Here is a 270,890-nt window from a genome sequence, read left to right on the forward strand (position 1 = left end):
CATTCCCGATTCTCGCAATGAGAAACACTTGAGCCACGGGGTCGTCGCTCGATTCTGGGGGAGCACAAGCTAATCGCGGCAGAAGCCCGGAGCTCGTCTTGGATGCTCGAGGTTCATATTTTGCCGGAGAGCTTTTTGAGTCTACGTGAGATTCCGGACGGCGCGAAAACCCGAGATTCTGCTAAGCGAGCGTATCTGCCGATCTCCGCTCGATATTCGGAAGAATCTTCGGTAACTTCCGTTCTCACAAAAATAAATTGGCCGGAACCGTTAGCTTGTGTGGGCTCTCCGTTGGAGTGACAATTTCTGGAAGCAACGACGTACCAGAGGGAACGCCACGGACATTACGATTCCGGTGTTTCGATCGACAGAAAATCGAGCGACGATTCGACCGTTTAAGACTGACGGTGTCTAGATAGAATCTTTCCAACAACGACAGCGCGAGAAATACTGCAATAAATGAACAGAAGTGACAGACTGACCGTTTGACGAGCGGAAGAGTGAACGGGCGTCCGACACGAAAAATTTCTGTTATTGGTCCATTCTCGCTCCAACAGTGGAGCGGCCATCGTAGTTCCTCACCAGCCGCTCGAGATTCTCGATTCAATTTCGAAATCAAGAGCATCTGACACTTCAGTGTTCATTGTGTTTGCCACTGCCGGTATTTCTGTGGTCAGAAGTTCCGTCACTCCCTGTTGTGCTCCATGATGACGGCAATGATGAAACGATTCTTTTCTACGTGCGGTCTCAACATCTGGTCTCGTTGCCAAGCACCAGTTCTACATTCTGTATCTCCGAAATTGCCAGAATGACTCTCTTCGGGTTGTTTTCTATTCGAGGTCGGGACACTGTTGCTTCTCGAGCGATGGAGTAGTGTCGAGCTCAGAACATTGTCATGGTTCCTCCGTCGGAACGGACCATCGAGGAGATTCGAATATTATTAGATTCTGCACCGTTCAACGGATGCAGAACGAAACGATCGTCACAGTTTTGATCGGACTGTCGAATTTTCTCGCCAGTGAACGGCTCCCAGGATGAATATGTTTAGCGAGATATTTGTGTGAGCTGTTACGGTTGGTGAAACTTACGATCCACTGATCTTTCTGGAAGCTGAGCAGGGACGCGAATTTCGCGGAGAAAAAAGAAGAAGAGACGAGAGGCGACAGAAATTAAAAATTCTCTTTCGCAAAGACGGGGGGGCCTCCCTTGATCTAGCCAATGTCAATGCTTCTCCGGGACCATCCGGGACGTCTTTTTTTCGTTTCTTGAAGAGCGTCATTCCCTCAGAATTATTCGCTGCTGAGCACCTGTCTGTCAGTTTTCGGGAGATTGACCCTCGCCCGAAGAAGTAGTAGTGTTCGCTGTCGAGCTGGTTATGACCCGAAGCATCTGAATCACTTGCGGAGCCGAACTCGGGTTGCGAATTTGAATTGAGGCTGGATGCAGTTTCAACGGTTCACACTTCTAGGTTCACCAGATGCAGTTTCTTTTCCCAATGGAGGTTTCTATTGCACGCCGAATGTTCACTTCCCGCACCTTATCTACTGTGGACCCTAATCGCAAGAGATGCTTTTCGGCGCAAACTCCTCCTGTCCCCACCAAATACTTTCACCCTTCTGATGCGATGCTAATGCTACTCGTTCTTCGCTGAACATGCGTAGTATTTTGAACGTGGCTGGGATTCATCCCAAGCTCCCGGAGAGCACTGGGATGCCGAAATCCTTTATTGGCTTGTGGACGAAGTCCTGCGCACAAACATGAGCTCGTTTCGGGATCCCCAGGTCGAGTTCCTCCACTTCATCTGCAAGACTCCCGCGAGCTCTATATGTTGATGATGTCTATATTTGTGCCGGGTGCCGTGCCGTGGAGCATGGTCAAGAGCTCGAAATTCTGCGAAAGATCTCGCTCCTCCTTGGCGAACGGGAATCGTGATGAATGATGAGCTCTTATAGGAATTGTCGCCCCAGCTCCAATTATAATTCAATCGAATACTCTTCCGACGAAAACGACGCCTCGAACACAGCCGCTGGGTTGCATCGGTGTTCATTTTGGAGAGACACTATCCAGAGAGAGATATGAGGAAACACCTCCATGTGCCCTATCTCGAGTCGAATTCTATATTTGATAGTTCCACGAGCTCTCGGCGGAAAGACGTTTGCGAGAGAGAAGCCTGCCGAAGAGGAGCTGTAAAGTTCTATTGGACACAGATTCAGGACGGCAGCCATGGATTGATCGGGAGGAGAGAGCGCGGATGTAAAGCCAGCCGTCCGGCGAGTGGTACCTACAAATCCTGTAGTCTCCAGGTTTCGTGGTCAATAAGCCGAGAGCTCTCCGGATTCCGCGCCTTCTCAGCAGGCTCCAAGGTGTTTCCGTGCCGTTCCCTCCGGAACACCGCATATACCGATATATTCAGTCTGTTGATGAGCGCTGGAGGCGGTGCTTCATCGAATGCCGGGATTCCGCGAGTCCCCACTGGAATCAGAACCGAAGAGAAACTTTGCCAGGCTGGACCACACACGTCTCGGGTACAGTTATTCACATTGCTTCCGACGACGCACGGATGCATCCAACAGATGTACCCAGGAGGATCAAGGAGTCCGAAATATCTCGACTGTCCTGCATGTCACTCGACGCCCTGATACATATGGAGGACCATCAGCCGGTTGACGCGAGCTCCTACGATCAGGGTTCCCGGAAAATCGGACGTTTTCGCATCTTCGTATTTTACATGAGAGGCTGGATCCCGCAGCCGGCTTCTCCGAGAGAAGTGTTTCCGTCTCGTTTCCTCCGGAACGGCTCATGCTACATTAGGAGCCGCAAAGCGTACGCAAGCCGCTGACTCTGGAAGGAGCCAAGGCTCGACAGCCCTGAGGCCCTTGTGCTCCTCGTTTCGCGCCGCAGTGAAGTAAGAATCAGAAACACAATGAATATCCCTGAGCCCCGAGGTACGCTTGATTTATACTTCGACCGATACATTAGCACTCAGGGGCCAATAATTATCACTAATTAAGCGGATCAAAATAAATGGTGAGGAATCCTGAAATATTTCTTTGCTCACAAGCGAATGCGTTCCTCGGCAGGCGCATACCTAGACATGTCGGATCCCACCGATTCCACTCGAGGAACACACGTGATGTGCGCCTGACGCACCAGTCTGATTGTAGATCATCTTCGGCCACAAAATTGAGTCATCCTGGGATTCGCCGAAAAGGCCTGTCCCTAAACGTGTCGAGCGATTAAATAGCTCCCGAGTTCCAAACGACAAAGATATCTCTATGAGTCTCTGGAGCCTGTGATGGGAGACCTTCTCGGACCGGTTCAGCGAGGCATGCAAGCTCGGAAGGAACCAAACCTGGCAAAGGTGACCCGGGAACAAAATCGCGTTCGGGCTCATTTTAAGGGATGGGTTCAAATGCATATATTAGAGTAATTGAGGAAGACGTTGACAGGATTCTTCCCGGGTATGCAAACTAGGTTTCGGGAGGGAGGAAGGCAGAGGTCTTAATTGACGAAGCGAACCACTTTTGGGCATTACGAGAGGATAAATTTCGAAGGGAAATCTGTTCCGATCCCCGATGCTCCTACCCCACTCCCTGAAAAAGCGCCCCGGAATTGTTCATAGGAATAATATCGACCCTAGAATCTCGGAGGACGAAATTCCGCTACAGCACAAGAATATTGGTAGGCTCCCTTTTCGCGAAAATTCCGGTAAGGTAATTCGATCGATCTGCGGCTTCGCTCAGTCGCATGAACTAAGATTCGGTCTCTCGAAGTTTACGGAAAAATATACCCACATAGCTGTGCTTGGAATTCACGATTCCACAACAATATTGTGTGAGTTTTCTTTGGCGGCTTCTGATCACGCCCCATGTATGTAATCCAGAGGAGCAGTGATTGCATCTACGATGGTGGAATAGGTTGCTCGATGACCGCCGAGTGGCCTCGGTGTGCTTCGCCACGGACGCCAGAGAATGAGATGATCGGCTCGACTCAGCTCTGTACGGTGTACTTCCAAGCGTAACGAGTTTTGAGCAAGATCGACAATCAAAGGTCTCAAAATTCTTGTCAGATTTCTCGACGCCGCGTAATAGCCATCGGTATAGATCTTTGAGACAGAAGGCCGTGGAGGACCCACCTACGAGAATTCTACTATTTCTGCCTGAAGTGAAATAACCCATCCCACTCCGAAAGCGGCTCTTCCGCTCGTAGGAAGTCATTGAAATCGATCCGTCACTCACATCAGCCCAAAATGCGGGTCGGATGAAAAACACGGAGGGTGCGAGGAACCGTAATCCCGGAATTTTCGCCGTGAGGTGTCCGCGTTGCCAAGCGCCGACCGACAAAAGTATATGTATGTCGCAATAATTCCGTTAATCAAAATTTCCGAAATCACACCCTCACATCATGCACGATCCGAACATGGCGAAGTCGTCCTGAGCTAGCAAGTCCCAGGAGCATCGTCCGTTGCATATCAGGTCGCTTTCGCGCCCTTCGAACCTCACGTTTGGGGCGAGGCTTCGCCATCGTCCACCTCTATGGAAATCTAAGCCCTCGCGCCGTCGGAACCGCAAAGAGTTTGGTAACGCTCGTTCGGCTCAGACGGTAGAGTCATTTTTCAAATTTGCGCCGCGTACTCGTCACTGCCGAAGTACTAATTGTTCAGAATTTGAGAATTAATGAATCGCTGGATAATTGATGATTTTAGATGCGAGAGTATGCAATGCGCCGTCACTTGTCAGTTTCGGCTCGACAGGGAGGCTTCTCGAATAACTCTAAAACCCGTGCCAATTTTCTTGTGTCAACCCGATGTGTTCATTACTCTCACGTCTGAGTTTGGAATCGCTTGAGCGTAAGGCTGCCCGACCACTCCTATTTGGTGAATCATAAGTTATCTGTGGAGTCATCCTTTACGCGTCATGCGGACAAACATTGTGAAAATATACTCCGACGAGGAAGACTGATGGAGCAACGGGATTATTCGTGTATGAGAATAAAGTCCTTAACGAGGACCGCAGTAATGTTCAGGCGGTGTCCATTTTTCAATCGAAGACTAAATAATGATGCGGAACGCTCATGATCTACTTCGAAGCCATCATCATTGAGTGGCCGCTTAATCGATGTTTCGAAAGCGATTTGAATCGGGAAATGGCCCACCGCCTGATCGCACAGTCCGCTCCGAGGAGAACAGAGAATTCTGTCGCAAACGAATGCCATACTGTTAATTTAGTCCGCGTAGAAGAGAACAAAACTTTTTTCTTCGTTTTCCGGCTCCCTGCCCAGCGATACGGGAGTCGCCTCCGTTCCATCCATCAAAAGTTGAAACAAGGACAATAGCCAGTGTATTTGAAATGAACGACATTCGTTTTTTTCTTCATCGGATCCCGCCATATCGATGTAGCCAGAAAGGATTCCACAGAATTCCGGTCCATGTACATCAGCTAGAAACATCAACGACGCTCTGGGAGGCTTTCTCTCATTTCTTCAGTCGGTGCTGGGAGGAGACTCAAAGGCCGAGCCTGCCCTCTTGCGATACGAACTGCAGGAGCTCCTGTCAGGAGCTGTCGACTCAAGTTTTGATGACGATCCAATAAAATGGCTCTCAACAACGACGTCTCAAGTGACGGCTGACTTCGTAGGGGGCCGTCAAGCCGCTCTTAATCGTTCACTCAACGGTATTTGCATTGAAGCATGCGTACGGCTAGTTCCACGACGGCTGACGTGAAGTCCAGCTCGGATGTCTCCGCTTTGCGGCTACTAAATAAGATGCCAGGAGGTGGAGCGATGAAAAGTTTGCAACGACAAGGACGCGCCAACGTCAAGACACCGTTGAGATGCGGAGAGCAGGTCTTTCAATCAGAGCAGATGCAACCGGGTTACCGACAGCGACGAAGTTATCAGCGCGATTCTCGATTCGGATTGTCGCCTACGCCTCTGAAAGCTACTACGGTATAATGTTCACTCGAATTCCCGACAAGATCGACTTGTCGCGGTCGGTCCAGATAAAATGATGGAGACCTTAATTCTGTGACAAAAATATCGTATTCCGTGGATTCAATTACGGGACGCGTTACTTATCCGCCCTGAAAGCCGCTCCTCTCTCACAATATTTCTGGGGTTGAAAGGACTCAATTTCAGTATATTTTGAGATATTGTCCCCAGGACATCGGTTCTCCTCCGATTCATCCCACGGCGAGCGGACCGTGCGTGTTTGCTCTCTTAATCATCGCGGGAGACTAATTATGATTTCATCCAAACAGCGAGTTTCCTACCGCAGCCGGCTCGCTTTTCAGGTTTTCTGCGAAATGCACAGATTTTTCAAGAGCGACGTTCCCCGTTGTCGCTCCCCCCGGCTTGGCTCCGAGGAAAGAAGCAACATGTTACTACCAATTAACAGCGTTCAGTTCTCTATTTTACGTGACCATCGGAAAGCAGGCATGATTGCTCTCGGCGACGTGTACATAATAAATGATACGTCCCACTCCGTGTTGTGGATGAATGTTCACCGTTCGATCCCAGCACTATTTTATGCTGATTTCCCCTGTAACGCTCTCCTTCCCTTGTTTTGCGAACGTCGTTTCTGTACCCTCGGCTCGGTGGCCAACCCGCGCGGCGAAGAAGCCCGTGATTTTATTGTGGATAATTTTTCCATCGAGACCCGGATCTATCCTCGTCAGTCGGTGTGGCTCCGGCCGCTGGTGTTGAGGACGGACCTGTTTTGCCGAACGTCCTTTGGTGCGTCCTTCCGCCGAACTCGCTCGCTCGGTCCATGTCGACGCGGTGGCTTGCGCTCTCAAGGACGTGAAGGCCGTTGGTCTCGCCGACCGAAATTACCGCTCGACCAGCGAAGAAGCGAACGAACGCTCGACGAAAGTCAAATTGGTCCAACTGTTCCCGTGTTCGCCCGTCCTTGCCGTGGAAAACCAGCTCCAGACGGCCGAAACTTATCCACACGTGGCCTCTTGGGCGCGTCACGAACCTTCCTATCGACTACGGGAGCCAAGTTTTGGACAGCAGCGATCCGAAGGGAACTACATAATCCCAGCCTTGTGAAGAGCATGACTACGAGATAACCATATTCTCTGGTCACTCTCGAAGGGAGATATCCGATGTCAAACTCACAGACGGACTCAGAATTGTCACTCCGCGAACATGCCATGAACGAAAGGGAGACAATTACTATTCAAAAATCGATGACAATAATTGAAAGCAGCGGCAGCAAACGATCCATTCCGATTAGGCAGGTCCGGGATTTCCATATGCTATAAGAGGCTGGTTGACTGAGAAGAATCCAAAGCCATAGGTTCGAATAAGATTCCCTCCGGAACTCATTTTTTGCTGAGAGCGTGCCGTCCCGACATGGACGAGCCAAGAGCCTCGAATAATTCCGCGCGCGGACGGAAACCGATGGATCACGATAGGGAACGCGTTCCATCCCGAGCATGTCAAACACTCTCTCTGCCCGGGCGAATCATTGGGACCTGACTTTCCTTCGCAGGGTCTCTGCTCCATCTCTCTCGATATCTAGAGAGGCTGCATTAAAAAAAAAGCGGTATCGCCTCGGGATCTCGTTAGCGCTGATTGCGTGTTCCTGACTCGATATCTGGAGTGAAGTTCAGTCTCGGTACCGTGATAGCTACGCTAATTCCCATGAGTAGAATTACGCTGTTCCGTCTACGGCACCGTTGAGAAATGCTTACGGTACATACTCCATTCGAAAACAGTAATGGTTCCGCATCTGTATGCGAGTCGACTTTTTTTTCGGTCCGGCTTCCCATCATCGCCATTCAGATTCATCCGAGCTCATCCAGAGAGCTTCGCTTTTCATTTGTTCGAGCAAGTTCAACAATGATATGTGCTGAGCATTCCGGCGGAATCATCGCTTCTTCGGCGCTCGCGACGGTCTGCGTGTCGACGAGCTCGATCGCATGCATGCGAAAAAGGAGGCTCTGCACCAGAACCTCCGCAATATAATCGAGCGATCAATGTCGTTGGTAGATCGGTGCAATGCACCTTCAATGTTCTCAAAATGTTTCGCAACGCCGAATCGAGCCGCTGGCTGGTTACTCAGTTCAACATTCAATTGCGGAAGGAGAAAGAATGATTCGTTTTAAATTTCTTCCCTTGACAGGATCATCCCACCTGGGCTGGTCTAGATGTGGATATATCGACGCTAATCCGACACATGGAAGCCCGCAGTGCCCTGTGTCGCTGCCGACGAGCGGCGTACAACATCTGCGCTGACGCCTTCTCGGACCGTCGCGAATTTTGGGTGCCGCCTGTGCGGTGGTCGCTATCTTCTGAGTGAAACTGATAAAAATAAGTTGACGCGGACGACGACCAGAACGACGCCGCCGATGACGACCACGACTCGATAAATTAATATGTTCGGACGAGAATCACCGAATATCTCAATGGAGCCATTGATTTGACAGAGCTCGACGGTGAGCAGCCGCCAGCGAAGGCTCGACATGCGACAATGTATCATTGACGGTCACAGTGCGTGCGCCGGCGTTGAGGACGAGTTCGAGAAAAGGCGTGACTGCTCGGGCCCTAGAGCCCGAGTCGGGTTCAGGAACCGGTACCAACTCTCCCATAGAATGGAGACAATATTCCTAATTGGGCAATGAAGTTGCCTCTGCTGTTTTGCCTCTGGTCTCGCAGCACTCATTTACCGTCTTAATTACCGCTATAGAAGAGCGAGGGGAACTGCCTATTCCGGCAGGCAATGCAGAGGGTCTCAAGGGGCCGTTGCCAAGATGCAGACTGGAGCTCGCGAGACTCGATCATATCAAAACTTTCAGCGGCGTCGATAGAGTGAGAAGATACAGAGCGTCGTTTACTTCGTCCGTCGTTTCGAATCAGCGCAAACGAGTTGTCGGTCCAGGAATCGGTGGAGCGCGTCCGTCAGCTATCCCAAATGAGGGTCCGGCTCACGACGAAAAATCCCCACAGACATTCACGCTGCTCATCAGTCAAAAGAAGAAGACGCGAAAAGACATGAGAAAGTCTCGTTTCTCCGCTCCGGGTAGAAATGATGCAAGCATCGACAGAAAAAATTTAACGCGAAATGAACGGAATTGTTCCGCGGACGGAATCGGAAGCGATCCGTCGCGTGTCAGGTTTGTGATGGAATCTCCGCTGCGTACCGCCGCATGTCATTCTTTCGAAGGAGATCACCCGTTCTCATCTCTGGGAAAGTCTTCCTCAGTGTGGGTGTCGTTTTCAGGAAGGCGATGTCGCAACAAATATTGTTGGAAGGAGCCGAGCCTTGAAATCTTTCCGAAACAGGCAGTCAATGTACACAGACCCGTGTACATGAGCTCTTTCAGGAGACATGAGTAATGTCTCGAGCTGACGTCCGCTCCGCGACGGCTCCACATCGACAGAATTGGTTTGGGCTTTTTCAGGCTTCAAGTTTATGTGGAATTCTAATCGACATCGGGGTTTCGTTTTTTCAATTCGATTTTATTTGCAGTCTGCAGTATCGCTTTTTTTAATCATTCGATGTAAGCCAGCAATTCAGACAGAATAAATATGGAATGCATGTCTTGAATTATCGGAAACACCAGAAACAAAAGCATCCGAGACAGGAGTGGCAATCGACGCCGTCGCGAACCGGCGGATGATCGCACACTGAAAAAATTCACGTACTGAATCAAGGTGCGGTTTCCTGACGCCAATAGAATACCACTGCGGTGTTTTCTGCGTGGAGAGCACCGAAGTGAATTGCTGTTGCCGACGCGGAACATTACCCTTCTCACGAGCAGCGCATTCTAAGGCTGATACCGAGCATAATTAATCGATCTCTATTTCAATCAAATGCTGTTCACCAATAATTTTGCAGATGCTGGCAAAGTTCGGTTACTCGTCAGATTAGCGTCAGCTGAGACAGCGTCGAACACATCAACTTATGGAGCCAATTAAAGTTTCGGCGAGCTTCCGGAAATAGGCAGGAGACGTAATCCAAAGCTTGTGGTCGCAGAACTGACAGGGAACCAGCTCCGCTGGATGAATTACGACGAATCCCGACGATCGTTACAGCAGTGAGTCCGAACAATCCTGCCTCTAGGGACAGAAGGTCCAGACGGGACCTCTGTCCCGATGGGGAACTTTCGGCCGTTCCCAGAGGGGACTCTCGAACGATGGACGATGGACTGATTCGGGCCATTAGTCTTGCCGTGGACGGTGACGAGATGAACAGTGTATCGTGGAGTTATTGCGATCCCTCCAGCCTCGGCACGCGCAGCTGTGAGGACTGTGTCTGGAATCTTTCTTTTGGAGGTCGTGACCATTCCCAGATACTGCAAATAAGTATCTGTGACTCGTGACGAGAAGATAACCGGATGCGGACAGGCCAGACAAATGTCCGTATGCAAAGTCTTCTGACGAGTGGGCCGACCGCCCATTTTTCAACCTCATGGTCGACGAGACACACGCCCATCGAGATATCGAAGTCTCAAAAAAGAGTCCCCAGAGCAACTACGCTCGCCATGCGAAAAATGACAGTGGATACGTCTTCATACCTGGATTCTGGATGGACCCCATGATCTCGTTGAGTGAGGCAACAATTTATGCCGATCACTCTCCGGCACCGAGGAAGAGGGGAACGGAGATTATTGAGTTCGGCTTCGAATTGGAATGTCATGCTCGTTCCGGAATGCTATCGAGTTGTGGTCCCTTCGATCCTGAAGCCAGGACAACCCAATGAGCCGGACCCGAGCAGAGAGATGGGCTCTCGGGGTCTTAGGAATCCGAATGGGACGACCAGAGCGTTTGATAAAGAGAAGCCTCGCTAGATGTGTCGTATTGAAGAAAATGCTTCCTCCCTGAAGCTTTCCTTTTTCACGGTCAGTTGAGCGGGCCACTCCCAGATTAATTTCTTCTCATCTGAATAACATGACACTGGGTGTTTCTATCCGCACATTTAGTTGTCGATTTCGCGGATTTATCTGAAACGACCTCGCTACTTAAGTAATCTATCTTTCGCGGGTCGGAGAAGAGAACCAGGAGAATTTTGATTGATCCTTTTCGGATCCAGTAATATTTCCACGCAGTGCTCGGAAAAAGTTTTCTCATTCAAGGAACGAACAATTGATCGGAGAATCTTAACTCTCGGAAGTTTCTAGCTGCTTCACAGTTTTCGGTCTCTCCTGAAAGAAACTTTCCAAGATCCGCGACTGATCACCCAAACTTTAGTTGACTGGAATAAGGATCTGCATCTACAAAGTTTTATCCTATTCGGTGATGTAGCGAATTGTTCGCATTGACTCCATGCCGATGTTCGGTGTTCGCAGTCCGCGACGATTGATCTCAATCAGACCGACGAACGAGCTGACAATCGCTTTCTACCGACGAATGAGTCAGCGTCACCAGTAATCGGGGTGCAGGGATAAGTGAGTAACTGAGTCAAGAGAGCCATCGCTCACCCAGAAGCGCACCGCCTCCTACGAAGCACAGAAACTCTGATTCGGAACCAATTCTGTGTCTCTTGACAAAACCTTACATGCATGTACCATGGTACATGAATCATGCATGTACATAGATCATCAGCAGCCGCCCTCGAAATTGCGGTGAGATTCAATTGGATCTTCGAAATTCAGGCATCCTGATCGAGCTGCTCCACGTAGCCGAATTTCCCCCGCCAGCGATATCGAGTCGCGGCTCAGATTCGCGCCGTTCGGTGCGGATATTGATGTTTCTCTCGGGTACGCCAATCGAGTGTCAGAATTCCCCTGCAGTCGACGGAGAGTCATTCGTCGATCCTCTAGGACTCTAGGACCGAATCGGATAGAGTGAGGCTCAAGCAGCCTACGCTCGGGAGCAAGGTCGTCCTTCCAAGCCGCTTATTCCTCTGCCGGCTTCAAGTCTCGGATGTCCTGTCGACTTCCGTGACCATAGACAACGAGCGCGTTCTTACGATTCGAGCTTGCTTCTTGGCGCCCCCTTCTGAGGGAAGCTCCACGATAGCTCGGTGAGTCTTCCCTCTGCTGGGAGCGTTGCGACGTCGATTCGCGAGAATACTCACGCTTCGAAGCCCTCTTTGAGGAAATCGTGATAGAAGTCTCGGCAGCCCATTCATCCGACAGAATCGCCGAGGATGCGGGCAATCGATCGACAGCGGGAAAAAACGATACTGACGTTCCTAACGGCATCAACATTTGGTGGTGATGGCGTACCGCCTCTTCGAGCGTTTGGGCAGAATGCGGCGATCGCGATTTCAGACCATCACCTTGCAACGACTTCTGGTGATTTAAGAATGAGGAATTATATTCGACGGATCTCCCCACCTTTGCGTATATGTACTGGCGGGCGTGCGGACAAACGAAACGACTGGGCGATCGATCGACAAGCAACGAGCGTGACGTCGACGTAACTGAGATGAAACACCCACAAAGATACACGCCACTCCTCCGCAAATAAGAGAACAATCGACGGTGGCCAAGGCACAACCCGAAATAAATTCATTCGGATATCCCGGGCTTTCAGATCGATCCCCTAGTCCCGACGAAGCAGCAAGAATTATCTCGGGAAACAGCATCTCGTCTCGAGTGATAAATTCCTTCTCACGAACAGAGCGGGAGGACCGCCGAAAAGCAGCAAAGAGCTCAAGTTAATTTTCTGTGGACAGACATGTTCATTGTTAAGGTATGATTAGATGGCTTGTCAACTTGACAACCTGGCATCGATGCTTCTGCCAAACAAGCAACAGCGACACGTCAACAGGCTTCCTTCTGTTTCTGTAATCACCAGTTTCCGAACAGCAAGAATAAGCCAGCGGCTCCGGATAATAGAGAAAATCGGAGTTTGGTGTTCTGAAGGACAAGACTTCTCTCTAGCGTTCGCCGAGCTTCCACAAACCGAGTTGCAAGAACGTCGTGGATATTCATCACAAAATCGCGTCAGATCAGAATCAGTCGGGGATCGGAATGAATCGTCGCTCCAAAGCTCTCTGGCTTCCTCGAGGCAATGGGCCCGGAACCGCCAACGGCAGGTGGACTGATAGTGCATTCAAGAGCGTAATTGTACGGGCACACGTTTTTCCAACTGATCATCTTCAATTTTATATTGGTGCTGGTGGCCCAGAGCTGGAATGGGACTCGATCGTTGCCTTGCCGCGACGGTAATGAAGTCAGGGAGAAAATTCAGAAAGCTGTGCAAATGAAAATTCGATAGCGCCCTCGGATTCACCGCGAAAATTCGAATGGGCACCGTTCGAAGACGCGAACTTCGATTCGCGCGAATTTATGGTGCTATTCTGGAAAGTGTTCATCAAGCGCTGACAGGTGACACGCCCTCCAGAGAAATATATACCACGTTATTAATCAATGCAGGATCGCTCATGCGCGACTCGATGAACGTCAAAACATCGCAGCGCCGACCAAGATAATTTCTCGCGGTCTACCAGAGCGTTCATTAGGCCGCTGGATCACTCAATTCCATCAACGAAAGCTTCAGATTGAGATTAATTGAGCTGCGATCCATCTTCATGTAGTGTCGATTCCGCGCCATAATCGCGGACGACGGTCCTGTGAAGTTGCTCTGACATAGTATCGCTCATCGTGTCTCACTTTGATTCCGAATCGTTCGACGCCGGCGATGAACATAATATCGACGCCTGACGATATTAAGATGGCTGGTACTTGGGATGTTGTGATGCGCGGATGAGGGAGATAATTCGGATACCTGAATTGATTGAATGAATCGAAGCATCTGCTGAAGACAACTAATGAGCCTGGGGGAGGATTTCCCTCGATGGTTCCAATTGCTGAATCTTGTGGCTCCTACGTATCGTCTCCCTCTTCCGTACTATCACTGACATGCACCGATTTTCGCAAAGTCTCCGAGGACCCGTCTCCTGAGACGATCAATAACGATGTCGGAACGAATATCCGAGACCCAGGTTGTATCGGTTGAGGATACCACTTCTCGTGCAAGACGACAGCTTCCGATCCAAGGGGAGACGGGGTCCATAAAGATATGTCGCCGCCGGGCTCATACCGTCAGAACTTAAGTCGAGCGCATAGTAACAGTTCGCCCATTAGGAGTCGGAAGCTCATATTGGTGATTATTCAGACTTCTTACGCTCCCTCGAGAAAGTCCGATCATCCGAGCGAATGTTCATGTCACTGAGGCTGTTACACTCTCTCGTGCGGAGAGTTTTGGTGATATCAGATAATCGGTGGAAGCCGGGTGGTAGCCGTGTTCTGGGTTTGGAGTCGTACATGTGTGCTCCGGGCTTGATGAGTCCAGTTTCCAGGAGAATCCCGTCAGGATCACCCGCTGAAGCACTCGGTATTCGTCATCAGATCATCGTCCCGCGAGTCACCCCCGTCGGATTTATCTTTCGCATCAAGGGCCGTAGCATTCGCCTCTGGTTGAGGGCCGAGTGTCTCAGACGCGGCCCTCTATCCCCCTCTGGTGAGCCTGCTGCGGGAGCGTCTTGGTGAAACACTATTCGAATGGGCTCTTCTGATTGCGATGGCGAACTTACAAGCTCGAACATGGGCATCAAAAGGCGCGCGAGACCGTGTAAGCGGGAACCTCGGCCGAATTCAGCGTCCGAGGGCTAAAAGCCATATTCGATACGAGCTCAGCAGTGCGCGAGCTCCACGGTGACCTGGAGGAGAATGCCGGAGAAGGATCCTTATCACATGAGGACGATCTGGAAGAGATTTGCATCCCCTCAAATGATGGTCACGGCTGACAATATGCGTCGGAGATTGAACTGGGACCTACGACTGAAGTGAAGTCTCAGCCGGATCCTCAGGATTCACACCCGCGCCTGGATCGCTCGTGAGGAAGACATCTGTCTGTCCGCCAACAGATCGGGAGTAATGCTTTAATGCACCGGTATAATCGTAGCTAGGGCATGATACGGAAGAATTGCGCGATCCGCTATGACAACCTGATCACCTCGATGAAGATCACCCCTGATCACCGAGTCTCTCTACGGATTGAGAAGAAAAAAATTGCTCAGTAGAAGAGGGAAAATAGCCGCCCCCCCGAGAGAGCGCGCAGCTAAGATCATCTGCATCATCCTCTTCACCCTCTCACTGTAGGGTTTCTCAACGTTCAATTTCGCCCGCCTTCTTCCAATTCTGCCCGGCTCCTCCACAGACTTGACGAACGAATAATCGCCCGGCTCCTCGAGGGATCCGTGTGGGAGATCAGGAGCCCTATATCATTCCGTGCCGGAGGTCGACTCGACGGGGAAGTCCGGGCTGGAGACGAGTAGATGATGGAGTGCGCGGATGTCGGGGGTCAATCGACAGTTTCATTCCCGGAGTTCAAGCGAGGTGAGCTTTGTCGACCGATCTGTCGCTGCAAGTCGCAATCGATCCTGTCTAATGGGAATGCCCCGTGCTGGACGGACTAATTTCAACAACTGGGGAGCTCGCATATATAGTGAGAATATATGTAGGTATTTGGAAAATCCTCGGTGCTCAGCACTGAATACATGTCTTTTCCCGGATATCGACGAAGGTTCTCACTGGGACGCGATGGTGGTGAGAGTCGGAGGGTTCTCAAATATATCAGTCATTCCGGAACCTTTGTGGTCGAAGCTGGACGCCATGGAGAGAGCCTTGAGTGAAAGAAAATTGAGAAAAGTCTGTGAGCCTGTCTGTAATCTGAGCTACGTGTCGGTAATAGGAGGTCGGCCGATGAGAGTTACGTACTTCGCCAAAAAGGTAATGGCTCAATGCTTCTCTGTGTATTTTTATACTTGGCTGGTTCGCGTCTTGGGAGAGGTTTCCCAGAGTTCGAATCAGCGCGGACGCTACCATGACGGATCTAATCCTTTTGAGCGGCGTGGAGGAGAAATTTAAGGCGATGAATTCAAACATCACAGGGAACACGATTCGACGTCTTCCTGATAGACACTACGGAGATCCATACCGTGCAAGAACTCTTCGAATTACCGGATGACTTCGATTTGGATATTATCCCATCATTCGCTCGGAGGTTCGTGTCTCCGAATGATGAGCTAATTTATTTTCCCCTAGGATCACCACGAAAGGCGAGCGCGGAGTTGACGTCTATATGTATGTATCCCATATCTCATCCCGCACCACTGACTCTTTCCAGGGTATCGCTGTGTTCGGAGCACATATTCTCGAAAATGGAATTCCCCCATTTCAAAACACTCCTAGAGACCAAGCACGCTCTCGTTCATGTGAGTTTAGCTCAGGTGTGGGTATTCCATTCAATGTTCCTGTGTACTCGGTATGAAGATTAATCGAAACATCTCCCTGATAGATCTTCGTCACCAAGTGTGGGGATAGTGAGCCGAGTCAGAACACGCCCGAAGTCCTCTTCGTTAATGAACTTTGTGAGGATCTCATGGACAAGTATGGCCTCAGCGGCGCACCGCGTCCCGGGCATTTGTTCGGGACCCCATAGCCAACTGTCAGGGCAGACAGAGACAGCACCGCTCCGCCGGGTTCTGCCCGACTAGTTTCAGCGGGAAGTTCTCTTCACGCACATCGACGCTATTACGTTCTGAACGGTTTCACTACGAATCCTACGCCTCGCCTATATATTGTGCTATAGTGCTCGTAGCGGGGGAATAAACCCTTTGATAGATCGACCCGTCATGCTCCGATTTTACGTATGCCGCCTGGGCTTACACCGAGAAAGGAACAGCTCGGCGGACTGCAGGGTACCTCCGCCTCGAAGACCTTCAAAAATCCTAGGGATTCAATATTCCTTCTTCCTCTCGGACGTCTCGGAGCTCCGACCTTCTCGCGAGCAAATCGAGACGCGTCACATCTCTGGTCGCCGCTGACTAAGCTCGTTTAGATCATCGTGGTGATCCTTCACATCCTCCCACCTTGGCACGTAATCAGTCTTTTCTGTTGAAAGATCGGATCGAGGTTCGAGGACAGGGTACAATTCCTCATGGCTCTGGGAGAGATGCTCCTCACCCTCTGACCGTGACTAACAGCCGAATGCCCGATCCGAGGGAGATAGGTGGTCTACGAAGTATGATTCGGGACCTACGATTCAACGACAGCGAAAGTTTCGGCGCGCTGTAATGAGAGCTCTTGGTTGTGTCAGAAGTCGGGGCTACAATTGGAAACACAAGTTATCGAAAGGAAAGCTGTCAGGTCCACCTGTCTAAGCAGCCTCTGAGGGTTTCCTTTGAGGGGCGAATGTTCGAGTCTTGCACGCAAGGAGAACGAGCCTGTCCCGTTGAGAACTCCAGCGAGAGGCGGACTCCTCGTCGACCGCTTGGGAGAGGTTATGAACTGCCTAGATCCATTCCGGCCGGCAGTTCCGCGCCGCTGCTCGGGGATTCGGATGTATCGAAGAGCGCCAGAAGAATAGGGTATATATGATATCAACGCGGGTCTTAAGAAGATAAGGGGTGGGGGGAATTTATTGCTTGTCGGAATTAGTTCCAGGATTCCGGTCCTTCTTGAGCGTTGCCTTCGACTTCTTCTGCTCCATTTTCTTCGAGCCTTTCAGTCCTATCTTGCTCGTTTTCAGGCGCTTCAGTTTCGCGCTGCGGTCGGTCTCGATAGTTTTTTCCTTCAGCTTCGTCTTCGCCTTCGGTTGTAATTTGTTTTTGAGATGCTTCGTTCTTAATTTCAGCATGTAATCTGGAACATCGCAGCCAGCCTTGCGTATTATCTGGAAACGAATCGATAATTCAATCATTTGACACAGCAGCGAAGGAACATCGTTCCCCACAGGAACTCCATTCCCAAACTTGAATTCTCTGGAGTGCCGACCTTTGATACTGAGCATGAATGAGACTCCGATCGATCGATCGAGCTCTCTTCGGTGCATCCACGACTTAGGTAGTCGATTTGTAGCCAGCTCGAACCCTGATGGGCTCGAGCTGTCGAGCAGAGGAACTCGAAAGTGACGCACCTGAACTATTTCACGCAATTTCGGCGCGTCGCTTTCCATGAAGAAAGTGATGGCCTCTCCGCTCCGGCCAGCTCTGCCAGTTCTACCGATACGGTGAATGTAGGAGGCGGCGCTTTGAGGAAAATCGTAGTTTATGACGAGCTGCACGCCTTTGAAGTCTATTCCGCGTCCCATGAGTTCAGTGCAGATGAGAATCCAAATCTTGCCGAGGCGAAACTGTTCCATTATCGAATCACGATCCGAAATCGTCCGGTCAGAATGGATGACGTCGACGTTCAGTCCATCCAGCACGAGATGACTGTACAATTCTTTGGCCGCCGCCTTCGACTCGACAAATACTAGAACAGGCGGCCGCACCCCGGCTCGGAGTATCTGTCTGGAAAATTCGAAGTTTCATACTGTGTTGCTCAGCTGAAAGTGTTCACGGGATCGAAGATGGAATGCGTCATGTAGGACGGGGCATGACAACGGCTCCCCTATTTTTCTCAATGGCCTGCCCTCCGATACTACGCTCTGCAACTCACCTAATCTGGAAGAGTTTGCCGTTTTCAGTGCCGACGAACAAGAGCTTCTGATCGACTTGTTTCGTCGCCGAGTTCTTCGCGCCCACCGCTACGATGACGACGGAGTCGAGATGCAATCGGCACCACTTATCCAGGTCTTTACTCGACGTCGCAGAGAACATTGCTCGCTTCAGTTTCGACGAGTCACAAGCCTCATAGATCTTCACCAGTTGATCGCGGAAGCCACTCTTTCCAGCCTCGAATAAGCGATCGCTCTCGTCAATGATCAGGTGTTGAACACGTCCCAGGGTCAGTTTTGTTTCCTTGAGCAGCCACACGAGTCGGTTGGGTGTTGTCACCATGATGTCCAGACTCTTAGCCATATCTGAAGAGAACCTGCCGAAACGCTAACAATTACTTCCCGGCCTACAATTTGACTAGAGAGCTCATTGACATCTGCTAGTAGATCATGGCTGATACTAGGACGTGGGAACGAATTCCAGAGGCGCTGACCGTTTCTGGGCGTTCGATGTCTTCGTCAACACATACGTCCGGAGTCCAGTGCCCTCAGCGAGCCTGACAACTTCTCGGTATGTTTGTTTGGCAAGTTCTCGGGTGGGACAAACCACAACGGCTCGAAAACCATCGGTCGACGGCTCCCCCAGGAGGTGCACCAACGGTATGACAAAAGCAGCTGTTTTCCCCGAACCTGTTGGTGCGCTGACCAGTACCTAGAATGAAGGCCGAAGCTCGTCTCGAATCGTCTTCCGGTGAATTTTATTCGGCAGCAGATTTCGACGGCGGGGGAGACATACCTCACGGCGCTCCAGCATCGCCGGTATCGTGATCATCTGCACCGGGGTCGGTGTCTCGTAACCGCAGGCAACGATGTTGCTCACAAGCTGTTTGCTACATTGGTACCTTGTTTCAAGCTGTTCGAAATCAGTGACCACTGCTGGGATGTCATCAGCCCAGACGCCGATGCCGTGGTGTGTCCGGATCCTGTAATCCATGCACTGCTGAGAACTTCAGCCTCTGTCAGATGGGATCTGTCTCGCCGGGGATCTGTCAAACCTACTGACCTGTTCTGAACTTTCTCTGGTTTCCCCTTCAACTTCGTAGAGGGTAAACTCGAGGGGGCCGCGGCGAGCTTTTCGATGCGATCTCGGGAAACTCTAGGCTGCTTTTGGAAGGTTACCCCCATGCAGAGCTGCTGCAGCACGTTTGAAGCCATGCCATATATCAGTGACCTCAGATTTCCTGGCACAGGAAGCTCTGTCAGGAATCGCGCACGCCCTGCTTCACAACATGTCAAGAATCACAGCAGGCAGCCTACGAGCTGTAGGGGTCATATGAGAGGGATCGAGAGCTCCTTTCGAGGGCGCTGAGTTATTTAAGAATTATGCCGAGATCGGAGCGATTTGAACCGCGTACCGCACGACGGCCCACGACAACACCGCACGTGAGTTTGTTTTGATTTTCGAAAACACGCGCCCTCGCCTCCGGGCGCACAACAGTCCGGAAGAATTTCACGGAATAATCGTGAATCACGACCATGAAATTTCCCAAGAACGCAATAACGCAGGAACGCTATGGGATTTGCTTGCGTTCCGCAGTAACGACAGGGAACGCAAAGGCTGGCAAGCTACTGGAGTATCAGCACGGCAGTCAGCTCCATTGGTAGGTATATCCGGGATCCAGGATCCATCCGCGCGAAGATTCTCTGAGCTGGCGGGGAAGGAACCTCTCTCCTACAATCGGTCGGCGTTGCTGCCTGCAGCACCACCTCTGCCGCCGCCGCGTCTGCTCACCCTCTCCCACAAACAGAAAACATAAACACACCGGTTCACCAGACGATAACGTTCGTGTTGTTGAAGCTCGAAAACTCAGAAAACGAGCCATCGCCAATCATGGCGGACAAGTCGGCGCGATCCTTACAGTATGAGTACAAGGCGAATTCAAATCTTGTTCTTCAAGCTGATACACGACTCATCGAACGCCGAGCTCGGGATGAGGCCACGGGTAAGCGGTTGTACTCCTTGGGATCATGGGACCTCCTTGTCAAATCTGGCGCCCGGTATAAGCGTGGCACCGGCACCGGGACCATTAACGAAAGTTGAAGACTCCTGCCTCGCTGCCCTTCAACATCGGTCCACCGATGTCCGAGCGGAGTCCTGGGTATTGTACGGGGCTCCGGGCTCCGTAGTGATTTCGCACGTCCGTCGTATGAGGAGCAGAAGACAAGTTTCCGCAGAGTCCCTCGAGAGACAATCTTTGTGCCTGAGCATTGTCAGATTTGCTTCATGTCCTCACGGTGTTTTTGTCTTGACTTGTCAAGAGTCATCCGATGCGGTCGTTTGACCGGAGGTCATGGGGTGCTATGATTTGCTACCCCTCTGCGTGATGGGACTAGGCATTGCAGCGGTTTCTAAGCGCGGTTGAAAATCGCGATTAACCGCTCGAAATCGCGGTTTTTAATCGTGATCAATCGCATGTATATTTCGATTAGTAATCGCAAATCGAGGCCTGCCAATCCAGACGTCAAAAGGCCTGAGGATCAGTCATAGCTCCTCCAAAATGTCTCGAAAATTATTCTCCAGCCTATTACGGAATACGAGAACGAATAAAAAATGATTTCCAGAAGATTTTTCTGACAATTGGCTCAGCTCCTAGAATAGCTCGAGGAATATCATCTTCGGTCTCGGATCTCGGCGCACGGCACGTAACATTGAGATTTCACGTCCGAAGGCACGTTGGATGTAGACCTGGCAGCGGCGGAGCGTGCATCGACGTTTTCGTTGCTCAAGCAATCGAGATCAAAACATCAACGATACTCTTTGCTCGTGCTGCAAGAGCCATCAAACGCTCCCGGCTTGATCATTGTCTTAGAGAGTACATCTTCTATGAAATTCGTTGGACTCCATGACTCCTTCCAAGTCTTGATTCATTAAACACACAAACGGGAGATTCCATTCTCTGAGTGAGCTCGTCATCTCCCTTTCCCCCCAAAAGCTTCAAATAAGCAACAATAGGAATAGATCCATGTTCACATGCTGATTTCGCCTCAGATTACTCGCTGGAGCGATCGCGGTTATTTGCGATTATAATCGCGGTTAGCGGTTTTTCGGCTCCGGTTAATCGAAACCGCGGTTTTTCTGAATTGCGCTTATTTGAAATGCCTAGATGGGACCGGTGAAGCCCATCGCTCTGTCTGGTCTCGATAAATTCACTGGAGGCAGTCCGCCAGTGTCTGAAGATGGAGCTTTGGCGGAAGCCATCGCCGCAAAACTGAGGCGAATTGATTCATGGATGGTTCCGCTTTGACTGATACTGTTTGCAGGCGAGGTGTTCTCCCTGGAGGGCAAACTCACAGGCACTCGCATGGGAGATCGTTACGAGCGGAGCAAGCCGACCAAGGAAATCAGTGAGAAGAAGCGGAAGTCGAAGAAGAAGGATTCTGCGAGTCTGAAAATGAAGGCAAAGCCATCCGTTTTGCAAGACTCCGATGAAATCGCCGGAATCGTATACCGACCGAAAACAGACGAGACGAAGCAAACTTATGAGGTGAGCTCTCAATCACCCTCTGAAAAAAATCGCATCTTCGAAATCCGAAAAGAGAAGAAATGTCTTATCTGTTATCAAAACCGTTCTCGATTCCAGGTCCTGTTGAGTTTCTTGCAAGACATGCTGGGCGACAACCCGCGTGATCTTCTCTGCGGCGCCGCAGACGAAGTACTGAAGACCTTGAAAACAGATCGTATCAAAGACTCTGAGAGACGGAAAGAGCTCGAATCTCTGTTAGGGGCCTTCGCAGATGAGAGGTAAGAGGGAGTCGCAGCTTCCCGCGAATATCTCTTCCCTCGGGGCTGTGCCCGTCAATCGACCTTAAAAAACTTCGGATTCTCTTCAGATACGCGGTGTTGGTAAACCTCTGCAAGAAAATAACTGATTACTCCGAAAACACGGACGATGTCGTAGAGCAGCAGGACATCGATGATACCTACGGCGTGAACGTCGAATTCGACAGGTACGTGCTGATAAGAAAACTTTGAAATGATACACGACGCCTTGTTGTCGGATGCCAAATGGAGCTCGATCAGAAAAAATGACTCAAATCTTACGGAATAGATCGGACGATGAAGAATCCGGCGAGGAAATGGTCGATATGGTCGTCGAGGGAGCGAGCGACGATGATGAAGCAGGTGAAGAGGGCTATGAGGCCAAAATGTCGACGCTTCAGGCGAACCTCGAAAACAGGGGACCCAAACAAGGAGAAAGCAAGGTACGAGAGTGCAACGGAGCTCACCGACCTTGACGGTTCCGAGTCGCTCTTATATTCCTCTAGTTGACAATTCTCTCCGCTGCAGAAGGGCGAAAGTCTCCACGCGCGACACATCGACGCCTACTGGCTCCAGAGGAGACTCTCGAGGACGTACGACGATCCCGTCGTTGCTCAAACAAAAGCTTCGGAGGTTCTCCAGATTCTCAAGACGTCGGCAGAGGACCGAGACATCGAAAACCATCTCGTTCGATTACTTGGCTGCGATCAATTCGACTTCATCAAGCAGCTCAGAGACAACAGAAACTTGATTCTGTATTGCACACTTCTCGCTCAAGAGCAAAACGATTCCCAGCGTCAAAAACTGCGTGAGAAGATGAAATCGGTCCCCGAGTTGGCTTCTATCCTCGTCCAGCTCGACTCCTCGGATATTGGAACCGGGAAAGAGGTGAGTAGCCATTGCCTTTTGTTTCTGCAGGAGTAGGGCAGGGTGAGGCTTTGCTGCTCTACGCATTCCGCAGCACTATGATAATGAGATAGCGACAGCTAATCATAACCATGTTTTTGTTCGCCGCACAGTCGAGAGCGAAAGACAAGGGAAAGAAGCGGAATCTGGAAGAGGACGACTCGGACGACGAAAAATCCTCCAAACTCCGACTGTCGTCTTGCAAACTCCTCGACCTTGAGGATTTGGCCTTCTCGCAAGGATCGCATTTCATGTCGAGCAAACGATGCCAGTTGCCGGATGGTTCCCTGCGGAAAACTCACAAAGGCTACGAGGAGATTCAAGTTCCCGCCCTCAAACCTAAGGCATTCGATGAGGGAGAGAAACTAGTGCCGATCGATACGCTCCCAGACTGGGCTCAGCCGGCGTTCGACAAGTTCAAATCCCTCAATAGGTTCGCTCCCTCACCATGAAGATAAAGAAGTACAAGAAGAAGAAAATTGATTTACCTCAATGTAGCACCGGGAAAACTCTCTGAATCTCGTCCCCCGATGCTTTCCAGGATACAGTCACGACTCAAGGACGCTGCGCTGGAATCGGATCAGAACATTCTCATCTGTGCCCCCACAGGAGCTGGAAAAACGAATGTAGCTCTCCTCTGCATGCTCAGAGAAATCGGGAAGCACATCAACACAGACGGAACAATCAATGGAGACTCGTTCAAGATCGTATACGTAGCACCCATGCGCTCACTCGTACAGGTTTGTGGAGTCCCCGGTTCCTTACTTGGATCTTCACCTCGACCCCCCTGGTCGAATCTTCCTGAGTTGGAGCCCTTTTGAGGGGTCTTGGTCCCGCAGTGACTCGATCCTAGTTCATCCACTCCTACAGGAAATGGTGGGCAGCTTCTCGAAACGATTGGAAAAGTACGGCTTGGTGGTGTCCGAGCTGACAGGAGATCACCAACTGAACCGCGAGCAAATCAACGCCACCCAGGTTATCGTGTGCACTCCCGAAAAATGGGATATCATCACCCGAAAAGGAGGCGATCGAACGTATACCCAATTGGTGAGTCGACGACTCCCGCTCGTATCCTCCGGGCCTCCGGATTATTCTGCCAAAAATAGACCGAACGATTCTCCGACACCTCCATAATAAGGGCGCATCATCCAGGTACGCCTGATGATTTTCGACGAAATTCATCTCCTCCACGATGAGCGAGGACCCGTTCTCGAAGCCCTAGTTGCAAGAACTATACGTAACATGGAAACGACGCAGGACGACGTTCGACTCGTTGGTCTCTCGGCCACACTGCCGAACTACAAAGACGTCGCAACATTCCTCAGAGTAGATCCGAAGAAGGGCTTGTTCTATTTTGACAACTCGTACCGACCGGTACCCTTGGAGCAGAAGTTCATCGGAATCACTGAGAAGAAGGTCCTCAAACGGTTCGAGATCATGAACGAGATCCTCTACGAGAAAATAGTCGCCAATGCCGGCAAGAGTCAAGTAAGCCCCCTCTTTTTTCTCGTTGTGTACCGACATTCCATTGTGAATCCAGGCTCCTACGGAGCAGAAAATGTTCTCTTGTGCGTGCCCGCCTGTACAACGCTCCGTTCATTCTTCGTTGCAGGTCCTCGTTTTCGTCCATTCTCGAAAGGAAACGGCGAAAACGGCAAAAGCCATCAAGAATCTCTGTCTGGACAAAGACACTCTGAGTCTTTTCCTCCGAGAGGGCGCCGCCAGCACCGAAGTCTTGAGGAGCGAAGCCGAACAAGTCAAAAATCTTGACCTGAAAGACCTGCTGCCGTACGGATTCGGTATCCATCACGCCGGAATGTCACGTGTGGACAGAACTCTCGTGGAGGACTTGTTCGCCGACAGACATCTCCAGGTCAGTTCTCGATGGCGAGGTTCCGATCCCGGGTCGTTTTTTTTTTCTCGGTCCGCGGGAAGCCGAACGCGTTGGTAATAATTTGAATCGGGAACATTCGCTCCGTCGCAGGTCCTGGTCTCGACTGCCACCTTGGCCTGGGGTGTGAATCTCCCCGCCCACACGGTCATCATCAAAGGAACCCAAGTTTACAACCCGGAGAAGGGCAAATGGACCGAGCTTGGAGCTCTAGATGTCCTGCAGATGTTGGGTCGTGCCGGAAGACCGCAGTACGACACCAAAGGAGAAGGAGTGCTGATGACCAACCACTCGGAGCTCCAATACTACCTATCCCTCTTGAACCAGCAGCTGCCCGTCGAGTCGCAGATGATTTCTAAGCTACCCGACGTCCTGAACGCCGAAATCGTCCTCGGTAACATTCAGACCGTCCAGGATGCCGTCAACTGGCTCGGGTACACGTATCTCTACGTGCGCATGATGAGAGCTCCCCAAGTCTACGGGATCTCATCGGACGACATGGAGAACGACCGACTCCTGGAGAAATTCAGGGCAAATCTCATATTCACGGCCGCCACGAAACTCGATAAGGCCCAGCTGATTCGCTTCGATCGTAAATCCGGTAACTTACAGGTGAGAATTACGGAACAGAAGAAAAAAAAAGAAGAAGAAAATTCCCGTAGCTCCGCAGTCGACAGATCGAGCGCTCGGTCTGAGAAACTCGAAGCGTTCCTATATAGTCTGCTGTGAGTTTCGAAATTGTCAATGAATAAGAATTCCGATGTCTGTCGCTGCAGGTCACGGAGCTCGGCAGAATCGCCTCCTATTTCTACTGCACCCACGAAACGATGGCCACGTACAATCAGATGCTGAAGCCGACCCTGAGTGAAATCGATCTCTTCCGAGTGTTCTCGCTATCCGGCGAGTTCCGCAACATCGTGATTCGTGAAGAAGAGAAGCTCGAGCTGAAAAAACTCACCGAACGAGTTCCAATCCCAATCAAAGAAGGCGTTGAGGAACCTGTCGCTAAAGTAAACGTACTCCTGCAAGCCTACATCTCGCAACTCCAGCTCGAGCGCTTGGCTCTCATGTCGGATATGGTGTACGTCACACAGAGTGCAGCGCGTCTCATGAGGGCGATATTCGAAATCGTTCTGCATCGGGGTTGGGCTCAGTTGGCCGACAAGACTCTATCGATGTGCAAGATGATCGATAAGGGGATGTGGCAGAGCATGTCACCTCTGCGTCAATTCAAGAAGATCCCGAAGGAGGTCATCAAGAAACTCGAAACGAAGAATTTCCCGTTCGAGAGGCTCTTCGACCTGAACGTCAGTGAAATCGGCGAGCTACTGCGTATGCCGAAAATGGGGAAAACAATCCACCGATATATACATCAGTTCCCGAAACTCGATCTGGTGGCTCACATCCAACCCATCACGAGGTCCACGCTGAAAGTAGAGCTCACGATAACGCCAGATTTCCAATGGGACGAGAAGGTTCACGGAACTTCGGAAGCCTTCTGGATCCTGGTCGAGGATGTCAATTCGGAACTCATCCTCCATCATGAGTATTTCCTCCTGAAACAGAAATTCGCTCAAGACGAGCACTTGGTTCGATTTTTCGTAGCTCTATTCGAACCCGTCCCGCCACACTATTTCATTCGGGTCGTTTCGGACCGGTAAGCACATTTTCGAGAAAAACATCCGCATCGCAAAAGCGGAGCATGTATTTCCTCATGGTATCCCCTCGCTGGAAGACCTCCTTGTCGTATTCTCATTCGAATCTAATGGAAACCCTTTATCTCGTTCCGCAGATGGATCGGCAGCGAGAGTCTTTATCCTGTCTCGTTCCGTCACATGATTCTCCCCGAGAAATACGCTCCACCCACTGAGCTATTGGACCTCCAGCCGTTGCCGATTTCTGCATTACAAAACAAAGACTTTGAAGCTCTTTACGACGGAGCTTTGACTTCCTTCAACCCGATACAAACTCAAGCGTTCAATGCCATATACAACTCGGACGACAACGTTTTCGTAGGTGCTCCGACCGGATCGGGCAAGACAATCTGCGCCGAATTCGCCATCCTCCGACTCTTCAGCCAACAAGATGAAGGTCGCTGTGTCTACGTCGCACCTCGCGAAGAGCTCGCTACGATTGTCTTCAAGGAGTGGGAGAAGAAATTCGCAAAGAAGCTCGGAAAGAAAGTCGTCATGCTCACCGGGGAAACCGGGAGCGACCTGAAGCTCCTCACGAGCGGCAACATCATCATCTCAACTCCCGAACGTTGGGATATCCTTTCCAGGAGATGGAAACAGAGACGACCGGTTCAGAACGTCGATCTATTCATTGTCGACGAGCTGCACCTGATTGGAGGTCAGGAGGGGCCGACGATCGAAATTATCTGCTCCCGAATGCGGTACATCTCTTCCCAGCTGGAACGTCACAACATTCGGATCGTGGCCCTGAGTTCCTCTCTGGCGAATTCTCGCGATGTGGCTCAATGGCTCGGAGCGGGAGCGAATTCCACATTCAATTTCCATCCGAACGTCCGACCCGTTCAGCTAGAGCTCCACATCCAGGGTTTCAACATGACCCATAACGCCAGTCGTCTCCTGGCCATGGCTAAACCTGTTTGCCAGGGAATCGCGAGGTTATCGCCGCGGAAACCTGTCATCGTTTTCGTACCTTCAAGAAAACAGTCCCGGATCACTTGTATCGAGCTGCTGACCTATTCGGCTGCGAACAGCGCGGAAAACAGTTTCTTGCATGTTCCGCTCGAGGATCTGAAGCCGTTCCTGGATCAGATGACGGACAACACGCTAAAAGAAGCTCTGCAGGGGGGCGTGGCCTATCTCCACGAAGGCCTTTCGTCCGGTGATCGTGAAATCGTCGAGCAGCTTTTCGACTCCGGTGCGATCCAAGTCCTCGTGGCGTCCAGCTCCCTCTGTTATGCCTTGACACTCCAAGCGCATCTTGTCATTATCATGGATACCCAGTACTACAACGGCAAAATCCATTCTTACGATGATTATCCGATCACGACCGTCATGCAGATGATCGGCCGAGCGAACCGTCCGCGGACCGATGACGATGCCAAGGTTCTGCTCCTCTGTCAGCAGAGCAAGAAAGAATATTTCAAGAAATTCCTCTACGAACCGCTCCCCGTCGAGAGCCATCTCGACCACTGTCTGCACGATCATTTCTGTGCGGAGATCGTCACCAAAACCATCGAGAACAAACAGGACGCGATCGATCAATTGACTTGGACCCTTATGTACCGTAGAATGACTCAGAATCCCAACTATTACAACCTGCAAGGTGTGACCCATCGGCACCTCTCAGACCATCTGTCGGACCTCGTTGAAACGACGCTCAACGATCTTGAGCAGAGCAAATGTATCGCCATCGAAGATGAAATCGATGTGTCCCCTTTGAATTTGGGAATGATCGCTGCCTACTACTACATCAATTATACGACCATCGAATTGTTCTCCGTTTCTCTGAACAATCGAACCAAATTAAGAGGTCTCCTGGAAATCGTCAGTTCCGCGGCCGAATACGAAAGCGTCCCGGTTCGGCATCGAGAGGAGTCGATATTGAAACAGCTCTACGAGAAACTACCTCATAAATTAACGGATCCCAAATTTTCCGACCCTCACGTGAAAACCAATCTTCTCCTCCAAGCACATCTGTCGCGGATCCAACTGTCGGCTGAACTGCAAATGGACACAGAGCTCGTTCTGAAGAAGTGCATACGACTGATTCAGGCGTGTGTTGACGTTCTCTCCTCGAACGGATGGCTCACCCCGGCGCTGGCAGCCATGGAACTCGCTCAGATGGTCACCCAAGGAATGTGGAACAAAGACTCCTACCTGAAACAGCTGCCGCATTTCGGCCCGGAGGTCATCAGTCGGTGCCGAGAGGCCGGAGTCGAAACCGTTTTCGACGTGATGGAGCTCGAAGACGCCGAGCGTGACAGACTTCTGCAGATGACGCAAGCCCAAATGATGGACGTTGCCAAGTTCTGCAACCGCTACCCGAGCGTCGAGGTGTCGTTCGAGGTCGCCAACGCGGATTCCGTCCGGAGTGGAGGAACGGTCAATGTGATTGTACAACTCGAACGCGAAGACGAGGTCACCGGCTCGGTGTTGGCGCCGCTGTTCCCACAAAAGCGAGAGGAGAATTGGTGGCTCGTGATCGGCGAGCCATCGACGAACTCGTTGATCTCTATTAAAAGGTTCAACCTACAACAAAAAGCCAAAGTTAAGCTGGACTTCGTGGCTCCGTCGTCGGGAGAGCACAGCTACGTGTTGTACTTCATGAGTGATGCCTATATGGGTTGCGATCAGGAGTATAAATTCAATTTGAAGGTCGGTTCCGCGAAACGCCGACACAGCGATGACGAGAGCGACTGAGTATCTTACATCTGATGAACAAAGGATTCCATCAGCCCGGCAGGCAGAGAAACGGAATTTCTCCGGCCTAATCTAGAAGTGGACTGGAAGCGCTGTATGTTGTAATTTTATCCATCCAATCTTGTAATTATTCAACCTAAAAATAAACGTCTCTCCACGAAAATCTGTTGGACTACGAATTCCAATCATTCGGCATCAGCATGATTGTATCTTGTCCCGTCGTTCATTTCCCTTCCTGCACACACGGACAAGGTGCTCTCGAAAAACTACTTCTTTCTGTAGAGGGGGCCTGACGCCCCGTCGGGGAATTTCGAACCGACGCATTCTTCGATATTTTCAATTCCGGATTTGCATCGACCAGCGGTATGATGAACGCATGAGAACCCGATGCAATGCACCGCCAGCGCATCGACTCGGGGCCGATGGAGAACGCGGGGCGAAAAAGCCAGCCGAATGAATCGGGGCCCAGCTGTTCGGAGGCCCTCACGACCACCACCGTGGACGCCCATTCGGTTGAGCAAAGAAGGCTCATCTTGCGCGTTCCAACCTGAAAGCTGAGCTCGGATGCGAGACGGCTTCGCTCATCGCTGCAACGAAAAGGAGAAAACTCCCGATCATTGATATCGACGAATGAGACATGTCAATCACTGCTGGGACGATCGGAACTGAATACGTCCAATCTTCGTTTGAAAGCAGCTTCCGAAGAATGATTTTGAGCAGGTGTCGCGCTACGTACCGACGGTAACGGTATCGTCCATTCGAAGAGGAGGCGAGGGTCACGATGAGCGCGGCGCGCGTTGGCAGATCCTCACAGAAAAGAGAAGTCAAGAAGAACTTTTCTGCTTGTTCTTCATCTCCTCCTTCTTCTCGTCGCCGTCTGTCTCACCGCGCGATCGGTCAGAGAGCCTCAGTTGATGGTGAGAGCCATCGGGCGTACGCTTGTGGATTCTTCGCAGTGGTCAGACTGTTCCGTGGCATCAGAACGGTCACTCACGAAACAATACGAATCATCCGAGCCATGAGTGAGATTGTGGACGATGGCTACGCGTGCTCGTATTTTTCTGCTCGCTGCGCGATGAATATCAGAGTCACCACCGTGTCGGAAGTTTGATCACCGTTCCGAAGGAGTACACTTCGGAGCAGAAAAGGATCTTCAAGGTTAGCTTCTGGAGCTGTGTTTGATTGTCGATATGAACTGTGCATCCTTGAATCTATGAAATCACGATGCTTAGTGTCGATCTATGAATAACCCCATGGCTCGTTGCCTCGACCGCCGGATTGCGGTGGTGTTCGAGAGCAACACTCTTGATCGCACCACCATCGATGGCTCGAGCATATAGTATTTCGAAGAGGTGCTCGCAAGTTCTTCGGGCTCGGAAAACGAGACCGATTCTCGAAGAAGTCTCGAAAGCACCTGAGTGTCCGCGGACTGGCTGCTGACATGTACCAGGTGCCGTTCTTCCGCTCAACATTCAATTTCTGGCCGCGTGGGCGGTAAGAGTGGAAGGAATCAAAGATGTTTTATCATAACAAGAAAAGACGAATGCGGAATCGATTTTCACCGCTTGCGAGTAATGAGATCGTCTGTCCGTAACAGGGACTCTTTGCGTGGGGCTCGTGCACGAGATTCGGACATATCGCTGAGCATGGTGCCATGTTCTGCAAATACGAAACTTGCGACCAACAACTCTGTGCCCATCGAAGGTGGTCACCGGGGTTATCCTGAAATATGCAATGTGCGTGATTTTTCCGTCTTCGGTCTACGATATAAACTCGGATATACGAACAAGATTTACTTAAGGGGGACGCAACTATTCACATGATCGATTGGGCGAACCGCGATTTTGGGGTTTCGATCCGCTCATGATCCGCTCCCTGTCTTGACAGCGAATCCAGATTGTGATTATTTTGCACCTAACGAGTGACGGTCGTCATCGTGCCTGTTGTTCAAATCGATTTCGTTATCCCTGCCGCCTTCGTCTCCCGATGCCTCTGTGTCTGAGACGTTTCCATCCATTGATTTCCCGCTGCGGATTGAAAAAGAGCTGATTTACGCCAAGATGATTGGGAAATGAGTCGAATCCCCCTCTCGGATTTTCGGAGATCGGGAGTCTGCAGTGTGGGTGTGGCAGGCAAACTCCAGTACGGGGGAGACTGAGCAGCATCAGAAAAGAAATTCGCCTGACGCTTGCCGATCGCAGATCAGATGACGGCGTACGATTGAGAGCTGCTCCCATATCTATTGTGATTGGAGCGCAGTGCGTTGCCGCTTTCGAAAGTCGTCAACGAAGAAGAATGACGGAACGAGGCATTTTCTTCGTTTCGACCGCAATCGGCTGAAAACATCCAGTCAGAGCGAGGAAAACAATTCGACGTCGCCGCCGACATCTTCCGTCGAGCGGCGTTCGCACACCATGTCTCCGGATTACACGCTTTCCATTCATGGCAAACGACCGGGCCTTCATCTGCGCTGGCTTGCTCCACTGCCTATTTTCCTTTTGTTTACTTGAGAAGCTTGCCAATATTATTCTGCATGGTTTTAGAGACGTGATTATATCGCCGAGAGCCTCGTCTGCCGATCCTACGGGGAAAATCAAATAAAAAACGAGTCGCTATCGATTCCCTTTTCGTCGATGTAAGAAAATATTTATTCAACTCAAATCTCTGAGACCACCCCAGCGAGTGCTCGCGCCGCGTGTGAAATATTCCCTTCGTTAAGACCGCTGAGATTTATGCGACCGTTGGCTAAAATATAAACGGAATATCTTTCCTGTAGCTTCTGTACGTCGTTAAGATCTACGTCGACGGAACAATACAGTCCCTTCTGGTGGAGTATTCGTTCCCATCGTTCAGACGGTAGTTCTCTCATTAGGGCGTCATACAATCGTCGGCGATTCTTCTGCAATCTATCGGATGCCTGACGTAGCTCCTCAAACCACAGGTCGCGGAGCTGGGTGTCGCCTAAAATCGTCGCAATGATGAGAGCGGGGTCGCGGGGCGGTGCGACGTACGAGTGATAAACGATCGTGAATACGGCAGCCTCGATGGCTTGTAGCGCTTCGGTATCGCTCGCGACTACTGTCAGAGACCCGATACGGTCCGAATACATTGTGAGGTTTTTCGAGAAACTCTGGCAAAGCAGCACGTCCAGCCCGGCATCGACAAAAATTCGCACTGGCTCGAGATCCGCGAAGGGATCTCCGCTCACGTATCCGTGATAGGCCGCGTCGAGGATAACGCGGTGCTTTTTCTCCTGAACGATAGCAACGATTTTTTTCCAATCCTCGATCGTAGGATCGCAACCGGTGGGATTGTGGCAGCAAACTTGCAGGAGCACCGCAGAGCGGCAATCGAGCGCTAGGAGATCCTCAAGCATTCCGTCTAGATCGAAGGCTCCGTTTTTCAAGTAGCGGTAATGCCCGATATTCGTGACTCCGGCCAAGGGGAAAATTTTCGCGTACGTAGGCCAATGCGGAGACGAGAGGAATATCGTGTCGCATGCCATGTACTTGCTTAAGAGATGGCCGACAATCGACAGGGCTCCCCCTGCCCCCAACGACTGGAAACTCGAACTGCGACCCAGTGCCGGATGTCCCTTGCCTAGAACAAACTCTGTCACAAGCCTTCTGAAGTCTTCATTGCCGCCTTGGTGCGGATAATTGTGGCAGTGCACCCGGCTGTGAACTATGCGTCGAGCTTCACGCGCCTGAAACAATTTCGTTTTGCTCAGCATTCATTATGCGGTGCGGATAAGGGCGCCACATCGCATACGATTGATTCGGTCCTCACAGATCTGCGATCTGTTACGTCATGCGGCCGCGTTGTGCGGAACACATACACAGATCAATCGAGAACTTTTCGCGTGGAACAAGGTCACTCACCGTTTCGAACGCATGGAGTTTCTCTCGCTCGTTCCAATAGGTTCCCACTGTGAGGTTGGCCTTGAGTTTCGCATCGTCTCGGCGGTATTTCTCGAGAGCTTCGTGGGGCAAGACCGGAGGGTTCGTCCGAGGGAAAACAAAAGCCATCCCGAGCTTCTGCTGCCCGCGATTTGTGCAGTCGAAGAGCCTCGTTTCGCGGCAGAGCTGCGGGAGGATTGGGCTGTACAACTAGCTAGCAGTATGATATGACAGACAAGATATCGGTGTTTTTATGCCGCATCTACCGCAAGGAAACCAAGTCGATTAATCGGGGCGAAGAATGTGCGTCGCTTGTGGTGTGAACAGGGCATCCCCGAGCATAATTCGGTGAAGAGAGGAAGAAATTTCGGAAAGAGTCGCTTGCCATCCAGATGCCGACACGGGGCGATAGAAAAAACTCGGATGGCACGTAGCACCGTCCTAATTCAGCTCAGCAATCGATCTGGCTCCGCTCGACAGCTCTGGTGATCAGGAGGTCGACGAGGCGATATCGCGGTGCGATTGAGTAAATTTTGTACCGCAGGTAGCTAGATGTCGATCTCCTCCGAGACGGCACGGAAGAGGAGAAATAAATTGAATACTCTACGAGAAGAATTCGCCCCGAACGTGTACAGAACTCAACACGCCATCGCTCGGTGGGAGAAAATTTTACAGTTTCCCATCGTGAGGTTGTCTCCTTACCTGGAGGGCTTTGATTCCACGGAGAAACTTCCTCATCGACTCATAGAATCATTTCGCGACACCTTAGGAATGGAGTTGCGATCAGCTGAGCTACGCTCTCGAATTCGGGAAACACTGCGACGTCATCAAAATCCACATCTGATTGCCGCCGATAGTGCGAGAGCCAAGTACGATGGTGGAGGCATCGCAGCTGAAAGACGAAAACGTCGTTACCCTTCGCTGGAAAGGGATTTTCGGTGTAGATACGAGGCGAGCAGCCTCGCCTCACTTTCATGGAGCCGCGCCACCGAAAAAGTTCCCGAGCCATCAAGGGTGGTCACAAAGAGGGGGGTTGAGGATCAAACGATAAATTCTATTAAAAACCTTGACGAGCAAGAGAGACACCCTCCGTGGATCGCTCGATAGAATCTTATCAGGCGGCTCTTAGGCGATCTAGCTGTGGATAATAATTCTCATTCGTTTTTCAGTGGTTTATCCAAATGAGGCCTTGGTGCAACCACGAGAACTTTATCAGACAAGAAGAATTATCCGAAGAATCTTATTCCTTCTCAGAATGGGTCGCCGTCGGAGTCCACAGTCGGCCTATCAGCCGTACGTCAAGCGGAGCGGTCTGACAAGCGTCAAAGCTACTTCATTCTTTCTGTACCTGGGTCTCGGAGCTGTTCTGCCTTTCCTCAATGAGCATCTCGCTCAACAGGTACGTCCGAAATTCTTCAAGTAACGGAATTCTTCTCCGAACAGAACACGGAAAACGTTTGCATAGGAACCCCGAATCGAGATCAGGATCCGTTCGAGACTCGATTGCCAATCGACCGCGAGATGGGTCGCGTTTCGAGCGGGGCTACACGTAAACAGAAGAACAGAAATTCGGGAGACCCTTCGCTGAACGGCCTATAATAATGATTGCTATGGAATAATCATGTATGATGTCAACGATCCGATGAAACTGGAACTTGCCACAGGGACTAAACGGCGAGGAGCGGCTGCTAGTGGAAGCGATCTCCGCTTTGGCCACATGCGGTCTCCCCCTGCTATTAGTCAGGACCGCAGAGCATGTTGGATGTCACCGAGGAAGTTTCTTCATCGCGATTCTGATCTCCGCCCTCGTTTACCCAGCTTCACTATTCGTAAGCGGACTTCGATGCTTGGCCCGATAGACAGTAATAATCGACTCCAGCAAGATTTAACAACAATTATTGCTCACTCCCTCAGGTGCCCAAAGTCGAACGTACACCACAGGATCCGATTCTCGAATTCGACTGTCGGGAAGGGCTGATTGTGGAGCGCTGCCCCTCATGGACTTCATGTGCGGAATCTGACCTGAATCCGAAGGGCGCCGCTCATTTCCGTCTCACGGACTGCCGTGTGAGGTGACGACCTTTTTACGAGAATACTTTGAGAGATTTCTCCCCCGCCGCTTCACTCAGCCTGAGCTGACACGATCCAACAGGGAGAACATGCATAATGGAGCACGCGGAACGATTGGGGAGAAATTCTTATAGAGACAATCTAATGCGACTCACAATTGAAATCTCAGGTGTCGTCCGGATGACGAAGCCATCAATTTCGGACCGATCAATGTCTGCTTTCAACCCAATAATGAAGGTCAGCTCCCGATCTCCGAACCTCTTCCTACCGCCAGATAGGAATATCGCGGCGCTCATCGCTTCCGTATACGGATAATTGTTCCCTCGATTTCCTCACGAGGTCTATTTCCAGCTCAACACTGCCACGTCATGGAGCGAGGAAACTCGTCCGTAAGCTTCACGTCTACTTTCTTGCCGTCAACCGCACGCTCTCTAGCTTGGACACCTGCAGACCCACAGGATATGCAGGCAGTATGCGGATTTGATCTCATGTCTCCCATACATTACAACGGCAAACAATATAATGAAATCAGCTGTCGTAGCGCGACTTCGAGCTGCGTGCGCTGTAAAGTCTCAATAGCGGACTCTAATGGTAAGGACCGCGTCTGAGTATCCGATTGATGCGCCATGCTCTGGATGCCTGTCTCTCGCTCGTCGTTTCTCGCCTAACTGAATTCGTCCTCCAGGAAAGCAAATGAAGGCAGCTTCTTGTATCCAAGAAATCGGGGACCCTCAACTAACTCTGTGGTTGACCTTGACTCTGCGTTGTTTGGGCGATGCGTTCGCACTATCGGCGGTGGTTCTTCTGGATCTCCTTGCCCTAGACGCCTCGCGGGATTCCATGACAAAACTCGGCTGTGTCCGCGCTTGGTGCTGTCTTGGAGGAGCCATCGGGGCGGTTTCTTCAGGATTCTTGAACGATTATTTCAAAATTCACGTCCCCGGCTTCCAGTGGGCCCCTCCGGCCGTCATCTTCACAGGTAAATTTATCCTCGCCGTGGTCGTGTTGGCATCATTCCATCTGACTAACTGATCATAAAGGCCACAGAAAACAAATCGGAGAATGATCGAGTCTAGATCGCTCCGCTTTGGCTGGGACGAGGAGCTCATATCGAAACCTGGATCGTGGTATCTCGAGTGTCTGAGAGTTTTGGCACCGCGCTCATAAATGCAAAGACCACAGCCATGTTTCAGGCTGCTGCATCGTTGTCGAATCTCTGGCTTGTTGTCTCCTGCGACCCGTCGAGGGGATTTCTTCGTTCTTCGTGGATCACGGCTCTCAGCATCGCCGGTTATGGTCGGGGGAATTGATAATCCTCCTGTTCTTGGTGTCCATCCTCGGCATCGATATTTGCTTGTTGGAGGGCCATGTGAAACCCTGGTATGTTCTATGTGATCTTTTCCATGAGCTCTCAATCATTCCTATTCCGATACACTTGGATGAGAAACCTGCCGCAGGAGTTTCCAGGGCCATGAATTTCGTCATGATTCTCATCGATTCTTTCCCCAGGTATCTGACGATGGGCGCGACCCATTTCGATTTGGGCCTCAGTTGGACCGTTCCTCTCTTGATTGCGGTTCCGCTCATGACAGCTGCGGACACTCTCTTGAAGGGAACGGGACGAATAAACTTGATAGTTTTCGCTTCACTTTTTTACGCGACGCGAATGGGTGGTGTCTCATTCATCAGGTGAGTTCCGATCCCCTCATCGGTATGCCGCGGAGACGGAGGAAGAAACTTTCTGGATTTTCGAACACTAGTCCCTCGGTAGATCGTTCGCCGTCATTGCGGCGACCCAGGTTGGGTAGCCTATCCATGAGGAATCTGTCATGAGTATCGAGACTCAACGCTTTCAGGTGCCTACGCTGGGCGGTACCATTCGAAATCTTGGCTTGCTTGACGGGTCCCGTGTTCTGGCTGGCGGTCGTTTCTTACAGTAGAAAAATCTCTAGACCGGCCAACCGTTCCACAGTGCACGCTCTGCTCAACGTGGCTCATTTCGGAGTGGGTGAGTGTGAACTCAGACGTACTACACAGTGGTTGAATACAGCTGGCTTCCTTGTCTGATTAAAGCCTCGAACCCAATTGAGTGACGAATTCTCGCAGGACGTCTCCTGTGCCTGGTGATCGCAGCGTTTTCGATCGATATGATCGGTTTGCGATGGACGCTCCGACTCGCGGCTACAGCCACCGCCGGCTTGGGGTTAACTTTCTATAATGTTTACCACTGTTGTGTCAGAGTCGCGCGGATCCGGAGACTCCAACGGAGAAGTCATCTCCATCGACAACTAACAGGTTTGCATATTCGGTGTCCTCGTCGTCTGAATCCCGTACATCGCTTGATAGAATGCTTTCTATGAAATTTCTCAGGCCGTTCTCGTTCATCCTCAGGGGACAATGGACAGTGGTATCCTGACAGCGTGCAGGGCGAACATAATTGGCCCATCATCGAGCCGGTTCCTCCCTTGCTGAGACCGCGATCGGCGTTGGCCATACCTTCGGCCTATGATTCCGACGAATCCGAATACGAGTATTCGTTGGGTTATAAGAGTTTGTCCAGGTCGACATCACGTCTTCCCCGACAGAGCCAAATATGAATCCTTTGTGGAATGCTTATATATGTACGACGGAGTCGGGCAGCGAGTTGCGCTCTTAAGTAGTAAACGGAGACGATGTAATCGAGATCGTTCCTCTCTCTGTATATGACTTGAGTTGTAAATAAAATGAAATATCCGATGTATGATATCAAATCGCAAAACGTCACCACAATCATCATCCGCTGAATAAATCGCCCGATACCTATGTAGACATCTCCAGTGTTGTTCAAGGACATGTCGCGCACTGCCGGAACCGCGATTTATTTGTTGAAAGGTGTCTCCCAGAGCGTAAATGTTTGGTCTAATCAACAGGCGTCAACTACATCCTCATCGTCGACCTCCTCGTCTTCGACGGGACACCCAGCTTCTTTCTCGACAGACGTCTTCTCTTCTTCTCCTTCCATCTCCTCGTCACTTGAGAGGAACTCTCGCAATAGCATAGTCGCATAGGAAGCTGCAGGCAGACTGAAAGAAAGTACTACGCCGATTTTTTCCTCCGAGTCCACCTTCCCGTCCGCGGGAGGAGCCGGTTTCTTTCGCTCGTAAATTTCCTCTCCGTTCTTCAACTGCGCTGCTCTCTCTTTCTCCCGTCGGTCCTGTTTCACCTTGAATCGGAATCAGACTCAGTCAGGGCTAAGATCCTGTATAGCCTTCGCTTCTCTCGGCGAATAATTCTCGTATTCCATCGTCGTTGTTCCAACCTGAATCTTCCTTGTCTCAAGCTCTCGGAGTTTCTCGTCTTTTTTGAGGAGAGCATCCCAGTCAGTTTCTACCAGTGGCTCATTGGGATTAGTGTAGCTTTTGATCTGGCGATGGCAAGGATTCTAATTGAGTAGGCAAGTATCGAATGGGGACTCGAACCCCTCAGTTCGGCGGAGAGCGGAGGAAAAAAGACTATACAACAGCAGACTCGGTCGTAGAGTGATTCTTGAAACTCTCTAGGTGCTTCAGCAACTCACCTCGAAGTCCAGGTCTTTGGGAAGACAGTAAACTTTGCGATATGTCCCACGCATGGCAAAGGATTTGTTGTTGGAACTGAAACAGTCCAAATTTTCGAATCCATCGGATTTGACGATATCGATGAACCATCCAGCCTGCTCGTTATCCGGGTACTTTATGGAAAAGCCGGGCAGGGGTAGAACAACGTCCCATATGGTGAAGCGTGTTATGTTTTCCGCCGTGACGTACTGTGGAATTCAGAGAATAAGGGAATCGCAGCGAGGATCATTCGTGATTCAGGACCGATTCAGGCCCTGAATGTGGTTGGGGAAATTATTCGATGCGGTACTGTGCGTGGTCGTGCGGCGGCGTATAAGATTCGCGCACGGAATTCTCGCTGGATGACGAGTGCTGAACTCACTTCGACGGGTGCTCTATCTCCGTCCTCCTTGGAATCAGGTGGCAGAACCAGGTCTCCGAGCACGACTTTCGCTCCGAACATCTCTAAACGCCTGCAATCTCCCGTAAACTTGCGTCAATACGTGCTGATCTCATATCTCGGACGACGCCACACCCCAACCGTCAGAAACAACCTTCTCACCTTGAAACGACACTGTTCCAGATGAAGCTCTGATAAGCGTGAATATACAATAGGCGCGTGTTCTTCTGAAGACCGAAGAGGGCCGACTGGATTTGAACGGAAAGGCGAGGTCAGAGATAAGTAGTCAGAATCAGAATTTTCGTCCAAGATCTCGACTCGAGAGCCGTTCTGGGACATCGACAGCGACGAACCATGAGGAAATTATTCCATATTTTGTGCGAGGAGTGTTGCCCTCCGACGTTGAGAGCACTCGCAGGAGGAGCCACTCTTCTATGAACAACACTTAAGCAACTGGCCTGGAAGTTCCCGGGGTCTTTTTTCAAAGCAGCCAGGAGATGTCCTTCAAGAGATGTTTGGGAGCCTCGAGTCGTCAACAGGTCGTAACATTTACTAGCATCCTTCGTTCCCATCCAAAGAGCCCGCGCAGCATCCAAGTCCCGCCGCGGTCGACCACCGTCGCGTGGCCGGAGTATGAGATCACAAGCTTCGGCCCACTTGGATGCCAGCATTTTTTTGCCTAGAAGTAGGAGAAAACTCAGACAAAACGCAAGTGGTCTCATAAAAGGATGCGTGTTCCATCCGAGGAAGACTTCAAGGAGATATGGGTTCGAGCTCCGAGGATTGCTTTGCTGACCTATGTCATGAGTAGGAATACTGGTGGTTCCGAATCGCTGGAGCCCGAAATAATTGATGAAGCCTTTCCGAAGATTCTCCAGGGCTGCTCTCATCTCTTCTTGCGTTCCCCCTTTGACATCTCTGGAATTTCGAGGGGGTCAGTAGACTCGTCAGTGACGTGAAAATGAGAGCTCGGGCAACTCATGAAAAGGAGTCTCATGTGGAGATATACTTCGTGTACCTCAGAGTTATGATGAACCGGTTGCCTGTGAGTTCTCCCAATTGTATTTGTTTCTGAGCGAAATGCACATTTCCTATCTTGAACTTTTCGTTCCGCTTATTGATGCCTGAGAATCAATCGCCTGTATTTCAGCTTCAAACTCGGCACAGGAATCTGCCCCGAGGAAAATCTAGATCCAGACTAGCGGAAAGCTCACCTAGGAGATAGTCAGGCTTCATACGATATACAGAAACCCTTTGCGTAGTGATGGCTCGTTTATCCTTCGTGCCCGCGTAAGAGAAGACGGAAGGTTTCGTTCTCGTGAGACCAGCTATAGCATTTATGGCCTCCATAGTGTCCGTATTGTCCTGGATCAAAAGCAACCACGTTCAATGAGCCCACGGTGGATGAGGCTGTTTCGCCATGCGCGTATTCTCCGTTCGCGAGCCGGAGAATCGTCGAAAAAAATCCCTACGACTCGTATCCGTGCTGCGGAAATATGCTCATCTCCAAATTCCCTATCATCGTATTCGGGAGCTTTGTGAGGATTTTGATTCTCACCTTGTATAGCACGAAAGTCGTATGATTCGGCCTACCGGTCGGCCAATAGTATCGTAATCTTTCGCCTTTGTGCGCGCTCTTCTTCGAGATGACTATGAACCTCTTCCCATCTGGAAATCATTCACCTGATCGTCAGCCATCAATGGCTTCGGTTCGATTGACCAAGCCATGGCCTCGGATGGAATCCCCTTCATCTCCCCGCAATACATGGAACACTTGTATACCGCCACACGGAGAACTCCTCGATATCTCACCATCGTCTTTCGTCTCGCTCTGGAGGGATGGGTATCCATTCCGCAGGGAGACATGCACGAGCGTTCTCTGTTCTTTCGTCATACTCCCGACGTCCACGCTGACAGTAGCCTTAATGTCTTCGTTCGCCATCATTTCCTCCAATCGATCTTTTAATTGCTGGTCAATACCTGGAGGAGGGAGCTGAGCCATTAAAGGTGGTGCAGAGGTCAAGGTATCTCCTGGGATTAGCCCCTCAATCACCATTGCATGTATCCGCTCAGTTGGCCGCTGTGTTCTAGATATATGATGAGAGGAGAAACGAACAAACCTTTCGTTCCGGTGTCGTCAGCCGTGACTGGGTTCTCCAGGGTCGTAAGTTGCACAACTTCACCGGCCAAGTCGATTTCCTTAACTATGAAGTCGAATGACCTGGAATTTCATATTCCATCTTGTTCACGAAATTTTGAGACTGACTTTTGAGGAATTAACTTGGAGAAGTACAGAAGAGGGCCAACTTCTCAAGCTCCAACCCTAGTGCCACCCACCTGGACTTCATTCGCGCAGTGAACGCGGGCCGTTTGTTCCCTGCCATGTATTGAGAAATACCGGCGGCACTCTCTCGTGGTTTGAAACGAGCTCTTTTGATCTGTGGGCCATCACCTCCGTCTTCTGGACAACGTTTCGAAGCCATCCGAGCAGAGTTTCCTCGATATCAATGAGAGAGGTCCTGTCCACCTGTTCGACTTTCGGGAAACTGGAAGCGAACGTGATCCGGCTCTTGAGCCGTATGAACAGTAGAACAGGACTTTGGTACGATCCACTGAGAGCGATCTTTGTGCCTCAGAATGTCCGAATCTGCCGAAGATGAGAATCGCTCCACAAACAAACTCCCGCTTCTTCTGCCAAAGTGTTCTGTTATGTTTACGCGACCACGTGGTTCTGGAGCCCTTTCCCAGCCGCTGGTGTCTCGAAGCTCGCGAGTTCCGTTCTCTCGGGAAGTCTTCGTCGTGGAGATGCCACAATTTCAACCTGGTGATTTTCGAGGATCACAAAAATGATACGGTGTACATCGTCTCCTCATTCAATTCCTGAGCTCCGAAAGGTCTTCGGAAGGGATCAGGGCTCACAGCGCCCTCTGGTTCGATAGTATGCAACTACAGATGAAGTCATAGGTCATAGTCGAACAGAAAATCATGGGGACAAAAAGCGATGGAATGCGCACTGCTGCATTGTGAATCTCGAAACTGACGAAGGAAAAAGGGGGAGCTCTGATGCCCATCCCTGCTGTGGGCTGATTCCTACTCCTCGATGAATTCTGTAGAGTTCCCACGTACCGGCAGACAGACTCTAGAATCCAGAACATCCGTCTTTGTCGGGGGGCGGCGCTTCCCAGGCGAAGAGAGGGGATCTATTTGCTGGATTATCCCGAGCAACCTCGCGCCGATTGATGATTTATGGTGTCCTGACCTCAAGCCTTCTGTGACACTCCCGGCTTGTCCAAGGAGCACGAATGCGCTAAGCGTTGAAAGCGTGGGTACTGCTCGTCCCGATTTTCGCATCATAGCTTCTCCAAATCCGACTTGTCCAAAGTCGAGAAAAAATTCTGCATTTGCCCCTGGGTAACGTGACGGGGATATTTCATACGTGTGCGTTTCGCATGACTACGCGAGAGAGCCTACTCAACCGAATGATGTTTGATCTCATAATTCATCTTGCATACATATATTGGTGTTCCATAGCCCATCGCTCATTTGAGCCACGCTCAGCCAGTGGTGATTATCTTGAGCGTATAGACGGTGTGAAAGAGTTCATCGATCAAACATCCTCTCGGGCTGTCAGGATCTGTCGCGAGAGCAGAGCCTACCGCCACCGCCCGTGAGTGATGAGCACAGTCCGATATAGGTGTCATCAACACTGCAGCAGATCACCGCAGGCAGGGAACCACGATCTCGGATCTGTCCATTAAACACATCGAGAGCATTCTAGGAACGAAGTATCCGAGGCCAGAGGGAAGAAGCACACCATGGTGTGTTTTCCCTCTTACATCAGTGAGTGACTGAGAAATATCCGCATCTTGGAACCAGAGCGGAACCTTCGGCGTCACGCTCGAGTTCACGCTCATCCCGCTCCGGAAATCAAACTCCGGATCTCCACAAGCTGCTATCGAGCGCGTATACCGATTGAATTTCCGAGTTCCTGGGACAGAGTTGGAGAGCTTTTTCTCTTGGGTTGTTCAAGAGAGTTTGTTGTCGGTCAGGGAATGCGATTGAAGATCACACGCTCTCCGAATGAAAAAAAACACATCATGCATCAAAGCTTCTCTTTTCTGAGTATCCCGTTGTGAGTCTCGGCCGGGCTTAGTCATGAATTCGTGGGCGCTCTTCGACTTATTTGAGAACGAGTCTGCCGTCTCCAAGCAAGTCTCTACGAGGCTCATCTCGATACGAGGTTCGCTGATCCTGTCAAAGACTTCCGTCGTTGACAGTCCCACTCCATCCATAGATGGCGTCCAATCGACGGAATCATCCAACCTCGCAATTCTGCGTGGATTGAAACTGAAACGAGCTGAAGGCTGGAAGATGTATCTGAAAGAGTCATCGCAGAGCGGGAGAGTCTGCGGCGGCGGTAGTCTCTCTTGGTCGTCTTTCTCTCTGAATCTCAGGGTTTGCTCTGGTGGGTCGGGTTTTCCAGCTACCGACTGACTGACTGGCACAGATCTGGAAGCTCCCGATCGCTAGCTGACGAACGAACGATTTCAAGTCGCGGGATTCCCGCCGTGCAGTGCAAGTGCCCGGAAGTCGATCGAGTGACAAATATTCCAAAAGCTCGAATCGCCTGCGCAGTCAAAGTCTGCAGGCGATCGGACGAATGGGGACCTTGAACCGATAATGCGCGATATCTCCTCGAAGAATGTCGTGGACAAGACTCGCCGTCGTCGTTCTCCTTCTTGTAGCAGGAGGATATGGCCGACAGTGCCGGGAGAACCCTCTGTGCGTCTGTAACACCGACTTGTCGAAGGATGTCATCTGCGATGGGGTGGCTTTCGCCAGGCTACCCCTGTCTCTGTTGGACAACCAGGTTACGACAACCCTTGTGATCATGCGTTCGAACATATCCGAGATCGCGGACGACGTGTTCTTCGATTCCAAACTCACTGCGTTGAATATCGCTGATTCCCACCTGAGTCGAATAGGAATATGTGCTTTCTGTGGAAATGTTGAATCTACGCTGGTGACCCTGGATCTTAGCGGTAACCGATTCTATGAGTTCCCCATACGGTCCCTGGTGAAACTGCAGAACCTGCGGTGGCTGTCGCTCCGGCGGAACCACATAAAAATGCTGGAATTCGAGCAAGATGAGGAAGGGGTTGGTTCACCGCTCTATGACAACTTGGTGAGCCTGTACCTGAGCGACAATCACATCGGGACCGTACGTCCTGGTACTTTCACGAAATTCACGCGTCTGCAGACGCTCGAGCTCAACAATAACGGCCTCACGCTCCTCGAAGAGAATACATTTCCGCAAACCTTAGTTAGTCTTCATCTGGATGGAAATCTTTTGACTGTGATCCCATTCGAGGCTTTCAGGAGTCTCGAAAGCCTCCAATGGCTACATCTGAGGGACAATCACATAGCGAAAGTGACTGCGGCGCCACACTTAGCCTTCAATTCCCTGATTCTTTTCGATCTAGGAGATAATCTGATCAGAAGCATTGCTGAGCCTCTAACCAACGGCGTAAACGTTCAGCTTCTGAAACTCGACGGCAATCATCTTTACAAAATCGAGCCCAGCTTTTTTGACCAACTCGAGGAGACGATTGTCTCTTTGAATGGCAACATATTATCCAGCTTGGATCCTCGAACTTTCGCTCGTTACAAACCGAAGAGAATCGATCTCAGTTGCAATAGTTTCGAAAGAGCGCCGGTCGAAGCCCTCGAAGAGAGTCAAGTCAAGCATCTGAACCTAAGCAGGAATCACCTCAAGGAGTTCGAGGCACGATTGTGTCAACTGACGAAACTTTTCATAAGTCAGAACAGACTCGAAGAGATTCCGAGCTTACCTTGCTCGAAAGGTCTCAAAGTTCTCGACGTCTCCAAAAATAGTATCAGGCTACTATCGGAAGATTCCTTCCCGTTTACGAATCTCCATACCCTCGACATATCTGACAACGCTATGCTCACTATCGGAGCATCACCTTTCAAATATCTGGTCAACTTGAAAGATTTCAATCTCGCTCACAACCGGCTCTCAACTATTCCGGCGGATCTCATTGACTTGCTGCGATCCGTTGAATACCTGAATGCCATGAACAACGCTCTCGAAGGTTTCATCAATTTGGCGAATCTCACAACTCTTAAACGGCTGGATCTTCGATTGAACCCGCGATTGAGGGAAGACGTCTTGATCGGCAGCAGTATTCAAGAGCTCGACTTCAGCTTCACGAAGATTTCCACCGATTTCATCATACCAACCGCTCGCCGTCTCAGTAAATACAGCTTTCAACTCTTCCCGAGCGAATCTCTGAGATCGCTGTTCGCTCAAAATTTCCCGGACCTCACCACAATCGATTTGCGATACTCGGCTATATCCCGGGTTGGTTCCAACGCGCTCTACTATCTACCCAATCTGGAATTCGTTCATCTGAGCCACTGTCGGATCGATACTCTGGACGAAGTGGCTTTCAATCGTCTACCGGCTCTGCAGCTGCTAGATCTCTCACACAATCGACTGCGGAACCTTTCTCTTAGCTCTTTCTGCCAACTTAGCGACTTCGACATCGTCCCGTCGACGGTCGACCTGTCCCACAACCAAATCAAATCATTGAGAGCTCAAGACGATCACTTGGAATACGAGTGCCAGAACTACATCACAGTTTTGAATTTGAAGCACAACCATATCTCCGACATCGATTTCGACGCATTCCTCACCGTGAAGAACACGCTTCTCGAACTCGATCTGAGCCATAACCTTCTCGGGGACCAGCAGTTGAAGAAATTCATTGACCTCAAAAGAGTTTCTCGGCTCAATCTCAGCCACAACCGTCTCGCAATGTTACCACGCCGAGCGATGACAGGCTTGTTCAATCTGCAGGAGCTTGACCTGAGCTCGAATCTGATCCAACAAATCACTCCATCGGCTCTGGCAAGCTTGCCTAAGCTCCGGGCTGTGGATCTGAGCTCAAATAATATAAGTTTCATTCCAATTGATGCTTTCAACGGAACGAGCATTGAGGTATTGAATTTGGAACGGAATCAACTACCCTCCTTGAAGAATGCGGCTTTCAGATCTATTGGTTGTGAGTATACTCATGAGAACAAAATCTCCTTCGATTCTGATCCATGTTTCCGGCTCCTAAATGGTTGGTTCTTTTTAGCGAATCTGACTGAGCTGTATCTCTCCCACAACGACGACATGCATGCTCTCACAAACGGTGAATTCGCTTATCTGACTCAACTCCTCCATCTGAGCATATCAAACTGTGGGATCAAGACGATCACTCCGGGATCGTTCAATGATCTGAGTCTTCTGATCTCTCTCGATATATCGAATAACTGGCTGAGTTATCTTGAAGCTCAGGTCTTCGAGAATCTCGCGCTGCTTCAGGTAAACTTGACAGACGAAGAGGGAGAGCTTCGCCCCATAGACTCTATCCGCCTTCGAGGGCTGGTCACGATGTCTGCAGGGACTGGATGATGCCAGACTAATGATACGGACGGGATTCATGATTCTCGACTCCTCATTTCAGCGTTTGGACTTGTCGAACTGCTCCTTGCGGACTTTGCCTTCACTGCACGTCCCCGAACTCAGATTCTTGTCCTTGGCGTCCAACCGGCTGGAAAAACTCCATGAAACGTCCTTCACGACAGCACGAGAGATACAAGATCTGGACTTATCCAACAATAGGTTGAAAGAGGTGCCTACAAACATATGGAGCACTCTCGCGGAGCTTCGATTCCTCAAGCTTGCTGCGAACCCTCTTCTTGCGATTCCCGACCAGAGTTTCCATGGGCTTGAGCTCCTGGAGAGCTTGTGGATCGAGCGCCTTTGGCAATTACGTCACATTGATATTCGATCTCTGTCGCTGAATCGGTGAGTCCATCTGAGGCGAAAACATTCTACATATCGGGAGGGTGCGAAACATTGACCCTGAGTCTCCTGCAGCGATTCCTATGCATGAGCGCTTCCGCAATATTCAGAGAGCTACTCCGGAAATGCACCCGCAGTATGACGTCTAACTCCGGTTTCTTTTCTCCCGCTCCCACCTCCCAGCCGATTGACGAGTCTGTCTACGTGGACCTATACAGGCAAGCAGGCATTTCGACTCGAGGCTCTCCTCTCGAGACTGCCCGCGTTGCGGGAACTCGAGGTCGAAGTCGAGGTGCGAACGCTCTCGGATCAAATCCAATGGGGTTTCGGTCATAAACTTCGTCGACTTCATCTTCGAGGCAAGAACTGGACGATAATGGCGGGAGACGCTCTCAGCGGTCTGGGAGGAGTGGAGAACACGAACAAGAAGGTTGGACATAGATCATACCTCGGGATTTCTGTATGTTGTCTCTCATTTCTCTCAGACTCTCTCATCTTATGCAGGAGATTGAGATCATCGTGAGCGATACATTTATCGAAGACATGCATTTCGGGTTCATCGAAAAGCTCACGCGACAGCCGAGAAGAGTGAATCTAGACCTTCGCCGCAACACCTTTCAACGCTTCTTTTCAGAGAAGAAAGATGACGTGCTCAATACTACTCAGGCCTATCCACAAGCTAGCCTGGGTGAGCGAATAGTCTCAGAGAAATATCATGCCTCCGTTCCATGGTTTCCCGCGGGCGCGCCGTGATTGCGCAGATTCCGTCCCAATCGAGTCTGCATTCCACACATTTCACAGGAATTTCATCTTTTCGGTAGGTTGGCTAGCGGTGGACACACAGGAGAGCTGCGAATGCAGTCGGAACAACTGGATTCTCGCATGGAGGGCTCGAGCTCCCATTTTCGTCCCAACACTCTGCCGCGAGTTCCCGGCATCGGTCAACTTCATCGCAGACGTTCGGTGCTCGCCGATCGATGATTACACGGCTATCGACGATGAAACGAAACGACGGACCCATTCCTTCGCCAGCAGCGACGGGACTCCAGGTCTGATGACTATCGTCTGTACCTTGTTGTCAATATTGATACTCAGAATTCGATGATGATAGACCCCCGGTTTTCCGAGATCGAAACGATTATAGAGATTCTCGACCTATGCCGAAATGTTTGCCGAAGATTCCAAACTGAGTATTCCATGAAGGACTTCTCTATGTATAAAGTAAATAGTCGACTTTTCCTGCGGACTCTTGGTGTGTTCTATCATTGATCCTAGAGGAAATCAGGTCACTCACACAGATCTGGATCATTCGCTCCGCCACATCGCTCCGGCAGCCTTGATTCGTCAGGTGAGGCTTTCCCTTCTCACCCAGCAGCTGATCCCCTGTTTCGGCCACTGCATGAGACCTCGCACGGAGCGTTCGATCGCCGGATCGGGAGTCTATCTCTCCGTATCGTCATTCCAGTATGGTGCTCGACTGCCATTGGCCGGACCCTCGGACTTCGACCGTTTTTCGTCTCCGATGATAGCAGGATGTAATCTCGGTTTTCCAAGACCATATATTCGGTCTGGAGAGAAGATCTCTCAAAACGAACGTCGCGGATTTATGATGCATGAGCGGCAAGCCCCCGAGCATTTATTCATAATAGAAAGTGATACCAACTTTCAAAAGCGATTGATTTATGTTGTACACCGTTATAAGTTGGCGAGATGCGTCATATTGGAAGTCTGTATAGTTCTGATTCACATTTACGCTGACGCGTTCCGGTCTTGATTTTACACCGTAGACGTGGACTCTGTCGAGTTTACCAACACCACCTCCGGTCAGATTCCCTATAGAGACGCTGTTGCCGCTCGCGATTGCCATGATCAAGTCGTAGTCTCCCTTCTCGACGACATCAATGCTTTCGCCATCGTCTAGGTAGAGATAACCGACAGCTTGCGAATCTTCTTCCAGGAAGATATAGACTCCGAAAGGATTTTGGCGAGAATCCGTTGTAGTTCTCCCAGGTTCCTGGTAGAAGACAGCGCTCCCCGCCTTCATGAAGAACTGAATGGTATCTTCGTATGCCTCGAGAGAAACGTATCTCCCGCCTCCAGTAGCGTCGATCGTTTCTGTCCTGTTTTGAAGATCGTACCAAGTTCCTTTCGGAAAGTATGCGTTTATCGTCGCCTGGTTCTCATGCAACGCAGGGACGACCATCAGAGATTTTCCCCAGAGGAATTGCTCGTCGATGTCGTAGGTCAGAGGATCGTCTGGATATTCGAAGAACAGAGGTCGGGCCACAGTCTCGCCATATAGATGAGCTCTGTAAAAGAGCGAGTACAGATGCGGCAGAAGTTTGTAGCGCCAGTAGAAAGCGTTCTTCGTTACGGTGAGAACCTTCTCGGCCATCGAAGCGGGATCTTGAGCTTTGGCGTCGTTGGCGTTATGGTTCCTCGAAAACGGATAGAATGCCCCGAGCGCTTGCCAACGGGCACAGAGGTCGTCCGTCGCGTCTTTATTGAAGCCGCAGATGTCGACGCCAACCATGGGGATGCCGTAAAAAGAGAATTCGAGGAACCCAGGAACCGAATCCTTCAAATCCGTCCATGTCGAGAAAACGTCGCCAGTCCAGTGGCCGGCGTAGAAGCCGAAACCAGAGAAAGTCGATCGAGAAATTATGAAGGGACGTTTGTTTGGTCGGACCGTTGCCAACGCATTGTACGTTGCGATGGCCTCCGTGAAGCCGTACATGTTGTGCACGTTGTAATGCTCGGACCAGTGATGACGATCGCTCATGCACAATGTCTTCGTTTTGAGCGGCTCATCCCCGGGGGTATAAACGATATCATCGTCATCGGGACATCCCCCGTCGATATGCCCATCGATCAGGTTTGACGGCTCATTCATATCCTGAGGGCGGTTAGGATAATGTTAAGTTGGGCAATCGGAACACAGCTGAGTCGATCGTCTATCTGCTTCAAGCGAGATCAGAGTTTATGATCAGCTAAGGTCGGGAGTCGGGAGGTCTAGGGAAAATGCGTCAAATGGCTCGTGAGCAAATGCGGATATAAACCTACAATCCACGCTCCGTCGATCGCGACCCGCTTGTGGAAATCGCTGATCATCTCGGTCCAGTAAGCCGTCGCGTTGGGATGAGTGAAATCGGGGAAAACGCTGGAGTTCACGTTCCAAACTTTCCCGCCAGCGATCGCACCATGGGCGTCCTTCACAAAAACGTCGTAGTCGACACCACGGTCGTAGGGTGGGTATTGGCCGATCGGCTCGCTCCCACTGACCGCTGGGTCCTATGGCGAGAACCAAACCTGACTGAGTTACCATCTCCATGATCCAGTTGGTTTGATGAGAGTTTCACACATGCTACTAGCTAATAATTTCTCTAACCGATCCCAAGGAATTCTCTGCAATACCACACTATGCCTTCGACGCGGCTTTGACTCACAATTATGAGGACATAGTGGCGGCCATCGTCATGAAGTTCGTCCACAAAGTTTCCGAGATCGTTGTAGTTTACAGGGTCGAGCGTGAAATCATTCCGTTTATCCATGTAGTCGATATCATTCCACTGAACATCCTGTGGAGAGTAGAAAATGTGGTAGATAATAGATTCTCCACAATTCATTTTCCCCCTCAATCGATTCCCATGAGATGCCCGGCTACCCAGGGAACATTCCTTGGTGGAAAAATCTGAATGTCCGGGGACGAATTCGAAACACTTTCCCGAAACTTCAAACTCTCCACCTACAATGCGAACTCCGGCGTCCAGATTCTTCTGCAAGACTTCTCTTGTGTGATTCGTGCTCGTGTAACCGTACCGGCACAGGTGAAAGCCGAGAGACCAATAGGGAATCATTTTCGGGTTGCCAACCATTTGCTGGTACTGTTGAACGACTTTTTCGGGGGTCGGTCCGACGAACACGAAGAAATCCAGAACACCCCCGACAGGTCTGTAGACGATAGCAGGCGTTGGCTGGAGGATGATGTCCATGGCGTTCGAATTGAAGAGCCAGACCCCATTGGCTTTCCCGTCCGGCTCGATGTTTATGTAGAGCGGATGAGTGCCATACAATCGTTTGTCGTAGGCCGGGGATCGATCTTCGTTGTAGAAAGTGAACCTCGAAAAGTTCGTACTCCTCCTTAGAGGACCCTTGTGTTCCCCGAGTCCATATACTACTTGCGACGGTAGCCGACTCGATATTTGTATGAAACGGTCCGTGTAAACCATCGATGCCAAATCGAAGCTCGCGCTGTGGAGAGAGATATCATTCTCAACCCCGAGGAATTTCGAGTCAGAATTCGGTGAATGAATGTATGACGTCATTCCCGAACACGTACATTCTGGTGCCGAGGCCCTCGTCGCCGGAGCGGGTGACTTCTAGTTTTGTCTCCTCGTTGACTTCCACGTTATATTTGTGCTTGTAAACCGAACTCGGTGATGGCGGAGCCGGCAAAGGCGGCTCCCACCTCTGCTTGGCGGGGTCAACGATGCGGATTCTGACAATGTGGTTTGTTTGCGCGATTATATCGATTCGCAGCAATTTTATGTCTTCCGCGATCTTCGACGGATTCACGCGTTCTATGTACGCATTCCGACCTGTTTCCGTGAAGGACTGGTTCACAAGCCTGTAGCCCTGGTAGTTCTTCGGATAATAGCAGTACGGGATCTCCAGGGGTGGGAATCCCGCTCGCTGCGAATCTGAAGAATGAAATAGGATGGAATTATAACTGTCCGTGAATATACACCGTGTATCGATTGTTTTCTCAAATGGACTTATTTAGGCTCAGCGAATTATTCGCGTCACTCACCCTGCGTCTCCTCGGGAACCCTCCAGCAGCAACCTCTCGCGAGACATTTTTGCTCGCTCGACGAATCTTCGGGAAAACAATCGAACCTCTCGAGAGAGCTCGCGAGGTCACATTGAAGCCCTGCTTGGCCAGCCGATGAAGCAAAGCTGAGTCGGGGAAAAATGGGGAGGAGCCTCAATGTTAAAAACGAGGGGTTTCGGGAGTTCTGTAGACCATCCTGGCAGCCTGATGACTCTCGCTCAAGGAAATTCGTTCCGCCGGTCACGGTGCTCGAGAAATCTCGAAGTTTTTGAGAGGATAGGGCTCGGCAGACGTTTAGGAAAAAACTCACCCGAGGGCGAGCAGGATCAGGACTCGCATATCGAAGCTGTTCTCTGCTCTGAATAGTTGCGTGGCTAAATCACTCTCGAAGGGTTTTCTTTGTGGCACAAATCCCTGCACCTTGGAGCAACGGAACGCCTCCGACGACAGTCCTGGAATCCGTTTCTAGGTACCGGGATTAGCCAAAGGCTCACTTCCACTCACCACGATAGGTAATACTTTCGATACACAAGCAACAGGGTGGACGGTCACCTCTTCCTCGGTGTATTTCCACCTCTTCCCCGTGGAGGAATTCACAGCTACGGGAGACTCGTCCAGCACATGGAAGAGATTGTATGAACAGGAGCCCTTCCGCCCGACTCGTTCAAGACAATCTCGCGTGGTCGAAGAGACATTGTTCTTATCGTCGGATTCCAGGCAGCGGATGTGGCTGAAGGAGTGATCGAAGAGATAATGGTCGAAACTCGTTTATTCTCTATTTGGGGTCGATATTTCACCCTCCCTCCAAGTATGCGCACTGGGAGGCTTACGGGAGCGAATCCTCAAGCCAGATGCTCGAGCAACGGAGCAGACCATAATAATATGCTAGTCGCTAACGATTTCGATTCTTAATGAATTCCGGGCATTTTCCTGTATCTCTCATCAAACAGTGTGGGTGTTGAATGACCTGATTAGCCCGTCCCTCAACGAGGAGCATCTGCCTGGACCTATACCCCAATTATCCCGGATTCCGCCTTTTTCAGGATTCCGGATCATTTGACAACGTCTCACAGCTCCAAGGAATCGGGGAACACGAGTTACAATCATACGTTTTTTGTACCTCGAGTTGCTCATAACAGGGCACCGCTGGCTATCGCTCCACCCGGAGTATTTTCCGGCTCTTTGTCTCGTACCGTGAGTCTCCCTCAGTTGTTTTGAGCCCCGAGTTGGAGTTGGAAGAGAAATCGAGCTCCATCAATGTAAAAATAACTGAGCGATTGACGAGATCCTTATTAGCGTGGTGAGTTGCAAGCGGCGTCTCGGATTCTCGCCGAATCTAAACCGACGAATCATACATAAGCAAGACCTAAATAGTTGGGGTAATGATTTCGGTTCATGCTCACGAATAAGTTAGCTCTATGGACACGTCCACCAGTGCATTATCTATATTGTAGATCGAGAGAAGTTGGCGAGACGCATCATATTGGAAATCAGTGTAATTCATGTTTTTGTTCACCACGACTTGAGCCGGTTTCGATTTTATGCCGTAAAAGTGAACTCTGTCCAGCTTGTAATCTAGATCGCCACCTTCAGACTTGCGGACGGTTATCCCTCGCTCGGTCGCGTCCGCTTTGATCAAGTTATATTGGCCGGTTTGTATGGCGTCTATGCTCTCGCCGTCATCGACATACACCTGACCGGAGGCATTACAACCGCGCGCTCCGCTGAGGAAGATGTAGGCCCCGTACGGATTCTGGCGGGAGTCTGTCGTTGTCTCTCCGGGCTCCTGGAAGAATACGACGCTGCCAGCTTTCATGAAGAAATGGATCGTATCGTCGTAGGCAGGCAGATTGACGTGTCTCCCTCCAGCGGTAGCGTCGATTGTTGCCGTTCTGTTCTGGAGATCGAACCAAATCCCCTGAGGAAAATAAGCGTCGATCGTCGTCTGATTCTCGTACAGCGCGGGAACAACCATGAGTGAACTTCCCCAGAGAAATTGTTCATCGTTATCGTAGGTTTCCGGATCTTCGGGATATTCGAAGAACAAGGGTCGAGCAACAGTTTCACCGTTCACATGCGCAATGTGGAATAAGGTGTAGAGAAGAGGTAGGAGTTTGTAGCGCCAGTAATATGCGTTCTTGGTGACGGTGAGAACTTTGTCACCCATGGAGGCGGGATCCTGAGCCTTCATACCGATACTATTATGATTTCTCGAGAACGGGTAGAAGGCCCCGAGCGCCTGCCAGCGAGCGCAAAGCTCAACGTCAGCATTTCCGTTGAAACCGCAGATATCGGCTCCGATCATTGGGATGCCGTAAAAGGAAAATTCGAGGATTCCAGGTATCGAGTCCTTCAAGTCTACCCATGTCGAGAATATGTCGCCGGTCCAATGGCCGGCGTAGAAGCCGTGACCCGAGAAACTCGATCGGGATATGATGAAAGGGCGCTTGTTGGGACGTACGCTCGCCAACGCATTGTATGTTGCGATGGCTTCCGTGAAACCGTACATGTTGTGGACATTGTAGTGCTCAGACCAGTGATGTACATCACTGTTGCACAGCGTTCTGGTTTGCAAGGCTTCGTTTCCCGGGACATATATGATTGCGTCGTCGTCAGGACATCCTTCATCGGGTGAGAGATGTCCATCGACTGTGTTCGAGGGTTCGTTCATGTCCTGAGAATAAATACACGATCGTGACTGAGCCCTCCACATCTGGCTGAAAAAGAGAATGATAGCGCATGGAATACTCACTATCCAAGCTCCATCGAGCTGAACTTGCTTGTACAAATAGCTGAACATTTCGGTCCAGTAGGCGGTCGCGTTTGGATGGGTGAAATCGGGGAACACGCTTGATACGAGATTCCAAACTTTGCCACGTACTACTTCGCCCCCCTTGTTTTTCACAAATACATCTAATTCCAGTCCGCGATCGTAGGGCAGGTATTCATCCGGCTGCTCACCTCCGCTGACGGCTGGATCCTACGGATAGGAGTACAACATGATCCCGTCCGCTCATTCTTTACCGTAGTCGCCCGGAATCATCATTATATGAATCATTGGACACGAACTCGACGGATGAGCCGCGCACGGGCTTAAGATGGAGCAATGCTCCCACCCACCAAAATTAAAACGTAGTGTCTCCCATCGCGGTGGAGTCCGTCCACGAAGCTCTTGAGACCCGTGAAATTCACCGGGTCGATGGTGAAGTCGTTGAAGTGAGACATGTAGTCGATGTCATTCCATTGAACGTCCTGTTAACGAAGAAGAGCGTCCCTCTCAAGGAAATTCTCAGATTTTCCGCGATCGTGCGAGGTCCCCAGGTGATGGATTTCCGAAAAGACCATGCCTATATCGATATATGTATATCCCAGATGATTTATCGGAGCTCCCTGGGAGCTCGATACGTCACGAAACCCTGACGTTCCACCATAGCGGGATTCATACTCACAACTCGGACACCCGCGGCCAAATTTTTCTGCAGAATATCTTCGGTGTGCTTAGTACCGGTGTAGCCCCATCGGCAGAGATGGAAACCGAGAGACCAATAGGGGATCATTTTCGGCTTGCCGACCATCTCCTGATACTGCTGGACAACTTTTGCGGGAGACGGTCCAAGGAAAACGAAGAAATCGAGAATGCCTCCAACAGGTCTGTATGTGATCGCGGGCGTCGGATGAAGAATGATGTCCAGCGCGTTGGAATTCAGAAGCCACATTCCGTTTGCGCGGCCGTCTGGCTCAATGTTGATGTACAAAGGGTGAGTCCCATACAAACGTTTGTCTAGAGTTGGAGATCTATCCTGATTGTAGAACGTGAATTTGGTATAGTTCGTGCTCCTCCTCAAGGGTCCCTTGTGTTCGCCGAGTCCATAGACTACTTGAGACGGGAGCCGGCTCGAGATTTGGATGAACCGGTCGGTGTAGACCATCGTCGCCAAATCAAAGTTCACGCTGGAGGGAAGATTCAATATATCAGGATCGAATAATGATTGAATGGAGGACGAGGGTGATTTCTTCGGGTCCTTGGCATTGAGTCTGTAGTTAAGATTGCGGGAGATACTCTTACGTACATGGTCGTGCCAGCTCCAGATTGCGGGGAGCGAATAATTTTCAGCTTCGTTTGCTCCGTGATTTTCACAACATATCTTGGTGCGAGCACCGTGGATGGGGCAGGTGGAGCTGGGAGCGGAGGTTCCCATCTGTTCTTGATCGGATCCACGATGCGTATCCTAACAATATCGTTCGTCTGCTCTATCACTTCGACTCGCAACACTTCGATATCTTCATCGATTCGGGACTCGGTCACGCGTTTTAGGTAGGCAGCCAGACCGGTCTTCGTTGCGGACACGTTTACGAGCTTATATCCCTCGAAATCCTTCGGGTAAAAACAGTACGGTATGTTCATGGAGCTCGCGCCTTGCAGACCTTATCAAGAGAGTTTCGAGTCAATCCATTGGTCGCTGAATATCGAAATACGGGATAGAGCGATCGATAAAGCGTGAATATTCAGATATAAGCACCCACCGTCGCCAGTTTTGGGGGCACTCCAACAACATCCCCTTGCGACACATTTCTCTTCGCTTGCCGATTCCTCAGGAAAGCAATCGAATCTTGCCGACGAGTCCGTCGCATCGCATTCTGGCCTAGCCTGAGCAACCGATAGAGCCGCGCTGAATAGAAAAGATGAAACGAACTCTCAGAGCATAATCTACGATTTCCCCGTCTTGTGAAGGACTCCCAACCGGGATATCTCCAATTATTCCTCAGGACAACCTATCGCGAGGAAACTGAATGTGCAAGGTGAGGATAATCGAGCGACCTACCCGAGGAGGAACGCATTCAAGGCTCTCATATTGGAGCCGTTGGCTGCCCGTAGAGGTGCTTCCAGCTCACTGTCGGTCGCCGACGCGGGTGCGTCCCTTCTCGGAAAATAATTAGCGAACTGGTGAGAGGGAACGCCTTCTGGCTATATTCCTGTGTCTAATCCCAGGATTCAAAGGGGATGAAGAGGTGATTTAATCGCTCACTGCACCGTAAGACCAAAAAGGAGTCTCTCTCGAGCAGCTGATGAGAGTCGCTATCAAAAACTTTCTGCTCCCGCTGTCGAGTGGTTTCGCTGATCCCTTGTTTCGAGTACTAATAGGAGCCCACGCTGTCCCGATGGGCTAGCTCGTCTAGGCTTGACGAGTCCCATGCATGAACGTCCACGATCAACACAGAGGAACACGCCCTCAAAAATTATCGATAGCTCCGTCGGCGTCGGAGCGTGGCCTTTTTCTACCGCTCCTCCGCTGCCGTGGCGGTATACGAGCACGGATACACTGCGTCGACCGAGAGAGAACCCTCGAGGAGACGTTTTTCGGATTTGGTGCGGAACACTATCTAGCGGACGAATTACGGCGATAAATGCGACTCGCCCTTCCAAAAAAACTCGCGCTTCTGCCAGGCGCGGAAAAGCCATTGACATTGTTGCTTCCTCCGCTCGCTAAAACCCCATCGTGGTCCTTCTTGTAGTCCAGCGCTCCAACATATCGAATCTCTGCTCGAAGAACCGTAACTCAGGGCTTCTAGTACAATCAGAACTATAGATAGATAGATAGTTCCGTCGCCGTCGAGCAAGGAAAGACTCTCGATTAGACACAAGTCTCACCAACCCGCGAAGCTCGATCGATAAAAATCAGTACAGTGGACTTCGCTTAATTGGACACACCGGGACCGAGCCATCTCGGGCCAAGTTGGCGGTTGATCCGACTTACCGGAGTGATTTAGACTAGGAAACCTCATTCGGGGATCCGAGTTCCGGTCTGATTGAGCGGGGGGTCGATTATCCGGTGGTCCCAATAAGCGGAGTACTTTGTAGATACAATAGCTCATACCTCAACCTTGAGATTAGCCCGATCCTGATCAATCGCTGGCGCACTTCGAAACCATGAATGTCCCAGTGTAAGCCCTCAAGAACGCCGGCTCCTCGGACACAAAGAATTTGGTCGCTGGTCAGAGAAATCTATCGTGCTCCCCGTCTTTGAGCTCCAATGTTCAGCTCCGAAGCGGCACCCAGAGAATGGGAAGCGGGAATAATCTTCGCTTCGTGAGTCTCCGTCTGATTTTTCGACCCAAGAAGCGCTATCAAGAATCGTCGCTCGTCTCTCGATAGAACATTGAAGGGAGATCGAGTTGTGTTCGGGAACTCTCTGCCCCTTCGGCCGTTGTGGCAGGGATGGATTTTAGGACCTAGGAGTGTCCAGGAATCGGAATGAAAAAATCGCTTATCCTCGGGAGTTTTTATTTGTATTCCTTATCGGCTCAAGAAGATCGACTACATCTCAGCGCTCTCCATCAACTTTTGCATCGTTAACTGATACCACCCTCCTGTGTAAGAAATCAGTCGGCGCTTTCTTCTCTTCATCATTGGCGCTGGCCACGCCGGTAGTCTCTTCTTGGCTCTCGCGGTTGTCCTGGACAGGGTCGGTGGGCTTTTCTTCGCCGAGGAGCTTAGGTTCAGTCACGACTGGGGCAATTGGCAGGGCTCGGCTGCCATTGACAGATGGGATGATGTCTTCTACGCTGTCCGTGATGTTCGAGAATTCTTCGCCCACACGATGAGCCAGTGTTGGGGCAGCGGAAGGCCTCAATTTAGTCCAAATCCATTTCGCACCCGAGGAGACTATTTCCCAAGTGACTGCCTCAGACGGTGCTGCAAGAGCGAAAACCAAGACTGCCACCGTGATGCAGGAGACCTTCATTTTAGATTCTGATTTCTTGTCGACGCGACTAGAATGATCTGCAAACGATTTATGAGCTGCTGTCGGAAAAGCGAACCGCTTAAATAGGCTCTGAGGACGTGGAGAGTGGCTCCCGCACTCAGCCCCTGATCGACGACACCCCGGGCTCGTGCGCATTGGTGGTGAGGATTTTGTTTTCTCAGACGGGTCGCAGGGGTGGGACCCAAAGAAGATCGGATGAATATCTCAGCTTGAAATCCCGATGTGGGGTCGGTAGTGCAACATTCCGGATCGGATTATCGCCAGGCGTGATATCTGATCATGGCGAAGAAGAGGGAGACCCGGTCGTTTTTTCGACTTCGGCGAGCCGTCGCGGGGGCTGTAAACGGTCCCACTCTTTCGCGAACTCCTCAATTGCTTCCAGAGATGTGTGGCTATCCTTCCATCGAAAGAAGCAAGGGAATTCGAGTACGACCTGAATGATTTGGCAATCCCACTGATTTAGGGTAGTCTTCGGAAGAATGAAGAGATCTCGATTTCCCTCCTGATTGTTGAGCACCTAATGACAGATGGGCACCCTGCGGAAGATTGGCGCTGAATCAGGAGACGAGTATGCAGGAGAGGTATGTCATATTGCTGAGAATAATGAGACGGGGCATCGATTGAAGGAAGAGGATCAGACCAAGGAAGGTCCCCCAGCATGGGATTCGGAACTATTCCATGGGAATCGAGATTGCTCAGTCCACCCTCGGATGGAGGGGGATCTTCCAATAATCAGCAGATGTCTCTCTGATCGGGTCTCCGCATACGGCTGAAATCCAGTATGGCGATTCGCTCCTATACCACAGCATTTCGAAGGGACCATCTGGGAGCCCCCCCTCCTGCGGAGACATGATTTGGACTTTCAAGGTGTTGAGCATCGATTCTTACAACGGAGTACTCCGAAGAGAAGTGAATCGTTCAAAATTGAGATCATCATCCAGTGTGAATTCGAGCCCACATGGAGCCAGCTACGTCATATCAGAGTGTACGATATCTCCCGAGCGATCTGAATCTGAGGAATTGCTTTATTGATAAAATACTTGAAACACATTTTATTCACAACGTCTCAGCGCTGGATCTGCTCTACTGAGGTAGAATCCCGCTAAATACCAACTGTGTGCCCACGCATGCGATAGAATCCGGAGCTTCGACAACTTCTCACGGATAAGTGATGGTGATAGTGATGAATGTCAGCGCAGCGTCCATATTGTAGATCGTGAGTATCTGGCGTGACGCATCGTACTGGAAGTCTGTGAAAGGCTGATAGTTCACCGTCATGCCCGTTGGTTTCGCAGTCACCCCATAGAAGTGAATCCGGTCTAGTTGATTATCGATGGGCTTTCGACTCTCGTTGCCGAGAAGGATCTCTCGGTCGTTCGCGAGTACCGTGATCAAGCTGTTTTCGCGATTTTCGACCGCGTCTATGCTCTCCCCATCGTCTATGTAAAGTTCTCCCATGGCATATGACTCGTGGCTCAAGAAGATGTAGAGTCCATATGGTTTCTCGCGAGAATCCGTGGTAGTGTCCCCAGGCTCTTGGTAGAAGACTGCCCGGCCTCCTCTCATAAAGAAGTTTATGGTATCCTCATAAGCGGGAATAGTGATGTATTTCCCCTGGAGAGGAGCGTCGACGGTGGCGGTTCTGTTTTGAAGGTCGTACCAAATCCCTCGGGGGAAATAAGCGTTGATGGTTTTTTGGTTTTCGTGCAACGCTGGAACTACCATCAGCGAGTCGCCCCAGAGAAATTGCTCATCGATATCATAGGTATTCGAATCTCTAGGATACTCGAAGAAAAGGGGTCGAGCTACAGTGTCGCCGTCTACGTGAGCCCGATAGAACAGCGTATATAGGTGTGGGAGGAGTTTATAGCGCCAGTAGTAGGCGTTCTTGGTGACTGTTACTACTTTTTCGCCGAGTGAAGCGGGGTCCTGAGCAAGGGCGTCGTCAGTATTGTGGTTCCTCGAGAACGGGTAAAAAGCCCCGAGCGCATGCCAACGAGCACACAAGTCGACCGTCGTGTTCCCGTTGAAACCGCAAATGTCGACCCCGACCATCGGAATACCGTAAAAGGAAAATTCTAGGAATCCGGGCACGGAATCTTTCAGATCAGTCCATGTTGAAAAGACGTCCCCAGTCCAATGACCGGCATAGAAGCCGTGACCTGAGAAACTCGATCGCGATATAATGAAAGGTCGTTTGCGCGGACGCGCTGCTGCCAGGGCGTGGTACGTCGCAATGGCTTCTGTGAAGCCGTACATGTTGTGGACATTGTAATGCTCGGACCAGTAATGGCGATCGCTCATGCACAACGTCTTAGTTTTCAGAGGCTCGTCCCCAGGAGTATACACGATCTCAAAATCAGAAGGACATCCTTCATCCATGTGGCCATCGATCATGTTTGAAGGCTCATTCATATCCTTAGGAAAGAAATTTCGAACTTTTTAGAACCAGCCTGTACCCATATGCGCACGTGGGTCTCTCGAGAGAGGTCGAGAGCCACTCGTCAGCAGATTCCTTCCTCGGTATACGAGGTAAACTTTGATCGTCGAGCAAGGGTACAAACCCCATCATTTCTTGCGGACTTCTCTACCTCGCTTCTGGCATTTATTTAATGCTAGAAGAGGTCGATAGAAGCGGGCTTTTGCTAAACATATTACAATGAGACCTCGATCATATTAATCGGTTTTCATCGCCATACCTCGATGTAATCGAGGTTTCACCGTATGAATCTTGTTACTTACTATCCAGGCACCATCAATCGCAACCTCTTCATGGAAATTGCTGATCATTTCGGTCCAGTATGCGGTCGAATTCGGGTGGGTGAAATCTGGGAAGACGCTTGATTTACGGTTCCAAACTTTGCCGCGAACAACCTGACCTTTTGCGTCTTTCACGAAAACGTCATAGTCAAGTCCACGGTCGTATGGCGGGTAAGCTCCCGGTTCCTCGCTCCCGCTGACCGCAGGATCCTTCGGAAAAAAGCATTTCCGAATGAGACAAACGTTCCGGAGCCACGTGGAGTCGGCAAAAACTGGGCTCCCGTATCGGGAGTGGTGAGACTTTACGGAAATTATTTGAGAGAAAATCGATTCGTCGACGCGTCGCGGAGCGTCGGATGGAGCTCGAATCAGACTCACTATGATAAGAACGTAATGCCGTCCGTCCCTGTGGAGCTCGTCCACGAAGCTGCCGAGATCTTTGTAGTGGGTTTTGTCAAGAGTGAAGTCGTTGCGATCCTCCATATAATCGATGTCGTTCCATTGAACATCCTGAAAGAGATCCGATGTGCTCTCAATCCGCACCCCCGGCTCATGCTCTCTGTTTCATCGATTTCCACCTGCATATGAGTTTTCGCTTTGTGCTCAGGATCCATGCTTACGATGCGGACGCCCGCGTCCAGATTACTCCGTAGGATTTGCCGTGTATGATCGACGCCCTTGTAGCCGAAGCGACAGAGGTGGAAGCCGAGAGACCAATAAGGAATCATTTTCGGCTTCCCGATCATCTGCTGGTACTGCTCGACGACATTCGCGGGAGAAGGTCCCACGAACAGGAAGAAGTCTAGAATGCCCCCCACAGGTCGGTACGTGATAGCAGGTGTAGGCTGGAGAATGATGTCCATGGCATTAGAATTGAGGAGCCACATTCCATTCGCCTGACCGTCTGGCTCGATATTGATATAAAACGGATGTGTGCCGTACAACCGAGCATTGTATTCTGGAGCTCGATCCTCGTTGTAAAACGTAAATCTCGAGAAGTTGGTGCTCCTCCTCAGCGAACCCTTGTGCTCGCCCAGTCCGTAAACCACATTGGAAGGCAGTCTGCTCGAGATTTGTAGGAAATGATCGGTGTAAACAAGAGACGCCAAATCCAGATCAATGCTGTAAGAAATCCGGAATGAACAGTGCACATGAGGACGATGTTTGATGCCTCAGAATGATAAGAAAAACATGATCATGGATGCCCTCACGCACAGTTTGTTCCCTCCGTGGTATTCAATGAAGCGAGTCACCTCCAAACGTGTGTCATCTGTGATTCTCACGACATACTTCGGGATGACGTTCTCCTTCGGCGGAGGAGGCGCCGGCAGAGGTGGCTCCCATCTTCGGCTAAGGGGATCGACGAAGCGGATCCGCAGTATTTCATCGCTTTGGTGAATGACCTCGACCCGAATCAAGCTGATGTCTACATCCACGAGGGATGGAAACACGCGCTCAAGGTAGACGACGAGACCTCCTTCTGTAGAGGTTTGATTGAGGACTTTGTATCCCTGGTAGTTCCGGGGATAGTAACAGAAGGGCTCGCTCAACGGGGGAAACTTGACGGCATATGAACCTGGAATCGGAATCATGCACAGGATAAATCAGTTCATGGTCAGTACCTCTGTACATATGCATATGTTCATACGTTCCAGTCCTGCAATAGGCGGGGACCGTCCTCTCAGGTGGCAATGGGCCTCGAAGAATGCTCAGTATCCAATCGAACCGAAACTGTCATCGGCTACTTTACGAGGCTCACCATTGAATTCATTGGTATCTCTCCAGCAGCAGCCCCTCTCGATGCATTCTTCTTCGTTAGATGAATCTTGCGGGAAGCAATCAAATTTTTCAAGCGCGGAAGATAAATCACACTGAGGGTCACCGACTGCCAAGGAGGCGCTGGTGAACGAAGAGAGGATGAATGAAATTCCAGAAACTTATTCAGGAATTCCAGGCTTCACTCAGATTCCGTATCATTTAATTGCCACGATTTGAAACCGAGGGACTTCGAAAGCGGCGAAGTACAAAAAGTGAATTTTAGCAGGTCTTCATGACTGGTGAGCTTCGTCGGACGCACTCACCACAGGGCGACGAAAACCAGAGCTCGCATTCCGGGAGCGGAGCGGTCGCGAGAAGCTGCTAATCTCTGCTTGCTGTGAAGATTCTCACCGTGCGGGCTCTCCTCTAGCACTTGAGTCGAGTAGTGTCGCCCTCTGGTAGTCGTAGCAGCGTCTGGTAAGAGGGAAATTGCCCAAGACGTGAACGTTCGTATTCCCCGGCACGTATTCGCTGAAGAGCGAGGCTCAACGGGATAGAGTCCGTGCAGCGCCGCATACCGGTCTTGGAGAGGATATTGAATCGCTGACTGCGTCAATCGAACGACTACGAGAATAACACAAACCTGGTCTCGTCCCAATCGAAAGTCCTAGGTGCTGGGCCCAGAAATGATAGAGAAGGATGCGTGTAGCAATCCTCGGTATCCTAATGATCTCAATGATCAGGCATTACCATTTTGTTTCACCACTGGGACTTCAACCTCCTCCGAGCAGAATATCGACGAAACCGCCCGTCCACCGAGTGGGTACCCTATCTTTCGCATGTGCTGTATCGACCGCCTGTGATATTACATCAGTGGCACCAACACTCGACTCCCGGTGCCCCCGGTGATGCGCTCCGAATCTTTCCACCGATTCGGAAAGATTCGAGAAGATATTCCCGCAAGATCTCGGGCCTCAAGGCCGCGGGATTCTCCATCTGCTGGCCATCCAACATTGTCACGCTCAATTCGTGGCTTCCGCGATCTCTCACTACAAACGATGGTGTTCTCAGATCAGACAAAGAAGCATTCGCTTCATTCAATCCGGAATCATACATATGGAAATTTTGAAAATCGATCATTTGCAAACTGCTGGCTGTCGCTAATGTTCCATATTTTGCTCCCTCAGGCCCAGGGCTTTCGGAGAGCAGACTATCTTCGTAAACCCGGATTGGAGGAAGCGAACAAGCTAATACTTGTCAGCTCCCTCTTTTCTCGAGCAATACGTTCTACCGGAGCATTGTGAACTTTCTTCAGTGTCAGAGCTCCTGTGTTCGTCAATCTAAGTGCTCTTGGTGGTTGGTATGCAAGGTACCTATCGGAATTTCTGCTATAGCGCGCCTTCATGGGTCAGGTGAGGGAATCGATGCCCCGTCAAAGATAAATTCGGGGGAATATTCATTCTATAGTCAGCTTTCTCAAAATAGGTTCCCGGCACGCTCTGCGCCCCCCTCCCCATATTCGCAGACAATGCGCCGGATACTCGCCTGGGGTGAACATGGGCTCTCAATGCGCGCCGCTTCGGGGAGGAGAGGATGTGCATACTCTGCGGAAGCTCAGAAGTAGGTCTCTACGGTCGAATCTGGGACATGTTCCGGTGATTCGGCGCCATCCAGCTGTTCCTAACAGTCGCAGAGGGAGGTTTCATTCGAGCTCTACCTAGCTTTAATCTCGATGTGAGGGACCTCAATTTCGTGATCCCGAAACGCGTGCTTTATCTTTTGACCAGCCGTGCGGGCGCTTCGCGCCCTTACGGCTGCTCACGCCCGGGTGCCGGCCGCAATATGCCTCCTATCGCATGACTCCCGAATAATGAGGCGTCGAGACCGCGTGTCAATCAAAGAATCGAGGAATGCAAAAGCAGAGACGCAAAGCCGAAGATAGTCGAGCCCTCCGATGAGAGAATACGCGAGTAAGATACTGATTCCCATCGCCGCCCCCCGGGTCCGCACGCACTCCTGAGTCATTAGAGACTCCATATGTGAGATGTCGGCGTATAAGAGACTCATCGCGGATCCCGTCTCCATGAGATCCCGTGTCGAAGGTCTCGCTTCCACGAAACTCAATGCAGCTTTCTCACTTCGGAACGATGTTCCGTGATTTGGCCTCTACGGGGCGTCTCAGGAGAACCGTTCGATGTGTGGGCGAAACTAAGAATGTCGGCATTTCATACAATTTTGAAAATTCAAATTGCGTCTGACCGCGTGTGACAACAACAGAAAGTCGGCTATAAGCTTTGAGGAAGTCTTCGAGTTCTCTGCTCCTCTCCGATTATGTAGAGATCTAACTGCGGAATATTGAGAATGAAGAACAGAAGAATAATGAAACACACTCCACCTGCGCGATGAAGAACTTCGTTGCAGCCCTTGATTGAATTTAGGTTTCAAGCTGAAAGCCGTTGCAGGCTCATGAGTGAAACTGTCGCTTTAAAGCCTGAGAAGAGAGAGGCTGGTCCCTAAGCCCGGGAAGGTCCGAGAGAATTGATAGTAGGAATCAAGATTCATTGATTGATGTCTCATAAGCGCTCAGATCTGATGCTTGATTTTATTGATTGCTCAATGATTAATGAATTGATTGATTTCTTGAGCAAAACTCGAAACAGAGCGCCTCGCACGTGACAGTCAAGGCAGTGAGAATGAGAATCGATTGATTGACGGGAGGCAGTCAATGAGCCAATGCGCAATCGACGCTCTCTAGCGGGACGGACGCTTCACAGCCTGAGTCGAGGCCAAGTAGAGCATGATCGGAAAGCTTTTATCGTCCTTTCTCGAGTGAAACCGTGAAAGACGACGGCCTTTCACGAGTGAGGGCAGGGTAAATATCCAGTTGGGAAGTTATGTCCGGTATCGGGAAACATTTTTGTCCCCCCATGTCGCGCTTTATATTATCTTTTGATGGAGATACCCTATGCTTGAAAGTTCATCGACTCGGCCCATCCATTGCTTGCTTCGCGGGGGTCAGAGATTGGGAACTAGCAGGCTTCGTATCATGGCATGGTATCATGACTCACGTATGACAAAGCTGTCATGAAAGATCATTACTTCCAATCTATCAAAATCAATCCATAGCTGGTACTTCGGACGGCGCATGGACACGACAGCTAACGATGATCTCGAGAAGAATTCCCATGATTCGAAGAAATGCTTCTGATAAGGCATCCGATCTAGGTCGGGAGAGTTCCGTCGAAGGAAGTATTGTCGCGGTGATTGATTGATGACAGTTATCCGTCGCTCCGGCGTCGGCCTTGTTGCCTGTGGTTGGAATGGATCCTATCAATGGAATCTTTGTATATCATGTCACCCTGATTTATTCGAGGATTCAATGAATTTCATCTCGAAAATACGGCAAGAATCTTGGTAGCTTGAGCGTAAATTCAAGAGGAAATGATGAGCTCCAACCCTGAGCTCCTGACGTCGAAGCAAGCCCCGGGTCCTGGAAAGAAGCTCTCGGCAAACCAGATCCGACAGAGAGAAAACAATCGCTCGTTCATCGTAACAATAAATTGGAAATTTATTTAAGTTAAGCTTCGTTGGCAGAAAGCACTTGATCACAGAAACTATGGTTAGGACCACCTTGCATGTGTCTGATGCTCTACAGAGCAGACTTCGATCCTAATGTCCGACTGGGGGCGGAAATTCTTTCGGAATGCCCCCTGGAACTGACTAGACGTTGAGCATTCTCCTCCACTGTGGGCGATCAATTGAAAAGCAAGCCGGGCGTCTAATTATTGAATCAAGGAGGGGGGTTTCGAGGAGACCGGAGCGTAGCTTCTTCTAATCAAGTGTCTGCATACGCTCGGGCAAGGGTTTCGAATTAATCGGCACGTCAAAACCCGGACTGCGGATCTATCAATTCGATAAGGAGACTTTTCGGAAGCAGACAGGGCCACTTAAGATAAACACCAGATGCCGCTGGCGATTTCCCGCGGCCAATAATCGTATATTCTCATGTTTGCCTCTCTACTCTTCCCTTCTCGGAGTGCCTGCAAGGCTTTTCGAAAGATCATTGGGGCACTGAATGGGATGATCCGATATGCAAAAGACTCGCGATGTAGACTCATATTCGCGGACGATAAGATGATACCGTGGTTGACCGGATCTATGCATTGTTTGATTTCTCAGACGGCAGTGGTATGGAGAATCGATCGCGGTGAATGGTTAGCCTAGGCAATCCTTGTACACCAGAGCTGGCTTGTGCCATTCAGCTACTCCGATAGATGATTTGATTGAAATCTTTTGGACGAGAGATCCAAGTCGGAAATCCTACGCAGTCTTTGACGTGGTATCACTTAAAGTAAACAACGTTGCCGAGATCCTTCAGCCGTATCGTAACTCGTCTTTGACACAGCTCTTGAAGGCATCCCAGCCATCCGCAGGTCCCAGATGCGTCTGCAAAGAACACACCGCTCAGACGCTGTCCGATATTTTTGGGGCGGATAGAGTCGATAGCTTCGCCACGAGAACTGTGCACATTGAACAGCTCGATGATGTAAACAATCTTCACCATACACGAGCCAAATCAAAGCAAGTCATTCAAAACGAGAGCGAGGCACCTACCTTGAGACCTCGATACAGTCGATCTCTCATGATCGCGATGAATTCCTTGTAAGATAAATAGCCATCGCCGTCCTCATCGAATATTTGGAAAACCGTATTTACCAGCGCAGCTTCAAGGTTATGTCCTGAGCAAACATAGACAGCTCTCTGAAAGTCCTCTGTAAAAGGAATCGAGTTTTTCGTCAGTGCTTCTCGAGGAACACAGCGGCCATAATTCAGGCACGGGAAGGTCCAGCCTCGAAAAGCAGTGCTCTACTGGTCGCTCCTTTCCGCACAGGAATCCGAATGATCTATATCGAGCGGAAACGCTAAGTATCTTTAGCTGAACCTCCTGAATACCTCGCATGACTCCTCAGCCCATGACCCATGACCAGTGTTCGTTCCCTCAGCTAAAAGAACCAATCCTTATATGACACGGGGAGTCCTTTCGGTGGATATTGGTTTTTTCGAAAATTCCACCGCTGTGTTTACTCGGACCGGCGAATCGAACCGTATCATCACTCAATCAATCAAGGATACGACTCGTCGGACCGAGCACTTCGCCAACCCGACAAATGATGGGAACTCGTTATCTGAGCGATGTGTGCGGGCCGACACAAAGCCTATGAATACCGAAAATTCGTAGAAAGCTTCGAGCTTTCGAAAAGTTTGCGAAATATGTTGACGGACGGAAGTGATCTCCTCAAGCGGCTGGAATAATTCGACTCACACTCAAGGCCAAACTCGTTTACTGAGAGCTCATCGAACCCCTCCTTAGAACTCCGGGGAAGATAATTGATCGATATACTCTCGCCTCCGCATTCTCGCTGCCGTTGCCGACCGAGTATATCAAGATCATGCTTCACCTCGGCACGTCTGTCGCCAGCCGGGAAAAACAGATCCGATTATGTGTACATACACCTGTTGCTCCATTGTATCCATCATCGTTCTACCATTCGATCAGAAAAGCTCACGGCATCGGCGAGAGCCGTACCAGTATGAGAGGAGTGCATTCAAGGAGAAGTGGCAACTTTTTACAATCCGTACAGGATCTGTTGTACACAGCAGATTTCACTGACTGGAAGACCGGGGGAACGAATGAATGAAATAGCGGTTTGTGAATGGAACTTTGCGCAATACAATCTTCAGACGGGCACCGCAGCTCCGGCAGAAGCAGCGCAGGGGTCAAAACTGACGTTCCGAAGAACAGATGGATGGACGCCCGCCCGGTCGGCTGCTCGGATGGTCGGTCGGATAGACAGACTTACGGACGAATACACGGACGGAAGGACGCGTCCGCCATATTCTACGGCATGTATTGGCTAGGAAGTCTCGTCATACATTCGATGAACGAGCGTGCTGTTCGCCAGAGTGTTGGTCCGATGTTGTTTGACGACACCGTTGCTGAATCGTTGCGTCATCAGAAACAGAAAATGGGTCGACGGACAAACCGACGGCGCAGCTCGATGGAATGCCCCTTGCAACAACGTCCGGTGCACGAGCAGTGGTCGGTGTCATCTTTTTTCCTTCACATGTCTTTTTTTTGCTACGTATTAATAGCCGGATGATCACCCTGCCATGCATGAGCCGCGATCGATCGTTCGCCCGCTTGCTTGCTTGCTTGCTCGGATGGTCGATCGGACACTTGTACAAATTGCGAATCGTGTCAAGGGTATACAGGATCCACTATGGAGCTATGGGGCGACGGACAAAGACGGGACTGACCCGTGATCCCACCCCTCGGAGCGTCGCGAGCCGAACTCTATGAGCGGACCCGTCAGTAGCGGGGCGAAAGTCGGCACACATTCATCAATCGATGTCAAAACACGAGCAGTTCTGTCGAGTGGCATTCTTCCGATAAAAAAGTCGTTCTTCAAATCGTCGAACATGACTTCCTCTTGCTAGGATAGATCCTACCGGGAAAATGATTACTTAACGCCCTCAAGGGAGCAAAGCGGACTTGACCGATGAGTAACGAGTAACAAATCGATTCGTCAGTTCGTGCGAGTCGACCCCGGGCACGAGTCGAACGGTCTTCGATAAGACACGATCCAGTGCATACGTCGCTGTTCTTCAAACGGACAGAGACGTAGAAGTTCAAAATGGAGAGGAAACCGCGTTTCGCATCAATCCCACTGGGTGGAATCTATTAGGTGTCAAGCTGTCGTATGAAAATGTGGCAAGAGACTCCTGAATGATTATTATCCCGTCCGACCGGATCTACAAAATCTTCGAGGGCTGATCCTATCGCGGAAGGTGTGGTAAGTTTGGTAAGTTTCCCCCATTTGTTGCCCTCTTTCCCAAACGTCGAAAAAGTAAATCGCACTCACCCTGGGAGATAGGCTGGTTAGCAAAAGTGAACATCCTCATCGTGATCGCAAAATCGTCAAGGTTATTCAGAAATTGACAGAATGCTTTGAACTGCTCAAAACTGATCCCTTTCTGTTCTGGAATCCGTTCCCGTAGCCGTTGGAGAACGGCGTCGTAACCCGCCGCATCCAGATACGTGTATCTGCAAGCATGTAATAATGAATGAATTATGCAGATCAATTCGACACGTGAACCTCGTGAGCTCAAGTTTTCACGTCACAAGCGGCAATGAGGTGAAGAGTGACAATGGTCAAGGTTGCTTCTGCTTTAAGATGGGAAAAGGTCTGTGACGATGTGAGCTAAGCGAGAATGAGCTCGAGGGTCTCGAGTACCCATCCGATCGTAGATTGAATAGCGAATGGCATATTCTACTCCTTGCCACTCGGCAAGAGGGATTCTCCGAGACCGAAACCCGTACGGACCTCTCGAGACAACCATCAATTGCAATCGTGCGAAATTGTCGATATAGCGTACCTCAGGAGTATGCGAGCGAAATCAACTTCGCTGATCACAGCTTTCCCTTTGGAGAACTCTATAAATTCTAGCTCCAGCACTTCGGACTGCAGGTTTTCCATGAACCTGAAAGTCGTGGATATACTCATTCCTCAATCCAAATACTCCGACTGTGCGCATGAGACAAAGAGTCAGAGATACAATCTCGTCCGATCATGAGTTGAATGAAATTTTCTGCGATTGTCTCACCTGAAGAAGTCGTCGAAGGAGAGCGTGTCTTTGCCTTTTTTACCGAACAGATGAACCAGCAGGGTTGTATTCACATAGTGAGCGGATAGGTCGTTCTGAAAAATGACTTTCTCAGCGTTTGAGAATAGACAGCAGCAGCTATCGCAGAAACAATACCATGTGTCACGGCCGGTCAGCGAGAAGAAAAAACATTGCTGGTAATGCCTTCGACACATGAAATTATCGAAACTCCAGCAACGTCACAAAAATGTGCTCCTGTGATCTGAAGGAAATGATTTCAAAACGAACGACGACAAAAATAGTGCTTTCTGGCAGTCTGTGGTAGGTCATCCGAGTCGTATTTTGTCGCCCGCGGAAATGACAGATACGGTGCCGACAACAAGCTTCGACGAAATCGGGGGAGCATCTCGTCACCGTACTGGGATTCCTCACGGAGGGATCCGGAATTCGTGCGACTGGTTGGTGATCCGAGAGCGCGATTCGTTGGATTCTCCCTGAGGAAGTATCCGACCGCTGCGCCCAGAGCGAATCCGTGATTACCGATGTCGCGGAGATCACGGGAGCAAAATCTTCTCCAGGAGATACGGTCGAACCACCGAACCGAACACTTGTACCTCAAGAATATATCGAGCTTCTCAGGGTATATGAGGGAGGTTTCAGTCGACACATACATGTAAGAGCGCCGAGCTTATAAAAAAGTAATGATTTCAAGCGTAGATCGAATCAGGCATGCGTACGATCCCATTCAGGACAGGGCCAAGCTGTTGTCAATGAAATCACAAACCCTGACTAGCGTGCTGAAGTGGCTGCTCGACGAGACTTTCGACTACTGCCTCTAAAAACAATCCGATGTGGGACGACTCGATTGCATTGCTCAATAAAATACGCGCGGAAGTCCGTGAATCGGTAAGAGCCTTCCCTCTCAGAGAGGAAAGAGGCTGTGGTTTTCACAAGAGCAGGAAGGTGAAATCGTGCATGACTTTCGAGTGGGTTCTCCATAGGGAAGGGTTCTTACGTTTTCTGTGAAAATCCGCTACGGGGTGCAGAGAATGGGAACTGATTAGTTAGAACTGATTCTTCAAGTTTTCGAGACGGCTATCCGACTGGCTTTGCGACTTGCGATGACCGATGAGATTACACAAGGATTTCGTTAATGAGGAGCATCGCGTTCAGAGCTTAAGTATGGATGATTGCTACGACGTGTGTTCCGGTCTAAGTATCGTACATTGTTCTATAAGACCCATAGGGGGTCCTCTACCATTGGGTGATGCGAGGGTCCAGCTCGGGGATTCCGGGGTTCCAATCATGGAGAGTTTCCGGCCATATCATAAATGCGGGTTCCACGGACCTACCATGTGTTATCGATTGAATCGAGGGACTCACCAGATCGGTCTCCTGTACAGATTTGATGTTTTTCCCCCGACGAGCCACAGTACTAAAAATTCTCTCGAGCTGCAAAGAGAGATGTTTTCATTGAAATGGCGGTCTCTCATCGCATAATCGAATTGGATCCACGGCAGCACCTAGATTCATCTGACAAACACGAAGCCCTCCCTCCGATCTAGTTGCAGGGGCCTTGTCGGAATCGGAGCGGAACTGGGACGAAGCGGTCGGACCGATCGTCGATTTGGAAGGAGAGCGCGATCTCGGTTACGATGTCCACAGTGTGATTCTCGGTATTACTTGAGAAGGAACCGATGACGTCCTCTTCGCTATCGGTGACCTTGATGTATGACCTGACGGCCCCTCATGAGCTGTCAGCAAACATACGACTGACGTAAGCTGTGACATCCCTCGATATTGCGGCCTCGTAGCGGTTAAAATGGACGTGACTATTTTTAGAAAGGAGGGTTCAAAAGGCCCATCCTACCCCCTCCCAGGTGTTGCCGACCGCGGCTCCCGTTGTTGCTAGTTACTTTGCATTGGACAGATTCTTCTCGCGTTGCTGTTGTTGTTGTCGCCTCAGTGGTGGATGATGTGTGATGGTACTTGTTGGGCAAGAGGGAGAGCTCTCGACCGTGGGCGGTGGAGGGCTGTCCAGTATATAGCCAATGTCAAAAAGTACTCCGCACCAGTGCGACTGGACGCAAACACCCAACCCTTCCCGCTAACAAACGAACGTGCCACTCAGTCAACCGAGAAGGCGACAAAGCTCCCGACCGAACGAGCCGGACAGACCATCACGATGCGTCTCGCGTGTAGTTTTCTTCTCGTAGCGATAGCGATGTACCTCTTTGCCGAGGTCGCCGCTGACAAGCACGAGATCATCAAGAAGATCGTCCTCAAGAAAGCTTTCAAGGCTTTGAAAAAAGCCCCAAAGCTCATCCCGTTCGTTATTCCTCTACCTATTATCAAACACCAACCGAAGCATCAAGAAGTGTGGAAGGTGCAGGAAGTTCACGGAGGGGGATGGCAACAGAACAACGGATGGCAAATGAACGGCTGGGACTAGTGCTCGAAGCATGCTGATATCCGCTGTGAATCATGAATCCTTAAATCGAGTCGTTTGCCGATCATCACACCACCCATCATCGAATCGGTCATCTGTACATTATTTCGTGCATTCGTTGCAAGCTGCGCTCCATTGGATAACTCGTCGTTGTCTGTTGTGGTCGTCCTCGTGTATATAGAGTTTCGAGTGTGTAATCGTCAATCATGTGCTCGGGCGACCTGATTTATTGGATCAATTCTCCGATTCGTCGAGAAGTGACACAGACCTCCAAGCGGTTGATGAATTCGTCGATCGACCGGTCCATTCACATTTCGATCAATCGGGGGAATCGTGTCGAGTGCCGTGCATTCGTGTCCCGTGTTTTCGAAACACAATCGTCCCCAGAAGTCTGTGATATTGTTATTCATTGCCTCGCTTTCCTTCTCGTCGACGGAGAGATGAGCCATGGATTGTTCGTGTACTTGTCGCTTGTGTCATTGATAATATTTAAAACGAAAAATAGGTTCCATGTGTAATTTCGGGAAATTACTGAGAGTACCGCTGGGCGCTCAAACTTTGTTTGTGTACAAATTGTTGAATCGAGTGCCAAATAAAATCTGTGCTGCCGAGTTTGGCACTCGATGCTGCTCTTTTCTCTTCCCGGACGCCGTCAATCCGACCGCGGATACCTCGTGGAATGTTCTTTTTCTCCAGTAGGAACAGACTTGTGATGGTCAAAACCTGCATTGCAGCTCGATCATGTGAGAGATCTCCCAGGCCCTAAGGCGCGGAGAGAGTTGGAGTTTTCAACGAATTCTCGGACTTGCCCCTACCCTAAGGAGTTCAAGGTCGCCCTTGGTGGACTGGCACCGGCAGAAGTTTTATGCCGGTGCCAGTATATATAGTAGATATAGTCGGACTCGATGAGAGCTTCATCCTAATTAGGTAGATTGATTGTTCTCAGCAGTCCCGCTTTGAACCAGAAATTTCAACACCCATCACGCTAATAAGTTCTCGCGCAGATCAAATTAAGCGCTATCGGCGATTATCGTGAGAACGCGGGAATCGATTACGAGCGGCGAGGAGCATTCAACAGCGACCGGGCCCAAGCCGGTCGGTCAAACAATTTTGATGAAAATGCCGTTATCGGGAAAATCGGCGTGATTCATAGAAACTTTCCTTCCCGGCGACGTTTAGACGGAACACGAGGTCAATGGGTTCTTCTCCCGTTACGTAACATAGTGACGTTCGCCATCGTTGCCGCTGCAAACATCACCGTCGTCTTTCACAATGGATTTTGTCTTATTCAGTGGATCCGCTAAGATAACGCACAGAGGTTGGACAGTGAAAGTAATGTTCAAAGCAATTCGATATATGCTATAGTTTATGTCTGCTCTCTCCGCCGCCACATCAGATGAGGGCGCTGCCTCCCACGTAGCTTACAAGCTGTGCCCATTCTGTTGCCAAAACTTCAACTCATGTAATGACGAATCACACCCATTGAAACTGTTATTAAGAATGACTTTCATCGGCGACTTCAGTCGCGAAAATACCAGGATTCACGCTGAGACGTGCCTTCCGTCGTTTTACCGATCGCTCTGCTAAAAGCTGCTCCACGTTCCTTCAGATCCAAAAAGATCGTATCAATTACAGGATGAGTTCGACATAATCCTGAAGTGATGATCGGTGAGCAGAGTGAGTGGGGGCTGGAGGAAAGTCTTATTCGCTCATGGCTGGCTTGTGGTCTCAAAGCTCGAATGAAAGACTGGATGCATCATGCATGGTGTGCTGACCTTCTCGCTATGATTTCATCCCTATTCTCACCAGAGACTCTCAGAGCTGGGGCGACGACTCAGCACGTCGGTTTCTTCATGCGGCACTAGTTCTTGCCACTAATTATTTCCTGGTTTCGAGGAGGCGCTCACCGACCGAGACTGGCCGCGCACTCGGTTGAAGTTTTGCGAGAAAGAGACACCGTCGAATGCACTTCCAATACATCCCTCTCGTGCATAAGCATACCCTCAATTGCACCCTGGGTAGATACCTGATTCTAGTCGCCCTGGAGCATTCCTATCGATTGTTAGCTCTCCGATTCGGCCGTTGCGATCAGCATTCTGGGCTCGCTTTCGGTAGCTTAGGCTCAATCGACTCCAACTAACGGTACCTACAGAGGGCGCACGCCCAGCCGAATACCCTGCAGGCTGCGTTATCGCCGAGCGGGCGCCTCCCTCACGGAAATCTCTACACTCGCGAGCAAAATACCGAGCTGTCAAGAGAGACGCTAAACCCCGCAGACGCTAGACCATAGTCCCAAGCTAAGTGGACTGGTCCATGAGGAGCTTCGTGCTTCCCTATGCTTCCCGAGCTCGCGTTTTCGATTGCGCGCAAACCGTATCATATCAAAGACTCCGCGTGGTGTGTCGGCCGTCATCGAGGGAACAATTTCCCGATTATGACATGACGACCGGGCGCTTCCCTCTCACAAGTCTCCTTCGACGGATTCTTCTGAGCGCAGTGCTGCCGATGTTCGGTTCAGGGGCTAAGGAGCCCTTATCGCTCGCTTCGTCCGATAGAAGGTTTCGCCGCGACGTCCTCGTATGTCGGAAACTAATCCTCCGTATTATTCTGTGCGATATGGCGTCCAATCAGGATGATCCTGCTCACCGCCCCTTGGAAGCTCAGGGGCGGATCGCATGCAGCATTCCGGACAAAAGAGGATCCCCAGGTTTGCCTGAGCTGTTGGTGCAAGACGAAATGGCGGGAGGAAGTCCTTTTCCGTAAGTAACTCCCAATCGATGAGAGAAGGTCTGGTCGCTGTGGAGAGGCAGAGGGATCTGTATGTGTGAAATATACACGGATGGAATAATGTGAATTCTGTTGATCATTTCGTATCCGGGCTGGATGTCTCGAGGTGGAGTCGGGCCCCGGAAAAAAATCGTTGTTTCTTCGTATCGGTCACCAGCGTTCCTCGAAAGCGCGGGGGTGGGGTGGCTCATCGTCAAGCTCCGCTGTTGCATACTCGCAGTCTATCGGGGAGGATTGAAAGTGCTGAATGACCCCAGCCGATCCGCTCTGTTGCGTATCTCGCGTCGCGCGTGCTCAAAAATCTTCCTCCATTTTTCATTCCGTCTTTACCTTCCCGGTCGCTTCCACGAACAATATTATAGCGGGATTGATGAGAATAAAGGCGCGTTACTCTTAACCGATGTGGAAGGTCAATGTTGTATTCGGATAATTCAGTCTTCCCCGAGCGAACATCAAGTCGACCATAGGCGCTGACTGGAGGATCTCGTTACTTTTTTCGGACGGTCTGTGTTTTGCTCACGATGCGATTAGCGTCGACGTTTTTGGGCATGAACACGAGCACCTCTGGTTATTTTCTATTACTCCATCCTTATCTTCTTCAATCCCGATTCACGCTTTCCGACCTTGAGAACTGTCTGGCCTTGACCTCGTCGACTTCAGGCTTGGAGCGAAGCTGACAGAGTGATTCGGTCTCACGATTGCATAAGTTCTTCGTCCTCTGTCAGATACACGAACTAACGAATTAAACGGAGTGAATACTGGCTGCGATACTCGTGGATCCGTTGAGCAACCCACCTCGGATCACTCTCATCTATCTCACACCTCGTCACACTATAAGCTTTCCGAAGCTGTTGATCCGACGACTTTGATTTTTCAAAGGAGGACAAAAAGCAATACGAACTGCGTCGCCTCTCAAGATAATATGGAGTTGGAGAGTTCGCTCCTCCTCTTCTCGAATCTCGGACCACTTCTGAATTACGATGAAAAACTTTGCATATCATTGTATCATTGAAGTTCTAATCTGGAGAACAATCTGGAGCCTCAAAATCGGATGAGGCTGAACGTTTTCAAATCGGGAATATTCGGGCATGTTCCCGAGCCGCTTATTCAGCGGTCGACCGAAGAACTCCAAAGATCATCCTGATCTGTGTCAGTTTCCATATCGCTTCCACTTCAGCTTGATGGCTCCGCTTTTTGACGGTTGCGCTTATCCCACGTAGCGTCAGACGGATCGAGATTCAAGAATTATGCTGTAACGCAATCATTGTTGAATGTGGCAGTGGGGGGGCAGCTCATTTTTCTTATTTTGACCAACGTTAGATGCCTTGACAGTTCGCAGACGCCGGAAGCGTACTTTGCTGAATCGACGTCGTTTACCAAATTAATTTGAGTCCGGAGCTTGTTAGCAATAAGGTTTCTAGATTATGGCTCGCTCGAGCGGAAGACGCGGCCAACGAGTGAGCGAAGAAGGTTCTTGAAGAAGGGAAATTCATCAAGTTCATGGGTGGCAATGCTGGAAATCGGAGTGCTGCCCTCGATATTAATCGCCTCGTTCACTGTGGAGGAGATGAGCGGAGAGCACGTCGAGCCGATCTCGCCGAAAACGTACCAGTGCCGATGACAAGCATCGAAGCTCAGAGTGTCCCATAGTCCTCGTACGAGGAAGAGCCGCTTTCGATCCACCGACATCCCCGTTCGGGACTTCGAGACGACCGAGTCTCCTCGCCGGATTCGCCGGAGAAATGCCATGGGCACAATGAGTGGCGAAAAGTTGCCTCATGTCGGGTCCAATTGACTCAGCAAGAGAAGTCACCATCATTAGGCGTCTATCTTGTTTCATCTATAACTTAGTAAGTGGTCACTCGTACCCAACGAGGGGCAAGAGCAACACGCTAATTCTTCAGAGAATTGGGCTGTTGCGTAAGTTCTCGTCACGGACCCTTTGTTCCTCTTTTTAGAATCTTAATCTTCTATTGGCTCTGAGCACGAATGAAAGAGTCAAGGCCCTGGACCAGAAACCTTGGAAATAATCGTCCGACACCTCGTTTGTAAATCTGAGATGCGTTGTTCGTCGCTTGCTGCCGCGGTGTGTGAATGGCGTGCCTCAGCATCCGGCCTCTTGGGCTCATTGGAATCTTTCGTCAACGTTTCGGAATTTGACTATCAAAAAGGTGTGCGGACGCTTCCTCTTTACGTTTAGATCTCTGTTCCGTGAACTTTGGTGCCTCTGCCGAGTTTCGCATCCAGGGTTGATAACATGAGGTGGGAATCCCGCACGAATATTGCGTTACGATGTCTTTCTTGGATGCAAATCAAAAAAACATTATGCCATGCTTAAACACCGTACCGCTGCGTCCACCGATTCAAATCTCCTCCGTGAGCACCGTTCCCCTCAATGCGCCCTCACCCTCGACTCACAGGGCTTCTCAGATATGTCCTCTAGAACACTCTCTCAGATATGTTCTCTAGAACACGTCCACGATCCGACGCCCGGGATCTCGGAAAAATCTGGCGACAGGCATTAGAAAGAGGAATCTCGGAATGTTCAGCGTCCCTTATGGTCGATCAAAATGGTGCCAGACGGTCAAAGCGTATACGGCTTGGACCCCACCGAGATTCTGACAATGATTCCCGTCCTAACTGAGTAGCTTATGATTTTTCTAGTTTAATGCCCCAAAAAATTGTTCGAAAAATGCTGCGATCCGTTCGCGAATCACTCAGCTCGCTGCTCCCACAAGCCTATTTACGTTCATTCAAGAGGCGAGCCAGAAAAACGTTTCCGGCAACGCATAGGGAGCCCCACACGTAAGACTGTCAACGGACAAGCAGTCGAGCGGCGGTCAGCCACGTCGCGCGTCCGCCGGGTTTGGATCGGACGGGACGATGCCGCGCCAACAAAAACGAGATCGCGGTGCTGATGCATCGATTCAAAACAAAAATAGAGATAGAGAATAGAAGCGAAAATTGAAAGCGATCACTACAGATTGGACTAGTGTCGACGTAACGCTATTACTGAAGTCCTTGACTGGTCGACCCTTAACCCGGATCATCCGATGACCATCTGATGATGATGATCGGAATGGCAGATGAGGCGCCCGCGCTTAGATTAGAAGAGCTTAAAGCAATCCAGTGGACGGTTTCCAGTCGATCGTGAGTACCCCGAAAATTTTGTAATTCGCCCGGGGACGCATCGTTTCGACAGATGGACTGCCGCGGTGCACATTCAACCGCGCGCGCGTACACACACACACTGTACAGAACTGTTATGGAGAAGAAAGAAAGACCAACCGAACGACCGACCGACCGACCTGCTAATGAGAGGGAGGGATTGCTGAGATGGACTGTGGCTCTTTTGCAGCCAGTGAGCGACCGACGGATCGACGGATGGACGTACGGACGTACCGACCGATCGACCGAAAGACCATGCTGCTCATCTGCTATCACTGTATATATATAAGAGCAAACGGTCAGTGTTGAGCCACAGTCGGAGCCGCATCGTTCCTCTTTGGATACCCACAAGCAAACGAGTGTGACAGTGTACTGAAAGTGAAAGCTCCAACAAGCCGAAAGATGAGAAGTCCGAGGATATTTTTCGTAGGGATGCTGCTCGCCGCGCTCATTCTGGTGACTCTCGTGCCGGAGACCGAAAGCAATAAGTTGCATCTTGTCGGCAGGCTAGTGCTCAAGAAAGCTTTCAAGGTCCTCAAGAAGAACCCGGTGATTCCCTTCGTTATCCCGCTTCCCATTATCAAGCACAGTCCCAAGAAGAAGGAAATCTGGAAGGTTGAGGAAGTGCATGGTTGGGAACCCCACGGTTGGGAGAGCAACGGCTGGGAAAGTCACGGAGGATGGCATTAGGGAGCTCCGATGTTTTGTGAACTTGTGAGATTCGCGAAATTTGCTGGTCGAATTCGTTGTTTTCGTACTCGTCGCGTGCTCGGTGTTGTGCCGTATTCTAGTCCTGATCATCGTCTGTATTTCTCGGGTACCCCCTGTCCGCTCCGTGTAGGTTGTGTTCCCTACTGCGAATATTGTTGTAATTTCTGTTTAGTCCACTGTGTGTTCCCTAGATTACTTATGTAAAAAAATCGCGAATCATGTCCGTCATGAGGCACGGTTTTCCGGGAATCGGAACAATTGCCTCATGATCCGAGTCTGTACATGTCCGCTGTTCATCTGTTCATCCACGCGTCTATCCGTGTATTCAATGCTCAGGATTGTGCCATTTAGGAAATGTCAAGCCATTCATATGTATAAGTTCATTGTATATAAATTCCCATCGCGTTGTCATGGTTTCCACTGATAAACGAGGTTGTTAACCTACTGTTCGTTAAATCAGTTGTTTTCTTTGAACATACTCCCTGCCCGCGCTATTTCCCCCGCTACGGATTCCTTTTGATCCCATTGTGTGCACGGCTCCGTTAACTTAAACGCTTAGCGAAAATGTATTGTTTCTGTTCGCTTGCTTGTCTCGGTCTTCTGACAAAAAAGATGGGGAATCCGACCGTGTCCGACCCGTTTTAGCCATTACTTGGTTTTGCAATTTTTCAGAATGTCGAACGAGCCGCTCAGCGTGGAAAACGGGAGTGAAACAATGAAGGAACGAAGTTACGAGAGCTCGTGTCGTTGCAGAGTTGTGAACGAGATGCTGGCCTCTGTCGCGAAGGATTTTCATTCCTTTTAGATAATGCTAAACTCGGGGTTCTACGACTTTCTTTTCACTCTAAGAGATTTTCTATGATAGCCCATTATAACGGGGAATTGAACGAAGTTGCGGGGAAATGGTTGTATACACGGAGTTGGGCTTATTTTTGGCAATGAATATCGATGCATTTTTGTATGTGCCGGTATTGATTATCGATGCAGACCGTGACGGAACGGCATATCGAGGGAGATGGTTACGGCATATCGATGATCGATGGAGTTTGTTACGGCACTCCGATGAATATCGACACGGCATATAAGCTTACCGAAGATCGCCAGTGACGAGACTGGCATGGAGTGACTCACGAACTTCGTTGTGTTTATTGCTTAGATACCTATTGGGCCTCGGGTCCCTTACTTAAATCAATGCAGCATAGCGCTGAATCTGATGATGCCCCGACTCCGAAACAAGGATGCGAATGCGCCGAGAACTCACCTGAAAGGATAATGAACGTGTAGGTATATCATCTGTCTCAATCGCGGACCATCCGACCGATGATTGACGGAACGACCGTGAATCACGTGCGGAGAATCCCGCCGAATTTCATTGTCTCGCACCGCGGGGATTAATCTTTCGCGCTCTAGTCCCGCGCTCGGATTCAACCCGAAAGCTCTCGCGCTTCTGCTCCGGAGATTGATATCAGGAGCCCCCGGAGCTGCCAAAACATCTTATTTCGTTACTACATTCGCCAGCACAGATAAGAAGCGTAGCTTAACATCTTAGTTCCCTTTTCTCTCGTCAGCGGAAATCAGCCGCTGTGTCTACTTCACAATTTTGCCTCGACGATTGGAATCTGGCACGGAATGGTGGACGCAGTGACTACTTCGCTCGGTTGACCGAATGTCTAGTTTCCAATCGATTGTTGCGGTCCCCTGAACCTGGATTTTAACGATCAATTTGGAGCAATTCTAAGATCTGGTACTGTCTGTCGCTGGGATTCGTCTCTGTGGAATACGAGATCTCGTTCGAACTCGAGGAAAAGTTCCCTGAACTTTCCTCCCGGGAATCAAGTCTCCTCAAAGTTCTGGAACCGAATATCAAACTCCATAGCTTTTTTTTTGAGCAGTCCAGTCGGGCGGCTGACAGACAGAGCTGTCGATCCCTTCTATGAAGAGATGTCCCTCCAGGATTCGTCATCCCACGTTTCCGTCGATCCCTACTTCCCGCACGGGAATGGCAGGTCAGCAGGGCTCCTCCCTAGTTGGGAGGACCCGTGTGAATAATCCGTTATGATGTCACGTCATGATTATTATTCATCGCATCGTCGCGAGAGCTATCGCAGAACACCGGGGCATGGACTCCATGCTTATTCTAGAGAGCTGCGCTTAAGAAGGAGAAGAAGGAAAGAATTCACTCAGACTAGAGGCCAGATACAATAAGTCTTTCGCTAAAATTCGATGCTGGTAAAGATTTCAATCTTCATGGGCACGTTTAGAACACATACTGAGCAGAGCATCTATCAAATTTAAAAGTGTGCCCGGAGAGTCGTACTAAATTTTCGGTTCCGTACTGTTTGAATCATGTTCGCGACGCGCGACGTGACTCAGCGCTCCCGATTCCCTCTTCAAATAATCAATGGACGATTCAGGGCCAGCTGGAAGATAGTGAAGACCGCACCCACCGGCACATTCCGCTCCCAAAGAACTTTCGGATCTAAACCGCACGCCTTCGCTTTGATTACCGGTTCCAGAGGGCAAACAAAATGTGACTCAAGAGCCATAATGCAGACGAGGGTTGCCGCGCGACCGGCCTCAACTCGACAGCATGGCACTTCACGCCATCACAAAAAACATGCAGTCTACAAACCGGGTGCATCCAGAAACAAGAGCAAATGACACGTGAAAAGGCATTGCGCAACGTTATGTTTGCGGCGTATCGGGCTCAGAGAAAACATCTTGAAGGAGCGAAGACTGCGCGCGGTCGTTTTCGGCCAAGACCGAACGCCGACTACATATGTATACGCTGGAATTCAAACATCAAAGGCAGGTCATTCGATGTTGTAATACTGATTCGGTTCGGAAATTATAGTCTTCAAACCCACTATGAACCTAGTCAATAGCTGGAGAGATACTACGCAGTATGAGCTTGGAATAAGGCTGTCACGACGCAGCGCTCGCTTTGCCGGCTTCTTGATTCTCAGAAAAGTCGGTGGGTACGAAGCGTGACAAAAAGGGTCGACCCTTCTTCTCAGACTTCTTGTTCTGTAAGATCACTCGCTCATTCTTAGCGGTCATTACGCATCCGAATAAATCACAGTAACAGTGACCGAAAATAATTTCAAGAAAAACTGTTCCTCAAAGTCTACAACACTGAAGGCCGCCGGATGTCGGATGCAACTCGCGGATAGATATTTCGATCTTCGTCGTTCTGTGTGCCCCGATTCTGTCGGAGCTTCGCGCCTCTCAATCATCCACTGAGTGACACTGATTGATGCGGCCGCGTAACTGGTATAGAACGACGTCAACATCACCATCATCATCATCGACGCAAGCGCGACCGTCATCATCGTGCGCCGCCTCAGCCCTAAGACAAGACTGTTTTTGGTATTGCCGAATCAGTTCGGGAAAACGAATGAACCACTTAGAAAGCTCGGGGAGCAATCGAAAAAATTGAGTGGAAGTAATGAGAATGAGAATTCGGAAGTGCAGGCTTCCGAATTCTCGGAGAAACGGACGTGATGGCTATGGTCAGCTCTGGACGATTTGTTGCCACTTTGTGAGGTTGCTCCATCTGGGAAAATAGAGCTGATTTCCGACCGGATGAGACGAGCCCCTGACTGCGAGCAACAAATCCGCGCTGACTCAGCTTGACAGGTTCCGATTCAATTACGTGTCACTCAGTTTCCCCCACTCATCGCGCAACTGAGGGAGCCGACGATCGATAACTCCCCTGCTGAAATATCGGTGCTCGAGAGCTGGGACGTAATCTAACACGCTCCATGGGGGAGGTTGATTTTCATCGTAATGAGTGCTCATAGAGAAGTAATGAGGAGTCGATAATGTTGAATGTGTCCGCAAATAATAGAGCCGGACCCCCGACCGAGCTCTTCCGATTCCGACGTGCGTCTCTCTCACACATAAGACATAGCCAAGGTGACCTCCGTCGGCAGATTGGAGAAAGGAGGATCCTTCTAACGTCCGGCGCGTGCCGCTGTGATCAACTTGAGAATCAGATAGTTCTCCAATGGATTTCTCTGGGAAAGTAGTATTTTCTCGAAGGACCGCGATTCGAGAAAAAACCTTACATCGTTGATCAAGTATCACCAAGCGCAACAACGGTCCTCCCGAGAACTTGGGAAAGTTTTATAATGTCAAGCGGCTCCAAGCTCAACTTCCTAACGCGGAGCTGAAGCCGAGGAAGCGACAAGCGTAAAGCTGTGAGAAATCCTACCGGATCGGGAACATAAAATGAAGATCCCCTCATGGCAAGCGTCATCTCAACTTCGACGACTCTTCAGTCGTCAGCGTGAACCTGACTCAAGGCTTACTCGCTGTGCTCGTGGTGATACTCGTGACGGTGAATCTCGTGCCCTCGGAGGTTGACGCGAAGAAGAAACTTATCAAGAAAATTGCGTTGAAGAAACTCATCAAGAAACTGAAAAAGGCTCCCAAAATGATCCCTCTCTTCATTCCCATACCAATAATGAAATCTCAAAAGTCTTCCCCCCAGTCACAGTCTCAGGAAACTTGGCAAGTCCATGAATACGGAGGACGTTCCCATGGGGGCGGTAGAGCTCACGGAGGCAGCGGTGGATGGCAAGATATGACGTGGTGAAGAATTCCGCGGCGATGATTGGATTGATTTCCTGCTTGTGGTCATTCAAGCTCATAACTATTTCAGAGTTTTTTGCCCTTGCCGAAGCGGTTTTCTTCCGCTTGTGTCACTCGCTGGCTATTCTTGCGTCCTGAATCCCAAACTTCCCGAAGCCTGATCGAGACCGATCGAGCTCTGTGTGCTTTGTGGAACTTTCTGAGAGTTTGTGACGTCAGTATCATGTGACTTGGAAATCTTCTCGGGCCTTCAACGAAAAGGGCGACACAAACCCCTGCGTTGTCTATGTCTAAGTCAACAAAGCCGGACCTCGTACTATTTGAGTCGTGTTTCCACTTCCGATCCTCCGTTAAGTATCGGAGAGAAGTGTTTTATTTGTGTCTGCTCCGTTTCCTCGGATCGGGGCTCTTGTGATCAGCGGAAAGGTTTCGGTGCATCACCATCTTTCAATACACGTTGAATAACATTCGATTGACGTGCCGATCGAGCTATTACGGAGGGAAGTCGTCTATTCGTCCCCTTGAGTGTCTTCCTTCATTTTCTCAAGAACGATGTAGCTCAAGCTCGAGGCGCCCATAGATTCTATATGTATCCGTACATATGTTCAGAAAAGGATCGTTTATTTCCCTCATACACATTTGCTTTCTCTCAGCTCCGCTCTCCCAGTCCTCCGAATTCTCTCCACAATGAGGAGTTGTGGAGATTTAGGGGGGTCTTACCCTGTATAGGGAGATGCATCCTGAATTTTATTCCGCGGTGTGATTACCTCAGGTTGTGGACTTTCTCGAGAGAAAGCTCGAAAATCTCACAAGAAAGCCTAGCCCCGCAGGTTTCATGACCCGAGCACGCCAGGATACATAACGCCCAAGAGCTGGTCCAGAATTCGTCGCGAGGGTCAAGTTGATAATTCCATTTTACCGGACATCCTGAGCGAGTGCTTCGAATATGTTATGAGATGATTCTGGGATTAGCAAAGCCGAACGGTGAAGATACTTGTGTCGAAGAAGTCAGGAGATACATCTTACAAGTAAACATTCTTTTTTGGAAATGACAATCACCAGGTTCGACATGCTTTTCTGAAAGTTTCCGAGCCCCGGAGCAACCCCGAGTCGTTTTTCCCTGCTGTCCCGCATTTCATACCCCTTCCCTGCAGGCTCCGAAACCCGGAAAAAACACCATTTACATCGAAATCCGGGATATTTTGCTCGGATATCAATGGGAATGGGTCTTTCCGGGCTTCGGAACCTGGGGAAAAAACATTTCCATCACAATCCGAGAAAAATATCCCGAATTTCGATGTAAATGGTGTTTTTTCCGGGTTTCGGAGCCTGCAGGAAAGGGGTATGAAGTGCAGGACAGCAGGGAAAAACGACTCGGGGTTGCTCCGGGGCTCGGAAACTTTCAGAAAAGCATGTCAAACCAGGCGATTGTCATTTTCAAAAAAGAATGTTTACTCGTTAGAGACGGCCTCGCCGACAACGCGTGGATCCTAAGACTGAAGGAATTATGAGGAAGGATTCATGAGACGACCGGAAACATATATGGCCCATCGATGAGGAAGTCAGAGTATCTCCTGACGATTTTCCCCGAAGATACAGCTCAGATATTCGAACTATCTTACGTGTAGTAAGTGTCTCGATGGGGTGGGGAGAACGGCCAGGAAATTCGCGATAGTCGTCCCTGTAAGGAATCTCGGATCCGGCATTCCTCAGACAAGGCATCTCGAGCTCGCTCGCAATCCCTGGCGGGGGTGGCGAGTGGCTCAATTCAACGCACAGGCCACACCCATGGTGATTTGCGTGCGGGTCAGAAAATTTCTTAGTTCAAGAGAAAAAGAGCCACGGGAGCTCAAAACCTTCTCGGCTCCTGACAGAATATCATCACGGCGGTATGTTTCTCCCGGAAAATGGGAACGTCCTCAGGTGCACCTAGAGTCTGATTGGCTCCAGATCTCCAGGCCTGAATGCATACGTCGAGAAATTGACAAAATCTCGAGTCCGATGAAAAACTCGCGAACTTGGGGAAATAATTTATCGTCGGGAACAATTTTCCAGAAACTCATCTTGCTCAATAATTCTTCGACGTCTGGTGGGATCCGCTTTCTCCCGGTGAAACGTTCAGACGATCAGAGCCATGGGCATGTCCCCGGGGGCGAGCGCGTATATTCGGTTCTTCGGTATTCGGTCGTCCCGGCAAGCGACGATAACAGAAGAAATAGCTCAGTAATTTATCAGTCCTGTCCCCATCTTCAGTCTGCAGGCAGACAAGAGCGATCAAGAAAAGCTGTGGCTTTTCTGCTCGACTCGACATTTGAATTCGGAACGGATGAGAATATGGGAATCAGTTCTGCTCGGCTGAGCTCGAGCTCTACAAGCGAAAACCGTAGAGCGGAGCGCGGGTTGGCTGACTTTCGATTGCCTTTTCTGGGAGGAGAAGGCATTCGCGGATAGACATGCGATCATTCTTACTCCCGTCTGGAGTTCGATTGAGCATTATATCACTGCTTCGACTTGACGATCAAACTGCGAGCCACCTAGAGTAGGAAAAATCGACACTTAGCCCCCTAAGCTTCAAGCACCGATTACATCAAATGGTCCGAAGCGGATGGCATATCCCATTCCACAGCTCGCAATATTCTCACGCGTTTCTGACGCTAATCGTTGCCGAATCTGCGAAGTCCGATGCCACGAGCTCCCGACTCGTTACTCGGATTCCGGAGCTATAGCGAGACTCACGCCTTAATGTGAGAACCTGGCGTGATTTGTCGAATCAGTTTGCCTGTCTGGAGCTACGTCTGCCTTCCATGGTCTCACGAAATCCCAACTCGGAGCCATCCGGCCGACCAATAAGATTTCAGATTCTTCTCTGCAGTTTCGGAATTGCTGGTGCTCGAGTCCAGACACAGGGCGTTCGATCGAAGCTAATAGCGAGCGATTGGAATCCTTTGAATATCAGGTATGCTCAGTGGTCCCGAACTCTAGATTTTCCCTCCTGAAAGATGCTGGAGGACTCCGTGATCTGTCAGGCAATCTATGAAATACACTGACCTTACTTGTCCCAAATGCTCGCTTACGAAACTCTCGACAACGCCGGCGGGACACGGGGGAAATCGCGCAAACATCCAGCCGTCGGTCACCGGCAGGCTTCAGAAACAAACGCTCGAGCGGGCTAACGAACGAACGAAGTCACTCTTCTGTGACTACTGTATTCGGAAAGTTATTTATTTCTCTTCATCTAGAAAGCTCTTTGTGAAAGCTCTTGACATCGACCGCCGGTGCTCCGTCGGAAGCTGAACCGATGTAATCCTCGTATAAGAGGACCTTGAATCACATTCCGAAATTGAATCCGTGCGTCCGTTCCGGAACGGAGGGGTGCCGTTGTATCATGAGACACTCGGGATCGCGCCGGCTCGATCGCCCATCCGTTTTCTGAGCTCTCGATCCCTTTCCCTGCTAGATACCCAGACGATACACGAGATCACTGGTCAGCTCGGAGTCAGGAGTCAGATACAGGGGTCACGTAGCCTGCGAGATGGCCTTCGCGACGATTGGTAGCGTGACTCTGCTCGGAAGAAAGTGCGCATGCCATTGCAGACCATCGGTTGTTGGATTACTGGAAAACTGGATCAATTTGACGTGTTTGTACGAATGTTGCGCACCGCTGCCGCAGCATTATCACAATGACAAGATTTGAGCCGCTGAAGCCGCTTACGTAATGTCGCTCACCACTGTAACACCCTCATCCTCCACGAAACCAACAGCGGCGACCTAACCCCAAATCGGTGCACGTCGTATAGTTCACGGATGAGCGCCAAAACTTCAAATCGAACCCGCTTTCGTCTCAATGTCAGCCGACGTTCTGAGCTGTTGCGACGACGACAGCAGTGTCTGTAATATTTACAGCCGCTGACCGGAGCATGAATCTATAATAGTGAACCGCGGAGAAATAGATCGGAGCTACGTAGGTACACTGAGTTCGTTCGCTTCATTGAGCGAGCACGTTCCGCCTATCAAGTCGTTTGTGACATGGTAGAACGAGTCAGTCAACGCGCTTCGCGTAAAAACTTTCGCTTTCTACTCTCGTGTCGTCGATAAATGCTGCCGTCACCTGTGTCGTAGCCAAGACCGATGGGAATCGGATGAGAGGGCAGAGCATCCTTCTCCGCGGAATACACGCATACGGCAGCCGATTATTATTATGAGCGTAAATCGGGGAGGTTGAAAATTACCCGCGTTCATTGATTATTCTCGATCGATTTGGGCTAGACTTCACCATCGCCAATAAGTACAAACTCCTCTGTGTGGTATTCTAGCTCGACCATCTCTCCTCGCAAGATTATTCATGCGATTACGGAGGAATTCTCCGAATAACGAACCAGACGCTTTCACTCATTGTCTCTTCATCTCCATTTCGTCGTTTACAAAGAGGATGCCCTGAAATTATTATTGGAGTGGAATTAATGAGAAGGTGTGCTCTGGTCCCTCTCGCCTGATCGACCGGGGGGAATGGGGGCTAGCCCCCACGGGTGGCGACCCGCTTGCCGAGTGCCCTGTGAGCTCGATCGACTCTCCGGCCCCTCCGGTCTGCAAGCAGAGGTATAATCTCGGGTCTTCGCGAATCCAATGCCTACAAGCGTTATTCGGACCTCATGACGAAGAATATCGAGATTGGTCATGACACGCAGAAAGCCGGCACACTGGTGCGGCGCACGAAGGCTGATCCGTCCCTAACAAACATTGCAGACTTTCATCGATTGCTGTATCCCACCGTGAATACAATGTTACAGATTCGGACTAATACCCTGTCATGCGTACGACAGCGGCGGCGTTCGCCCTCACAATCTGACAAAGGCGGCACAAGACTCAAGTGATCTTCTTTGAATAAATCTGATGACATCAGCTACCATGGACGTTTCCGATTACGAGCGTCACGTAGTGGCATTCGCATCAGTTTTCGAAACCCGAATCTTGAGTCAATGACAAGCGACCGTTATTCTCAAGTGAAGGTCGAATTCAGAGAATCTTCGGCGTTTTTTAATCAGTACCGGCGGATGCCCGGCATGTCTCCAGGTCAACACCGTAACTCGGGATGCTCCTTATCGAAAATTCCGCAGAAATTCCGTACGGGACGGATCAGGGGCCTTTTCATCTTTGCGGGTTCCAAGGAGTTGCGATCTCTAGGGAGTCTTGGACGACGCAACGCTACCGAGTTCAGTTGCGAGGATGTTACGCGCAAGGCCACATACAGGCCGAGCCCAGCGTGCCGTCACCGCGGTAGGTACAATACTATCGTCGGTGACAGCGGTGTGTGACGATAATGATGAAACAACCAGATAAGCAGGGCTACCAGAGCTGATTGCTCTCCCCGTCGACGCGCTTATCTTGCGCTTCAGTTCACGTTAACGGTGACGTGAATCTAATTCCAGTGAGCTATCGTTGCAGAAAGCGTATTGGGCTGCCGACTGCGCTCGGGCTTCGACCATCTGTCTGCGCGTCGCCTAGTCAGTCAGTCAATGAGTCGGTCGGTGCGTCTGTCAGTGAGTCTGCGCGTCAATCCGTCAGTCTGTCCTCCCGTTCGCCCTCCCGCCTGCTACCGTTTGCCCGCCCTGCACCGATTTTGAGCGATGATTGTTTAGAGAAAGGGATTCAGATTCTCACCCACCAGTTAGTGCAGAAGCAAAGGCAACAAAGCACGGAATACAGATAAGCCGAACTCTCACCGATACGATAATAAAAGGCACAGCGTTCACATCTAGAAACATCAAACGACTGAGTCATTGAGTCACTGAGCATTCCTCAAGATCGACATGCGTCTTCTGTGCGTTATCCTCGCGGTTGCGCTCTTTGCGTGCCTTGTGAACGACGCGATGGCTGGACACCACAAGATCGCAAGACTCGTGCTCAAGAAAGCATTCAAAAAGCTCGCAAAGAATCCCGTCATCCCTCTTGTGATACCGCTGCCTATCATCAAACACCAGCCGAAACCTGTTGTGCACCATGAAATCATCAACGTGCACGAGCCGCCAAAGATCGTTCACAAGCCCATTTTCATCGAAAAGGAGAGCCACGGCTGGGACGCCGGATGGGATGAGAAGTGGTGATTTCTCCAAACGGACTGAACAGTTTCCCACCGTCGAATCTGTTCGCCGTTGTACATAGCGAAGTGTAGATAAGTGGCTGTTCGTCATCAGAGTTCCGTGCTCCGTTGCTTTTGTGTGATCCTCGCGTCCCACCGTTCCTAGTGTTTCATCGTACGTCACTCGTTGTAATTCACCGTGCTCCATCGAAGGGATTTGTACCTCTGGATTATTCGCCCGTCCGGACTCATTCAACATCATGCCATCATACATGTAGAGTTGCTAGAAATCCATTCGCTGTTGCTCCGCCGGGGATCTCCTTCAAACCCGGGGGAGCAAGACAGAAGCTGTGGAGGCATTCCGAACAAGTCTTTGTTGCCAAGTTTCGTCGAGCTTTTGTCCCGTGCCTGTCGTTCCCCCTTCGAATTAGATGCTCGTCAAGATTGTTGTTGTATATAAGTATTCAGAATTCTGGCATTATTCCCGCATGCATTGTTCATATTTGTATTTATTGATGTCATACTCATCCCTGTCCGAATCCGTGTTCTCGTTTCATGTCACTGTCTTGTCCTGCCTGTTGAGCGTGGAGAATAAAAACAGCATTTTCCGTCCTCTATGCTATGTCCTCCTCGATCTATATCTCTCCTTATCCCAGCCAACGCAGCTCTTCTCGGCAAATTCGTTCAGGTCATTTAAAGTACGGACAGCGCTCAGTAGTTGTGATTAGGTAAGTAAAAATTCCAATCCAGTAAACATTGATCCCGACCGTCAGTAGTGCGATTCCGAACACTCTCGATTTGGTAAATTCGTGAACGAACTCGCGAATCACGGGCGTGTATACTGACTCGACCGCTGAGTGCAGTACGCGTTGGACGAGGCTCGAGAGAACCTAGGTTCATGTTCTGACGGCTCGAGGCACGAGCGCAACCTTGTGGCGCATGCCGCTTCGAATGTGAATTAGGTATTCAAATCCAGAGCTCGAAACCCCAAAGGGCGTTCACGCCGGGCTCGGCAGCGCTGCTTCCTCCGTCTCGATGTTTCCGTGCACCAGGAAACATCTCATTGCATGAAGGAGACCCGGGTATCTTTCCGATATTTAGGTCTGTAATCGAGCGAGATGGAGTGCATGGTCGATAGGCAAGCGAATATCTTGTCCGGCGCCTTGTCTTGTCCCTAAGCCACCGTCATCAGGGAGCCGGGGTGGATGGAGTCGAGCTTCCGGTGATCCTGGCTATCCCGAATCGAGACACGAGTGACGCTATCGTCGACAATATCTTTGAGTGATTCAATTCTCTCATTCAACCGGAAATTGAAAGTGACTTGTAGGTCCCTCGAGCCTTGGAGGACCGGGAAGCGTATTCACCTGGCAAGAGAACCGAATGACTGAGTTCTGGCCAGACGAGAGCTCTATTCGAGGAAGACTGGCTCCCGATCAGTCGGAGCACCATCCTGAATCTCAAGCTGAACCATCCAGAAAATTTTCTCTTTCCTCCCTCGGAAATGAGTGGACTCCTCCAGATGGCGCGTATCTCCATCGAACCACAGGATCGTCTTACTCTCAACGAACTCCTCTTTATATCAGTGCTCCATTTACGAGGTTTCTAAGCTTCCGGAGTTGGGAAGTCTCATGGAAGCGAGAAGCTCCCAGGTTGTGCTCCTAGAATCGACACTCTATTGTCGAATTGGCTCATGTTCCGCTCCGAGGGACATTGACTCGAAGCCGTCGACCATGGTCGAGCAGTAAGCGCATTTAGCTCTAGGTCGATTTCTCGACCAAGGTACGTGATCAGTAATCAGGCAAAAATAATGAGGATAACCTCCATTAGACTCTTGAGAAGTGGCCGATTTCCCTAGGCGAGCATGCACAGAAGAGCTCGCGGATCGTCTCCTTCCCAGTACCTCATTCGGAACTCTCACCAGGACCGCGGCCACAGAGATATAGATCGTGGAGCAGCTGGGCGCATTCGACCCCTGGATCCAAGCTCGGGAGTCATATCACTCTCCCAGGGATCATTTGAGGTACACTGTGATTTGATCGATGAAATTCTTTGAAGAGGCTCAATATCCGGGGTTCCCAACTAATAACTTGTAAGCATGCTATCATCTCATCGTTCTAATATGAGTCGCTTTTGGGCCTTCTGACTTGGTTTCCATCACAGAATTGAGACTCGGAGGCAGTAGCGCATCCACCTCGGGGCTAGACTGGGCTCTTCCCCCCCCCCTCGTGGGGCATTGTTCCGCACTTCTACAGTACATGGCAATCCGCAGGCCTGTTTGGCCTATGATCGAACGGTAGGGGTTGCGGAGGGTTCATATATTCACCGATTAGCGTCTGTAGAGGGTCGGCGGGGTCTCATGGCGCAGAGAAGTTTGGGAACCAGTGGAATATACCAAAGGAATTCGTGTGCATGCTCGAAAGTAGAGTCTACACTGTAGAAGGGAGAAAAGAAGTCTACATCCCCCGTAATCAAACGTGTGAGAAGTGAAGAATTTATGGATTGTTAGTCAGCGGGGAATTCCATCGCGACACCCATAGGGGGACCGAATTTCGGCCGTCGCAGATCGCGTAAGAGGGGGTCGCCTCCTGGCGCTACAAGTGTGCGTAGAGGCGGGAATCAGTGCCACAGCTCGGATGATCCGTGTGCCCTTGCTCGGTGTCAGACGGGGTGTTATAATTATGCATCTGAGAGCAATTAATCGCTCCTATCCGATCGTTTTAAGACAACTCGTCCACACTTCGACATAGAGCGTAGGGCATCCGTGAGACATTGCTGCGCTTCGTGGAAGACTCTGTGGTTGTATGTGGAGATCTTGTGACTTCTTAGAAGGAATTCTCCAGAAGCTCACCCGGAAAAACTCTCATATCTCATACTCTCATCCTCGACGGGGTCCGGCATGCGAGTCAAGGTCATGGTTCACCCACGTGCATCTTCATGGGACATCTGGATCCTCAGCGGGCCCCGGAGCTCCCCGGACGCGCATCTCCGCTAGCACGGCTCAAGGAGCGAGAGGGGGGTTCTGGCCCGCGGATGAGGTCGGGAGCTCCCACCGGAATCCCGAGCCCATCAGAATTCGTCACCAATCTGCCTCGACAGATGGCATCCGGGATACATGGTAATGGATCTCTACCGAGACGACAGGCATTCCGTGTGTGTCGGCCCGGCTGCAAGCTCTAGCGGTGATATGCGACCGCTCTCTCACGGAAGGTCTCTTGTCGGATTTCTGTCGAATGGGAGCTTCCCCTCCGGAATAGTTATCGAATATGGTGAGTTTCTCGGATGAGCTCGAGCCGCGAGCAAAACTTCGGGCTCAATTCCGCGGAGGTGCCCATGGACAGGTTCGCTCATCCGCATCGAATGCGGTCGCGAGAATGGCTCCTCTAACTACGTATCAAATCATTTGGCGGGTAGAGATCTTGGTTGGCTTTGCGAAGCCCGCTTGAGTCGAAGGTGTCCCAACATCGCCAAATGTCCGTCATTCACTTTTCGACGGAGCGTCCAGATCGGTCAAGCTCAAAGCTTGATTTATGATACACTACAATCAGTCGCAGCCCTCAATCACGAATCAACAACGAGCATCGACGGAGGAAGAAGTTTCCCAAATCCTCAAGGGAAAATATTTTCTCGAAATAGCTGCATCGCGTCGCAGCGATTTCGTAACCGCACGAACTTTGACGTTCTTTGACGAAAGGCTTTCGACGATCCCCTTCGTCCAGCATTAATTCGACCGGGGCTCTGACACTTCACCAAGCAGGGAGGCTTTTTTTAGACCCAAAACTCGGCGTCTTGAAACTTGGGTCCGGACGGGGAAAAAACGATCAGTATTCTGTGGGAATCTTTCAAGTGACGAAGTTTTTTGGTTGTCATGAGGTTTTTCGCGCGCCGCCGAGATGCAGCCGTGCTGACATGGTTGCGAGTTCGAGCATTTATCGGGCCGCCTCCGGATAGAATTTGACCGCGGACATGAAAAGGAAAAAATATCGTTGCCATCGATGATGAAGCGTCGCGTAAAAACTAGATTCCACATGCCCTTCCTGTTGTTCATTCTAAGGAAGTTGCTTCGGAATATTCCTCCAGTCATGAGCCTCTAGGCACCCTTCATCGGACTCACGTATTGCACTTCTTGTAAAACCATTCCCACAATCGACAACACTTGGTAAACCATGCATCAGGTAAAGGATCTCTCCCCTTTTCAAGCTCCTTGCGTCGGCTTCTCTATCTCATCGCGCGATCGGGATCGATGGGCATGAGCCGCGACAGCTCAAATCACTTCACGCGACCATGCGAGCGATCTCAATTGAGCCTCAAGAACGCCCAATCAGTTCTGAGCTCATGAATGAGCTCAAGGTCAGACAGACGATGAGGGGCACGCGAGAAGAAACAAATTCGGAATTGCTTCGATTCTAATCAACGGGAGCTTTTCCCGACAAGGGAGCGATATACGCCTCCTTCCCGATTCCGATTTGATGCTGCTCCTTCATTTCCACGGAGCTAGGGCTCCCTCGTGAAATCTCTCTGAGACGCAAGGACTTCGATCAATCCATATTTGCCGCCGAAGCTGTCAGATGAGAGTTTGCGGACAAATCAGTGAGCTAACGGAACGTCACCGTTTACCGTGTCCGCGGTGTATATCACCAACGAAGATGCCCGAGGTCAGGGTTATTCAAAACAGACCACTATATTTCTATATTGGTAAGTATGCGCGCGTTTGTGTGTGTTTTCCTATTTCTTTTATAGTGCGATTGGAATTTTACTCAGGAGTTTCGCCATTTCAAACAACGTCAAACAAGATGAACAAAAGAGTTGAGACACCGATACTTCGGCAAACACCGTAAACCACCAGCATCGACGCGTGAACCACGACCGACCGCTGCCACCGGCATCATCATCGCGGCATCCGCTTTTAAGTATTCGAGTTGAGAATTCCGATTGACCTTTCGTATCCGATTCGCGTCATGCTCGTCATTGGGAGTCTTCCGTACGATGGGTTTATGCCGTTCGCGCTCGCGATTCCTCGAACGCTCCCTAGGACCTGTGAGAAAAACAGCGCCCATCATCGAGTTTCTGCCGGTAGTGAGGGCAGGTGGCGCGTGACAGACACAGATTTGTATTCACAGATGCGATATTTCGGGACAATGTTGTTTCGCGCGACCGTTGGGTCGAGTCGAGTGCATCGCTGTGACCGGACCATCAGCGACAGCAACTTCGACACCAGCGAAAGCGTCAACCGGAGCCAGCATGAGTAGCAACACCAGTAACGGCAAACCGCATGAGGACTCTTCGGGTCCGTTCTATAAAAAGTCCATTTGACATTCAACATCGCAACATGGAGAGTTGAGAATTTTGAAATTTTCCTCCCCAAGTGTCCGTTCGGCTGACAAGTCAGCCGGTCAACCTGCCAGCTTGCTTTCTCCACTAAGAAAGAGCTTAGATTTTGGACAGTACTTCATCATCATCATCACGTGCAACTTCTCCTCCTCTATCATCGACTCCCCATCCGTTGTTGAAGTCGCCGCCGCCGCCGCCGTCGTTGTTGTCGTCATCGTTGCCGTCGTCGTCGCTTTTTCGACTTCTTTTCCATCGACTTCTCCAGCGGGGGTAATTGTAGAAAGGAGCACTCACAGCGGCGGCGACGGAATGGTGAGTCAAGTCATCGATGAGGGCTATAAAGCACCGAGCGACGTCGACTTCGGCACAGTCGGAGCCGTGAGTGCTGTCGGATCATGAACTTCAGGCAGTTCTTTTACCTCGCGTCAGCGATGGCGCTGATCGCTCTGCTCTTGCCGGGAGTCGAGGCAGACAAACACAAGATCAAAAAGAAAATCCTCAAGAAGATCCTCAAGAAGCTCGCCAAGTCTCCCGTCATCCCGCTTGTGATTCCTCTGCCTTTGCTCAAGAAAGGCGGAGGTGGTGGAGGTGGCGGCGGCGGCCAGGAGGTCTGGAAGGTCCAGGAAGTTGGCGGAGGAGGACACGGAGGCGGTCACGGTGGTTATGGAGGTGGTCACGGTGGCGGCGGCGGCGAGAAGTGGAAAGTTCAGGAGATCGACGGAGGATTCGGTGGAGGTCATGGAGGCGGTCATGGAGGTGGTTACGGAGGTGGAGGTCACGGAGGTGGTGGCGGCGAAAAGTGGAAAGTTCAGGAGATCGACGGAGGATTCGGTGGCGGTCACGGTGGTGGTCACGGCGGAGGTGGTGGCGGATGGTGAGCACGTGCTTCCACTGCGAGCTGAGGCGAAGGGAGTCATATCATAGTTCCTATTTTACTCAGACGTTCGTCGACTCGTCCGAATTATTATCAATCACCCGAATATTGGGTGTATTTCTTGGACGATTTTTGTCTCCCCGTAGATCGATTGCGCAACTGAAAGACGGACTGTTCTCCTGACAGCCCTGATGTAGATGACATAATCGTAGACGACATGGTCGTCATATATGTAACGTGTTCCTCGTTCTGTGAAAGTCTGTGATCTCTCCCGCGTCCTGTTCCGTAGAAGGAGAATACGGTGTTCTCTGTTGCGGATTCTCAAGGTTTTCTCTCGGCATTCTTCGAGATATCCTTTTTATGGCACATCGGCCAGGATAATAAGGGAAAGTTCCGAAAGGAAATCAAATACTTGTACATATGTGTCGGATACTCGCCGGGCCGGCGGTAATCTTCACCTTCAATGTCCGAATCGAAACATTCGTGTCTGTGATACAGTGAAACCATGCCATGTGTTGTGAGCGTTCCGAAAGTTCGTCCCATCGTGATTATTGTATTCGTCCGGAACCAAGCGTGAGACCTGGATCGCGATGCCAACCGATACTCGTCCGCCTTTGTGAGCTTCGTGAATCCTGTGTGTAGGTAAACGTCAATCATTTATCTGTGTCTGTTTGTGGCGATGATTACTTAACTCAGCGCAACTTTGAGTCGCCATCGACATGGCGAGGCAATCGAGTCACGCGCACTCGTTCGTGTCTGGCCATCTCTGTACACTCCTGTGGAAAGTATCAGTTCGATATCCCTTTTAGCTCTTGTTAATGATTGTAAGCTTAAACACTTAGGATTTTCTTCTTTCGTCTGCGATTGTCGCAAGAGTGTGTAAATAAATATATGGAACCTCGAGTTGCAAATTATACGCCAATGTTTTTTTCTCGCCCCCAAAGTTTTTGAACTTCAGCCGTGACGCCCACGGTTCCATCGCCGCTGTCGCCGCCACCGTTCGCCGTCGGAAGAAGCTGGAAAACGACTTGGTGAACGATTGCACCATTGTCGAGAAAACCTTTCGGGTCGGAGTCACTTCCTCGGCGCTCACTGGAACGACCCGAAGCTCAAATCGTCACGAGCAATTTCTCACAGTGTTTTCCGTCGCTCCTCTTCGCTCAATAATTATATTCAGCCTCTCGGGCCCTCCGATTTTTCTAACGCGAAGGACAGAGAAGATTAGCCCTCCACGTATACTCTGAGGTTTCCAGTCTTGAACTCGCAAGTCAACGTTCACTTTTGAATTTTTGTGTGCGAGGTGGCATGTGTTTTTCCTGAGAGGCTTCGGCCAAACAGAAAAAGAGAACCCTGCAGTATTATCGTCAGACAGCAAGGAAAATTCTGACGCCAAAATCATACTCCATTGCTCTCTCACCATTTATTTCACTTCCCTTGGTCTTCAGGGTGTACGAGGTGAAATATCGAGATATCCATTATCTCTACACCCCGGCCTGTTTGGTGCTGATATCGCGGGGTTCTCTTAGTTGAGCCTAGCCGTTCCAGGGAAAACATATGCCGTCCCCAACTCGAAAACTCAAAAGTGAACGTTCACTTTTGAGGTCGCGAGTTTAGAACCGAACAAGTTTTGATTAAGCAATCCCCTACCCTCGACGAAAGTTTCTAGTCTCGAGGTGAAAATTCCATAGTCCTGCGCAATACCATTCGGAGCCCTGGAACCGTCTCCACGAAAACATTATCCTTCCCAAAGCTCCGCACTGAGAGCATTTGGGAGCGCGAAGGCATATTCTTCTCGTCACTACTTCAGTTGGATCAAGACTCTGGCGATCCCTCATCTCCCCAGCTCAGGCGTGTACTTTGTCAACACACATGATGGGATGCAACAGATTTCAGGCACAAGCCACTAAGGCTATGTTTCTCGATGATCTTATCCTCAGGTCTTCGCAAGAAAAAATTCTTCCAATCTCCGAATTAAGGAACGACAGGATTCCCTTGTACAGTGGAACCGCGGTCATGGAACGCAATCTGTTCCGCGGAGTCGTCAATTGAGCGAAACAATTGTGGTACGAAAATCTTTATTCCAAAACCTATGCGATGGTACAGTAGAGAGCTCATGAATCCGGCTGGGAGCAGAATGGAGCTGGGTTATTTGCAGGCCCTGATCCCGCTCACGGGAAGGATTCATTGTGTTCGGAGAGGGAAAACGAAACTGAGATGTCGACCGACGCGACTCGGGGTCCGGCATCCGAGGCTCTTCCGCGGGAATGAGCTCATTATCCGGAATGGTCCTTGAGCGAGGCGTTCCCCGACGGGGATTCCGCATCATTCCGCAGGAATCCTCACCAATATAAGAAGAACTGTTTCGATGAATCCCTTCCGATTAATATGTACGTGAACACACGGCGTTCCGTCTCGAAGTATGGCACCCGATTTCCACGTAAACGACACCAGAAAGACGATCGTTCCTCCCCTCTGAGGACCTGACATCGGACGGACGGGACGACCAATCTCGTCTTGCCTGAAGAAGGGGAACGACGAACGTCCAGGGTCGTCTTCTTATTCAGGGACTTGTTCGCTATCGCTTTCAGCGAGGGGGCGCTTCCGTCGCGACGGGGGCTTCCCAAAGGCTTCCTTTTCGGAAGATAACCATGATTCCGATGGCGGGAACGAGAGAAAAAATTTCCACCGTCAGTCGAGTCTTCCCGAGACTATCACTTTCGTCAGATCAAAGCGAAAATTGATTTCCACGCCTGTAGTGGTCGGCGAATTTTTTCGGACCGTCTCCCTCGACTCACTTTCGTAATCCGTCCCGCGACGAGTGAAAGGAACTCACAGCTCGACTAAAGCACTCCTGAATGGATAAGTTCGTCTCATGCAATGCAGAGAGATTCATCACCTGCGCTCTTCATGCATTCACCTCTTCCTTGAACACATTTTGGTAAGATCGGCATCATGCTAAAGCGAATCATCGTCTGTGGAACTGAATCTTTTGCAACATTCCGACTCTTGAATTTTCCTGGGTCCCGGGAGCTCTCTCCTCCGCAAAGCTCCAGATGAGCATCTATGGATGAAGAGGAAGTCGCCCTAGACAGCACGGGACCATCCTTCATCGCGAATTTCGCATCGAATCCGTTTTCTACCGATTTTTCCAATAGTCGCCGAGATAATAGAACAATGCCGTCTTCAAAATCCCTCCTCAGATCCTTCCGAATACCGTCACGAGCATTCCGATCGATCCAAGAATCCCAAGACTTTCCCGGGATTATTTTCTCATCCTTCGCTACACCCTCAAGTCTCCAATGGTCTTCCGGGCTGGATATCACGGCACAAATCCGAGGTCTCGGACCGCCGCGCCGGTCGCGCTGAGGTCCAGAGATTGGCCGAGCGAATGAACTCGGGGGATTACGGTTGAAACCTGCAAATTTCGCAAACCACAAGATGTGAGAGCCGCCTCTCACTGCGCGGAATTCACGAGCTGGAAAGCATCTTCGCACAGGCAGCACGAGGGCCATCGACCACCTGACTTCCGTCGATTCTCATGACCAATCACCGACGGAGCTAACGTCTACAATCGTGAGACCATTCCAATCCATGCCCCCGTGATAGGAATTCTTGCTCCGTTCCTCATTGTAGATTTTCAAGAAGCATATTTTTCATATCGTCGAATGCAACCAAGTGCCCTCCATAGCGATATGGTTATTTTCAAAATCATCAATAAGCCGAAATCGGCTAATCAGAAGTTAGGCTGTCGCTTTCGACTATGGCCTCGACGCATGGATCCATCGCAGAATATGAGACCTTTTTTGCGGAGCTGAAAAGCTCGACGCTCCAACTTCTGAACGTGCTGAATTTCCATCGGAAGCGGTTCCAGACTCGATGGCATCAGAACGAAGTCAATTGAGGCATGATAAGATCGCCATTGTGAGAGGGAAACGCCACAATTAAGTCGAATAGATGAACATACGTCGTTCCCCCTCAGCGTCACATCCGACGGCGATAATGATACCGAACCCTTTGTGCCCAGGGAACAATCATAATCCATTTCCCCATTCATTGAAGCCAGTAACAAGCGCATGAATGAGTCAACTCACGAGGAAGATGTTGCTCGTTCGTTGTAACTTCGGAAGTGTTGCAGACGGACGCTTCGGCTCGCTCTACAAAGAACTCCATTGAAACGCTTCCGATAAAATTTTCACCGAGGAATCAACAGATGCTCGCCAGCTATAGAGTTCCTAATACGAGAAGTTTCGCTCCTTCATCTTTCGGTAACCGAGCTTCGCATTGTTCAGTCCCCTCCGGTCCCGCCCTCACGTCGAGCAAGAGAAGCGCTTGAGAAATTCCTGTGAGCTGTTGAACGAAAATCTTGTGAACTTGCTGAGGAATCGAGACGGAACCCATCGTTAAGAATCGGAAGCACAGTCGGGAGATCCGAATATCGGCGTGAGGCCACGAGCTGGGGAGATATCTCTATTTTTTTTCGAGTTATGTAACATACTACCAAACCATCCTAAAGTCAATAAAACAGAGCGGTGGGACGACCGTCCCGAAGTTGACTTTAATCCAAACCTTATCCGAGCATTTTCCGTCAAGTGTTGCCGAGCACCTTTTTTGATCGATTTGACACAGCTTCATGTGCGAGTTGCTCCGGTGTCGTGGGTTTGACAATGGAATTCGTGACGATGAAACCCGTTCAGGCCTACGCGGCAATCTTGAAAATCGCTTGCCGCGCGGGTCAAAGGCTGCCGGATTCGCTCCCTGGATAGCGGTCAAACCTTACATCATCTCACCCCCGATGTTCGCCATCCACATGGTCGTCAGTCCGGTATCCGGCCCGTTTGTCGGCTTATGTGCACGCTCGGGTTTCATACGTATATATTTTTGTTTGAAAATAGTCTGAAGCACGCCTGCCAAGACAATGGGAGCTGGAAGCGTCAGGTGAAAGTGTAAAGGTCTGCCCACCCGAATGAGCACCCTTCAGGAATTTGCAGTGATCTCAACGGAAAAGAACTTCCGTCTGAGCGAATACGTAGAGGAAACGTGAGACCTTGCCCAGTCGGACACTTCTTCCATCAATGACGAGGAAAACCGAGCGAGAGCTGAGGGGGGGACTCGATTCCAAAGTCAGATCCGAAGATGAATGAAAAGCGAAACGTTTCCGAAGTCGACAGGGATTTATTCTCTAGAACAGGGGGCAATCGTTCGGTATTCTAGCTCAGATTTCGCTACGGTCGGAATCGTTCAAACATCTCGGGGAAGCGGACAGGCGACCACGGACTCGCGGATTGAGTCCGATTGCGAAGCACATTAGACGAACGGAAAGATTCTATTTACAAGACGACACCGAGAGTCATTGAAGTCACGCATGAATACGGGGTGGTGTTCGGCTGACGTGTACAACGCGGATTTGACCAGCCAACTTTACATGGCACATTATTCCACACACTTTGGTTTTCTACAGGACACAGATACTTTCAACAAGAGATGCACAATGCGACTGAATGACTGACAAACACCCTGACCGCCCCCAACTACACAGCTGACAGAGATAAGCGATGAGACTTAAAACATCGTGAACTGTACATATAAGACAAAAATGACGAAAAAAAACAAAAGACTTCCGAACCGGCCGGAAACACGCAGCACACATTCCTGTTGCTTCAAACAGAAGAGGAACATTAGCACGTTCCAATGCCGAAGCTCAATCGCAAACATAGGAGTCATGTACAAATGGGACGAAGCTTTTCGACGTATATACACGAGTTTTCGATGAAATATGTACAAAATAGGAACATTGACGTTTGGCTCACCGACACATTACGAGCACGCATTTCGTAGAGGACGAACCGTGAGAACTATGGCCACACAGAGAACAAGGAAATTTGCTCTTAACGCTTGAAATTATACGACAACGACATTCTGCAGCGGACTATATACAAAAGCAGGAAGGAGTCCCTCTGCCATCAGTGGGAGGGACTCTCCGATTCGACATAGAAACACATTCGATGCTTTGATGGGTACCACGTACGAACTGAGCACGAATTCGAGCGGAAAAGATGCTTTGGCGCCATTGAAAACATGCTCGGACAATCGTGACAAATGGTAAGGGGCAGATATGGCTCGGAATGTATGAGTTCACATATGGCAGGGAAAAAAGGAGCACCCCTGGAATGCTCTGCAAAAACTGGTGAAGTCACTCGGCACGAAACTACGAAGAACGAACTCTCTAACTACCAACCACCACCACCACCGTGACCTCCCCCGCCACCACCTCCACCACCTCCGAAGTCCCAACCGCCTCCACCGTGACCTCCTCCGCCACCACCTCCGAGATCCCAGCCACCACCACCACCGCCGCCATGCCCTCCTCCACCTACTTCAGTTACAGAGAATCTTTCACTAGCTCCTCCTTGATCCCAACCTCCGCCACTGTGTCCGCCTCCGCTTCCGCCACCCATGTCCCATCCACCACCGCTGTGTCCGGCGCTGCTTCCGCCACCGAGATCCCAGCCGCCGCCGCCTCCTCCTCCGTGACCGCTGTCTCCTCCGCCGACTTCGCTGATGGAGAACTTCTCACCGCCGCCGCCTCCTCCTCCTCCGTGACCACCTCCACCTCCAAGATCCCATCCGCCGCCGCCGCCGTGTCCTCCGCCGCCACCTTCGACTTCCTGAATGGAGAACTTCTCGCCTCCTCCGTGACCGCCGCCTCCGCCCATGTCCCAGCCGCCACCTCCTCCGCCCATGTCCCATCCGCCGCCATGCCCTCCACCTCCGAGCTCAGTGACAGAGAACTTCTCCCCGCCACCGTGTCCTCCGCCGCCACCGCCGAAGTCCCAGCCGCCACCTCCTCCGCCTCCTAGGTCCCAACCACCTCCTCCACCAACTTCGGTAACTTTCCATTTATCACCACCTCCGTGTCCGCCGCCGCCGCCGAAATCCCATCCTCCGTGACCACTGTCCCAACCACCGTGATCGATCTCATGAACTTTCCAAACTTCTTTCTTCTTTGGTGGGTGTTTGATAAGGGGCAGAGGAATGACGAGCGGGATTATCGGCGGAGTCTTCTTGAGAACTTTGAACAGTTTCTTGAGGACGATCTTCTTGATGATCTCATGCTTATCAGCAGACACTAAAGTCGCACTCAGACACATTAACAAGGGAACCGCTTGGAACGCCCTCATTGTCGCGGGTCAACTCGTCGACCACGACGTTGAAGCTGAAGGTGCAGCTGTCGCTGCCGAGCTCGGTCCTGAACTCCGAGTGGACTCTGACAGGCTGTCGTACGCTCAACTCTGATGTTTTGCTTGTTGAGCTATGAGGGCAAATGTGAAGCTGTCCAGTGGCTAACATTCTTTTATCGGGTCTTCAGCCACCGACCCTCTCTCTACAGCCGCGCCGTGAATCCCAGTCACTTCAGACAGTGAGTCGGCCGGCCGGTCGCTCGCTCGCCCGCCTGCTTGCTCGGCCGGCCGGCCGGTCGACTAACCGTCATAGAAAGGTTGGAGCTAAATCCGGGGCAGATGCTCCAGACTGACTATGCCACTCGCTCGGTGACCTTTGCGGTTGTTTTTGCCGGTGCCCTATTTGGTTGCTTGCTTGCTCGGTCGTCTGTCTGACAATCACCCGCATTCGGTTCCAGCATCGGCCAGTAGGTAGTCGTCCCGGCAAGCCTACCTGGTACTCGAGTCAAGCGAGCTTTCGATCGATACGTAGACGATCGGAAACGCAAAGCAGATCGGCGGTCAATCCAGTGACCCGTTCGGTGGTGGCTCCGAGCATTCGGTCGGCGGTCATTCGATCAGGACTCGGACTAGCGGAGGAGCAAGCGGGTGTACGACCTAGGTGACCCCAGAGCTGGGACAATTAACACTGCTCGTTACATAACAACAACAATGATATAAATAACTTTGAGTAACAACAATGCTTTAACAACGTGGGGCGAGAGACCGCCCACACAGCGAATGGCACCCCTATTTGTTGTGTGAATATTTGTTCCAAGCCTTATCGTGGAGCATTGAGTTGTTCGTTGTTCGGTGGTTTACCGGAACTTGTCGACTTGAAGTTCCGATTCAAATGAGAAATGACACTGATTCAGAGGCTCGCACGTCGAGTCGTCCGACTTTCACCAGGATTCGGCATGAGAGAGCCCTAGCGTATGGTGATATTGGGCTTTCTTCTTTCCGAGCCCGCGTCACCGAAGGAAGCGTTCTGCTTTGGAGAATTTTCGGCTGCGCGACAATATCGTCTCTCGTCTTCACGCTGACGTGAACTCGTCCACTTGCCAAGTATTTGAGTCGCTGCTCATATTCATAATTAGATTAACAAATCAGGGCTCGATTTGCAGATCGGTTGCAAGCTCTCATTCGCAGCTTCCATCATTTTTTATCGACCCTTTGTTCCCCCTGATTGCGATCGGTGTTGTCAAACTAATCAAATCCTTCAAATTCTAGGATCCAATGTCAAAGCTGTTCAGATGATTTGGGCCCCAGGCACTGGAGCTCGTGAAATGAATACGAACATTGTTTTTTGATACGACCGGTTTCACCATCCAATCCGTGCCTATAGGTAGCCTATGCCAATCAATTCCTCGCTATGTTGCCGTCAGTCGAGGGTCGAGTCTCACGGGTCGTGCAATCGGTGTAAGTCTCGCCTCTCGGATGGAAATTCTCGATTCGATCTTTTAGTGTATCCGTCCAGGGCCGATCTTCTCGAAACATCGTGTCAGCCGAGTCTCGCGGAGAAGCTGTCATTAAATCACTCGTCCTCCCTCCGTTACTCGGAGCTGTACTGCAAAGACGGGATTGGGCTCGACATTGGTGAATCTTCGTGGACGTCTGTCAAGTTGAGTTCGTGGCGGGATAGCATCTCGCCTGTCAACCGGAACCCCAAACCAGACGAGTCGTATCGATCCCCTGACTGTAACATGGTCGCAAGGATTCGTCCGCGCTCCATACAGCCATCGGCGCCGTACGTGTCTAGAAGAGTCTCTCGATATCGGACCATGAGCAGATGGCTCGCTTTGACGCGTGGCCACTCTCAATTGGCTCGTACTGTGACGAAAAAGCATTCTTTATCCCTATGCCAGACAGTCTGCCAGTTTCTCTCTAGCGTGATTTGCGTGAGTCTGTGAGATAATACTTCACCCTAACACTATGTACGGAAAAGCCGTTTCATCACCGACAGCTTTCCCCGTTTCCACAACAGCGATGACAATAATTACTGAGCGCTGAGGCGAGCATCCCATCAGAGATGGGATTTGCTCCGTCCTGTGAAGTTTTGATGGTTTTGGTTCGAGACACCCCGTTCTTTTCTAATCGCGATTCCCGGGTTGCTCTCTTGCCTCAGCCGGTCATTCAGAATTTTTCACAGGGCTCGGATAGTGGGCTCTCGCAGTGAAACCACGCGACCCCACGAAACGTGTGTGAAAGTATTTTCGTGATGGCATAATTGATCGGGGAATCGTGCGCGATCCTATCGAAACATCGAGGGATATCGGAATCCGAGACGATCCACCGTTTATTCATGAGGGTGTATGGGGCATTTTATTGGGAATATTCTGAACGTCACCTGGAAGAGCCCTGCTCGAGGCGGTGGCGCATTTTGTCCACCCTCGGATTATTATCACGTGAATAAATCAGCGTAGCTCACAGTGTCCATGAATATTCATTCTCCGGTCTCCGGCTCATGGTACGGATAGTCTGAAATTCCCCTGCGCGGTGTAACTTATCGCAACTCTGATAGGAACTCCGATCCAGGCGGGAGAACTATGGACTTTTTTCGCTGGCACTCGATCAGAGCGGTTCCGAAAAATGAAATCGAAGTTCTGTCACTTGCACAAGAAGCTGCTCGCGTGCCTGATTGCCCACTTTTTCGCTCGATAGTTCTGCAAACGATCGTCTGTGAACGGTATCAAAAACAAGTCGGACATTCCGACACCGTCTACCAAAAACATCTAGAATTCTCACGGGTATGGTCCATCTGATTCCGCGCAGCCCCAATCGCGTGAGCACCTCTCGTTCACACAGAAGAGCGTTCGACTGAACGAGTGCTATTTGCCGCGGCGTTAACGCATTTGAAAACGCCCCCTACAAGCACCGACATCAAAGTCTTCCCAACGCAGAAACCGATGCGCGAGGTAGCGCGATGGTAGTGTTTCGCAAAATCCCACCGGACTCCACCGTACAATTTCGTTTGCCGACTCAAGTTAACGATGACAGGTCGGATCAAAATGAAAGCAGTGTTACCGCATTGTCTCAACAGCACAACGAACTTACAGTAGTCGTATTGACAACGACCACGAATAACTTCGTGAAAAGATGCTGTGTGTCGAGCGGTGATTCTAAGCACCGGCAGGCGTTTTGACAGTGGGCTTCAAAAAGCAGAGCACTTTCACCCCTGCCGTCGACGGCGACAATCGTGGACGGGGACGGTCGGCGGGCAATGGTTTTTTCCAGAGGCACCCAACTCGTTCATTGTTGCTCGAATGTGATGATCACCGCCGCTAAGCTCTTCACACTGCTTGACCGTTACACATAATTATTTTCCAAGAGCGCATTATTCGTCGAATTTTTACCTCCCGGCGGACCGTTTCGAGATTGAGCTTACTTTCCGTGCCTAGCGAAGATCCCATTGAGAGATATATCGCGTTGGTGTTGAAAGCTCCGAGAAAGAGCGTACAGTCATTAAAAAATCGTGGCGGCGGCGGCGAAGCCGTTAGCGCAGGCGTTGAAGCTCACCAAGAGCCTACCTAAGAGTTCCCTGAAGACGGTACCGTAGATGTTGCGCGAGAGATGGACGCCAAACCGTGGAAATGGACAAAGGGAAGAGCGCTAAAACGCATGTACATTGCAAATACGGAATCGGATATTTCACATTCAGCGAAAGGGCGAGGAAAAAGAGGTTTCACTTTTTCGTCTCGAACAAAGTAGTGGTGTTCTTTACTGCGACCGTTGTCCAACAGCATATCACAATGGGATGAACACTGGACTTGAACGACCGAGCGTCGTCTCCTTCCCTGGGAAGATTTTGTAACATCGGGAGCAGAATTGCGACAGATGACCTTTGCATGCCGGTGATTCCTACATTTGCGCTTAGGCCGGACGCTCTTCCCGACATAGGGCATGGTACGCGGCCACGGTGACGACCGGTCGCGAGCAGAGCGAGCTGCCGCCCGCCCGCCCGACCGGCCAACCGAACGGTCAGTCAGTCGGGCATCATTCATCATTGTTAGAAACTTAACTGTCATAAGAAGTAAGCAATAATAATTTTGTCATTGTTACGACTACCGGGGGCGTCCCGGAGGCGATCTCGGATGGGCGTTTGGTGAATCAATCAGGAATTCAGGCAAAATTGAAGGGACCACGGCAAACCGCTCAGCCACCCACGATCATCGGAAGGGGGCACGACAGTGATGGCGCTGCTATGTGAAGTTCATCCTACGAGCGTACGCACAAATCTTTCGGTGAGCTATTCATTATTATTGAGGCATTCGGTACTGGTGGCGACATGAAAGATGACGGCGATTGTTGTAATAAGACTCCCCGTTGGCTATAGCAGCAATCTGAACGATGACGTCGGGCGCTGTTTTCCGAATACCTACAACGTCTCCCAGTCAGTGAGTCAATCAGCCATCCGAAGGAGTCGAAATGGATTTGAATCCAAGTTGCAATATATAATGAAGTTCAGTACGCGTGCCGAACATGCCGCGTGCCTTGTGACCGTAAAACCGTCGTTTTTCTGCAGAGCCTCCATGTGCTGAGGCGACAATCCAGCGTGACCGCCCTCGCTAATCCCCTGGATCTCCGGGGGTCGCGCGAGCCGGAAGGGGTTATCGTTGATGACATCGACGCATCGGACTCGTCAGTCTTGGACTCAACAACGGTCCTGGAACTTTCCAGCATCCATCTTTTGAGATAGGCGACGTTTTCCGCGTTCTGTATCTTTCCGAAGTCTCCTTCCCACACAATGCGATCCCTCGGGGGAATTCGTCTAAAACACAGAGCTGTGCTGCAAGTTTATGGAACATAGCGGGAGAAAATGAATAAAGAATGTCGATGACCTATGGCATTCTCGTAAACGTATTACGATGGTTGCCGTTGGCCGGCACGCGGTATGAAACGGTTTCAATACCGAACAGGTTTGAATCGATACCTTTCGACACTCGGCTGTGGTTTCTATTTCGAAAAGTCGAGGATCATTCGTTATGCGGTCAAAATGATTCGTTCCAACAGACACAATGACTCCGGCAAAGGTCCGCAGATCCCAAAACCATGTAGAGAAGAAGCGCGACTGAATAAAATCTAGCGTCAGTAATCCATCTCGAGTTTTGCTCGCTTCACATATGCATTTCGGCATAGGTAAGACGTGTTCCAGCAAGTATGTTCCACTCCGATTCCATCGCTCCCTTCGGAGCGACGTTTCTCGGATCATTGACCGAAATTATTCTGAACGCGACTTTCATAGGTGTTTAGTTCTGGCCTTCAGTTGCCTAATAAGCGATTCTATTCTCATCCGTTGGAAACACTAAACGTAAACCTAGACGCGAGATTTGCGTAGGATCCATAGAAGAAATTTGTCTCAGTTCAGGTGAGTACGAACGACATGACATTACGTCTGCCCGTGTTTCGTCGCTTCTGAAAGACGTCTTTTCTCTACTCGAGTCATCACCATTCTCGGAGCACCGAAATATCTGAGCTATTCTCACGCAGGGGAAATGAGTGCGTTTGACAGCACAAAGTTCAGATAAATACCGGCGATAAAGTTTGAAACACGGCAATATGAGATAACGAACCTATTCCAATACATAACCACAACAACCGATGCCGCAAGAAGCTCGTTACGGGGGCTGCTGCACAACCACGCCGTTTCCTAGCTACAACAATAATGTTCCAGGAATTCTAAGGGAGATTCTCGACGCGTACTTGTGATAAGTAAGTGTGGAAAATAGTTGCGAGCTCCTTTCTTCGGCCGTACACGAACTGAAGTTGCTTCACAACCAGTTCAGCAGCACCAAGGCTCCGGTACGGAGCTCACTGCTCGGTCAGTTCCCGGCTGATAAACGAGAGAAAAGAGCTCGAGACGTCAGAACGAGAAGTCAAGGAATACCGAGTTGAATTCAGATAAGTTCGCTTGACCGACGAATGAACTGAATGACGTACAGATGATTTCCACGGAGACCACGCCGTGTCGACTGAGTTCGTGCGAGCCGGACAAAAATCCCTGAATAAATAGCGTGGAAGAAAAAAGACACGAGATAAAGCCACGATAACAGTGAATTCACAAAGATGAATGCACAAAGATGACCGGCGGCGTGGCTCTTCCCTCCCGTCTCCAAGAACATTATCGGTTACAGCTACGGCAAGATCGACAACAATCAGCCTCAGAACGAGAAAGACCCACTGACAGCCACAGAGACTGACCGGCTGACTGGCTAGGTACTTCTCCGACGGTCTAACCGGCCAACAGACCGACCGACACACGGCTGGGCCGACATCAGCTGCTCCGGATGATGCTAGCGGCGACCGCGGAAAAAGAGTCGTCGGATGAGCGCACCTCAGCGACGAGCCATGGGAGCATCCGATGGGCGCGAGGTCAAGGCTAGTTGCGAGACAATTCAAGATCTAGAATCCTAGTTCCGCCGTCGCTGCCGTCGACAACGATGAGCACGACGATGATCACGAGGAAGTGAAATCTAGAGTTGCGTGGCGATTACATTCGGTCGAGGTGCTCCGACCGTCGTCTTCGGAGAAGCAGCAGCGGCAGCACAGTGTTGCCGATGATAGGGTTCAGCAAGAAGAAACCTGCGATCGAGTATGCTTCCCCGTAGCTTCATGATAGTCCGCTGCCGTCGACGAACGATCTGATCTCCATCAAGAGCTGATAGCAAGGAAATATTTGGAAATGGACGATGAGTGATGAGAAGGAAAAATTGACGCATGTACATTTTTGCCAAGGAAAGGGTGAACGCCTTCGACGGCGTTCGTCGTCAGCTGCATCGATGAATTTCTTATCGTCCCGGGAAAACCACATTCCTTCACCGACAGCTGTCTGCGCAGGAATTATTTCAGCAGGGCACTCCACAACGCGAGTCAAATAGCATTCAGGCAGCTCTGGAATTGAGATCGCTCCTCTTGTGTTCCTGGGCCGGTCTCCCGGTTCTTGCGAGCTCTGGACTGGACCTCAGAGACATGTTTCATCGAGCCTCACCGTGGTTTGGAAAAGTGTTTTTCAAAGGTTCGCTTTCTGAGCCGTCACTTGATCGCTTGCTGCAAATGTCACGCAAAGTCCCGAGTTTGACGAGGCCCCGAGCAGCAAACAAAGTGTACGGCGGCTGTCAAAAAAATACGGTCAGGCTCAGAGGTACCGAGTCCCAGCTCCACGTTTTCTCGAGAGAGAGCCCAAAACTTCCGTTCCGCCGACGTCTGCCGAGTCCCGTTCATGGCTCGCTCCCCTCGCAATTCGATGCGAGAACCAATTGGTTACTTCCTTGTCTGCGCTATTAATCTTCGTCATGAACAAAAACAACAACAACGCACGTTTGAGACGTCCCAACAGCGCGCGACGGCGGTGGTACAAATGGAGCTTCACCGAAACGAAACTCTACAAACAACCGATGCGAGAGTCAATGTCTTCAGTCCTCTTGCTGGATTATTATTGCGTTACTGACTGAGCGGGCAGGTCTTCATTTCTAATTATACCATCACGACAACGAGTTCGCATGGACGACGATAGCGGCTTCGCACCGTCTGCAGTGTGGGTCGGGACAAACAGAGGCGTTTCATGAATGAAAGTGATGTAATAATGACACTCAGTACAGCGTAATGTCTTCCATTTGAAGCGTCCAAACACACGTTTGCGCATTGTATCCACTCATTCCTCTCGCCGTGGCGCTCGCTCTCCGTTTGGCTCGACCACTCGCTCCAGACAGACTGCAGAAACCGATGAAGTAGAAGCTTTGAGTTTCTCGGTTGCGTTCCAAGCGCAGACCCTCCCCGGTGGCTTTCATTGAACGTCTCCATATAAACACTATGTCGCTTGCGTCGATCGGTCAGGTGGAAACTACGGAACCCGCCGTGAAAAGCCCCGGAGTTTTAGGCATCGAAGATCAAGATCACGATGAGCTCAACTCACCGTCTTGTCGAGCGCATCTTCGATCGAGGGCAGGGGGAACGGCTTTGAAAGCAGCCCTGAAGCCTCAGACGGGGCTCCGAGAGCATCTCAGCGCTTTTCAGCCAGATGTTCAGTACGGCACACTGCTCATGCTTTGGGAGAAAGCTCGAAACGGACGGTATAGCGCGAGCACCTCTGCCCTGAGCGGGGGCGTGCTGCGATCGGAATCGTGAGTTTTACGAATCAACGATCACTGCGTTCGCCGAGTCGTATGCTTGACATCGATTTCGCATCTGAATCATTCGGCCACTATCCATTAGGTTCACGGCACCCGTCACTCATTTTCCTGTTCATAACGAGGAATGACCGGAGTCCATCTCGACTCTCGTCCATACAGCCTCTTGCTGCAGAGTTTCGATCTTAAACGGCAGGGAGGCAATTGAAATTCCGCCCGTGACTTACCTGAAATAGAGAAATCGAAATGAGTTAGGAGAGGAGTCAATCAAACCCAGAGTTTCCGCTTCTCGGTTTACTGCGAGAGTCCGTTCCTGAATCAGTCGGCCTCGGAATCTCGGAGAGAATTCTATCGGATCTCGGTTATTTTTGATAGGGGCTAGCCCTCGTGACGCGTTATATTCAATGTAGGTATCTAGAATTTTTCCCGGATCGTAAGCGAAGCTTTCCATTAGAGAGCCTGAAAAAGCTCCCCAATGGCCTACGGGAGAGATGTTTCTCGAAAAACAAACGACCGCCGATTAGAGCATGCAGATTTGTATGCAGGTGTAGCTTTGTATTGAACATGAAGGCTTGACGCACAGCGGTCGCTCGCACAGCGACAGCTCAAGACGAATGAGCTCCGCAGCATATCGACGCCCAAAGTAGCATTGCATGGGGAAATGAACAATCATCGTGAATAAGAATAATTCGCATCCTTCGCGGAAGCGAAAGGTGACGCTGGGGGACGCTTCAGGTCGACTCGCAGTGCGACGTCGACGAATCCGGCAGCCGAATTATTTCTCCCATCCGGACGCTACGGAGATCGAGAAGGGGGTTTCCAAAGGAGCGGGGTTCCTTGAACCGCGATGTTTCGTGGTTCCAGCTCAACATGGGCCGTGTATAGGGAACTTCGAGGAGCTGCTGGCAAGGACCGCAGTCCTTGACTACTAGCCTCGAGTCTGGAAAAAGTCCTCAGGAGCCACGTGAGACTCCGAGTGAAGGAGTGTCCGGAGAATAAATCACTTATAGAACGCGAAAGGACCTCTGCTTCCCGGGTAACGCCGGCGCTGTTGGGTTTAAGTCGAAAGATTGGACGATAATAAGACAAGTACCCATTTTGTATCGCGGAAAGGTGGAGTGGATTCTTCAGGCCATGACCCACGACCGCCCAAGCTCTCTCGCCCGACCTGCACGTCACAGGCCAGGGGGCCCTTTCGGTGCAGCCGACGGCGAGCGAGAATAGAGTTTTTCAAGCACTCTACAAGGGTACGATGCGGTCTACCATATCCTACCATCGATGCGGGAAATCATCATGCAGAGAACGCGACAGCCCCAAAGGAACCGTTTGAAATACACAAGAGTAGGTAAGCTCTGATGCCCTGAGCGTACTCCTATATCGGACATCCTCGACCGAGAAGTCGTGGCTCGGTATATCATCGATCCGGCGCACAACCCACACCTGTCGAGGCCCGCCTCGCCTTCTCTGGCATTGAGGGCACGCCTGGAAGGTGAACTTCCTCCGACTCTACGCCGACTAATCGATGATACCACTTGTAATGCGTTCCATCGACTTATAGGTGAGTCGGGCGTCGCATACTTCTGTACCGAGAAGATACAGTCGATCGACTCATTGTCAGATCACTGAGCGACATATTCGCGAGAATAAATCACGCGACTCAGACGGTCTGAGTCAGAACCGTTGGTAACTTGGGGGAATCTGTGATCTGAATTCACTCTCTATCCAAGAGCATGAACTGCCTCCCTTCTCGAATCCCATGAGGCCAATGGTGACAGAGCATTCCATCTGACATCCATGACAGGTTTCCGTTGCTTGTTTTCGAAAGGACTCGACACGAAGCTCGTTCGTGTATCGCATTTCGTCCAGGCTTTATAGTTCGGTAGGATCCTGGCTCCTGACAATGGACAGGAAACTATCGCCGATCCTTCACTTGATTCCCTCTCCAGTTGACATGCCTTGATCGGAATTGGAGGAATCGATGGTTGTTGGGCATCGTCTCGGCGCGAGCACGGACGACAGCGGACACGAAAGTACACATCATTCGGATGCAAAAACTTGTACACACAATGCGTGGACAGAGCAAGACGTATCCGCTGGCATCGAGCAGTCCCCTCTGGCGATCGAGACTCGCCCCCATCGCTCCCTGGATGCCAATACATCGGAGTCCGACTATCGAAGGCCCTCCCGCACCGATTACATCTATGACGATCACTGCATAACATCCGATCCATCTCAAAGTAAGGAATGAGCTCGCTATCATTTATTCAGAGAGCATCGGACGTTTTTCGTTGATATCCCTTCCGAGCGCAGCCCGTGGCAACTACCAAAGAGAGCGAAGCACCCCTTCTCGAAGCAGTGACCCGGTGCTGCGGGTGCCTCGAGAAGTCGAAAACTTCCCGAGAGTCGGCCGATTCCGAAGATCGAAGTCGAAGAATGTCTTGCGGAATATTCTTTTCTCGAGCGGGTTTGCGCAGGTGGTTTTCCCATCGTATCTCGGATATATCAGAAGTCTATCGGGCAAGTTGTACTTGCATTGGAGAAAGATATTCGGATTTCAATCCGCTGAGTCCGAGAGAGGGGTCGGAGCACGAAGTGGGCATCTAGCTTCGAGCGGCTGCGGCAGATACTCTCCGAAGGAACTTGCTGAGGGAGACCTGATGGCGCCTCGTTGAGGCAGGATTTTTCTCCGACTGTCCTGTCAAGCGCGCTAGGAACGGCTCCATCGCCTGGCGAACTGACGTAGTCAGTCGTTGGATGGCTGGTAGGCTGGCTCTCACTCAGTAGCGCGAAAGTGCCCAACACAATGACGATTCGATGCGACCGAAAACCATATCATTGAACTGCTCGTCATTATTCTGCGCCACGGCCAGGACTAAACAGCTCGAAGCCGAATCGAACAGAGCCGTCCAACTAAATAAATGATGAATTAATGCTCCATTGGCTTCCGCTCGGATATTTTTTCCTTCCCCAGTGACTCCTGGCTTCACCTGACGGAAGCAGACAAAACTGAGGCCGGAGCCAACACCCCTCATTGAAGCCGAATCGGAGACTATGGACTCTCGTGTACCTCCCCATCTCGTGCGTTTAATGACGAATCGGCCCGCTGCCACGAAGTCAACTACGGAACTCTCTCCCCTCACGCACGGTACTCGAAAAATGAGAACGCTCCGTGTCCTCACCCGAGGCCCTAGTCCGCTCGCCCAGCGATCCTCGTACGAAGCAGGCGCGGCGTGGGCCGCTTTCTCATATGATTCGTGAGTAACATCGGCTTATGCGAGAATCAGCTCGATCGTTCTCTGAGAACTACGGCTGCTCCCAGAGCAGAGTGAGCGCCGCCTTTGGCTTCATTTCACTCCAATCGGATCCGAGCGCCAGATTGGAACCGTTCCCGGAGAAATCTCTGCCCAAATTACGTCAGCGAGAGCGTGTCGCGACGCGGATCGATCTCGGCGTTCAGCGTGGGCGAAAACCTCGAACGTAACTTGTGATCCAGGAAGGAAGAGCCATTCGACGAGAATAGAAGTCATGCACAGGTGGAGGGAGGTTTGTGCCGTGAAAGGGTCGTGAGTGAGGAAGGGCATTGAGGTTACCCGGGAGACGGCATGCCAGAGTGCTTGTTGTTGTTGAACAGGCGCTCGTACCACCGGAGCTCGACAGTGTAACTCGGAGTTGATCCGCATTGTCGACGTCTGTCCGCTCGGAGCTTGAAGATCCCCTTGAAATTCTCCCGCTGCGTCAACCATCGGGCGGTCCGTCCTAGATAGCTCGATAGATCGGTTCTTAATAGTGCCAAGTGCGTCGGTCGAAGTGACACTCTCAACGCATGATCGCCCCGCGTGAGCTATGCTTACTCTGGGTGAGTCGACGTCTATTATTTTCTCGGTGCCGGTCTGTTATGATTGTCGAACAATGTTTCAACAATGTTGCGGTAGATAGATGAGACTATGCGCGAACGACATTAGAAACGAGTTTCGACCGGGTAGCCCGCTGATATCCATCGGCATGATCTCGTCCTTGTGTCTCGTTTTCGGAAAAGAGGTTAAGCCTCGAGAAAGCCGCCGCACGGGAAGTCCCATTCGGGTGAACGCGCGGACTCACCTCTCGTGTCTTCTAACGCCAGTCACGGCGACGCGGCGCGCCTATTGAGGTATCGAGTCGCGTATATCTCGTCTTGACATTATGGTGCTGTGTCCGCTTATGATCGCGCTCACCGATCGACGCCCGTCACCTTATCGGAAACCGTGCCCTATTCGGTGTCACTACAAGGAGATATTATACTTTCGGCTCTTTCGGTCGTTCTTTGATCTCAAGCCGAACTGTGGACAGAACGTTCCGTGTATTGGTATAGTCTACGCTATGACCACTCTGGTTATCTCGAGTATGGATGAAAAAGTCGCGGATATCGGTGCCGTAGCGCTCCAAGCTCGGTATCGGGCTGCATCGCGCCGTCCAGTGGACATACATATTCCACTTAAGCGGGGAGGGAGAGAAAAAAGATATTCGGCTTGGAGGTGAGATTGTTCGCCTGGAGCCAGATGCTCACGTGGAATGGTTTAGGAGGGGCTACCTTGAGCTCAGGGGAGTGATTTCGCGTCGAAATGTTTATTTCTCGACAGAGTTTCACGGGTAGCGTGGGAAGAGCACGATAGAATCGATCCAATGTATGAGAGCCGCCCGAGGGAGTGTGTTCTGCATGGTCAGCTCCGCCAGTGAGATATGATATTCGATCTCAGCATCGGACGAGAGACTCTGTCGATGGAAAACCAATTCTTCGTGTATGACGAACTCTCCTCGTGTGGACCGCGTACCTCCAATTTCGTATAGAGACACCCTCACCGGAATCTTATCCGTAGTTTTCTCGGGAGCAACCCGATAAGACGGGAAACATACAAGAATCAGATTATTCTCAAGAGCGGCGTCTCCCCGAATAGATTTGCTCCCGATCGACGAAGCGGGTGTGAGGTCTTTCTCTCTCGTCTCTATCTCCGGTTCCTTTCTGCTAAGACTAATTCATCGATGACGGGAAGTCCTAACGTCCTTGTGTCTGCGATAGCTCTGACCAGAGTTTACACAATGTGACGCTCTCCCACTCGGGAAAGTCGAGAGTTAATCTCGATTCTGTTATCGAGAATCTCGAGAGGTCGGGCTTCTGCAGAACAACTTTCGTGGCGAAGCGTGCGCCTCCCAACTGAGACAGTGTGGTCGACGGTACCTCGACGATCTGAGTGATTCCGACTGATGAATGACAGGAATTCCGACCTGCTGATCTCCCGAAAGCTGGTCGAGTGTGAGGAGAAGAAGCGTTAAGCGAGAGAGGGCTTCTCGCCGGAGAACGCATTCGACGTGAAATCGACGTGACCTCTCGGTGTAAGGCGTGTGATCTCCCGAATCTGTCTATGAGCCACTCGCTCTGTATCTGAAGAATTCATCATCAGGGCAGCGCAGAATATCTATGTTGCGTCATAGTCAGCCGAAATTTTCTACTTCTTTCCAGGCGTCATGAGCCTACTCCGGATCCACGAGTGGGAACCGACACCATCCTACCTTGAACTCTTCCGCGGGATCTACGACATAAATTATTACGCATGGCACAGGTATTCCCTCAGAGAGCGATTCATATTGTGTTCACATGATTTCCGATAATGCGGGCGGAACGCTGAGTTGAAGACCTTCTGTCGATTGACATGCGATTACATTTCAGAAAACCTCCTGGTCGCGAGAGCTTGGCGAGCTCGTTACTCACCGACTTCGAAGCTATGCAGCGCCTCACTCAGAATGAAATGTGCGCCATACTGGTCTTGGCGGTCTCGCTCACAATTTTCCGAGCCTTCCTCACCAAATTCGTTCTGAGGGTAAATGACTGATTCTCCCGATATTATCCAGTCCAATACCTATCATAGAAAATATGCCCTGCCATCCTGACTCTGGGCTGGAAATGGGCGATCGCTTCTGTTCCTCTCCTGGAGCGGCTCGCTTACGTGTGTAGCGTAACAACGCGGGGAGCGGTTCGCTGATTCACGGCACGTGGCGTGGATGAATGAAACGGAGCGAACGAATGAAATTGATCGCTCATCTGGTTTTCCGCAGCCCGTCGGCTCCATTCTGAACCTCGATGAGAAGAACTTGGTGAAATTCCCGGAGTCGGCATGGAAACTTGCATTTCACGGCTGTATGTGGACATACACGTTCTACATTCTCATCTTGAGCGGGCGCCATCACTTCTTCCAAAAACCCTCCACGGTTTGGGACGGTGAGCTCTTCTCTTCGATCGATAGGATACAGGAGTTTCCCTCGGGGAAGTCGAACAGGACGGAGCGCTAATCGGAGATCTCCGCTTTCGCCAAGAGAGAGCCGAGCCCGACCGGGTATCTGGGTGTTGATCAGAAATGATTTGAATCCGCATGGCCAATTTGAGGCGTTTCATTCCGGGAATTCGTCCGCGGCTTATCTCTCTGTTCCTTCGACCGACGCCCGTTCCCCGACAGAGGGCGATCATGCAATGTCGTCGATCGAATTTCGAGCTGGGGGTCGTGTCGATCGATTCCGACGGACTCTCGTGAACAATGATGATATCACGAAAATCTATTTCCGGGAACGGACCAACGCTCGTCTGCGGATTGGACCGAGGGATTTTAAGGAGCCTTTGTTTCCCCTCAGGATGGAGCATGGACATGGAGGTCCACAGGGATATCTACCTACTATACATGATCGAGGTTTCGTATTACATTCACGGTTTATACACGCTGTTTGTCCACGATGTCTGGAGAAAAGACTCCCCGGTCATGGCAACACACCATATCATCTGCATTCTCCTGCTCTGGCTCTCCTATGTACAAAGGTGAGCGATCGCGGTATCTTCTTCTCCATTTCAGTTCTGTCTTGACAGCCTCTCTCTCCTAGCCTTTGCCTGCCGAAGGAGACTCTCGAGCAGCGAGTTCAGAGCTCTGCAGCGAGGCCGTGCCTGCTTTTTGACCTTCACAGACGGAGAATATTCCGTGTGCTGTATGCTCATACGAAGTCTCGACGATAAATATCGGGGGAGGAAGAGATTCCGACTATGGGGGAAGTCTCCGGTACGCGGCCGGAGACCTTTTGGGGCTCTGTGGAGTTAGGAACCATCAATGTCAGGTCGCAGTTCACGACCGCACAACCTGAACTCAGCTCGCGAAAGTCCGGTTTCGATCCAATATATCGGGTCCGCTGCACGAGATCTGCTTTGTTTCGCCGTCACGAGTCCACACGACGACTCAATGTGATCGAGCTGGTCACAATCCGTAATCGCAATCGCGACACGAAGCCCACCTCGTCGAGCCGCCAGATACTCACGCTATCCGGCTTCCACTGGGCTCCCGTACACTCGCTGCGCTTGACCGAGACACCAGGCGCCTCGCTGGTATCCCACCAAACTCAGAGGTCGCGGAAGTATCAGCTGCAGAGAATAGCCAATCCATGGTTGTTTCGGATGCGTTTCTTGCTCCGCGAATTCAGCATCATTGCGAGTTTAACCACTTAGCTCGGTTGTACCGTAGATGGCTGAGCCTCCCCGGAAAGGTACGAACAAGCCTCAGCGGGCTCCCTGAAATCTCTCATGGAGTTCGCATATGTCGGAATTCAGCGTTCTCTTTACCGAGCAATGTGCAGCACCGGATTCATCTCCTAGTGCCCATCGGCATAGTCACATGGTCGGAATCTACTCGAGAGCTACAGAGAAAACCGGAAAGTCTGGCGAGACGATGTCTCCGTGTTCGTCCGCGCTAGAGGTCTTCTCTGAGCGTATGCGTAAACGTACCGAGTGCCGCTGAGCTCTTCCTTTTACACTCTGATTCACAAGGGTCACGAGTTCTTGTAAAGTTCAGAGCTGCCGTAAAAACATTGTGCCTAGAGCCCCCCCGGGAATAAAGCGTTGTTATAATTTGGGCACTCCAGGGCACGTACAGGCCTGCCGTGCCTACTATGAAGTACTGATACGTTGACCTCTACTAGGGAGTTCCCATACGGGGCGGACGCGGCTCTCGCCCATGACAGCGTCCCGACCATCAGCGGATAGATATATCAGACTTATCTTCTGAAAATCTCCCCCGAGGGCATCACGAAACGCTATTGCTTTTCGATTGATTTCAATCGGTTACCGAATAGTGTGTGCGTCGAGTTACCCAATGATGAACGAGCTTATGATTTCATTCTCTCTGTAATTGTGGATGAGAAAGTTCGCATCTTCCTGTTGAACGATCGATTGGTCGCGGTCGAATGATTACGAAGCGATCATCGCGAGCTTTTCCACACATCGCGCACTGCTTCACTGGATGAGCAAGGCGCTTTACCCGCCGGCCGGCCGGCTGGACGGCTCAGCGCTCCGTCGTCCGGTCGCTTCGTCGGTCGGATAGCTGGCTGCCGCCAGGCAAGCGAACTGTGTGCTTCAGCCTTTCACAAATTTGCATGGCAGAGGCAAAATCACGAGGGGTCATGTGACCCTACGTCCGACAGCCACCTCAGCAAGTATTATTCCCCCAGTTGGCACAATTCGGGAAAGTAATTTGTCCTTCGGAAAACGGGATGTGACCAAATATTAGCGGGAAGAAAAGTATACGTGTTTATGAGTTTTTTTCGCGTGTTCACATCTCCGTTCGATGTCCATCAGATTGTATATTTGTTCTTTTGATTGTGGGGGAAGTCGCCGGCGAGGGCGAATTACTCTATCGATTGATTTTGATGTTGGCGTACACAGACACCTTGGCTGCCTGCCCTCGATCGGACTTCCGTAGGAATGAACGAACAGAATGTTGGATAAGACGTTTCTTTTTTTTTGAATCCACGTTTCGAAATCAATGGCGAACGATTTTGGTGATCGCACCGACGTCGTCACCTGAACGTGACGGAGAAATGGGGTTTCGGATTGACATTTTTTCCAAGTCAGAACAAACTTTTAACTCTCGCTAATTACAGGTGTCACAACGTCGGAATCCTGGTCTTGTTCCTACACGATGTATCCGACATCATCCTAGAGTTTCTGAAAATTGTGATTTTCATGCGGAATCGTCAGGGCAGACAATACAGAGTGTACAAATTCATCGGCGACTTAGCATTCATCGTGCTCATCTCATCATGGTAAGATTATTTCGGCTCTCAAGCTCCTCGAGCGGTCGGAGAGGAGGACGCTTTAGTATCTCTTTCGGAGAGTCGGGATCAGAGCAATACGGCAGACCGCTTCGATTGCTTTGCTTCCGCTCATCGATCGTCAGCTCAACTTCTTCGAAATGGAGAATTTCATCGATTTGGACCTTCGCGGATGAGGGAAGAACTGAAGCTATCGATCATGGAAAAATCCTCGAACCGAACAATTTGAATTCAATCGAACCCCATCGAATTAGCTCTTATCACTCAGTCAGTGTTACGAAACGCGGATCGGGCAAAGAAAAATCGTCGACTTTGGAAGAAGTGTTGAATGATGTCAAAACACTCTAGACTGGCTCTTCGGCTTCTCGTACAATACTCCATCGATCCGATTTTCAATGGCAGCGCTTGTCATTCTCATCCCCGGCGAAATTTGCGATGGCTTCGCAAGTGTCCGTTCGGATTCGGATTCAATCGGCTTGCTCAGTCGAGTATCCATAGCGCAGCGCTCGCTGAAAAGGCAATCTGAGTGACGAGCTCGCTTACAGACCCGTGCTCACTGGAAAGAGAGAACCTTCCCGGACTGCAGGAGAAACTACTGCGGGGGGGGCTGAGTGATTTCCGTGACAGAAGTCGTGTTCCATTGTGAGCAAACGAGCGAGTTGTATTTGCGGTTCCGGAGACCTGTGGTCCAGGGTAAAGTGCGGGCGGGCGGGTGGACGGTCGCACGGGCGACCAGCCGGCAAACCAACCAGCCAGCCAAGTAGCCGGAATGTGAGGGGATAGCCAGGCATGCATGATTCCAGACGAATTTAGTGGTTTTTTGGCCTTTGATTGCCGCTTTGACTCGTGGAATATTTCGTCTCTGGATTCCTCTTTCCGAGCCCATATATGTTTTCTTCTCTCTATGACTCAAGCGGTCGACGGGGCCCTTACTGCGAGCGGCGGCGACAGCGGCTAGAAACGAAAACGAAAAAATAATCGTAATTCCTCCTGTCGGAATACCCGTACTCCGGGAGCGGGCTTTTTGAATGGCGCTAATCTAGGAAGCGGGAAAAAAATCGTTTGTCACCTCCTGACGCTCTTCCCCGAGGAGAAAATTCTAGTCTGTGAAAAAAATCACAGAACAAACAGTCTGGCGAAAAATACGCCGCACGTCGCCTATTTTTGAAATGATGCCGCGACCGCAGCGCGGCGCCTCTCGGGCTTCGAACGCCGAAAGAGTTTCTGATAGACCGACGGAGGAGGAGTCGAGTCGGTGGCCACGAGCCAACGTCATTTCGGGAGCTCCCGATGAGCTTGCTCGGAATTGCCCGTGCCGAAAGAGCCTCTCGGTGGTCGGTGGGAATATGTCGATATCTTCATATCTTCATGATTATACATTATTCCCCGCGGGAACGCATACCCCACACACTGTTCAGAGCGCTAGAGACTAGAATCGCCACTGCGCAGGGATTACCCGTTATTATCTCGAGATTCCTCACTGTGATGCGATGGCTAAATCTTAGAAAGTTTCGCCGGATCTTCGACTTAGCTTTCAGTGCGTGCCACTCGATCGCGAGCACGTATTGCGTGTTGACCCGGTCTCTTTTTGAAATTCCTAATTGGAACAGACAGCAGGTCAAATATCAAGTGCTAAACCCGAACTTCTTATGAAGAGATTAAGGAATTTTTGTGACATCCGGCCCCGACAGGCGTTCGCTTTGATGAAACCGAACCTGGTATTAAACATTGGGCAATAACGAACGGTGATGCCTCGCTTCCTCCCACTCGAACGGATGGTGATTGTGCGGTCCGGAGCTGCGTATGTCTCCCTGCGTATCGCCTTCATGTATTATGGGGGGGAAGAAGAGGAAGAAAAATAGCCAAAATGTTGGTGACAGTCCGTCAGCTGGGAAAGCGACTCTTGATCCTGGCCACTTTGCCTCGTTCGATTGTGAGAGATCGGATCGTTGCATAAGGCTAACCCGTACGTCAAACTTCACTATGGAAGTATGACAACTGGCCCCACGTTATTCGATTCCCGGTAACATCGACATCGGTGGCGGCCACCACCTCGCCGCTTTCCGCGGAGGTTCACACCGGCCGGAGCGGATTTTTTCTCATCAGAAAAGTTTACGCCTGGCTCAAACGATATACATACCATGAGATTACTATCGAGCTCCGCTAAAAAGGGAAAAGAAACACATTCCACGAACGCCTGATGTTTTCCAATGAATGACACTCGTTTGTTCACAACTGAACTCAATTGCCGACTTTTGCAATGATCCGATTGTTCTCTTTCAGGGCCTTATCACGCCTCTACTACTACCCACTCAAAGCGATGTACAGCACCTCTAGTCTTCTGCTGGCAACGAAGAACGAGGACGTTCTCACATCGTGCTCGATGATCATGAACCACATGCTCTACGTCATCTTCATAATGGACGTTTACTGGTTTATTGTGAGTGAAATTCAAAGTTTTCACCGCCACCGGCTTCCTCCCTCTCATCGCGTACCACACTGAATCTCATGCACCGTGGGAATGTCTGAAGCCTGAATCGATAGCGTAAAGAAGGCTCGAAAAATCGGCAGACAGAAAATTCCGTCGATGTCGTCGAAGCCATGTGGAGCTTTCCGTCGAAACAGATGATGAGGAATTTTGAATGCCGCAGATTATACATTTATCTTGCGGCTTTCGCTCGGGGCACGACCGGTGAATCTATCCGCAATGAATCAATGCTCGTCCGTTACGCTCAGAATGAAGCACTCGTAGTAGTGGAGAGCGTAGTTGTAAAAGTAGTCGTCGCTTCGTCTTCTTGACGCGGTGCCATTTTATACGGCCGACCTGAAGGAACTTGAAAGCAAATTCCTTATTATGAAGTAAGCGCTTAACGATGCCTCATCAGTCCGCCTGTTCGTTCTGTTGCGGTCACTGACTTTTTGGTCACTCGTTTCCCCCTTGTCACGCTTCCTACTTCTCCTTCATACACAGACAAACGCACACAGCTGTAGACAAACCGTTTCACTGTTGCACGAAAGAAGGGGTTCCAATCGAGTTGCGCTGCGGTTATCCGACTTATCGACCCCGGAATTTCGGAATGTTTTTGAGGCGGATCTTTTTGAGCGTCGGCATTCGGAAAACCCGCTGCTCGTCTGTGCTACCTCTCCGAGAGAAAAGTCATCTGCCGACATTTCGCTGCGTCATTAGAGCGTCACGCTTCCCATTTGTGGCGTCCTGCCGATTTTCTGCTGAATCGTCCGGACCCGCAGTTTCTTCCCTCCGCCCATGCCCTCCATTTGTCTCTCCAGTGGGAGATATCGTAGGAGTTTCGGCTGGAACGCGATTCTGATCGACGGACGAACCGCTGCGACTTTATCCACTCCGCGCACTGGACAACGCTGTCGGCTGAGGGAGCCCGCTTGATATTCTGGGACGAGAGACCTCTTCATCTGTCTTTTTCTTTACAGTTGATCTCCATGATCCTCTTCAAGGCGATGACCGGTAGCCTTGAGGACGGTGTCGATGACATTCGAGAGGACGATGTAGCCGAGCGGGAGAAGGCACCGAAACCAACACTGAAAACCGATTGATCCTCTCTGCGATAATGGCTTCGCTGGCTGAAAGTCTTGATTCCTATTTTGTGTATTTATTTTAGGACGCTACTCAATGGACAACGTTCCTGTGAATAAACTCTAATCTGACACGGAGCCCCACGAATCGTCACGAGTCAAGTGCTTATCCATGTTGTAATGATCAATTCTGGATCAGCGGGTCGTCACGAAACGATCAGATTCCGATCAAACTTCGACATTTCCAATCTGATGTTACGACATCGAGCTCGGAGCCCTTGGATCTTCGTTCCAATTTCTCTCTTTAGCGGTTCCTTATAGCGAACAACAGTCGTTAATTGATGTCGAAGTCTTCTCCGCTCTGAGTGCCTGACATGGACCACATGTGGTTCGACCTTCGGATCGCTCCAGCATACGGATCGATGGACACTCAGATCCTGATTACGTGTCATGACGTTTGCGTGACCAGCGTAGGCGAGACTCCGTTGATAGCTAACAGCGAAAGGTCTTAAGGATGATTGATAACGGATAATAATATATGAACGATCCGAGACGAAACGTCGCTAACGCAGCGACGAATCAATCACACCTCTGCACAGTCAGCGTTCAGCGAGCGAGCGAGCACAGTACGCATGGGAAGGAGCAAGGGTTCCTAATCGTCGTACGAGACATCACTGAATGCGAGTGGCAAAGAACGACCATCGGCTAATTGAATCAGTCTTTGCCAATGAGTGAGATTACCATGTGCGCAATGAAGTCGAAGAAGGGGAGGACCCGGAACAGCGTGACCAGGGGTCACGGGGAGCAGAGATCATACCACTTGAATGGATATGGCTGAACGAGGCAAAGATCATCCGATTCGACAGACACGCTCCTGACTGCTTGAACGGAACCTCTGGCACCGAAACCAGCCAACGAGTCTGTTAGATGAGTGGCGAAAGTTTCAGAGTCAAAAACACAAGCCTTGTTTCTCCTCTCCCGAACAGTGACGCATGGGTTCCCGAAAAATGGACGTTGAGTGACGCGGTTCCAGCGAGCCCGCGCGGAAGTACCCCTGATGAGCGAAGCTCTGACCCAGGCTCTCTTTATCAGCGGAAATCGCTCGACCTGAAGCGCGACGGAGCAACGTGCGGCCTATCAACACTGAGTATGCCCCCGCCGCCCCTATGTAGGCCCCTGAACCCAGAGGGTCTCTATCTGAAGTTGTCGAGACCACGGGCTCCGTCGATCGAGACGAGAAACTATTCCTGAAGTCTCCAATTTATTTCTGGAATCACCCGTGGGGGGCCGGTGAGATTCGGCTCAATCCGAAGACATCGACACCCGATCGCTCCCTCCAGCCGCCGCCCCTACCCGCACAGGACGCAAAGTGATCGTCTCGTTTCAGAACGATGGGATTGTATTCCGGGGAGCATCGGCTCCGTGGGAACTCTTGCACTCGATGTGGTGAGAAACCAGTCGGGATAGCCCAAGACTCCGGTGGCACAATCTCTATCGGTTCGGATGGCCGCGCTAAGAGCAGCGGATGCAATCGCTTGTTCTATACGATTGCCGAAAACCAAATCCACTGCTGCGGCGTGGCGTTTCCATCACTCGTTGCGATTCGACGAATGATGTTGAACGATATCACAACCCGAGCTCACATGTCATGGCCATGAATTTTCACGGATATATGGAGAAAAAATATAGGTATTCGCCTTCTGAATAAAGACTCTGCAGAAGACAATGGGGGTGATCTGAGGGAATCGCTAGGAGTTATGTAAACAGATTCGAGCAATCACAGTAGTTCTGATGGAAGGTAAATATTTGTGAGCGGCAACGTCGCGGATCTCTGCTTATGCCTGAGTCGGTCGTAATTTGTAATCCTGCCGAACGACCGATCTAGCAGGCAACCTGCACGGCGATCGGTCAGCCCGGCAACGAATAGGAGGGATGTGTCGTCCAGGCGCCCCACCTGAGTACGACCTTCGATCGACAGATGCTCCAGAGGAACGACCAAATGAGCGACCAGGAAATAAGCGTGCCGCCCGAGAACGCCTAACGCTTTCCAACAAACTGCACAAAACAGTCGTCCCCGCAGCGGTTACAGAATGAACAACTTCTCTGAGCTAGTGAGCAGCCAAACGAATCGTGACGACGGACTGCCAGAGTGGAATCCCTTCCATGTCATTTGTCGTTTATACAGACTTCATATCCCGGTATTTCTCAGATGCCTCCGGCACTTAGCGTCCACGTGGTGCAATCTTCGTGCCGGCTCTTCTTCGCAGAAGTCCACCCGGTCAAATGTTGACCATGCACTTGACCGCAGGCCTCAAGCCTCCATTTGTGCAATGGGACTCGGATGGAGGAGAGGCAGGGCTGAGACTCCGGGTGATGCGAATTCGGCTGAAGGCAGCTACCAAGTACCACAAAAATGGATTAAAAGCAGATGAGGATCGATGACTTGCTTCCTATCACCGTTCCCCCTTCATCGTTTCTTCCTCGTCTGGACCACAATACAATGCAGTCTTGCGCAGCCCTTTGTTGAGGAGATGATTTGGCTAACGGAGTTCCAAAACCGATAGCGGCGGCGGCGGCGCCGTCGACGTCGAGTATCATGACGACGGTTGTCTGTTTCAACGATCGCTGACATCTGACTCTCGATTGACAGAAGCCGTGTGTGCGTGACTGACTGTGGGTTTGAAGTCAATGGTCGTCCCCAAAAAAAACCTCATACTGGCAGTCGGTTGTGTAAGCCACGGTGAGACCAGGGTGCCGTCCGGAGTCAAGGACACAATAACAACAAGCTGTGGAGAAGATTCCGGCTATTCTTAGAAAGATGATGTAGCCAGGCAGCTAGTCAACTAGTCAGCCGACCAGTCAGTCAGCGAGACAGTCATCCAGGGAGCCGGGCCACACAGTCGTCCCCCGACACCACAGACATATGGAGAGACGGACAAGGGCCGGCGCCGAAGTTCGCGGCCGTCAAGTCAGTCAGTAAACTGGCAATCATCAGCATCCAATGACGAATCCCACTGCAGTAGCCCGGACCCCTGCTGCTGTTCTATATTTGCGAAGACGCTCGACTCAAATCTAAATCGCACGTCAACAAGATCGCCGTTGGCGAAAGTTCTTTTTTTTTGGAGCGATGACGCAACCGACAGAAACGATCCCGACGTGGCGGGATCAGTCAGTTTTTTCGAAGTAGAAAGTCACGCGATGAGCTTCGAACGAACGATGGGGTCTCAATCAATCAAAGTCAGCTCTCATCGATCAGTCAATTGCGTGCTCCATCGATCGATCGATGCTGCTCTCCCATCGATCAGAGCTTCTACCGGATTGATCTTCCTGTAGTTCCATTCTTGTTGTCCATTGATCTCACTCAGTCGAACATCGCCGCCGTCGCCAACCAAATACACACAATGCGCATGTTTTTGAGTCGAGCATGATTCCGACAAGAAAAAAAGGTCCCGTGAGTTCAATGTCAGGACCCCATCTCGATCTGAAACTTCATTCCCCTACTCCGTACATTTCCTGGATTGCTTGCAACATCCTCGAGCGGAGCGACGGGGTCGACAGCAGAGTCAAGGGTGCCGCCAACTGGCTGGCAGTACGGAGAGGAACAAAGGTATGACGAATGTGATTGAAACAAAAGCTCCCGCTGGATCTGTGCTCGCAATTTTCACTTTCCTTCCATGTTCCAGTCATGAGTGAAACCGGTCAAATCCAGAGCGGTGCACCGTCTCGAAGATCCATCACCGCGTCACGAGTCACGACCGAGTCGAAGAAGCCCCATCCCTCTGTTCTAGCGGGGATACGTGGACCCAGGGGTCGACCCCGGTGCTCGCCTCGAGGTCCGACAGTGGAGAAGCGGTTTACTGAGTTTTTACAGATCCTCAATAGCCTGAGCCCCCCTTCTTCTCTGCAACAAAGGTCCTCTCCGGAGCCAGTCGCCTCGGACGGGGATCCGGGGTTCACCGACAGAAAAAACGGCGAGATCCGACCTGTGGTTGGTCGCTTCCATTAAGCTTGTGGATCATTAGAGCATCGATTTGTTTCGCGTCAGACTTGCCAGCGTCGAGTTGAAAACGTCACTGCGCGCCGTGGTCAATCCGATCGATGTTGCACCTTGTAGGAGTCGGGTTCTCTAAAGAGAGAATCGCACACGACTATCGGTCTTCGATGTGCTCTCCGCATCAGATTTTCTAAATAGGTATGGATATTCCCGGAGCTCCCATTTGCTTTTAAGTCAGCGAGCAGAATCGCTGTGCCCGGGTTTCCGGTGGACGGTATCCACCTCCCTTTTCTGTTTATGCTGTCGAAAATCGCGGTTGCTTTCGCCGCGAGGATCACCCTTTTGTGGTGACCTGCTGCCCGCGTATCAGCTCCTGCCTGGCCGGCATCGTTCTGTGGTTTAGAAATTCTAAGGGTAAGCCCACTTCACCGTCGGCGTGTCATGGAGTTTTTCGCAAGAAAAACGGTAAACTGTCACAACAGACGGAGGAGCGAAACGGAGAAGAAGAAAGTGAGAGCGCAGAAGTAGCATGAATATGCCCGTACCTTCATGGTTAAAAATCGTGTAAATCGCTGCGAGCGTCGGACAACGAGTCAACAGCTGCGAAATGTCGAATCTCGGAATTACGACGCCGAGGGAATGTAACCATTCCCAACGAAGATATAAGAGACAAGAGTGAAAATGGAATGTAGATACTCCTCTCCCTTCTCCTAAAACATGATGTCGCGAGAATTTTTAACGCTTCATTGGCGAAATGTCTTTCTGAACACATCCGAAGTCTGCGGGACCCTCAACCGCCGGCAAGCGAACGATACTTGCGCTTCCATCCCATGGATACCTGATTCAGAGTTTTGGATCCGCTTGGAAATTCTAGCGACGGAGTCGCCTCAGAAAGAATTTGGGAACATTCTTAAACAGAAGGATCAGCATCGCCATGAGAAAACTAATTACTACCCTCCAACTATTTACCGTCACGTCTGCGTTGTCTGAGAGATGCGCAATTAATGCGGTTTCCGGCGGTGCAACCCTCCGATTGTATGCCGCTCAGATATTTCCACCCAGGTCTTCGGGGTCAGGGTTTGTTTCTGCAGGAAAATGCAGGGGAGCGTCGTTCCCGATTAAGTAGCGCGAGAACTCAGACAGATCGAAGATTCCCGTCATGGACATTTTGATTTGCTAATTCCAAAGCTTCGATGAGCGCTCCTATCCTGGTGCGAGGCTCCTTCCGAGTTCCACTCTCTCTCTTGAGGGTTGCTAAGGGGCCAACGCGCTTTGCACAATAAGTACTTTGAGTTTGTTCATTGTACTGATGCACAGCTTCCACTGACGGAACGCTCGAATTTTTCGATCGTCGCGAAAAAAATTCCCTTCAAAAACAGTCATTGTAATTACAGTCCGTCAGAATTCCGCCTATCTGTCTGTCCCAAGCATAGAATTGTCCATGATCTGTGGAAAAAGACCGTCGGCTCCACTCTGACTCAGGGGATTTTGAGGTCAAGAGGGACCATTGCTCAAGCATCTCATCTGTTCTCCCGTGACGCGCGAACCTTAAACCACTGCTCAAGCTTGGGCGTTCAAAATCTCCAAAGGAGAGCTCAAGCGAAAAGTGACCTTGTTCGCTTTTCGGCGGACGCCATTCCGGCGATCGATTGGCGCTGTGACGCCGATCGCTCGCCGCAATTGTCAGAAAGACGACGCGACAGTTGAAACTGGGCGGAACCGCGCGGGACGAGCGAATCAGAAAGATGCCGTCGGGTCGCCTTCCAGCGTTTTATGTTCAAAGTGTTCTGCCCGGCACGCTGATCGTTCGTAAATTCATTCATCAGACGAAACAACACCCGAGGGGAAAATCTGATCAACGGCTGCAGCAACCGGATCCGAACACAAGACGTCTGTTCGTTTGAATCTCTTGCAACATAGACTTGAACAGCCAAACCGATGACAAGCAACGTAAGGGAAATAATGACGATAACAACAACAACGACGCCGACTGACGCTCGACAGAAAGTGTTTCGAACTCCTTCGGACAAAGAACAGAGTCGAACAGAGCTGACTCGTTCATATTGTGCTTTCGGCAAAATCGAATACCATGAGAGCCGCCAGCTTGTGGCATCTTCCGTTCGAAAACAAACTGAAGCTCAACTCGGAAGTTCTTTGGCTTTCCGAAAAGCTCCATCGTATCCCGAACCTTCTTTACATAGGGATCGCATTAGAAACTGTACTTATTGGATTTTCCGTGTTCTTTACGGCCGGAGCCGATCATAGCTATTGTTAAGACGCTGAGATTGTTCCGCGAGTATTCCAATCCGCGTCTTCTACTCTCGCAGAGAAGGGTTTCTCGCTCCCGTAGGCTTGGCGGTTCGACAGGTATCCGGCATTCGACGAATACATTGGACTAATGTTCATGGGGAAAACCTGCGAATCATCAGGCCTGTTGCTGTAAGAACTAAAGGTCCCGTGATTGGTTCCGAGCTCCGTCTGCGTCATTTTCCCGAAAGCCCTGTCGTCAAAAGGGGTCAGAAAACTCAGCTGCTGAGGCGGATGCATAGCGGCATGCCATGGCGCGCTTACGACATGTCCAAGGAGCGTCTTCCAAAATAATTAGATTGCGCCCAGCTGGGTCGGCGTCGCGGGTGAACGACGGGTCAATGGCGTAAATCATATATCGTATTTTGGACAATAATGTGCCCCAGAAGCTATAGTCGAGTGGAGAATTATTATTTCAAGCTCCCCAGAATGAATGAGTTGCTCCATTCTGACGAGCATTACTATCTCAGTTTTCTTCCAGCGTGAAGGCCAGTGACAAAGGGGCTCGGAACGTGGTTCCGCATTGCGATTCGGTGACTCAAGCAATGAGATTTACTCAGGGATTAGATAGTGGTGCTCTTCGTCCCACATTTTAGAAGATTTCTTCTTTCTTCTCCATTTTGCTCCTTTCCTTTCGTCCTACGTTTGCGCAGGTAAGCTCTACCACACAACGAAAGCATTTTGTAACCCAAAGTGCGCAAATGAAACGTGTGCTGCGCATTGGTCAATGCTTCGAAGTGAAACCGAATTCCCGATGTTGACCCCACATCGACCGTCCAACCAGTTGTCGGACAACCAGTTGCCCACAAGCCGCTGGGTCGGCCGACCAGCTTTTACCATACGATGACGGACGAACAGGCGAACCTACGGCAGACTTGACTATGCGCGGGCGAGAAAGAGCGGGAGCATCTGATTTAGATTCTCCCCCGAGAATCCCTCCCTCCCCGACGCATCGGATTTCCGAATGGAGTTCCACGTCGAGGAAGCATCCGCGGAACTAGTTCCCTTCAAAGATATATGATCAACGTTTGTAAACCCCAATGGAGAGTTCACCAGAGGTCAAGATGCTTTACTTAAAAAAAGAGCGGAGCCCCAACAATCCTTTTCATTCTTAGACCAGAGTAGAAACATCAAGCTTGGCTAAAGCTCCAATAATACTCCCTCTTCAATAGAACAGGGGCCTGACGGAGAGGAATTCCCGTACCTCGAGACGGAAAGCTCTGCTTCTGATGTATTGAGAAAACTCCAGAGGATCATGTTCGAGGTGATCTGAGTACTCAGTCAGTGAAAGTTAGCTCATTTCCCCGTTGAATTGATACTACACGAACCGCCGGCTGAAGTGAGCGCGAAACTTCCAATTGATGACCCAGTGAATCAATCACTGAAGCGTTTGAGGCGACTCGCTGTGAGACATCGATCGTTTGAACACATCATATCGCTTGAGCGAGTCGCAGATGGGAGAACATACTGTCCTTTCGGCGATTCCCTCCTGAAGCCAAGGACTGATCAGTGATTTCTCAAATCAATTTGATTTCATTCCACTCTATTACTTGCAATCACTTGCCGGATCCTTGAAGATTGCCCACGGCAGGTGATGAATGGAGACCATTTCTCGCTCCGAAAGCTTTACACCACGTATCGATATATTTCCCCTCGGTTCATTACCCACGTCAGACGTCCGATTCGAATCACCCAAAACTGTTCCTTCTCCGTCGTATTTTCACGCGTCACCCCTGACCGGTTATTTGGACTCAACACAGGTCTGAGATAGAGGGGCGCTCTATGGAGCGACAGGATCGTCGAAATATTTCCCGGAAGTGGATTGATTCGATCCCGCTCCGAAATTGTCTCCTTGAATCGAGAGCAAAGAGTCCTTCAGCAAATCCCGATTGTCGCCGAGCGTGACCTGATTATCGCACGGTGTGCCGCGTTCCCCCGACTTTGCCCTCTTTTCGGAGAGTCGGCCGTCATCGAAAGTGTCCCTGCCGCTCGCCTCAACCATAATTTCGGTGATTGACCACCGTCGAAGTTTCTCGATTCGGCATTTTGATGGAATACTTTCCGAAAGCATCCCATCAAAGGAAGGGAATCTGATTAGCGACCACCGACATCTCCTGGCGCTTGAAATTCTTTGACTTGTTCCCCTCCCATACTGTCCAGCCGAAATTGCGTTCCCGAGTGTTCAACTCTTCCTTGGATGCCGAGCTCGGTCTTCGCGGGATGCGTGGATGAATCGTGGAGAGAATCTGTATCTTTCGCTTCAGCTACATTCGGATGATTTCCACTACAGCTCCCGTCTTGACTGCGGCGAGTGCCCCGATAGATTCGCAATCTTTCCCGAATCATGTCAGAAGTCGTTTGACGGATAATCGTCACCTTGAAAAAGCAAGCGAGTGGAAAATGGAAATGTTTTGTACGGCCTGACGTAAGCGTGAACGATGATGGGGCATAAAGCGAGAAGAGAATATAAGTTATCTAACCGACCGAATGACAGACCGACCCAGAGATAGAACAAAATATCACGGCGCGTGATCGTGCTTCTCTGCTCAGAAGTTGCGAAGTTGTGACGGATCTCGACCGAAGCGCGGTCCGGATTCTGGCATCCGAAAGAACCTTGCGAGCCCCGGTCCGGCGTGACGCCGGTAGAGCATCCGGCGGCAATCATGCAGTAGTGAGCGATCATATGACCAATTGAGCGGGGCGGCCGCGGTGACGTGCCGGTAGGAAAGCAAGCGGGGACGATTCGGCGGGCGGACACTCATCTTGGTCCAACCGGTCACACCGCAGGAGTCACTTCGCGGTCGCCGGAAGACGTTTTGCGCCTTCGGAAAGGGAACACGTGAATGAAGATTCTCGCAGAACTGTCCGTTTGCTCCCTTGACAGCTAGGGAGGGTACTTGCTTATGTGGTTGTTACCTGCGCGGATGCCCTCTCACACTGGTCTAGCAGTGGTTCCCCCCCCCCTCCTCGCTCTGTACTTTCTCTCAAGCTTGCTGTGGTACCGAATTGACAACGTCAGATGAAGTGCCGCACTCTGTAGCCATAAAAGGCCGAGCACGATAGAGCATCGATCAGTGTTCGTCTGGTTTTCGGTGGTAAAGCATCAGCCGACGCAGTCTGACCAGGGTGTTCGTCACGAAGTGAAGTGTGTCTCCGGAGCCCAGCTCCATCTCGTGTTCGAAGGACTACGTGACGCGTGCGGACTACGGAATCTAATCATGAAGCCGATGCGCGTGCTGTGCATCGCCATGCTGGCGTCGGTGTTCACATTGTCCGCCGTGGAAGCCGACAAGCATAAGATCATCAAGAAAATTGTCCTCAAAAAGGTTTTCAAGACCTTGAAAAAAGCGAAATTCGTTCCGATCGTTGTTCCCTTCCATCTCATGAAGAGTCAAATGGAACAAGGTTGGTCTTCAGGAGGAGGACACGGCGGAGGCGGCGGCGGTGGCTGGTCGGGCGGAGGAGGTGGTGGTGGATGGTCCGGCGGAGGTGGAGGAGGAGGAGGTCACAATTTCAAAATCTCCGTTCCCGACGTGAAGATCGGCAAAAGCGAGGGAATTGACATCCAACAGCTGCTCGGCAGCCTGAAGTCTCTCGGTGGCGGTCACGGTGGAGGCGGCGGCGGCGGCGGCTGGTCAGGAGGAGGCGGCGGCGGATGGTCAGGAGGAGGCGGCGGCGCAGGGAAACACCAGTGGAAAATCTCAGTCCCGGACGTAGCGATTGGGAAAGGGCACGGAATTCCCTTGAATCTCGGCAAAGGAGGAGGAGGTGGTGGTCACGGAGGCGGTGGCGGTGGAGAAAAATGGAAAGTCACCGAGATCGGAGGCGGCGGACATGGTGGATGGTCTGGAGGTGGTGGATTCGGAGGAGGAGGCGGCGGTGGAGAAAAGTGGAAAGTCACCGAAGTGGCTGGCGGAATGGGCGGTGGACACGGTGGATGGTCAGGAGGTGGGGGTGGATGGTCAGGAGGAGGCGGTGGCGGATCTGAGAAATGGAAAGTTACTGAAGTCGCCGGAGGCATGGGTGGTGGACACGGTGGGGGCGGCTGGTCCGCTGGAGGAGGGGGAGGCGGCGGCGGCTGGTCCTCAGGGGGTGGTGGAGGTCACGGGGGCGGTGGCGAGCAATTCAAGGTTAAGGTCATCGACGGTGGAAGCGGCGGCCACGGAGGTGGAGGTGGTGGAGGAGGATGGTCAGCCGGAGGTGGGGGAGGGGCGGAGGTGCCAAAGCTTTCAAGGTCCAGGAAGTTCAAGGAGGAGGAGGCGGCGGTTGGTGATCGCTTCGACCCTGAAGACCTTCACGGAGCCGAGGTGTCGGAAGCGTCCTAATCGTTGCTTGTCTCGATGTGAGCTGGATAGCAATAATTGTCGCGTCATTGTTTCACTTCTCCTCGCTGTTGTACATAGTCATTGACCAGAGATGTTTCCTCGAAACATTGCCAAGGGCTCGACACGCAACAGTCACACGATGATTTCATCCGGAAGCTCAAAAAGCAAACTGGGGTCAGCTGGAAGGTCAGCTGACGATGCTTTTGACAATGCCAGATGACAATGCAAGATTGATTGTTCGTGTCGCCGCCATCAATTCACTCATCTGTGATTCATCGAGTCGAGCGCTCACTCATCATGCAATCAACTACAACAACCGATGATGCTTTCATTCATATATTCGTGCATTCATCCATTCGTATTCCCTCCCCTCACCCATCGAATCAATTGTAATCTGAATCGCGAAACTGACTTCTTTTGGTTGTGCCATGTTCCTCCAGCTAGTCCAGGTCATTGTAAATGTACGATCGCCGTCCACGTGCGTTCTCATCTCGTTTTTTTTGTGTAAACGACCCCTTCGCTGTCTTAATTGAATCATTAATCGAGTGTGTCCCGTTGACCCTTCCCGCTCACTTACAACCACTGACCACTTATTCAGTCAGCAGTCGAAGCCATCGATCCGAACAACAGCATCTGCTCACGTATTTGACATCCTCGCCGCGCATTCGTTCATTGTTCCTCAACCCGGTGTCTAAGCTATTGTAAGTTCGTCGATATTGATGTATTGTTCGCTCGAGTTTCGAGTGACGAAAGCGAGTCGACTTGTTTAGTTAAGGCCGAGGCTTCCCTCCTCGGTTGTGATGTTAAAATATTCAATCGGCCCTTAGCGTCTAACTTGGTGTCTCCTAACAACCCTCCCCCCCCCCCGATGTCTAAGTCCTGTGCATAGTGATTATTTATGTGTATGTTATAATTAATGGTGACAGTGATCATATTAATAATATCTAGTGCTCACCGAATAACCCCTTCGTACTGGGTTGTAGCCGTGGATTGGAGAGAATGTCAAATCGGCATAGAAAAGTTGTGTATCGATACGATTGTTGTAAAAAGGAAAAACTCTGAAAGCGAAGACTTGAGTCTTGGAATTGGATGTAATAAAGAAATGTTGACGTTTGAAAACAGTTTTGTAGAGTTTCTTTCTCGGGAAAGGAAAGAGGGAGCGTTGAACGAGATGATGCTTGCGGATGTATTCGTCTTGCCGCCACCATGAGTGCAATAAGCTTTATGCGTGGGAGTGTCATTAAATGCGGCTGAAATGGACAATTTCGGCTCCAAATGAAGTGGTTTCTCCGGCAAAGGAATCGAATCCACTTTTCTTTTCGCTCGTTTCTTCGTACCCTAACGGCTCGTTATTTCCAGCGAATCATAACGTGCTGGAACGATGTAACAGGTCGGCTACGGGGATTCCACAACGAAACTCCGCTGGACGCCAGGCCCACTTGCGAAATACCACGGCAGCCCCGACGACGACTGCCACTACTACTACTACTACTACCACGACGACAACGACGACGACCACCACTACTACACCAACAACCCTAAGCGCCGGACGTCCATTCGACCCTTGAACCCCTGGGTGGAAGTCTATTCCGGTGTGTCCGGCGACAGCATCCGCGGCGGCCAAGACGACTGGTTGCTAGCTTGCAATGAATGAGTGACCTACTGCTGCGGGAGCAGCAGTCCCTCGACGGATCGGAAACGCCGCATAAGCGCCTGTTGTCGCCAGACGACGCTCAGTTCAACAAAACACTTACCTGGAATAGAAAATACTCGACCGTTAGTTCGCAACGAGAGTAGCGTAAATGTTTACATCGTTTGGGACTGTGTTTCCTAGCACGAAAATCGCCGAAGTCGACTCTGGTCTCAGCGCTCGCCGCCGGGAGCAACACCTCGCCAAGGGCATGCGAGCGAAGAGGGAACGCCGACGGAGCAAATGTTCAAAAGGTCATTCTTCTCCTCTCGAACATTTCTCGTTGGGCCCATAATAATTAAAAGCCACCTTTCGGGGAGAAGTCTAATAGACCCCCCGATCCGATAGCGGAGCTGTTTGGGCAGGAAGTTTGACGGTACTCGTTTGCTTCCGGCCACAAGAAAAGACGACACCGACGATTTCAATACAATGGCGAGAAACCGCTCTCGCAAAATAGTACGTGCAAAAAGCTTTGTCAATTGAAACTTATGTAAATTGTCGCAGTCAAGCGTAAACCTCGACCATAGATATAATTGTGATGGTCCTTGTAATGATGAACGTGAACCCCAGGGAACTTTGACCTCTGTCATAATGATTATACAATCGGCAGGATCGATAAGAATGTCGAAGATTTCAGGGATGGAAATGCAGTTTTGATGAGCTTGATGACGACAAAAAAAAAAAACATTTTCTGGAGGGTGGAACAGAGGCCGACGAATAAGTATCGAAAATCCGAGCTCAGTGGAACATATTGTCTCGCACGGTGCTTAATCGACCCCTTCTAGACATTTCTACATGGAGAGAGATGACGGCGGATCGATGAGTCCAGGCTTTGGAATGTGTGAGCAGATATTCCTTCTGCTCTTTCGGAGTGACCCGGATCGACCTATTTGCTCCAAATGAACCCTGTTCTTGGATTCAATACGAATTTTCGTGAATGGCGCATCAAGTTTCCTTTGGAGAGGGGAGGGTGAGACCAGTAGCGTAGCTTTCCTCAGATATGCCCCTGATGAATTCGTTTCCTTCTTGGGTGAAAACCTCGATCCGAGGCCCAGCTGCTTTATTAAGCGAATGCCTCAAAACCAACCGATTTGTGATTCGCATTCCGATAAGGAAAAAGATAAAGCTGTAGACGATAGGTCTGAAACTTCATTTAGTCCCAGTCGTTCGCGACCTGTGAACGGCATTCCAATGCCCCAGGACCCTCGGTGCCCGGGGTGGCACGACCGCTTCCCCATCCGCCTCGAACCACTCGCCAGGCTACCGGGGCGGACAGAATTGGCTCCCGAGGGAGGGTGGCATAGGTTCAGACTGAAGTGCTGCCTCGAGTCCAGTGGCCGAGCGATGAGGGCGCATTCTTTTGGGGGGATGAGGGAACGAAGAGGCCCCCCGATGGTACCCATCTCGAGGATTCCCACGCACGGAGAAGAGCGGCCGTTAGAATCTTCTTGGATTTCCCATCGAGGGCATTGGAACCGTCCTCAATCTCCAAGAAACTAGGCGGTCGTCGAATCAGGAACATCCCGCAAACGACAAGCTCGACTCGGTCCTGGCGAATAAGCAGGGAGACGTATACCGCTCTTGTTTCTCAGCTGTCCGTCGATCAAGTTATATTCACGAATATGGGAATTCTCGCTCCAATCGGAGCAAGATTCGATCGTAAATAAGTTCTACAATAAATGATAACTTCAACGGTCGGAAACCATGAATCTATTGGGCGAACCATAGCCATGTTGTTGCCTCTTTTCAACATTCCTTTTCCCCGGTGAATCATTCGGACATGGGCAGGAATTCGGAAAATTGGTCCGAAGAACATCAAAGATAAATAAGGAGTTTACGAGTAAACTTCCGGAACTTGTGAGTAGCGATCAATTCCAGCTATGGTGGGCGAAAACCCATTCTATCCAACGAAATTCTAAATAACGGCAGGTAATAACGAACGGATTGAATCGAAAAACGGTCTTGGAAAGCAAACACGACAATCATGCTTACAGCGTGATTTCGTTAAAAGTATCGAACCGACCTATTACAGCCCCGGGGTATCGCATGCGATACAGAGAGCACGACTCCGTGAACGCGGTGAAATCTTTGAGAAGGCGTCTCGGGCGAGTGATCCCGTAACGACTGCTGTGACGGATCCACCGTGATTAACAAGATATCGTATGAACGTACCCTCGGTGCAAACAATCGCTGGAAACGCACCGTGTGACTGGACCAAAAAGGTGGACCGCAAGAATAACAAGAGGGATGGAGCGTCATCGATCACGTGAGCATCCAAACATTCGATCTCGGGCCGCGCAGTAATAACAGCCCGTTCGGAAGCTGCTCCGTATCCATCGCTCCGTTCGGGTCTGAGAGTTCATAGCACACCATAAAATATATATTCCAGTCTCGAACATGTAGCATCATAATCCCGAGCAGCTCGAAGACTGTGTTAGCCTCCGCTGGCCGATGATTGAGTAATCCCCCGCCTGACCCAAAAGCAAGGTCGAAGGCGAACAAGTTCGCTGATTTCGAGTCTGATCCGATTAGTCTCGTGTGCTCACACGGAGCGTCTGGTAAGTTGGGTGCTCAGTCGGTTGATCGGTCTATTAATCACGCGTCGGCTTTCGTCTACGGACGTCCGTATTCGTGTATTTATGTATGCCCCTGCATGTAGAGCTCTGGCGTGTATAAACAGGACGGACTCATAACATGTCATTTGCATGCTCCGGACGTCCCTACCACACTCAGCTGTCCAATGCAGTCGCTGTCGTCTCGTTGGAGGGACGAGGAAGTGGCCTGGGACAAGCACTCTGCAGCCACCTGCAACTTCCAACGATACGCATGCTCATTGAGAGTTTGGACGGGACCGGTTCGACCTTTGACGCCCGGATTGCAAGCGTTCCGCTCACCGAGCTGTATGACTCATGTGAAAGTCCAATAGACTAGACGGTTCATCACTTAGGGACCATCTAGGATTTACACCTCGAACGAGCCCGCGTGTTGGTATAGAATGAAAATGCGTTGCCCAGCTCCCCCGGCAGACGGAAATCCAGTTTTGGTGGAAAGTCAAGAGAAATCTTCAAAGATCTCAGATCAAAGAAAGGCAACAAGAAAAGCTCTCCAAAAGATTGTAGCAATTCCTCTTCAGTGATCCCCTGCCCATGATTTATTATCTCATCGGCGCTTACGTCACGGTCGTTCAGACGCAACGATTATGACCGTCGTTCATCGTTGAACGGCGCTCCGGTGGAACCACTTATGCTCGCCTTGTCGGTTTGCTGGTTGGTTGGTGGGCTGGTTGCTTGTTTGTGGGAGCTCGGGGAATCATCGGCCCCCGCAAAGCATGGAGCTCGTCGAAGCTTCCCTCCAAGGTAAAGTCGTTTCGAGCATGCAGTCGTCTTGAGCGCACCTCCGAGGTGTCGGATCGGACACGGAGATCCTCCTATCTGCGTGTTGGAAATGCGTTCAAAGTCGATACCGGCGACCGAAAGGATTGGCGTCAGAGCGTCCTCCAAACCAGAGGTCGGCAATCTATCTTAGTCCGCGGACCCCCGGAGCGCCGATGTTTTCCACGCGGACTCCCCGAGTTCATCCGTCATATTGTGTCCATGGGAGGGGGCCCTACGGAGTCCTATGGGAGAGGGTCCACGGGAATCCGTGTACCCCCAGCTGATTTCGCGGACCCCTAGGGGCCCTGGGACCCCGATTTACCGACTCCTGCTCCAAACCCTTCCAGCTTAGCAGCACTTCTTCGCTTATTTTTCTATGCCTTTCTTGCGGAAACCAGATTCTCCACAGAGCTGAAGCTGTCGGCTCGAGGGCTCGTTCTGTGTCCGTCGGAGGATTCCGGCGAACGCCACTTCAGATTGATGTGCTCCAAAGACACACGCGAGTAGCTTCATCGATACTGTATTCTCCTCTGTGGCTGCTCGGGTCCGGGATTGGACAGGATCTGTCCGTCAGGGGGATTCGTGCACTCTCGACCGAAGGTCCGACTAGGCACGCAAAGACACACGACTATCACCCTCTGTGGCCTGGATTCAGGTGACTCTGGAAGGCGGAAATTGCGGCTTTGTCCCGCTCAATATGATAGACGGAATCTTAATGGCCTCAAAGTCGCTGATGTGTTTGAGCGTTCTCAGATGCATTTAGAACAGCGAGTACTATCATTTTGGTGCGTTAAACGCCTAAGGGGGGGCGTGTGGAAAAGCCCCGCCGCTCATTCCCCAGATGGGCCGATAAGCATGAACAGACCTCTCCACGATAAGACTGTGGTGGTCAAACGATCACGAAATGATCGAGCTGTGATCGTCTCCTCATCGCCCGAAACATAATTGGTCCCATATGCTGCATGTCGGACTCAGAATCCCCTTTCGAGTGCTCCGACGGGTTCGCGATCCCCCGCGACGGTTCAATCGTTTCCTCTCCGATTTCGCGGAGGGAGGCTCTCGAATAGGAAGGAACCTGAGCCCCCTGGACTCGGAGGGGGAGCCTCCTCATTGGGAACATCACAAGCTCAACTCCTTATACCTCCAAATCAGCATAGTGTTCAGAGCGTCAGAGTCCACTGACCGAGCGCGTCTGACCGTCGTCCCTCCGCTGCACTGTTCGCGAATACATCCTGAACGTTGATGATCATCCAGTCGATGATTGAAGTAGCCACTCGCAATGAATCAGACCTCGAGCTCTGTCGAAGTCATTGAGTGTGGAGGAAGAATCCGGGCTCCCTCTGACGACTCTTCTGTGTGGCTTGGTGGAAACTACCCCTCGCAGCCCCATTCTCTCCCAGGCACCTCAAACTCAAGCTTCTCGGATTTCCCAACCGTAATCCAGGGCTCGTCTCCCTCATCTCGTATTCTCTCCCCTCCAACAGTCCCTAATTGACACCGAAGCGTGCCCTTCATCCTCGCCGTTTTTCAAGTCCTGTCCTTAATAGTTCCTGCAGCGACTGAATTCGCTTAGAGCTCCTCTCCATCGTTCGAGCGCCCGCACTCGTTTCCGAACGAGATCCATCATCGGAACCTGATTCATTTGAGCTGGTTAGAGGCGTGCGAGGGGCAAGCCTCCAGAAGAGAAAGATAGATGGGAGTCTCGTTGGCTCAAACGTGACGGGCATTCGGGCTGAGCTGACTTCAAAAAAAGGTCTCGAATCAAGCCTATCGAGTCGTCGAGAGACCTTTCGAGAAGAGCACCCAAGCTCCTCTACTGGAAAGGCTCGACAACTTCAGCGGCTGCCGCTGGAAAGATTCACGTGCCAGCACAAGGACGAAGATGGCAGACGATCGCGAAACGTCCCGCGGTCATTCCAAAAATCTGGCGTGCATGGCCTCTGAATAAATTAGGAGCCAAAGGAAATTTCGGGGTGCATTCTCCGCTCTTACGTGACTCCCAGAGCGTTTCCCTTTAGCAAGCACAGCGTCAAACAAATCTCGACCTTCTTATGGAGCAGGGCCGCTGTGAACAAAGTCAGCGGCTTTTTACACTCGCATTTGAATGCCACTCTGCAGCCCTTCACGAAGCTTCGCCGGAATTTCGCTGCGGACCATGTTCCTCTGACATGCAACCCGCAATGCTGGCAAGACATTACGGTCCTCAGCGAGACGCATGTGGCCCCGACTGTCAGACCGGGACGATTTTGGAACGAGGTTTAGCCTCGGTCTGGATTTCCTGTCTCCGTCGCGAGCAGATTCGACTTCCGAGATATCATGATCATATCAGCGATACTTCGAGCTCCACGCGATCCGTTCACGTCGGAATCTTGATTTAAAAGTCCGTTCAGCGCGGATTCGATAGCCGTGTGGTTGAGTCTCGATGATTTCGAGCTGGTCTTCAGTTCGAACTGAATTTTCGATCGATTATTATCGACGAGGCCTGCCGTACACGTTACAAAATGACCCTAATGAAGCTGTGTCGGATCTTGACGAGACACGCACTGCGCGCCACTCATTCTCACTCTCGGATATGCAGGAGAGAATGTCCTATATTCCTAGCTCTCAATCAGATCGGAAGGCCTGATCTACTCAAATCCTGTTTCAAATCGATCTTAGAGTATCATCAACGAAACGCCGCGAAGCTCGCTCACGGTTCGATTTGCAGTCTGGTAGCACCTCCGCGGAGCTGGCACAACAGCTCGTGTTGTGGGTCGTGTCAGTTTGACTCGTCTGGCATCGCGGACGCCGAAACCGATTCCTCGTGAACACGACTCGAGGTCTGTTGTTGGTGCCAGCACCGTTTCATTGAGGTCTTGGAACCGAACGAACCTGTACCTTATATCTGGCATTTCATCGAAGAAAACCTCCGATCTCGCTGACCAATGCGTCGAGAAATCCCCCTTGAATAGGATCACCCCGGCTTACTGGACTCATTCACGTTGCAATCGGAATCGCTCGCGGATCGGTGTGCCGAGTCGAGGCCTGATATCTGAACCAGAGAGGGGAAAGTGGTCGGAGCAGGAGTCGAAATATTCTCCTGTCTGCCGACACTCCCGGAAGACTATTTTGAGACACCGAACTATCAGACGCTTTTGATGGGACGGGTCGATCGCGTGCCGAGTTGCAGATCGTGATACTCGACACCCCTATCGGCAGGTCTCTCTCTGTCATTCACGACAAATAACACAGACCCTGGTCGGTCGTGCTCGCATTTAGCGGGGGAACTATTCTTCAGCGATGCAATTCTGCTCTGAATTTATAGCTCTATCTCTATTTCAGCTCTCGAATACATCGAACTCGGTCGCAGACAATATATATCGCCCTTCTCACCGGCTATGATCGCTAACGAACGGCGAGTCGAGACTCCGGAAGCTCTGACAGGTTATTGCTGCTCCTGCCGCCCTTGTTATCGCTCTTGATGCATCGCGCCGTGATATGCGTGCATACAGATTGCCTTCAAGTGACCCCCGGTGACAGATCGTCGAAAGCAGCCGCGAGCATCTGTTTCCAGAGAGGTAGAAGAGTATCATGACGCTCCCTCGATATTTTCGACTGCATGAGCGGGCTTGTTTCGACGTGAAATATCGCAGCTCATATCGCTCCTCACTTGCAGGTGAATATGTACGCGTTCGCTGCGCTAACCCGTATCCTGAGACTGATTTGACCGCTGCAGAGTCTTCTTTTTGTCGCTGACTCAGTGCCTCTAATACTCTCCCACCAGAATCGCTCTCCCGGAGGAGACCTCTCTTCCGCGACCATACGGAATCCGTTCTCTCAGACTCTTGAGCATGATAGGTGAAGTCGGCAGAATATTTCCAGGAAAATGTCTCAGTCCCGATTTCAAACTCAATCGTGATAGCGACAGCTCAAATTGGGCTCGGCAAAGAGCGTGGCGTGAAGGATGAGACACACAAACTATTGGAGTGCGCGACTTCTTCACCGTCCCCTACAGCTGGACAGGAGGGTCGTCCCGGACGGGAGAAGCTATGCAGCTACCTGGAAACAGACCGATATGGACAATTGTTTTGTTTTGGAGATATGGCGTCGAGAGTTGTCCTCGAGAGTAACATTCGGCGTCCTGACCAATCGGAGGAGCTCCACATTGCTTCTCATTCTCAGCCTTTCATCTAGATTGGAGTTACGAAGGTGAGGATCAAGCGAAACGTCTTCAAGCGAGCAGGGTCCGCGCGCGCGAACTAGCGAGCGCAGACGATGACTGGGCGGAGCCCGCGAATCACTTTGCTTCCACGAGTGGAAGTTCTTCCAGCATTGTTCTCAATGAATTAAGTCGGAGTCTTCATTCGTCGTCGTTGTTGTTGATTGCTCGTCGGCATAGCACAGGAAGTGGTCTTTGTCTTTTTTGTTGACAACACCAGGGTGAAGGCACTGAGTTTCGCCATGCTAATTGCGACTGAGCCGTCGCGACGTGATCACTCATACTTTCTCTTGTTGTCTTAGTATTACGTAGGACGAGCGAGGAAGGGAAAAGAACCGGCTCGGATTCCGAATTCTCATTTTCGGGAGGTGGGATGCATCTGTGTCCTGGACCCCTCGTCGCTGAGGGCGAATCTCAGATCGAGATTCCAATGCAGAGGCGTAATTAAAAAGTGTACGGAACAAGATTATATGAAGCGACGCTGGATGATGAATGACGACGTATGAGGAACATCGAATGAAGTGAAACGGCTCACGATTCCATTAGAAATTAGAACTAGACGACATAAATTTATTTCCTACTTCACGCTCCTACATGGGACAGACTCGCGCACGACCTGCGTACACACGAACAATATTACATATCGGTTAGATACACATAAATTCAACCAACACACCCGCCACCGAATCAAGGATATGCGAACAGTATACAGGAACATGGTTACCGCCCGAGGATCAAGTCCCGGAGCGACTTGCTATACGGTGAGTTGCAGCTGAGGTCTGGGACAGCGAATACGTTGCTCGTTTCGCCTACCACTCGTTCCAGCCGCCGTGGCCTCCACCGATTTCTTGGACGTGGAACTTCTCGTGGCCTCCTTCCCATCCGTGGGATTCCCATCCTTGCTTCATGTGCTTCGTCAGGTGGAATGGTACTACGATCGGAACGAACTTCGCCTTCTTGAGAGTCTTGTAGATGTGCTTGAGCACGATTTTCTTGATGATGTCATGCTTATGGGCCTGAGCGACTTCGTACACGGCGAACAGGGCCACGAGAACGACGAACAGTAATGTGTACGTACGCATGTTAAAAACTTGAAACACTGATCCACAATGATTAGGAAGGTGCCGGGCATACTCCACTTAAAGAAAGCTCGGTGGCAAGATGCGCCAACCCCTTTCTCGGCCCCAACGCCCGCCTCTCACCCGCACGGCATCCGCCGCCGCTTCTAATGAGCGCTGGAGTGACACTTCCCGCAATAGAGTGAATTGTCCAACGACCAGGTGGGGTCATTGGCTGCGGGGAATCTGGGGGAAGAGGTTTCCGGGCAGAAGAAAAACTTTATCCGCATTCTCGTCAAGCACCGGTTTCCGTCAGTCGCGCGCTGAGAATAAGCGGGAGGACTGATGATGTCGTAGCGTGATACGAGATCCGATGAGTATTCGGATGGGCAGACGTTGAAGCGGGGACAGGGAACGAAGAATAGAATTAGATCATGTAATCGAATCCCTACTTCTGATCACTTCAGCGTCGCCCGCTAAATCACCGCGTGAACCCCGCCGTGGAAGCTCTTATGGACATCGTCACCATTTGTTTCTTGCTTCCACCCACAGCGCAGCGTCGTCAAAAGAGTTTCTAGTTCTCCATTCATTAGGTGTTCAGATCGTCCATCTTGGGAAAAGAGGGGCCGAATGGTATTCGACTCAGCCTGGACCTAATCCAATGATTCCCCACCGATCAATGCGCTATCGTCGGAAGACCACGGGTGTAGATGGGAGTGAAGCAAGAATGTCCCCGAGTATTCCAGACGGTGGGGATCATGATTCCCTTGCTGTGCACTTGATTCGATCACTGGAAGGTGTCGTTTCGGACATGTTTGGCAGCTGTGAGCGGGCTCGCCTCTGCAATTTTCCTCTGACAGATTTGATATATGTTTGACCACAGTCAAATAATCTTTGATGGACGTGATCTTGTTCTGGCAGATTTCGATTCCGTACGCCAATCTTCGCTTGACACGCCATTTGAGCAGAGGAATCGAATCCGAAGCCATGTCAAATATGTACTTTATTCTTCAATTTGACCACGAAGCCTGCTTCTAACAATCCTATCTTCATGACTTTTATAGGTCTCGTATCGAAGTGATTGAATTGTCGAGGAACCTGGAGAGATTGAAATCTGCAGTCGAGTTTTATCGATGGTGGCCAAGATCGCCCTTGACTTGTTCACTGATTCACCAGGGCAATGTGTGATCTCTAGGGCTGTGCGTTCTATGCAATGCATATTTTCGTGCATAAATGCATATTTCGATGATCTTCGATTTTTTATGCATATTTTGGGGTTCCCAGCTTTTCCCGCATGTTCCACGGGTTACGTCGGTCTATTGCTCCTCTCTTTACCTAAAGATTCGGGATGGATCGATGGCAACATCGATTCAGGAGCGTGGTCGCCGTGCACGGACTCATGGCTAACGTTCCTTCGAGACACCCGATGAAATACGCGTCGAGACGGTCGCCGAGCCTCGGCATAATTCAGACTTCAGACCAACATCCGGTCGCGGATTCTGTGATGTGCTCGAGCGTCAGCCGTGTTAGAGAGCATCCCAGTGAGCGCTTCGGAGCGGATCTGTTACTGAAGCTTGGCCGTGAGCAAATCAAACCTAAGCTCAAAGTTGCGAGGTGAGAATTATCCTAGCGTTTGATCGCGGTCGTCGAGTGATCCCAGGCATTGTTCCATCTTCATACACGGATAGCCTTCGCGAATCGGACCGAATGGAGATTCCGGTATGCCGAAAGTTAAGCCCTCATTGGAGGAGCTGGTCGGCAACCTTTGGTAGAGATGTGTTTTATTGTGACGCGAACACATTTTTCTGTCGGGTTTGTTCGAAGAGCTTCGTTAACCTACGATCATTCACGATTTAACAACATATGAAAACCGATAGTAACAAGAGATCCCTAACGCTGTTGGAGAACGATCAAAGTTCGATCGTTCGAAAACATCAGTTGTTGAGTACCGCTGAGTTCCATGAGCCGAAGAACCAACTCAATCTGGATCTATGCCCAGCTTTCTTGAGTGCCAACATACCCTTGTATAAGTTAACCAATACTGCGCTGAAGGATTTTCTTGAAGAATACACGTCGAAAAAACTTCTCGATCGACCTCGCAGAGGAACTATGTGCCTCCAGTGTATGAGTCCCTTCTTCAAGATATCAGAGAGCTCATTGGTTTATCGACAATTCGGGTTTCTATAGATGAGAGTTCCGATCGAACCAGGGGGAGCGTTGCGAACGTTGTCGTGGAAACTGGAGAACTCGAAGTTTCTTCTCCCCTGTGAGGAGCTGGGAAAAACGAACGCTACGACAGTCTCTCACTTGTTTGTGAAATCCATGGAGCTCTTATATTCTGGTGGCATCCAATCCAACCACGTTCTACTTTTCGCCACAGATGGTGCGCGGTACCTCAAGGAAGCTTCTGGGAGTCTAAAAGTCCTCTTCCCGCGCGTGATGCACATAACATGCCTCGCGCATGGTGTGCACCGAGTGAGCGAGCAAGTTCGCACGGTTTCAAGTTTCCCAAAGTCGATGAACTGGTCGCCGGTATGAAGGCGATCTTTCCGAAAGCCCCGTCTAGAATTGCTATCTTCGAGGAGAAGCTCAGCCTACCTCTTCCTCCCAAACCAATAGCAACCAGGTGGGGAATATGGATCCAAGCAGTGGAATACTATGCGGCAAACTTAAACGGTCTTAAGAATTTCGTATGTTCTGAACTAGACGAAGGTGACGCAGCAGCCATCAACGTCGCCTAGCGGCTCTTCGAAGACCCCACGATGATGCGGGACTGGGATCGCATTGGAAACGTTGGGTATGTCGAGCTTTGCCGAATCCGGGATGTACTCCGCGGAATCAGCCCCAGCTCTGCCGTCGAGTTGGATTCCGCCGATATCTCAGCGATGGAGTTCTGTCCCCTGGTCTCATGCGGGGTCGAACGAAGTTTTTCCAGATTCTAGGCCATTTTGAGGGAGAATCGGAAATAATTCAGCTTCGAGAACCCACAGAAGTACCTTATTGTGGCGTGCAGCCGAGAAACTTGATCAGGAAAGGCATTGTCAATGAAATAAATCATCAGTTCTCCTGCATATTTTCGTGCATATTGCCCTGCATGTCGTTCCTCTCGTGCATGGAATGCACAGTGATCTCTTCGATCATCTGTCAATGTGACCTAAGTCTCTGATCGGATATTCGGTGCCACGTCAATCGGGAAGTTTGCAGTGTGGAAAAGAAGGCCGAACATGGAATCGGAGCTCACCAATTCAGAGCCATGTCAGCTCTGGCCTTTCGAGAAAAATTCCCAGACATTTCGCGTCGCGTTTACCTACCGCTGCGTCGCGTACGGAGCGCTTCTTTCCATTCGCTCGCTCGACGATTATAGTGTGGAATAGGATACCTTTGCGTGTTCATCCGTACGTTTGCTCGTCTATCGTCATCGAAGTCGACGTAACTCACGTGTAGCTTTCCCGAAGGTGGGTTATACTTATCTCAATATTGCGCCATAAGCCGGAACGTGTGATTCTGATAATAGCAACAACACTTTTCCTCTTTGTTCGTCTGCAAACTTCCACTGCTTGATGTTCGCCTTCGACACCGGTGACTGACGTCAACACAGATAACATGTGTATATGGGATATTGAAACATGAGGGAGTTCGAAATACCGTGAAATGATGACCGAAGATAAATGAAACCGTATCGGAGCGTGAGTATCCGAGCACGATAATGACGATTTGTGTGCACAAAAAAAATAGATAAGGATTCAGAAGCCCAAAACATTCATTCGATAAGAAGTGTGCCGTCGAATCTTCAGGATCCAAAGACAAGGATTTATAGCGATTCACGGATCCGGATAAGAGCAGGCTCATTAACCTGACGCGGAACCCACCGCCGCATCGATGCCCCGATAGTTGGGCTCGCTCCTCGAAATCCCGATATTCGAATAGAAGATCCCGATTCATCTCTCTCAGCTCTCGAAGTCGTGTTCAACTCTACTTCTCTTGATGATTCTCATATAGTGTGAGACCGTGTGTACTCGCTTCCTGGAGTAGTGATCAGAGGAGTAACAAGATCGAAAGCACTCGGGGCTGATGATGAGCTAGACAATGTCGGGGAGAGGCCGAATTAGAGCGGGAACAACGGGATGAGAGGGATGAGATTTATAATCAAGCTGAGTAAAGATTCTGAGGCATCAAGCGGACCTGCTACACTGGAAGATCCCGGAATTTCCACCGGTTTGGTGCTGTGACTTAGTTAGACGAATGATTATCTTTTTAGAAAGATGTCACGATCGGTCGAGGCCCCTCGAGGAGTCGGCTACGTGAGTGGGGCAGTGGTTGCCGTGCAATCGATTATTATCCGCATTGAACATTCTTGGCGATTATTGACCGAATCGAAGTTCCATCCGCTGACCCCACCTAGTAATTTTTCGACCTGCTACCCAGGGTGTTACACGTCGTCGTCGCGGTATTGCCAAAATCGTCCAAAGACGCCCCACGGAGTGACCGACTCAGTTCCGAGCGACTTAGAAGCGAAAGCATCTGTTCCATCGATACGTTGTCATTGAGGGAGAGCTAAGATCGATCACACCGCGCGGCCGAGGGCTTGGAACCGGCTTCCACGATAGTTGGGGTCCGTTTCCGCCCAAACAGCGGTATTTGTCTGCGTTCAGCTGATGTTCGTCGGTTTTCTCTCTTGTGAACTTCATTTCGGGGGAATTAGCCGATTGAATTGTGAGTCGCAGAGTCAAACTCTATCCTCTTCGGCTTCCAGTCCCTAGTTCAGCCGAACCCACGGCCGGAGTTATAATTCCACTTTCGCAGCGGGATCAGACCGCGAACCGGAACCTCACTGGCATTGTGGTGTGGAAACTTTGCCGAAAATCTAGCCACGTCTCGACGGGTCATCTTCAGTCGCCTCCCACTTCACCTTGACACAGCGGCGGCCGAAGTGACCGTTTCTTTCCGCACTTTCACCGGACTGTCAAAAACAGCGAGGTGCTCCGAGCCGGCGTGCATTGTCCGAACGACGAGACGGGATGCTCAGGAGCACCTCGCGATCACGCGGAAAACTTCCGTGTCACTTATCAGCAGATATCTCGGATACCGAGAGCTGCTCATGACTCTCGCTCCGACTAATTTTATGAGACTCCGAGCCTCGGCTCCCTCACGATAAGAGCACACGCTCTGACGGCTCCGAGTCGATTCGGTCAACGACGGCGACGTCCCTACGGAACTTCGGTCGATTGCATTAGAATCAAACAAATCGTCGCCCGTGGTGAATTCGCGGTTAAGCATCGGAAAAGGAAATCTCGCGTACTACCTCGTATGGAACAAAGGACGCATGCATGCATGGGGTCGCGCAACGTGGGACGGTACTTTGTGCTAGAAACAATGAAGCCGCTTGTGATAATAATAATGATGATGATGATGATGTCGTCGTCCGAGCGACAGACGCCTCGCGGATGGCCACGCAGATGGAAACTTTACACCAGTGCACCGAACTCACACGATTGTGGTCGCGGCACTTTGTCAAAATTACCAGTTAGCAGGCGCGTCGAACAACGCCCACATCTCCCTCGTACACTATTGAAGTGGCGAAATCGTTGTAGACAACATCGACATTGTCAGCTTTGTTTCCGCGCTGTAACACTTTAATGTACTCGTTCACCCCGTGAGTGACATTAGCCGATCGGCAGACCGACAGCTCCGTTGAACAAACGATGAGCCCATCGATTTGCGGTGGTACGTCTCTTTAGGGTACGGGGAAGAATAATGAGCAAACGAACGCTTCGGCCTGCTGGTCGATCTACGTCGTTTGAGGACGCCGTTCCCGGGAGACGACAACGCCAAAATGCTGCCTGCGACCGCATGCCCGAGACCCGGGTGCCGCACAGAGTTCATTCAGAGAGCTCGACACGATGAACTAGGTTGTTTGCAGCTGAAAGTAACGAACGAGCCCGCTCCGAGTCCCGTCCCCCTGGCAACTGCGGAATTCCGCTAGAGAATGGGACCGCCGATGAACAGAGCCGAAGCAAAATATGCATGCACATGAACCGGGAAATGAGGTCTCGAACTCGAGTTCGAGACCAAAGCCTGGTTCCGCGTGGAGAGTCGGACATCGACAGACACGAACCGGCGGCAGGAGCCCCATCGGGGGGAAGAAACGGAAGAGCCCCGAGTTCGGGAGGTGAAGCGACAGAGATATGGACGAGCTAGGAAACTGGGGAGCTAGTCGACGACTGTTGGTATGACGAAAATTTGCGAACGTCGCCACGTCGGCCGCTCGCAGCCGCTACCGTCTGCAAACGCTGAAAATGCCAGGGGTCAAAGATACAGCTCGAAACTTCATTTCCAAAGTTAGTATTTGGAAAAAAATGAGCCGGAATTCGACATGGCGACGGACAGCCAGCGCAGTGCGATCGTGCTTGTGGTTACTTACGCGTAGATTTTAAAGCGGATTCGGAGACGAGACGAGAATAGCAACGAGTTTTTTTCCACTTGGTAACCTTGACACGGTCATTGTGTTGCGATCATTGTGCATGCGCATAATTGTACCCTAATTGTACAATGTGGGTGATAAACGGGACAAACGACTGTTTTGGATCGAGTATTTTTTGGTTTCGATGGAGCACGCTTCAGTGGACCGCATGGGCCAGAATTGAGAAACTTCGGGACAAGTCTTCGATTGTCGCAGCTCTGCGCGTTCTCGATTGCGAGGTATCATCTTGCATTCTGTTATTTTTAGAAAACTTGAAATGCCCCCACGCTGAGCTTCTTGTGGCTCGCGGCTGTGTGCGAATGTGTGTTGCGAATTCGTGTGAACATTTATTATCCCATTGTTGCGGTTCAAGCAGAAGAACCCTAACCTCTGGCCGTTACGCAACTTGCGTCATCACTTCCACACGTCTTGGACTTCCACTTGGATTCGACCGCTCCATCGGCGTCGTGACCGTACTAGAGAAGAGCTCGCAGTACCGTTATGGCTTGCGATGATCACGAGTGAATAATCCGGGGCGATCGATGGTGGAATGAAACACATCGAGCATATTTCTTCTTTTTTTCTTTGGTTTCCCTCCGTTTTCCTCTTCTCCTCAGGCACTTCGCTAAGCCGATAATCCGCAGGAAGGGATCGAGATGGTGACGTGGAATTCCGACAGCCGGTCGACAAACGGCAACGAGATGACCGTAGATCAGACGAAAAAGATCTTCTTTTCACTGATAAAAACGAGAAGAAACCCGACAATTTATTAACATATTAACACTATACAATACATTATTACAGTCAGTATACGATTGACATGTGAGGATGATACACTTGGACTAGAACACAAGAACACGGACGTCACACTGTACACAGCACTGACATCACGAGGAGAGCCGCGCATAGGGGGCATGACACACATGTTTTGAGGCAGAAGCAGGGTAGAACAGCCAGCGATCGGGAGAGATGGTTGGATTACGATAGTTGACGAGGACACCGAACACGTAATGCCCACGGTGGCATGGAAGGATTATCGAAGGCTGCAGGATGCTCTATTTACAAGATGTCCGATGTTTGGTGATTTCCGGACGGGCGTCTTGTTCTTTTCCGTCGTCGACGTCGCTGAAGTCACCGCGGCGGGTTAATCGTCGTCGGTGCGATCAACGAGAACAACAACGACAGCAAACGACCGGCGACGACGGAGACGCTGATGAGGGGGAATATGATGAGGGTGATGTCGATGAAGAACTAAAGGCGATGAAAATCCGCTCGCTCGAGATTAGCTCGGTCGTTGTCTACCGGACGCTTGCGTGAGCGAGTAGTCGGCTCTCCGGGAACCGATTACCATCCTCCTTCCCATCCGCCTCCACCGTGGCCTCCACCGAGCTCCTGGACGTGGTATTTTTCCTGGCCGCCCTCCCAGCCTCCTTGGTCCCAGCCTTGGTTCTGCATTTTCGATAGATGGAACGGCACGACAATAGGAATGAATTTGGCCTTCTTGAGGGTTTTGAACACTTTTTTCAGGACGATCTTCTTGATGATCTTGTGCTTGTCGGCTGAAGCCTCCTGAGAGACCAGGACGAGAACGAACACAGCCACGAGGGCCACTAGAAGAAACTTGTTCATGACGACGGTTCTTGACAAGACGCGGACAGACACTGATTGTGACGGTGCCGAACCCCTCTTTTTATCGACCAGGCGCACTTTCACTGTGAGCAGCCACCGACGAACTTTCTCCTTCTTCGATATTCCTCCTCGCAGCAGAAACAGCAGCAGCGGCGGCGATTCCGAAGAGACAACCCCGCCGCGTCTTGCTAAGCCCCGCCGATCCCGTTCCCGCTGCCGCCGCTGCTACCCATCGACCAAACATTTGTCAAAACTCCGGGCCTCCTTTCCACGTACAGCCGCCGTCACTATCTTATGGCGGGGCTTCTTCAACGCTGCAATCGTTTGAGGGTCACATCAATCGAACAACAGTTTGCCGGCTGACCGACCCGACTGACTGACTGAGTGACTGACTGACTGGATCAGTCGTTGGCATCAACCGCTCTTTTTTCTCTACTTCACTTGCGCGCATAGTCGCGGGCGCGTCCAGGGTCAAGGACGTTGGCCAAGTCCTATTTGTTTGATACGGAGACGAGTCGCTGCGGACCATTGGCCGCCGCGCCAGTTTCCGTCGATTTATAGCTCTACTGAATTTGACCGTAACCACCCTTTCGAACCATTGTCTGCGATTTGAGCACGCTTGAACTCCATGTGTACAAATCCCGCGCGCATTCGTACCGCTCCGAAATTTCCTAATCGAGCTCTGATCGGAAGGAAGCCTGAGCTCCGAGACGATCGAAGAATGACCGAATGCCGACGTTCGAAGAGAACTCAGATGTCGGATTCGGGGATGATTTTCATGAATTTACTTCTGGGCGAATCCCCCTTGTCGGTCACGTTCAGAAGCTCATAACGGACGACTTCGTGAACTTCCCGAAAGAGCGAATGCGACGCCCGACAGCTCCCTTCTGGGCATGAATTCACCACGCGAAGACTCTCGGATTTCCTCCGAGCTTTCTCCCTGAGCCTTCCGAGGGCCGTTCCCTCGGCGATCGAATTATTCGTCCCCAGCCGAGCGACTTCCAGATTTGATCCAGCTGCTCATGGACTGCTATCGATACATGGATGACCACCTTTCCTCTGCCGGGTCATGTCGGGGGTCAAAACGGATGCTTTCGAATGGTAGCTGTGATAGCGGGAATGGTGGCGGCAGCAGCAGCCGCAATTTATGTAATATGGATAAAGAAGAAGACGATTAGGTGGACGTTAGCTTGAGCGGCAGCGAGAGTACCACGAACAACGGCTACAGAGAATCGATGTAAAAGTGGGACACAGATGATTGAAATAACGAAGGATCGACGACATCGTAAACCATTCAGGGCTTAAGGTCATGGCTGCTGAACATGGGATCTTCCGGAGCCTGAGGCTCATCGACTAACGTCATACCTGATTTTCCTACGGCTATTCTAGCGACCGACAGTATCAAATTCAAGTAATGACTTTTATCTTTTGTGCTCTCTCACTGATGAGGGATCGAATGGATTCGATTCGAATCGAGCACGGAGGGCAAGAACGAGAATGTCGGTGGAGATAGAAACGACGACCATGAACCAAGATCACTCTTGGGATCGGACCAACGGCAATCTCTGAACGCTCACGCTTGAGCTCTTTGAGTTGATTGGTGATCTAAAAGATAGTCGAAATCGCTCCGATCGTCCCCTTGCCTTCATCGCAGAAAATCCTGCGGCTCCGAATTTCGGAGAAGCGGGATCCCCGCAGAATCCGAACGGCCATGCGAAGTATTCGGGAACGGAATCTTATGTCAAGCGAACTTTGACGAGGCCACGGCAAAACGCACACACGAGAGTATCGGTGGGGAGCATTCGAAACGCGGGTATCCCATCCGGATGCTTTCGAGCTTACGAGCTGTATTTTGGAACGGAGCTAGGAGTGGCTCCTCCGGAGCCAATGTGTCAGAGCCAGCTGCGTTCAGCTGTCTGTCCGATGCAGGTGGCGCGCTCAGATGGAGCTTGCGGCCATTTCCGAATTAGGTAGTTTCCATCTAACTGACGGGCTCGCGAGGGATTTCCGAAGTGATGGACTGAGAGCTTCTCGGAACGATACCCGAGAAACTGCTCGGCGTATCCGACCGCCTCGCCGACTCCGGCTCCTCAGTATTGCTTTCTGCGAGGATGGATGGACGGATGGATGGATTTATCCTGGGAGCCGATGAAATTGTTCCCCGATGGCGTTACCTAAATCTTTCATCTGAGAAAGTGCTCGTTCTTTCGCGTTTCAATACCCCCAGTAGTTCTGGAATCATGGTATCAACTAACTAAGGAAGAGTTCCAGACGTAGCATGGGGGATGGTCCATCCGACGCGACCCTCACGGGTCATCTCTCGCAGATCTTTTCTCCGTCAGAGCTCGACCGGCTTCGACGAGCTCCGAACTCTAAGCGAGAATCAAGGGCTACCTCACGCCGCCAGTGTGCGGTCGCCCGGCCTCCCGCATCGATGGCCGGATATTCCTCAGGGAGAATCCGCACCTGTGCATCTTCAGCCAGCCATCCCGCCTCAGCGAGCTCTCAGTCGAGGTGCCGAGTCGCTAGTCCGCCAGGCTCCTTTGGAACTACCTACTCTCAGGCTCTAGGGACAACTCGGGAGCTTCGACGGATTAGCCCTATGTTACGAGGACGTTAACTGCCCCAGCCAGAAATATGGGTGGCTAGACAAATGAGGGAACAGTCATAAAAGGACGCCAGCCATGAATAACCTTGCGTGACGTACGAGCTCGTTAGATTGGAGTGGACAAAGCTCTTCTCTGCGTGCTCCCAGCTCGAACATAGCAGAATGGCTTAATTACTCCATTCGTTGAGTGAGCCCGTCCCGGAGTACATTTCGGCCAGAGTCCCTTTCATGTGGATCTCTCATCTGTTTCCTCGTCATGGACATCTCGTTCAATTGGATTCCGTATGGAGGTGGACTCGCCGAGCGCCTATGCCTCACAGGATGATCAGTCTCCCGGCCCGAGTTGTGAATCGCAACTTCTGCAGTCCGGCGCCCTCCCGTTCGATGAGGCGAACAAAAGACGCTTGACACTACTTGTACGGTATGCTTGACGGAGACAATCAATCATCCGATGACGACCGTTCCGAGTTCCATCAGTCCGGTTGGCGAAAGATCGCCTGGCCCGCCGGCCCGTCCACGCCGCCGCCGGGATCCCCCACTGAGTTTTTTTGATTCGTCGGTCGACGTGAGAATTTTAGGAATCGTTAGCGTACCGCGGGAAGACCTTGGAAGTTGACCGACAACATCGAGTGTCAAACATTAACCAAAAACATGAGCGTCAACAATAGCCCCGGCGATGATATATTGGAACAAAGGTTCTTGCTTCAGCTGCGAGAAACAACGATCCGTACCGTACCAACTGAGTCGTGTGACAGTTTCGTCACAGATTAAAAGCCTCGACACACGGCCGAGTCGAAGCTGTTGCAGCCGCCGCGCCTGATGGTGCTGATGATAATGATCAGGATAATGATGATGAAGTTTGAAGCGAACGAGAGAAGTAAGGACATGAACGAGGATCACAAATAACCATAAGCCATAAAATAACCATAAACCTTCCGGATACACCGCTTGCGGCACGACAGCTAGATAATCTCCGGCTGTAGCGTCGTCGAGCGCATGTCCTCTGCGGGACAGAACTCTCCGTAAGTGATTCTGACGAATCTTTCCCGCCCGTTCCCCTGGCCGCGCACGCCCGATTCAGCCGCATGGCTCAGAGCTCTGGAGCCTGCGCACTGCGCCCACATACGGCGATTCACGTACTTAGACTACCGTTCCGCCTGCGAAGACGCAGGGGACCGCGACGCAGTCGGAAGCCTAGGACTGTCGTATCCGTCGTTGACAACACTCGACGTACGTACAACGTAACCACGTACGCAGCGGATGCTGATAGAATTCAGGTCAACGATAAAATCAGGGGTGATGGCGGCGGTACCGCGTGAATTTCAAATGCTTTGGACTCATTGCAACGACACAATGAGATCGTATCGTTCCTTCAGTTTGCCAAACCATTACTTTGAGCGCCGATACTGCTTCCATCAATTTTCGATGGATTCCTTCCACTCGAGTGGAATCCTTGCCTCGAATGCCCCTCCCGATGGGCTCGACCCCATTGCGTAAAAGTTGCTATCGAAGTTCATCATCACTAGCTTCCCTGCTGGATCCCCGCATGATGCTGAACAAGCAAATTGACGGAAGTGTTCTTCCAGCCGTTCATCGGTCCCCCATGGCCAGAAATCCGGCAGAATCCTGAAACTCGCACCACTGGACCCCAACGGAAGTTCATTGGATAACGCCTGTAACACACCGAGCTGGACCTTGACTCCGTTTCAGCGAGTTCGTTGAATCTCAAGCGCACCTTTGAAGTTTATTTGGATTCCTCCGTCGCCACGTCAGAGACACGTGCAAGAATACCGTGTCCCAGCCAGCAATGGCACAATTGGGCGAAAATGAGCTAAAATTTCTAGAAATTTTGCAAACGTCACGCGGACCATCGAGGTGAATTTGAAAATTTCCGAAGCAAGGGCAGCAGCGGAAACAACAACAGCATCGCCAACACCATTGACAAGGGCTGCGACAGCGGAGGCAAGTGGCCGAGCTGAGAGCGGAATAGATGCGAATTTGTCCAAATCGGTCGGACGAACCTCGTCGTCGCTTGATTCATTCAAGTGTCCATCACTGCTTTTGAGTGAAGGGAGTAAGTGAGTGAACCGATAAGTGGGTGAAGTAAACCGACACCAACCGAATCTGTGGATGCGTGGGACAGTCCTGACTGGTTTGCGTTTTGCCTGTTTGCTTGGCTTGCCGACATTCGCCTCGCCATCGGATGACATTTTAGCTTTCCATAGTTTGGAAACGATTTAAAAAGCTGCCGAGACGGACAGACCGACGGCTAGAAGGACAGACCGGAGAGTCAAACGAGTGATGACCGACGAACCTGTCCAACAGAGCATAGCTAGCTCGTTGTTCGGTGGAAAAAACACACACACATAAGAAAAAAGCCGTTACGTCATGTCGAGAACGACATGACAACAAATCGTGCGCTCGATCAGAAAGAAACTTTCTCCAGAGACGCCGTCCGCTAAGTCGTTGCCTCTACGCCCAATAAACTCTGCTAGTGACCCCGTCAATGGAATGACGGCCACAAATCTGGAGCCAAATCACTGGGACCGCGCTCTTTCCGTCGGTCGTATCATCGCAGCGACTCCGCGAGGGATCTACCGCGGGACGAGTGTTCTGGGGACGAACGTCAGTCGACCGTTCTCAGACGGTCGGACGGACAGACACACGCACACAGCGAGCGAGCGACAGTCGGACAGACGGATCGACGGACAGTCGGGCAGACCGGTTGATCGACGGGAACACAGTGTAAATACCTGGTCCACAAGATTGACACACCTCGTAGGAAAACACCGCGTGATCCATTGGAGCGTCGTTGGCGCGATGATTGATACAATTCGAAAATTTCCAGTAATTTCTACGCAACGAGGTGCGACGACGCGCAAATCCAGGACCGCGGCGGCACCGATAATATCGAAGAAATCCGTACAAACGAAATCGTGAGTGAATCCGCTTTCGCCAAGCGATAGCGCTAACGGCGGCGGTGATGTACCGAATTCAACTCCGGATAGCAGACAGATAGCTAACGGAAGTTCGCTTGTGATTGAATTTCATGTTGAGTAACGCAGAAGGTTACCTCCTCCTCTCGTCGGTCACGCTATCGCTTCACCGTCCACGGTCTGGTCGGAGCCCTCTACAAGACGAGCGACATTCTAGAGATTATTCGGGCTCAATGACTCAGCCAGAACACCGATCATGGCGTGGGAAATGCATGGAGTTGGGAATATCCTCAAAGAGAGATTTTTTTCCCACAAAGGCCCGATCTATGACGTCTCGGCTATCGGAAGAAGTTGCATCAGAATGACGCCGAGCAATTCCGAGCGAGCCTCGGACCGTGCTCATTTTTTCGAAACCATGAAATTATCGGCTAGTTTCTCAACTTTTTTTCCCGATGATCCAATCTCATCCATCAACGGCTGCTCTTGTACGTGGCTCACCCACTCAGTCAGTCAGTGAGTCAAGGTCATCCATTAAGGTGACATTCTGCGAATACCTCGAATCCTCTCGTTGGCAATTGAAGCCGAGAACCTCTCGAGCCTCCTCAGGAATGCGGCCCAGGAGCGAGATACCACGGCGACAAGCTTTCTTCTGAGTTGACAAAAGGAAAGACCGACCACCTCCGCCAATTTGACGTCATGTCCCTTATCTCGAGGAAAAATCGTGCTCTGGAAGCGACGGCCCGGCTCAAGGCTCCGGAAGAAAGTTTTCACTGGATGGATTCAAATTCATTGGAATGCGAAGCTTCGCCTCTGAAAAGTCACGGGCTCACGTCAGTATCGAAGGAGGTAGCTCGGGACCTACGGGAGACTGAAGCGATGATTTTGCAAAAGCCGGGAAAAGCAGCCGAAGCAGTAAAGCGGCTCCCGTATCTTGGACAGCACCAATGGTGCTTCGCTCGCTCGCTTGCTGCTGAGTGGAGGGCCGATCTTCCTATCTGGTCGGTCGCTGGTTTCGGATCGAACGTCTTGGGCAAGTTGACCCCGCTGACACGTTGCGGCCCTTTGCTCGGTCGCTTGTTTTCAATTGAAAGACGAACGAAAAACGGACGACGACGGTAAATGGCATAACAGTTCGAAGTTCGAGGTCTTTTTCAGCAGAGAGGCTTTCTATACCTAGCTACCTATCGGCTGCCGCCCGTCCGCCTGCCCCCGCGCTCGACCAACCAGTTCGTCAGCCGCACAAATACACATATCCGTAGACTGAAGCACGGGAACACGGACGAACGGACAGACCGATCCATCGATGGATCGGCAGAGGCCAGGCAAAGGACGTTAGGGTAGACGAGCAGCTGACAAAACAGATAGTCGGACCTGAAGAGTGGTTTGAGCCAGTGCTGTGACTTTGAACATCGTCAAAAGCGCTCCTTGACGTGTTATGTATTTGGATGGTTTCTTCTTCTCCGCTGGCTCAGCTGATTGAGAAATCCTCTTCATCGATGTGTCCGTTGTTGTCATCTCCTGCTCGTGTCCGTGGGCTCTCCGGTCAGAACTCGGGAAGGAAAGTTTCTCGAGCTACGACCGCTGTTAGCTACGGAACAGGTCCTCTGGTTTCGATCGCCTTTGTCATCGTTTCTTTATAGCCCACGGAGCAACAGAACGTTTCTTCTTCTCCGATAAGAGCCAAAAGGGGAACTGTGCCGGCAGAAGAAAGTTGTTGACGTTCCTCCTCTGATTTTCTTTCGCATTTCCCCGGGACAGGGCGCCTCCATCGTATCAGTGACCAAGGTGGAAAGTGTCGGAGATGGACACGCGAGCTGGCTGCATTCTTCGAGGGACCGAATCTGATCCTGCCGCATGATAGCCCCCCCCCCCCTCTTGCGGTCGCGAGTAATCACAAATACCGGTTCCTCACCTGGTAAATCCAACGCTTGCTGATCTCAAGAATATAAAAATTTACTTTCCAAATTATAGGTGCCTCCATTAGGCTCGTTGATGGGTGCTTTCGCTTTACGTAACAGATGTCATGGATCGCTTGGAAACGTAATTCTGGGGGCTGGTCAGAACCGACGTTTTTTTCAGTCTATACTTTGATGGAGGGGCGGTGACTTGGAACTTGCGATCGTTAACTTTATTTGCGGTTTCGTCAGAAGAAATGAAAGCATAAAAACGGACGAGAGACCGAACGTGAGCCTTCCGAGTCGGCGCACGGCGTACAGCTTCGCACAGATTTTCCGTGAAACGATTCGCCGCCTGACGGTTTTACTGTTTGATGGAATGGCTGACTGACACACTGACGACCGATTGACTGAATATCCGTCCAAAAGGCTGTCGAACAGTGCGCCGGTTATCCTTTGACGTACTCTCGGGTTATTTGAAGTAATCCACTGCCGCGTTCGACGACTTCAAACAACAAAGGATCGAAAAACCGATGTTCCGTTTCGTAATGAGAGTCCACCGTCGGCGATCATGAACTCGCCCGCAATCCTTCACTCACTCATTTCTTTCGAGTGTCTGTCGATCCAGTTCGCTCCAAGGAACGGATTGGCGGCATCGGATGCAGTCGCAGCGGTGGTATCCGCGGCTGGAACAACCCTCAACCCGATTTAATGTTTCGAAATCCAGCCGCGCGGATCTGCAGATCAGCGCATGTCACGTGTCAAAGTTGTCATCTTCACGTGGACGGTGCTAAACGTCGACGTGGCGTGACTTCGTGTCTGAAGGTGCGACTGCATGGCGTGCTTTCGCCTTGGGCTCCGGCATATCAAATGAATCGTTAAATGAACAGAAACCCCTCATCTCAGGGGAGGGTACTTATCGCAAACAGACCCTCAGGAGACGCCACAGAGACCAGGCATCAATGCCGAAATCTCCGATTTCCAGCGGGTGATCCACCTCGAAGAAATCAACTCCTCACAAGGAGCTGTCCATCGCTGAGTATGAATCAGATCAATGAATCATTGGGGTGTGGGTTCGCTGGAAGAATACGGATAATAGCACTTGCGTATATCGAGTCACTCGGGCGTACTAAAGCAATCGCTTAGCAGCCCATCATTCATGGGAATGGAGCTCTGAAAGATCAGAGGGCAACTTCCAGCGCGTTGCTCGAGCGTCCTAGGATCTCGTAACATGCAGTATAGCCGCCTTCCGGCCAACCAGTCACTCGTTCATTTAGTTTCGATATCGCAAGGATCTCATTCAGACAACTGGATTGCTGCATTTCCAACAGAAAGCCGCGGCTAAAACTCGGTGATGAGAAAAACCGATCGACGTCGCCTCTCGATGACAATAATGAGGTTCGAGCAGAGGGAGGAGGAGAGCCAATTCTCAAGGTATTTTCAATTCGACTTCTTCGCAATCGCGGCCCGATGAGAGAATGGGACGTGTGCGTTTATCCTTGAATTTTGATTCCCATTCTCATTCGAATCTGTTCACACACTCACGACTGCACAATGGCGTGACAACCCGTTTGATTCCGAAGTGTTTCCCGATAAGGGAGAAGAAGAATGCCGCTTAGCAATCAAATTTTCGGAAGTTGATTTTTCCGCTCTTGTCAATTTCGTCTCCATTTACGCCATCGAGAAAGTCCTCATGACCAATCCCTCCGGTCCTCGCTCTTGCCTCAGCCATCCCTTCGACTGGCTTCTAGTAGTGTGAATCCGTTGGACCGAGAGGGATGCTCCCGTACAGAAACGGCGTGGCGCCAAGAAACTGGCGTCGGTCCTAAGAAAAACGATCTTTTGGTCAGTGACAGAGTTTTCAAGTTCACAAGAATATTCTCACACTGAGGGGAAGGGCCGAGATGATTCCCACTCGAGGTACCCCAAGTTCTTGTGGTTAGCAGGCATGCATCACTTTCCATGGAAGAGCTCGCGGCCCCAGAGCATGCGGCCCATGAGGATGGGCTCGAGAGGAGAATTTTCTGCCACCCCCCGCCCTCCCAGTTCCTTTAGAATTCGACTGACTTCTGGAGGATCCGACGCGCCTCGACCATTCACCCCTCGAGAAGGAAAATGGAAACTACTCCCGGAACCCTCCGATGCTCTCAATAGACTCAGTCCGATTGCCCTATCTTCGCTCGCTTCAGGATGCTTCCAGTGTTTGTGGATTATGATTAGCACTCTATTAGCGGAGCTGACGTATTTCTTACATAATTTGCGCCCGTAAGGACACTTCATGACTGGGTCGACTCCTTGATCATCAATAATTGTGTTGCTCACGGAAATCCGAGCTTCGGATTCGTCGAATTCTCTCGAGCACAAGCAGTCTGTCTTGTGATGTGTGCAGGAATTGAATTCCACTCGCGATACTTCCATCCACCTCGGAGGTACTCCGACAACGTCTGCTGCGGAGTATTTTCGGAAACATCGGATGGAGCTGTGTCGTCGACCCTCGACTCTGAAAAAATGAGCCGACAGAAGAAAGAAGTTTCCTTCCCTTGGCTTCACCATGACGCGATGAATGATATGATAGCGGAGTCCTTCTCGACAGCGGTCTGCCACGCACCGGTGGACTTCGGCTCTGTTGACATCGGTTCTGGCAGATCTCCAAGTGAGGGGGTCTCACGGCCAATGCTAAACACAGGGGTGGGCGGTCAGGGGATTTGGGAGCTGGACAACGTCAAAAAATGAGCCGGCTGCTTCCATATCCACAGAGAATGCTTGACGTAAGTCCACTGACTCTTGCGTCATATTCAGACAGCTTGTCCATCAGCTAGTCAGCCACCTTGCCAGACGATTAGCCTTCGAGCTTTCGTGGCAGCTAAGGAAATAAACGATGAAGTCGATAAAACTCATCGTCTCCCTCTCATCGAGAGCTTTCGGCTCGAATCGACGAACTTCTATGACTCAGTTTATGGCTTTCGCAGGAGAGGGGATGGGATGGTATGTGGAGACTTTTTCGAGAGCGTTCGACCCGCTCAGAATGCTCGGGAACGGCACCGGCTCATGGTCTCTCAAATTACCTATGACACCGGTGTCCGAGGCTGAAAAAAGCGCAGGACGCGAATTTTTCGAAAAGTTCGGACGCCCATATCGATCGAGCATTGTCAGCGAATATATTTCGAAAATTTTGAAACACTACATAATTTCAAAGTTTCCGATTGAATTCACGAGCCGCGAAGGATATCCGAATATTCGATTCCGGCGGCAGTTCAGCTCACAAGAGATTTAATTGGAACGTTACGTAATGAGAAACAGATCGTGAGGATCCACGTCTCGTCGTCGACATCAATCGCGTATCGTCATGAGAAATCAGAACTTGTCGGCCGGACGGAACGAAATGAAAATAGAAAATAATTCCCACTGTCAAGGCGAAGTACCGACTAAGCTAACCCTGGATGCCATCACTATGACCACAATTAAACACGTTGGAAGCGCTGGGAGCCTTGACACAGAAGAAAGTTTCTCAAGAATCTTCGGCACGCTCGCTGACGCAACTGCGTCTGTTTTCGCTTCTAAATAAAGAACCGTGAAAAATCATCGTATATTTATCCCATGGACTCATCCCCGTGAACAATCAGACGGTGAAGACACATAGATGGGATTTAGATGATCGATTGAGATGAACCTGCTAGATCTCTCTCTCGGATGGTCGATTACGAGACTCGTCCAAGTCAAAGATCCATATCAAGCATGTCGCGGAAGAATTTATATTGTAGAATGGAATTCTCCGAAAGAACGTGATGTAACGGCTGCTGACTCTTGCCGCCTCGCCTTAGAGCTTCTGCGACACTTTCTCATCGCGAATGAGAAGTAGCATCTCTCAACGGTTGCGTCCCAAGTTCACTCGAATATTGCCCTATCAGGATCGATTCCATGTGGGGGAGAAAAACCCTGGTGCTCCGCGTGATTGTCGCTCAGCTCGCAGAGGGAATCGCTGATAATAATCAGTCCGACTAGTCGATGAGGAAAAACTTTAGCTACTGTGTCTAAGTGTTATTCTGTGCCTGCCTGAGTGTCGCCTGCTTCTCCTCCATCGCCGCACACGACGAGACCGTTATTGCGTGTCCGTTACAACGTCTTGTGCATCGGAGTAGCGGGGAACGTCGACAATGCGTGGAGGAGGCGGTCAGGAAAAATCTGTTACCTCAGAAGGAAGCAGACGAGACAGCAGAAAGACAGAAGATTAGAATAATATGTTCACTAGTCTGCGTGAGAAGAGGAGAAAGCCCACCGGCTCTTGCCGAAGCCTATCGATGGTAGTGGAAGACGGTCCCCGGACTTACTTTTTTCAGATCCACTGTCATCAGCTGGCTTGTCTGCCCCTTAAAGAATTTGATCGCGAGCATCCACATCACCTACAGAACAAGCTAACTTAATTAAATGTTCTCAGAGACATCACTCACGCAAGCGAAACGAGAGCTGACGCAGATGTAACTTGAGGCATCCAGATCAATCAAGTTAGGTAACCGAAATTCGGATTGACGAACGTAATGTCAGTCATGCGCAAAAACTCAAAGCAGAGGAAAATGTTTCCCTCGTACCAAGTCCAATTATTGTTTTTGACGAAGACCGTCGGATATGAATCAGTGGAAGTTGACGAAAATCACGATCTGGCAATGGTAAGAGAGGCACCAAAGGAATTCATTGAATACATGCATCGGTAGCTCACATGCGATGAACTTGCTGAACGCGGCGCGGCCTCTTCTTCCACGTGGCTTCCTGCAGTAATAGCTCAAAGCAAGAGTCGGAGTCAGAGGCGAACCTGCAGGCACCGCGCTCTCTTATCTCTTCTCCCTTCTCTGGATTTCCTTTGGAGATGTCCCCTTCTCTCGAGCTGGAGTTCAGAAAAAAATGTTTGCCGGCGCTGTCGAGAGGGCCTGGTCGCGGGATGAAAAACACGTATGGGTGCGCCAGGAGCGACGAGCTGAGCTCAGGGTGGAGTCTGGGGCGACGTCGTTAATTGTATCCAGGTCAACATCCAATGACTCCGCTCCGAAATACGTGAAACTTTGACAACGAAGCACGAATCCGTGGGTCTACAGAGCTTCTGTTCTCCTCCGATGGACCACCGGATCGTGCACGCACCCCAATTCGAACGGCACCCGTGTGTGAAAGTTGATTCCCCTTCAGAGGAATAATCCAAGAAATTTCAGAAACACCATAGAACAAGTCGCGTCGCGAGCAGCCGTTGTGGCTGGGAGGTCCGATACAGGGAGCTCAGTCAGAACGGTCGGGACGAATGATTTCTCTGCGTTGATCCCATATTTTGATATTTTTTTTTATGTGATTGAATGGTGCTTATTCGCTACCAGCGGGATATCCAGATATTGACTCTCCAACCTAGAACTCTGAGAGGCGCTTTCCTCATCCAACCTCGCTCATGCATCCGAGCGTGGATCGCATTAGCTGTAAGAAATCGACTAGAGCTGACACAGCAAAGGGAACAGCGACATTAGGACACTGATACGGGAACTTGGAGATTCGCGTGATTATCTCGATGTCTGCCTGTTAGTGGGGAGCCGCACACAGAGTAGACCGCTCCCTCAGTACGCGGCCAAACTCCCAGACTGGCGAGGGTAGATGATCGATCTTCATGTTCTTGAGGTTTGAAAAGCGTTCACTCATCGGAGCTCCGCAGAACTTCGTCGACAAACGTTATCCACCCACACGCGTATTCCCTCTACGAAACTCACCACTAGAAATTCGTTCTTGTCGACCCTCTGGTTTCCGTCCGTATCGAACATGTTGAAAGCTATCCTGAATCCGGAATGAGGTTCTGAAACGAGCAAGCGGAGGCACTCAAGATCTAGTGGCTTTTTTCGAACATGCTGAATCTGGATAGCTATGAGATTTATTCCGGTGCCAAACTATTGCATGCTATCAGAGAATCCACTCACTCGTCAACACAGACAGCAGGAACAAATATTCGGTGTACGAAATGATTCCTGCATCGTTCAGCTCTCGGAATAGTTTGGTACTGCCTTTTTTCTTCGGGATCGTTGAATCTATGAGTTTGTCAAAATCTTTCCGACTCAATTTCCGCCGACTTATCCGAGCTGGAAGAGAATAAGAAATTATTGCAGTAAGCGATTCATGATCCGCATGATTGCCGCAGCGGAAATCATAACAACAAGCATAAGCTATAACAAGTCATACACATGATACGACGTTTTTATAGATCGGCAAGACATCGAGCTTCTCCGAGGAGTCGCTGTCACGGCAGCTCGGAGGAGAGTCTAGTATAGCTGTCCCGAATAAGTTCTGAGCAGTTTATTTGATAGACTGATAGTCGAATGTGGGTCCTTGTCTATAAATATTCAGAGATCCATTGTCGGAGCATAGAAACTCTCCATTCGAATCACAAGGTCCTGGGGAATAGTACGAATCGAAACTATATTCCTCGAGAGTCTTTCCATCGACGGGAGGCTTCTCTAGGGATCAGATTCGTATGGGAAGCGAGACGAAGTGTGGCGGAATCTGATGAATAGAGGCCCGCCTGTTGCAGAGAGGATCTCTCCGTGGGAATCATGAGCCATTGAGCTTGCGCCCAGGTATGCAACGGCGGAATAAATAAGCATAGCTCGAAGGAATTCTTCTCAGCGCTGTTATCTCAGCGGAGCAGTAGATATGACGTGGAGAAGTCTTCCTCGCAGGGAGCTCGAATCTTCCTCTTCTGTCGATATAAGTCGCAGCACGTAGGCTCCGCGAGCACCGGTCGGATTAATGCATTACGTTCCGCCGTAGAGGGCGCGAACGGTACGACGATAGATAGCAACCCATGTGGGAGCTCTGCAAAACCGGACCCCTTACTGGGTAACACTTGCTAGCATGACCGAGAGGAATAAAGCAACTTCAAGCTATTTAAGTCACAAGGAGATGGAGCCGATTTTCGGCTCCGATTCTGACAGACCTCGAATGCTACAGTTGAGGACTTTCTCCTTCGCCCGAAATGGGGTGACATACGTTAGCTTTTTTGAACAAGACTAAAGACGCCATTGGGTAAACATCACGTAGGGCCCCTTCCATCCGTGTGGGTTCCCCTACTGGGTTAACACTCGATTCAGCAGAGCGTATGTAAATCTTGTCGAAGAGGGCGAAAGAAACTGACTGTGACGCTACTGAGTCGGCACATCATCCGGCGTGGAGGGAAGACGACATGGATGAGCTTCCTCCGAGACATGTACGCTCTCATTCTCCCTTTAGGTGAAAACAACAAGCGAAACGTCTCTCCGACGTCCATCCCGCCCAGTCTCAAGGGAACTCGTTGTGTGTTCATAGGGAGTCGTTCCCCTCGACTTTCCCGCCTTGCCGGGCAACTTGCGGGAAGATTTTTCTGCACAGTAAAAACTTTCTGTGTTCTATCAACACCGTTTTCTCGAGCCATCGTCCCTTGGCCTGAGAATAATGTTCGCTCCTCGTGCACTACAATCTAGTTTTTGTCCACGAATCGGTTCGAATAACCTTTCCCGGACATAAGCCGCCTTTGAAAGAGGGATTCGAGAATTCCTGTTTAAACTTTCTCATTAGCGTCCTCACACCGGGGCCTCGATGGGTGTTCTCTTTCTCTAAGCGTTCGCGATGTACGCCATCCGATCCGACGAGTCGAAAGCTCCGACGCTGGGTGCCATCAACGCGTAGAGAGTACGCGAACCGTTTTCGGTATATCCAGCTCAGCGGATCGGCACTTGCTGCGCCCTTGCCGGACGGGTTCTCGTCGACACGATGCGCAGGACTGCACTTGCCGTGTCACTGCTATTCAACCCTCGAGGCTTCCCACTCTCTTCCCGGCAATTGTTTCGTAATTAAGTTGTTTCAGCATAATCCGTCGCAGACTAAATCGTGGGCTTCGTGTCCGGACACTGTCCACTGCGAGCGCACACGACCAACCTCCTTTCGGAGTCGGAATCGCCCCACTGTTCCTCGCATCGGGCAGCGCGTTCGAGCGGGATCCGCTTCACGGGGAATCAAGGCCGCCCCGAAATCTCTTCCTCGGACCCGAGCTTGGGCCCCGAACCTCGACGACTTTGGACTTTGCGGGGCGATAGAAGCCGTAATCTTTTTGCGGAATCCCTCTCGTCGGATATCTCATTCAGAAAATACGGGCGCTAACCCTACGCGGTCGACGCAAATTGCGCGTTGAAAGAGGTGACTTTAGTTCCGCTTGATTTGCGAGCCTCTTGCACCGTGAAAGACAGAGATGGCCACAACGGTATGTTGTGAGGTGATTGAGGCCTTTGAGCGAAGGGGCGCGGTGAGCATTATTCGAGTTCCCGCTCAACAGAGTGTGTGTTCGCCACCGCAATCAATGGAGTGTGTCCTGGACCGATGAATCAAGACGAGCCCGTTCGCTAAGCGATGCAGCGTAGACCGCGTATTCTGTTGGAGAAAGGAGAGGACGTCCCTCCAGGCAACTTCACTCACCGTGAGGAATACAGAAGAAGACAGGGCTCCAATACACCACAAGCAGTAAGAAAAATGAAAGCAGCTGGAAGTGTTGCGGCCATTGATGGGTAGAAAAGGTTCCAGGAAAGAATCAGAACTTTCTCGTATCGCTCTGCGGGCCTCCTCCTACTGGGAACTCTCGGCGGCACAATAGACCATCACATGGACCAGAAGAGATGAGAGCATCCCCCCTTCCATTGAGCATCACAAAAGTTTTTTTTATATTGACGTTCGCTCGTATCCCATCTGACCACTCTCAACTGATGTTCCAGGCCGTCTTCTTTTTCTCCGGCGAATAACGAAGGCTGCGCATACCGGGGAGCGGAAAGTGAATGAACGGCAAACTTCAGCCCGGATCCTTATATCCGTATAATTAAGTCATTCAATTAAAATTGGTTGCGGAGCAGCTATGGGACCAGCGCAACTCTTCATTCTTTATTCCCAGGAGATTCGTTCCCCTCTCGCTATTCGATACTCTCCTCACAGCTCCATTTCGATTTCAGAAATTTCCAGAAAAAAAATTTTGGGCGGGTTTGGTTGGGAACCAAACCTATTCCCACGTGAACCACGTTCGGACGAGTAGATCTGACAATCGGATACGGAAGATTAGAAAGAATAGAACTGGTCTCAGTATTATTAATCAAATCGGTATATTGTATATTCAAGTAGCCGGGCCCAGCGTCGCGTTGCTGCCGCATGGAATAGGTTGAGTGAAGTGTATGATGAGCATGATGAATGATGATGAACTTATTGGTGTAATGATAGAGCGTAGATTTTTCGTCGTTGTTCCGTCCGTATCCGCGTCAAATTCATTGATTTCCCCGTCTACCATCCCGTCTTTGCAGACGTCCCTTTGCGCGTTCCTTCCCCAGTCTCCCTCCCCGTCTCTTTTCCCGTCCCATCTCCCGTTCGTTCCTTCCGGCTTTCGTATGAGAGCCTTGGTATCATGATTCAAAGGAAAATTTTTGATCTTGAGCCGTCCGTTCCTGCATCCTTCCTCTCGTTTACTCTCCCGTTCCGTATCTCAATTTTTCCCCGTAATTCTTCCCATTATCTCTCCCACCCCTTCCCCTTTCCTTTTCTCGACCCTTGTTCCGTTCCTTAGGACGTGTCATGCCGCCCGTGTTTGCGTCAAATTTTCCGTTCATTTTCCCTTGTAACTCTCAGACTGCGCAAGTTTCCAGACAATCGGTCCAGCGGTCTGGACGCGCATCGAGGAGAAACAAAGCCACAAACACTTTACTTTATATATTAGATTAGATTTAGGATGACGGCTTCGGTGAAAACCGTCAGCATCGGTCGATGATAGCTAAAGTAAGACATATGATTTATCGTTTTCTGGTGGGGTTTCTGGTGGGGGGGGTGGTGAGCGCGGGGTACTTATGGAACGAGTCTCCGGGCTTTCTTTGATTGATGAGGGTGAAGTATGGTTTGATGTGGGGTCGAACGGAGACGGAGACAGAGATTCACCATCTTCACTGTCGTTCATTCCAACAGCATAAATATGGCCAGAGACGTTTTCGAAGGTTATTCGAGCATGTAGAAGAGGGGCTGGAACGAATGCGGAGTTACTCGCCGTCGTCTGCTCTGGGCTCTTTTCAAATCTTGCGCGTCTTGGGCACAGAAGTCTTTCAGTGGCGGAGGTCATGGAATCGTTCTTGAGCAGGTGTTTGCCTCCTGGGGAGAGAGTTCTTCGGAGGCAATGATAATAGATATGAGTATTCCATGCAGTGGAGGTGAGTTTTTCACTGGGTGGTGCCTGTCGTCACATCCGTTCCCTTTTCCGTAACGGTGTTTACACAAGTGTCCTTATAGACGTGGTTCACGTCAAAAACAGAATTTTGATACTCTCTTCTTTTCTAGATGGGTATATATCGGTCGAGGACCCAGTGCGATTCCTTCGTCCCTCCTAAAGCGAGTTTTCGTTCGGAAGAGTTGAATCAGCAACCAGATCATATAGTCTTGCTCCCCCCTTCGGTCCACGTTCTCGGAGGGTAGCCAGGGTAACCTTAACTCGACTGCCGTCGAGCATGATGCGGGCGCATTCCGAGAAGCGGAAGCTGGCTTCCCCGGTTCAGACCCGGATTCCCCTGCTGGAGATTACCCTGTTCCCGCGGCATAGGGGATAAGTGTCTACTCCGTCGCTCCAGATCCCATAGGACTTGAGCTGATTCCCGGGGTCTTTGTTTTACTCTCGTCTGGGTGGTTCTTATTTGGTGAATCTGTTCGGCCCGAGTTCCCAGATCTGTTTGAGGGAGCCCTAGACTAGCAGTATAGCCGCAGAGGCTCTGGATCAGATATCTTGTCTAAAATAGATATCACTACGCGACCTTGCTGGTGCGAGATGGAGATTACGGGAGTATAACTTCGATCCAATCCTCACCCAACCAAGTCTCACCATATTGCGTCTCCTACTCCTTCCAGAACGTCTCGAAGTATACTATAGAAATCGGCCACGGGGACTGGAAAGGTCATCTTCGTCCTTGCATACGGTGGTGGTCATACGTGGCGGCCCCAATCTACTCCGAGGTCGCCGTCCCGCAGTTCGCAGATTGTCCATCGCGCGAGACGGGAGATCCGATTTCGCCGAGGGGATTAGTAACAGCCTCCAGGCTGATCTAATTAGTCCGTCAAACGATCACGATCGAGCCCAGAGTTACCCGCGGTTCGAGCTGAGAATGCCGCTGAAAAATTCCGCTTGCGCTCTCACGGAGAACCGTCGTGATGAACTTCTTCATTGAATAGAATGAAACCCCATACAGTGGGATAAGGGAACTGTTCAGAGCCGCGTTGTCTAACGAGACGCCCTGATGTTCCAGACCCAATTCAATTTGTACCCGACACAACAATTCTTGACACGAGCGTGCGAGAACAGATCCTTCGTGCAGCGATGCAGGATGTTTATCCAGCACCCTGGAAGCGTCGAGAGGCCTCGAGAAAACCGTCAGCTCCTTCCTTAAGCGAATTGAAATCGAGATCTAACCCTCTCTTAGTTGTACAAAAAGCTGATTGATGGAGCTCGAATGCTTCTTCGTGTTGCGGAACGTGGAGCTTCATGCGCTGATCTCCGGAACAGAGACATTGTTTCTGGCGATAGAGCCGTAATGCATACAATGGAATGTCCAGCCGAGCGACATAGGCGGCTCCTCGTGGCCCTGATGAATGTCGCGCACGTTCATCGGTCTCCCTTGAGCCCCGCTGTCTTCTAACGCCTTTCTTTCTCTCTGGGGTCTCCATCTAACACTGGATTGGATGGTCCGTGAATGGTGTAAACGACGACGCTTAGTGTTTGAAGGTGTTTTCTCCATGGCATGATAAGCGGCAAGCGTCCGAAAGGAATCCGATGGCTTTTTTCAGCCGTAAGTGAAGAATACTCGAGAGCTCTCTACGTGGACGCTCTTGAGAGGACCGCTTGAGTTTTTCTCCGGCCGGGAAGAAATGATATGGCACCTCCTGAATATCGCTTCGGTCCTAATTCGGAGCTCTCCATGAGCCATGAGACAACATGCCGCATCAGGGGCATCTTCGGAGGCGACAACGTTCCTCGGATTGGGGAAAAATCGCGGCCAGCCGGCTCGGCAAACATTTCTGCGACAACTTATCCCGGAGCTTCACTTCCGGGAGATCCAACGGATCGGGAACGAGTCTCCCTCAGAGATGAGCTCGTCAGCAAGCTACGCTTCCGACCTCGCTCTGCGGTAATCCTGCTCATTGATACCAGCCCGATGGATCTCACTCTCCTCGGCTAGAGCTCGATCTCTCCAAACCCGGCTCAACGCTGTCGAAAGGGCATGAGAAACGCTTCCCGAATGACGGCAAAGTCAGACTCTCCCGGCGGAGCGAAAAACACGCGAAAGTGACTCAGGCTTCCTCGAGAATTCGCGGAATTCTGCTCGACGGGAATCCGAGGACCAACCAGCCGTAACGAGGACGTGACAGGCTCAAAGACGAGGAGTCAGTGGGATTTGTCCTGTGACTGATCATGAGCACCACTCTCGAATTGAGCTCGTTCCTCCGTTCACTTTGCAAAAGGTTCCCTCAGAAAGAGTCTTCACTGAAAACCTCCGACCCTGACGGGATTATGGGGTCGCGGCCCGCATAAATGACCGGGCTGCGTTATCAGCATAATGCGTAATCATGGCTCCGTGCAACGATTTCATTCTTGCGAGGGAGGCCGGCCGATTAGCGAGTAGCTTCGCGGAGGCTCTCAATCGATCGAGCCAAAAAACAATTATTTGGCCCGAGCCCGAATTCTCACTCTTCAGCGACGCAGGTTCCGCGCATCCTCGATATTCCTAATCCTCCGCGTTCCTGGGCACGCTTACATCGTCAAGCCCGCAAAGAGCTTTCCTGTATAGGCAATGCGAATCTATATGAGATACCGATAAAAACGAGCGTCTCAATCGGGATTCTGCGTGCCTTGGCGATGCGAGGAGCTTCATCTGAATAGAAAATGAGAAAGTAAGCCAAGGGGAAAAACGACAGAAAATCGCTGTGACTGGGAAGGAATGAAGAACGCTACGCTTGCATAGCGACAAAAAAGGCGTTCGGAAAATAATTCAAGGATGACATACACCAAACGGTCTCCCGCCGAGCTGGCCAGACGAACATGAGAGAGGCAGGACCGCTGCAACGTTACGAGCAGCGACGCATGAAATTCCTTGCGGTTTCCCTATCTCTCGCTCTGCGGGCTTATCCTTTATACCCCGGGACACGGGCGAGTGCGCTCGAGCCTTCTAGGGGAATGTCGAAAACGTAGTCTCCACCTGGCGTTTCGGACGCTGGTCGAACACTTGGTGTCGTCCCGGCCAGCAGAGACCTTGTCCGACAGGTTTTGAGCTCAATTTTCTCTCGGCTCGACGGAGCAGCAAACCCTTTTCCGATTCTCAAGAGACGTCGCCGTGCCGCCTTTGTCTTCCGCCTCTTTCTTCGCTGCTCTATTCCACAAAAAAACGCCCCTTTGACGGGGAATTCTCTCCGCGAAAGTTTGCCCAATTCTACTCGCATCCTCGCGACGAGGCTTGTCGCAGACGTTCTCTTTCCCAACGGCTCTAAAGCGGCTCTTAAGTGCCTCTCCGGGCCGTCGCAACGTTTTCGTAGCTGTGATGACCCTCTTCCATTCGATCTTTCTACCTGCTTCATTCATCACATCAATCTCTCCCCTCAAGCATACACCAGAAATGCCCTGATTGTTCATCGGGAGCCGAAGGTTCGGGATCGAGTTTTTCTAGAAGTCATCGACGCGAACCTTCATACGGGAGAGAGGGAGAACGCGGGTCCAGTCTCAGGCTGCGATGTTCCGCCGCGCAAGGGCCTGAGGTGATGCTGTATTTGACGCAGCTTCTAATAATTCAAAAACTCTCACTCTGAGGTCGGGATCTCATGTCTGTCCGTCCTGAACAGTGCTTATTATCGTGTTCAGTAGCGTCACGGAAGACTAATTGGATCTCGCACTCACACGCAGCCGGAGCCGTCCTCCGACACCACCACGCTCCCTCGGTGCCTGGATGGGCTGGGCGGCGACAGCGACCTAAAGGGCGGAATAAACCTCGAAAACTGCTCCCTGACAATTTTCGCGGGGCGCTCGCCCCTCTTGAGCATGCGAGAGGCGCCGCCGAGACCTTTTTTTCTGATTCGAGTCGAGAGGTGTTTTCCGCTTCTTGATTTCAACTTGCGGCCGTCTGAAATATTCTCGAGACGTTCCAGAGCGCTCCACGTGACCCATGGAGGGATCTGTCGCACAATTTGCGTGCGAGCTCCGCTCCGGTGTCCGAGTTTTCAATTTTCCGCGAATACGAATGGAAGGCACATGAACACCTGTGGTAGAATGTTGTTCTTCGATACGGAGCTCGAAGATGCTCTTAGAGGCACGGGGACGGGTCTGAGGGGCAGCGGCAAGCAACACCGTAGCAGATGTCGAACGAGTACGTGTGAGGCTGAACCCCGGTGTGTGACGGCGGCGTGACATCAAATTACGTTCCGGAACGCTGCCAACGGGTCTGCGAACCACTCGGACTGACTGAGAGTCTCGAGCCAGCGACAGGAAGCACTTCTGCGAGTTTGCGGACCACTCGGAACGGTCGCCCACAAACCATGTTCCGCGCTCTCCAATGCGACGCTTCATCTGCTCTCGGATCCGCTGAGTCGCCGCGTCGCCGCCCTTCTATGCGCGACATGCGTTAATTTCCACGGGGAAAAAAAATCTGGGGAATTTCTCAGCGGATTATTGAGCGGAGGATTTGAAGACCGGAAGCGCTATCGCGCGCTGCGCAATATGCGCCCACAGGGCTATTCGAGACCCCCGTAGAAGAGTCTTTTGCGGCAGCAGTCGCAATATGCGCGCTGGGAGACCTCGCAGACGTCTCCGCATCGCAGCCGCCGCGCCGCCAGCTCCTTATTATTACTGTGACTGCGGAGAATTTCGCCGCTCGTTGTGAAGATGTCGGCATCTGGCTCGGGAAAATTGAGAGTTTTCGCTTCTCGGGCATGTCACCGGCTTGATCCTGCAGGCCCAAGACAAACATCGAGGACCTCTACTTTCCTGCCTTGCGCCGACCCATCTGCTACTTCTGCCTTTCTTATTTAGGCGTCTGGCGGTGGTAAACTCGTTTAGTGAGACCAACTTTCCTTTAGGCTTTCGCTCCGAGAAAGAGTTTCGCCAGAGTGAGTCGTTAGCCGGCTTACGGCTCGGTCGCGGGGTTCTCCTGCCCATGCAAAGGGGAAAAGTCTCCCGCCAGGCATCCGCCTTGCGGGGGGCTCCGGGGTCTTCCCCCGAGAATTGGATGAGCGACAGTTCCTGCGCGTCTCCGGTCGTGCAGGTCCATTTCGTTCACCGATTCGGTCGAGTCTGTACTCCGACGTCGAAGCAAGTTCCCGGCGTCGCGTTCCTCATCGCTAGAATCCCCCATCGAGTAAGTGATTTATGAGTCCGCACAATCACTCAGAGCTCTTCTGCATTTCCGAACGTCGATTTTTCCGTCGTCTCGCCCGGCCCAAAGTATCTCGTCAAGAGCTGCGTCCTCTTTTCCGGCGGCGCGAATTGTTCATTGACAGCGACCCGCTCGGTAGGGATCGTGCCGTTTGGGACCGGTGGCTTTGTCCGGCGACCGACAACGCGCAGACGTGTAATAAATATTCGACGAGGCCGCCTGGCCCGCAGAGAAGGACATCGGAGAGGCCAGTGAAACAGACTCTTTATCGGATCTCGGTCGTTGCGTATCGGAGAAGAGGAGCGAAGAAGAGAGAGATATCACAGGTCGTCATTCCGCGAGGAAATTTACAGCCCGGATTTGATCAGCGGAGGGTGAAAGGAGAAACGAATCAAATAGTAGCCATGTATTGGATTCGGGTCTCCTCTTATGGATTTCCTCGTGGTGGCAAAACACGATATTAGATTGCACGAGGCAGGGACGGAGAGCTCAATACTCTCCGCTCTCCGTCCTGCGAGAGGGCTGACGCGGTTGGGACGAAGAATTTTAGATTGCGAAAGGAGTGCGCGTGTACATGTCTGCGCTCTTGTCCATTCCTCTGCCGGAGTAGTCTTGGGGCCTTGGGGTCTAGACCTTGGGGCCTTGGGGTCTAGGCCTTGGGGCCACCCATAGAACTGTTATTCTACGGCTCTCGTAAGTTTCAGCCCCAGTGGAACGAATTGGAATAGCCGTCGGCTCTCACCACGGACTATTCGACTCCACGGCATCTCGTATTTTCGGCTGTTGGAACTGCTGGATTCCGATGAGGTCGCATCGCACGATCTGACCACGATCTTACGGCTCTCGAAATCACCGAGATGTTGAGGCGGACGCTGTTCCTCAGTCAGATGAGTCGTTAAGCGAAGTTCGGACCAGCGGAAACTTTCCCCGGATTTCCGACTGTCTAAACGAATGATTCCAATCGTGGTAGCTTTCCTTGGATGGAGCTGCGAGCGATCGTTCAGGTGGCAGGCACTAGGCTCGGAGAACAACGGAGCGACACGGAAAACGTCTGAGGCATGTCTTTTCGGTGCCCGTGCTCCGACCTCGGCGACCGACCGTCTCTGCTTGTTCTGTCGCTGGGTAATTGAATTTGTAATCCTATCGGAACGGCTACATCCGTTCGCGTCGCTTCGACTTCCAGTTTGTTTGTCCTTGTGCTATATCTGCTTGTCGTTTATTCACCTCGTTCACGATTTCAAAGACTCCGGCTTGAATATAATGGTATTGGCTCCCGAAGCTCGTCCATCGAAACACATTCTATTCAGAGCCCGACAATGAGATCAAGATTGCCTGCATTCCCCGAGGAGCATGGAAGACAGTCCCATCCGCTCTGAGTGGATCCTCCAGGTGAACTGCAGTCAGGAGGACTAAAGCTCCTGGCTCTGGAGAACCGCACGTTCTACGCGCCTGGGGCGCTCCTGATTTCGAACGAGGCACAGTTTGATGAGCCTAATCCGAACGCTCTCATATTTAATTCTTCGAATGAATAATTGATCTATCCACTCAACGCTTGCACAGGATGCAGACCACTACGAATGGAACCTGTCCCGGTGTCGGATAGGCTTCCTGCATAGGATATCCAGATCGACTCTACTTTCGTATCGAAACATCGTTCTGCTCGTCTCTCACCGAGTACAGAGTCGCACCGAGCCGCTGCGTATCGTACGCGTCCCCGGCTCACTCAGGCTCTGTGAGCTTCGTGAAAGAATATTGCCATGCCCAAATCGATCCGGATGATGGATCTCTGGACTCCCGAGGAAAAAACGACGCGAGCTGCGTATGGGTGCGGGAAGCGCTTCATTTGTCTGCGAGTCGACCACTCTCAAGGAGCCCGCAGAAAAATCAGTTGGGAAACTTGAGCCGTCCGCCCCTTGCTCCCGTCAGACGACGCACCCCGTTCGCGGCAGCGCTGAAGAATTTTCGGCGAGGGAGATTATCTCATCTCAAACTGGGGAACTTCTCAGTCGGACGACTAGAGCTCGGATCTATGCTTCCCTGACTGAGAGGTGCCATAGAGTGTTCGGATCTATGGGATCGGAACGCAGTCTCACGGGACTCTCCTGTCATTGGACCGCCAGCTCACTAAAGGAGAAAATTGGTCCGAGCTCATTGGCGGGAACAGCTTGCGACGTGGACGCAGCAGCCGAAAAATCACTTGCTCTTGCGAATAAACACGCATGGTGAAGAGTCCTCGGACACGGAGTTCGCGCTCGCTCAGGTCGCGCTGCAGGCGGATGGGCCGGCAGAACGGGATACGGCTCCGATTTTGGAAGGCGGTGAAAAACTCGCCAGACGTTTGATATCACAGGCTCGACTGGAGTGGCCTCAGCGGAAGCAGGAATCCAGACCACGTACTCGAGTACGCTGGAGGTCCACTCGGCAGAATGAAGATTGATTTTCGATTTCGAGGATTTACTCCCAAGTTTCAAGATCGGAGAAACCGGGCTGTTTCCAATGGATAAGATACGGAAAGAGGAAGAGAGCACCGTAATAGACATCGGAGTTCAGAAGAGGGTTCAGACATCGATAAAACTGCTTCGAGAGATTTTTGAATTACGGATCGGATTCGTTTCCTCCCTTTGGAGCCGTTGGTGGAGCAGATGTCGCGGCGACGTCTCCTGGGTGTGTCAACCTATTGGGACAGAGATATTCCCAATATGTTGCTCCTGTTGAGAGCTAGGTTAAGAACACGAGCCACGCGCGGAGTTCTCCGACTTTCGACTCCTCTCCTTGTCATTCCAGAATCCTCTATGAGGCATGTCTTCTGTGCCATTGACGGGAACTTTTGGCTTCCTGCCAAAGGACATGCTCCTGCTGTATTCGTCCTCCTCCGACGAGTTCGTGGACCGTCCTGACGCGAAGCGCTCAAGGGAGAGGACTCGCGGAGAAAAACGTGATGTTGAAATGTTGTTCGTATCGGCCTCGGACTCGGTACAATGCCGCCTGCGAGCTTGTCTCCCGTCGTGTCGCTGGGTTTTCCCTTTCTTTTCACAAAAATACGAATGAATGTCGCCCCTACCGACGGGACGTCAGCTGCCGCCCCTGCCAACGGGATAATAGCTGCCCCCCCTACCGACGTCGGCGTCGGTCGCTGCGCCGCGCCGATTCTCGCATTCAATCTCGGGTGTGATCCAAATTGATGAAGGGGAAGGAAGTAATAATCGGGTAATTGATTATAATTAATTAATTCCCTTCCGCTGTTGCTCCCGGTGGTCTGTGGCGTCATGGAGCGCGGTCGTCGTGACCCGTAGCGATTCCGAGTGGCGTGAGGAACCGTCATCCGAAGGATGCGTTATCGGAATCAAGCTCTCAACAGAAAGGATTCTGTCGACAGATATCCCGCCATTTTCATCTCTAAACAACAGCCATCACCGACTGTGAGCACAACTGAAGCTCGGAAAGCACAATTCTCTTTCCCGGCAACATCGTTTCTGTAGGGCTTCCTTCCCTCATTCTCTCCGCGGTCCGAATTCTCCGTTCAACCCTCATTCTCCTCGGACCGGCCCGCACTGTGTGACCATGAGGAGGGGGGCCGGGAAATGATTCAATTACGTAAGATCCTTGCCGGGCCTACCAAGACTCTCCGCAATATAGTGGAGGCTGACGAGTCCGGAGGGGATTTCTCGCAGACGCGCCCGTTTGCGAGCCTCCTCTGGAGCGAATAGCTCGAGTTCCACTTTCCGCGACCACAGAGTACAGCTGTTTGCTCGTCACTAAACTCTCTCATAGCACAGCGTAGTTCCATTCGAGCCCTCGGGCTAGAGTACTAGACAGCCCCTCGCACGCTGTGATCGGAAGAGTCTCATCATTTTTTCGATTCTCCCCTTCTCGGACATATTGCGATGTCACGAGAATGGATGACTTCGATGTCACTTCGTTGTGTCTCAGTTTTCGCGAGATCCGCAGGAGACTCTCCCATATCTCCGCTCCCGAGGGCGTCGACTTCTTCGCTCAAGATTCGTCGTAGTTCGCTGAATCGTATTCCGAACGGCAAGTCTCGGATCGATTCCCTGCATTCGGGCTAAATTCTCTCCACCGTCGTTCGGCGGCTTTTTTCTTCATGAGGAACGGCGGCTGTTCTCAGGAGCATGGAACACACCGACGCGCACGAGGTTTGCGAGGGTGCCATCGAGCGACCGCTGTGCTATGATCACCCATTGATCGAACTTTGCTCCGGGCGCGATCCTTCAAAAAGGACAGAACTCGCTCGCCACGCCGACTTTCTAAAGTCTGAAGGCTCTGCAGTTCTACCCGTGAGAGCTTCCAATCATGACCGTGACGTCGTTGCCATCAATCCCGCCGGAGATTAATCCGGGAGTCTGCGACCATTCATGGAAGTTCGTTCAGAGCTCTCGGGAGGGGTTCTTTCTGTGGGGCCGAAAAATCGTCCGCTCGCTCTCGCGCCCTGTTGTTGGCTGCGTAAAGCCCATATGTTGCACGGTACAGGAAACACTAAGCAGACCGATAGACCGGTACGGCCACGGTGTCTGTGGTCGTAGGTGCGTGCTTCACAGCGAGTCTGTCTGCGGGCTGTTTGTCGGCAGGTCGTACGGTTACAGTTCGCTTGAAACGATATCAACTTTGCGATATCGAACGGAGAACCGATAGCCCGAGGCTTATCCTTCTGCTGCAGCCAAAAGTCTTCCGGAAGACTGCCCCCGTCTACTTTTAAGAGAAAATTGAATTCTACAGGAAGCCGACTCTTGTCGGCTTGACTCTTCGCTAACGAACTCCTCCGTCCACCGTTCCCGCGAGAGCGAAAAAAAATTCCTGAGACCTAAAATTCCGGAGACCTAACTCGGATCGTCCTCTGATCCGAGTAGTTTGTGAAATGTCCCTGGAGACGCTCGTTGTCTTGCCAATCTCGCGGAATACGATAGAGATGGGCGGAACGAGCGTAGTTATTATCGTTATCATCAACGGCGTATTTTCGGAATGTCGAGTATTTTTGTGCGTGAGCGAGACAATCAGTACGCGTCGATCCTTTCCGGATGATGAGGCCACATGCCTGAAGTCAATGCATGGGGAATGCGTGTTCCTTCGACGATCATTCGTATGATGTTCTCTTTGTTTATGCGCCTCATCGCCCTGAAAGGCCCTCCGTCAGGGACAAAGGCAAAACGCCGTATGATTTCGCGGAAAAATCTCCCGACGGAATTCCTCGGGTCGCGATACGCTGCCCTATAGAGTCGATATTCCACCGCTTCGTCATCGAGGAAACTTAACGAACCTGGAGTTTATGAATGCATGTATGTTCATGCATTTCCGCCACGCCGCGCCGTAGTTCGATCTGAATATCCTTGAGCTGATTCATGAAGTAAAAGCTCGACGTTCCGCGCCATCAGTCAAGATATTGCCTCGACGAGCGTATTGAAACTGGTTCTCAGGTGCATGATTGGAACGAGCCTGCATATCCTCCGGCAACAAGCAAAGAGGATCAACGCTCCCTCCTGTTCGAGCGGCGTGTTTCGGCGTGGGCCGAAAATTTCGCCAATGGCAATCTAAGGAATGAAGTGGCGACGTGTATCGCTCGTTCGGCTGGAGAACTTTGAAACATGTTGTCCTCTTGACCACTCCACACGCATGATAGCTCGATCTGCAGGGGAAGAAGTTCCGAGAACAAGCTTAGCCCCAGAAGGGCATCGGAGCATGTCAGCTCTCTTGCTGCTTGCTGGAATGAGCCTTGTTCCGAGAGCGACGCTCCTTGTACAACCTCTCACTCAGAATGTCGTTGCCCTTCTTACGGTACGGGTCCAACGAGAATGGAGAGCTCTTCCAGGGACTAGAAAGTCGAAGGAGAACTCTGATTGCGGGGGCTTCTCTGTCCGAAATGTCATTGTCGTCGATAAAGGCGGCGACTCGATACCGGGGGGACTCTCCGATTTCTCCGTTGTGCACTCTTAGGTTCTGATTTGATCTTCGGAATCTCCTGATGGGAAGCCCCAGGCGTCCATGCGCTGATGATTTCTCCCTAGAGTCCCTTGATGCTCCATGGAATCGACCTGATCGAGGATGAGACAAGCATGTCCCATGGGCGTATCAGAAAACTCGATGGGTTATCCCGCATGCGGGACGCATTGTCTGCGACTGATAGTTTTGAGTCGGAATCCCTCCCCCCCCCATCCGACACACACGTCAGCCGACGAGGGTAAGCCTATTTACACGGATTCGTTTTCATGGAAGCTCCGCGCCGTGCATCCCGATCGAACTTCGGTGACCGTGTCACCAGCGATGATTGGCCGTTTGAGCCCTTCCCCGAACACGGCTCCAATCGACAGCCATCGGTGCTGGACTCAGCTGCGTTGAGGAGGAGTTGAGGGAAGGTCCCAGCGGAACATATCGGACTTCCTCCGGTACCCCATGACCCCGAACCTTGGGCCGCTCGAACGACTTCTTACAGCCTTACGGTGGGAGGGCGGTTTGACATCAGAACAGATTTTTCTCGGCCTTATATCTGCATGGTACGGAACGAACTGGGAAGTACATATGTGGAGATCGATAGGAGCTCCCCTTATAAGTAGACTCAGCTGAACCGATATATGTACTCACGTCGAGGATCCAGATCTGTGACCGAGTCCAAGAAATCCTGGGGCGTCATAAAAAGTTGACCTTCGAATTCCACGGATGCGAACCTTATGAATCTCCGTTCCCGGGGCGTCAGATTGAGTGGTTCCGCTCCCTCGTTATCAACCGGTGAATCATACTGGAAGAAAAGAAAGTTTTCCCTATGAGATCAGAGCCTCTCGACGGGGAAGTACTCGAGACCTACCGCTGGAGCTGAATGATCCCTATCGCGAACTCATACGTTCCCTAGAATCCCTCTACGTAGGATTTTCCAAGCAGTCAGCCGGAACTCCCGAACTTGCTCCGGAACACTCCACCACCGATATAGACCTTCCCGCCAGGAAACCAATTGAAAGGTCTTTTCATTTGGAAGTTCCTTATTCTCCTATATGTCGAGATCCCGAACCTCATAGCGGAGTTTTTTTTCCCGCTCCACGAGGGCCCCACAACGTCCTCAAGACCTCCATGTCCCTCTCCACGCTGTGGGGAGGAGATGAGCGATTAACGCCGTAGGTTTCCTAAGAGTCCATAAAACAAGCTGCTCGCCGGAATTCCCGAGCTGTGCTCGGTCGGCTTGGCGCCTTCGCGGTCGCCCTTGTACTCGTTAAGGCTAATGACATCTCATTCCGTTTTCTCAACTCCGGGTTCTCGTGTAAACTCAGCGGTTCCGAGCGCCGCAATCAAACCCTTCGCCAGTGCGATCACGGGGGCTACTAAAAGTATTTTTGTCGTCGACCATTCCAGGGATGCGCGGCTCGATTTGAGCATTCGAGCTTGTCTCCTCCGTCTCAAAGGAGTTTGGTTCACGAACTTTTCCACCCTCGTTCAGGCGGTCGTCACTGTCGCCGCTTTCGTCGTTTTTCTCGCCGCCTGCTGCTGGAGAATTCCTCATCGTCGCCGACAAGGGAAACAGCGGCATCCTCTTTCTCTCGGAGTAGATATACCTTTCCTGTTGAAACCCAACACCGAGTGATGCTTACACTCCGCTGTTTGTCGTCGACGTCGTCGTGAATTTTACTCGCCTTCTCGGACTCTTGCCGTTCCCGAATGTGGCTGTTTTGTGTGGCTTCCTGCCTTTTTCTATCGACCGGTGCGGTCTCAAGCGAGTCGGCCGTTCCGCCGACCGAGACCGTTAACGGAACCCCAGCAGCCGCCGCCGCCGTGCCAGCGGCGAGCGAGGCCGCCGCCCCGAACGGTGGCGCCGACCCCACAACTCCGAGCGGAATATCCGTGGATGGCAACGGTGCAACGACCGAAACACCGACGCTCGTAGAACCTCTGGCGAACTTGACGGCCGTCAACGGTTCCTCGGTCGAACTCTCATGCGTGGCGCGAACGGACGGCCGTAACGTGGTTATTGTGTGGCTGCAAAGTGATGAGTTCAAGGTGTTGTTCTATGGATCGAGCCGAGTCGCCGAGGACAAGCGCCTGTCGGTGAGACTTTTGGTTGAGGACGGAAAGACCGAATCGACGCTCCGGATAAGCCCCGTTCTAGACATCGACCAAAGTAAATATATTTGTCGGCTTCCGCGCAAAGAGAAGATCTACACCGAATCCATGTATCTCACTGTCGTTGCTGAGGAGCCCGACGCAAACACGACATCATCGTACACGGACCCATCGGAGCAAATAACCACCACGAAAGAGCAATCTCCTCCCACGTCGCCACCGATGATGGAGCATCCATCGTCGGAAACAACTGTCCAATCAGAGACCACAGCTCAGCCCGCTGTCGGTGAATCGAGTACAACGAACCCGGACGTGACCGTGACCTCGAGATAGTAATTTTCGTGGCTTCCATAGCGACTTCCAAGCCCTAACTCCCTGTCTTCATTCCTCTAAGTTTCTCGCTCTCTCTCTCTGGGAATCTCCCGCGTGACTTCCTCCGTTTAGGAGCGACGACCACGTGAAACTGTATCTATCCGCATCTTTTGAGTCAGCACACATCAGCTGGAATCTCAAATCGAAGTCTGATAACTGTGTTCAACTTGTGGCCCGCGAGACCTAACGACGGGATATGGTCGAAAAACGCCTGCGCTAAGGAAACTCGCTCCGCTCCGGATACTGCACCCAGCAGTGAGCCTTCCGCGAATACCGCTGACTGACATCCGGGGAAAAAAACAAGCTCCGCTCCCCTCACGGTTGTGTTTTGTGTTTGGCTACGTCAAGTAACGCGCGATGCTCTCATCAGGGGCTCGTATTACGTTTTGTCTATAGCGGTCAGATTAGATAAGTTCCATTATGCTCATTCGAAACAATTCCGAAAGCAATAAAAATTGAAACCGTTTGCGTGTACGTTTCGTGTATCACAGAAGCCCAGCCGGAAACTCCGCGAGCGGGAGACTGCCCGCCTGCTCGCTGAGAAGACATCGCATCCGATGCGTCAGTATGAGTGGCCTCGCACCCTGAAAGTATTTTCTCGGAGCATTAGCGGTCCGAGTTCCGAGCGAGCAGGGAGTTTCCCTCGCCGTATGGATCAAGATAGAGCGGGCATAATTGTTTCAACTGCGCTGCTCGCTGCCCGAAACCGGGAATAGAATCAAAATGACTCGAAGAAAAAAATGGAGTGCAGGTACGCTGGAGGACGATTCCAGGACGCGGCCGACTTAATGAAACTCGGCCTGAGCGAATCGTGAAAGACGGAACTCTCAATGGAAACTCTCGCTTGCTCCGTTGCTCTCGAACCGAGGACAGGAACCGACAGCCTCCCTCGTTCTCTTATTTTCCCTATACACACGCGGACACGATATTCCTCTTTTCGGTTGGAGATGGAGAGCGAAGTCTGCGCTTCTCGATATCTGACAGACACCTGCACTGCCAGTGGCTAATAATAATAATCAGCTAATCGCTGTCGAGTAGCTCAGCTGGTCTGTGAATCCAACTCGATGGGATCTCGTCGAGAGACATTGTTATAGCTTCCGCAGTTCTTCCCTCGAGATAAAAGATTCTTCCCTCGGCGAATAAGTGAGTGGACGGCCGAGCTGGGCTTTATCATCGAGCGGAGACCATTCAGCGTTGAGCCTGCGAGGCGGCTAGATTGTCGTCGCATATGCGATTACCGCGGCGAGACCCACAATAACGGCCGGTGCACCTAGCTACCCACGTATGAGCGACAGCCTCTCCCATACAACGAGCAGTTCGCCTGTATCGGCCGAAGAGCGAACTCGTCACGCAGCTAGTTGTTTCTCGCTGCTTTGTCGCCCGTGCAATAGAACAATATGTATGGAGGTAGTCGTTCCGTCGATGGAGTTGTCTCTCGGACGGACTCGGATGTCTCTTGACACACCGATCTCAATACGAATCGCGGATGATTCCGCACCCAGGAGGATGGCATCCATGCGTCTCCCCTTCCATTTGTTATTCCGTCCGCTCGCCGCCGTTCCCGTCACCTTTTGTTTTTTTTCTCTCCAGCCTCTTCTCTCAACCCTTCTCATTCACTACGTCAGTCGCCCTCCGACAACGAATAACTCACAGGAGAGAATTCTGTGGGGAAATAGAGTCAGCATCACGCGTCGTCCGGTGGAAAAGCGGCGACACCGACGAAAGGCATTGTCATGCTTCTGTAGGCTTCCCTCCGAGCGATCTTCTGTTGCCGAAAACGCTTCTGTATGCGTGTCGTTCGAGGGAGGATATTCCGGAAAGACGGTCACCTATGCCTGAAAAACATACAGAGCGACAGAATCCAACGATGAGCCGAGGGAGGCGACAAGTTCGAGGCATCGTCGATGCAGGATGATGTTCAGCAAGAGCGCACACGCCCGCAGGAGGATCTTAGGAAACATATGTGGGTAGCCTCATCTGACCGCTGGAAGCAGAAACAACGGTTCCAACTCCCAACTCGATGCAGGAACTCTTTGCGCGGGTGATTGAGAGGCAGAGCAACAAGTGTGAATAATTCCGAGGCGTTTCAATGAGCTGAATAAGGAAATCAGGAAAGCCCGGTGCGCTCGTTCGGAGAGGACATACCTCATGTAGAGTGCTACGGGCTCATTCGTCGGCTGCCGCCGGCCGGAAAGGAGCCGTACATTCGGGCCAGCGGCTGCTTTCGAAGATTCTCCTCGAGAAGCCTCAGAGGGAGCGTCGTTCTGCCGCTTATACTCCCGGGCGACGTAAATAACGGTTTCAAGAACGAGAGCAGAATGCTTTCACAACTTGTTCTATGGAAGCTACGCTCGAGCTACCGTAACTAGATGGCACTGGCTGGGAGCAGCAACGCGTATCCAATAGCCCCCCGATGGGAGGACGGCGCTGAAAGCGGCAACAAAGACAAGACCAAAAAAAATCTCTCCCGGGACGGCCGTCCAGCCCTTCATGTTACGTCTGAGAGAGTCATTATTCAAATCCCTCGTCCTGCTTAATGACGGCAACCACCGAGGGCGTTCGAGGAACGAATTTCTCGTGAGGTCCCGCTCCGTAAACCGTCCCAGTAAAAACTTTCGCCTACCCGCGGATACTGCGGGAAATCCGGGAGCTCACCCACTGGGCGAAGCGAGGAGCTTCCTCCTCGCCGTTTCGTCTCGCGAGTCGGGACGACTTTACCACCGATGTCCCGGTGTTTTCGGAGCAATTTAATCGCAGAGCCCCCGGACGCGATGGGAATTTCCTCCCGAGAACAGTCATTCACGTGTCGGATTTGGCTGTCCCTGTGAGTAGCGAGCTTGACGTGCCTCGAGTATCTATAATGGAGCTCTATGGGACGATTTCCTCGTGATTATCCAGAGCTTGGAACCCGGCCGCCCCACAGCAAGTCCCGACATTCTAATCCACTCAGAATATGGGTTGTTGGAGAAAAATGAGCGGGAAACTGAAAAGCAACCCAACGCGGAGCGGTTCGCCATGTCGCCGTAATAGATAATGCGGCTGTGGAGCTCTCCTTGGTGAAATATGGAACACTTTGCATATGGCGAAGCAGAGACACAGGCGTAGACAGGGGACGAGCAGAACAGCGGAGCGAAGACGCTACGCTGTTCACGCGGGAGTTTTACGGTATATCCACGGCCGTTGTTCGACCGCGGACCCTGCGCTCGTGGGCGGCCTGCAGGGGGTGCCGGCGGTTATGTATGACAGCAGTAAAAGTTCAGGGGCCGTCTGAGGGCAGAAGAAGAATCATGGTCTCGAAAACCCTCAGTGATTGCGAGGATCGCCAGAGACCCACCTACAATCACAGCTGATACTATCGCTCAAATGATATTGCGCCGGAAATCCGGGAATGTGGAATCTGGATATTTATTATGAGCCGGCGTGACGAAAAAAGAAACTCCCAGCGAATGAGCGATATGAGTCATTCTGAGTCACCGGACGAGCTACAGTTGACACGCCAAAGAGTGCAACAACTCGGCTGCTCGCTCAGAGCGAGTTTCCCTGTTCATTCTTGTCCGACCCCGTTCGTTGCCCTGGATGCGGCGGTGTACCAATACGATGCGGTCGGTCGAGGTGCGATGATCTTTGAAGACTTCCCGCCGTTCAAGAGAGCAAGACAAATGAAAAGTCCCGCCTTGCTCGGGCCAAAGATGTGAGCTCCTGGCCTAGATAGATCCGTAGACATGGCCACGGAAGATCCGTTTCAGGAGCCCGTTTCGAAGCTTGCGGAGAGACCTCTAAAGGTCTACCGCCGCAGCGCGGGATTCGATCGTTTGCTGTATCGAAGCTTAAACGTACAATACTTCAGCCGTCGACTCTACGATGGCTGTTGGCTATTCGCAAGGCGGAGTGATCTGGTGGAACTGTCCAGAGAAATATTTCACTTCCGCATCGATCGGCATTGGATTTCTCCCATCGCGTGTCGAATGCCGGGACAGCTGAGCGGGGGTTTGGCGATGAGAATATTCACCGTAGCCTCGTTTCCGGAACAAGGTTGTGATTTTCGAACGGACAGTTCGAACAGTCGAGCATTCTAAGATCGTGCGTCCCGAATCGTCACAAGGGGACCGTCAGGCTCTCTCGCAAAATAAGTCCCGTTCTTACTTCTCGATTAACGACGGGAGCTAAATGGGCCGCAGTGGCATTTGCCTAATTGCGAACGAATTCCTCCCGCGGTGACCTTTCGCTCCGAGACTGAAACATCCGTCGTGCCGCAGGCGATGAAAAATGCTTTGGAGTAACGCTTCCCCAGACATTCGAACGCAGACAGCCGATTGGAAAAGTCTTCCTTCCGTTCGGCGCCCCTACAAGCGAGAGACAATGGTAAGCTCCACTGAGCGTCCCGTCCCTACCACCAAGTATTATTGTCCTGCCGCCAACCGAGGATCCTCTGTACCTCCCTGTCGACGGGCTTGGGAAGTTTTTATTCCGAGGAGCGTCGGGCCCCGAGCCGGAAGTCCAAGTAATCACAAAAACCATCGGAGGCATTGGGTTGCTTGAAGCCCGAACGGTCGCATTGCCTCCGGATAATTCAGCGAAACGTTTCTTGGGAACAGGAACCTCAATTCGTCGGCGCTGTAGTCGGCGGTCTCAGAATGAGGATTCGCTGAACGGTGAGAGGAAACGTTTTTTTTCTGAGGAGAGTTCGGAAGCTAGACTCGAGCCGCAGAAATTGCTTGCCAGCGTTCTAAATGAAGACTTCTATGGGGAAGCGACAGCTGTCCTCCGATTCATGCGCGGCAGTCTGTTTCCGTGCGGTCGGTGCACTCCCTTTCGGGCCCTGGAGGCCTGACGGTCAGAGCTTTGAAAAGTCTGATGGGAGAACATTCTATCCATATTTCCGCCGACGTGTCTTTAACTATGCGTCGGCAGAGCGTGACGGCGACGGCACCATTCCGTTAACAGACATCTCGGTGATAGCGTCGGAACCCCGTGAGTTCGCGGCCCCCTATCAGGTGAGGAGCTACCTATCTCAATAGATTTCGGGCTCATGCATCCGTCTTCCTTATACAAGCGTGAGATTCGCTCCACGCGAGTCTTCTTGCATTTCGAGCACCGAGGCCTCTTCCGTTCGGCACGCGCGGATGTGGATGTGACAGTCTGGCCTCTTCCACGCTGCGAGGTGGAGCAAAGCGGAACGAGTATCTAATAAGAGAAAGAAAGTTCCCATGCAAATGCCGGCACGAGGCAAAAGCGCTGCCTCGTGTTTAGTTCCCGATGAACGTGAGTACGCGTGAGCGAAGCTCCGATGGGAACATAGACTCGGACTAGGTATTGATCGTTCATTTTCCGGAATTTAAAAACCCTTGTATCGTTTGCTTCCTCCCCGTCACTGCGAAAAGACCTGAATAGAAGACGAAAGATGCTGAACTCACGAGCCCGACGCTGGTGGACTGAGTTCCTCATCCTCTGTATATACAGAAAGCGAACACTGCTCCCCGGTGACGTTTCAGTCACAGCTATCCCGCCCTCTCAGAACGTTCCCTCGGAAAGACCATTCCTGGGAATCGCTCGGTGGTCAGCCGACCCAGTCGACAGCCGGCCTGGCGGGCTGTTTGCTCGCTATCGGGTTTGATTGCTCAGCGATCGAGAGCGGAACGAATCAAGGAAGGACTGAAAGCGTATCCATCTTCGAAACGTGCGCGCCAGCTCCAGGGTGCGGAGTTTTGTGAGGAACGTGGGAAACTTCCAAAACACAAATAACTCGTTTGAGTCAAGCGGCGAATTCTCAGAGACTCCCAGCATTCCATATATTGTGCCCGATAAGCTAGCTGGAATCTCTTGCTCAGCCTGAAGGGATTCCGGCGCTCCACGATATCTCTCAACTCAATCTGAATTCTCAGAATGAAAAAAAGGGAAGCCGGAGACATTCCCAGGCAAGTGTCGACAGGAAGTTTCTCGAGAACGGAGAGATTGCCATCGTCAATGACCAATACCCTTCAAAATTAAATTAAATTCGAAAGAGTCGACTGAGTGCGTCATCAAATTCTGCATTTCGCCGAGCTGATCATTGGTATGGCTTAGAGATTTCGGCGATTTTGGAGTGAAATGTCGCTCTCTGACGATTCGTTCCACTCGAGATTGGTTGAATCGCTCTGAATTATTCATGGATTCCACGTTGCTCTTTGCCCGGCTTTTTGCGCGTTCTTGTTCCTGCTCATCTTCTCGCGTACGAGACTCGGAAACAGATCACGTTCTCTCGATCCGCTCTCAAAAACGCAGTACTCAAAGACTCGCTATTTGTTCCCGTATGGCTCCTGTCCCGTGTCTCGGACGAAGTCTCCGGGCTCCGAGAGGATCGTCGTTCCGACGCGACGGCTTGCCTCCTGAACACTCCACCATGATCTCAATTTCCTTCAATCTGACGCAATATTCTTCCTGGAGATTGGTCTCACAATGCCTGACAGTCTGCGCGCGGCAGAGGCACGTCTCGGTCGACATGGGCTTGCCGGAGTTCGAACTGAGCCTCGAGAGACAACTGATGTGCTCTGGAACCTTCGCTGTAGAGTCGCCAGCGACATCCTCTTGTCACGAGGGGTGGAAAACAGCATCTCGGTTTTCGAAGACTCCTTCCCGATTGAGCTGCGACCCTCCGCGAATTTCCTCTCGACTCTATCGGGGGAGGGAGGGCTGTCCGGTCTGGTTGCAGATCACGGGCGATACCGAAATAACGATGGGTCGATATCGGTCAAGCGTTCGGAGAGAATCGTATTTAGGGATCGTTCGGGACAGAGCTGGAAAAAGGATTCTTGACGTTGCGATGAAAAATGCCTGCTGATAGGATTACGTTCGCGATCGTGACAACACGCATGGACGGAACGGAATCCTCCGCAGGGCACAATCATTTGCGTGACCTCATCTTTCCGCTCTGTGAGTGTCCCTTCGCCACATAGCGGACACACTCGGACACGCGCTCGGAGAGGGGGCGTTAGACGACGCACTAAGGCCACAGACGGGTGTGGTTCGATAGCGTTCTGAATTGGGGGAGGAGAGGAGAAAGAGTGCCGATGGGACAGCCTGTAGGGAAAAGGGGATAAACGGACATGCGAACGGAACGTCGTACGCTCCGTCCCCCCGAGGCAGAAAGCACGGATCGCGTCAGAGACAGCGGTCGACAGTGACCGTCCGGCCGGCGGCTCGATGGAGTGTCAAACTGCAGCTAGCAGCGGCCGTCGTAGCTCCCGAGCGTGCGTTCGCTTCTCCTTCCGTTACAATATCGAAAAAGACGCTTCATCCGATTGCGGAAGCGAGCGGCTGACAAGGAACTCCGGGAGGTGGATGAACGCTCGCAAGCACGACCGAGCGGGTGAGCTGCGCCTTCTCACGGCGAGATCTTCCGCGGAATCAGTGCAGATCTGGCAGCTCGAATGCATCGTTATGGCCTGCACTTTTGCCCGGGAAAAGCGACTCCTGGTCGGTCATAAACAAAGCGACGTGATTGCGCCTCCGCGATGATGGCGCATTGCACTCGGGGCCACGGCAGCGAAGATCATTACTCGACAATGACTTCTACGTTATTCTTTCTTGCGCCACGGGAACAACAAGCGACAACAAGGCGACCTGTCCGCCCTGCTGAGCTTGGAAGGCGAGTACGTAGGTACGAACCGCAATGTTGGAGGTGGCGACAGCATCTGTGTGCAGCCACCGAATATCTATCTCCGCATCCCACTGGAAGGCCACCGCTGGCGTTTTCGTCCACGCAAGACAACCGAGGGCTGTTCCGGAAATGACACGGTAGGGCCCAGACAAACACTCTCCTCTCCCCCCGATTCCCGTTGAAAGGAGTGACTGTCTGGAGTCTGGAGGACAGGCGATACGATCGCGGAGGTTTTCTATTTTTCTCTTCCGTCCAAATGGAGGTGTAATGTTTCCCTCCCCTGCTCATGTTTGACCTTGCCGACGGAAGCGCCTTGACATTGCAAGTTCTGTACGCGCCAGTTCGTATCTGGTAACCGTTCGAGATGACGCGATCCGAATCGCTTCGGCACGCCCGAGGCTGGCTGCCTGGACAGAGAGCCGTGTGACGAACCCATCTGTCCGCCCGCCCACACGCCCGCTCGCCGTTCGCTCAATGATTCGAGGATGGTAATCTCCTACTGGTAGCCTTCCAGTCAGAGATTCTGTCGCCGTCGCCCAACCGGTCTCGAATCGGTGGGCCTAATCTGAGGAGGTCGTCGACTTGGTTCGATCACCGCTTTCTCGGTTATCCATCTCCTTAGCGGAAGCGTGAATGCTCCACTCGATCAGGATGGCTCAATCCGCGCTTGTCATCACCGGCCGTAGGCCACCTGAAGCGCAGGACCATTTCACGGCTCGTTCGCTCCAAAGCGACCGAAAAAAAACCGCAGGGATCGATGGTAGGCGTGGTTCCGCAATGATAGAAAGGGGGTAACTGGCAAACTTGACGGTCCTTGGAGCGGAGACTCCCATGCGGACCCGAAACTCCGCGGGATTAGAAGAAAACCGCGAGCGAACGCGACGCGAAGTCTCCGTTTCTCAACAAGTCAGTCTACCGGGGGAGTATGCTGCTCAACTCGACGTAATACAACAATGAATTGTTGGTGTTCCGGCGCGTGCGAGCTCGGACTCCTTATCGCGCTTATCGTGTCAGCTGCAATGTGATTGTAATTCGGGTGGAGTCGCACGCTACAGAACGAGCATTTGCTGTGTTTGCCGTTTCACATGATGAAGCCTGCCGCGCGGGGCATGAGGCGACTAAGGCCTGACTGAGGCGACTGAGGCCCGACTGGGGCCGGAATCGGCTCGGCTGGAATTCTGACAGGATCTCACGGTTCGGTGACCTGGGCGAACCCGGCCCTGGACTCCAGGCGACGTGCAGAGGGGCGGAGACCGCTCCAAAGGCTCGGAATCTATGTCGGAGACACAAGACCGCAGTCTCGGGGCTGTGCGAGTGTTCCGGGCTGAGTTTTCGATGAGGAGAGGACCCGGCTCATACGGCCACGAACTGTGAAGTACCGGACGTCGGCAGCTCGTTCAATAGCGGCCGTGAGCTTACCTCAAGCCAATCGGCCTTGACAGAGAACACCTCACGCGCGATGCTGGTCAACTAGAACTAGGAGCGGAAGCTTTTAGTCGAATGATCTACTTGCCTCGGGCTCGATGATTCTTTATCCGACCCTGCACTAAATCCATCCACAGCACTCCGTGAGATCAGCCTTGGGAGACTTCATCGAAAGACTCCGGCCTCCTCTCCCGGAGAGCCATGCTCCGGGTCGGAGGACAGAAAATCGCTACGAATAGGCATATACGGAGCTCCCGTAAAGCGAATTTCTAGCAGAAACCGCGCGGCAGGACCCTTTCACGCGGAGAACTTCGTGCATCCAGCCTCTACAACTTTCCGGGAATCGGGAATTCTAAATGGCGAATCCCGGCGACGCGGCTTGTCTAACGCGGGATGGTCTCGCGAACCGGAAGTTCCACGAGAGGGCAGTCCGTTTCACGAGAGCGTTTTTTTCTAGGCGCGAGTTTATTTTCCTGCGAAATACTCTGCGTATAGACAGTTCGTGACATGGAGAGAGAGTTCCTTACGCGGGAGGTTATCCTTCATTCATCATTGGATGGTACACACGAGATTCCCATCGGATTCTCAATCGAATCATCCTGAGATTTCCCTAACATAGCTTCCAATTTGGATGAGTGCTCCGGGATGTTCCCGCAGTGACTGCTCCTATGCAGCCAGTTGTCTGGTCTAGACTATTCTCATACGTGTATCCACACCGCAGCGGAAATACCGACCGAGGAAGTGAGGATTCCGTCTGTCAGTGTCAGCAGAACAGCGTCAAGATCACCAACACGTGAATTAGGCCTCAACCTTTATATCATCTCCGCAAATGAGCTCGGAGCAACTCTCAGTCGCAGGAACAGTGTTACTCCATTAAGACAACATTGATACGGAGACCCTGATAGAAGTGCGCTATCAATGATTCTCGTAATGGCATCTAGACGCGTTTACCGTTCAGCTTCCGACCGCTCGACTCGGCCGACAGCAAGTATTCCGTATGGAGAACATCCCCAGGAATGGGAATTCTTGATCTATCGAAATCTCTTGGCCCTATCGATTTAGACATGTATGTGGTGGAGATCCTTCGAGACTAGGTCTACATGACCATTCGGAGGAAAGGAGCCGCCCTGCGTACGCCGGCGCCGCGTGCCGTCCCTGCGCGGATTATCCCGATTTATGTCGTGCTCTTGTTCCTCATCATCGATTTCCTGGATATCCTTCTCTTGAATCCCGCATGCTGGCCACAATCGGGAATCTTTAGTTTTCGGATTCCATCCCATTCATCGGAGGTTCTACGATGCGGTATCGTGCAAGATTGATAGACGAGTAAGGTCCACGCGAGAGAGACAGTCAGAGATTCCTTCTGATCGGAACATGCGAGAAATTCCGCGGGAGACAGGATCGAGTGTTGAGATTGGCTTCTGCGCTCTCTCGTTCGGCTAGAGCACCAGAAGAACTCTCCTCGAATCGATCCCGTCTCTCGAGGCATCACGTGTCTACTTCGCTCATGGTGAGCTCTTTCCCCATGTTGCGTCGTGGTCTTTATGATACGGACCGCCTCAGTCCGGATGATCTCGGTCCTTTGATATATTCCCTGTGTCTATGCCGTCATCTGAGATGCTACTCACGAATTCTGATTGGACTTCCTTGACTTCTTTGACGAGGAACTTCGTAATCACGTATCCAGCGCTAATGCAGCCTACGGTGAAAGCCACCGGCGCCCAGACTTGCTTTCGATCCCACCGGGCGTTCGGGTCGGGTCTGTCGATATACTCCACTCGAATCTTAGGGCCCATGGCTCTAGACGGAAGCGAGGTCGCCGATCTCACTAGTTGTCGAATCGTTAGCATTTTTCGTAAAGCTCGCGACATTGTTGTGATCGATAATGCTGCCGCCGCTATTGCTGCTGCAGCTGCAGCCGCGCGGAAAGTTGTTGTTGTCTGTCCACTCGAAACACGTGTCGCCAAAGGTCGTCGGCGATGTTCTTGTTTCTTTCCGAGTTTGTTGCTGTCGTTGTAGCTTTCGAAGACAAACAAGCGTGCGTTCACACACAGAAACACATACACTCAGGACGTGCGCGCAGTCACGCACGACGGACGCGTTCACTCACACCGAATCACGAAAGTCAAATTATGATGAGCTTATCCATCTCTGTCGCTGTAACCAGCACCACCGACACCACCACCTCTCTAAAAGCAGCTCGAAAACACTCCGTCCAGCGTCATAGAACAGGAAGTTCTTCAGGAGAACGCTGAAGATCCTCGACGAGTGGACCGACCGCCTTTTTCCGTAACGCAAGCCCAAGTCTGCCCGCCGCTTCCGCAGTTTCTTAATATCCGAAGGGTGAAGATAACTGTTGCTCTTTCAACCCTTGGTCCAAGGCTTTTGGTGGAGATGCTGCGCAAAGCGCCGGATTCACTGCATAGCAAACTCCGCATGTAACTGTTTGCAACTTGCAGCCTGTTCTCAGCCCGAGAGGCGGACAGCTGGCCGAGGACTCGCGCACCTAAACTAAGAGCACCAGCCACTCGGGACTATGACCAAAGCTCGCGGCATCGCGTCGATCGACGATCGAACGAAAAACCACCGAACCGGCAGGGTTTTCCCACTCGAACGCGGGACCCGGTCGCTCTCTTCGGACCTGCGAGAGGCTCTCTGCTGCTCTCGGCCGTTTCCTGTGTCTGCGGAACTACCCGTGTCGGGGAGCCACTGTCAATGGGCTCTTGTGGATCTAGAGGGCGCTTTGGGATGCCGTATTGCAGAGCACGTGTCGTTCCGTTCGAAATAAACACTACGTCTGGCCGGCCGACCTACCGACCGACCTAGTGTTCACACCACCGAGCGATTAGGTTCCAAACAAGAGGGAAGCTCGCGCGATCGATCACCTCTGGGAACCTTGTCCCCCGAGATGCATCCCTCTCACACATGGGTCCCGCATAATTATCTGGCCGGAGCTTGTACTATTTTCTGATGATATTTATGAAATTGACAACAGCGAAAGCGACAGCTACATCGGCTTTGTGTGCGCAGCAGTCCGTTGCACTGCTCTGATCGCGTGCCGTCGAGTGGACTGAGAGCTATTGAGAGTAGACCGGCGGAGGGTCTGATGGACGGACGACCTAGCGGCCAGGATGGCAGGCTGTGACACGGATAGATAGACCGACGATCCGACAACGGAGCCTGGACTGACCGGACGGTCTAGACGGCGGAATGAGTGACTGGCTCCCTGACGTTTGCTGAGATCAGCATCTCATACGAGCGCGAGAGTTCCAGTGACGCAGGGATTTCCTTAAGGTCACCGGAAATACATCGTGCTCCGAATTCGAGAGACCGTCTCATTGGGAAGAGAGCTACAGAAAGATACTTTCCAGAGTTTGGTTCAAATCCCGTGAATCACGGAGCGGACCAAGGACAGGGATTCCCATGGGCGTTTTATCGCGAAGAGCTGAGCTCCCGCCTCCACATTTTTTTCGTCCTCCTGAAATCCTCGAAAGTGCTCAGACCTCCACCCTTTGCGAGCAGCGCCGATCTCACAGAAACCGTCCCACAAGTGAAGTAGTTTGAACGTGATTACAGCGAACTCACGGCGGGTTCTGTGTATAGGAGAAACAATTTTGCCAGTCCCACGTTGCCTCGAAATTCGAGATCGAATTCAAGAATCTCGCGATTCGATCAATAGAATGCATAGTTCTCGATAGCTTGCTGCTGCGGTAGCGCGAAGTCGAGCATATTGTCCGGAGGCAATATAGGAGAGCTCGGTCTCCAGGCCTGGGACGAATACGACTCAATTTCTACTCAACTCCGACTACTGATATTTTATTTTACATCAATGAATCAATGAATGACTACCATCCATTACGCCGCTTCCGGTCTCTGACTCACATCGGGGACTCGGCGAAGGCCGCGATGCGAGGGCAGGTGACGACAACGGGACTCAATTGTTTTCAAACTACGTGAAGTGGCCTGAGCGCGGATATCCCACGGTTTCTCCGAAGGAAATAATAAATTAAATTGAGGGACAGCTTCGATCTCAGGGGTGATGCAGCTCAGTGAAACAGATTCTCCTATAAGTGCCACCGGGCGGAATTTCCCGGTATCCCGGGAGAACTGAGGGACGCCGCGTCCCTCAGTGGCACTCAATGTGTTGAGAGAGATTCGCGGAGCGCGATTTGCCCAATGGCTTCGAGCTCGGTCACCGCCTTTTGCCGATCTCGAGTTGGAAGCGTCCCTTCTCGATCACGAGAAAGGGGACATGTTTCTTCGAGACAACTGTTTTTCTTGTAGTCTTAGGTTTCCGCGTCGTCGTCGTCGTCGTCGTCGTTGTTGTTGATGTTGTCGTTGAGGTGGTCTTGTCGAAATGATTATGGACATGCTCGATGACTTGAGGTGAACACGGTTTATGACAGCACGAGTCCTGGCATGGGGGCGGAATCGGGATCGGAGGCGGAGTTGGCGGATCCACCGGTTTCGAAGTAGTTTTTGGAATGGCCGGAGGCACAACTGGGAAGGTAGACGGCTTGCGAAAAGGGAAGGCCAGAGAGGGTTTGGGGGCCGGGGCCGGCGCGGGAGCTGTTTGATATGTTGGAGGTGCTGTCGGTGAATGAGGCGGCGAAGGAGATAGAGAGTTATGAACCGTCGTAATTTGTTTCTGAATGTGTCCGATGACGATGTCCTTGAGGAGTTCATGGACAACGTCTTTCCGCTTGCCTCGATGGTTGTCTTTCTTCAGTAGACCGGATACTAATTCGATCATTTGAGGGGTGAGTTTGATGCCGCTGTCGATGATTTTCGGAATCTTCGGGAGGGCTTCATTGAATGCTTTGCCATCCGCCGTGAGGGTGAGCTCCGTCTCGAACACGGCTGGTGCCATCGCAGCCTTACCTGGCAGAAACTGACTGAGATCCACAACGGGCTTCGCACCCTTGGCTTTCGGTGGGTCGAGAGGTGTGGGATGCGGAATCACGGGCAGGCCGGGGGCTGGATCTTCTGGCGCCTCGAAAATTAATAGGGTACCGTCAGGAAATAGAGAAGCTCGACTTCCGGGTCGAACGTTGACATTCGGAGGTACGGGAACCGGGACTCCTCCCGGAAGTCCGAATGGATTTTGAGCATATGAAGGAGCTTGGGAGCCAAGCTGGTGTTGTGGAGGACCATTATTCGTGACAGGTCCAGGGACCTCAATGGTATCCCCGGGCTGAGACGTCCGCTCAGAAGCGGGGAGGATACTGTCTGGCGTTCTGGGGCAAGTTTTGAAAGTATGAGCGCATATTGAAGGGTCGCGCAAGCTGTTCCCGATAAAAGCAGCTCTGTGGAATGGGTAACTGTCCTTCAGCTCATCGGCCTCCGTGGGTTGTGAGACATTTTCCCTGTGCGAAGAGAAAGCAAGGATTGATATCTGATCGGAAAAAAACACGGGAGAGTTGCCCCCATCGCTATACATCACATATTCTAGCCCAGCACCAATTTTACATGGCATCGGATCTGTCGATACTCACCCAAAAAGATCGACAAAGCTCTCTTGCATGGGCGTGAGTTTCCTCTTGTACTTCACGGCTTCGTACTCACAAATGGCTCTCTGGATGCAGCTGTTGTGGTCGTTCGCTCGGAGAGATCTGAAAACTTCGGCGATTTCCTCGTCCTTGTGGTCGTCTGAGCTCGTGCTTGGAGCTATATGAGTACTTTTCTCCGTCTTGACCGCTTTTTTCCCTCCGTTGCTTCTCCCTCGTTCCTTCCGTTCTGCTTTGCCCAGTCGTGGTTTCGTCGGTGTTCTCCCTTGATTGTTTCTCCCGCGATCGAGTTTCATCGGGGCATCGTAATGAATTCTCTCGTCCTTATATTCGCTTTCTCGCGCATCATCGTTCTCTTCGCTAGATCCTTCGTGCTCAGGCAGAACCGTGGTTGGAGGTTTATCTGTGGTTTCGAATCTCTCCTCGCTCTCTTGACTCAGGCCTGACTTCGTTGCTTTTCTCGTTGCGCCATTCTTCCTCGATCCAATGCTAGATCCGCGATTCACTTCATTTAAGACCGATCTGAAATCCGCGGCTGAAAAGACCGGTCTGGGGCGGGATAACGGTATCTTCATCGGTGGCAAGCTTGTAGATGAGACTAGAATATCAGTTGAATCTTGGGGCGGAAGTGTTGTGCTTGGCGGTGCTCGAGTCGAAGGACGATCTGTAGTCGGTTTTTCCGTCGTTCCGACTACCGGAACTTCGCTTACATCAACGTTCGGAACATCAGTTGCCTCGTCTGAGTGACTGTCTCCGCCGTGCGGCGACTCATCATTCGAGGGATCGCTCTGATTTGCATTCGATTCCCCGATATGACGGCCCGGTGCCGCAACCGTCGCGATGCTATCATCAGTCGACTCGGATTGACTCGACTCTGCTGACAGTCGCGACCCATGTAGCGCCTCGGTAGGACTTTCGCCATTCCCACGTTGAGGATGCTGATGATTATGTGCCGGAGGCGAATTTTCGCTCGCGATGTCGTAAACGCCCTTCGTCAGCAAAATCGATTCCGAGTCGCTCCGAGCTTTTTCGGAAGTCGACAGCCTCTTCGCTGATTCCTCTGTTTCCCCTCCCAAACTCCTCATGCTTGACGGAGGAAGGACCGAAGGAATCTCTAGCGAGGTGGGTATTGTCGCGTTTTCAGGTCTTTCCAGGTTGGCTCCGACGTCTCGGGAGGTCTCAGCATCCCCGCTGAAATCTGTCGCTGATTCAGTTGGCTCAATTATTTCTGTGGTATAAGAGTTCGGTTCATTTGGTTTCAGAGGGGCATCGCCAAGATCCATTTCGAATTCAATTACCTCCTCCGTTTTTCGAAGGGAAACCGGAGCTTCAGCTATTGGCACCGCGAGTGCCGTCGCCGTCACTTCGATGGGTGACGCTTGAGTGGTCGATGGTGGAGTTGGAGATCTGGTCGAGCCGGTGTCGGAATCGAGCGATTCAACTTCAGATTCGTCTTCCATACTTCCCGAAAAGTTGCGGCTTCCCTCCTCCGAATTCGATTCATCCTCATGGACATAGAGCTTGTTCCTTATGAAACTTCTATCTTTTTTTTGGCGCTGAAGAATATTATTGTGCTGGATGAGCTCCGGTTCGAGTTCTGACCGCCAGGCAGGGACTCCCGAATCGCTGAGGATTCTAGTATCGCGGACGATTCGTCGGAAACCTCATCCGCGCTGTCAGTCTCGGTTTCGAAAGACGCGATTGAGGCGTTCGGTGCTGTTGGTTGATCATTGCCGGCGATATAATAAGGGGGTCCTGAAGAATTCTCGCTTGATGCCGCGGATCCGTTGGTGGGCAAGAGTCTCAAGTCCAAGACAAATGGCTGTAGACTCGTCCGTATTGGTTTCGGAGAAGCAGGAGGAACTCTTTGCTTTGTCAGCCACGTCCGAGTGTTGGGTGCTGAGAAGATTATGGGCACCGAATCCGTCGATCTCCTCCGACGTTTCCTCACGAGACTCGATAGGAAGGCCAACTGAAAGCGACATTTTGAAAAAATGTTATCTTAGAGAACCCCCATTGTCCCAGAGCCTCAACCTCGCGTCACAGTGCGTCACTGCGCTCATCGTCGCGAGAGTCCGATTCCGATTGCGTGAGCTGCGGGGGACTTGCGGGGCTCAGCAAGAAATAGCAGGCGGCACCTACGAAGCTCCATCCGACTCACCTTTGCGTATTTGACGGCCTTGAAGGTGAAGAGCGCCGACAAGGGCCAGCCGAGGCGGATCTTTTTTCTGTGATACTTTTTCAGTAAGAGAAACGGGAACGGTTTCACGAGGAGCGAAGGCTTCGCCTGAATTTTGATCTTGATTGGTTTTTTGTGAGAAACCTTAATCACGCACGATATATCCTCGATGAAAAACAGCACCAGCGACGTTATTATGATCATCGTCACTGCCCTCATGGCCGACTCTGTAACGTTCTGAGCTAAACCAGACGACTCATCATCTGCGAAGATTCTACACTGCGGCAGTCCACGCGTCATATTTATATGGGAGAAAATTCGCCGCCCGCTCGGAAGGAGGAAACGGTTTCCCTCCATTTACTCGATCCCCAATGACAAGAAGAATAGCAGAAGCGAGAGGGACGATGCGAGATCAAATCTCTTTGTCACAGGCGAAGAAGTCCGCACGCATTAATTCTTACGGAACGACGCAAACTTTGCTCGCGAGAAAGCCACATTCGCTTTCCGTCGATCCGGCAAAGACAGATGGAATGGGCTCGTGAAACAGATGTATGCATAACGCGCGATAAAGAACAGAGACCTCCGTCATCTTTGTCGATTTCTGCGACCGAAGATCAGCTGATCGGTGGGAGGCAGTTTCCGATTGGGGCCGGTGCTTCACGATCAAGAACTTCCTGCTAATCGGGTACTCCTATGAGTGTTTGAATGTTTTGAGGGTTCCTGCTCTCTTCTTCCCCCGTCGGCGTCGGGCGTCGGCAAGGTTCGCTGAGTGGGGCGCCGTCACAGAATAGGTGCGCCACTTGAGCGAACCGCTCACTCAAACCCTGATGGGCTCACGCAGAACTCACCCAGATTTGTTGAATAAAGTGGTTCTGAATTTCCGATCGAAATGCGTGTTGTGTGCCGAACCCCCGAACTATTCTTCAGAGATTCGTATTCAAAACTCGATTCTAGGTGCTTTAGGATGTGAGCCAGAGACTGCTCAAGCATAACTACTCGATTCCAAAATCCCCACACGAGATCACCGCGCAGGTATAAAATTGAGGAATAACTTTCTCTCCCTCCCCTTCTTGCGATGCGAAACCCCGGCCGCGGCGCGACGGGGAGCTCGAGAATCGAAGACCGCGGGCTGTTATTTCCATCCCTCATGGAGATTGACTTGGAGATTGCGCCGACCGCGCCGATACTGATGCCGGAAAGTTCTCCGTTCGTGAACGTCAGGAGGGGAAGAGATCAAGAGAAGGCGTCGTTCACACTAGCCTCGTGCGGAGAGAATCACTCGATATGTTGAGGACGTCGGATTGAAAGTCGCTGTATCAGCTTTCACCGATCAGTGTGAATCCTATCACGGAAACCAATTGACGCTCTCGCTGGTAGCAAAGCCTCTGTCCAGAGAAATCTTCTTCGACCATCGGCTCCTCGTCGTTCGAAGCATATAAGGCTGGTGGCGACAGCTGGAATCTATTCGACTAATCTTCGAGCGCCTACCGTGAGCGCAGTGCCGTCGCACGCCCATTGAGAAGTCTTCTAGCTTCTCGAGGAGGGTTTCGACTTTCACATTCATTAGGAACACATTTCTGTCAATAAGCGTCCGCCAACGCTACCCTAAAGACCCGAATGCTGAGAGCGTCGTGAATACTAGGTCACCACGTCTCCTTTCCGGAAATCCTCCGCGGCATCCATAGAGGGAGTACATCTCAGAATGATTCTTCTCCATGAGAGTCTGAGCTCAAGATGGAGGTCGGCATTTCATGGCAGACTCGCGGAACCCCTTCCTGTCCCTTTCATTGCATTCTCAGAAATGAGGGGAGATATATTATAGATCTGATGTGAGAATTGAGCAAGGAAACAGCGATGAGACCTCGGAGCGATATCGCTCTTGGAACTCGGATTGATGCTTCGGGCAAAAAAACGAGCATACGCATGATGACAGTTGACAACAGAGTCGAATATCAGAGGAGAAGACGCTGTTATCATCCGCTTGAATAGGATACAGAGTCAGGAGTACCCTTTTCCTGCCAGTAGAGACTCAAAATGCCTCTCCTCCCCGACAAGGTTTCCTCTTATCACACAGTATCTCTCCCTCGAGCATCTGCCCGATTTCGTTGTCCGGGTACCCGAGGTCAGGTGGATGCTCAGATGTCGATCTCGTGCTCGAGAGATGAGAATCGCTGGAGGTTATCACTTATCAGTAGCCATCCCCTCTGACCCTGTGTTTTTCTCCTGTACTCTTGATCGTCGGATCGGGTGCTACCGCCGCGCCGTCTCCCCGTGCGCCTCGTCCTCGCGCTAATGCCTCGCTGTAATTCGGCGGTGTTGCAGAAAATAGCCATGGAGCAACGCCCATCAGCGTCACAAATAACATCATCCACGTCCGCGTAATTGTGCGAGATCCAAATGTTATAATAACACTTAGGCTCTCCAGCGCCTACATTTGCATAGGAAGAGGATTGATGAGATAGGGAATAGGATGAGTGTCTACTTCTCCCCACCAGCGAGGCGAGCTGCTTTTCGGATTTCTGCCCTAAACTCTTTTTGGACGTGGAACTCACGAGTCGTTCTGGTATCATACTGAGTTCCGTCGCTCAAAAATTCCTTCTGGAATCTTGCCGACTCGAATAGTTCCTGCAGAGCCCAGCAGGAGTATACGAGAGAATGTTTACGCTGAAGAGTCCGCTGAGGAAGGGGATGGGTACACAATATCCTTCACACCGGCGACGACAGAATTTTAAGACAACATACGAGGTCTGGGAGCAGAACGGGATACAGGCAATTACCTGGACGCCTACTTTTCAAAGATCAACAGAGCTGAGTGAGGTCTCCTGGAGGAAAGTGGAGCTGTGACATAAGCATCCTTCTCGACGTCGCTTCGTCGTATTAATCACGATACAGTACGGACTATCGGCAGTCGATTGGGGGCTGTCTATTGGAACGACTCTTTTCAGCACGAGAAATGTCTTGCCTCCTGAAAAAAACCTCCGAGTGGATGAATTCCTTTCTGGCTGGGCCTTCTCCCGACTAAGATGACGTGTGTCGTTCCGCTCGGGAAGATAGGCAATGAAGAATCTGGGGATCCCCTCGATTTCCGGACACTCGAGGCATGCGGGAATGAATGCTTAGCTATTCACGGTCCTAATCTTCCCGATTGAGAGCCTTTGGGTCTTCGAACGTCAGCCAATGTCTCGATAATATTCAGTCCATTCTGATCATCATAGATGACTAATTAGTTGCTGGAAACTACATAGTTGGGTACACAGATTTCCCCGAATTCGATGGCAACGGAGAATATTCTGAGTGAACCTCGTGTCAGCGGGACTTTATTGCTTGATTTTGGCGGTCCACGTACCCTCTGAGCTCGTTGTAGTAAGGATAAGGTTGTATTCGCCCGAGAAAGCATTTTTCAACCTATAATGGTAGATCCGACATCACTCGATTACTGCCTTGCTCTATTGAGTTCTCGGGGGCGAGAAAATCTAGGACCGAGCGACTCATCGCTCGAGAACAAATGACGTCACTTCGCGCGGCGGGAGCAAATGCTTTTTCTCCAAGTGCTCTCGATGGAGCACTACCGAAAAATTATAGAGCTCACCCCCCGGGTCGCGGCGGAGCACCCGCGGAGAGAGTTTCGATCCGGCAATGAGATGTTCAGAGTCGCGAAACGAGCCGGTATCAAGTAATGCATTGAGAAGCTCGAAACAATAGAACGAGATGGAACGAATCATTATTCATCGAAACATCGGACTAGATCTCACCTTGGGCTCAAGAGCCTGAGAATCTACGTTTATGATAAATGATGAGTAAATGTCGAGACAAGCATCAGAATTCGGCACATCTGACAGATTTCGGCAGTTTCCTACGGTCTGCAGCAACTCTCGATGTCGAGCCTAACTTGACCTCAAAGTTCGCCCCCGCGAAACGTAGAGCTCTCCTGGTCAACAAGGACTTATATCGAGGGGTGAATAGTCTTCACACTTCAGTTCACGTGCTCAAGACGTGGAACTTTGCATGGACTGCTATCCATTCCTCATTTTGTTCATTGATTACACATAATTGACGTTCGCGAGTCCCCACGACAGTCTCCGAGGGAGTCGCAGGACGGAACTGCGTCAGGGTGGCGCACGAGGTTCTAATTTTCCGCGTAAAGGGAACCGCAGGTCACGCTGGTGTCTCAGCCAGGATGATTCATGTCGACTGGTACCATATATTGGGCTTGTTCATCAAGAGGCCAACCCTATGATCAAGCAGGCATCTATCACGATTCATTTGATCGATGACTATGACGTCGCGTCGGTCCGCGGGCTTCCGAGAACCTACGCAAGAGCCTCTAGGTCTCGGTACCGAAATTCCTACGTAGGATCACTTCTTCTTCCCTCGACCGCCCACGACCGAGGCCCAGTTAGGAGCGGGTTCCGGGACTGAATAAGCCGTTTGTGAGGCGGGTCTATGCATAGAAGAATGTACGGAATCTGGAGGGTGGTCTCAGGATGTAGGTGATACTGTAGCCTCGAAGCTTCACGGGTAGACCCACATTTTTTTCTCTAAATGATCGTACTCAGGGACACCTCCTGGAATTCGAAAAAGATGCCTCCCTATCCGACTGCCACAATGAATGCTATGCCGTCACTAAAGGGAAGGAATGGATAAAGTCTAAACGAGCGAGAAACTTTTTCGCTCGACGATTCTCGAAACCGGCCAGGAGCAGGACTAAAGAATTAGAGAATGAGGCTCGCGGTGGAATTCGATGCTGCTCGAAAATTTCAAGGATTCCGCGAGGGGTCGGCTGCGCCTCCAGGATGCTCTGATCGAGGAATTCACGCGGCGCTACGATGCGATTCGGGGTGTCCGTAGGGACTCCAAGCCCCCTCCTCCTTCGTATCTGGGAGAAGTAGCATCGCAATCGCCAATGATGAGGGTTTCCCCTCGCTTCCCACGTAGAAGAATAATTGTTCCTCCTGTCGGGATCTGTTCCTGCAGTCTCCAAAAGCAGAGAGAAACCGTTCCGTGGTGTTCGGAGACACATCTGCTTTATTCGACGCCGTTGAACAAGCATAGTAGTCGAGACTCTTGTTTTCCTATCCGTTGGAGCAACGATTAACGATATTTTCCCATAGGTTTACCCCTTGGTAATTGACGATATTATAATATTCATCATCATTCTTGTCATTGTCGAAATCATAGTCTTTCTGTTATTGTTTCGCGTGCCTACATAACTCATTGAACGCTGTCAAGTAGGTAGAATCTACGTATGTATGTCAGCCTCTCTCTCTGGAGGCATTCGCCGCTCTTGGGAGAAAGATTCGAGAACGAATAGATACTTCATTTAACGGGGCCTCAGAAAACGGAACGAAGCACTCGGTTCGGGTGAGCAGCCGAGTGTGCCAGATATTGATCGCTGCCCTATCTCTGGACTAGCATGTTACTTTATTTACAGAGCTTCCGGGATGAGAAGGACCCTGGAGAACGATTCGGTCAATCAGCTTCCGCTGCGTCTGCTGACCGACCCCGAAGAGGGACTGCCTCTCAACTGATGCAGGCGAATGCGATGGTGTATCTCGATCGTTTGGAGGTCAACGATTGTGAGACGGTGAAATCATGAGTTGCGGAATTCGCCTAGGATTTGGAACGACTCAACGAACCATTCTCGTTGTCCGTCCGAGAATCTCGATTTCCCCGGGGGATGCGCATTCCGCCGAAGGAGTGATTCCACGAAATGATCGTCTCCACGACGAAAGGCTTGGTCGGACTAGACATGGTAATCGAGCCCAATGAAATTCCAATTTCCAGAGGGTAACAGGTTGCTGGTCGGCGGTCTAATCGATACACGGTGTAGAGACTAACAAAGTTTGATTCTCACTCAGCTCCGGGGTATTCGCGTAGGAACACCGCCCACACCTCGATAGACTGAGTCGACAGAACTCCAAAATCGATGTTGACGGCTCCGGATTCGATGCTCGCGAAGAGTTTTCGTACCATGAAGCTCCTCGGCGCTCGATCGCATCGAGAGGAATGCGGGTCAATCATGATTTCCGAGTCGACCCGAGAGCCGGTAATCATGGGGGGAAAATAATAGGGCCTCCCCTACTGCTTCCTTTGTGACCTAGGTAATCGACGTTGTTCTGCTTTGCATTTTTCGCTGATTCGATTGAGAATCGAGGGACGATCGGAGGACATCATCCAAGCTTGGGATGCGATGAGGGTATAACTCTGACTTTAAGTACATCCATGTTGAGTTCGAATGATAAAAGTTTGTCTATGGTAACCTAGGTAACTTCAAATGTGATGACTCGTTCTAGGTGAATATATCGCTGATCAGATGATGTAGGTTCCCCGCTCTACGCTGTATTTCTCGGGATAGACTCAGAGCCTGAGTTCTGCGCGGTCGAACGTAAGCGGCATGGCTTGAGGTGAATAAAGTGTTTGGTGATCTGGATGGTTTATAGTCTACTTGAGACCATCAGGTGCTGCTTTAATTGAGAACTGTGAGACTATATTTTTTTGGAAAATATCTCGAGGAATCAAACTGGAGGTCGCTCCTCCCCCTCGAACTACATCCCGGAACATCTCCCTCGAGTTTCTGATTCTCTTCGAAGACTGTTCTTGAAGGAATGGGAGCGCAAAAATATAGGTAGAATTCTACGAGCTCCCGGAATGCGGGAAGCTACAGAGTTGGTTTCAAACTCCGTCGATTTGGGGCGGGAGTCTTGACGGGGGCGACTTCTAAGGCGGATGTCTGCTGACGACGAATCGGGCGATGAAAGAAGATCAAGCTTCGTTAGACTCCAGGTTTTCGAGCCACTCCTGTAAGCAAGATGAATTTCCGGATTACGACATATATTACTCTGCTGACTGTTCCGATTGAATCGCCCCGATTTCAGTGCCCCGGACGGGTACCCCAGTACCCGTCCCGAATTGTCTCTCCCGGGATCTTTCCCGTCATGTTTAGTCAAAGCTCTTTGTTGAGAAGATTTTCAACGAGATAGCCGTCGGCCTCCCAAGCACTGACTCGTATCTTTTCGTCGAATGATTCTGAGGAGCAGTTAGGTAAGTTCGAGAACCCCATACGACCCCCATTCGCTTCGCAGGAACCGCAAGTGAAAGAGGACGGCCGAAGTGTCGCGACAATCAGAGAGACAGGGAACAGAATTTGCCGAAACCCGGCACTTGTCGCTCGTCGAGAGGGGGAGACCGTTCCGAGCACGAAATTGAGTTGCTCGGAAGTTCTCCTGCGACCGTTCGCTTCTTCATTCTCTCTCAGCAGTGCGCCAAGACATGTCGAGTCGCCTTGGCTTGTTGATTTTTGGTAACGCTCCTCCCCATTCGCTGATGGCTTCAAGTTCATGTGTGGGAAGAAGTGCAGAGCCGCAGTTTTCGGAATGAGGCCGAATCATTCCGGCGAGAGCCTTCTGTTCTTGCGTTCTGCTGTTTAGTCTCAGTCAGACAGTCCGACTAACGATCATGAACAACGAAAAAATAATGATCGCAACAACGAAACTCTTATTCAGCAACAGATCTGACCCTTGGAAAGTTCGGTTGTTAAAGTCGACTTAGAGAAAAGTGCGCTACTCGCAGAACGATTTTTCCCTCGTGTCCTCCCGGAGAATCCGCGAAAATTCTGCTGAATCCTCCCTCGGGCTCTTATGCGTACCCCATTCATAAGTGTTCGAGACTGCGATCACTGAGGATTGCTGCTGGACGTAAATGGGGGAACACGCGCGACGGACTTTCCGTCTTACTGTCGGCTGCCCATAGTCGTCAGTTGCGTTATCGTGTCGTCAGATTATCTCGTCGTCGGTATTCATCGTCGAGGGCTCCGGGGGCATGCGATTGTAAGTCGCGTGCGATGTTTGTGTTAGTGTCGCAGCGACGACAGCAACAAAGCAAACAGGAAATTAGGATAACAGAGACAGACAATCGAATTGAGAAGTCCCCAGACAGGGGAGCTGCTTGCCCGCTGCGTACTGCGCTCGCGGCGAGGGGCGTCATTCTGGAAGCAGCGACGGAACCTGAAAAGGCCCTCCCGGGACTTCCGTCAGCGGCCGATGGGACACGGCTCTTGACGAATTGCGTCTGTCTACGTAACGAGATAAAATTCGAGTCGGACATTCTGCATTTCATGCGACGGGCAGACGTAGGTGCGAGCTCCGTGCCGTTACTTGCAAGCCCGCAACTAGGGTGTCGGAAACGAATGTTGGAGTTCTCTCTTTTTTTCCACCGTCCGTCGGACGGATAACACGAAGAACCTGAGCCGAGACGCGAAAACCATTGTTCCAGTGAATGGAGCCGCCCACCATCGCTCAATCTACGCTCGTCATTGAAGGCTTCCGAGTGGTGCAGCACGTGCTACAGTTCCCCTCGGACTTGACTGGGAACACACTTGAGGAAAAATTTGGCAGGGTGTACCACAAGTCCCGCTTTATTTTTTCGACGGAAGACCGTCAGGTCCTAAACGCGCCGGCACTGACCCCTCAATCGAGGTTTTTGGCCATATCATGGAAGAGAAGAAGAGTCCCAGGAGGAAAACATACTGACCTGCTGAAGCGCAGTGTACGCTGGGATCGCGTCCGCTCTCTTGCCGAGCCTGGAGAGAAATTCGTTATTCGCGTTGATCTTGCTCTTCATCCTCTGTTCCATCATGTCCAGCATCATTTTCCGTCGGAGAACATCTAGCGGACCTACGACCGACAAATTGGGCATACCACCGGCTCTGGAAGGGGAAGGACGAGATCATTTTTTGTTTGGCTATGTCGCTACGATTACGAACGGGCCGCGAATACGACTTGTCAGGGCCACTATTCCCTACCCTGTCGAAAGCTTCGATCCTTGTCAGTGTCCGAGTAGGACCAAGACGAAGGCGTGTGTCGCCTACTACGAAATGCCAACCGTGAATTTCAGACAACAGTTATTGAGAGACGTCTCGGAAGGTCGGATGTTGCTGAGCATCGACAATGTGCCCTGACACCTTGTCGAAGCACAAAGACTCTATCGCGAGGCTGTTGTATTCGATATGAGCGGGTCGATGATGATATTCTCTCTCTTCGGAGCGCTTTCTCCTCGAGCGACTCATGGGTCGATTGATGGGGTCTTTTCATGGCAGTCGCATTGTTAGGATCGATTGAGGAGCCACGTTCGACAGGGTTCGAAAACGATCCGAGACCGGCCAAGTACCCGGAAACACTTTCTAGCACGGTAAGCTATTCCAATCATAGTCTCTGGCCCTGCCCCATTTCAGAGAGTACCCGTGGGGACCAGGCTCTGGTTTTCCGGGATTTTGTTGAAATGTTCTGTTGCCCGGAAAACAAGTATCTTCGCCGAGCCTTCAGAGGAAGAGAAGGCGAAGCCTCGCTAACGAGAACTCGGCAAGCACATGTGGTCAGTGATGGACCCTCTAGACCTCAAACAGAGACAGGAAACGAAGGGACATCGGAGGAGAGAGCCAGTTGGCAATGTTTTGAGGACTCGCTTCCGAAAAGGGATATACGTGATAGGCTCTTGATTCCCATTGCCGACATATATCGCTCGTTTGTGGAAAGCAGTGGTGACTCCTTCTGTGCTCGTTTCCGAAAGTTAAGCGCCCTCTGGCTATCCAACGAGAGACCACCTCAACACTCTCCAAGGCTCTTGAATGCAGCTAAAACTCCCGGAGAATGGGAAGCCGTAACGGCGGGGCGTATTGTGGGCTTTTGTTTGACGTCATTTTCACGAGTTTATCATGTATCTCGTTACCGAGTACGTGGCTGTTTCAGCGATGAATTATTGTATCCGCTTCGGAAGAACACGGGGGCGAGCGGAGAATGACGCAGTCGATAAATATCCGGCGACTTCCGCTGCTTCTCCCATCGGAGAGAAGCTTTTCTGCGTCAACCTAGCAATCAAGGAGCGTCTACACTTCGCCAGTGACGGTGTCCAGAAGCCGAAGCTTTCCTCTCAAAGCGTCAGTTCCATTATCGGCCGACTTTTCCAGCAGCAGCAGCTGGAGGAATCATTCGAGATCCTGAACCTTCCTCAGATAATTGTCGACTTCATAATCAGACCAGATATTGGAAAAGAGAGGCGATCCGGCTAGACTCTCCTTCAGGACTTGATTCCGTGAGAGACGCGGGAAGGTCAGAAAAATTGAAAGCGTCAGGAAGCGAAAGCGGCGAAGAATGAAGAACAGATGCAATTAACGCTCGCGGAGCTCGACAGTGTCACCACTCATATACGGTATTCTACGGAGGCGTGGATGCCGCTTCTGCAGCGAAGCGGTCAAACGGGCGAGACGATATCGGTCTCGCGAAAGCAGCAGTATGTGCAGCAGAATATCCCGCGAATTACTCACCGCCTGTGAAGCATGAAGGCTTTCGGGTATGGATAGGCATTCTGACCCTGTTGCGAGTAGGCTGCTTGACCTGCGCTGACGAAAGCAACAACTACGAAAAGCAAGCACAACAGTGCGGTTCCACAGCTGAAGAGCTGCCGCATAGCCTGAAATGTGGAAAAGGACCCCCGTTATAGCTCGTCTGATCGCGCTCTGGGTTGTTGTTCCGCGGATTCTGCGGCCCAGCGCACCGATAACGCGAGAAATCCTGAACGCGGCTGTCGTCGGATTCTTCGTTCGTCTTAGGAATCTCTCGGTCATCACCACTATATATGTCCACTATTCCTTGTCGATCGAGGCCAAGCCATGGCCGCCGGAGGTGCTGTCGCCAATCGGAGTTCTCTGATCCTCCATCAGGCATCCTTCAAACTCCGGCAAGACTTCCGCTCAGGAGGAACGGTGTCCTCCTCGCCTCATTGAAATTCGATGGAAGAAGTATCGCGGGGATATAGTGCATATCAGAGATCGGTGACGAGCCTCGGAGCAACCCTAAGCTTCCTCTGTGGAGCCCCGGCAGATCTCGAGCGAATCCCGCGAAAGACTCGGTCAAAATACGCAGCTTATAAACGCTCGGTTTCGTTCAAGTGCACTTCGCTCTCCTTGAGTATAAAGGAGAGGAATTGGTGGGAATGAATCAGATGGACTCGGCAGTCTGGGCTGTGATATAACCGGCAAAGTTTCTAGATGATCAGCAGACACCCCTGCGCAGGACTCATTCCTGCGTAGTAAAGCTAACAGCCAGAAGACCAAAACACTCAGGCGGCGCCGAAAACCGGTAGTAAATTGAGCGCCTCGAGTAAACGCAACATTTATGCGCGTCGAGAGGAGGGGTATCAGCTCACGAGTCTGGGGATTCTCCAGCCAAGATCGAGAAATCCGACGGATATTTCGAAGGCGACAAGCGTTCCTCCGAGCTTGCTCAGCGCGAAGTTTGACGGGGCGTAACGACAAGAAGGATATTATCGTGGGTTCCAGGAAGGACTCGCACATACAAAAGAGCGTGATCGGCTCGATGAATCCGTTCGCCGCCATGCAAGGAACCGTTTCGCAAACGAGCTGTATTTTCGTCGCGACGAGTTCGTCCCGGAGTGTTGCTCCGGGGCTCTCCAGTGGGTCGGCTTTTGATGGGGTGAGAACTAATTCGTCTCAGTAGCCGGACGACATGTATGATAGCCTCGGAACACGCAACTTCGACCGCGAAATTATGAGCGCAGTTTTCCCTGAGTGATCGATCTTGCACATCTCGTCTGTCGGGAAGCCGAACCCAAAGAGAAGCTTCAACATTCACGCAGATGTCTCGCGATCTTTCTTCCTGACTCCTGAATTAGAACGCCTCACATTAATGACTCCTCCCTTGAATGGTGTTCGAACAACAGCTCTCTGACTGATGAAAACCGGGATTGAGTCTCCCCGCCAGCGCCTCGCTAACGATTCTCAAAAAAGTGTCGCTTGCGGGAAGGTCTGTCACGAAAAGGGTATGTCCGTCTCGAGTTGCACTGTTCGTTTGCCGTGGGAATTCACATGTTTGAAAACTCGCCGAAGTCGGAGCGCAGAAACGGCGGACGAAGAAATTCAACGCCACGGCGGACACGGCAGGAGAGGAGGACTCGAAGTGTGCAACAAGTGCAGATTGGGGAAAAAGGCGGAATCTTTTTCCATCCGCGGCCTTGAACCGACTTCGGAACTCCGATTCCAAAGGAGGCGCGACATGATCTCAATAAAACCGTCGGATATGTCAGAGAATTCGACACATACTCCACGCCTGCGAGGAGTGAGACCACTTTGACGCCGCTTCAGAAGTATCTCTTACCAGCCACAGCTGCCCCCGACTGCGCCCAATATTGACGTTGCTATTTTCGGTCGCAACTTCACTTTTTTCCATTGTCATTTGAAAAAATGTCCTCACTCTTGTCGATCAGATATTGTTCCGACCGGATCGAAAAACTGGGAGATCTCGAACCACGCTCTCCGTCTTCATTTGTTTTTCGGAATCCCGAAAGTCTTAAATGGAAGGCTTAGCGGTGAAAACAGAAAGTTGCAGTGTATCTTCTTCTGATCTCCTGAGGAGCTGCGATACCCGGAATCCAGGAGACCTTTTCCAGAAGTTTTAAATCAATCTGAGGTTCGATTTGCTCCGGAATGGGAACAAAAAGCTCTATTCCAATCTCAGGAGCCCCCAACTCTGGAAACGAATCTGTCATTTTTAGGAGAGGGAGATTCTCGGAGATTCTCGTTGATTCCGTCATCCTTCCGATAAAGACCCACCGTCCGCACTAAGCTCAACGGACATGGAGCTCAAACCGCTTATGCTCGCTGTTCCGCTTATTTCTCGGAGCTTTGGAAGTATTTCGTCGACATTCTGAATGTTTAATAGTAACTGCTCACTCCTTCCGTGAATTTCAATGTCGCTCGCATAAATCCACGGCTCCTCTTCGTTTGGGATGGAGCCTTCCTCGAGTCTCTCGACGCGTTTCCTCAACTGCTGAGCGAGATATCCATTAGCATCTCTCCAAGAAGCCGGAATCGCCTTCAGTTAATGTCGCTGAGTATATTCTGGGCTTTCAAATGACCGATGCCGCGAGGCCCTTCCATATATTCGCCATCCAGCCATTGAATGACTCCTCTCTGCGTTGCACAAAGACGATTTCGGCCGGAGTCTGGTAATTCCAAAGCAACAATAACTCTAGAGGCAGCGGCTTTTTCTAACCGTTTCAGTGAAAACACTCCTGCCGTCTATGTAGTTCCTATCCTGTGACGAACGGCTATGGGGCGCGGTCCTGGATTTTCGACGATCATTTCTGCTCATATAATAGTTAGACTTCGCTCTGTCCCCAGACATGGCATCTGGACCGGATGCATCAGGTTTCGTCGCTAGTAATCCATGTCCGTTCATTGCTTGACTCGTAACGCTACTTTGTCGAACACGCCCACTCTTCCTGGTCCCTGCTCGTTGTTCCAATGTAATCTTCAAAATTGCTGAGGGTTCTTGATCCTCTGATCCTGATTGCGATCCCGCATGTGGAGCATTATCGGTGAGTCTCATGGCCACGAATTCAGTCGGTGCATCCGGGGCCAACGGCGTAACGACCTTTCTCCGGTCTCTGGCTCATTATCTATGGTCTACGGGACTCATGTCCGCATCTCAGTACGCCTGCGGACTTTAATGCAAGTTACGAGTCCCGAACGCAGAGCAGCCTTATTTAATCGGTCCACCTTGGCTAAGAAAAGTTGTTTGTCCGTTCTGGCTGGCTAGGTTGGTGACTGTTGTTGAGTGGGATAGAATAATCCCATCGGAATGACCAAATCTACATGCGTCGGTCACGTTTGCCAACATTCTGCGGCGGCGTTTATTGCTGGGCCTTATGCAAACATTTTCAGGGTCAGTACGTTGACACCGCGGCATTTCGGCAGAGTTTCAAGATCTCGTCGAACAAAATCTTCGGCGCAAAAGCCATCGGCACTCCCAGGAAGAGCTCCCATGAATCCGAATTTGCGGTCGCATGGCACAGCTCCTCTCCAAGTATTCCGGAGCGGACGTTCTATATTCTCTCCGGAGATAGTTAGAACGCCATTTCCGAAAAAGATCATCCTCGACAAATTCCTCTAGCTCGATATCGTGGAACAGTTCCTCGAGGATGTCGTTCTTGACCCTGAAGATCATTTTTCCAGCCCGATAGCTTCCAATGAACATGCGACGGGTAAGGGAGCGTCGGTTTGGAAAGTCGAATTGCGCCGACTTGAATGGAAGAATGGTTCCCGACCATCTGTTTCCTCGGCGGTTGACAATTCCCCCCTAGATGATTACTGTCGAGGGTATCGATCCCGGGAACTTCAAGGAAAATTGCCTCGACCTTCTCGACGGGAGCGGTAGGGGGAAATTGATCAAATCGGACGACGACGCGAAACACGGGTAGAAGTATTCCGGCAAAGCTTTCAGCCTCGACAGCCGACTTGAGCACTCCTCGAATTCGGGATCAGCGGTGCGCCACTGCGATCCAAAATTAGATGCTCACGGTAAGCAGACACGAGCATCGCTCGTTACCGATAAATAATTCGATACCGAGTTGCGAGGAATCGAAAATTCGGAAAACGAAGAAGAGAAACTCTGCTGATGAATCGCGGAGCAGCTCCTCCTGGGAAGATGAAATGAGGGAGACTGAATGAATAGGGTGGATTCTCTTCTGCATCTCGATGTCATATTCCCCGCATTTCTTCTCTGACCCGCCCTCGGTCGTCATGTGTCCGACGGCGGTCACATGAGCGTCCTTCATTCCAAATAAAAATGAAGCCGAACGTCGCTGCGGAGAGTCTCATTCTCTTTGTCTCCTCCGTCCCGCTTTGCTGAATCTCTACGTACCCAACTTGCTCTATGAGCGCTCAGAAGACGGGAATGCGAAAAAGTTCGAATCCCTCAAACGGATTTTTTGATTAAGGGCCTGAAGACAGGTAGACATCGGAGAATACGTAGATGGAGTGGTCGAATGATCGATGATCCGGTATGAATAATTACCCAGTAGCGGAGGAGGAACCCACGGCGGGAGGATAAATAGAGATCCCTCTGTGCGGGAGTCCCGATTGTGAAATGCCGTGAAAAACAATCATCCCGCATCCCCGAATAGTCGAGTTTCGCTCCGGGCTCCGGAAAAGAAGGCGTGAGCAGCGAATGGATAGTGAAACCGAAAATATCGGGAAATAGATGGAGGGACGATTTCATCGCTGGATCAAGGTCGGCACGCGGACCATGGAGCGCGGTTCCGTTATGCTGTTCAGCTCGGTCTCGTCTCACGTGTGCGATTGCGTGTGATTGCGTGAACACACAGCCTGCGACCGACGTCTGGCCGGTTCGTCGCAGTGTCGGTCGGTGAATCGATGCGCTCGCCTTGCCCAACTCTGGACACCCGGTCACTGAGTTTCTCTCACGCAAAATCGCTCGCTTACGCACACGGTCAAAAAGACATCGAAGAGCCCGCTCAAATTCACTCGTTTAGGGACCGAGTGGCGGAGCGTCGGACGACAATGGAAGCATCCAAGTTCGCGGTGCGCCTACTGCTTTCGGTGATGACGGTGTGTGCTCTGCTTGCGATCTCTTCCGATGCCGTGGTCTTACGGCGGCCGGTGGGTCGTACGATACGCCTGTGTCTGACTCCTGGACTCAATTCCACTTGGACGGCATCTTGTTTCCAGTGCAATTCGCAGGCGTACCAATCAATCATCTCGCGCTGCTCGAGTACGAAGGTTTTGCACAATAATATGTCTGTTGAAGAGGCAACTTGCATACGAGACGGTTGCGTGCCGAACGCAACTGGCTAACGGTGAAGTCCATGCCGTGAGATTGGGAGAAACATGCGCACCTGGAGACAGGTATCTAGAGCGCGATCTGAGTTCCTCTTCCCAAGACGCAGACACTCAGATCATCTCAGAGCCCTATCGAGAGCTTATGCATGAGTGAGATCTTGCCTGTTTGAAGATCTCAAAGAGATGGATCACTCAGTCAGGTGCCACGAATCTGGGGCCTATACGCCAAATCAGATATGATGTGAGCTATGACAGCTAATGATAATCCATCTGTGTATATCGAAGTGGGCCATTCTGCTCAAATAAAAATGTTCTGAATCGGATATTGAGTCCTCACCGACGAACTTCGATGAGTCCTGCGTCCTGGGGGGCAGGAAATCGTAAACGTTCACACGGATGAATGATGCGATCGAGGATCCGTAGATGGTGGTTTATTCCGACTTATTCGCACTCTAAAACTCTCCATCCTCCTCATGGATGCGACGAATCTTCTCTACGCGATCGGGAACGCATTTGGGAGAAGCGTGGGCGAGGAAATCGCAGCGACCGGACGATTGACGCACTGCTCAGATTCTCCGATATAGCTTTTGTGCGAACGTGGGACGACTGACGGTCGGGTCGTATATCATGGAGCAGGCTCGTTCATGAGGGAGAATATCGTCAGTGCCTAATCGACTCCAAAGTCGAACGGGCAGGGTCTACGGAATAGCCGACGACGATTCCAATAGCTCTTCCGGAGACTCTATTAGACCGCAACGAATCTCAAAATCTTCTCCCAAAGATGCCTATCACTGCCACAATTGCAGCCATTGCCAGGAGAAGCCGCCAAAATGCATTCGAGTGCGCAATCTGCGTCATCTCTACCGTCCCCCTTCCCCGTGTGTCGCTCGGACATTTTCGAAGCGAAACAAAGCTGGAAGCTGGTGCCGAAGACCGGACATCGAGGCAAATAAAAATTCCTCATTCGATGGGAATTGTTTCATTATTGGAGACGTTCTTGCTCCCAACCGTCCGCCGATGAATAAACTTGCGGAGGGTTCCGCGACCGCTTCGGAAGTTTCCTCCCGCCGCCGATTCGGAGGATCGACCATCGATGATCTCCGCCGTCGATTTGGTCGGTGTTCTGCGTTCCTCATGATGGTTTAATATTTCGAGACTCTCTCCGATCGGAGCCCAGTCCGAGAGAAGGCCGGGCAAGGAGAGGAAGGAATAGCGACGCTGATTAATGCTCGGGTCGCTACCGAGAGTCGCGAAGAAGTCGAGGTTCTTCCTGGCGATGCTGACCCATTCGATAAAGAGATCGTCGATGAGGCTGGCTGCTAATGAGGAGATCTCAGCGTTCGGGGTGTTTGTCAACAAAGATGTTCTGTAATCGCTTCCGAAGCAATCATTTTCGAGGCGACCAGAGTGAGCACATATCCTTGTTTGGATTACGAAGGTGACACCAACCACGGGGCACGGCTGTGTCGGAGGGTGCTCCGCCTTCGTCTGGACTCAGAGTTCACCTGTTTGCTTCCGCTAGCGAACTGAAACTGAAGCGTGGATTCTCGATCCAGCCCTTCGCGAAAATATAGGTACACACTCCCGTTAAGCGCGACCGTATCATTCCCTGGGGTCACAGAATTCCAGATGAAGAACTCGATCGAACACCCCGCGAAGAAGCTCAAAGCGCTCTCCACAACCCGGAAGGAGTGGTATGGCCGGCGCTATTACTTCCCAGCGCAAGCTCGCTTCTAGTGATTCATTTCCGTCTCCCGGCGGTCGCCGCCTGTCGATGCAGAGTCTAGTGATCCCGTCCAGACGTATTCACAAGCTTGCACAGCGATTCGACACCATTGTGTCCTGCAGGCATGTTCACGGACACAGCTGCCCGTGCTCCTTTTTTATGTCAAGTTTACGCAAACAATCGGTTAGTATCTGTTGACAGGTGGGATTTTTCACAGGCAGCCCAGCTCTCCAGCTGACGGATCAGCATGCAGGAATCCCTCGACCAGCGCACTATATGCAATTCTCTGAGCAACAACCTGTTCTTCCGAGTCACTGACACTTGGTACGGGGTCAAGCATGTCGTTGCATTCGGACAACACGGACTAGAGGAAAAGTATCATGAGTTCAGTGAACATAAGTGAGCTTTTCCGCTCATTCATCCGAGTGGTGAGGGACTGCATCTTCGCGGGACTGTCGCCGAATACACAAATCGAAGCTTATTCAAATTCGGTCCCCAAGCGGGAATTCTGTTGAGGAGGAGCTATTCTGCCGGAGCACACTGACGGTCGTAGAGGACTATGATGGAGAATCCGCGCATCTAACAACGTCCTGGTTGGGATGGATCCTACTCGAGCGAGAATTAATACTCTAGGAGTGATTCCAGAAGCTCGCGATGCGATCAGAGAGGGTCAAACATTCATACAGGAGATGGTCTCCAACCAAGACGCAGAAAACAAAGGTGAGTTTGCGATCTCGGGACAGGTCTCCCATGAATCTCCATCCGATCAGCGTATGGGCCCGAGGCGTCTCGAGCACACTCACTCAGGGAAGTTTTCAATTCGTTCACCAAATGAGAAAAACGGTCTCCCACCAAGCTAGTGCGCTTTCATCAAAGTTCTGCGGTCGGCCGTCCGGGCATCGTCGCAGCCCAAGGCATCAAAGGAGAGAATTCTGTTCAAGGGGTCTAAGATCTAGGTGCCATTGGGTGAGAATCGGAACCCTCGCATGGATTGGAGAAGTGGCCCGAATTCATCTAGGTATTTGGAAGCTCGTGAGAGACGAGATACAACACGTCATCACGATCGAGGTTTTTGAATATTCAGAGAACTCGAGAGGTCTCGACGAGCCAAGTCGAAGCAGAGAAGCAGTGACGAATAGGTAAATCGTTTTCCGATAGAGTCAAATCCGTGACTCGGAAACTTCGAGAATAGCGACGAGGATGACCCCCTGGGCTGCCAGCTCTCCAGCTCGGGTCTCATTCTCTGGGTCGAATGCTCGGATTCGTTTCAGATTCATCGTCTCCCAATGCAGAAGGCGAAGTCTGCCACGAGATACTGGCGAGACGCGAGACTTTGCCTAATAATTAGGAAATCCTCTTGGACTCGAGGGGAATACTACGATTCCCGCTCGCTTCTCTCCAGAACCCGGAAAGATATTATGCTGGGTGGAGCAATCCAGCTGCACGAGCTCTGCTTCGGAAGATTGTGACGATCGTAGCCTCGAAGGGAAGCACCCTCCGAGATGTTTCAATCGGTGGATCCCGATGGCCCCTAAACCGCACCTCGGCGCAGTTCTCCGAGGCTGCCGGCGACGGTGAGGATTCCAGATGGACGGATATACACGAAAGGTAGGCTAATGAAGCGTCCTTACCAGCCTAAGGACGCAGATCCCCTCACACCCAAGAAGAAATCTGGGCGACCGAAGCCGGAAACACTGGTGCACGCGCTCTGCAACTCATTGTTAGTTGTCCGATGCCTCTCGGGACTTCCCAATCCTTCATCACAGTTCTCAGCTGTACTTGACGAGAAAAACAAGCAGTTATCACGCAAGAATACTAGTGTCATTCACGTCGCAGGGATCCTCAGCGCTGGGATGATTTTTGCGTCAGGAGCACCACGAGTGCGAACAGCTCGATTCTTCGACTACATACAGCTTGGGAGCGACAGGGGAAAAATTTCCGAATTCGGGAGACTTTCACTTCCGCTGGAGCGTGTTCCTCGGAAGCAATGTGAATAACAGTACCCGGGACGTTAAACCTTGGCTGTGTGGATCAGGCCGAAAAGGTTTTTTTTGGAGCCTATTCCCTTCCGAACGAAGCCCAGCGCCTCAAAAGTGGCAAGCTCTGACGATCACAAGAAGGAGGCGGCTCGCGAATGAGACGTTCTCGACTAGGGAATGACCGTCTGCATTGTTGAGCTCCTCATAGGCCACAGGCAGTTCATCATTAGAACTAAGCTTCTCGAGTGAGCTATAACGGCCGACCGAGACGAACAAACAGAGGATGGCGGTCGCCCCTAACAGCCATCGGAACGTGGTTTCCCTCCGATTCTTGGAAGATGTTCACTCCCTCCCAGGTCGAATGTTTGAACAGGGAGGATTAACGATAGACCTAAAACGGAGAAATTCATTGATGACCCAGAGGAAGAAATCCGGATCGGGTGCACAACAGTCACGGAGAGATCCCTGCCCGAAAGCGACGCGCTCCCTAGCCGCCGCTAATAATAATTTCTCCCCGGAAACGGCGTCGAGTAGGTGTTTTCATCAGAGAGGACGGAGAATGCTCAAGTACCTATTGCTGACCTTACGAGAGCTCATTCTGGTAGCCTTGTTCCTGCGTGGCTTGATCACGGCGATGTGACGCCAGGGAGATGTTCCTGTAGCGAATCTCACGAGAAACACTTTCTAACCATGATACACAGCAAGCTCGTTAGGGTCTGTCGTCCGAGAACGACGAATGGGCTACAGTTATCCAAGGGTGTCAGAAATCTACGTAGGTCCTACGTTCCAGCCGACTAGTTCAGACCGGATCCTGTAGGCGGGGGACCTGCATGTGTCAGAATTGCTCTAAACCAGCGAGCGAAAGATATACCGCCCAGTTTTTCGCTCCACATTCACCGTATATGCACCGCCCGTACATGCACCTGGAATCATTGTAGGAAGGCAACCTGCATCGCCCCGCGGTATCGAATACCACGTGTTTGGCGTCGGGGAAGTTTCTCGAGAGTTCACAAATAATTCTCGCTGTATGCTCGAATCGGATCTGGATCACTAGAGACATGTTTTCGCGACAGAAAATGATTTAGCACTTCGGTCTTCGGTGAGGACTATGTAGAGTCGTGAAGGAAGCCTTCAACGGTGAAAGAGGACTTCGATCTGGCTTCGTCTGGCTCCGAAAGTCCTTTTTGACGGACGTATCGTGAAGGAGTCATTCTGAAAGTGCAGTCTTGAATCTTGACGCTCCCTTCGCACGCGAGGGTGAAAGAGTTTTCGCTGCGTTCAATCGAGGCGAGGGCGGGCATGGCGGAGCAAACTTTTAGCAGAGCCGACTTGTGTTGGTAGATGAGGCCTGCGGCTTTTAATAGCGGAAAAACGCGTTCTCCCGAAAGACACTCCGCATCGGGGGAGGATTGATTGCGGACTTCAGCCGCCCCGCGACCATAGTCTCTGTCTCTGGGAAGAAAGATAAATCTCTCCGAGTGACGCGGGACACAGAAGGGACAACTCCAGAGTTTCTCGGGGACTCCCTGAAGGAAAGGAGTCGGCGTCGCGATCTCACATCGAAACGAACCATGGTCATGATCGGGGAACGTCGTTGCATACTTCGTATGGTCAGATCGACAACGACGTCGACGGAGTAATCGCTTCAGAATTCCAAACCCCTACACACGTCTTTTTCAGTCAGTCAAGGATTCCTTAGTCAATAATTCAGGTGCGACTTCCATTCGGCGGGACTACTACGGGCTCGTACTCGGCGACGATGAATCAGATATCTCGAATTCTAATCTCTTCGGAGAGTTTCTCGGACGTTCCGTCGACGAGTCCCGACTGAACTCTACTACGCGGCTCTCACCGACGGAGTTGTTTTCCTGCAAACGCTCTCTGACGCAAGCGAATCACTTGAGATGGAAGATAAACACAATCCAGAGGAATCGATGCCCCGAGAATTCGCGTGGCAGTGCAGAGCGTTTCGGATAATATTCATGCGATCGATTGTTGCGCGGTGCTCCGAACGGGAATGGTGTAAACATCAGCGGAAGTGAAATCGCTGAAAATCGTTATGATGTCCCGATCGCAAGTTCCGAAGAGCCGTGATCGGTCGCAGCGGCTGCCGTTACAGCCATGCAGAGATGAACCCCACGCGCTCCGCTCTTCGCATAAAATCGGTTGAGACTCCAGCGCAGAACCTATACGAGAGTCTGATGAGGATTTGCAAACGTCCCACTCAGATGGGCGAAGGCTTGATCCGGCGAAGGCTGCAGGAATCGAGCGTCTCATTCAAAATGGGACCCACACGATGAGTACACGGAATGCGGGGTTTCTATCGAGCATGTTCCGAGAGGAACATGTTGCGTATTGAAAAGAAAAAATCACTCTCACGAGTGAATAGCTACAGAATCAAAAGCCCTAGCGGATATTAGCTGACGAGAAACGAAGGCGGAGCTCAAATGATTCGCTGAGTCCAGATGAAGCGACTCGACATTTTGCACCGCTCGGAATTGAGAATTATTTGAATGCCGCTCACTGACCACGGCCGCGACGCGAAGCCGACGCGGCGCGGACACGGTGACTGAAGCGACCGGTTCCGATAATATCTAGAGCACCAGCAGCCGTCCAACAACAAATCACATGCTCCTATTTCCTCGCGGCGGGACTTTCTGCTGCTTCTCCCGAGGGACCCCGCACGCTTCCCAAGCGTACGTAAACCACAATGGAGCTCGTTGGATGAACTTCAAGGAGTTGGCTTTACGCCCCTGCCGAATAGGTGGTCCGCTTTAATGCGACGAAAAGGATTGACTATCGTCATCCGGGCTCAGCAGATAACGTCTCGGGAGACCGTGAACTTAGTGCAGCTCATTAGGGTGGGAGCTCTAGACTCTGCCCGAATCCTCGAATCGTAACTTGTCAATTCCATAATTAGAATCGAGACCGGCCGGCTCGCCACGGATCCGCCGAGATGTGCCATTCGCACAAGGATCGATCATCCGAGGGGCGACTCTGCTCCGTAGCTCGGCGAGAAATAAGTCGACGCCTTCCCGATTGTAGCTGTGCAGGTCAGATCAACACCCGCTGTCTTTCTTTTGTCGGAAACCGAGCCCGATCGCTAACAAGTCGACACAAATACGCTCTTCACAACCTGTTCCGGACAGCCGTTCGCAGATGCCGTCAAATTCCATTACCAGCCTCGATGTCGAGGACAACTCCCGAAGCAGCGACCCTCAAGAATTGCCCGGGGCCGCGATCGAGGCAACAGCCGTAATCATCCAGCCGCAAGTCTAGTCCTCGTGGTCAGACGTGTTGATTGTTCGAGGACGCACTGGATGAGCCGCTCTCGCTCGAGAGAGAGACGCCTGAATTGGGGCCAGGGAAGGAGTATATTCCATCTCATTATACGATTCGCGCAAAAAACGTCAGACCGTTCCGGCAACACATTCTTGAGCGATGCGCATGGTATAGATCGGAATCACCTGCTTGTCTGGTTTGGTATACGTGAAGAGACCACCTCAAATTAGCATTTTCTAGGATGGTTCTCGGGAAGTTTACACAGCGTCTCGAAGGGAGCCGATCGATCAAAATTCCCGAGTAACTCGATACTCCTGAAAGTGGTTGTGATGACGACGATGGCATGACGCGCGGGACCCCCCCCCCTCCTCCCTTGAAAACTTCGTGGAGAGCCGCGGGGCATCGAAATACTCTCGCGTCTCGCGCGGCATTCCCCGAGATGTCCATTGCTTAACATTCGTCTTGTGGACTATCACTCGCGGTATTTTGATCTCCTCATGGATGGAATTTTTCTGTCCCTAAGCCCGAAACGTCACAGCGTCAAGTTCGAAGACCGATCACGCAATAATTTCCCATTCTTCTGGCAACGCATTGCTTCGGACTCTGCGTCGATGATGCAAACCGGAACATATCGCGGCCTTAGCTAATTGATAGTCGGCGACAGAGGTTTTACTCGCAAAACCTTCCGCAGACCCACAGGATAGAACCTCAAGAGACGGATGGCTTCCGGCAGAGAGTTTATCCCTAGCTGGGATCTAATGAGATTCCGCCAATCATCTTGACAACTGCGATTTTCGGCTTTCAAGTTGGAGAGACTCTGCCCGGTGTAATTCGGTAATTAATTCACTCCTCTTCTGGGAATCCCCCCTATCCTGCCTGAATCGATTCGAGGAAAGATGGGTACATACGCCTCGTTCTCGCAGCTCGTATACATACATATATAACGATGTGCTGTCGGTGCGAAGATATTGCCGCTCCTTGAGAAGCATTTTTCATTGTCGCAACTACGGGGCCGACTCGCAAGAGCGCATTCGAACAAATATCTCACGAGAAGCCCATAAGTGCCGGGCCGTTGAAAAACACGTGTCAACAAGTGCATTCTTTGTGTCCCTGACAATCGGAAAGCGAGAAAATCCAGTGTTGGAATCCCTATACAACAAGGCATACCGGACTAACTCGATATCGTCTACGAGGACAAGGTCGCAGTCAGCTCTGGATTTATTCTGCGACCTTGCGAGTAGGTGATGGCACAATGGATCCGGTTTCACGAGTCCTCCACTCAATTGAGAAGAAAAATTCATTCCGACATTTCTCCTGAATACAGACTTACTATGCTTTGCCATTTCGGAGTCCCCCCGCGAATGGAATGCACAGACAATGCTAGAACTCGTTCGAGACTGGCACACAAGCTCCAGCCTTCCGTGAGATGCTCTTCTTCTCACTCAATCAGTGTTTTTCTGATGGGGGAGGGTTTCCGTGAAGAAAAAACGTGAGAGATGAAGTTTCACCGAGAATGCAAACACACAGGCTGCGGTAATCTCCGTCATCGCCGAAATCCCGTCGAGTGATTGACGAATATCGCTGCTGTATGTATCCCGGTCATGGAGGAAATGAATGACCGCGGGAGCGATATTGCCCGGACGAGGGATAGCTGCGCACAGACAGTATAGTTGTCAGTGTACGTAAATACGTGGGTGGATCTGACAGTCGCATTGTCTCATGAGCCTGGCGGATTTACCCGACATATCGAATCGGCGCTAGAACGAGCAGTCTAGGTAATGGAACTGTCTCGCCTATTACTGCCGGTGGGCAAATATCCTGTGTGTTGCAATCGTGTCTTACACCACATTATGAGGACTCTGAGAGCCGTCCGCGCTTGAGTAGGGGGTAGGGGCGATTCTTCGCCGAGCGGAATCAACGGAAACAGAATCCGATGGATTCTGTTTTTGCGTGAATTCGAAGAATGAGATATATTTCCGCAACATTCTATTGCGTCAACGTACGTGAGGGCTGTTCCCCGATTCTGATACAAATCCGAACTTCTCCGTGTTTTCAGACACACTGAAGTCGAGCCGGAGCGCCCAGAGAGACGACTCGAATTGCGTCGGCTCCATCGACAGCGATAGAGCCCCGCTCATGGGGGGCCTTTTGGGAGGATTTGACAGGTCTTCTAGCTTCTGACGATGGAGTCCCGGTCCGGAATTCGGAAAACAGGAGCGCGTCTGTCTTCGGGATCAGATTTTGACGACTTTAGGGCCCCTAATGGACTTTCGACTGGAGGCTACCGGTCTGCGAGCTTTGTGAATCGCCTAGGCATCCACGGCCTTCCCCGATCGTTGCCGGGATCTCGAACCGCCTACTTCCCTGACCATCTGCCAATGAGGATCAGAGACCCCGCGACAGGAAGAATGGAAGAGTCTCCATACAAAACGAACGGATAAGTTGTGGTAGCATTCCGATGTCCACCGGCACTTTGCGAGACATCGGCGGACAGTGAAATGTTCATGGGCATCGAATGGTCGGTGTAGTCGTACCGACAATTTTTTTCACTTTATACCCCGTTCATTGTCCATCACTATTCCCGAGATGACTGCTTGATGAAACTATCCCGTCAGCAGAGGATGCTTGCTGATTGGGAAAGAACCGGTGATGGGTGGTGGTAGGCCTTTATGTCGCGAGTTCTTCGTTCGTGTTCGGACGTAACTGACGACTGACGAGATTGTCTTCAGCTACCAGGAAAAAAACTGGTGGCTGGACGGAGCGAATCTCCTTTTGACAGGTTCTTCCCCGCACCCCATCTCAGTGGCCAAGCGAAATCAGTAGGGTCTTTCCGGGTCTCCAGCCAACCAGTTGTCTGATCAGGATCTCAGAGGAGCCAGGAAGGCATATGCATACGATCTCATGAACGAGTCGACTGCGACCATCAAGAGAGCATTAAAAATCGATAGTCCAATTCCGACGTGAAAAGCCACCCTCCCCATTCACATAGGAGACGTTTTTATATCAGTGGTCGAGTCTGCTGGGAAGTCTCGCCCAACAGTCCGTCTACGTTCCTCCAGAAAGTTTCGGAGGATCTAACACTCGGGAGGAGCTCGTTCAGAAAATCCGATTTCACTTACCGTTCAGCCAGTGGGGACTTGCCGAAAGTTGAGATTAGATGGTGTCCGCGACGTTTTCCAGCTGCTTTGAACTCGGACTTCACTTCAGTAGCGCCGGTTAGAGCACGCGGTCGAGTGTGGGAAACTCTCTCTCTACGGAAGCTTTTAGCCGCGGTGGGGTTGCTGTCAAGGGAAAGAGCACGCGTAACCCTCACCCAGAGGCCTCGTCTTCAAGAGGTCCCCCACTCAATCGCCGTTTGTTTCCGATCCCTGTCTTTAACTTGTCGTTCACACGCTGTTCCGACCCGATTTGACTGACTCCGTAATTATTTCGGATAAACTCGACGATGTTCCGGAACCGCTTGTGCTCGCAAAAATTCAGCCCGGGATGCCGGTACCGGGAACTTTAGACGTCGCACGCACCGTGACCTTTCCGGAATCGGTTGAAAGATTACGCTCAATCTGGAAGAGATCCCAGAGTTGCAAGGTCTCTTTACGGAAGACGAGCTCTAGGCGGAAGGTCTCAGATCTAGCGGAAGAAAACAGAGCTCTACACAAGAGAAGATCGGAGGAGCAATCGAGCCGCGGGCTAAAAGGTCGCGTCGTACGGCAAAGTGGGGATAGACAGAGAAGTGTACCAGTATCGAGGCGGATGAAAGCTGTCAGAGTGGCTGAGCGATAAGTGGGGAGAAAAGAGGAGAACTAGACATTTCAGTCTGCAATGGCTGCATTTTTGTCAGGGATCTGCTATTTGCTTTCTTCCGACCCCCACAGAAACTGAGCGACACCCCGGAGGCTCGGAGCTTACATGAACGGATTGCGCCGTTATGAGCTCGACTCGTCAATACAACTGGTTCGTTGCAACCGGTTCGATGTCGCTCACGCAAATAAGCCCTGCCTGCAGAAGCGCATTTCTCAATATTCATTCCTCCACTGATTAGGCAACGCATGCATTTCCCTCCGGGATTGATTCGAGCATGAATATGTCGAATTTTCTCAAGCACCTACCAGCGGTGCTTCGTTTCCAATTCCCTTGTTGGAGGGCTAGATTGACACGTTTGAGAAATTTTCCATACGCCTTCAAACCAGCTGTCGCGCGGACGAAATCAATGGGAGATGTATGTATTTGGAGAGAGAGCCTCGATCAGAATCGATACAGCGGAATACGCATCCGAAATCCGACATCTGCGTAGTAGTATCCCGGAATAATCGTGGCTTGATTGGCCGGAGTACCACTCAAAGTGCTTTCTAGAGGGAACCCAGTCGTTCGGGAGAAGGAACCGACCTGAGTCAGGACACTCGCTAGCAAGGTGTTCGGGAACTTGAGGAATAACAAATCAATTTCCCGCCCTCGCCTGTTCATTGAGCGGAATCGGAGAGCTCCGGCTATGATGAGCTCATGAACAATGGGCCAGCAGCTCGTATATATCCCCCACAACCCCCGGAGACGCCTCTTGAAGTCAACACAAGGGTTTGGTCACGATGTCAATTTCAACGATCGGTGCCAATGGCCCCTAATCGATCGAGCTCGTCAACTTCAGGGTTCTAACAAAGTCGTGGAGCACAGACGTATTTTGTCAGGTAGAGGCGTGCACCCTATTGTCTCGACGCAAGTTGTCCGACTGGGAGAACTTGACTCATCGCTCATCGCCCTGCCGAAAACCGGGCGGGTATATTTCGAGGATGGTATGAAATTTCTGTCACTCGGTTATTCTGACTCGTCGAACTCGCGATTCTATTCGAGCCCCGTGAACGTTCCGGGCTTCTTCAACTAAGCTCCAAGGGGAATAGCTGGTTTCGAAAGCTTCTCGCGGCGATTCCTAGAGTTGTTTCGGAACGTCTCCACTAGCGCCATCGTCTAGCCCACGATAAGTGAGAGTTCGAGGCTCGAACCCCGACTCCCCGTCGAGCGAGTGACAGTCGTCTAGCGAAACCTCAAATGCGTTGCGGGGAGGGCTGTGATCAGGCTTGATTACGGATGTCTGAATGGATATAGCCGCTCCACGTGATATTCACGATCACGTGCCCGCTCGAGGCGACCATGGGGATGAAATCCCCAGAATTCAGCTGAGCAGCAAATCAAACTCACCCAACGATGTTCATTCGATCTACTGAATCTCGAAGTTTTCACCAGAGACGAGGCTCTCTTTTTTAGCTACGGGTTTGTCTGCACTGGTGCGGAAGCTGTCGTCGAGAAATCTCAAACCCTCGGAATGCTTTGCAATGAAAATGGAGGAGAAGGCATACTAAAAGGAAGAATTCCGCGTCGGCTCGCACGAGACAGCGACGGCCGAGACGCCGACGTAACGGAATATTCCAGCCATTCATTGACGAAGAGATTTCGCTTTGCCCTGTTCCACTCCATGCTTCTTCACGGATGATAGCTGGGCGACTGTAATAGAATTCTCGAAGAGACTGAAGAGTTTGTCGGAGACGGCCCTGTTAGCGCCCCATCACCGTAAAGTGGAGGATCTGCAGGAGGATGAACTTGAATGAAATCACCGGTGGCTACAATGCCCCGCATTGACCTGTCGGGGTATTTCAGAATGCGCACATGATGCGACAAAGAGTCGCTGATTTCAGCGGAGATGAGCTCAAAGTCTCAACAATTGATGAAAGGTCGCCTCGAGCGTAAGAGTTTCAACAGACTTATCGACGACACCTGGCAAAACGGGTAGAACATGTTTGAGCTTATCAATTTCCGCAATGGTCAAAGCCTTTTCCCGGGACCGCTTATGATGAGCTAGCGGCGTATTTCCAGGAGCTGCCAAGCGAAAGACTACGAAAAATAGATCCTCAGGCGTCTTGCTTCGAGTCAAGGTTGCTATCCGGGCGATAACAATGTCGAGACGTTACATCATAGCACCTTGTTAAACCTATTGTGACAGCCGCTGCCGGAAGTGGATAAACCACTCATAGGTACAATGCCGGACGTTCCAATCTTTGGGGTCGGAAACTAAATAGGACGAGAGGTGTGGGTGGAAGATGACACCTGCGGACCTTTGACCTCGCGAGGAGACGCATTCAGTTTCGTTGCCAGACTTCTTAACAGCCAGCGTGTCTGCTGGTTGTTTGGCTCGAACTAGACGGAAAAAACCTGTGAACCCAATGCACAGTATCAGCTTATTGACAAGCCCCTTTTCGACGCTATTTTGATACCATCCCGGCACGTAGCTCGTTGGCCATCAAATCCTCATGGGAAGCGGGAAAATTCGGGAGGAAAGGTTCTCCTGGCGATCTAATTAAGGGGTTCAACTTGGGAATTTCTTGCGTACGAGTCATTCGGAAACTGTTGTTCTACACGCTAAAGTCTGCGGAGATTACGCTGGAAGCCACTAGAATCATGTGGGCTCGTAGACGACGGTCTCCCAGATCCGTGAATGCGGCCGAAGAAGCTCGATAGCCTTCTCCTCACGACCCGGCACTCGCGGCGGTGACCCGTGTTAGCCCTACAATGCTCAAAAATATTATCCGGGCCGGATCACATGGCCGAGCTTGAAGCTTCCCTTGTTTTGCCCATTCCCATTAGGTATTGCTCCCAAGGACCAGTCCGAAGGCTCAAGTTCTCGGATGAGTCAAGCCCAGGGCAGCTATTCCGTGAGGAGACACGGGAAGGGATCCGGCTGGCGACAGCCCAAGATTCTTAGTAAGACTGAGAGAGTATCACATCTCCTCGGCGAACGGATCCAACACTCAGGGAATCTGTAGTCTGCCTTTTCCTTCTTCGATCGCTGATGTCAAATGCGAACGACCGCGAGACCTTGAAGGTACGCTGCCTCGAGGGGAACCTTGAATAGCGCAACTGAAGTGATGTGTAAGGAAAACATCTAGCTATTGTATTCGGAGCCTATCGGGTAATACGTAAAGGTCGCTCATTACATAAATATCGATTTAGGGAGAGGAACGTGGTTTCCGTATATTTCTGGGTAAGGCTCGGGTTTCGATGGCATGAATCTTGGCTAATAGACCCTTGACGAAAGAACAGTGAACGCCGATCAAGACTGAGAGCTGCGCATCACTTTCTATTGAAGCATGGAGTCTTCGTTCTTGCGCTAGATCCCTCTTCGCTGGATGTTTTTCGATGGACAACATTGAGTGGCGGCTCGAGATCGCGCATCTCTCAGGGGGAATTCCATCATCTCTCATGACATCAGTGGAACTTTCGAGCGGGGAATGGGGTTCGCGAGGACTCGTGTCACTGACTTCTATGAAAGAGTGTGACCACATCGATTCTCAGCACCCCAGAGCGCTTATTTTTTAGGAAGACACGACGTCGTCTGCAAAAGTTCTCGGCGGTGGTCGGATAGCCGCTGAACAAACAGGGAATTTCGTGTCCGGTCCGTGCAGTCTATTACAATGAGTTTCTGCAACCTGTACCGGGCCTGCAACTTACCGGTTGAGATTATCAGCTGATGATAAGTTTCGAAATTTCACGGGTCGCTTGACCCTTTCATGGTGGGAGAATTGCTAAAATTCTGGAGATTACATCGCTTGGGGGAACTTTGCAGCTCGGCAACAAACGCCTTTCAGGACCACGTCGACGGTCCTGAAATCCTCGTGAGAAAATCACTGACATGAGCTAACCATGGGGTCATTCGTCCGGACAAGAAATCATATCACGAGAAACTCGAGAAGGTCTCGCAGAGCTGCTGATCAAGGTTTCCGCGGGCTTCTCTGTGCGGAATGCGATAAGCGGACTCGAAACTTCGGTGAAAGACTTCTGATATCGTATTCAAGAAAGATTAGCCCGTTCTCACCTGACCGGGCTCTCTCTTGACGAGGAATAACTCTCTTTCCAGGAATTTCTCTTTTCAGGTGCGAGGGATGTTGGGTGCAAGCTTTGATCGGTCACGCATCGGAAACTCGCCGCGAACGATCTCGTGGTGGGTTTGGGTCGTCATCGGAGTTGCGAAATCGGCGATCTGGTCCTCTCACGAGGTCCATCAACGCCCTCTGATTGAACGAGGACTCCCTGTGTCTCAAGGGCGCTCGTTGATTCAGCAGTGAATATATCTCCGAGAAGAGCTCGGAATTGTCTCAGTGAAAATTTCTCTCGCCGTCGATCACCGCGACTCCAGAAACGCAGCGTTGATGATTGCTTCGCTCATGGGGATTCTATTCAAATGAGGTCGACCCGCCTCTTCTGTGTCGCACTAGATTCTGTACGACAGTTCGAAGAGGTAACTCGTCTCCTGTTTGTTCTTGAAGTAATCGTGTTGGCAGCATCGGTGGAGCCGCATCAGCACGTGAAAAGTCGCGCGGTAGAGGGGACATGGAGGAATTTTCTCGCAGGAGGCGATATCGTCAGAGCTCATTTGGAATCAGTCTCATTGTCCTGTCGTCCGGTCTGTGAAATTCCGAGCAGTTCCCGTGCGGCAAACCTTCAGCTGAAAAATATCTGTTCGGCCGGCCCCGCTGAGTTTGCTTTCACTCCGTGCATAGGTCGGCCTCTGGCGTTTTCGCTCTGGTTCGAATATGGCTGAAGCGCAAGGCAATGAAATGACATCGAACGGACTTTCTCAAGAGAAGAGGCAGGTTCAAAAGAAATCTCGAAAACTGTGCTTCTAACCTCTTTCTCGAGTGTGCGCGGTTTAAATTCGTCGGGGCGCTGGCGCGACAATCGCGGAGTTTTCTCTGAAGCCGATCTTCCCAATTCGCAACTACGAATCAAGGACTCCCGGAATAATTCCTTTATATCTTGTGTTCTGTCGGGGACACATGAATGCTGATTGAGATCCTGGTCTTACGAGTCGGCATCTCGCTCCAAAAGAGTTTCCAGGACCGGAGTCGTCGCTGTCTTTAGAATTGGAATCGCTCTCATGAGTTTCTAAGGATATCGGATCCTCCTCCAGTGAATGCGTAGGTCAGTCTCGAGACGAGGCTCAAATTCGCCTCTTGCCCGAGTCGACCCTAAGATGCACACGATCCGGAACGGTAGACGAATGAAGATAATTGATGATTGGTATCCGTCCTCTCCCGCCCTGGAGCGAGACATTTATTTAGACAGTGCCGAGAATCGGGAACCTCCACGAAGCGTGAGAGAGGTGAGGAACCGACTCCAGAATGTTATCTAAGAAGTCTTTCGCAAGCCTGACTGGACACTTACGAATTGGAGTTCATCCCGTTCGCTCGGTCGGAGTCATTGCCTCCCGGGCTCGGATGCATGCCTCTCGCTTACGTCTAACCAGACTAGATCTAGCTGATGCACGTTGCTGGAAGGGTCCGAAGCGAGAAATTCGGTGACTAAAAGCATGGTACGAAAGGAAGCGTCCGATCGAAGATATACCAAGAATCCGTTAATTCTTTGTATCGAGAGCACCAGAGATTCAACTGATGGAAATATAATCGCGATTCCAGCAAAGTAAGAGTTGCCATTCGATTTAGGTGCGGAAGAATTGCGAGTAACTTCTTCCCGATTCCAGCGATGAGAGGATCCGAGCTCTTGACGCTCAGCTTCTAGGGGATTGGCTGTCAAGGGAGCGCTTGTCACGTTTCGCCAGGAAATCGGCGAGTCACACAATTCATGGCAGATGCTAAGCGATTGACGACGCGGAGACAATGCAGAGAAGTTGTGTCAATTGCATACACAGCAGGGAAATCCGTCGGGCTCTTTGGAATCTAATGTGATAGAATTGAACCGCGAGGCATGTCTCCGTTGCAGCTGGCGAACTCGTCCGGTGTATGTTACCCGACCCCAGATCCGGATCGGATCGTAGGGAGCTTCCGCGCTGCTCAGCGCTCTGCTGAGAAATTCCAAAGGAACGAATAGTTCGCCTCCTAGCGCAGAGGTCGGCACCATTCTTAGTCCGCGGACGCCCGGAGCGCCGATTTCCCCCGCGCGGGCCCCCTGAGTTCATCAGTCATGATGTCTCCATATCGGGCTCATCGTTCGAGGAATCTTCGGGGAACTCCTTCGGTGGAGTTCTGGCGGTCCCCCTCAGTCTCTCGGCCCTGAGTGGATGGCCATAAAGAAGGGAGACCCTTATGTTGATTTCTCACAGAGATTGTTCTGGTTACGCCATGACCGAAGAGCATCACTGAACCCCTACTAAATGGCCGGCCCTTCACTGAGGGGGACGCGGAAAACCTAAGAGCAGCTCGAAAAAGGCTTTTTGGCTCCATGGGGGGGTCCTCGTGGGTTCATGACCCCTACGGGGACCTATGCAAGGGGCTCGACGGGGGTTCGCGGACCCATAGCTTATTTCGCGGACCCCTGGGGGTCCAGGGACACCCATTTGCCGACTCCTGTCCTAGCAATTTCGTTTGTTCCGTTGTACGGAGGTATTCGATGCCGGGGTGGGTGCCGAAACCTGGAACTCGATTTTACCATGCAGATCATCATCTCATCACAAGCGGATTGCGAACACCCGTCTGCGAGCGTCAATTGGTCCCGAGTCCAATTTCAGGAAACTTTATTGAGTTCGCATCCTCTGCCTTCCTTGTCGTACCTTAGGAGCGCTAGCTCATCCAAGAGGACCCCCGCCCGCCCCGCGAAAAGGGACCTGCGCTCCTCAGGGAAATTCAGGTCTGATTGATTACATTCAACCAGAATATCATTGCGCCCCCACTGAAGTCATTCTGGCATGTAAAAACTCCAAGCAGAATAGTGGGAGGCTTCACTAGGCTAACGCAAAAGCGTGCAGAAAGCGATTTCCACGTCAACGGCTTGTGACTGCAGTCCGCGGAGCGCCGCCATCGGAAACCCGCATCGCAGTCCTTTGCCAACCCGCTGTGTGTCTCCTCCTGCCATCACTCGCACTCGCGGAACGAAACATAGAACTGACGAAACGAGACATGGAGCTGGCGAACTTGAAAGGTCGCCTGGAGGAGAAGGTAGTTTTGATCCCTGGATTGCTTGTTTCGATTTCATCATCCGGAGAGAAAAGTACTGCAAGTAAGATGCCGATAGGCGCCAGTAGATTTTATTTTATTATTGTGCGTCTGCGTGCTGAGCGCGCCTTAATTTAAACGTTGCGACATGACACTAACGACTGTCCATCAATAACCACTCAAGCTAATGTTATTGCTACGAACTATCCCTCGGAATCCCTAGAATGACTGGGTCTGAAGATCTGGGCACTGGATACCCGAGGAGAATGCCGGATTGCTACTGGTACTCTCCGATCCGTCTCGCCTTCGCGAGAGCTCGATAGCAAAAGAGGTGCGCAGGCGTTCGCTACCGCCGAACATCGAAGTCCGGACGTGCCTGGGCACGACATTCGCACTCGAGCAAGGCGTTTCTCCAACGGGTTCTCTCTTCATTGATATTCTCCAGGAAATACCGATGGCTATTCGCCACAGTTATAAGCAACGTGGACAGGGCTCTGCGCGAAAACCACCCTAATCGGTCACTGGGTCCACTGCTGAGAGATCCACTCCGTAATTGACGACGGAGTGGGTTCACTGCAGAGCTGTGCGCTGCGTGGCGAGATCGCCGGCGCGCCGGCGCGCCGAGTGTGCAAGTCCGCCGCCAGCCGCCACCGAATCTCCACGGCGCGGCGGCGGCGAAAACGCCGGCGGCGCGCCGTCGAATTTGGTAGTCTATACTGTGCATGATGCTGCTAAGTCGGCGGCAGAATGAGCGATTTCGACTCTAATTTCGACCTGAACGGAGGTTTTCAATCGCAGGAAATTTGTTGCGAGAAAAACGGTGCACTTTGGATCCAATAACCAATAACGATGACGAAGACTCTTTTCATTCACGACAGCAAAAGTTTCTTGCCGCGTATATGACACATAGTTCCGATGTTAACTTAAGGCATGCCCTTCCCTACATTGTTATTGGGATGGAAAATAAATTGTAAATAATCGTCTCTCTGATATTATTCTCAGTGGCTATCTCCTGCGCCGAGGTGCGCCGCTGTAACGCCGCGGCGTGCCGCCGCCGCCGCCGTCAACTCTGGTCGCGGCGCACAGCTCTGGTTCACTGTCATCCACCGTCATTCATGTTCGCAAGACCTCGCCACCGAAGGTGAGTTACACGGCTTACCGATTTTCTCGTTTTGTTTTGTCCGGTGTCCCAAGTTTTTGTGTGATTTTCCAGGCCGAGACCACCGCGGACTCCTCGGACGATTGCTTCCACAAATTCCCGTGGAAGCGCACGGTATGCAGTATTCGGAGCTTGAATGCTCACATGAGCATTTCACTCAATCAACCCCCAGACTCCAGCAGATCTCAAATATTCAGTTTTCCCGAAATGTTCGTCTTTTCCAGCGCCGTAAGCGGTCTTCGCACAAGCTTGAGCTCCTCCAACGGATAAGAGAGCTCGAAAAACAACTCAAAGAAAGAGACCAGGAGGTCGTCGAACTAAAAGTTCGCCTCGAAGAAAAGGTTTTTTTGATCGGTAGTTTTGATCCCTGGATTGCTTCTTTCGATTTCATCCCACGGAGAGAAAAGTACTCAAGGCGCTTTTTTTCGATAGGAGAAGACCATCTCGCTATTAGGCGAGCTCATCCGTGGGAGACAGTGATCTAAAGTTTCTAGTATGATAAGAAGGTCAGTCCAATATGATATTTCTGTGATTTTGCGCTGCGCGATTCCAACTGAGGGAAGATTTCGAACGGTATATACTCTTCAGCATAAACCGAGCCACGGAATTCGTGTTCTGAGCTCGAAGCTTCGAATGCCTCATGACCGGAGTGTTCCGTGGTCGAGAGAACTTCCGTCGCTGCGGAAGAGCTGCGTTTGAGAATTCTCGAGACGATGCCATGCTCATTAAGCGACTCAAGCGAAGCTTGGGGACCCGGATAATCTTTCTGACGATATCAAACCCATCTTTCGATCCCGGCTGCTATAGGTTGATTGCCTCCTCCTTTAGGTCAATGAAGACGAGCCTTCGAAGCCGCGTCAGTAATGAACTGAGAATCTTCTCCCTTCCAGTGTGCCCCAGAGGTAAAGCGTCTGTACCTTGGTCCCATAGACCTGGTCGACAGGGTAATAGTGGCCGCTTACGGTCTCTCGAGAATCAAGATCGCAGACCACTGTCCTCCGAGCTTTGGTCTGGCGATTGGTTCCGAAGCGTTTGATATCACTCCCCTTACGAGCCCGCCCCGATTTCCGGACGTGATGAAAGTTGAAGACCAGAATGTCGACATGACCTGTAGGTGACGCTTTCCAAGCTGGAAGTACCTAAATCCAGCCGCTGGACTTTTTGCCCAATTGGAGAAAGCACACGGCCAACAAGGCGCATACACGGCAAGGAACCGATCATTCATCCCTCCTGAATCAATACAGTAAAAGCTCGTTATAACGACCCCCATTACAACGAATTTCTCGGTACAACGAACAAGGAATTTTTCCTCCTTTGGCCAGCTCGCCATAGGGATAGTGCTGAGCGGCATTCGTTACAGCGAAAACTCGGTACAACGAACTAGTTTCGTCGGTCCCTTCGTGTTCGTAGTAACGAGCTTTTACTGTAATGCCATTCTGTCAAACGAGCGTGATGAACGCCCATCTCTTCGTCGGAGCTCCTCGGAAGCGGTGTCATTTTAATCCCATGTACAGAGTTTATTTCAAGCACCGATGAAAAAGTACTATTGTTGCTCTGTTGACGATTTACTGTGTCTTCATTCGCTCGATCCTTGGCAGGACTCGTGACCCTTGCTCGTCTCATTGTACGAATTAACAAATCGAGATCCGAACTGCATGGCTCTCTTGGATCGCAAGGCTGTCTGTTTGAGGCCCAGGGAATGGGCGTTTGAGAAACGCTGAGTCAGAGGTTGATGTGGGATCACTTCATGCTGGCCTGATCCCCCGCGATGAGATGCATGCCAAATGCCAAGGCAACATCCGTTGCGGTAGATTCGAATAGAGCTGACGAACATCAAGGATCCTAGAAAATCTCACAATCAGTCTCACGTAGCAATGCGGCTCCGATGAGCCACAGAAGGGTCGCCTATCGACGGAATAATCGCTTTCAAGCGAATTGAAGAGGAAATTCGGCGGCCCTGGATAAGCATTCGGTTTCCGGATCCGAACAATTCAAATGAGTCTCCCTCTCCCAGGCAGGGCATCGCTAGAGAATAAAGAAAAAACGAATCGCAACGGCAAAATTATTGAATGACGCACTCTCGAAGTCCCATGGGTGAGTTCAAGAGAGTAGGGCGATGATCTCGTCTAGTCGTTCTCCATTTCAAATCAGTGAATTCAACGCAGAATCTGCTCTGCGAAGTCAAACTTCGTCCGCTTCGCCGAAACTATGGAATCTAACAAAACTCATCCAAACGAGATCACACAGCCACTTATAGTACCAGGAAGCGACATTGAGAGCTATCGATGTCGACGCCTCCGAGAGATCAATTGCTTGCAATGTGAGACGTGAGACATGATGAGGGACAGTGGATGAAAACTCAGCGGACTTGCGGGGAACGAATACATATCCTAAGAAGAAATCGCGTAGGAGTCGTCAGTTCGTGTGAGCGGCCGCGGAATTCGGGACGTTGAGTAACAGAAGTTGTCGGAGCGGCTGTGTCGAGTGCGACCGGAGAACGAACCGAGATGGCCGGGAACAAGCATAAAAATGATCGTGAGCAGAAACAGAGAACCGAGAGTGCTCTCGGGACGCCTGGGAGAAACGATGACGGAGGCGGCAGCGAAAGCACGCTGAACAATGGTTCGAGCCCTTCAAGCTGGTTACGGACCCCCGAAGTGGTCTTCAGCGAAACAAAGAGTCGCGAGCAAAGCAACTCCTCACGCAGCAACACCAACATCGGCGAAAGGAGCCACCGAATTATCCGCGCGGGTGAGATGATCGGCAATCGGAGTGACGGCAAAATCTGCGAAAAGGGGAAAAATCGGAATCGACGAGGATCGCGGGGCGGACTCGGCGCGGAAGATATCGGGGGGAGCTCTCGGCCTAGACATCATGCCGACGTTCGACCCGTAGCTCATCTATCGTCTTCTAGGGGAGCATACCGCGACCGCAAGTCGCGAGATGAACGACAGATTCTCGAGCGATCTGGAAGGCGGGGGTCGTCGACGCTGCTTCGAAGGGGGGGAAGAAGCAACAACGCTGAATCGAGTACACCAGAGAAAGCCGGGAAAAAACTCAGCGGTGGAAATCGGAGGGCGGGCGCCGAGAATAGAAGAATGTCCAAAGATACATCCATCGGTGATACCGGACTGGGATCTTCGATCACTGAAACCAGCAAAGACCTGTCTAGAGTCCCTGATGGAGTTGATGACGAGCAGCATCAGAGTAGCGAAAATCCCGACTCGGACCATGGCTCGCAGACCGCGGGAGACTCGGACTCGGAACACCTCGCGAGTGCCCCGACCGACGTTGAAGGAATCGAGTCTGGAGGTTCGGAGCGAAGCGAAGCTGAGAATGACAGCGTCGAAAATTCTGACGACGGAGAAACAGCTAAACCCTATTATCAAGCCGAGAGTGATTTGATGAAATTCTTGGCAGAAGCTTCAAGCGACGATACAATTCCGGATACCTTGATATCCGGTCCTTTGGAGGAGAGACCCACGCGAGGACCTGCGAGGAAACGCCCCGCGAAACGGAAGAGGAAGCAGATGGATAGCGAGGAAGAAGAAAAATTCAGGATGGAGGTCAATAATTACGTATGTTTTCCCTCCTCAATATTCCCATTATTAAGCATCGAGAATCCGCTCTGTGGAGTTTCGCACTCGCTTCGATTGACAGAAACTTTCTACCGCAGATGTCGAGTTTGGGCGGCTGCAAATGTGGCCGGTGCCGGAGACCCCTGTTCGCCTGCAATTCGGTGACTAGATGCGGCGAATGTTCAGAACCCTTGTGCTGCGACTGCGAGTGCGAGTGTGGAGGCAAAGCAGAATCGTGGTCGGAGAGCCCCGAAACGTCTGATTCGGACGCCGACCGGTGGTCGCCCCCCCGTGAATCACAACAATACAGCAGTGATGACAGCGCTACAGCAGGGGAGGATGCCGAAGATCGAACGGAATCCTCCTCGGAAAGTCCGAAGGGCGATAAAGATTCATGATTTTTTATTGGCGACGTATTGATCATCATCGTGTGGGCTGCCACTTCGTTTGTTCCGAAGCAGATCCTTCGGAGTGACTCCGCACCTTACAGCGGCTGACATCGGCCATTTCTCTTGTATGGTTCCCGGTTTCAGAAAAGGGAATCCTCATCGTCTGGTGAGGCTGCCGAGCTCCGGGACGGGCATTGTCGCTCAAGTTGAACCACTCGCATCACCGGCCACGGAGTGGTTGGTGGCAGGAAAGATATCCTGAGAGACGAACTCCCTTTCATTCGCGTGCCGGAGGAGTTTATCCTAGATCGAATCGAAGTATCAACTCGATCTTGGGAGAAAGACTGAACACTCACTCTGAGGTTGGATATAGTATTCTCCGAATTCATCAATTCATGCAAAAATATATTGGAGTCGCCTGTTTGGAGCACGTGTTCGGCCTTCAGTTATCAGGGATGAAGATTTGAAAAATGAAAAGAATCTGGCGAGAGGAATAGAAGCGACTGCTCCCCTAAGGACCAGTCATCGGATCCATTCGTGAGATGGATTCACCAAGCGAGAGCTTCAATGGCTCTCCGCTGAGTTTGGCCGCGCTCCTGCTCCAGAAAATCAAAATCGCTCCGCGGGAGCATCACAAGCCGCTCATTACCTTCGACTGCGTAGATCAGCCGCTACGTCCATCGCTGGGTCCAGAAAGCAGAACTCCTGAATTCCGAAGATCAGGCCACGAGGATGCCAATGATAAGAGAAATCGACCACGTCGTCGAGTTGCTCTACATGGGTATGATCCATCAGTCAAAGTATACCGAATTAATCTGAATGAATTATTAAACACCGAATAAATTACTGGAGCTGTACACCGCAGTTGAACGTGTGTGGTTCTCTAACCTCACCGATCTTATGCCGGACGGGAATGCCTGGAATGTACCTTTCTGAAGAGAAGTCCGGAAGAAATCATGCACGCCAGTCGAAATCGCACCGGGGAAGAAGATTGAAGGTCGTGCGCGTGAGAAAGATCAGTGTGTCAGTTGTCGTACACTCGTTCTGGCGAAGCTTCAAATGATTTCGTCAGACGAATCAGAGCCAGGAACTAGGAATTCCTCTTATCTCCGATTGGTCGGACATCCTTGAACGTATTCAGCGCGATAGTGGAAACGACATCAGCTGGCGAGCAAGTCGATCAAGATCACTCTTCCGAGATCCTCAAGACGGCCGTCCTGGTCCAGGTTGTAGAGGGTTGCGTTGAGCTCTCCGAATTACCTGAGTTGCACTGCTGCTGGCGGGAAACGATGAAGCAGTGAGCACCGATCGCCCTCCACTTTTGATTCCCACTCGACTCTCAGAACAAAGATATCAGCTTATCGATTCATGTAAGGAACAGTGAAGCTCTGTTAATGGAGGAGTCTCCCGGTATTTCGGCGCTTCCGTCGGAGCAGCTGGCTGCCTTGGTCCCTTCTGCGACACGAGGCCAGGTCTCGCCGAGCAAGGGCGATCCATCGCAGCGAATGTTGGGGAGTCCTAGAGCTCTCGCCTTTCCCAAACGACGATCCTGACGGGAGACAGCCTGCGTACAATCCGAAGTGTAGGTTCTTGCCGGTGTCGAATTTACGCACATTTGGTGAACGTGAACGGCCCCGGAAAAGTCTGATCTCAAGAAAAAACACAAGATGATTTATTCTGGGTCTCGCTTTCTGACCTCTCGATGGATCAGCGATCTGACAGGATTGTCTCCCATGAGTCCGAGGGGCAAAGAACGGCAACTCGAAGGCTCCAATGAATTAGATACCATGAATATCGGAGGGGCTCCGGTTTTCGTTCGTCTCGGAAACTCCCAAACATCTTTGATCCCGGTACTTTATATAGGGCGTGAAAACATCGAACCCGAAAGAGATAACAGTGTCAAAAGCTAAACGGTATCTTAAAGGTAAGTAATAGAAGTTGAATGCTTGAGCGATCGGCCACACGAGCCATTCGACAACATAAACTGTTCCGCCTTTGTCTGAAATAGATTATATGAACAATTTTATTCATAAGGACGATGATTATATCTATGAAGGATTGAAGAGTAATAATACCCGGGAACGGGGATTGCTCAACATGGCTCGTTCGAAAGCGGGCTTCATCTTCGATAGCGACTCGCGGTGCCGACTCCCTACCCGCTAGTTCCTCCTTGAATTCACCCATGCTCGAGCCCTCGAGGGCAGCAACAGTCCCGAAGTAGACGGTCAGGCAAACAGGCGAGAATAGAATTTGGTCATATAGGACCTTCTGAGCGATAACTTTGACGCAACGACCCTGCCACCAACGGTCCAGCAAGGCATACCAATAATGAGTCACGACACCTGAGAGAAACGAGAAATCGGTTAATCTTACGGGCTTTCAGAGCCGACTCACACTCCAAGATCAGCACGGAAGACGACTTCTCCCCTTGATTCAATCCCTTCGCAAAACTATCCGGCTTCAGTATATGGATTCCGAACCCGTCGTTAAGCCGGCAGCCGCCATGTGGGAGGAGCGTTTCATTTGGAAACTCTCTTGGTATCCTCTGGAGACTTCGTAATACTGCTGCACCCCGTCTCCAGCGATTCCCATCCCGGTCGAGATGACGGCGTTGGTTATCAGAAGATGTTTCCCGAACAGCTTCTGCGTTACCGCAGAGACTTGTTTGCCGACGGCGATGAGGAATAGTCTCATGATCCTTGTGCTGCAAGTGAAGAGTCAATTTTCGATTCAAGCTCCCTACAGCAAGGGACTCTGCTCAGTATCTCACATCTGATTGAAAGGCTTTATGGTTTGGTACGGAAATGCGAAAACGATCACTCTTGACTCCGCACACCCGAGGAGAGTTCGCAAACCTGGGGCTTCGAACGGATTGTTCGTAATTGCTTGGACAAACTTCACTTCGATTCCATGTCGAAGAGCTCTCGAAAAGCGAACTTGAGGTCGTGGCTCTCCAGATAAGCGTTGAAAGCTCCCAAGTCCATATGCGGGCGTTCACCTGCTCCCTGAGTAGCCTTGTAGCACGACAGTTCCTCGAATCCTGGAACGGAGAACGTGATGATTCGCCGTAGGTAGATGGCGGGATGGGCTTCTGGACATCACCTCCCGATATCGGCTGGATCGCTTACCTTCGAACCTCCGCTTCCTCACCGCTTTCTCTTCGAATTTCACCCTGATGCGCTGCCAGTTCCAGCTCTTGATTATGGCGACAGCTTCGGTACAGCTTTCCGCATCGCCCTCTAAGCAGATGACTCCCGGCTTCCCCGGTAGAGTGAAGCCTCCGAGGCTCTTCTCTGAACTCAATTCCAGTAGATTCTTCCTCTTGACTTTATCGTAGATGTGATGAGACAACAACCACACCCGGGTCAATGACGACGAGCGGGACTCGTTGGGTAGCTGAGAGCGTGGAATACATTATTCGGATCTTATTCCTGATTGTGGCTCCGGGCTAATGTGATCGCTTTGGTAGGCGAGGAGCGGCTTCCCTGAGCTCGACGGAAAGCATGTCCGATGGCTTCTCACCTCACGAGGTTTAGGCTGAGATTCACAGTTTTCTCGGACAAAGTCAACTACGAATGATACGCAGAAAGTTCCCAGCTCGTGTTCATCTTGGAAAGTTGAGACCAAGTCTTGGAGCTTACGATTCAGGTAAGAATGATTCCGAACAGCCACGGAAAATCGCAGCGATTCGTGAGGATAGTTGTGAGGCAGCGTGACCTCGACTTCAGCAGGCGGGATCACATCTGCTCAAAATATGCTTCATATCATCCTTATGGACCAGTCTCTTCTACAGGAGCTGAGCTGGCTCTCAGCTCGCGAGCGATAGATCCGCCCTCTCCTTGTCGGATCATAAGCGAATTAGCACCAGAAATGCAGAATTCAGAGTTGCGGAGCCGATACTTGCCATCCAAGCTGATACAGCAAGTGATTTGATTATAAACATCATCCAATTTCCCCTCCAAGAAAGCCTGGAACTCCTCGACGACGCTGTGCGGGGAGACCTTCACCGAATCGTAGAGGCTTTGCAGGAAGTCGACCTCGCTCAGCTGGGATTCAATATTCTGAGTTCGTGCGATCATCACATTTTTCGAGACCTAGCGGTAGTCACATTCCAGCCATCATCGAATCATACTCCCGATTCCTCTAGGCAGCTCGAAGTGAAGGCTGGAACGGATAGAATTCGATCATCTATTCCGAATTCCCGCCGGCTGTTCCTCGCTCGAGCATCGATCAGCTGACTGCGTTCAGACGCTCACCTCAGTTCCCGCTGATGGAACACCACTGATTATCCAACCTGACGACGTGTGGAGCGGACGTAAGCGTACCTTCGGGAGTACGATTCGAGAACGGGATTTTCGAGCGGTCGCGCGGGAGACTTCCTCCCCGGTCACTCGCTCGTGGCCGGGTAAGCAGTTTCTACACAGTCGAAGATTTCCCACTCGGTTCTGGGATTTGTCGGGGAACATAAACAAAACTCACTGCGGTGCGCGTTTCTTCGGGTGCCGGACGATTCCCGTCGGTTCGCGATAGGTTTGTATCGCTCATCTCCGGTCAGAGTCATTCGATAGAATCGGGAAGCGGAAACCAGTATCCTGACTCAAGATGTAGACTAAGCTTTAGACCCTGATCTTCTTACTCTCCGCTCCAGGGTGAGCATGGCGCTGAACTCACTGGGACGCCTCGGATCGGGATTCCTCAATCTCCGGAACCTCGTGAGTCCTGTGGGAATAAAACCTCTCGAGGGTGTTCTGACTCAGGTCAGAACCTTCAAAGACGTCGACGTTCTGGCTAAACGCTGCAAGGACTGCTACTTCCACAAGGATGACGACCGCTGGTGAGTGGAACTATAACATAATTTCTTATTGGAAAATAATTGAAAATTCTCCTATCCGAAATTGGGGTATGGCGGAATTGCCCCCAATACTTTCGTACAGTGGAACATCATTCAAATCGAGTGATCACTGCCAGGAGCGGTGGATATAATCGAGGTTCCATGGGACGTCTGTGGATCATCAAAAAAGTGATGAGTCGAGATGAACTCCCGGCAGCCGATATCATAGGGGTCGACATGATCGAGCTTCTACTGTATATCCTCCTTCTTGTAGGTACGTTCTCTGCCGAACTCATGGACGACACAAGCAACGTCAGAAAATCGCTGATATACGGAATTTCTGGATTGTAACGCACAAAACACACGGACCGAAGAAGAGATTCTGAGCTCTATCGTTTCGCAGACTAGAGAAAATTGAGTATTTTCGACTGGAAACGGCGAAATAAAGTTTGAGGCTGAGATTCAGAGTCCACCTCATCGATTACCCCCTCAAGGTTAAGGAGGACCGGACCCGCACGTTCACGTGAGAAACATAGTCTCTCGACCAATTCAATTCTAGATCCTCTGGTCAGCTCAAACAGTACGAGCGTTGAGAAACTTGGCGCCCTCATTACGAGCCCCCGGGCGCCCGGTCTGTTCGCCAGAGGTATTGCCGATGGTGAAGTTTCTTCGGTATACGCAATGTCAATCACTGACGGCTTGAAGAGGATCTCAATCCCAGAATAAGTTCCCCCGGCTGGACGGTCGAAGCCAAACGAACGGCCCGTCGGGCTTCCCGGATGAAGAAGAGTTGACATTTCGGCGGTGCGCATCCGCTCCTTTATTAGCGAGAATTAACTACGTTGGAAATTCATCCCTCATTCAAGGGCTTCTCCGGGGAGTGCAGTGAGCTCCTCGAGTTCCTCCTGAGTCGCTCGAGGCCCCCGATCGCCTCTAGCTCCTATCGAATAGAAAACTCCTTTGTCCTTGCATTTCTGTATCGTTTCCTCGGGAGTTCCAACTGAAAATTCACAGATTGCTCAGAGCCCCATTCGGAACACAGTGCTCGCGTGCACGCTCGCGGGAGCTGCTCAGATATTCTCTCCGATAGGTCGAACGTAAGTTTGCCGCCCGATGAGGGGGCACTAGATTCTAGGTTCCAGATTCTCGATGATCTATAATCATGCAGTTTCGGAGGATCGATCTGACTCTGCTCCTCCGGGGAATACCGCTCAACTTCCCTGAAACCCTCCGCTTCCAAACTCACTTGAGCCTTTGGCTGCGAGGTATATACCAAGGCCGAATGTATTCCAAGCAAGAATGGCGTAAGCTATGCTGAGTGCTTTATGTCGCGATTGGTTTCCCGGTCCGTGGTAGAACTTCAGAGCTCTGTACACCCGAAAGAGAATACTCCGAGGGTGCTTCCTCATCCCGACGAGGCTTCTCCCTTCGAATCACTGCGTGCTCAGCGAGAACCGGAGGCTGCGCTTCCCGATCAGAATGCAGAGACAGTCCTCCTGAACTCGTACCGAAATCTTGGTATTCTCTGGAAGTATCGTCAGTAGTCAGCTGCCCGTTCGCGAAATTCGAACACTTCGCGAACAGAGAGCCGCTATGAATTGTGGCACGATGGTCAGCGCCGCAGCGTACCACGAGCCGAAATCCGTAAAATACATATGCTCGGCAGCCCCCGCGAGCTCCCTGTACCTCGGAGAACCCGGTCCGATCGGAGCCGTATACTCTCGATACGACGAGAAGTAGTCTGTGGCCGATCTCCCGAAGAACCAGGCTCGAAAATCTCGAGTTCCAGTGGTGGGTTTGTGATACGTCCATATAAACAGAAGGCGCCAGTGCCGCCGCTCATCTCTATGCGCGAACCATCCGAGAAGGTTACGGTGTACGGAGCCGCAGCAGTGGAACTGATCATAAAGCTCCGTTCGCTCAGCCGGTGAGCAGGCACCATGCTTGCTCTAAAGTTTCTGAGAGCTCAACGTGGGCTCAGCTTGACGCGAAGCTTCCCCCGATCGAGTGTGAGTCCCCCGAAGGAATTGGCTCGCAATTCTAGAGCCGGATACGAGACTTTCGAATGGAGCGTCAATTTCCGACGCCGGTGAATTCGATGCGACGACGTCTAATCTTCTCTCCCCACCACAGATCCGACTATGTCACGAGAACTCGAAGGTACCGGAAGAAGAGAGAGTGAAATTACATGTGTACGAAGGCGCCCTCAGAGGGAAACTGAGATGGGTGAGAATATTCTCCTGGACAACTACGAGCGTCTTCATCGCTGTGCAACCTGCTCTCATCTCAAAAATGATGGCTGACGGAGTCAGCCCCGCGGGTGAGTTTCCGGGTCGGAAGAAATCCTTGCCCCATAAATGTCAGATACATACGTCAAAAGGCCGTCATATGCGTACAACTCATGAAGAGCCGCATTCGCTCAGGCCCCGAAGTTCAAAAAATGTTTTTTTTCGCACTGACGTTTCTGAGCACCAGCTGACTGAGCCACAGTGGCGGATCCAGGGGTAGGGGGACAGTCGGTCGATCGCCCCCTTCCTCGAGACTGCCGACATCCCATACTCCGCATGTTATAGCAGGACCTAGGTATCGATTCGCCTCTCCCTCGATGCATTGTCCGCCCCCCCCCCTTGGAGGACTCCTGGATCCGCCCCTGCTGAGCCACTCGCGAGACGGTTAGACCAACTCATCAGATGCGGTCTTTTTCGAATAAGGTTCGGAGCTTGAATAGGTCGGACCTTCTCCCCGATTTTCTGAGGTGTCGACGGGAGAGGGGCGGAAAACGCACTCACGCATTCATCCTCGAGCACGCAGCAAGAATCTGCGGTCGCTAGGGGCTTGTAGCGGGCTCATCCCAGACTGTCTCAGACATCTGAGCAAATCGGATTCTCAAAACTGCCTGACATTACAGGATTCGCCTTGACAGCTGGCTTCGTGACACTTGGTATCTGCACGCCGCTACTCCTACACAGTTTTGCCAGGCCCTACGTGCTCGCGCTGAGATTCGAGCCGCACACGAAAATATTCGAGTGTGATACGTACGATGTCTTCGGAAGAACGAGAACGATGACATTCACGCAGAGCGACGTGACGTTCCCGGAGTTGCAAGGCCCGCTATCAAACTTGAAAATAAAGAACAAAAGCTACCTCATCGACTTCAACCAAATTCAGGTCAGTAGATGTTGCTCGGAAATGACTGTGTCTATTATTACTTCTAATACGCTCACACATCGCCCTTCATAATAACACAACGTAAGAGATTGAGACCTTCTCCACATTGAGACGTTGCATTAATGACGGAATTTTTCCCCAGGATGCTGATGCTTACGATTGTATACTGAAATACGATAAGCCGATCGACCTGAAGCTGAAAGTCGATACGAGAGGTGACAAGAGTTAGCAATGTACAATGTGGATGAAGCTAGATGTGCATTCTATGGAGAAACTTCGAAATAAAAAATAGGGAGCCTTGGAAAAAGATTTTCAGATTGGTGCTGAATTGAGGGGCACGCGTTCGTGAGAGTTTCAAGTATCGACTACCGGATCTTGACTCATTGAAAGACGCTCCGATATCGACGTTGAGAGTGATTCGGTCAAACTTCACCGGTTTGCTATTGCTTCAATATTATTTCAACTAACATTGAGCGGAAATCGGCTGAGAACGGCGGAATCATCATCTTGAGAACTCCCGGAGATCTATGGCGAGCCCCGAATTCATTGACGTAAGAGTGAGTCCGGGGACCGAAGTCCGATTTCCGGTGGAGAGCTCTTCATATCCCTCGGATCATGGTCAAACATGAAAGTTTCTGGCATTCGCTGCTCCGAGACATCCGAGCTCTCGGGGATCAAGTGGAATTGAAGGGAAAATTTCCGCCAGCATCGGCTCCTCGGAGAAAGTCACATCGGGAGTGGAGCTCTCAAGCAGTGGTATTCTGCATGATATACACGGAGAAGGCCATGCTCAAGGCAGGGAGCACCAGCACGTCCTTTCCGGACCGCAATTCTCCTTTGGGCGGTATGAATCTTTCGGCCGGATCGTCAGGGAGCTTCAGCAGACGTTTATTGACGAGAATCTCGATCGAAGCGCTAGGGTCGCCCTGGCTTGTCACGAGATAGTCCCATCTGGAACATATTGGCGACTTGAAGTTCCCGAGACACATTTGGATGAACGAGTAATGATGGTGATAGTCCACGGAGCGCGCACCTCTGCGTCTTCAGAAGTTGATGAGTGCTCGTCCGTAAGATGTACTTTTCCGTGGTGTGCACGTTGATGAACATCGCAGTAATTGTTCGGCGGTCCGGATCTCCGAAGCAGTAGCAACGCAGATGAGCGAACGATGGATTCGGGCGTATCGCTCTCACCACTTCACCTACGAGCGGAGACAGAGCAGAGGGATAATCCTCTTGGGGAACTCCCGGCGGGGAGTCAGCGAAAACCACGACGGTGAATATGATCTCATTGGACAACGTAGATTCTATCGTATCCACTTACCGTTCAAGAGCCGAAAAAGGTAGGCTACCCAGTATTCGGGGCTGGGTTCATACCGTTCACTCATATTGAACAACCTGTAACGTCCCCCGAACAAAGATTGTCTCATCACGTGAGAGATTCCCCTAGTTGCCGCCAGACCGAGTTTGTCAGCGTATCCCAAAGCCGCCACGAAACTTCGAGAAAGCCCCAGAGCACCACCTCCGAAAGCCGAACCGGACTCGGTGATCCACAGAGGAGTTTCTGTGGAGGTCTTAGGTCTATGAGACTTTCTTTACAACATCATCAGGAGGTTTTTGATTCAGACATCGACACATCCATTGCGAGCTTGCTCATCATGGTCCACGTCGTTTTGTATTTTGCTCACCCGGTTTGCGTGATGATTTCACGACCCGTTGGGCGGTCGAAATTTTTCTGTCGAGAAAATCGAGAGTCGTCGGGTGGATCAGTCCCCTCCACGTTGTGTTGCTTCCGTTGACATAATACTGGTGGAAACTGGCTGCAAAGAGGTGCTTTCCCGCGAAGCTGATCGTTTTGTTCAAGAATTCCCTCCCGAATTTCTGCAAACGGCTCACATCCGGTGCTATAATCTTCGAGCCATGGAGCGGCGATTTGTTCAACTTTCGCCGCAGGGCCTTGACAGCTTTACCAATGTCGATACCTGCGATGCGGGAGGAAAACGATGATCACGATCACGGGAGCGACTCACGAGAGGGTCGATGTGGGGGGCAGAGTACTTCGGTATTCCCGTCTTGAATCAATCGATCGATGGCTCCCTACCTGAAATGTTGTAGTTACGCCGCGGCTCGTTTCCGACGGAGAAGTCGATGCTGGTGAAGTTTTTGGAGATGATGTAGTCGACGAGCTGGAACGCATTCGAAGAGTTCCACTTGCCATCCGAATGAAGGTGTGAATTCAGGCAGAAGAGGAGCCGCGACCCTGAATCATCGGTGAACTTGAGCAAGCGATCGATATCGTCCCCGTAAATCGTGTAGGCGTCTGGAGGAACAATCCCTTTCTTGTGTTTTTTCTCCTTCCGACGATGTTGGGATCTGCCGGGCAACGTCGCGTATCGTCATGAAGAGAGGGATATTGACAGAGTCCCATGAATCTTCCGAGGGTAGTGTTCTTCCGAGGGAAATTCATCGAGCGAGGAAGTGCTTGCGGTTGAAAGGGATAGTAGTGAGAAATCGCGAGAAATGACATCTTACCCCCCGTCGCGCGGACGCTTCTCGGCGAAAATGGTATGGTCGCTGAGGATCCCTCCGAAACGCACGTAAATGGGAGCGAGTAGCACCATTGCTTGTTTTAATTTCTCGTCATCGAAGTTTACCATCGTCCATTCTTGTTTGGTGATAATCGACGCGTCTATCGTATGACCCAGGAACAGTGAAGACATTGGTGGTCGCGATGTATTCCCGTAGTCGACTCTAAAGTAAATCACTTGAGGGTCGCCGGCAATGTGAGGCAGCACCGAAACGACAGCGAGTACGATGACGATCATCAGAACCAGTAGAATACCTAATCTGCTGTGGAGGGAGGAAGGGTTATCCAGGGATCGAGCCGGGGCGACTTGTAAAAGGATTGACCATCATTGCCAAAGTACTCGCATCGCTGGCCGGAATGGCTTCGAGGGATCTTTAGGAATAATGCCATCCGACCACGTCTTCGAGCTCGAGGACGCATCGAAAAAAGATCTTTGCTTCTTTTTGGTCTTCCCCGAAGGCTCCCTTTTCATATCTTATGTCATAGAGTCGATCGACCGATCGATATTGCGGGAGCCATCGGTTCGTTGTCATTCATAGTTGACAGATCAACAGATTCTTCGAGGAACAACGAGCACTTTTGAGGAGCCGAACATTCTATGGGGAGGATCTCTTTATCTCGAAAAGGGAGTGACCACTTCCCGCGCGATCCGAAGTTCTAACTCTGGACAACGCGGTAGATGCTTGGAGACTGTGAAAAATGCTTGCTACTCCTCCCAAGACTGTGATGTCTCATCGCTCTGTATTTCAGGAAGTTCAACTCGTTGGCTGAGAGTCCTGTCTCGTGTAATGTCCAATCAATGACAGCTATCGATGAATTGCTTAGTAATTGAACTTACTCGGCAGTAACTCCCTCGAGCGCTGAACTTCAGCAACGAGAACTGCAGGCGAACAAAATGGCGCGACCTTTGGCCCGGAGCCCGTATTGAGTCGGTGATAGCGTTGTTTGCTTTCTGAGAGAGTGAGCTACCTACATCAGAGCGTACTCGAATTATGTATCAAACCAAAACGGAAGAGCAAGGAGGTTCCTCGAAGACCGTCGCCTCCACACCTTTGAAGATCAATTCAGAAGCGTCGTCGCTGGGAGCCCGATCTCTCGATCGGAGTTCCTCCGACCACGTAGCGGTTTCAGAGCACTCGGATCGGTGGGGATTCCCTCAGGCATATGATGAAATAATCACTCGTTCAACAGGTCGAGATCTGTTATGAAGCTCCAGAATAATTGAAACAACCAGAGACAATTAAGTCGAGGGCACGTCTCAAATAGGTATCTCATCGAGCCCAGCCGCTATTAGGCAATGAAGAGCCCACCTTGAATTCACTGAACAGACTGCGACTCTTTATTAATCATGACTAGCTCTATTCGATTCGATAACCTCAGAAGAGGAACTTCTCAAAGGAGTCCGTATTTGTACAAGCGACCTCGAAACCTACCCTTTCCCTTCTATCATATAACCGGAAGCCACAAATGTTCTCCCTCCGGATCGATTATTTACATGTTCGATATAGAATGAATGTCGACCCTTGTGAAGAGTTAGTTTTTCTTTACCTATTTCTCCTGTACAATCACTGTCTTCGAGTTTCAAATTGCGGAAGGCGATTCCGATAAATTACCCTGTTTCATGTTTCTGGTCTGAATGAGTGACTCAATTCGGACATTCGGACCTGATGGCAAGGAGCCGGCTAACCCCGTGGGGAAAAGCGGGAACGACCACCGGCCGGCTCTTCGAGGAACGGGAGCAGATATTCGGGAGGCAGACCCATGACCAGAAGAGAGGGGCCCGCGACGCGATTTGAGAGCCTTCAGACATCCACGATCGGTTCATCGTCATCATCGGAGTCGTCCTCAACGTTCATCAGATCGTGCTTGCTGTCTTCGTCGAAGCCGAGCTGATTTTCGGGGACGTCGTGGATCTTCCGCAAATGTTTCTTGAGATCGAAGTTCCGACAGAATCCCTTGCCACACTCCTTGCAAGTGTAGGGCTTCGTGTCGTTGTGAGTATGCATGTGGAAAGTGAGATTGTAGATCTGGTGGAATGCCTTATGGCATATATGACACTTGTAGGACTTCTCGCCGGTGTGAGTCAATCTGTGATTCTTGTAGTTCCCTTTCTGATGAAAACCTTTGCCGCAGTATTCGCACACCCACGGCTTGAATCCTACGTGGATTCGGATGTGCGTGCTCAGAGTCGAGCTGCGGTTGAATGCCTTGCCGCATGTGGTGCATTTGTGCGGCTTCTCCGATGTGTGGATGATTTTATGCCGACACAGGGTGCTCGCCTGCCTGAAACCTTTGCCGCAGACCTTGCAGATGAAAGGCCGCGCTCCCGTATGCACCGGCATGTGTCGCGTCAGATTATAGTGCGCGTTGAACACCTTCCCGCATTCCGAACAAGGAAACGTTTTGTTGCTTTCCTTCTTGTTCGAGGTGCTGGCTGCCGTGGGAGACTTCGTGTCGGACGATGTCACGGCCGGGGTTTCGGTTGTGGCTTTCGAGGCTTCGTACCAGGGTCTGTAGTCTTCAGTGGACTGCACGTAGGTATTGAGCATGGACCCCTGGAGGTTGAACAGCATCGTAGGGTAAAAAGGAAAATAAGGAATCTGCAGAGGATCCACAAGAGGATTAAGCATCTGTTGAGGTGTCGAGAGCGGTCGCGCTGGAGCACTGGGTCCAATAAGGCGCTCGATGGAAAATGTGAGCGACGCGGCCTGATGAGGTGGAGAGTCTGAAGTCGTCATCTTTCCTGCAAGATGGAGAAAGCGAATTATTGGTCTGGGAACGATCTGTGACGCCGCGAAGCGAGATGGACGGAACGAGCCTGCTCCTCGTTCCTTAAGACTGAGCGCTTCCCCCGATATAATGAACGCCAAACTTTCGCGCGAAGCTTTGACCGGAGCAGAGCGGACCTCTCTGTCTCTGAGCACACGAAATTTTCCGGAGGATCGATTCATCTTTATTCGGAGTTATGGAGATGGAGTTCTTCAAGTTTGAGTATAGCGCTCCAGCAAAGCACCATTTCTGGCAATCGTCGGAAATCCGCTACATTTTACTGAGCCGCACGAGGTGCAGATTGCATGGATCTGCACACTCCGATATCGAAGCGGAGACAGACGATCAAACCAAGCGAACAAGAGGAGAAAAAGCAAGTGAAAGAACAAACCGCGGTCCCGAACGTTGCGCAGCATGTTCCGAATTGCAATGCAGACTGACAAGCAGACAGGAAAAAGAGTAGACACATGATAAGGAACAAAACAAGCTCGCGGAGGTCGTTCTTTATTTGTTGTTGATTGTGTGTTGTTGATTGTTTCTGTCTCGAAACGGCGAACCCCACCCTCGACCCCCCCGCACGCTGGGCACCACTGAGTGAGCAGAGTGACGGCCCAGCGTCGCCACTTGCGCGGCCCGAGGCCGAAACCCAGGGCGCTGGTAGGAACATGATCAGCGCCTCCGAGTGGTTGTCGAATCGAGAGGAATGACGTTATTCGGTGATGAGATGAAGGAAAATAATCTTGTCTTCAAATCGATGACAGCGCTCGATGGGGTCGGGGGACCGAGGGCTTGAATGGCGATATAAAAGACAGCCATCATGAAGAAAGGGAAAGATGAAGAATGACGCGCTGAGGAAGACCTCAATAAGAACTAATCACAAAACTCATCGGAATTCCTTTCCCCCCTCGAGAGTCTGTTGAAACTTTTGTGTCTCTCAGTGGATGAGTAACTGAGTGAGTGACGTTGCTAGATCCTTTGTGTGCTAGTTCGCGAAGGATCGTTCGTTTTTTCCCCTGGTTTCTTTCTTCTCTGCTCCGTCGGTCCGCAGTCAATTCGTCCCGCAGCTGAAACGACCCCATTATCCTTGCCAGGCTCTCAAACACGTCTCCCCACTCAGAGCGCTCTCTCTCTCGACGGTCGACCAGTCAGCGCGTCGGCTTGCTCTCAATAGATCCGTTATTCTCGCTACAGCGAGAGAATCAGAAGTTGGGTCCATAGCGCGACATGCAATCCCCGAGGAAAAACCCGAGGCTGGGAGCCAAGCGCCGTCCGGGGTGAAAACAGGTTTGCGACGGAGGAGGAGAAGGATTTGCGAGTGTTTATCAAGGACTGCGGGAAGACTCTCCCCCGAGTCACTTTGTGACTCTGCGGTATTTCCTATCGATACTACCGGCTACAGAAAGGAGGACACAGAGGGCCCGGCTCGCCAATGAGGACAAAGGGAGAACGTCCGCGCAGAGGCGGGCCATGTTGGGACGGAGGAGGAGGAGTCTTGAGTAAGGTCTCCTGCAGACCTTTTGCCGTCGAAATAACGCTCGGCTGCGATCGGAAGAACTCGTTCGGGGTAGCTCCCGGGGCAGACGTCAGTAGAGTTTTGTTTGCCCTCGTTTTCCTCGAGAGTTGTCCCACCTGCTCCCTCCGAATCGTTTGCCTCCGCTCCGACAATCTTTTCTTCTTCGTCTTCTCTTCATTCGCTCTTCCCTCTCTGCCCCGAAAATAAACATTGCAATGATACTCCGCTTGGGGAGCCGGTGTATCCGATCAGGAGAGAAGACTACGGCAACGATCTATCGAACGGCAAAGGGAATAGAGAAAGTGTTTGAGTTTTGCTCTGAGAGTGAGAGCTCTGCAGTTTGCGTCGACTCAGTTCCGATCCGTAGCTCTTGCCCCAGACAGCTGAGGAATTTCTCGACAAAATGCAGTGGTGCCGCCTCTACCTCCACGTCGAATCATTGATAGATTGGAGAATTCATAGGTAGATGTTGTCAGAAAAGACCCCGTATCACATGTTGGACAACGATTCAGCGAACCGATCGAGCACAACCTCGAATTCCATCAGGGTCGGCGCATCTGCCAAACGCGCGTATGAAGTATGAAACTCGGATTTGGAATGGAACACCACCGGTTCGTGCCGTATGCCTACCATGCATAAGGGACGAGACCACGGCTGAGCCTGATTGTGGTCATGTCTGATCTCTTTACCTAGTAGACGAAGTGAGCTCGACGGCAAAGGGGCTACCAACCTGAAGGCGAGCTCGATGAGCAGCGCGACAATGTAGCTGCGAGCAGGCACATCGCCCGAAGTAGGACTTCCGATTCGAACGAAATGAACTTTCAAAGATCGAGAGCAACGGATTTGCGAAATGCGCACCGAGCTTACCGTTTACTAAATGAGCAAGCATGCTAGGGGCTGAGGCTGTATGGGATGTTCAGGCCGCCGGCGCCCTCTCCGACGGGCGGAGCCAGTCCTCGCATTATGCTAATACTTGTTACTTCTAGCATTGCGCCAGATGGACATTAACTGGGCGCGCAGGAGGTGAAGCACGACCCCGAAGCGAGTGGCTAATGTATGCTTCAAACTTCAATTACACTTCGATGGAGCTCAGGGTGACCATGCCATCATAGGGATGGATGAAGCCAACAATAAAACCTCGGCTTTTAGAGTACACCGCTACACATCTGCAACTCTCTCATCCTCTCGTGTGGGCCCGCTCGCGGCGAGACTAGTTAGCTGCGATTCGATAATGTGCATGTTACAGGATCGGAACTGAGTCCTACAGGTAATTCGTGAACTGATGGGAGAGCCGAAGATACGGGAAATGATTCCTGAGAATACGTGGCGAATGAGCGTTCTAATCTACCTCGCTGGCTTCCGTCGAGTCTAGTCGTCTCCCTCAGGGTCGAGAAAAAGCTCGAACTCGTTTTCACGCCCCGCAACGTGGGTCCACGTTCACGTTTCGATGGGAAGGACTAGCCGAATGTCGAAATCCCGCGGAACCGGAATCGCTCAGGTCGTCCCGACGCCTCCGATATGGCTCTTACTCACTTACAGCGGGCTTCCCAGGAGTGATCCGACCCTTGATTTGTCAATACTCAGCGTGAATCAGGGGCTTCATAGTCGTACGTATTTCAGACGATGAAGAAGTAGTTGTTAGAGCTGAATGCTCCTAAGCGAGGTAACGGGGTATAATGTCCCCAAGGATGAAATTGCTACGCCTAGACATCCGACCTAGAATGTCTCGATTTTTTGAAGTCATGGAATGGACCTATCAGAGCGCAACTCCGCCCTACGGATAAACGGAAAAGTAATCGAAGCGGTGTTGTCCGAGTCAGACGTTATTCCCCATATCAGATGGTCGACCTAAATCAGTGAGAATTGTAGAATCTCAGTTTCGCGGGACGTTATTTGTTGAGGAGACTCGGCGCGCAATTCTGTTCAGAACAACGCGGACATGTCCCAAAATCGAGAGCCACCCCTTCGGAGGCTGTCACTTCACTTTCCGCCGAGTTCTTTGCTTGAGGGAAGGTCAAAAGCTTGAGAGCGGTATGCGTTCGAGAGCGTCTCTGCTCCGGAGCTCAGCTACAGTCCACAGTATCACGAGTGAGATGGTAAGTATTTAGAATTTCATAAAACAGTCACGAGGTGAGTTTTTTTGCCAGATGTCCTGTCACATGCGACGATTTCGAACAAGGGCGAGCTTGAGAGCGGATCCAACGCATCGACGCTGGTCAACCTCGATCGGACTTCGAGTTCCATTTCTGACGAGAACCCAATCAAGCCTCGGATTGAGATATTGAGACTTCATTCTGATCCGGAGGCCGAATCGGTGGATCCTATCCGGGAAACGGATCTCCAAATCCACCAAGAGGTGACAAATTGCACCGAACCCCGAATCGGACCTGGATCAGTGGTCGATCCGGGTGCGCCAGCATAATGTTCAAGCAACAACAAGTAATTCCTCCTCCTCGCCGACCACAGCACCCTGCACTAGGGATGAAGATGTTTGGATGAAAGGAGCAGGCGGCAGCCTCATGAATCTCGTAGTCGCAACCATCTGTCACGGAGTTCATCGCCATCATCATCTTTCAGCATGTTGACTTGTTTGCAGCACGCAGCTCTCGGATTTCACCGCCAGTTAGCTCTCCTGTTTAGATGTTGTCCGGCATTGTATCTGAGTGAGTTTACACGAGTTCTCAGATCGTTCGCGGTAGAATTCGAGAAAAATGGACGTTTCGCTCAGGGACGCTGTCATATGCACGAGGATCCGCTGAAATCAATCGTTCAAAGCCAGCGATGCTTGCGTTGTGCAACCGGGAAAGCGGAGACCGACGATCTCAATTCCGATAATACAGTACTTTCTATAATACATACAAGCGGTTGCCAACCGGTTCCGTCGGCTACGGCTCAGTTCTCCGCGGAGTTCGTCGACTCGGATACTTCGATTGATACTCGGATATTGATAGCTCGACAATTTCCTTTTTTGTCACGAATAGCGAGAAAGAGGAACAGGGAGCTGGAGCAGAGCACGGCTCTTCTGTCAAGGAGCAGCCGAAGCGAAGTGTGAATCAATCGCAGTGACGTACAGGGAATTTCAATCATGGTTCTGGTCGAGATGTCTGCCCTCAGGAGCGGCATCCGTCTTGGTTTCCTCACGCCCATCGCTCTACATATGTACATGCTCGCTTGTTGTTGTCTGCGGCGGCGACGGCGGCGGCAACATGTGTTCCCCCAGAGTTATGGGAGCGCTCAGTGGTGCAGACACTGCACTGCTTGCGAGTTCTTTGTGCTACGAGCGACCTCCGCATAAAGAAGTCATTAGAGATAAGCTCCTCTCTCTCCAAGAGCTCACTCTTTTCTGGTTGCTCTCTCACTTCATCTGCCGCCTCCTTCTCTCGGCCGGCGCTCCGACTACTTCGACTCAAAGGAACCAGAAGACAGACCGATCGAGCTAGAGCACCACTTCGGTTCCGAGCACAAAGGCAGCTCCATTGTCACCCGAAGTTCACATAACTCGCCGCTCTGGCTTGTTCCCTTGCCTCGCTGCTTTCGATGCGTCCATCTCCCCCTCGCTCCTGTCACAGTAGTCTCTCAATCTGATCGAAACAGCTCTCTATTGCGGCCTCGAACCCACAAAGTCGCGTGATCACAACATTCACAACGTGTCTATCCATCAAAATCTAATGGCTGCAGACATAAATAAAATGTTAACGTCCACCATTGAGTCGCGTCGAATCCAGGGCTCCCGACGTGAGAAGTCGTCATTGATCTACGCGAACCAGAATACGTTTCCGGAATGTCATCGGCCGCCACCGTGGGAAGGACGCTGCCTCAACCATTCTGGCCCGGAATTCTTCGTCCTCAAAATCGCTCCGGGGCTCATTTTTCCGGTGTAGCTTCCGCTGTCCGTGGTCGCGAAATAGAAATCGGGAGCCGACGATTATGATGTGCTCGAAAACGCTGGCCGATCTGCGCGCTGAGAGACTTCTGCCGACAAGCGGCAAAGAAGGGTCGCTTGTTGGACTTTGAAGACATGATTGAGGTTTTAGTTGCTCGTCTCCTTCTGCTTTTATTTGCTGCTTTCGTCGACGGCTCGCTAGTCAGTCAAGCAGCGAGGAAGCCAGTCGCCGGTAAAGCAAGAATGGGACAGCAGCGCCCAAGCCTAGGCACGCCCCGTTGCATTTCGACGAGCGACCTTCTTCAAAGCCTCGTCGAGCATCGTTCACTCACAATCGCGGGGAGACACGAGAGTCAGTCCTTCGCTGTGTACCTACTGACGATTCCTCCGTCTGCATCGATTGACCTGCGACGGGACGCGGCGATCAGACCCGAGACGTCCGTCTTGGGAGCTGTCATTCCGGCTCTCGACTCTGTCGGAGTCTCGAGCTGGATCTTGACGATCGATTATCGCCCTAATCATGATGTCGTTCCAGACGATGCCCAATCGGCGGGGCATGAGGAACATCGAAATAGCTCGGCCAAGCGCTCGATTTGCCCCCAAATCGACGAGCATCGAAGAATCGGTACAGAAACCGGCCGACAGGTCTAAAATTGAGAAAACGACTGAGTGGGTGAGATAGGGAAAAATTTAGTCTTCTGGAATATCGTCCTATTGTTTCGGGAAAGAAATCGATTGCGAACCCTTCTGCTCGGCGCTCGATGAGCCTTTCCGCTGTGAAGCGCAAAAGAAGAAAGAGTGCGAACACTCAAAAGGTGCGCAAGTACTTCACCCTACATAGGGAGCTCGCTTCGAGTGGACTTGAATGGAAGGATTCGCGGAAGAGTTGAAGACATTGTAAAGGAAGCTCTGATTAGGCGAATGATTTTGAGTCTCGACATCCCGTAGGTAGGCCGGCAGCGGTCGATCCAGGTAGAGAATTCTCGTTGTCCTCGGATGTTGCGAATGTCGGCGGCACTCTCAATGGCTGACTGAGATCAAACATCGCCAGCGGCTTATATCCGAACAACTCGTATAAATGCACTAATATGCACTCAGCCAGTGCTAAACTAGTGCTCTTAGAACCACAATGGGGTTTGCTCGACGTACAATGACCAGCGGCTCTGACTACATCGAGCAAGTGGACGGATACATGTGTTAGGGTGAATTATCTGAGTGGATCGCTCGGTCGAAGTGTGAAAATCGGCACCTCTTTTTGATGCTTAGCGGAATCTGCCGGCTCTCGAATGCTCGCCGCCGGGTTTTCCGCGGCAGATTTCGCCACGATCTCTCGTCTCAATCCTCGCAAACGCCATCGATGAATGCAGACGTCGAGAAGAAACGGCGTCACTTCTTTTCTCAAATCGTTGACATATCTCTCTTCCGGAAGTTTTTGATTCGACGAATGGAAATGGGGCCTGCTTATTCGACCCGCATTCGGTGGAGTGATTCCCATGTATTCGTCGAAACTTTCTCTCGGTATCCTTGCTGGACACCTCAGTCGGAGCTGAGTTGAAAAATGGCTAGGAAAGCTCTTTCACAATCAACTGAACAGCTCGACTGTCGGTCTGACTGAGTTAGCTGCGGGAGCAATACACTTTCTGTGGGAGTTTTGTCTTTTGGTGATGAAGTCTCAGATGTTGTTTTTGTGCTCTGCGGTCGGTTGGTGCTCGGTCGGTCGGTCGACCGACCCAATGTCCGATCGGTCCCTCGTTCGGCGGGAACAGACTACCGGATCTGAATGAGCATGTTCCGAAGCAAGCGGTGTCTGTGCAATGTCGAGGACATCCCGCTGTTTTCACCTCGTAGCCCCAACACAGCAGGAACTCGGTCCGCAGAAATGAGGGATTCCGCATTGAGATGAGTGGCAGCAGCAGTCGCCGTGGAACTTGCGACACAGATGAAGTTTGGTGAGCTCAATCTCGCGTTCGGTCACACAAGGAGTGGCACTTTTCGTGACTGACTGGTTTCAGAAATCAAACGGATCGAATGTGCGAAGGGGCTCCGTATATTGACTCTTATCCCATGCATCGGAGAGCCTGGACCGTATCGTTCGCAAATTCGCCGAAAAAGCGTTTCCGGAGGAGAATTCATCATGATTCGAGACTTACCGACCGACCGACACTCCTGAACAGTTTCCAACTTGGGCAGGAAATGAGATCACCTATGGATCTTCCTCAAATGACGGTCGTTATTGATGCTCACTACTAAAAGCCCGTCACAGCTGCACTTTTTTACGATTTCATCAATAAACCTGCGCCTAGGATCGTTTAGGCTCTCTAGCGGGGACCTAAAACATTTGACGCTCGGAGGTCCGTCCCAATCGTCGATTACAATTAGAGAGAACATTCCTCCAACGCCCGAATATTCTTGCAGTGATGAAATATCCCTACGGCGAGCGGATATTCTCAAAGCTTTCGAGGGAATATCGTAATCATCGGCTCGCACCCCAGCTCCCGTGACTCGCGATCGATTCGATACATCGATGATGACCCATCAGAATCTGCTGGAGGAGTCACCCGATTGAATCTGCTAGCACCGGTATGATGTGAGATTCCATTCCTTCCCCTGGTCTGCATGATGACGCTGGAATACGATGTGAAGTCCATGGCTGAGTGGAGAGGAGCACTCGGAATGCGACGAGTGCTCAGGTTGCAGCATGTGACAACAGTATGTAGAACAGCATGGTCTTGACAATCATTGTGATCGGTGTCTGCTCGAGGGCAAAGACGTACCGGGGACAACGATGACAGCGACCAGGGGGAAGGAGAGCGCGGGAGAACAAGGAAAACTCTATCAGTCACTGGAGGGTGTCAAAGTTTGCTTTAACGAGAGAAGCCAAGCGACAGGGCGTGAGAGCTTGCTCCTGTGGTTGACAGGCGGCTGAAGAGAGTGCCCCCTTAATAGACAGCGGGGCTTCAATGGAGAGGGCCCAACTCGGCCGACATCCAGTCAAGCGACCGATTCGCGAGACCGAGTCCGCTGGCAAGGGAGTCCTCCAGACGAACCGAGTCCAAAGTTCGCAGCCAGTCGCTGAGCCTAATCGTGTTTTAGCGCATGAACCGGCGAAACTCACAACTCGATTCCATCTCGTGCTGGGGGAAATTGTTTGAGATTGTCAGGAGCTTGAGTTGCTCACGACTCGGCGGGACGCATCCGTTACCGCCTACAACTGCAGGATTTGTTCCTTTGCATCCGAGTGAGTCGCTCCTCGCTAATTGCAGACAGGTGTTGAAGTCTCACTTGCGTCAGCTGCTTCTCCCTCTAAAGCGCCGTCTCCCGCCTACGAGGAGATAGGACCACACGAGGCGCTCGCTGGGGAAGGAATTTCCGGAAGCTCTGCAGTGCTTTCGTCTCGTCATACTGTGAGTCAGGCCGCTCGAGATGGAGAACCAGTCCGGTTTCAGAACTTTTCAAAGCTTGAGCTCGAGATGAGGAGGCGTGAGAAGTCTGACCGCGCCCTCGGATGAGAATTCCCGACACATTCGATGTCATCACCACAGATTCCGCTTGTTACCTCCTGAGCGTCGATTTCTGCTGTCGGACGCAATATTGTTTGTCCGAGATTTCTAAATTTCGATTTGAGATCACAATGACGCCCAAAGTCACTCAAACTTCTCAGCGCAATCTTGATGCCCGTTCCATCTGAACGATGTCATCACGAGCAGGTGTCCGCGGCATCGGGAGTAATCCGAGCCGAGATCAAAGATCGCACCGAGGTGTCGCATTAGAGGACACTCCGGAATGTGAACGAGTCGTGCGAACCGTAGGCGGGTCCATCGACGCCTTCATCGCTCTCCGACGTGAACAGCCTCGGATTTGATAAAGTTTTGAGAGAGCTTCCCCCTACGATATTCAACTCCAGTCGGAGCTGGACTCCCCCGCACTTATACTCCCAAGATCAGCTGTCCGGAGCTTGCTTGACACCATAGATTCATTCATGTGATGTGAGGCGGTCGAGCCAGCCAGCTTGCTTGCTTCGCTCATGCAGACATTGTCTAAGTCGGTGAATTGTATTCGGCATGCTTCTCACCTCTACAGCACTCCTCCCATCGCCGACATAATCGCTCCATTCCCCACGGAACGGACCGGAGCAGCCGAGCGATCGGTGCAGGCCCGGCCGACCATTCGCTTAGGGACTGCGAGCATACTGCAAGTTACCTACCTTTACCCAGCTCCCTATCTGCCTACGCACATCATCGACCAACCTCAGTCGGGGTGCTTCTGATCGTGGCAGGCGTGTAAATACACTTAACAGGATGGAAGCTTAGATGGCGGAGAAGCCGACAAAGATCCCGGCCTTTGGCTCCGGTGAGATTTGCACTCACTCAGGCAGGCCGGTCTCAGCTAAATTCCTGACAACAAACTCCCGGTTGGGACTGTCGCCGATCTCTAGCGAGCCTAATTCGAATCGTTTGACATGTCCCTCTGGATTGAAATGAAATTCATTCTGGTCGACAATTTAGTCAATGAGTCGTTGCGACTCCAATGTTCTTCCGCGACTCGCGGGAACCCTCACGGGGCGGCTCCGCGCATCGATCTCTGTTTTCTGCTTCAATTCGAAGCGGACGATCTCGCTTCACGACGAAGTGTTCGTGGTCGGATGGGTTAGTGTAATCGCCACGCAGTCAACGTCCTTCGTGATTTTTTTTCGTTGATGAGCTTCTCAGAGTCAGACTTCGCTACCTATCAACAACGTTTCAGATGACAGTAACCCTTCGGCAGAAAGAGATTTCGCTTTTCTCTCAGCGCTCACAGCAATGGCAATCATCATCATCGAAGAGAAGCATCATTGAGCTAGCTCCACGGTCGTCGGCAAAGCGTTTGGGAACGCCGACTGAAACCCATTGCGGAGTCGTAATACGACACCCAATTTCCATATTTAATCGAGTTTTTTTACATTTCGTGGCTCAACACAGCGGAGCGCGGACAGTCAGCAAGCGAGTGTATTGTCAAACTCGAACTGGGAGTTGACGAAATCTGAAACCTTTATGAGCGAGCAGGTAAGCAAGCCTGCAAAGCGAAACGGACGATCGGGGCGACTCACAGCAAAAACTCTCGTATCTCTTACGACTCCGAATGAGGAAGCGCGTACAAGATGAGTTGCATTTCAGGATCTCTGTCTCTTCTTCGGTATCGCTGACGAGGCGTTCTTTCGCGCTTAAGGTCGGAGACTCGATCTTCTCGGATGCTTCATCAACGCATAGCTGGTGGAAACAATTAGTCGGAGATACATAAAGGCAGAATCCGTTCGAGAAAAGAAACTGCACAGTCTCATTTTGGGTGCTGTCTGAGTTGGCCCGTTCCTGCATCAATCCCGGTGAGATACGGCTCTCTGGGAAAGACTGGAGAGGCTCGATTTCGGGCCGACTCCAAAGCGGTCACAGCAGAGACGAAGCCTCCAATGCCCTGGACGAGCCGTAGGACGAGGTTTCTTCGCAACTTATCTGAGATAATTGGGTTGCACGTTCCTCGACAGGAAATTCACCGAAAAATAAAAGCGACATCAGTCGATGGTGCTCTCGCGCTGGAGCAGTACACATCTTGCTTCGGTCCGGGTATACTCCCGGTGACCTCACGGAATCAGCGCCCGAGCTTCAAATCGAGGGTGCATACGATGTTCCAGCACTAAGCTCCCGGCGGAGTTCTATGTTTCTGTGCTCTATGAGTCGGAGCAAAATTCCGATTCCGACGGACGAGTGCGCTTCCAACCAAGCGGTGCGAGGATCCTCTGCGTCCAAAAGAGTCGAAGGGTTCGCATCGGAAACTCCGCTCGATGGTTTGCTCTTCGAGTGAATCCGTAGCGTGGCTGATTATCATTCGCGATTGCCAGGCTTTATCTAGTGGAAATAATCCAATGCACGATTTCGGATATTCGAGGGAACTGTGCACTTCACAACCCGCAGGTGGAGGGAGACCTCAATTAACATTCGTCGGAGCGGGCCTCAGTTTCGAGCACACTGCATCGGGCTGCGCCCTGGGCTTTGGGAATCCCGCTGTGTCGTTTTGGAGAGTCTGTTCCGCTGCCGGGGCTGAGTCGTTGTCATGGTCATGCTCGTCGTCGATCCTCGCTTCGTATCGCTATCTGTAGAGCTGTCGAGCTTGGCGCTGCATGGCTGGATATTCTCTCGATGCACTCGTGTGTCATCTGTTCGTCTTCACGGATTCGATCGACACGCAAGACTTCAACGGTCAGACGCCATTCGTTTCAAAATTTCGCAGTTCCGAGCCTAAGCCGCAGAGCACACGCGCTGAATTGCTCAAGTCCCAAGGATCGAACTCTGCTCCCCCTTAAGAAGATTCACTCAATCGCACCAGACCGAAGGAAACCACACCTCCACGTGAGCCAGCGACTCGCGAGGAGTTGAATTGGAGTTCCGTGGAGTGAGTTGAAGCAGACAAAACTTCTTCCGAGCTCCATCGAACGGTTCCCGCGGAGAAATATCCGACTCCGACAGTGAGATTCGTCTTGATTTTCGATAACGGGTAATGCAAAGTAGACGACGGACTTCGTCCTCAGCTCTCTAAGACGCGATCTTCCACAGAGTCATTTGATGAGTTAAAGTACGGGGCTCTATCAATTTACCCGCTCCGACTTTCATGTCTTCGAGTGCGTCCCGCATGATGGAATACCTGGATGACAGCATGCTTGGAGGCGTAATGAGCTGACGGAGGGGAACGCGAAAATTATCCCGGAAAAAAACCTCAGTCGATGAGAATTTCCGCGAGTCCTGTGCAGCGACTTCTAAAGCAATCGGCCGACTCAATGAGGACGAGAGACATCATGACGAGTTGATCTAAATGTTGTCTTCCTGGTCTCTTGTTCGAATCGCAGCCGACTGTCTGAATCGTCGCTCGGCGACTCCGACAGAACGAGCAGGTCGCAATCGTCGGACATTTGGTATCTTAAGGTCGGATCTTCCTCGCTGAAGTTCGAAATCAGACTTCAGCGATTGGACCGACGGACGAATTTGTTTTGTATTGAGTTTTCTTTGGGAGCCGAAAGCTTGGTTTGTTGAATCGTCGCCGATGGTCGTCCGCTGGTCGCTTAGACGGTCAATGGCTTCTCATCCATTCATCAATCGATCGGTCGGTCGGTTGATGAATCTCTTTGACGACAAGCCGAATGAGTTACTATGATAACGAAAGGAACGCGGCGCTCCGAGCCACTTCAAACGCTCTGAAGATGGGCGACTCGAGGAGGCATCAGGTGGGCGATGAATTTCCGCATCAAGTATGCTCTGATCCTCGAGACATTGTTGTCGACATCCATGTTGCGTTGTTGTTTACTCTGATCGGTGCGAGCATGACGATGAAAACCCAGTCGCGACAGTACACGCCGGTGTTTTCGCAGTGGATCTCATTATGCGTTTGTGATGATCGAGATCGCCGTATGTATACAGACGTCAACGGCGGTGCGTTCCGGCGCAGAGCCTGGGGGTGGTGGTTCGAAATTTAGAACTTCCCCTTATCGTTTGCGTGGTCTCGTCATTTTAAGCTTTTCACGAGTTGAGACGAGCGAAAAACGCACTACAATTGATCACTTCGAGCTCGAAATATCAATTCTTCTCTGCATCGATGAACGGAAACGATGTCTGACGCATTAATTTTTTTCGAAATCCAAGCCTGACGATCAGTTGACTGAGTGAGAGCCGTCTTGTAGAAGGAGTGTGAGATTCGGGTTCAGATATGAAAACCTTGGGAACACGAGTTAAACAAAACGTCGTCAGCCAGGTTAGCCATCTCGACTGTCTGAGAGGTATCTCGTCTTTCACGGAACTCACTCTCATTCGCCAGCGTAGTCCCTCGGGATTCAAGGTCTTCAAGATCGTTCTCAACGTTGCGTTTCTGAACGTAGTCATCCGCAGGCCTAATCGCTCTTAAAGAATTTGATTGATCTGAATCGAGCGTATCGTTGCTCCTTGACTGTGCATTTATTGATGATGGAAGACACGGTTTAGCCCCAACGACCGAGTGAGATGTCTGTGCGTCGCAGCCAGCTCTCATGCTTTGGATAAGGGTATTTGCCCGCTGAGTTTCTCCGAACTACTCATCGCACAGGTATCTCAAACGAGAACTTGGTTCGCACGCTCTGTCTGAGTGGCAATAATCTCCGGAGCACACAGAGTCTCTGAGCATTCAAATCGATAAGCACCCCGGAACATCCTCGAAGCGAAAACAATCCAGTCCAGCACATCTCAGCGGAAAGGCGAACGACTCAGCGATCTCCGAACCACCTTATGCGAACGGGATGTTCCCCCGACGAAGAAATTGTTTTCTCCAGCAAGAAGAAAGAAACCCCCAAGTTTCCGTGGGCGGTTCGCCCACCGCCCGACGAAGCTTCGGGATGTTGTAGGGAGGAAAAAATTTCCGTCTTGACTTATTTCCACTTTCTGCGGGAGGATTCTCCGCGACCGCCGCCCGCCCGCGGCTCCGGTTAGCATATCAACAGCAGCGAACCACCCTGCGGCTGTTTGGGACTCGAGCATACGGGAGCTAGCAAAGCAAGCCACTGAGCTAGCGAGTCAACGAATACATGGCAGAATCCATGAATAGTGATTAACCTTGTCCCACGAGATACAACGATACAATGGTTTTCCCCTGCTTGCGACCCATCGTTCGTCCAATGGCCCGAGGCAATCTTCGCTGAGGCTGCAAGCCAAGATTTGTGTTGGGCAAACACAGAACAGGTGATGTGTGTTGGTGGTTGTAGTGGCGGAAGCGGCGACGGCGGCCGCCATGGTTTGGTCGCAATGGTTAGTAAATAGCATTGATCTTTGGTGCTTTCCCCATCGATGGAGTCCGGCTGCCGCTCTCGACCGATGCTTTAAAGGAGGTCCTTGAGACGGAGCGACTCCTTTTCAATGAGCACACGCACGGTTTGCAATCTCTTCAGAGAGAGCCTCAGCCAGATGGATACGGACAGGGAAAGGTACGATCGCCTGCCCTCATTCCTATTGGAACCTTCGTCTATCACTTGGAAGCATCTATCGCGGGCAGTCTCACCTTGCGAGAATCACATACATTTTGGAACATTCCGGGAGAAATATTCCGACAGCTCAAAACTTCTGCGGGACTGGTGTCAGAACGGTGTGTACGGAAGAATCCTCGCTAATTGACAGCCTTCGGTTCTCTCCAGACTTGTTCTCCGGCTTCGCGTTAGAAATGTACTCGGCAATGTTTCGTTTCTTCCTGGGAGGTTCACACTAAGGGCTTTTAGGAAATGACCTGAAGTTCGGCCGTAGCTCGATGACTAATGCTTTCAGAATGTCTGTAGGAGGCTTCCTTTCCCGTCGTTGAAGAGGTTAGGCCAGCGCGACGGGAGGATTAACGTTTGGCGTCCCGAGCGCTTCGTGAGGGCAGCCCACAGGATATCCTGGGGTCTTCACGAGAATTTCTACGAGGCTCACCGTACGTCATTCCGCTCGGGTCTCCCTCAGGGGGGGGGGGATATCTACTGCCTCGATATGAAGCATATGAACCTCGATATTACGCCCTCGGAAGGCTCAAGTCTCAGCGTCCGACTGACCTGATGCGCTTCTGCTCCCGGAGTGTCTCGGAGGGGCTCGGTTCTCTCAGCCCAATCCGAGAGTAAGGTGGGATCTCGTGTGAAATGAAGCTGTGCCTCCGAAAATCTCGATCGTCGCCCGATAATGAGTCATTGAAGACAGCAAGTGGAGCCCGGGTGTGAGCCTCCACCGCACGCAAGTTCATGGAGGAGCTCCTTGAGGTGTCTTTGCTTCCTACACTACATGTCGAGAGCTATCTACGAAGATTCCACTGATTTATTCTACGATTCGGGGCCCTCTGCCGTAGCGGTGGTCACAGGACGCGGCTCGTCGCTATGCAGCAAAAGCTCGCCGGAGTGGTCGGAATGAAGGATCATGTGGCCCCGGAGGGATCCTTTGAGAAGGTGCCCACCAAATTCTCGAGTTTCAGAACGACCGCGGGCAACGATTTCGATGAGACTGAAATGGTTCAAAGAGCCTTTCGATGTCGAACCGCGCACTGCAGCAGGTACTGTACACACGGAGAGATACGGTTTCATGCGCGAAGCGTCGATTATTTCTCATCAGCTCACGTCACAACACTCTGCAAGATGATCGTTTCGAGACTCCCGAAAGGATTTGGAGAAAAAATTGTATCTGGAGGTTTATTCTTGTTTGCCTTTCTCTTGTGTTTGCCCTTCTCCCATTGACCTTGTGGCAGCGTCTCCGGTGCAGTGGGCTAAACCTTCAGAGTTTCACAGAGATGAGGAGCTTCCAGGGAACGAATTTGAGATTTGAAGAAACTCACCGAGATCCCAGGGTTGTTGAGAGCTGCCAAGGAGCTTGACGATCGGGAGAACAATCGAAACAAGGAACGAATGAATAAATATTTGATGATGATGGTATTGCACTCCGGTCCAGATTATGACATTCGAAGAAATGAACGAAAACTATCCACAAGTTTTATAGATGGATGACTGGCTCGCTGCCAAGATAGTTATATTCGCTCGCTAAAAGTGCAATGAGTGAGAAGTGAGCCTTTTGCGATGCGCCACGAAGAGACCACACGGCACTGCAATAGTGAAAATTATGCGTCCGGGCGGAGTCTAGGAGGCTCGAGAGGGCGGGTCTCCGCAGACGCCAGATGCTCTGTGAGGGACTTCGAGGGACTTCTTGCTGGTGCCGCTGAACCGCTGCCGAGTCGGCCTCCGCGACTCGTCTCTCCCTCTCACGATCTCTCTCTTCCTAGCCCGTTCACCACCCGGACTGGATCTGAGGCAGTGGAGGGTATCCATTGAAATGTCATTTGGCGATAGCGACCTTGCTCCCTTGTGGCTCAAGCAACGACGAAAAGGACTAAAGGACGACGAAAAGGACGAACAAAACGAGACGCGCTGCCATCCGACACTATGGGAGCCCTACTTCCGAGCCGAGGCGCTCTCTCCACCTCACATTCCGAGCCGGGACTCAGCGGAGGAACTCATTATCACACATGTGGCGGTTATGTGAACAATGTTCAGGCCCGCTGCGTAGCTGGGTGTCCTACAGCAGTTGATAAATAGATGCTGGACTTCCCCTACGCTGAGAACGGCTTCGTTTCCGACGGTATGATTCTGTATCAATGAAGAGCTCTCCGATGCGGGGAAGAATCTCTCCCAGTCCGATCGAGGAAGATAAGGAGGGGACGAGGTGAATTCGGAGCTCTGCCTCGAGATCACTTTGAGGGCGAGATCGGAATATCGCCTTTGAACAATGTCCGCTTTCTCGCATGTTCTCCGCAGCTTTTCCGCACCAATCATCATAGATAATTATGATTATAAATATGATACATGTATTATACATTATTATTATATTA

General features: G+C 51.2%; 17 protein-coding genes across 17 annotated transcripts; 7 read left to right on the forward strand and 10 right to left on the reverse strand.

Moving 5' to 3' along the window:
- Positions 1 to 15,101: 15,101 nt before the first annotated feature.
- On the forward strand, positions 15,102 to 16,584 carry LOC100898564 (uncharacterized). Its single transcript, XM_003744602.1, has 5 exons — positions 15,102 to 15,296; positions 15,484 to 15,689; positions 15,851 to 15,963; positions 16,087 to 16,174; positions 16,258 to 16,584. Exons 1-5 carry the CDS (start codon positions 15,236 to 15,238, stop codon positions 16,399 to 16,401), a joined length of 612 nt encoding a protein of 203 aa, XP_003744650.1. The 5' UTR covers positions 15,102 to 15,235; the 3' UTR covers positions 16,402 to 16,584.
- Positions 16,585 to 17,379: 795 nt separating this feature from the next.
- Positions 17,380 to 19,614, reverse strand: ais (DExD-box helicase 52). Its single transcript, XM_018640046.2, has 6 exons — positions 19,463 to 19,614; positions 19,196 to 19,382; positions 18,894 to 19,111; positions 18,402 to 18,776; positions 17,878 to 18,253; positions 17,380 to 17,634 (listed from the first exon to the last, which is right to left on the reverse strand). The coding sequence occupies exons 1-6, from the start codon at positions 19,612 to 19,614 to the stop codon at positions 17,380 to 17,382; spliced, it is 1,563 nt and encodes a 520-aa protein (XP_018495562.2).
- Positions 19,615 to 20,290: 676 nt separating this feature from the next.
- On the forward strand, positions 20,291 to 29,410 carry Brr2 (U5 small nuclear ribonucleoprotein l(3)72Ab). Its single transcript, XM_003744603.2, has 14 exons — positions 20,291 to 20,402; positions 21,721 to 21,944; positions 22,041 to 22,201; positions 22,291 to 22,407; positions 22,509 to 22,662; positions 22,748 to 23,107; positions 23,239 to 23,558; positions 23,667 to 23,865; positions 23,996 to 24,172; positions 24,278 to 24,613; positions 24,738 to 24,998; positions 25,110 to 25,628; positions 25,793 to 26,673; positions 26,809 to 29,410. The coding sequence occupies exons 1-14, from the start codon at positions 20,291 to 20,293 to the stop codon at positions 29,408 to 29,410; spliced, it is 6,423 nt and encodes a 2,140-aa protein (XP_003744651.1).
- A 2,636-nt stretch (positions 29,411 to 32,046) lies between these two features.
- LOC100908879 (aspartate aminotransferase, mitochondrial) lies at positions 32,047 to 34,129 on the reverse strand. The gene is made up of 3 exons (XM_018640047.2): positions 34,012 to 34,129; positions 33,292 to 33,495; positions 32,047 to 33,116 (listed from the first exon to the last, which is right to left on the reverse strand). Exons 1-3 carry the CDS (start codon positions 34,045 to 34,047, stop codon positions 32,067 to 32,069), a joined length of 1,290 nt encoding a protein of 429 aa, XP_018495563.1. The 5' UTR covers positions 34,048 to 34,129; the 3' UTR covers positions 32,047 to 32,066.
- Positions 34,130 to 34,564: 435 nt separating this feature from the next.
- On the forward strand, positions 34,565 to 37,976 carry LOC100909023 (uncharacterized). Its single transcript, XM_029111829.1, has 11 exons — positions 34,565 to 34,708; positions 34,974 to 35,138; positions 35,224 to 35,381; positions 35,549 to 35,616; positions 35,719 to 35,970; positions 36,065 to 36,358; positions 36,573 to 36,759; positions 36,889 to 37,068; positions 37,236 to 37,387; positions 37,486 to 37,674; positions 37,771 to 37,976. Exons 1-11 carry the CDS (start codon positions 34,565 to 34,567, stop codon positions 37,974 to 37,976), a joined length of 1,995 nt encoding a protein of 664 aa, XP_028967662.1.
- A 305-nt stretch (positions 37,977 to 38,281) lies between these two features.
- On the reverse strand, positions 38,282 to 41,837 carry Pus7 (pseudouridine synthase 7). The gene is made up of 13 exons (XM_003744669.2): positions 41,692 to 41,837; positions 41,475 to 41,575; positions 41,167 to 41,334; positions 40,913 to 41,022; positions 40,569 to 40,719; positions 40,373 to 40,478; positions 40,151 to 40,272; positions 39,813 to 40,033; positions 39,517 to 39,602; positions 39,337 to 39,427; positions 38,936 to 39,163; positions 38,678 to 38,782; positions 38,282 to 38,581 (listed from the first exon to the last, which is right to left on the reverse strand). The coding sequence occupies exons 1-13, from the start codon at positions 41,835 to 41,837 to the stop codon at positions 38,282 to 38,284; spliced, it is 1,935 nt and encodes a 644-aa protein (XP_003744717.2).
- Positions 41,838 to 44,056: 2,219 nt separating this feature from the next.
- Positions 44,057 to 48,365, forward strand: LOC100909310 (chaoptin). Its single transcript, XM_029111830.1, has 6 exons — positions 44,057 to 46,442; positions 46,521 to 46,750; positions 46,893 to 47,236; positions 47,417 to 47,663; positions 47,738 to 47,921; positions 48,055 to 48,365. The coding sequence occupies exons 1-6, from the start codon at positions 44,057 to 44,059 to the stop codon at positions 48,336 to 48,338; spliced, it is 3,675 nt and encodes a 1,224-aa protein (XP_028967663.1). The 3' UTR covers positions 48,339 to 48,365.
- A 470-nt stretch (positions 48,366 to 48,835) lies between these two features.
- Positions 48,836 to 56,962, reverse strand: LOC100898996 (uncharacterized). The gene is made up of 15 exons (XM_003744605.2): positions 56,888 to 56,962; positions 56,589 to 56,734; positions 56,135 to 56,489; positions 55,514 to 56,015; positions 55,185 to 55,316; positions 54,817 to 55,044; positions 53,465 to 54,738; positions 52,559 to 52,794; positions 52,375 to 52,516; positions 52,044 to 52,189; positions 51,573 to 51,933; positions 50,983 to 51,484; positions 50,680 to 50,811; positions 50,297 to 50,524; positions 48,836 to 50,129 (listed from the first exon to the last, which is right to left on the reverse strand). Exons 1-15 carry the CDS (start codon positions 56,914 to 56,916, stop codon positions 48,870 to 48,872), a joined length of 5,673 nt encoding a protein of 1,890 aa, XP_003744653.2. The 5' UTR covers positions 56,917 to 56,962; the 3' UTR covers positions 48,836 to 48,869.
- A 2,880-nt stretch (positions 56,963 to 59,842) lies between these two features.
- Positions 59,843 to 63,698, reverse strand: LOC100897203 (lysosomal alpha-glucosidase). Its single transcript, XM_029111831.1, has 7 exons — positions 63,670 to 63,698; positions 63,334 to 63,487; positions 62,804 to 63,147; positions 62,209 to 62,710; positions 61,967 to 62,098; positions 61,571 to 61,798; positions 59,843 to 61,246 (listed from the first exon to the last, which is right to left on the reverse strand). The coding sequence occupies exons 1-7, from the start codon at positions 63,696 to 63,698 to the stop codon at positions 59,987 to 59,989; spliced, it is 2,649 nt and encodes an 882-aa protein (XP_028967664.1). The 3' UTR covers positions 59,843 to 59,986.
- Positions 63,699 to 67,450: 3,752 nt separating this feature from the next.
- On the reverse strand, positions 67,451 to 196,177 carry MICU3 (Mitochondrial calcium uptake 3). The gene is made up of 11 exons (XM_029111832.1): positions 196,010 to 196,177; positions 183,485 to 183,638; positions 167,420 to 167,578; positions 167,177 to 167,298; positions 165,806 to 165,877; positions 72,395 to 72,463; positions 71,012 to 71,106; positions 70,784 to 70,888; positions 70,270 to 70,451; positions 67,961 to 68,118; positions 67,451 to 67,792 (listed from the first exon to the last, which is right to left on the reverse strand). Exons 1-11 carry the CDS (start codon positions 196,175 to 196,177, stop codon positions 67,721 to 67,723), a joined length of 1,356 nt encoding a protein of 451 aa, XP_028967665.1. The 3' UTR covers positions 67,451 to 67,720.
- Positions 115,947 to 125,133, forward strand: LOC100899424 (ceramide synthase 1). The gene is made up of 8 exons (XM_003744607.2): positions 115,947 to 116,196; positions 117,835 to 117,934; positions 118,042 to 118,192; positions 118,428 to 118,590; positions 118,998 to 119,178; positions 121,284 to 121,445; positions 123,738 to 123,894; positions 124,902 to 125,133. The coding sequence occupies exons 1-8, from the start codon at positions 116,184 to 116,186 to the stop codon at positions 125,022 to 125,024; spliced, it is 1,050 nt and encodes a 349-aa protein (XP_003744655.1). The 5' UTR covers positions 115,947 to 116,183; the 3' UTR covers positions 125,025 to 125,133.
- Positions 196,178 to 207,072: 10,895 nt separating the features above from the next.
- Dh44 (corticotropin-releasing diuretic hormone 44) lies at positions 207,073 to 229,992 on the reverse strand. The gene is made up of 5 exons (XM_018640062.1): positions 229,894 to 229,992; positions 227,826 to 227,987; positions 212,386 to 212,531; positions 210,597 to 210,771; positions 207,073 to 208,865 (listed from the first exon to the last, which is right to left on the reverse strand). The coding sequence occupies exons 3-5, from the start codon at positions 212,526 to 212,528 to the stop codon at positions 208,830 to 208,832; spliced, it is 354 nt and encodes a 117-aa protein (XP_018495578.1). The 5' UTR covers positions 212,529 to 212,531; positions 227,826 to 227,987; positions 229,894 to 229,992; the 3' UTR covers positions 207,073 to 208,829.
- A 12,416-nt stretch (positions 229,993 to 242,408) lies between these two features.
- On the reverse strand, positions 242,409 to 243,942 carry LOC100897781 (mpv17-like protein 2). The gene is made up of 5 exons (XM_018640058.1): positions 243,889 to 243,942; positions 243,616 to 243,800; positions 243,241 to 243,464; positions 242,917 to 243,102; positions 242,409 to 242,759 (listed from the first exon to the last, which is right to left on the reverse strand). Exons 3-5 carry the CDS (start codon positions 243,452 to 243,454, stop codon positions 242,539 to 242,541), a joined length of 621 nt encoding a protein of 206 aa, XP_018495574.1. The 5' UTR covers positions 243,455 to 243,464; positions 243,616 to 243,800; positions 243,889 to 243,942; the 3' UTR covers positions 242,409 to 242,538.
- A 1,301-nt stretch (positions 243,943 to 245,243) lies between these two features.
- Positions 245,244 to 246,058, forward strand: mRpL36 (mitochondrial ribosomal protein L36). Its single transcript, XM_003744610.2, has 3 exons — positions 245,244 to 245,290; positions 245,409 to 245,594; positions 245,866 to 246,058. The coding sequence occupies exons 2-3, from the start codon at positions 245,416 to 245,418 to the stop codon at positions 245,975 to 245,977; spliced, it is 291 nt and encodes a 96-aa protein (XP_003744658.1). The 5' UTR covers positions 245,244 to 245,290; positions 245,409 to 245,415; the 3' UTR covers positions 245,978 to 246,058.
- Positions 246,059 to 247,438: 1,380 nt separating this feature from the next.
- Positions 247,439 to 249,066, forward strand: LOC100900128 (transmembrane protein 70 homolog, mitochondrial). Its single transcript, XM_003744611.2, has 4 exons — positions 247,439 to 247,600; positions 247,725 to 247,911; positions 248,500 to 248,759; positions 248,902 to 249,066. The coding sequence occupies exons 1-4, from the start codon at positions 247,532 to 247,534 to the stop codon at positions 248,986 to 248,988; spliced, it is 603 nt and encodes a 200-aa protein (XP_003744659.2). The 5' UTR covers positions 247,439 to 247,531; the 3' UTR covers positions 248,989 to 249,066.
- Positions 249,067 to 249,505: 439 nt separating this feature from the next.
- On the reverse strand, positions 249,506 to 251,476 carry LOC100898075 (heparanase-like). Its single transcript, XM_003744676.1, has 6 exons — positions 251,289 to 251,476; positions 250,858 to 251,129; positions 250,445 to 250,738; positions 250,081 to 250,320; positions 249,793 to 249,958; positions 249,506 to 249,710 (listed from the first exon to the last, which is right to left on the reverse strand). The coding sequence occupies exons 1-6, from the start codon at positions 251,474 to 251,476 to the stop codon at positions 249,506 to 249,508; spliced, it is 1,365 nt and encodes a 454-aa protein (XP_003744724.1).
- A 1,669-nt stretch (positions 251,477 to 253,145) lies between these two features.
- Positions 253,146 to 254,294, reverse strand: LOC100898214 (fez family zinc finger protein 2-like). Its single transcript, XM_018640051.2, has one exon. The coding sequence runs from the start codon at positions 254,292 to 254,294 to the stop codon at positions 253,146 to 253,148; it is 1,149 nt and encodes a 382-aa protein (XP_018495567.2).
- Positions 254,295 to 270,890: the final 16,596 nt, after the last annotated feature.

The sequence above is a fragment of the Galendromus occidentalis genome, unplaced genomic scaffold, assembly GCF_000255335.2.
Source record: "Galendromus occidentalis unplaced genomic scaffold, Mocc_1.1 scf7180000077471, whole genome shotgun sequence".
NCBI lineage: Eukaryota > Metazoa > Arthropoda > Arachnida > Mesostigmata > Phytoseiidae > Galendromus > Galendromus occidentalis.

Bases quoted from the DNA above. Each gene is read 5' to 3' on its own strand.
- LOC100898564 (XM_003744602.1), top strand. From the start codon at position 15,236: ATGATGGAGTGCGCGGATGTCGGGGGTCAATCGACAGTTTCATTCCCG. The intron at 15,297-15,483 runs GTGAGCTTTGTC...ATATCGACGAAG, and splicing joins ATTCCCGGAGTTCAAGCGAG to GTTCTCACTGGGACGCGATG. The intron at 16,175-16,257 runs GTGAGTTTAGCT...TCTCCCTGATAG, and splicing joins CCAAGCACGCTCTCGTTCAT to ATCTTCGTCACCAAGTGTGG.
- ais (XM_018640046.2), bottom strand. From the start codon at position 19,614: ATGGCTTCAAACGTGCTGCAGCAGCTCTGCATGGGGGTAACCTTCCAA. The intron at 18,777-18,893 runs GTCAGCGCCTCT...GCGTTTCGGCAG, and splicing joins ACATCGAACGCCCAGAAACG to GTTCTCTTCAGATATGGCTA. The intron at 18,254-18,401 runs GTGAGTTGCAGA...CGAATTTTCCAG, and splicing joins GGCAAACTCTTCCAGATTAG to ACAGATACTCCGAGCCGGGG.
- Brr2 (XM_003744603.2), top strand. From the start codon at position 20,291: ATGGCGGACAAGTCGGCGCGATCCTTACAGTATGAGTACAAGGCGAAT. The intron at 22,663-22,747 runs GTACGAGAGTGC...TCTCCGCTGCAG, and splicing joins CCAAACAAGGAGAAAGCAAG to AAGGGCGAAAGTCTCCACGC. The intron at 25,629-25,792 runs GTGAGAATTACG...CTGTCGCTGCAG, and splicing joins GTAAATCCGGTAACTTACAG to GTCACGGAGCTCGGCAGAAT.
- LOC100908879 (XM_018640047.2), bottom strand. From the start codon at position 34,047: ATGAGGAAGTTTCTCCGTGGAATCAAAGCCCTCCAG. The intron at 33,496-34,011 runs GTAAGGAGACAA...ATCCTCCCGCAG, and splicing joins GTGGAATCAAAGCCCTCCAG to CTCTGCCGCGAAACGAGGCT. The intron at 33,117-33,291 runs GTGAGTGACCTT...AAATTGTTTCAG, and splicing joins AACTCCATGCGTTCGAAACG to GCGCGTGAAGCTCGACGCAT.
- LOC100909023 (XM_029111829.1), top strand. From the start codon at position 34,565: ATGGGTCGCCGTCGGAGTCCACAGTCGGCCTATCAGCCGTACGTCAAG. The intron at 34,709-34,973 runs GTACGTCCGAAA...AACTTGCCACAG, and splicing joins ATGAGCATCTCGCTCAACAG to GGACTAAACGGCGAGGAGCG. The intron at 37,069-37,235 runs GTGAGTTCCGAT...CAACGCTTTCAG, and splicing joins GGTGGTGTCTCATTCATCAG to GTGCCTACGCTGGGCGGTAC.
- Pus7 (XM_003744669.2), bottom strand. From the start codon at position 41,837: ATGGCTTCGAAACGTTGTCCAGAAGACGGAGGTGATGGCCCACAGATC. The intron at 41,023-41,166 runs GTGAGATATCGA...AATGATTTCCAG, and splicing joins GAGCGAGACGAAAGACGATG to ATGGGAAGAGGTTCATAGTC. The intron at 38,582-38,677 runs GTTGGAACAACG...TTCCGATTCAAG, and splicing joins TTGAGACAAGGAAGATTCAG to GTGAAACAGGACCGACGGGA.
- LOC100909310 (XM_029111830.1), top strand. From the start codon at position 44,057: ATGTCGTGGACAAGACTCGCCGTCGTCGTTCTCCTTCTTGTAGCAGGA. The intron at 46,751-46,892 runs GTAAACTTGACA...TCCTCATTTCAG, and splicing joins AGAATCTCGCGCTGCTTCAG to CGTTTGGACTTGTCGAACTG. The intron at 47,237-47,416 runs GTGAGTCCATCT...CCCACCTCCCAG, and splicing joins CGATCTCTGTCGCTGAATCG to CCGATTGACGAGTCTGTCTA.
- LOC100898996 (XM_003744605.2), bottom strand. From the start codon at position 56,916: ATGAGAGCCTTGAATGCGTTCCTCCTCGG. The intron at 52,190-52,374 runs GTGAGTTTTTTC...TCCCCGACTCAG, and splicing joins CTGATCCTGCTCGCCCTCGG to CTTTGCTTCATCGGCTGGCC. The intron at 50,130-50,296 runs GTAGGTTTATAT...AACCGCCCTCAG, and splicing joins CGATCGACGGAGCGTGGATT to GATATGAATGAGCCGTCAAA.
- LOC100897203 (XM_029111831.1), bottom strand. From the start codon at position 63,698: ATGCGAGCTCTGGTTTTCGTCGCCCTGTG. The intron at 63,148-63,333 runs GTAGCCGATGAC...TATGCCGTCAAG, and splicing joins TCAATGGTGAGCCTCGTAAA to TTTCCCCCGTTGAGCGAGCC. The intron at 62,711-62,803 runs GTGCGTGAGGGC...GATTTCTTACAG, and splicing joins TACCACGGAGGGAACAAACT to CATTGATCTGGATTTGGCGT.
- LOC100899424 (XM_003744607.2), top strand. The intron at 117,935-118,041 runs GTATTCCCTCAG...ATTACATTTCAG, and splicing joins AATTATTACGCATGGCACAG to AAAACCTCCTGGTCGCGAGA. The intron at 123,895-124,901 runs GTGAGTGAAATT...TTTTCTTTACAG, and splicing joins TGGACGTTTACTGGTTTATT to TTGATCTCCATGATCCTCTT.
- MICU3 (XM_029111832.1), bottom strand. From the start codon at position 196,177: ATGGGCCCTAAGATTCGAGTGGAGTATATCGACAGACCCGACCCGAAC. The intron at 71,107-72,394 runs GTGAGTCCCTCG...GTCATTTTTCAG, and splicing joins CTGTACAGGAGACCGATCTG to AACGACCTATCCGCTCACTA. The intron at 68,119-70,269 runs GTGAGTGCGATT...TTCCTTTTACAG, and splicing joins TAACCAGCCTATCTCCCAGG to AGGACTTTCAGAGAGCTGTC.
- Dh44 (XM_018640062.1), bottom strand. From the start codon at position 212,528: ATGCGGCAGCTCTTCAGCTGTGGAACCGCACTGTTGTGCTTGCTTTTC. The intron at 210,772-212,385 runs GTGAGTAATTCG...TTCCCCTTCCAG, and splicing joins GCCTTCATGCTTCACAGGCG to AGCCGGTGGTATGCCCAATT. The intron at 208,866-210,596 runs GTCAGTATGTTT...TCTTGCTTACAG, and splicing joins CGTACACTGCGCTTCAGCAG to GAGTGGCTCGAAAACCTGGA.
- LOC100897781 (XM_018640058.1), bottom strand. From the start codon at position 243,454: ATGAGACTATTCCTCATCGCCGTCGGCAAACAAGTCTCTGCGGTAACG. The intron at 243,103-243,240 runs GTTCGGAATCCA...CGTTTCTCTCAG, and splicing joins GGCTGCCGGCTTAACGACGG to GTGTCGTGACTCATTATTGG. The intron at 242,760-242,916 runs GTAGGGAGTCGG...AATCTATTTCAG, and splicing joins ATTCAAGGAGGAACTAGCGG to ACAAAGGCGGAACAGTTTAT.
- mRpL36 (XM_003744610.2), top strand. From the start codon at position 245,416: ATGGCGCTGAACTCACTGGGACGCCTCGGATCGGGATTCCTCAATCTC. The intron at 245,595-245,865 runs GTGAGTGGAACT...TCCTTCTTGTAG, and splicing joins CACAAGGATGACGACCGCTG to GTACGTTCTCTGCCGAACTC.
- LOC100900128 (XM_003744611.2), top strand. From the start codon at position 247,532: ATGCTTGCTCTAAAGTTTCTGAGAGCTCAACGTGGGCTCAGCTTGACG. The intron at 247,912-248,499 runs GTGAGTTTCCGG...CTGACATTACAG, and splicing joins TGACGGAGTCAGCCCCGCGG to GATTCGCCTTGACAGCTGGC. The intron at 248,760-248,901 runs GTCAGTAGATGT...ATTTTTCCCCAG, and splicing joins TCGACTTCAACCAAATTCAG to GATGCTGATGCTTACGATTG.
- LOC100898075 (XM_003744676.1), bottom strand. From the start codon at position 251,476: ATGTCTTCACTGTTCCTGGGTCATACGATAGACGCGTCGATTATCACC. The intron at 251,130-251,288 runs GTAAGATGTCAT...GTTGCCCGGCAG, and splicing joins AAGCGTCCGCGCGACGGGGG to ATCCCAACATCGTCGGAAGG. The intron at 250,321-250,444 runs GTGAGCAAAATA...AGACCTCCACAG, and splicing joins GAAATCATCACGCAAACCGG to AAACTCCTCTGTGGATCACC.
- LOC100898214 (XM_018640051.2), bottom strand. From the start codon at position 254,294: ATGAATCGATCCTCCGGAAAATTTCGTGTGCTCAGAGACAGAGAGGTC.